Source organism: Anarhichas minor, unplaced genomic scaffold, assembly GCF_050575085.1.
Source record: "Anarhichas minor isolate MPS153535 unplaced genomic scaffold, ASM5057508v1 ptg000040l, whole genome shotgun sequence".
NCBI lineage: Eukaryota > Metazoa > Chordata > Actinopteri > Perciformes > Anarhichadidae > Anarhichas > Anarhichas minor.
Genome location: NW_027466486.1, coordinates 12,025,461 through 12,313,818, shown reverse-complemented (window position 1 = coordinate 12,313,818; position 288,358 = coordinate 12,025,461). Strand labels below are relative to the sequence as shown.

At 44.3% G+C, this 288,358-nt stretch overlaps 9 protein-coding genes across 13 annotated transcripts; 5 read left to right on the top strand and 4 right to left on the bottom strand.

Annotated features, from left to right (window-relative positions):
• Positions 1 to 36,666: 36,666 nt before the first annotated feature.
• Positions 36,667 to 38,576, bottom strand: foxa2 (forkhead box A2). Its single transcript, XM_076108426.1, has 2 exons — positions 38,505 to 38,576; positions 36,667 to 37,842 (listed from the first exon to the last, which is right to left on the bottom strand). Exons 1-2 carry the CDS (start codon positions 38,574 to 38,576, stop codon positions 36,667 to 36,669), a joined length of 1,248 nt encoding a protein of 415 aa, XP_075964541.1.
• A 10,544-nt stretch (positions 38,577 to 49,120) lies between these two features.
• On the bottom strand, positions 49,121 to 83,318 carry prkd3 (protein kinase D3). Of its 2 annotated transcripts, none has more exons than XM_076108392.1 (19): positions 83,039 to 83,318; positions 81,512 to 82,121; positions 65,540 to 65,678; positions 61,865 to 61,996; positions 61,206 to 61,363; positions 60,144 to 60,336; positions 59,977 to 60,054; positions 59,709 to 59,895; positions 59,142 to 59,265; positions 58,853 to 58,930; positions 55,698 to 55,974; positions 54,476 to 54,528; positions 54,046 to 54,118; positions 53,836 to 53,942; positions 53,502 to 53,663; positions 52,424 to 52,522; positions 52,060 to 52,327; positions 51,444 to 51,529; positions 49,121 to 50,802 (listed from the first exon to the last, which is right to left on the bottom strand). In XM_076108392.1, exons 2-19 carry the CDS (start codon positions 81,758 to 81,760, stop codon positions 50,629 to 50,631), a joined length of 2,637 nt encoding a protein of 878 aa, XP_075964507.1. In that variant the 5' UTR covers positions 81,761 to 82,121; positions 83,039 to 83,318; the 3' UTR covers positions 49,121 to 50,628. The 2 variants fall into 2 exon arrangements, with proteins under 2 accessions (XP_075964507.1, XP_075964508.1); XM_076108393.1 differs by having other exon boundaries at positions 60,144 to 60,333.
• Positions 83,319 to 84,095: 777 nt separating this feature from the next.
• Positions 84,096 to 89,719, bottom strand: mocs3 (molybdenum cofactor synthesis 3). The gene is made up of 13 exons (XM_076108245.1): positions 89,470 to 89,719; positions 88,499 to 88,631; positions 88,294 to 88,386; positions 87,588 to 87,708; positions 87,124 to 87,198; positions 86,848 to 86,965; positions 86,651 to 86,759; positions 86,485 to 86,547; positions 85,833 to 85,996; positions 85,664 to 85,711; positions 85,017 to 85,113; positions 84,826 to 84,933; positions 84,096 to 84,298 (listed from the first exon to the last, which is right to left on the bottom strand). Exons 1-13 carry the CDS (start codon positions 89,560 to 89,562, stop codon positions 84,141 to 84,143), a joined length of 1,380 nt encoding a protein of 459 aa, XP_075964360.1. The 5' UTR covers positions 89,563 to 89,719; the 3' UTR covers positions 84,096 to 84,140.
• A 540-nt stretch (positions 89,720 to 90,259) lies between these two features.
• On the top strand, positions 90,260 to 96,981 carry qpct (glutaminyl-peptide cyclotransferase). The gene is made up of 7 exons (XM_076107900.1): positions 90,260 to 90,427; positions 92,844 to 92,990; positions 93,351 to 93,632; positions 94,994 to 95,161; positions 95,864 to 95,963; positions 96,306 to 96,422; positions 96,515 to 96,981. Exons 1-7 carry the CDS (start codon positions 90,260 to 90,262, stop codon positions 96,694 to 96,696), a joined length of 1,164 nt encoding a protein of 387 aa, XP_075964015.1. The 3' UTR covers positions 96,697 to 96,981.
• Positions 96,982 to 100,192: 3,211 nt separating this feature from the next.
• cnksr3 (cnksr family member 3) lies at positions 100,193 to 144,170 on the top strand. Its single transcript, XM_076108310.1, has 25 exons — positions 100,193 to 100,244; positions 115,344 to 115,507; positions 119,308 to 119,510; positions 120,709 to 120,796; positions 124,298 to 124,339; positions 125,204 to 125,323; positions 125,500 to 125,559; positions 126,313 to 126,381; positions 126,484 to 126,630; positions 127,904 to 128,028; positions 128,314 to 128,504; positions 128,598 to 128,684; positions 129,334 to 129,584; positions 131,807 to 131,844; positions 133,062 to 133,104; positions 137,353 to 137,406; positions 137,911 to 137,950; positions 138,459 to 138,628; positions 140,400 to 140,473; positions 140,720 to 140,791; positions 140,902 to 140,966; positions 141,345 to 141,469; positions 141,697 to 142,042; positions 142,313 to 142,503; positions 142,643 to 144,170. The coding sequence occupies exons 1-25, from the start codon at positions 100,193 to 100,195 to the stop codon at positions 142,841 to 142,843; spliced, it is 3,018 nt and encodes a 1,005-aa protein (XP_075964425.1). The 3' UTR covers positions 142,844 to 144,170.
• Positions 144,171 to 144,346: 176 nt separating this feature from the next.
• On the top strand, positions 144,347 to 166,291 carry scaf8 (SR-related CTD-associated factor 8). 4 transcript variants are annotated; one of them, XM_076108382.1, is made up of 21 exons: positions 144,412 to 144,485; positions 145,412 to 145,495; positions 148,282 to 148,375; positions 157,435 to 157,479; positions 157,803 to 157,964; positions 158,442 to 158,598; positions 158,675 to 158,802; positions 158,911 to 159,087; positions 159,179 to 159,258; positions 159,346 to 159,457; positions 159,914 to 160,045; positions 160,169 to 160,278; positions 160,473 to 160,666; positions 160,779 to 160,879; positions 161,062 to 161,175; positions 161,371 to 161,527; positions 161,774 to 161,904; positions 162,105 to 162,246; positions 162,325 to 162,372; positions 162,508 to 162,714; positions 162,846 to 166,291. In XM_076108382.1, the coding sequence occupies exons 6-21, from the start codon at positions 158,520 to 158,522 to the stop codon at positions 164,825 to 164,827; spliced, it is 3,894 nt and encodes a 1,297-aa protein (XP_075964497.1). In that variant the 5' UTR covers positions 144,412 to 144,485; positions 145,412 to 145,495; positions 148,282 to 148,375; positions 157,435 to 157,479; positions 157,803 to 157,964; positions 158,442 to 158,519; the 3' UTR covers positions 164,828 to 166,291. The 4 variants fall into 4 exon arrangements, with proteins under 4 accessions (XP_075964495.1, XP_075964497.1, XP_075964498.1 ...); XM_076108383.1 differs by having other exon boundaries at positions 144,415 to 144,485; positions 148,285 to 148,375; XM_076108380.1 differs by lacking the exon at positions 148,282 to 148,375 and having other exon boundaries at positions 144,347 to 144,485.
• Positions 166,292 to 203,084: 36,793 nt separating this feature from the next.
• On the top strand, positions 203,085 to 251,248 carry tiam2a (TIAM Rac1 associated GEF 2a). The gene is made up of 26 exons (XM_076108379.1): positions 203,085 to 205,660; positions 206,363 to 207,502; positions 210,691 to 211,150; positions 211,792 to 211,964; positions 212,818 to 213,042; positions 215,576 to 215,761; positions 215,991 to 216,134; positions 219,072 to 219,128; positions 223,442 to 223,618; positions 224,138 to 224,242; positions 224,336 to 224,414; positions 224,536 to 224,625; positions 224,746 to 224,964; positions 227,097 to 227,191; positions 238,784 to 239,017; positions 240,925 to 240,993; positions 241,984 to 242,109; positions 242,625 to 242,733; positions 244,852 to 245,031; positions 245,309 to 245,427; positions 246,013 to 246,121; positions 246,543 to 246,601; positions 246,712 to 246,814; positions 247,098 to 247,191; positions 248,749 to 248,903; positions 249,215 to 251,248. Exons 2-26 carry the CDS (start codon positions 206,369 to 206,371, stop codon positions 249,907 to 249,909), a joined length of 5,196 nt encoding a protein of 1,731 aa, XP_075964494.1. The 5' UTR covers positions 203,085 to 205,660; positions 206,363 to 206,368; the 3' UTR covers positions 249,910 to 251,248.
• Positions 251,249 to 257,404: 6,156 nt separating this feature from the next.
• On the bottom strand, positions 257,405 to 280,868 carry tfb1m (transcription factor B1, mitochondrial). The gene is given in 9 exon segments (XM_076108452.1): positions 257,405 to 258,199; positions 258,201 to 258,443; positions 259,425 to 259,552; positions 277,969 to 278,088; positions 278,352 to 278,503; positions 278,586 to 278,694; positions 278,883 to 279,034; positions 279,659 to 279,805; positions 280,830 to 280,868. Coding segments are annotated over 8 exon segments (1,068 nt in total). The 5' UTR covers positions 279,792 to 279,805; positions 280,830 to 280,868; the 3' UTR covers positions 257,405 to 258,168.
• LOC142968577 (claudin-20) lies at positions 267,501 to 268,381 on the top strand. Its single transcript, XM_076108507.1, has one exon. It carries the CDS (start codon positions 267,653 to 267,655, stop codon positions 268,379 to 268,381), a length of 729 nt encoding a protein of 242 aa, XP_075964622.1. The 5' UTR covers positions 267,501 to 267,652.
• Positions 280,869 to 288,358: the final 7,490 nt, after the last annotated feature.

Here is a 288,358-nt window from a genome sequence, read left to right as displayed (position 1 = left end):
ACCCACTGCGGAAATTTTGTAAATGTGAAATGCTCTGTCATGCTCGGCGTGTTAAACATCTTATGAACAGACTTGCAACCCGCCCGCCTGTCTGCTTCCCTGTCTGTACTCCACCTCGGGAGACGGGGATTAGAGGCCTTGGAGGACTGACTGTATGGATGGTGTATGAATAACTTGGAGAAGAGGTGACAGACGGGACAGATCGCGTCTCATCACCAGTAAAGCCTCGGGGCTCCCATAGGGGACCAGTGCATCACACACAGAGCTACATAAAGGGCCGCCGCAGACGAAGGCCTGGTCAAGGCCTAAGCTATAGAAGCCCTGACATCTGGCTTTCTTCTATGCTTCACCGCCAACCTGCTACCCCAGTCTGGCAGCTATATGCACTTCATTATTGCGCCTTAATGCGCTCTTGAATCACAGTCAAAATTCAGTCCCGATATGTGTTTTTATTGCCAATATGAATTTATTTGATATGTAGTGTCTGCCATAAGATATACTGTAAGTTATACCATCATACAGTATATGATGCTAGCAGCACCATTATATTGCCCATTTAAGTACAAAATGTGCAATGTGTGTTGCATTTTGGCCAACAAACTGTAAAGATAAAATTATGATGAAACAATAAAGGCAGGCTCAGTCATTTTGAGGGGAAGATACACAGCAGGTGGTACGAAAAGCTCTGACAGAACCCCTGATTTGTGCAGAATTGTGTTGCTTAAAGGATATGGCCACCAGATGCCCATTTGGATGAAAATCTAGGTTTCAGTCTAATCTGTCAATTTTGCAAGCCAAAAACGTGTCAGCTTCGTGAGCAATGCAAGAAACTTTGGTGTGAACACTGTTCCAAAACACTTTTTTACTTTACTAGATTGAGAATTTCCAGGCGTGTGTTTACAATTGTATGATTACAATTATATTTTATTAATCTTATTTACAAATATCAAGCCATACAGTAATGTTTTCATAGGAAGAGTTGGTTGCCTTTGTGCTGGGTGCACAGGACCTCAGCAGTCCTAGGAACATAGCCATAGATGGCAGTGTTTTGCCTTATTTTTAACAGCCCAGTCAGCTCTGTGGCTGTGCAGAAATTTAAAAAAAAAAATGCGTGGAGTATTTTTCTGATTTGAGTGTATATTTAATTTTGTATTCGACGGTTATGTCTGGTCTTCGCTAAACTGCTTAAGGTAAATTTCCTAAATGATTCAATCACTTAATGTAATATAAATGAGTGATTTTCACAGGGTACATTGATAAGAGTGCCTCATATACCATGAGTGTCTTCTCATCATTTTAATTTCTATATCCAATATCAATTCATACATTTCACTTGCTTTATTTTCACCCTTTTTTACAGTTGGAGCTGTTTTTTTTGTAGTGTAACCATGTGAGTCATATTGTGGCTTCAAATGAGGCACTGTGATTCCCCTCAGTGACCCGTTAGTGGAAATAAGTATAAATTAACATTGTGTCAAATGTCTTTTCTAGAAGTGTTTATATTATTTTAGAATTTTGCAGTTAATTATGTCATTTATGGGATTAATTAAAGGTGTTCTTAAACATGGCACTGTCATATTTACCTCGAAGATGTGATTTTATTCACACGTATTATAGGAGAACATTACTCAACAGTGTTCACCATTTTTGCATTATTTAGGAAGGGTAAATGATCAAATAGAGAAGCAATTAGGGGGGTGAACTTCAAAATGAGGAGTCACTGATGCATTTCTGTTTGAAACAAAAAAACAACGTTCTGATTGTCTTCTTTTATTCGCCAAGTTCTAAGATTTGTTGCCAAGTTCTTCTTGAATAACTTGTGTGTAAACAACAGTACATTTCCTTGGTCTCTTGCACCGACTGGGCCAAGGTCGGTTTTATATTCGACTGGAATCATAAAATGACACTTGAGATAAACAGAATGTTTACCCTCCCCATGTGAGCTGAGGCTGATATGTAAATGCAGCCTTATTCTTTCATCAAATTTGCATTTACCCTCTTAACCAAACACTACAGGGCTCCAATTCAAACAGCACTAATGATGGCTGGCCCTTTATGACCGATTGCCGTATCGGCGGAAAAAGGGGAAGAGCAATTTAGCCTGGAATGAAAGGAGTAAAGCATAGTAGCTATCTGTGAGTGGCTGACAATAATTGGATCAACTCTGCAGAGAAATGGATGTGTTTTGATGCTCTAGTGGCTGACTGGCAATCGGCTGGCTTTTCGCCTATTTATCATTCCCCTTTTATCTGCTGCTGCCAGACCTTTCCACAGCCTCCATTCCAGGGCCGGCTAATCAAACAACTTTTTAATAAGACTAAACGGCATCTCCGCAGCCAGAGAACAGAGCAGGGCTTCACAGCACAGGGAGGAGAATCTTGGGGTGAATAACAATTAACACTCTGACATGCTGTTTTTCCCGCGATGAGAAGTTTTGACACAGTATCGAGAAGATGCAGCGAGGCCACAGCCGTCTACACGTTGGGCTACTTACTGCTCGTCAGCAGTAAAAGACTCAACTTAGCTGGACTTGACTTTTCAGCCGGAGGTCTTCCAGAGCTGCTTTGTCTGCTGCAGCTGAATTCGTACCTTTTGCTGCAAGGACTGTGCTGCTGATGTCTTTCAAATACATGCGCCTGTCTTTTGTACTTTTCAAAACATAAGTAACCCCTGTAGGAACTCTCAATAAACTACATCTTATATTTCAGTACATCTCCTTAGAAAATCGTGTGCAAACAAATTCAAAAGGCCATTTTGCTCTCAATGTAAAACATTACCTGATATTGCTTGTGGTCCTGAAGCACCTTTTACCCAACTCTCTGGTCACCACTGTGTGCCGGACTCGCGTAAACTTATGGCTGCTTGGCAACATGGACATACGGCATTACAGTGAGAAGGTTCAAGGTGCTCTCAAAAGCAAGCCTGGCCTGTTTTCCCTCCTTGTCATCGGACAAAATTGATGCCTCGCAGCCCACTGCAAGCTCACCAGCTGCTGCTTGTCCATGCGGCTATAGAGAAGTTAACAAGCTCTAAACAAAACAAGTGACAAAATGCAACAAAGGGCAGCGGGGAGTGAACGGGGCCTAACGGGGCCTGTCTTTAAGGAGGATCTCCCTGTTGGTCCCCTACCACCAAAGGAGGGCAGGGCAGAAAAGGGGACCTTGATTTGAGTCCTTGCTAGGTAACTGAGGGTCTTATGTTTGGAATGTGTCTCCCGACGCCTGTGATATCCCACCCTGCCAGTCCTCCGGCCATAGGTCACACAATTTGCTCCCCATGCCTCAATTATGTATTTCCTTTTTTGTATCAAAAATAAGATGCCCTTGGAAGGGAACAGCAAACTCACATTTTGAGTGTGCCTGTCAAATTGCTATCTAATTGTTGCAGGGCTGCAGGGGGAGCTGATATCTGCTTTTCTCTCACCGCCGGCTGCCGGCCCTGCCGTTCACAAAGCCCGGGGATGCCACACACATTCTGTTTGTTCTACATGAGCAAACAGATTGTAAACTGGCTGATAATTTTTGTACTGACAATGTCATTTACGGCTGTCAGCCTTTTGTCTGCTCTGTTTGCTTTATTCAAATATGAACCGAGTGGACCTCCCCTCCACCGCTCACTTCTGCATTAAAATCACATCAATTCACTTCCATTTTGTCTTATCTGAAATTCATTGGAGGCAATCACTTGGTTGAATGCCCTGCCGTTGCCATGGAGACCAAAGGTCCCGTGTGGACTTCAGAAGGATTAGGAACTTGTAAGATTTAAGTCTTGAAGTACACAGTTGCTTTGTTGCGTCTCCCTTTGATTTGATGGGGAGGAATTTGCCTTTTCTAACTTTGGACTGAGGTGAAATAAATCTGTATATATATTAGCATCCTCTGGCAGGATTGATAAATATTCATACTCGCCGTTGCACTGATTTATCTCTACATTTACGCGTCTCTTTAAAAGGCACTCCTATAGTTATTTGCCTGACCCTGATCTGCATTCATATGGCATCGCGATCCCAACAATGCCCTACTCCGAAAATGACATTTTATTTTCCTGCACCGCTCGGCTTCATTTGTCAAACGGCCATCTTTGTGCTGATACTATGACAGTCCAAGTGGCATGCAGCGCCGGGTGCCCCGGTGGCACCTCTTCGCCCTGCTCGGGGACAATAACTCCAACTCAGCGAAACGAGCAGGGGTGCTCTCTGGGCGCTCGCCTCCCGGGGCATCTCGCTCCGTTCCTGAGGCATCTCCCACCCCATTGTTCGCCAAGGTCAGGGCACAAAGTGCTGAGTTATTCACATCAAACTGTCTGGCTGGAAGCGGCTGCAGATGTTACCATTTTTGTGTTTGGTTTTGTCTCCTCGCTCCCTCTTTTCTCTCCCCCCTGCATCTTGTCAGCGCTGGCTGCCAGGGCGCTTGGCGTGTGAGTTTTTAAAAAGCTGAAAAAACGTGTCCTGTGAAAGAGGAGTTGAGGCCTTGGCTCCTGCGCCTCGTGAATTGGGGTTTTTTTTTTCTTTATTTTCTTTGCCTTCACAGCCAAAAGTACAAAGTAAACAGTCTGAAGTAAATGGATTCATTTTTAGTTGCGCCAGGCAGTTTGCGCACAACAGAGAGCCGCTTCTTTTTGTCCTCTTTACCATCAAGGCTAACATCTATTAGGCTATCCTTTATTGTCGGCCATGACAGGCGGTTTTAAGAACTTAATGCATTCCAAATATTTCCTCCACTTTCCCTCAAAGGTTAAGAACAAAAGAAATCTTTTGAATAGTTTGTACATTTTAACTAACAAAAGGATAGTCTAGATCAAAACACTGAATAACGTTCCTAAAATATGCTGTAGATGTTTGGAGTCATTTGCATCTCATTTCCTTATTGAATTGCACCGTACACACTGGCCTTTTGGTTGTTGGTGAGACAGCCAAAGGAATTGCAAGGATGCCTGGATACTATGTATTTAAATGCAGCGCTGCTTACTAATGATGTAAACATCACTGACTATGTTTGGAAAAGTGCATTTTTTAGTGAGCATATGTATGTTTGCATAATGTATTTTTTTCACAATTTAAGAACGATTTTTAATGACAGCATATTACACTGATTCGTCATTTGAACATTTTTTAAATTACATTTAATGTGATGCATGGTCTTTATTCTGCAATCCGTCTTCACGCAGACACTTTAGCAATAAGTCAATAATTTTTTAGTGCCTCTTCAACACTGAAATTTGAGAGGTAAACAAAAGTTCTCTCTACTGGCAGGGTGTCACCTGGAGCATCTAAACAATCAATGCACATTTGCAACTTGGTATTTACCTGGTGTTGACATCAATGGCAGCCCTTTAAATTAAGGTCATTTTGTCAGATATTGCATGACATTACACGTGGCATTTTGGAAGGATAACTAGGCGCTGAATATAAAGTAACGGCATCTATTTCACTTTCATGTTGGGTCAACTCGGTGTCTGTCGCTAAATAATAGAAAATTTGTGATGAAATACATAAATTATGTGTTGCACGAATACAATTAATTTCCACCGTAGAGGAAAGCATTCAGTGCAACAGCAAACATCTCAATGCTTGCCGGGGCTCTAATTGCACATTTCCTGTATCCAAAGCCAGGTGGCAAGTTTACATCATTTGTTTTGTCATTAACAAGACATTGTTCAGCCTTGAACATTGCAGATCTCACAAAGATTCGCCTCTGGAAAAGGTTTTGACAGAGTCTTGCCGCTGCCTGTCGAGACACTATTGCATCTATGGAAGGAGGATTATTCTCAAATACCAGCCCCTGTTTGAACAAAAGAAGCTGATGATGGCAAATTAGGCCTGGGCTTTTTCTGTTGGGAAAAGAGAAGAGAAACTTCTAAAGTCTAACTTGGTGGTCTCCATTTATTCATAATGATATATTCACCTACAGTTTACATGATTACAGCGGGGAATGATCAAAGGGGCAGTAATGGACAGTTAAATCTGTATTTCATTCAATGGATCATTGCGCCAGGAGCAAGCCTTTTACTGAGTTAAAAGCTTAAAAGTAGACTTGCTAAAACAGCGTGGGTTACACTTTGGTCAAGGACACATCTCAGGTCCGTTGACAGTCTTTATTGTGCCAAGAGGGAATGGGAAATCAATGGAACTGACCTGTCCAATCCAGTGTACCTATAGGCTGACTGAGGTCACTGTCAGGAAAGATCTGGCTCAGCAGAGTACACAGAAAACTTTGAAAGGTCCCCAGGGACATTTTCAACTAAATGGAGATATGGCTAATCAATATTGCACCTCAACTGCTGTATTCCATTTCCTGCTAAAAATGCAAACCGGATTGAAAAGTACTATATAAAAGCACAGAGCGCACAAGCAGATCAAAGATACAGATCAGACAATGTGTCTGATCAGCTTTATCTTCTCTCTCTTGCAGCTCGGTGCTGCCGCCGCCGCTAGCTGCTGCACAGTTGGCCGCACTATTGATCTCAGTGTGGCTAAAGACACTTCATGTACCCTGAAAGACTGCTCCACAAAGCGGTGACATTGATAGGGCCACACTGAGGTGGGTCTTTTTGTTCCTGCCTGTGTGTGGGAGTCGGGACTATGGATGGGGGTGGGGGCAGTGCTTTGAGCTGATCCACACAGAACATCTAAACTTCCAGCAACAGAAGCTGCTTAGGGGTTAAACTGAAATGTTGGGCCGTCTAATCTGTCCAACACTTTTTCTTTTTGACTCATTTAAAGTCATCACATTTGCACGATGACTAATCCAGTTCATCTACTTTGTAGTCGAGACTTGCCTTCTCCGAAGCCTCAAATTTAAAATTTTTGAAAAATGTAATAGATATTGTACATCATCGCATACATTAACATCTTACTGAAGTTCTGCCAAGTTCAACTCTCGCAGTTTTAGTTATGTTTGTACATTTTGTTAGGACTAAAGGGTTAAACCTTTCTTTGTACACTGTCTGAAAGGGAAAGTCAGTTTGCAAAGCAATGGCTGTCGACAAGACTGCCTTTCGTCATCACACACAAGTAGCCTACATGTAGCCACATGAGACTTCTGCCTGCACATCTGGCCTTTATTTTCGTAGCTAAGGAGTATCTAAACAGTGCTGAATCCAAAAACGACTTAGTTGTTTTAGGCCCAGGTGGAAGGGATGTCGGTCGCCGTACCAGGAATTTTCATTGTGCGCTGATTTCTGCCTCCCCTGCATTCCATGCCTAACATGTCACTGTCGTTAGTGGGCACTTGCTTGTATTGTTTTTCTAAAAGGAGTCCATTTTGATAGGATTAGCCATTGCTAGGAGCCTTGTTATAGTACACTTAGTTTATCCAAATGTAGGAGCTGTATTGTGCTGTTGTGAAAGAGCCGTGGCCACCCAGATTTCTGGAGTTGCAGGGAATGACTCTGCAGGCAAGGCGTGACTGATGCCCCTCCCAGAGGAGAACAACAACTTCCGAAAGGCAAGTGGGTAATTGATTTGGTGCTTTGTTATTAGCTGAGGGCTAATTGGGCATACCCAATGTGGCAAAACCAACAAAAGTACAGGATGCGTCAACGCAAGTCAGAACTATCAAGAGGCCTGGATGAATATCCCCTTTGCCAGCTGATAAAGAAAGCGATTCTCTTTTTTTTACTGTGGCTGGAGATGGAGCGCATGACATGTTGTGAGACAGTGCGCCACCACGGGTGACCTCCGACCTTTTCATCTTCCTTTATGTCAGGAGTGTACAACCTCTGGAAAAAAATAACAATCACATCAGGTCTTTTTTTTGCCATCATTGTAAAGGAACATTATATAAAATATTGTGTGATTCATATCTTTGCCAGAGATACTGAAATCCTTTCAACTCGTTTAACTCGCTGCTATCTGGTTATTTTGTCAGTACAGCTTTGAGTTAGGCCTTTACCAGAGCATTACATTCAGCCTTCTTTTCTTCTCTCGCATTTCAATGCCATCCTTTACTATTTACAATGCTCTGGCATTTCACCTCAGCGGCACATAGGGTGTCCCTAATTAGATCATAATGCTGATCTGTTGTCCTGATTAGCATTGAATAGACTTTGATCAGCATGTATTATCAGATTACTGCGATAGCCCACCTTTGGATTAAGACAAGGTCCATGCTCATTGTGCTCTCTTGCTGGGAAGAAAGAAGGGGGTGTGGGTTGGCTGAGGATTAAGTCCGATGCCGCCTTTGTATGCGGGAAATACCACTTTATCAGGGAGGGCTGTGTCGATCCGCGGGGTCCAGCAATGAGAAGGGGGGAGCGGGCTGCTCTTTCAGGGGAAGCAGTCTTCTGTACCCGGGCCTCTCTTCCAGGCCCCAGCCTCCTTTGTGGAGGCCCAGCAACTAGTGAGGCGCACAAGGGATGACACACCCCAATCTGGCCTGTTTACCCAAGGAAATAATCACTAATTTTGGAATAATCATGCCTCCCGCTGACCAAGACTAATTGAATGGTGGCATGCCATGGAGGCCCTGGACCAGCTTTGCTCTGCTTGCACCTTGTCAATGGTGTTTAGCCAGGCTACTCGGAGTGATTGATCCCCAGGGCCGGAGCACACCATGGAGCTCTGAACACAAAAAGGCGGAGCAGAAAGATGCAGAAACATAATTAGTCATGAATATGCCACCATACCCCTGCTGTGATGATCCTGTGATTTTGGGATGGAGGAATGTTGGATTACCCATCAGTGCTATTTGGACAAGTTGGCTGCATTGTGGCGCACAGGGATATTCTGAGGAAATATGTGACCCAGCCTGACCCTCTCTAGAAATCCAAATTTCATATGTAGAGATTTCCTATTCACAACAGCCGAGAGCACTTGCAATTCTTCCTTATTACGTGATGCTTCAATGTTATTGCCAGCTTTAGAAAAGAAAGAACCATCCCTTGCCAATAAATGGGTCATTCCTGTTGACATTTCTCCCAGCATGCGTCATTTTCATCACCTATAATATCTATGAGTTCAGACTCCAAGAAAGAGGATTTAAGAACCTCATTCCATCATTCTACTGATAGACAAGGTATCATTTCATCCCTCAGCTATTTTACCATTGTGCTAATTCTCTGAAATTGAAAGGGAAGCTTTGAATGAAGTAATGGAAAAATTTCAATCCATCTTTTCTCACTGACAACCCTTCCCTCTTTTAGACACAGCTTAACGCAACAAAAGAGGCTGATGCATGTGTTTCATGCTTTGTTTGGTATTTTCGAGAGGGAACAAAAATGCCTCCAGGTTTGGATTATTACGAGGGAGAGCAAAGGTTCAATGTGGATCAAAGTCAAAGACCGTCATATTAAATGTAAATCTCAAAAATGCTGCTCCTGACTTGTCTCCATCCTGTGTTTAATAGCTTATATCTATTGTCTGGTATATTAGAGTACACAATGGGCCAATACATTTTAAACTTTTGGGATGTAATTTTAAGGTTAGGGCTGGGAAAATACTGTCTGTGAAATGTTAGCCAGCAGTTTAATGAGCAAAAAAGGTGAAAAAATGAACTAAATATACTTCCCCTATTCCCCTATTCAACCATACAAAATGTTGTTTTTACTGAAGCAGTTTTGCAGGTATGTATTGTAAGAAATTATTCTGCAAAATTAAATACTACAGTGAGCCCATATGCATTCATCTATATTACCAATAGAAGAACAGTGCATACCATCATATGCTAAAATTTTAATTGGAAGTGAAATATTCTGGATTAACGTCAGGCAAAACAAATAAGTGCTTTTAAATATTTTCGCAAACACATTTGTCACAAATGTTCCAACACATGCACACACACATAAGAATACACAGACACAGGAAAACTGGATGGCTGATATCAAGGTTCCCATCTGCTGTCAGATCAATATTTTGTGCAAGCCTTGTAGGCCTGTCTGTTTACCCTAGGCATCTGTGCCTAGCATACCAACCCAGCGCAATGTTTGAGCATGTGACTGTGTAATAATGGCAGATAGGGGAACTAATAGCCACTGCAATATCTGTAGCTTGACCCAGTGTGCCTTTCCCTAATTGATCTATAGATTAACATCAGACACATCAGTCAAGGGTTAACCTTTTCTGTTAGCTGCACTGTCTTTGCTGTGGATTATCAAGCAATTGGAAGGCTGACAGCGACTGGCAAGAAAGAAGCTATCCACAGTCTTCATTTTAATGTCTTTCAAAGGAGAGGTGAAAAGAAAATAGCAAAGACAGTATAACCACATTCATTGATGTCTCAAAAAAACTACTTTTTAAATCAGTATCATATGTGATAACCTAACACATTAATAATGTTGTGCATTGTTTTTATACCACAGTGGGCAGACGGAAATGTTATCTTCAAACAATCTCCCTTCTTGGCCCGGGTCTTTGAGTAATCTTCCTCCTCTGTGGCTTCTCTCACAAAGCGTCCGTATTTCATTGGCGCAGACTCACAGAGGTCAGGCCAGTCCAGCCCCGCTCGGCCCCACAGTTCCCTTGCCCTATATGTACACTTGGTCCCGCTATGTAAACTTTGACATGTGGGTGTCAATCTCTCCCATATTTACCATGGGCTTTATCAGACCATGATTAGTTTTCCGAGCAAATTTGGAGGTAAAAAGAAAAACACCACTAGCAGTGTGTAAACCAACACTGCGTGTGCCACTGTTGGGCACTGCATATTTACAAGGGTCCTGCTTGTTTTGCTAAGGCTTTCCCTGTAGGTACATGTCAACTGAGGGCTTGTGGAAGAAGCATGGGGTTTATCAACAAGCAAGAAAGGCTGCGTTCGCGCATGCCGTCCACCCCGGCAGGTTCATGTTTGTTCGCCGTGCCGTTCCGCCACTTGTACTGTAAATACTTAAGCGCTAGTGGATGTCAACAGCAGGATTTCAGTGAAACCATCACAATACCATGAAGTAGTTTGTCCAGACCCACTAGAACAAATATAAGAGAGAGGGACTTGAGGAAGTTCATAAAAAAAAAGGAAATGTCTCTATATTAAAACAAGATAGATAGGATTATTTTCATTTATTGCATTAGAAAAACAATGGCTGAGGACATCCTAAGATTGAACTTGATGGGATTATATTTGTGGACACTGGTCAATGACATACGAGGGCCCTAAGTGTTTGCCTCAAACAAATGGTCCCCACTAAACGTGTACTCAAGCCAGAGCAAATTTGATTGTGGTGAATGGAGAGAGGAGGGGTGGCTCGGCCATTCCTGTAAACACTGGAGAAAGAGAAACATTTGCTATGACACGGATAAAGCAAAGATGATAATAGCATGCAAATGTTGGCAGATGCAACAAAGCAGTTTGCTTTTACGGACCTTGAAGGGTCCTCGTAGCATAATGACACTGACCTTAGTTTATACACTCTAGTAGTACAGCTGTCGGTTTGCATTGATGTCAGGAAGCGAATGCTGTCTTTTAATACATATTGTACAGGCACCAAAGCCTTTTGAAAGTACAATATTGTGAATCTCACTGATTTACAGAACAGCAGCACAAGTTAGCAGCCCTTCAAAACCCGACTATGACTATCCTCCCTGTTGTGCACCTAATCCAGAGTCAACTCTCCTCATCCATGTACAACCTCATAACCATTGACACAGATCTTATCAGAAGTTATTAATATTGAAGTTCGACTTCCTTACTCCCATGTTACCATCCAGCCTGGACCAATCACGTGCCGCGCTGCGTGGTGCCATGGTAACCGAGGGGAGCGCTTGGTCTCTGTTTAATAAAAGTGGTCAGACCAGAGCGAGGGTCCCGTATTGACCACTCAGGAAGAGATTAAACGCTGGTGACATTTCCGAGGTGGAATTTGCAATTTCCACAAATATGAGGCCGTCCTCGAGCCCGGCATGACAGCACATAAAATCAATACAAATAACCTGAATCCCTAATACCTTGATCCCTGTTAGTGGAGGGATGCATTACAACTAAGACACTGGGAAGTGGGAGACACAGCCCTCCATAACCCCCCTACCACCACCACCAGGCTCACTGCTGATTCCTATCGACTGTCTCCAGGCCAAACACAGACGCAATAACAATTAGGTGGGACACCGGCCCAATTCTCTCCCTCTCACACAAACACACACATATGTTGGAAACACACATTCACACACTCGTACAACACTGCAGACAACATACAAAATGGAAGAATTCCGTTCAAACATATAGACATATAAGAAGAGGTGTTCAGCAGCCATGAGAAACTATTAAATGCCACACAACATGATTCCCAAAGCCAACATAAACATTCCTATTGATATTCCCACTGTGGAGAAGATATCTTTGGGAACACATTGGCCACACCCGTTGTGAGTCATCACAAGCTGGATTAGTGGGCTTACCCCAGATTTAGCCGAGGAGAGACACTGAAAAGAAAACAGCTCTCCTTCTTTATATCCTCTTTTCTGTCTGTTGCAAGAGCCAAGAGAGGGGGGGGGGGGGGGGGGGGGGTGAAGGTGTACTGCACTGTACAGTAGCTACTGGGCAGGCTCTAGCTGACACTGGAACTTTGGGAGTTTTCTTTCTCTAAGCCCTCACAGCAGGGCAGGTGAGGGGAGGCAGGTGGCTCTTTTACTGCTTGGAGAGCAGTTGGCTCCTCTTCAAAGCAGGCGCCCGTAAATGTCACACCACTTTCAGTCTACACGGAGCGCTCATAAACAAAAGGGATACAACTGCAAGGCACAGAAGTTGGGAAATTTTTCCTTATCAAGAGCGTTAAGTCCTCAGTAGATACGCTTCAAAGAGATAGAAGCAAGAGTCAGCTGCTGTCAATTGTCGGATCACATGCAGTCGCATATAGATGTTTAAAATGTTGTTGGATGTCGGCGATTAGCTGTGCTGCTTCATTTCCTGCTGATTGTGATGTGGATTCATTACCTTTCTATGGAGGCGATAACAGTGCACCTGCTGTCTCCACTTCCTGTGTCTGACCACAGCTAGCCGAGCTCCTCCCAGTCAGCACTGTTGTCTGCCTACAGGTGGTGGTGGAGCTATACCGGCCCCTGTGGCGCTGCCAGATGCACACACTTTTGGCAAATAGCTCTTATAATGACTGTGTTTTTATTTAGGATTAGCTGCGTTCAGTCCTCTTCCTAGCCAAGAGTGAGGAGGCTATTCCAAATACTGCCTTTAAAGGGGCACTCCACCAATTTTACACATTGAGATCAGTTTACTTGTTGTGAGGAGTACAACTCAGCCTGCCAAAACAGTTGAATAATGTTTTCTGTGGCTCTCCAAAGTCTGAAAAAATAACCCTGATAATGTCACATTAAAGACATTATTTATTTATATTATGGGTAGTGTAGGATCCAGCATTTTTTTAGATTACATTTAAAATCCTGCAAGGTAGATAGGACCATAAACAAGCTTCTTTGAGCATTTATTCTGCACAAAACAACTGTGTGTAAAATACTTAAAGTGTTACGAAAATGAACAGAGCAAGGCAAAGAGACTTTTTGCTTTGCTGTTTTTTAGGGCCCTCTAGTTACTTAAGACACTTGCTTCTACTTTGTTTAATAATTTCAAACACAGACACAAAGTGGTCCTTTATCCTTCCCTCATGCACTTTTTCCTCATGTGCGCAATGAAGTCCACATATTTATGTGAGTTGTTTCTTTTTCCGAACCCCCCGAGTTGAGGGATCACTGATGGATGTGAGAAACTGAGACCTGGCTCTAAAGCTCGCCTGTCAGGAGGCATTACTGCTCCGTGTTGTGCAGGAGGACAGTTGGAATCCTTCAGCACTGATATCTTAATCTGCGTCTTTCAGGAGTGCGACTCCTGATGAAGTGGTCACTAGAAAAGGAGGGAGGTGAAGATGTGGGGGTCGCAGGGAATCCAGGTGACCTGTGACTTTCACCGGGCAGGTAAATCTGAGGTAAAAGACATGCCTGAACACAACGGCTTCTTACTCCTCCTCTTTCTTTTTTTCCCTAAACCCAGAAACCTTAGCTTTTACCCCCCTCATTGGAGGAGGGTGTTTGCAGGAGAGGGGTTTTAAAAGCTGTGCCCCAGTTAAAGCTGCCATCATCATTACGCTAAGGGGTTGAACTGTGGAGGCGTAATGTGTGTACCGAGTTACTCCGTCTGTTTGAAGGGCCCTCAGCAGGAGTGTGTCTGCTGTTGACACTCCCCATTTAATATTGTTTGAATTTTTCATCAAGATCCCAAGCCCTGTTACCAGAGCCCTTTTGTTTTCCGACTTGTTTGTACATTCTTTGTGTCTCTCTGTGTGTACGTGTGTGTTTGCAGAGACATTATAGACATTTATTTAGTTTGAAATGTAACAAGTGTGGCTTTACATGTGTCTGTACACATGCTCATGTCAATTATTATGACAGTTTTACGACACTATTTCTTTTTTTCTTCTAAGTATTCATCCTGGAGGTCTGTGGTGGTCTAGTGGGGGATTCCAGGCTCTGGACTGGATATCCAGCTTCAGACATCCCTGTACTCCTCTCCTCCAGCTTCTTTTGTGCAGGGGACCCTGACGCAGCCTTGAATGCAGGTCACCGCAGGTTACTGACAAAGCTCGGTGAAAGGGGGGTTTTTGTGTGTGCGTGTGTGTGTGTGTGTGTGTGTCTGTGTGTGTGTGCCTGAAAGAAGTGCACACGATTAAAAATAGCCTGCCCTCCTGTCAATGCATCGCCATTAAAAACAGCTGGGCCGGGCTCCTGCCTGCATTCAGCCACGTGAAAGTTGATTCTCTCTTTGTGCGGCTATCTTGTCACAACTCCCCCTTTACTGCCGCCCTTTGTTAGCTGCTTTGTGCGAGCACCATCACGGAGGCAAAGTCAGCCTCATAAAAAGAGTTCATTTTGGATTCACTGGCCTCCGATGAACACTGGGAACTTTCTTTTTTGTGCCTCCATCCATAAATTGGCGCTCACTCACCGGGCCCTGTCAGTCTGTCTCAAAAGATTCTTTATGAAGCATTTCCTACTTCTCTCCTTGGACACGTTTTGTCAATTCACCCATGTAGGTAATCAGCCTAATCACACTCGGCTGATTTTGAGGCTGCCAGGATACCAAAGCAGCACGGATGCCCCACTAATTCAATTTATGCAAAAGAAGTGGACAAAGCAAAATCAATCAATGTATTTTTATTTGTGCGGACAGCAATATATTTAGATTAATCAACTTCAATCTCATCATGCTGTCGGGTGATCTTGTGGGTCCATGACAGTGTTTTCATTTTGCTGTCACTTATGACACATTGGAGCTTTCATTGGCATTAGGATGAGTCCTCTGAGTCTACAGGTAAAAGTAAACACACAGGATCCCACCCATGGAGCAGCTGTCAGTGCCTTCAATGAATCAGCCTCTACCTGGGCAACCAGGCGCTCCGAGGGTTAATGGAAGAGGAGGAGGAGGACGGTCTCGTCTGTGCGGCACAGCCTCCTCTGTTAGATGTGGTGCTCTCAGAAAGCCCTCCTTTACCAGGCTTGTCATTTTCCACCACCCCTTATTGTTCCACCGCCTCTCTCTCTCTTTCCCTCTCCCCTGGGCCCTCTCTTCACTCCGTCCAAGGCCTTTTCTGATGCCAAGAGAACACACACAAGCAAGCAGCAACATGCACCCTCACACTGACACACGCTCATAAAGACAGACACAGGGAGCAGACCAAGACGCGGAGGAGGCGCATGCACAGAACACACACACACACACACACACACACACAGTCAGAAAGTCTCTAAAGGGCTTTCTTATCTTATCAGTAATGTCATCACTCTTTCATCCACAGCCGATCCTCTTGTCTGATTGCCCCGTGACTCCAAAAAAAAGGTACAATTTATACTCACAAGCACAATTTAGAGGAGATTTTGAATAATCCAAAGCAAGATGGTATTCAAATCAAAGATTACACAGAAGTATGTATTGAATTCCCAGAGAAAGAAGGGGTTCTTGTGCTCATTTAAGAACTGGTATGCGGGTGTTTTTTTGTATCCTAATCTTGATGTATGAGGATGTATTACATTTTGTGTTTCATGCAGTGGCCTTTTTTAAACATTTTGTAACATTAGTTTTTGTTGTTGCAGGTAACGGATAGAATACTGTAACCATGATAATATGACACATCTGTCATGTAACTTGACCTTTCTTTGTGAAACTTTAAATGAGGATTTGAGATGTTACCATCTTGGTTGTTGCGGCCTCGTGTGTTATAAGCCTATGCGGGCTGCGCACCACATTTAAATAAACCGATCAATAAATCAATCAAACTTTTTTGGTTTCATTTTAATATAAAAAAAAAACTTTCTCTGAGGCCCATATGTAAATAATGCAGTCTGTGCATAACCATTATCTATCTCTTTATCTTATAACGAACTACAACTTGTACAAATGCATTTTAGGAACTGCTATACTAACTCCTCACTATAATATTGGTCCCTCCAGTCTCAAGACATTATGTGTCTAGCCATTAAACTACAAATGTTGCATGAATGGCTCTATGGGCTTTTGAACATCCTTAGGACTCTCATTATTAGACATCATAATGCATTATGGGGTGTTACAGCAAGTCCAAAAGGTGATTTCTATAATATACTGACAATATGGGCTTCACAGAAAGTGTTACCATCTCCTCTTCTCGTCCTGCTCGTTTTCTCCCACACGTTGCTTTTGTTCCGTCTCTCTGTCTGCTTTGGCCTCTGCTGCTGCTGATGGAAGGGATTGTCTGGTTTTATTAATATGACAGGTGAGCCTCCCCAGCTGCTACCTGAGTGTGTCTGTGTGTGTTGTGTGTGTGTGTGTGTGTGTGTGTGTGTGTGTGGCTGCGTGTGTGTGTGTGTGTGTGTGTGTGTGCGTGCGCGTGCGTGCCAAAAAGCAGCAGCTGTCTCATACACGCAATGCACACATGGTCTCACATGAACCCATTCACACAGGCATTATTGTGGCATACAGACTTATATTTTATCGCATAATTTAAATCCGTTTACAAGATGCTGTGATCTGAAGTACATTCTTCTTGTCAAACTGGTGAGGGGCAGCACCAGCGCACAGATGCTCTCCGCACTGGAACCATGTTTGTGTGTTATTACCCTCACATATTACCACTTTGTTTACTTCCTGTGCTGCAAATTGCCAGCGTAATTTCCACTGCCCCTTTGAGATGGCCATAATATCCCTGTTCTTCTATATACACTTTATGATTTGACTCATATGTTGGGGTTCAATACATCCATATTGACTCAGGTAATTGAACACGAGGGACACGGGCTGTATTCATAAAGGAGGCAGAGAGACAATGCAGTGAATAGAGGGTTATTGGAACAGCGGCGAGTAGCTTCCAGCAGTTTGTGCTCTGAGAGCGGACTCGGGCTGTATGTCTGTCATTGACTGCAGTTCAGGCGTGAAGATGGCAGCACAGAGGTCTTCCACCTGAGCAGATTGTGTTCCAAGTCGCTCCATTACCTGAGTGGACCACCTTTGTCTTATAGCTCCATGTGGAAAATGAATGCACACTAGGCCAGCAGGCGTCAGAAGCAGTGTGTTTGTGTGTTTGCATGTGTGTGTGTGTGTGTGTGTGTGTGTGTGTGGTTTTTGGAGTGGGGGGGGTTGAAGGTCGAGAACGTTGTTGAGGGTTGCTGAATGTATACACCTTTTTAAAGTCAATGAACACCTGCTTTTTTGTTTCTCTCATCTGATCATATCATAGGAAGATACGGTGGGTTGTCTTTAGTTGCTGCCTGCCAAATGGATTCAAATCACTGCAAGCCAGCTTTAAAAGTCTCTTAACGTTTTTTTTTTAAAAGCTGTTGGTGTAAGATTCAATTAAACTACAGAAGTTAAAAGGTGCCGCTCTGTAATAGACCAGCGTCTCAAAATAGGAGGCAGGTATATTTTATTAGTGCTCTCTCCAGGGAGTCGACAGACTGGCTGGCTGATGGGGCAGAGATAGTGCCGGCCCACTTAGCAGAGTCTGGGGACAGAGTCGTCCCTGCGCTGACCCATGACCGACATAGCTGGCTGCTGGGTAATCTGTCAGCTCCAGCACGCCGCCATTAAGTTTTTATCACTCTTCATAAAACAAGAAGTGCAGCTTTTGAAGAACCTCTCTCTTGAATCCGTGATCTGGAATCACTTGATGGGACGAATCTTTGAACAACTTGACTCATTGTGATGCCACTTTGTAGGCCGCCACGTTAATTTAAATCACTGCTGAGTATGTTACATTCTTGATATGTTAAGAAATAAGTAAAAAAATAAAAGACGAACACACCAAGAGGAGGTGGCTGTGGCAACGCTTTGAATACAGGCCAGCTCAATCTGTTTTTTGATCAGACAATGTCCAAAGGAAGCAGGTAGAATTAGCACAAAGGTCGCCTTCGCTGAACGAGGCCATCACTCGTGAACTACATTTTCCATCGAGCGGAATATTACTTCTTTCTAGGTGCGGGCCTGTGAAAAGACAAGGTTAATGCAGTGCAATGCTGCTTAAAGCACACTTTGCTCTTTTCAAATTTTTCCATTGTGCCGGCAAGATCAAAAGGGCCCTTTCAACATGTCGCTGTGTTCACTGAGCTTTCATGTCTTACCTCATTACTGGAAAACTTTTCTTTGATTGAGCCGAGGTCTGAGCGGAGTTTGGTCAGACAATGGGGCTGGACGACTTTCACCGGAACACAATGAGGAGGCAACAAAGATGTTGTCTCAAATCCCTCTCGAGATGTTGGGCCCCCACGCTTCACTACGGCCAACAGGCCTGTGAATTACAGTAAGACCCCTAAAAGTGAGGATTTGTAACTCCTCTGATCAGACTCAGCTCACGACCAGCGGAGGCTAAATCCCTGCAGAGGACCGGCGGCAGAGCAAGGGATGAGATGAGCTTCTCCGAATACATCTCTGCCCATTTAAACCCTGTCTGGTAGTCCCTGAAAGAATGGTTTAAGTTAATTCAACTTCATGCCCATTTGAACAAAATTGACTGTTCATTCAAACAAACTGTTTAGAGAAAATTACATTTAAAATAACACATGACACCTTTGCTTTTAAAACAGATGTTTTATTCAAGCAATTTCTTCACAGTTGCAAGTTTATTATTTCTTTTTTTTTTCTAAGGAAGTTCTCACATTTCGCCAGGGCACCAATATTTTTTCCAATCATTTTTTGGCAATAGAGCAAACAAAGCGCTGAGTGAATCCTTGAGTATACACACCGCTCTCTGACTCTTAGAATTGGGCTGCGAAGTCAAAAAACCCAGACAGAAGTTGCGTTTTACTGATCAGAAGTGGGTCTCTGAAGAAACAACTTTTAACCTTCTTCTCTCTCCATCTTTCCATCGCTTCCTCTCACACTCACGCCATATTTCTACTCTTCAATTTCTCTATAAACATGTCCACAGTATATATTTTTAATCACTGCTTATCAGCCTCTTTTTTTCTGCATCTGTCCCTCTCACTTTTACAACTTAATTTCCTCATCTGTTGGTTTAAATTGTTTGTTTTAAAGCATTTCTTATCATCTTTCCAGTGATAATAGCGGCTTTATAGGCGCAGGTAATTGCAGACTGTGGAACCAAAATGCCAGCAAGAGACAATATAAATATTTGATTGATTAGGAAAAAAAGCTGTTCCTGTAAACTGGGCTAAGTAGAAAATTGAAAATGAAATAAAAATGCACCTATTGTGAGTTTTACATCCTGATCATTTTGTCCTTTCTTTGAAGGAGCCAGCCAATAAGAGCCAAGCTTTTGTTCCCGTTATCACACACTGTTCATTTGTCCCCCGGCCGGAAAGCCATGTTAAGATAACGCCATCCTATCATCTGATTGTCTTATCAAAGTTGAGCGACACTGCACCCCCACTCACTCTGAACAATCAGTCAGCCCGGATGAAAAGGTTAAGAGCTCCACACCTCTTGTTAAAGTTTGTGGTCAAAATACACAGACAGCAAAAATAAACCGTGAGTGTTTATTACACACAATTTATTTAAGATTTATTTGTCACCTCGAGGTATTTCAACACAGCAGGTTCATGAGGGCCAATGTTCAGGCCCCCTGTTTAATTTCTTATGGCCTCCTCTCTGCATTTCAAGTGCAAGAGTGTGCAACCCTTATACAGCATTTGACACCAGGGTCAGTGGAAATGCCCCACTTGAACTAAAAGACATTTAGTTTGGTTTGGAAAGTGAAAACTTGAACACCATTAATTTGTTTGCTCTCCCACTAGTCATGACCGCAGCAATTGCCATCACCTCAAAGAAGTGGTCGGCCGTCCTCGCTTTTATTTGTTTGTTTCTTTGGAGGGTGTGAGAAGTTGTGGAGCGGCGGCTGTAGCGGACATTGGACGTGTTGGGGGGGGGGGGGACGTGGGGACTCTTCCAGAAGGAAGGCTTTGCGGGGAGAAGGCTATGGGGAGCTAGCAAACAAGTTAGCTAGCGACAGAGAGGATGGGGGTGGAGGTGGTGATGGCGCTGGGAGGGGTGGGGATTCATTTAGCCAGGCATAGCTGCTCTTGTTTGTGGTTGTCCCTGACAGCGTCGGCAACGCTGCTCCAAAGCACCTGTGTTTGCTCACTAGCTTTCCCCCAATCTGCTCGAAAAATGCTGTGAGCATGTCACATGGTGGCCAGATAGCCTGGGCACCATGGGAATACAAAAGCCGGGGCTTTTAGAACAGTTAATCATTAATGGAGGCCTCTCTTTTGTTCCCATTCAGCTCCACGCTGACAGAGGCTTTGATATTACATATGGCAGACAGGTCAGACGTAGATATAGCCAAGTACATCGACAGGGAAGTGCTTTCAGGTCGCTGGATGCAGGGTGGTGAAAGCAGACGGAAACAGCAATGGAAAAGTGTCCTTGAACGAAAGCCATGTGCATCTGTAGAGAGAGAACACACAGGTCAAGTTTACACAACATTATATGTAAATGTATTAATATACAATATAATAATTGTAATAGTGCTATAAACTGGTAACGGTGAGTTGCTAAGAAGCATCAATACGTGCAGGGGGTACATAAAAGCTCAATAAGTGTGCTTAATTACACTGGAGGTCCTATACGACCAAACAAAAAAAGTAAGAACAAGGACGACAAATTCATGATTATTGTGTCTGATTGGCAGGATGGCAATAAACGGAACAAGTCTTTCATGGGATGGGAGGCTACCTTTACCAACCCCGCAATTAATTAACATGCCCTAATCTCAGTTTGCTCTCCATCTTGAACTGTCAATGAAAGTCCAGGACTCATTTCAACGCCTGTCAAAGTGGGCTTTAGAACGGAAAAAAAAAGCAATGCATGAACTTGCTCTCACAAAGCAGGGCCGAATTTATCTTGAGGGGAGATTAAAGTTTACACAGCCACATTCTTATAAAGCACTAAAAGGGTCGGAGACAAACTCTTATCTCCCGTTTACCTCAGCATGCCAACGGTTCTTTATTGAAAGTTTGTCGTGGCCCCACCCTAACCCCCCCCCCCCCCCCCCCCCCCCCCAGTGCTAATAATACTGTATGGGAGTTGGAGAGGATAGTGGGATCACAAACATTTACGGCTGGAAATGCAGGACAAGAGGAGGCAAAGTGGCCACTCAACGCAGGATGCTTAGTGCGGCGAGAGTCAATCATTAACGAAGCGCTTTTAGTGGTATCTGCTCTCTGGCTCCGAGTAGAAGTCAAAAGATAAATGAAGGTTGTGTTTCAGGGAATAAAGTAAGGCCTTCAACTTAGGTGCTTTGGCAAACATTCCAGCCCACGCGTAGGTTTCTCTTGAGACGTTTTTTTCTGTGGCCTGGTTCTCATGTCAGAGTCTCACTCAGACAATATGTTCTGGAGCTGTCCAACAATAGTGAAATGACTCAGGTATGTGTTTGTGTTAACATCAATGAAGCACTTCCTGAAATCTAAACCTCTTTGCCTCTCAACCTTTCCAACATCAATAGATTCTCATATTTGTTTTATATTTCCTTTTTCTTTTATGAATAACCAGTTTAACGAATGATGAAATGGTTTTCTGAATAAGATTATAATCATGCCCACAAAGATGACTTCATTAACAGCAATTTTGAACTTTTTAAGCTTCTGTAGAAATATACATTTCTCTTTAAATTTTGCTGTTGCATGATTCAGAGACTCAAACTGAAAATAAAAACATTTCATATCCTCTGTCATGTTCGAGAGACATAAATCCTTTCCTTCCTGACATTCAGCTTGAGTTCAACACAGTGTGTTTATTTGCTAACCCTGGTCACCGACGATAAGGGCCATTGGTGTCCCCAAACCGTAGCTTGCAATCTCTCTTGGTGACAACACGCCCATGTTCCTACGCACACGTTTGCACTGTGGTGCCGATACAATAAGAGGAAACTAAAGAACAAAACATAGGTGCTAATAAATCCTCTTTCCCGGCTATGAGGAAATAAATTAGGTTGAGCGCAGTCAAAGGATGGGCTTAACAAGTGCATGCTTCAAACAAAAGTTCCTGTTTTGGGAGGGAAGGTGCATGGGTGATGGATGGCTTGGCAAACATAGTTGACATACCTGGCCAATGCCATGGGCCGGTCACAACCCAGGACTGAGAGGGACATTGTGTGAGTGTTTGAGTGAATGTGTGTGTGCATCAGCTCTTCAGCAGATATCCCTCTTCCCTCTGAGGCTTCCTCTCCCTCCTCTCTTCCACTCAGGCCGTGGGGATCACTTCAGTCAGCAGAGCCCTGTTTGACAGAGACACAGCGTCCATATAAATCCCATCCTCCTATTTATTTGATGTGCAGTTCTACTAGGACGCCTTCGATCCGTCCTCAGGGAGCCCGCATCTCAAAACACTCAAATAGTCTGGGTGTGGCGATAAGCACGGGGCTGGAATTATACTCCCAAATTCCCAAATCCTTATAGAGCATTGTTCCATTCATTTTAAGACACATACGCGGGAAGAAAAAGGGCCAGATACGGAGTGGGAATTATTGCAAATTCTATTTCATATCCTTTACTGTGTTTTACATGTGTGTTTGTGTGTGTGTTGTATGTAAAAGATAAATAGAAAAAAAATGTCAATATATGAATGGGGAGAAAAAAGCATCCAGGTTGCTCTATGAGTGCAGTCTGGTGGATGAGTGGTAGACCTTTATGGGGAACACCCAGGAATGTTTAGTTAACTCGTCCGTCGCATTCAAGCATGTGTGTCAAAGGTGTTTACAGGGTGTTGACATTCACACATTGGCAAAGAGGTAATGTGAATGGCGTAGCCATGTCTGGCTGTGCTGGGCCCTGAAAGCATTCAACAAAATGAATATGAAATGTTTGTTTCAGCACCAACGTTGGCATTTAAATTAAGAAGTTGAAAACACTTCTGCAAATTACTTCTCTAATTCATTTTTGTTTTATTTAATATTCATGCAGCAAAAAAAAAAAAAAGTGTTTATTACAGCAGCATTTTCAGCTAAAAAGCATGAAATATTTTTTTACTTTACAGTAAATTGCCAGTAAAATTAGAGTAATTATAAATCATGAATTATAAAGAGCACACTTCAAGGTTTTAATGTTAAATATTTTGCTGTTTTTGTGCTTAGTATTTTATCAATACATTTTCAAATCATTAACATTTGAAATGTAGGCATCAACATATTTAGATAAATGTATTTTTCAAAAATGTTTGATTATAATTCATTATTTGTTGAACTTTTTTTGCATATTCTTAAAACCTTTCATACTTTTAAATGAAATGTATTGTAGCCTAAGATCATTTGTGTTGTTAAATCTTTAAGAATTCCAAAGACAATTGATAATTAAGTTGAATCAATAATATCAACCAAGCAAAATGCTGTGTTTAATCTACTTACACAATTAGATACTAATTTAAAAAATACAATAAAATATACTTGACTACATTTGTCCTATAAATCATTTTATTTTTCATAACAGTTTACCTTTTTCCAGAGGTTATTTGAAAGCCATCAGATATTGTTGTTTTTGTGGTTGAAAGGCAAACAAAATATAATGATATGGTTGTAAATTTCATGATGTGGAATAACATGTGGAACCGCTGATAAAACTAACTTGATAATGTGTGGTTTAATTTCCCTTCATGTGATGGCTTAGCAATAAAACACAATTATCAAGCCATATATCCAGTCATTGTAACAAAGGGTAAACACCAGATACGTAAATATATAAACGTTCAACGGTTTAAAAAATTGCAACTACAAATCACTTTTTTTTTTTTAAATCACAGTTTGTGTTTTAAGTGTTTTGATGTCTATGCTGAGTATATGATTTCTGCTCATGAATACTTTGTTTGGGGGTTTTTAACATATAAATGAAGATTTTAATGTTTGCATCACAAACTAAGAGAAAGGCCATTGTAGATTATATTTACAAATAAATACTGCTATTTTCCAGATACAAAAAATGTACTTATAATTAAGGCTTTTTTGGGGGGAGGGATATACCTCACAGTATATTTGTATGAAGTACACCAACCTTTTAAAAAAATGTTGACATATCTTTTACTCTATTTTTCAAATACAAATATCAAAAATGTAATCGCAGTCATTCTCAGAGGAGGCTATCTTTTCTTCTGCAGGAGGTTGCCAAAGAGACAATCAGTGCCAGCAAAGCACAAGTCTGTCGGTCTGTCTGTCTGTCTGTCCACATGACCACCCACTAAGAGCTATGGGGCATGAAGTGAACAGCTTCATACTGACCTACAGGTGACAAAACACCTAACCTGTTAAAGTGCCAATACGTCCAATCACGCTTTGTCACATCACGTCACAAATAGCGTCTGAACGCCGCAGGTATCACTCAGGCCGCCATTGTTTAAGGTAATTGGAGGGGGAGTTGTAAGTTTCCTACAGTATGACTCACACGACTCATTTTCTCCACCCATGAATGCTGGGAAGATTGTAGGTCATAGTGAACTTAAAAACGAAGTCCTCTCGACTCATAAATTACACGGACACCGACAACCTTAAGCGGTGTTGAAATGCCTCGCACAGAGCTTTGTTTCAGCGTTGGTGGAGCGTGAAGCTGAGAGCACCACCCCACAAGGAGCTCGGATCTCACGGGGCAAAAGTAAGACAGACATTTATCTTGCCATACCTGAGGTCTGACATGCTGGCAAAACGCTGGTGGTGCACCAAAGGTGGATGTGAAAACAAGCACTTACTGTTTCTTAATGATGTTGCTCTTTGAGGTATTGCTTCCGTAACGGGTCATACCTTCTGTCTTTTTTTTTTGTGATTCGTGGCCCTTGTGTATAAAGTCTGGTCTTAAATGTAAGATTGCTCTGCCCCGAAACAAAAGGGTTCTCCTTCCTGGGACCTGTCTTGGCATAGCTACTGGCACTTTGAAATGTGATCTGATAGATTAAGAGCTTAGCCATTAGAATAAACCATTGTGGAATCGTCATGGGTTTGTGTTCTCACTCAGCGTGTAAGTCTGAAAGGGCACTCATAACCCAAAATGTCACTCTGTGTCTTCAAATACATTACAACTTAAAAGAAAAACTATATGATATACGTATTTCCAAGTGGTTAAATAAATATGACACAGCGAGTGAATCTCTTTTCTCAAAGGTTTTCTTCCAGAACATCATATTGTGTAGAAATCATCCTCAGTCTGACCACCCAGGGGGTCCCTGACACCACAACCTTTACAAAGGGGGATGGGCGTGTGTGTGCGCGTGTTTGTGTTTAGGCAAGTGTCTGCTCACATGCATGAATTTGCTCCTTCATCTTATGTGTATTGATCCTCCTGTGACATCCCACTGCTCTTCTTTTTTTTCTTTTTCTGTGTGTTAGTTTGTTTGTTTGTTTGTTTCAGATACGTTTACTATTGTTGTTTTATTCCCGGCAGACTTCAACTGGGAAGCACGCTTGCTTCCATTTCCTGCCACGCAGACAACATAACATGTGTTGAGTGTGAATACGCATTCAGCGGAGAACTGGTCAATGTAAATGCAAACACAAACCAACAAACCAAAACAAAAGAGCACAATATGGATCCTTCTCTCAGCCAGAGCCACTACACTTGCTCTGTTTGCCCTCTCCTCTGGCTGGAGTTGCCATTAGGTCATATAATGACCGCATCTCATTTCTCCCTCAAGAGCCCTCGGAGGCTTTCTGCCTTTGGTTGGAAAAGTGCATCTTTGTCGGGTTCTAGAAATGGGACTCCTCCATTTTTTTCTTGCTTCCCAAAATCTAAATCGTTATAATTTTTCCCATTGTTAATAAAAAACAATTCAAACTGCTCTAAAATGAGGATCCAGTCTTGTGCAAAAGCCACTTGGGCATCGTTATCGCACTGTGTGCTTGACTTGTGCTGCCTCCTCTACGCGGAGGAGAGGGGTCAGCAGTTACCCCCCCCCCCACCCTGCCTTTCATGGTAAAGTGAGAGCGATTCAGCCCCTAAACGAGTACACATGCTAAGGTGAACACAGATACACGCGCGATAACCCGTTCAATTAAACAACAACGTCATGGCAGGCAGAATGTGGACAGATAGATGACCATACAGTATGGTGTACAATGGGACTTAAAAGTATAGGGCAGCTGGGCTCTTATCTGGCCGGGGAAGAAGAAACCAGGCAACAAAGGGAGGCCTAAGACTAAGAGGCTTGATGCATGGGAAAGCCATGGGCCGGCCATTGTGGCTGCCCTTCTGCTGAGCAAATAGTCCAAACTGTTCATTCCCCATCTCCCTTTCTCTCCCCGGTACATTGTTTGTGTCCTTGCATTTCATTCTGACTGGGGAAGATTGCTCTCAGGGCCAGTGAGCAAACAGTCCAGAAAAGAGCCAGCTATCTCCTGCCGTTCCCAGGAGAACTAGCATTTTTATTTCAGCTCCAAGCTGTCAAAGGATTGGAGAGTTTATGTCAGGATCCTGAATTAATTGCTTTAAGCCTTGGGGCCGACGACGGCGTTTTTATCACCAAATGTTCGGTAAAATGTTTCCTAGCAAATTATGCAGCCCCCCCCCACCCCCCACCCCCCACCCGCAACCCCTTCCACCTCAGTCGCCAAACATTTGGTATTGGATACATACAGGATGAGTTTCTGCAACACAAATGATGTGTTTTAGTTGTTGTGACAGCACAATGGCGTGAATAGTGATGGCCTATAGCACGGCTGTCAAGGATTTGGTGGAATGAAGGCAAACAGCAAACTTTTGTGTGTGTGATTTTTCTCTCACTCTCTCCCTCTATGACGATGGGTACACGAGCCAAGCTTGGCAATAAAATGAGTAAGCTTACAGATGCCTCAATAAACCATAGCTGTTCAGACATTTGGTGGACCGAGCTTTAAAGGCTCCAAACTGTCCTCTGAACTGCCAAACTGATTTCAGAACCGTCTGTCATCCTGCTATCCATCCCGTGCTACTGCTGACTTAATAACTTATACACAGTGTATCATACATTTGGATCTGCAAAACGCCTATATATGCCTGCAAACCATATATACCACCTGACTCCATATAGCAGCTACTTCATCATCTTAAACATCCAGTTTTAAGACATTTAGTTTAAATTTCCTTGAAGAGCATTGATATACTTAATAGCGAACATCACGCAGTTGATACAGTTGAAAGCTTATTGGCTCTCAGCAGACTTTCCGATCCAGCACATCAATCCCAAATATCCCATTTATCCTATGCAGAGTTTTTGTTTGTTTTATTTTATTTTTTCTAAAAAAGAAACTGCTGCAGTTTTTTATGTTGCCATATCTGGATGTTGTGTTTTCATTCTCTGTTGGCTCCTACATGAAATGGCCAAAAACAACACGAGAGGGGGGCGGTCCAACAGCTCCAGTCCTCAGAGCCACACACCAATAACTGAACCTGGAGTCGCCATCTGGACTTTGCTTTTCTTCACACAAATGTGTCGCGCACCATCATATTTGCATCTAAAAAGCATTAGCAATATTTCATGCCGCATGATGCTGTGCTATTTGTATAAATAAGCCCTTTGACAAACTACCTGTCATTCACCCATCGCTGACTACAACTATTTTCGGATGTGGCTGTCCGATCTAAATAATGATGGGAGTTGTTATCAAAAAGAAATGCAACTACTTTCCACATGAAGGGTTTGCATACGAATGGAGGCTCATGTGAGATTTGCATAAATACATAAACGGTCTGTGACACTATGACCTCAAACGGTGTACGCACCCACAGCTGATTTAACTGTATCCAAGGCCGTCACAAATGAATCATGACATTTTGGAGATGCCCCTTTCACCCAACATTATCTTTCCGTTGGGCACTTCAAGATATCAAGGGTATCCCAGCTCTGTCCAATAAATCTGCCAGTTGACTCCTTAATCTGAAAGGATATTAAGTGACAAACGCTGCGATGTTTCTGTCAACGCCAAGCAGGCGAGGGTTAAATAGTGTGTATCAGGGGACTACTCTGCAGTGGGGGAAACATACAGGCCTCATCCTTCACCATAATCTGCTCAACAGCCCTATAGACACCTCCCAGCTTTCCTCAATCCTTCAGCCCAGCATCCGCCTTTGCATTATAAATAACGCAGCCATTTATATGGGATTAAATTGGGGATTAATTTGATTCAAGTCAGGGTATGGGAATTCATTAGCGGGCTGACAGTGGCGCTATACATGGGGGGAATTTAATTTGAAACCCCAGAGGGAAGCACTATGGGGTGCTGGGGCCGTGTTGAAATGGAGGTCTTAAAGACAAGGGGGGATATTGTTCCACGCTTTACATTTGGACACTTGTAAGATGGCGCTTTATTGCTGTTGATGGGTTGTTATCGAATTGAGAGCAGCAATGCTATTAGGTGGGAGCGTCCTGAAATAGACAAACCATGCTGGAAGGAGAGGGGGGGAGAGGAATCAGATCCGGCCTTGTTGAATCAAGAATAGTTCTTGACACTCGCATGACCGCTAAGAAGTAAATACCGTTTTTTCACACAGATTTGGCTCCCACTCATATGATATTATAATCAGCACATTATTTGAATGTCAGTGATTCTCATGAATGTTGAAATGGCATATCTATCGCCGCCATTCCCGACAAGCTGTGCGGTGTAAAGCAAAGGCATTAAATTCAACTCAGACGCAGATTACAGAATTCACCCCTGCAGAACACCATCCTGGCATTCTCTAAATTGGACAAGTCCCATTGTACGATAGCCTATCACAGTGCACATGTCCGCATAGGAGAACATATGCAGGACAAAATATTCCGTAGTTTGTTATTCCGCGGACGACACTGGGGGCACACGGGCTTGTTTGCCTTTGCTGGGAGAGGAGATTGGATTGGGGGTTTAAATGAATCGCTGGCGCACCACGTTTATAGGTTTCATTAACTTTTAATGAGTTGGGTGTCCTTCACCGTGATTGGCTGGCAAAGCTCTGCTTTCACTTCCTGGAACTGGAGCTGAGGGGGAAGTGAGGAGATATTGCAGCATGTTGGCTTCCATGTCATGGCCATGTGCTGCTGAATGTGCCACGCTGCGTGGAAATGGGTCAGAAGAGGGGATGAAATGTGGTACTATTCCAAAGCAGAAGCCCCAGATATCCATCAGCTCTGGCAACGGCTGAATCTGAAAACCTGGAGGTATCAAGTCTCGAGGGGAATAAAGAAACCTTGGCAGATCAATCACGGCCAAGCAGGCATCCCTTTAACACAGCTGACTGACATATCGCTTTATGGTCGCTTTGCCAACAAGGTTTGATCTCAAAGACAGGCATGAGACCTGCTGGGAAATGCCTGCGGAATTACCAAAGAGCAGCTAGAAGCACTAGTGCGTGCATGCATGCACACAAATGTTTCCAGCAGTCAACTCAAGCAATACCTCATATTTTGAGCATCTTTAATCTCCATTCCAATATAGTATCTTTCTGCCTTGTTGACCACACATCTTTTATCTTGCATGGAGGGCTGTTTCTGTACGCTTTATGTTTCTCCTTGAGAAGCTAATCCCCTCTTCCAGTGTGCGGCTGAGCCTCACTTCAGCACTCCCCAAGAAACAAAGGCCTTGCCTGTCATCTCCATTTTATCTCCATCACATTGACATAACGTGGAAAGTTCTTCACTCAGACATGTACATTATCTCTATCACCCTTGATTGGGGGTTGTTTCCTTTTCGGGTTGGTTTTGGTAAGGTGGCGACAGACTTCTTCTCCATTTGCGTGGCGACAGAGCTGTGTTGCAATACTTTACAAGGATAAACACTGACCATCCATCCACTTCCAGGCATATAAAAGCAGCAGGGTAGTGAGAGGCTCCCCGTCCTGGCCTGAATGGATCGCCTTTAGGTCACTGCACGTCCCACCAGCTGCTGCCTCACAGTACTCAATGGGCATTGTTGGTGGACCTCTCTCTCTCTCTCTCTCTCTCTCTCTCTCTCTCTCTCTCTCTCGCTCTCTCCCTCTCTTTCTCTCTCTCAGGACATGAAGGAGTCCTACACTGGAATGTCACATAGTCGTGTCAGAAGAGTGCGGACACATCACAGTCAGCGGCTGCATTCTCACCCTGTCCATCCTGCCATCTCTCTGAAACACACACACACACAGACACACACCTCTTCTTTCCATCATGACAAAACCCCAATCTGACCTTCATGCATGCAGATTTACAAAATAACAGCCACGTATTTCACTTATTGTTGAGTGTGAAACTTTCCAACATTTTAAGATGAAAGCATCACCTTCATGAATGATAATAAGGGAATGGTAGCCATTCAAAATCCACTAATTGTTTATGAAAAAAGGCCCAAGCAGAAAGACTTCAAAATAAATGTGTGAACAAAAATGATTGAAAAGGTATGTAGGGCTTTGGTACAAATCTGTAATACATCGTCATACTCTAGAAGGATATTTCAGAACAAGAACGAACTTCTCTTTAACATCTAATAACTGGTTGTTTATACACTTTGTTGCAGATTGTGTTAAACATCCTCACTGAACAACAAATATTAACCAACCATTTAGATATGAACGATGTGATAAGAAAACCGTGCATGATTTGCATATGCTAGAATTTTAACTTTAATTAAAAAACATAACTTTCTTTTTATTCAATTGGATGTAAATGCAATTACAGTCAAACTGCTAATTTCAAGCTTATTCCAGGGGCCTAGTTTAATTTATTCAGTGATCAGGCTACTTTGTATTGACATTTATAACTATCTCAATTTCTACTTAAAAGTAGAATATCACTAAGCTAAACTAAAAAGCTAAACCTCAGCCCAAATACTCAATACAACTATGTTAAAAGAACTACATAAATCCCATATATACTTCTCCATGTGCAATTTTAGTTTAGTTTATTGGAGGCTTATTTAAAATAATGTGTTCTCCATAAATATTTAAAAATATCATTTTGAAAGCATAAATGTATGAAAATGTATTTATTGTACAACCCTCAGTACCAATAGTATTTTCTTGTAGGCCAATAATATGACAATAGTCTTAAAAATGCATTTTGCTGTTTGAGTTACAAACTAAAGCAACTCACGTCACAATGTAAATTCAGTTATTTTTTTCAAAATTTGTGAACTTCATTTTCACGTTTGGAACCTAAATTCCTACTCAGCCAATTATCAATACAGACAAGAATAAGAGTCAATAACAGCAGCGGGATAATAAAAAAAAAAAGCACTACTACAGTTGCAATAGAGGCCTAAATAAATGTGCATTCTTCTCAGATCAAAGGACAAGTTTACCCTAAATATTTTTCATCCATAAATTATAGTGTTTCCTTATCGTCCGTATAAATATGACAATAACTGTCTGTCATATTCTTTTGTTATTTTTAAATACTTTTCGAAATGAAAAAAAAACAAAAATCGAATAGCCTAATAATGAACACATGCATTACTCGGCAGTGGATAATTGCGGAGAAAATTGTAGACACATACGGTCAGTGCACGGACGGGACGACGAGGCGTCGCACCGGGACGGGCCGCCTGCTGAGAAACCATGGGTGGCTTTGAGTTTTGACTTTGTGGGCCCTTTAATATACTGAGGGACGGCAGTTTGCCTTGCTAAGATATGGGATTAGGAGTATTTCTGGTGAAAGAGGAGTTAAATCGGGCTAGTGTGGACGGTCCCTCCCCTGCAAAAGGCTGAGACAGAATTACAGCTTGTTGGACCGGTGTCCCGCCGTCGCCATGGAGACAGATCTACTTGGGTGTTCCAGTGCGCGAGCTGCAGCGTATATGGAGCCTATAGGTGCGGCAGGCGCCCTGCTGTAGCCCAGCCTGTAGCCTGTAACACCGCCTTACTCCACGAAATAACTCCACACCCGATTCATACACAGATGCACTGATGAGCCGAGCTATTTACTGACGATTTGAGAGTTTTGATGCGATTGGAAGATTGATTATAGCGAGCTATCCTGCACAGACTGTTCCAGCTGCTGCTCCCTTGATGAGGATCAGATCGTATTTCTTGTATGTGCAATGTCCCCTCTTTTATGCATACTACTGCTCTCAGGAATGATAGAGCCTTCACCCTGCTGTATTTAGTCGACGCCCATGGGTGGATGCGCATATGGCTTATGGGTACTGAGTCATTCAATGAAAATAGAGGCCCAAACTCGTCTAAGCATTAATAAAATGCATCGCTGTAGGGGAAATGTCTCACTTTGGAATTCTGGCACAATTGCACGCTATTTAAAGACGTCAAAGGAAAATAGTAAACGCCTATTGTTACTTACAAAATAAAAATGAAAAAAAATGTAAAGGCAGAGCAGACATGTTTTAGTGTGCAGGCTACCAGGCCTATTATTCACATGTCCTATTCATACAAAACTTTATCATACGAAGGCTTTAATCCATTTATCTATATCTGCATATTCCCCGCCAATAACCTTCAACCAGAGTCAGACTGCCATCAAAAGATGCGTCTGAACGCTTTGTGTCTTCGTGAGAATGTCCAGGCCTTAATCAAGACATATGCAAATATGCGACCACAAGAAATGCAGAGAAATCAGGTTAGCGGAGTAAAAAAAGGCTCAACAGGCCGGACCATCCTTTAACCAGTTGCTATAACAACAGATGTGCTCGTGTGTGATGGTGCGGCTATTGGAGCTGCAGAGGTATCGTACCTGACAGAAAGCCTGCACAAAGTTAGGAGATGGGCAAGGTGCAGTGATGTGGCCTCGGCGCACTTTTGTCCGCCATGTACAGATTGAGGTTGGTTACCTTTGAACCGGCAAAGCTCCAGAAGGCCATTCCCATCTCAGTGTGCGCCAGAGGGGGCTTGACTGGGGTTATCCCGCCTTCAAAGGATTGGAGGAGAGCCGTGTCCGGATACAATTGTTTAATATTGGCTAATGGACATTTTGGAGGGCTCTCCATCTCCTTGAGGTATCTACTTGACAAGATATCCAAATACGGCCTCTTGCACAGACATCTTTGCAGAAATATTATGGGACTCTTATTTCAGTATTATTATTATTATTATTATAATTAATAATACTAATATTAGCCTACTAATAAATATATTTTATTTTAAATAATAATTCGATTATTATTATCATTATTATCATTATTATCAGTATGTTTTTAAATAAATAGTTGATCAATTACTATTAACATTTAAAGATGATCAATGAGAATTATATGAGAGCTACTTTTCAAATCTAAAATACGCTAAAATGAGTTTCGATTTCTAAACAGGGAAACATATATATTACCTTAATATATAAAAAGCTTGCTATCACAATCACGAGCAGTTTTACATGTATTTGACAGTTAGTGATAAAACAAATTAGAAATATAGGCTATACCCTGAATAAATCGGAATCGATTTGTATACTGGTATAATATAAAAGCAGTAGCGGGGTCAGTGCTGCAGCTGAACTCGCTTTCATGACATCAGTGCACTAACAACGATATCAGTCAGCCGCACACTGCAAAAAATGCCCAACTCAAAAAGTCATTAAATCCATAAAGTCTCTTATTTCCCTAAAACCCGCAATTCCCACCTGTTTCCGGTGTCATAACAACACATGATTCGATTAAGATGATTGTGTTAAAAATCACCAGCATTGAAAACAAGTGGAATTATCTCATCCCTTTCTTTCGCTTTTTAAATCACATTTTAAATCAGCGATGAGAATAAATCACCTGTTCGTGGACAGGTTTAGTTTTGCAGTGCAGCGGGATCTCTCTCCATCACACAACTCAAAGGCACAGGAACTTCAATCAGCCTCCACCACACAACCTGCAGATCCCCTCAGCTTTGCACCACCCTGTCGTGAAATCCAATACGTCTCCTTTCTCATGAATTTAGGATATCAGCCTCCGCCACCACCCCCCCCCCCCCCCCACCCCCCCCCCCCCTCCTCATGCATGTCCGGGAACGGCCACCAAACCACCTCTCCCTCTTTGTTACAAAAACTTATAAGAGAACAGTATAGAGAATAAAAAAAGAGTCATACCTGTGCAAAATAGCCGGTGCTTGTGGTTGGCAAGCCACACAGGAGCCCATTGTAGAAGCTCGCCTTCTGCCTTCTGCAAAGGGCTCCAGACATCACGGCATTTATTTGAGCTCAAACTCTGTCACTGTTGACTTTAGCACAAAGCAAAGATTTCACTGCCCCGCTAGTTAAAAAAAATGATTATTTTACAGAGATATCGATCAGTGTGCTATAAAAAAAATCAGCTTCGCATTATATGTCTAAAATGAATAGAACGAAATTTAATGTCTGTGTAAATTGACAGAGCTGCGGCGTCCTATTCAAAGTTTACACTTGTGCAATTTGGCTTGTGTGTGTACTCTTCCTATATGTGGGCATAGCCTCCACTCTATTGTTTACTGGCTTTGTTTATTCGCAGATCACGCTGTTTAAAGTGCGATCTGTAAAGAGGGTCTGGAGAATAAACGCACACTTTCAGGGCCCTACGTGTTCAGAAGGCGAAGGGGTGTCATTTGGTTATAAGGGGAGCAGAAATCCCTACTATTACTCCCCCGGCCTTGGATTTGAGCTCAGCAGGGAAGAGCGTGCAGTAGGGTGGGAGGGAGGGTTGGGGAGGAGGGGTCGATTCATTTGGACTACAACTAGCCTATCTTATCTAACAAGAGGGGAGGGTCCGGCTACTTTAAAAATAGGGAGTGGACAATGGACCCCCAGATTGTGGGGAGAGAAGTTAGAGCATCACATTCAAGCGGCTCTGTTCCCAAATCAGCCCTCTTTTCCAGCAACTATTCTCCTGCTCCACGGGGAGGCTGTTTTATGTGACAATGACACTTAATCTTATTCACTGATCTAAACTTTGCTGTCTGTGTGTGTGTGTGTGTGTGTGTGTGTGTGTGTGTGTGTGTGTGTGTGTGTGTGTGTGTGTGTGTGTGTGTGTGTGTGTGTGTAATGGGGATCCACCTGGGTGACTGGCAGGCATGGCGTTTGAGTCACAGTGCTAGTTTGGATCATAATGTGTCTCACTGCATGTGTGAGAATTTAAATGGTTTCCATGTATGTCATTATTTGAGGAACTCTTCCCACGCACTTACTTCTTCCTCCAATCCTTCCTTGCAGGAGATGAAATTGAACCACGTGGGCATGTTAGCGGTTCTTTGGTTTGGTTTAAATGTCTGCAGAAAACACATGTTTTCATTTGAATTCTATTTGGATTAGAATTTGTGTTTTTATTTCCTGCCTTCTTCTGTCTGAAATGTTTCTATTTAGGGGTTTCTTCTTTGTGACTTCGGTGCCAAAATATTACAAAGTGGCTGATGTGTGGGATAAACGTCTTTCCTCATAAATATCTCACTTTGTGTTTGCGATTAATAACCTTATGTCTGTTTTGTTTACATTTTCTTAATGACAGATTGACAGCATTGTTCTCGTTGTTGTCCAGCAAAGCTATTAATCCCTGCTGAAAAGATGCGCCTTATTATGAAAGCACGTGGATAATAATGTTTTTAAATAAAACATAAAGTTGTGAATGTCATTATAAGACCTTTTATGGAACGTGTTCATGCTGTTATGCATGTCATAAATAGCTAACTCTGAAGAAGTGAAAAATAAATACGGTTCTTGAATTATAGCTTATTCTTTACTCATTTTAGTTTTTTACATTTAATGTAACTATTAATAACGTTTATTTATCTTTCATGTGAAAATGTGCCTATAGTTTTTTTTATAATCTTTTACATTTATTTATATGAATTTAACCTAAATCCACCCTCAATAAGAAAACAATTGCTGTAACGGTTATAATGGTGGAGACGCTTTTTGCCTCCTCTAGACTATGTTGTTTTATATATCGTTTATTATTAATAATAATAATAATAATAATAATACCTTAACAATAATCATAATAATAATACTGTAAAAATAATAACACCATCATTTTCAGAAAACAAAACCAATAACACTTTAATATAGATTCTGTTCTTGTCACTACAAGAATACACATATACAAGCCATAAATAGGAATTACACAAATGATTGAAGAGAAATCCTGCGAGGCATTTAAATTCTTATAATCCAGTTGCAGATGCAGATGACGGCTATTTTACAGCAAGTTGTTATTGTTTTGTCTTTGGGGTCCATTCCTGAACTTCTGAACAGATCTCGTCACATTATCATTACTTTTAATTATTATTATCAACAAAATAATTAGGCTACGAACAAACTCGACAACTAAAACGGTGGGAAACGTCAAAAATATTTGAAATACGTTTTGTACACAAACTCTATATATTTTTTTACAAATGTACAAATTGAAAGGGGGAGAAAGTCCACATCGCATTGAGGGGTAAAGAGTTTATGAGGAGTTCATGATTGGCCTGGAATAGACGCCTTGGTAGTAAGTTGTGTCAGCCATGGCTGAAGAATCCAGACCGGCTTTCCCCGCCATGGAGCCCATGGAAAGAGCCCCGGCCATGGGGGAGCCATAGCCGGAGTAATGCATCACTTGCTCGTAAGTCTTTAGGTCCATTTTGTGGTGCTGCTGCTCCGAGGACATGAGGTTATTTATGGAGAAGGGGTGGTTGAAGGAGTAGTGGTGCTCCGGCTTCAGGTGCGCTTCGTGCGCAAGGACCGAGTGATGCTGAGACATGAGGTGCTGCCCCTGCGACACCGGGGAGGCGGCGGCTTGCTCCGGGCTCAGGGCCTGGCTCGCCTTCATGTCCGACAGGGACCTTTTGTGTTCGCTGGAGGAGGAGTTGGAGTGCGGGGACTCGTTGCCGTTGCAGCTCTCCGAACTGCTGTTGGAGGAGCCGCCGTCTCCCCCTTTGCGGCTGCCGTCCTTCGGGTTCATCTTCTTATCGCACTTGAAGCGCTTCTGCCTCCTCAGGTAGCAGCCGTTCTCGAACATGTTCCCGGAGTCCGGGTGGAGAGTCCAAAAGGAGCCTTTCCCGGGTTTATCCGGCGACCTGGGCACTTTGAGGAAACAGTCATTGAACGACAAAGAGTGGCGAATGGAGTTCTGCCAGCGCTGCTGGTTCTGTCGGTAAAAAGGGAAGAGGTCCATTATCCACTGGTAGATCTCGGCCAGCGTCAGCATCTTGCTGGGAGACTGCTGGATGGCCATGGTGATGAGGGAAATGTAGGAATACGGCGGCTTCGCGTGCGTGTAGCTCCTGCGGTAGGTCTTAGGGTCTCTGGACCTGTTGATGCTGGACTGTCCGTATATGGGGCTCATGGCGTTCATGTTGGTGTAGGATGTCAGGGCGTTCATGGACGTGGGCTGCGCGGTCATGGGACTCATGCTGGGGCTCAGGGCGGCGCTCATGGCCGTCATGCCCGCGCCCATGCCGTTCATGGCTCCGGCGCCCGGCGACATGCCGGTCATGGAGGGACTCATGCCCGTGTTGACGTAGGACATGTTCATGGAGTTGGCCGTCATGTTGGCAGTGGTGCCCATGCCGGACATGCTCATGTAGGTATTCATAGAGTTCATTCCCAGGCCCGTGTTCATGTTGCCAACCGAGGTGTAACACTGTCAGTGAGGGAAAGAGGCAATCATCAGTTTCATCTGGCACACAATGTTAATTACTTTACACATAGGTTGTTTTTTTATTCAAGCTTTATACACTGATAGCATTTATTCAAAATATAAATAAGTTATTTGAGACGCGCACTGGCTCGTAAAAGTTGAAATGTACACATGTGCTTTCGCTTCCGCATCAAATCGTTTTAAAATTTAAAAAAAAATACACAGTGTTCAACCACTGGTATCAAGTGATATTAAGTGAAATAATCCGCTAAAAATGCACGCTGTCGTTGAGAATGTTGACACCTAACGTGACTGCGCTCACACAAAATAGCGACTGCAACACAAATATTTGAATCAATCTCCGCAAAACCAAACAGCTCAGGTGTTTGTTGAGTGGAAACATGGCAAAAAAAAAAGAACACTCTGATTTAGTAAAGATATACGTATAGACTTTTGAAATTATAATCCGAGTGAAAAGTTTCTCCCCCACCTACATGTCAAGCAACTTTGTTAGGATAGTGCGCTGTGTGGAGATGGGGGAGGATTTGGAGGCGCCTCAAGTCAATATTTGATCACAAAGTTAATATTATCTCAGGGCTAATATTGAGTTGTATAAAATGGGATTGGCTTTAGACGGGAAAAAAATATATATTTAAGGTACCCACCTCGGGCTCTGCGTAGTAGGTGCTCCAGTCGGTGTGTTCGTGTCCTTCCATTTTAACTGCTCCAAGCATCATGGAGGACCTTCACAAAGCGTCTCCCAGCAGGGGAAAAGCCCAAAGCCTCTCTAATAGCAGGTTGACTGGGGACCACTGGATGTATTTGGGTCGTCGGTGGGGTCCCTTCGTCAAGGACTGGCGTTGATGTGTGTCTTATGGAGCCAGCCGTGAAATGCGTCTGTCAGTGACTGGAGTTCAAATGACGCTCCGTGCTGCCTGTTAACGCTGTGATATAGCTCTGAGCGCTAGGCAAGCCTCCAATCCCTACTTCTACGCCTTGGGCCCTATTTGAATAATCTCCTCGCACCTAGGCGTGAGACTCCTCAAGCTCCCTCCCCACCCCCTCCACCCCAATTGTACACCTGCGCTGACTGAAAAGAACAGTTTCTTATGAAAAGCTTCATTATAAACTATTGTATTTTGGCTGAGGCCAAAGAAGAAGAAAAAGGAGAGATATAAAAGGAATGTCTGGCGCTCTTCTTTGGTGTGCTTTTCATGCTTTTCGTGACGCACATCCTCCAAAAGGGTTTATTCCACTTCAAATGAGCTGAAATCATAAAGCGTTTTTAGTGCGTTGCATTCAAGGACTTTATAGCCTGAAACCTATAGCTGTTAATTAATTAACACTATAAACCAAAAAAAAACATGAAAACGTTAAGAAATTAGATACAGGTTGATTTATCAGTACGCTTAACAGAATACACTTTACAAACGTGTATTAATTATATCACACACTCAGGGTCGTGTTGCTGTTTCATTCCAGGCACAGCTGTTTGTGTGTTACTCTTAGAGTAACACCATTATGTTAGGTGATGTACGCCAGCCTTGACCTGCAGAGATTATTGATATTGTGCTTGATATGGGCCTGAATGTGCATATAGAGTGTATACACTCAAATTACTCCTTTTGTGAAAATGAAAGCCATTTCTCCACATTGCCTCCAGCTGTTCAACAATCATGTCCTGATACAAATCAGTTGGTCTCTGCATCTTTGTAAATAATAGTGTTGCTGTTTTTTTTCAAAGATTTTACCAATATTTGCAAAAGGGAGAGATTTGATTCTGCTTTACTAACCTGGATGACTGAATTACTGTTTCCAAATGTTTTAATTAGTGTTGAATATGCCAGGCATAGCTTCAGAGCGCCCTCTCTTGGTTATTGCCTCCAACTGGCTTTTTCTTTTTGTTAGTGGCACATAAAGCAGCCTCGTTTTTTTTTTAAGTCGGTGAAACGTTTTAGAATCAACAGAATTTTGTGTTGACTTTCTTTGAATTTTTGGCACAAAATATATTTAAAATAATTCAAGCCACAATAAACAGGTTGGTAGGAAGCTGTCAAACCCCCCCAAGTCGTTCACTCGCCTTTTATTTGCTGGACTGTATTTTTAATCAGAATTGTACCAGAGTATGCATCGCACATGGTAGATTGTTTTTTGTTCATATTAGCTATTGTGGCACCCTTCCCATAGTCCATCAAATGTTTCTTTACCGCCGGACGGACTAGAGCCGGGCTGTTGAGGCCCTTTGCTGTACAGTATTTACAGACACAAACATCGAGGTGAGGCTGCAGTCCGGTGCCAGCCACGTGTCAGTAGTGGTACATCTATTTGACTGCATATTTACGCAAGAGCATAACTATCAGTATAAGACCCATTAGTAAAGGCGAGTAAACCTGTCGTGTTGACGAGGGACTAACAGAGTCTGCTTAACTTGGAAATGAGATCATGAGAAAAAGCTCTGTGTGTTTGAGGATTGGGGATTTCACCGGAGAGAGCTGGAGATCTGCGCTCTCTCGGCTTGACTCAGTGAACACACGCTTGTGAGGCTATATTATTTTCTTTAATAATTAAAACAAATCATGAAATAGTTTCATAATGATAAAAACGGTTTAAAGAAATAGCCATGTAACATTTATTATATATAATGTATATGTTATTATATATAATGTATGTAACTACCGGCGAAGATATTTCGAGCTGTGGAAAATGTAACCGGATTGAGCCAGTAGGTCTTCATATAAAATAGGCGTACACACGTTTATGAATAACGGATACAAGTTCATATTTAAAAATATAAAACACTGAAATAAAAAACAAGTTTGACTATTTCTGTTGCACAAAAATAAGCCTAAACTGTCCACACTTGCGCGTGCTTCTAAAGATAAAAAATACACTAGTTGGTGTGTTACACGAGTGTGGTGTTCGTCAGAGAGAAAAATAAATTGAGTGCGCTTTCTATTCAAGTGGGTAAAAACCAAAACTCCTCTCGTGGATATTTACTAAAACCAGCCGTGCCTGTTCCTTGTACACACTTCATGTAGTTATTCCAAAATTATTTTAACTGACACCAAACCAGCATAAACTGGTCCTTGACCTGCATGACACTGTGTTCCTGAATGAGACATGTTGCTAATTCCATCGTTAATCATTAGCCTGAGTCCTCTCATATGGGTGAAGGTCACATTTTGGATTTGGTCAAAAAAACAAAAAATCAACTGGGTCTTGTTTTGCTGCCCTCTCACCCTATTTTGTATGTATTTCTTATTTATCCTCTGGTGTATGCTAATACATTGTGTCCCTATTTCCCAGGTGCAAAAGGGGAAGTCACTCTAGGACAATTATTGTCCTGATTACCTTTTCAAATAGGGTATATGAGAAAGTTGGGCAACCTGTAACATCTCTGCCGGACTATAAAGAGGAACGTCACTCAGAATCAGTTTGACAACAGCTTGAAGCAGAAATGAAAGAAATTCAAATATGATAATTGTATCAGAAGTGTAGACCATGGTTGACAGAAGAGATTTTATTTTTTTTCTTCATCTGTGATTGCAATCACAACATGCCAATACATTGTGCAAATTAGGCACCACCAAAGCAACAAACAGCACCGAATGTTCTTTAGCTCGCAACAGTGGTGGTGGGGCTGAAGTCACTGAGCCTTCATGGTTGGATGTCAAATAATGAAAGAAATACCACAAATCCAACTTCATTGCATCATGCCCAGATTTAACTGTATTTATTTAATGATGAAATATTGAGGGTTCATTTCTGCCGCCGATACAAACTGACTGATGACATACAATTGCATCTCAAAAGATCAGCAACATTATTTTAGGAAACATTTAAGGGTTTGATGAAAAAAATCTGAAATTACAAAACAATCTTTTTTTTTAATCCTTTTACTTTTGAGAAGCCAGAAGATTGCTTTTGCGTGGTGCAAGGTAAAATCCTCTTTTGATTATATTATGGTCATGTTATGTAGAACCCCTTTCATTGTGTCTGCGGAAAAGTAGCTCCAGGCTGATAATAAGGTGCAGATTTTGTAAACTTCTGGTCAAATCTAAAAATTAACTAATGTCTGTTTAACATCAAATTTGAATTGGCCACCCGTAATGTGTGTAAATGTGTGTAAGCTTTTCAGCACATTAATTAGAGTAATCCTAAATGTTGCTGCTGCATATATTGTTGATCATTCTGTTCCCAGCTCCCGCATTCACAACCCTGAGCATACACTGGAAATGAGAATTGCACTTTGCTTTCTCTCACAAAGACGAGTGAACAAAAACCTGAAGTAGCACGCTGCGTTCTTGTGAAGTTGACATCTTCCGACCGAGAATACATGTCTATAGTCCCACAGACCACTGCTGTGCCCAACATGTGTCCTCTCTCAAGGCGAGTTTTGCCACTTGGTTGATCAATTAGCCTCCATGATGACCAGTGTTACATTTCACACATCTGGCCGTCATTCCTTTACTGGTTATGACAAGGGCAAACACTAAATGATGAAAGTTTAATGAGTCAGTTAAAGAAGTGAAAGCACAAACACCTGCATGAGTGAGGCCCTAAAGTGACACCACTGAGCCTAGTTTTCTGGTACAGATGCTGTTGGTTTTTTGGGTGCAGGGCTCCCTGCTCTGTGAGAGGAAGGCGGAACTCTTGGAACATTCCTTCAAACACCCAGGAGTTGTTGGCAGGAATGTGTTAACTTTAAGTTTCAACTTTCAAAGTGAGGATTTTTTTTTTTTTCCAACTGAAATTGAAAGATTCCCTTAAGAATGTCTTTGTTTTTTGTGTGTGTGCCTTTGTATCCGTCTGAGTGCACCAAGTCACACAAAACAGCACAGGGCAAAGGGTTAAGCATGTGATTCATCAAAATAAAATTAATAACGAGAGAGTGTTCCTCTTAGAAAGTGCTGGAGAAAAAAAAAAAAAAGATGTTTGCTGCCAACTTGCCTGTGGTGACAGTAAACATTCCAGAGCCGGGCTGGAGTTTGGACTTGCCATTATCTGCCACAGCTGTGACAACGCCTGTTGGCCGCAGGTTTGTGGCTGGCCACACTGTGTTTACCTGGAAATGAATCTGAAAAGCGGCTGGACTGGGAAGGCACACAACCCAGCTAAATAAAAACCGAGAGTGGTCATTGCGACGAGATGCCGTGTGGGAGGGAGTCCAAAGTTATTGCACTGGCCCCAGTGGGTCAGGGAGCAAACACAGGCGTAAACGCACTAAGGATATCCTCAAATACGCACCTTTTGATATTGAGAGGAATGTTGGCGAAGGAATGCCATTCGATATGTTTTATGTTGACTGTATCCAGGGCATTGCAGATTCAATACTTTTCTCTCTTGTCATGTTAAAGGGCCCTATGTTGACCGCTGCCCTTCATTTATCAAACAAGGTGACAGTTTATCTATTAGACCACAGGAGTAGAGTGGAACGGGGGGGATCCCAAGAGATGCACGGATCAGATGACACTAGAATGCATGTGCACCAAATTAGAGTGTTTAGGAGCTCACATTGTTGCAATACAGAGTTTAAAACAAAAGTGCGTATACCACTTTCTGATACGACACCCTTTATAAAGGGATTATGTTGTAACTAATCACTTGATTAATCATAATCATAATCTAATCTGGATTAGTAAATACAAATGATTTGTTAATCCTTCATAGATCAGCTGTATAAGCATTAATAAGACTAGCTTTCAGCTTGCCAGTTTGTGAAAAATCTCTTTGACTAGTTAGACAACGCAATTCTAGAAAAGGTCTGTAGACAATATGGATCAAATTCTGCAAACTGGATGTCTTATTTACAAGTGATGAATGCATGAACATGTATTAAGGACTTGCCAACATTGATCAATACAGTGTTACCAAATAGAAATAATGAATACATGCCAAGTGGGCTTTCCCAACCTGGCAACCCCAAATTTGTTCTTTTTAATGGCTTAGAATGATTTATAATCCTCTATTAACCATTAATATACCATTTAGGTACAACTTATAAGCATTTTGTAAAGGGCACCTTGTTAAAAAGTGGAGCTCAAATTTATGCATTATTGAAAACATTTCACGGTTAAACGGTTTAATTAATAGCAAGTATCTGATTTAAAACTACAGACTAAAATAACTGATTGATTGAATGAATTAACGCAAAATGGATTGTGTGATGTATTTTATAATACCCCCCCACCCTGACATAGACGTGCTCAGATGCCATGGTTCCTTGTAATGTCTGAACTTTCTAAGCTACAAGGACGGGATGTGTATTAGAGCCAAAAGATTTAATATCACCAAATCAGCACATTGTTATTCATTAGTGGACCAACTGCAGAGTCAATACACATTTAATCACAGACTGAAGGCAATTAAAACAGGAGGGGGGCCAGTAGTGCTATGTTAATTAAAGTGCCAGGCTCCCATGGGAAGCCCCGTGTCTAAATATCACTACAATCAAGCCTGTGCAATAATCCAGGATGAGCTATTGCCGTTCACACTCGGCCGCCGTGCTGTCAGATCCTCGTCAGCGTGGACACGAGGGCAAACCTGGCCTGGTGATTAAAAAGTTGTGTATCAGTAATGGTCTTTCTAATCTTAATTGACTCAAGGTATAACCCATTAGCATCCTTTCCATGGTAGTTAAATTAATTGGTCAACCCTATCAATCCAGCTTTGAACAGATATAATGTTGCAATATAATAATCCAGATCTTCCTTTGCTCAGCGTCTGCAACCATCTCTGGCAGACCTCTTGAGAAAACACACACATTCACATCTCAGCTCTACATCTCAGAGAGAGGCTTTTGGTCCATTTCCTTTTTCCATCAGTCACTCGGTGAGTGAGGGTCATATCTGCTGCTGTCTTATCTGTATTCCAGGCTGATGGGGAAATTCAAGTTTGGGATTACCTCTGACTGCTGACCCGAACCCATCTCAGACAGCCGGCCAGCCCTGCGCTTTCATTATCCTGCATGCTTCACAGCACCGTACATCAAAAACCCCTCCTCTTGAGCAGGAACTGGCATATCTATAAAAAAAATGTGCTGTGTGTTTCGTATGCATGAGGGTAGAAATTAAAAGCTGATAGTGGAGAATAGATATCTGGTCTACGTTAGAGGAGAACCTGTATCGTCCCCTTTCTCCCAGGCAGTTGTCTCCTTCCTGTATGGACCGAGGGCCCATCCATATGCAGATGGCTAATTTGTAGTGTTTACAGAGGAGTAAAGAGGGGGCCGACGGCTCATGAAGAGGGTTGAAAAGAGGCTGCCTACGTGTCACCCCAGGAGCCCTGGTGGTAAAGCCTCTCCTACCAGAGCAACAACATAAGTGTTCAATCTGTGTTTGCTTACCCGCGGACACCGATGGCTGAGTCCTGGCCTGGGGCCCGTAAATTGTGCCTTTTTTACAGGCCCTGACAGCTAACAGGCTATTGGGAACAGGGGGCCCAATGACACAGCCACTCAACAGATTAGCACCTCATCAGCCTCCTGCAGCTTCGAACAAATACGGTCCCTGCCTCCTTTAAGACACAATAGGGCCGCCACCGCTAAACAGCCCCCTGCCAAGAGAGCCCCCACCCTCCACCCAGCCACAAAACTTCCTGGTCTGGTCTTTCTCCGGGCCACAGCTGCATCAAGGGGTCCTTCCCCAGTCCCCGAGGCCCACCCCAACCCCAATTGGCAAGATGTGTGTATTTCAGGTGAGCAAATATTGCCACTTGCCTGAGAGTTCAATGGCCAGCCCTTTCAGGAGGGAGGGGTGGGGGGTGCGTATTGCGCTTGCCTGCTTTGCAACAGGGGTACATGTGGCCTCACACAGCAACCGGATCCATAGGATGGGTCAGGGGAATTCTCCAGGCACAGCTGGAGTCAGCAAATCAAACATACCTATATAGCTCATCTGCATTTTCCCAGACTAGGAAACCATTTCCAGCTTTCATTTCCTCTCTCTCCTCAGCTTTTACAACAACAGAATGTTTTGATCTCACCTCCCAGCCACCACACACATAGCTTTGGCCTTTTCCCCCCTGCAATACACAGTCAAAAACGTTGACTTAAAGGCATAATTGCCTTCACTATCTTTTTATCAGCGTACCCTGAAATCCCCTGCAAATGGACACACATAACTTCCACGATTCAGGCCATTAGGCAATAGGCAAACATGCAGGGGTATTGAAAGTTGATCTTGTCAACCACGTGCCATGTTTTTGCACACTTTTTGTCTCCTACACACACATGCTTACGGTAAGAATGCCCTCTGCGGTTGCATTCATTTTTCTCCCGGGTCTTAATGTGGAAAGAACAGATAGGGAAAATACATTGCGTGTGAGATTGTTTTAGAGATTTGAGATAGGGAGAGTGTTTCTTGGGACTTGTGCCCTTCATCGAGGACAAAGGGAGCAAAAGTGAAACAGTCTGGCTACTGAGTGGGTTATAGTCAGTTACAGGCAGAGGGCACTGGACTGGAACTATGGGAACAAAGCCTATAAGTCTACAAGCTGTAAATGTGTTTGTAACTTACTGTGCCGTGAGAAACATCTTAGCAATTACACAATTTGCTTATTTTATTCCGCTATTACTGACGATGTAATGTAATAGGATGCTGTGTTTACAGGATGACCATTTTAAGTCATCAAACCAATCACTGTATTTACTGGTCATGACTGAGAGACAGCATTGTGAGGATTAAAGGCCGCCGGCTGAATGTCACACCAACAGGTTCCTCGCAGCTAAAGAGTACAGGCCAGCTTAGGTAAAGGCCACAGGCCCGCAGCTGCGGCCAGCTGTGTAGTGGGTCGGAAGATGATGTGTCAGTGCCGAGGACCACCTTGATCCCCCCCCTCCCCCCACCTCGGAAGTCAAACAGAAGAGTGGGTAGCCGTGTCCTGGGAGGCATTCTTTGCCATCACAGTGAAATGGAACTGGCCCAAAAAGCAAACAAGATCCCCCCCCCCCCCATCCCTCCTCCCCGCCCCCCCCAAGCCCAGACCAACCTTGTCTAGGTGATGGGTTTTTCTGTTGTGCTGTTTGTTTGCTTGTTTGGTCTGGAGCCCATGGATACCCAGCATGGAGTGGAGAGGAGAAGCGGAGGAATGGAGGACATAGGAACAGGTGGAGAGGTAGTGGGGTGGGGGGGCGAGGATGCATGACACACAGACCTCCCCTTGAGGTGACGAGAGACCTGCCGAGAAGCTAGCGGGCAAAGCTGCTTGACAAATACACACAGACCCCAGGATCAGGACAGCAAGGACATATAGCTGTCTCTGATCCTCCGACAGATGTTATTTCTGACACGCATCGGACAGTGCCGTCTTGAGTCATGTCAAGATGGAAATAAAGTGGATTTCTATGGTTGAATGTGAGAAAAACTCCAGTGAAAAGCTAGTTGCACAGGTCATTTCGAAATGCTATAGACAACAGTGCACATACCTGACGCTATATTTGTAAAAAAATAAATAAAAATGGAAAGAATCTTTATCCATCTTAAAATACACACACACACACACAGTTCCAGAGATTTCCCACAAAGACTGTGACTATCCAAATACAATCTCACTGGATTCTCCTACAGTGAGTGACACCCTCTGGCAGCAAAGAGAACTGCTTTTTTTAGTGGAAACAGACAGTGAGACTCTACAGGCACTGACCCCCTGTGACATTATGTATACAGCAACATGGGCCCCTATATCACTTCTTTGTTTCATTTCTGTTAGTGTTCATTCTAACATGACTATAAATTTCACCTATTGCAGGGCCTGAATAATTCCTTGTCATTATATTCACACTATTTTAAAGTACTGTATACAAAAAATACTCTTGTAAAAAAAAAAGAATGATATGCTTTGTTGAAGTTCTTTAAAATGATTCTGCTCTACTACTAAGACTTCAACTTTCCACATCACAGTTGAATACTGGACCACGATTGGCTGCCAAATTAGTTTTGATGTCACAAATGTGTGCACGTCTTAAAAGAGAGATTTAAGATGAGCACAGAGCGACTTCCTCTCTATGAGCGGATGAGTGTGGAAACAGCCTGCTAGTTTAGGCCCACACGTCTCTCTGCAGACTGAAGGTCATCCTAACAAACCAAGTGAAGCAACCATTAGCTGAAGCGTTGCTTCAGTGTTGAGGTCTTAGTTAAAGTTGGCACTGTACTGGACAATATTATATATATATTTCCTGTCCTTCCCATTCACATACATGGGGGGGAGGGGGTATTAGAAACATTTCTCAATAAAATAACACCTCTATGACTGAACTAAACAAGACTTTATGGCAGGAAAAATGGATTACTGAAACTTCTACATCTCAGTCCAGCCACAAGAGGGAGACATTGCACTTTATTTCACATGCAGTTTTGCTCCAACCTCCTTTCCTCTAGTTCACTGTAGCTTCACTTTTCCTCCACCAGGAATCCTTACAATATAACTGAAACAAGCTACACTAAAACATGTGCTGTAATACAGGGATTAGTTAGGTTTTTTCTTTGTTCACGGCTTAATGTGTGAGGACCAACTCAGTCAAACAGTTCCTTTGTATTTGTGCCTTTCAGTCTATACATGTCTTCCTCACAGAGGTTAATGGGGTCATCTGGCCTGCAAAGAGGACCCACATCTTGAAAACATCCAGACGCAGGAGAGCAGTACCATTTAGAGAAGAAGAAAAAAAGAGTAGCTTAAACCTCTCATCAGTGGCTATTAGATGATAGCGTTGCAATAATGCTAGCCATGATTGCTAACAGTGGTCAGTCGATATCTACAGTAAATGCAGTGGAGATATTGGTGGAGGAATCAGGGAAAGCTACACTTCAAAGATTTTGGTAAATCGATGACAGCTGTCTATTTTCTGTAGCTTACAGTGAACTGTACCTTCAAACAATAGTCCTGTTTTGAAGCGCAGTCCAGGAATAAGACAATGTACTCATGCTGCTAGAGCTGAGCAACATGTTTGATACTGGAAGGGACTCCATGATAGCGATTTCAAAGTCTTCCACAAACCCCCACTTCACCACCACCCTCTTTAACTATGTCATTACTCCCTTGTGGTGAGCGACTGGCTCGGCAGAACTGCTCGGTGTGGTGCAACAATCGCATCCAGCTGCTGAGAATGGGATCCGACATGTGAAACCACCACAACACACGCACAGACACACACACGCTCACTCACACATTGTGATGCAACATGCACAAAGCTATAAGCCAGGGCTGCTTATGCATGCATGCCTACTGAGGTGCTGAAATACTAGATCTACTTTTAAAAGTCAGGGGAGTGAACAGAAAGAAGATGTTGTTTTGTTTTGTTTTTATTCCATTGGTATGTACTGAATTTTACAAAACACTGACACCTGCCAATCCAGCGGCAACAAAGAGGACAGGAAGAGGACAACAGGAAACAGGAACGTACTCCCAAAACACACCAACAGAGCAAACAACAAAACTTCAGTACAATAAACTCCCATAGTTTCTACTATGTCCACCGTCGAGACAAAAAGGGCTGTTAAAACGGTCCAGACAACATCATAAACAAGGTAACTCACACCAATATTTTGTTCTATGTAAAAACCTTGGTTTGCCGCCTCCGCGTTGCAACACTTCAGATAGCTAAATCAGAAACACATTCTCCAGAACTGGAGTTCTTTAAAAAGTCACATTCAAGAATACTGCGAAATTACAGAAAAGGATGCACAGAAACATGATGCTCTAACATAGAGTCCATGCCGCGTTTGCCTCATGTTGAATAGAAAACAAAATGGCTCCATTATTGCATTTAATGACTATTCAGTGACTCAAGAAATGAATATTCATGTTAATTTAGAAAAAGGTGTGGAAACACTGAAACAAACGAATGTTTTTTGGTCAGGGTCTGTTGGTCACTGTCTCTAGGGGAAAGTTGATAAAACGTGCACGCTATTAGCTGCCACTAACAGATCGTACTCTAACGACGTGTCGGTTGAAAATACCTGCAGAGGTTTGTAATAATAAATGGTGACAAAGCAGCCAAAACCGCATGAGTTTCATCAACTTTCTGCCAATTATCTCTGGTTAAACCTTTGCACCTCGAGTAGGCACTCAAACACCGTTTGCTCTCTGTAGCAGCGAATAGTGTTTCTATTCAATTGCTATGTTCAATGGTATTATAGTGCAAAAAATCTACCACATTTAGGAAATACATATTCTTAAAAAAAACATACAAATATATGTGATAGTTCCAGTTTCATGCCAAAAGACAGTCTCACAAACAGGTGGGAAATGAGAACAAAACTCATGCGTTTTAAAATTCTCACACTGTAAATCCCTTGTGAAAAGTGCCCTTTACTCCTGGGGTAAGCTCTCTATCCGATCTCTTCTCTCACATAAAGAACAGAGTCATATTATTACTCAAAGTTATCCAAAATTGTGAGTACAATAACTAAACTATTAAGTTCACCTTGTGTTTGGTTTGTGATTGTTTTCAACAACGAACCAAACTCGAGGAAATCCATGGAATGTTTTGATATCGTGCAAAAAGAAGACGAACACTCTTCTCTCCTGACAGTTTCTTAATGCGTTTTCTGTGGCGCGCATCTCCACCTGCATCCTGCTTGTAGCAGCGCATCATGCTACGAATTCTGTTGGGATTTTCCCCACTTCAAAGCCTCCGGAGAACGATTCTCCACCTGATCGGCTTCTCTCTGTTTCCACAACAAACAGTTCTGGGGGGGGGGGGGGGTACATCCGCCGCTCCCAAAAGTCTCCCTGTGAAACTTCTTGTCCTTTTTTTAATACGTGTGGTGTAGTAAGAGTCCGGCTGTGCCACTAGGGGTCCTCTTCCATGTCGTCCAGGTTGGGAGCCATGATGAAGTGTTTTGGGTGAACGAGACTCTGCTCATCTGCGTACTCCTCCCAGCGTGCGTCGTCGCTCTCGTGGGTGATGTAGCGCTCGCCTCGCCGCGTCTCAAACTCCCTGAGGTCCAGCCATGTCTGATAGTCCTGAGGAACAGAGACATGAACTTTTAAATTATTCCAGGATGGTGCTCCTTCGTGAGGAGGTGTTGCTGACATAAAGTCATTGAATTGTGTGTATGTCCACAGGTTTATACAACATCTGTAATGTAATGTAAATTAATGGATAGTGTGTGTCAGTGTTCCAGTAATATAAGAACTCTCTTAAAGTAGGCCACTACTATGGCAACCTCTATGCAGACGCCTTAGTGAAACGAACCAATCACCCTCATGTTCTATGATCATGTGCCAGCTAGTGAGCCTTTCGGCAAGTGCAAACCAGATTTTACTGCAGATGTGTTGTACACAAATGATATGATGCATCCTTGGTTGGAAGCAGGAAGTATAATGTTGGCATGGAGTCAGTAAGTTTGTTTCCGTTTTTTTGCATCATGGAAAGTCATGCTGAATTGGCTATTAGCAGTTCCTGTTTGCACTTTAACCCATGATGTACTGACAATTATCAGTGTACCGTTGATGCTGAATAAAACATCCAAACGTGATGATTATGAGGCAACATGTTTGGATCGTGAGAGTCATGCTGAATCCAACATTATGCGTATTATGTCTGTGTGTTCAGGTTTGCCTGAGTTACGACTCTGAGAAGAAGAAGAAAGCTAATATGTCACCTGTAACCAGGGATGGCTGAGACACTTGTCAACGCTGTACCTCTTCCTCATCTTGACTTGGAGAAGATTGTTGATCAGATCTGTGGCTGTGAAGGAAATTGAAAATGAGAAGACTGAATCTATAAACTCAAAAGATCTATCATCTCATACCAACAGCTTACTTAAGGATGTGCCTTTGAAAGGGTTAAACTCTAAGCAGTTCACAGCAAAAGATGAAGATCAGCAAGAACAGGGGTTACTGAAGTTGGTTTACTAAACATCAACACCAGCACCCTCAGTTGTTTCAACTTGTCATATCTTTCAGACTGTATGCAGGGGGGGGGGGGGGGGGGGGGGGGGTTTGCAGCTGGGGGAGGTTTGAGAGTGAGTCACCTCGACCGCAGACAAAGAAAAGTAAGAGCAGTGTTCAGACGACCCAGACGTGTAGGTGGAAAGGCCAAGCCTGAGGCTAAATGTCTCGAGTATCACTTTGACATTAAACTACAGGTTTAACCGAGCCAAGCACTTACAAAAGTGAAGGACAAACAAGCCAACCGCCAGATTAGATCAGGCAAGGGTGAATTCCTGCTGTAAAGGGGAAGGGAACAAACAGACAGATTGTTTTAGGTCTTCTTACCCTCCGTGGAGATGTCCTTCCAGGGCGTAGGGGGGTACATGAAAGCAGCATTCTGGATCTGGTCGTTAATGTCCTCGTCCTCATTAAAAGGGAAAGTCCCACTCAAGCTGACATACACAATGACTCCCACTGACCACATGTCTAAGGAGCGGTTGTAGCCTTTACTGCGCAGCACCTCTGGAGCCAGGTAAGCCGGGGTGCCAACCACCGAGCGCCGGAACGACTTCTCGCCGATGATACGGGCGAAACCAAAGTCGCACAGCTTTACCTGTGAGAAGACGGAGAAATATGGTCAATGCATCCACACACACACACACACGCGGCCTGCATCAACACATATACATGTCTTTTTTCTTTTTTTCACCTGAGGAAAAGGCTCTGCCGAGGCCAGTAGTACATTCTCAGGCTTCAAGTCACAGTGAACAATGTTTTTGAAGTGCAGATGTCTCAACGCCACCAGGATCTGTTTTGCGAGAAAAAGTCGAAAAAGCACAGACTTAGCTAAAAAAAACAAAAAAATCCAGATGACAATGATGTAAACTCCAGCATCTAAATGTTTTAATGCATGAGGTGTCTTGTATAAACAGGGTAATGTTTGTATAGTCTAAGCAGTAGAATCTATGATGCAGCCATATGGAAAAATAACAGCAGCATAAGCATGCAAATGCCCTTAAATACTTCCATCCTGACCGGTACCTTCGCATAAAGACACATGATCTCATCTCATCATCCCATCTATATTCACGAGGCCTGGCGTAAAGCAAGCACCGCACGCATGTCTGCCTATGGCCCTGTAGCAAAAACCGCAGAGTGCCTGGCTCCCCTATCCTGACCCTGACTTTGACAGAAGTCCTCCCGGCCACATCACAGCCGGGCCCGCCGCAGCTAATGGAGCTGTCGTTGACGGCCCCGCTTCTGTTTGGGGCCCGTGATCCGCGGATGGCCCAGGGGCCTGCTGCTCTTCTAATCAAGCCACAAAGCCACCAGCACACTGCAGGCTGTAATCCACGGCCAGGGAGGGGGCCGTGATGCCATGCAGGCCAGTCGCATAAACAATCCCCCCCACCCCCCAATCAGCTCACCACAAGAATAAACAGGCCCTGGAGCTGCAGCAGACACTCAGTGGGCTGACACCCAAAAAAAACAAAAAGGGAGGACAGAGAGAGGGAAAGAAAGCTTTGATACAAAATAAAACACAGAAAATGCTTCCAAGAACTTTAGTCTAAAGCGTGGAAAGGCAACGGAACGCTGTATGTCTAGTTGATTATCATTATATTTGAGATCAGCTGCTTTCAGAGAGAATATAGTCAAATTTGGCTTCGGAGCGTTCCAGTTAAAGTCAGCCTGAGAGTGCTGGAATCTTAATCTTAAAGGCTTGAGGGGGGAGGTGAAAAAAACAGGAGGAGATGGAGCAACACAGTGTGTGTCTCTGCAACACGGACCTGTGTGACTAGGAACTTGGTGATGCGCTCAGGCAGTTTGCTCTTCTCGCTGGACAGAATCATCTCCAGCATGTCGCCGTGCAGCTTCTCCATGACGACAAACACCCGCTCCGGCGTCTCGAACATGCACTCCAAGTTGACAATACCTGGGTGATGCAGATTCTGAAGAAAAGACACAAAAGACATTGAGTCTTCACTGGTTCAGAAATAGTGAGGTAAGAACTTAAGGAGAGACAGTGCGTAACATTGTAGTGTATATGGAAAGGCTCCCGTCCAGGCCTCTCATACGTGCAGTGCATAGACTTTGATTTCATTGATGGATTCTTGTCATTACCTGTAATATGGCCACCTCGTTCCTTAGCTGGCTCTCCTGCTTAGTAGGAAATCTCATCTTGTCAATAACTTTGATGGCCACATCTCTGCCGCTCTTCCTGTGTTTGCCTAGGATATGATGGGGACATGGTGTAATTAAGAACTTTAAACAAATGCTGTACAATTCACAGTAGAGCTATTTTATATCAAATGTATCAAAAGCAAAACATACCTCCATACACAATGCCAAACTGGCCGGATCCCAGCACCTCATCAGAGAATATTTGGTACACTGAAGCAATATCCTATACAGGGATCATTTTCAATGTTACTGCTGTGTTTTTTCCATGTTGATATTGGCAATCAGTTAAGGTTACATCATCAAAAGCCCGGAAAAAAACAATTGTGCTCTTCCAAAATGTTTTCTGGTATTGCCAAATCATTTACTTTTACTCAATGCAGAAGTGGAACTGAGATGAAAATCCCTTTACCAGCAGCTTCCCCATTCATGCAGCACAAAACTTTAGTAAAGAAACTGTAGGAATCTATTTCAGATTTGACCACAACAGATACTTTAATAGCAAATGAATGTATGTGCATGTGCAGGCTGTGCTGGGAAATTGTACAACAGCTCCTCCCAGAGAAAAGAAGGCCCCACTCACCACGTTCTCCTGGATCTGGCAGTTGGACACAGATATGCTGATGGACAGCTCTTCTGGAGAACAAAACACATGATGTTTCTACATTCAACAACTTAGAAAACGACACTTTACCAAAGCATAAGCGTCTATTTCTAATTGCAGTCCGAGACGCATTGCTCAAATACTAGTATTTCTTTTTCTCTCCACAACTGTCAAGCTTATCGCAGCTGCATGCACTATGTCACACATAATGAGGCATTTTATTACACAATAAATTGGCTATAAAATCGATCTGGGAAGCTAAGTGTGACTGAATGGTGCAAGTATGCGATGCATTTCATAACAGATGCAGTGGCTAATTCTGCATGCTGGCCCATACAAAAGCCTGAGATAAAAGCGAGTAGAAAACACGATGCTGTGATCATTCAGCTAATGCTACACGCAAAAAAACCCCGTTTTGATTTAGAGTGAGAAACTACCACATACATTACACCAATATTTACATTCAAACAGCTCATTGTCAATTCCTGTTTCTGCACAGTCATGACAGTTCATTTGTCACCACTGTCATCTCCGAACGGTGATTCATTCACAGCCTTACTTCCTTTAGCCAATAGACACTAACACAGGGGTTTCCCTGCTAAAGCTAAGGCTGGCAACCGTGCTTTTTGAACATTTTAGCCAAGGTGGTGCAAAGTGGGCGCTACTTTCTAATTGAGCAAACCTCAAACTTATTATCAACATACTTATCAAGACATTTCATTTATTGTAGCCTCTAGCCCTAAGTAACCTATTGTGTTAAGTCAGGAAAACCCCTCTCAGTGATGACCTATAATATAGAAGTCATCACTGAGAGGGGAAACAATTCAGGCAGTCACAAACAACATTATAAACTATGCTCTACATCTCTCTTAATCTCACAATTTAGATTAGATTTAGACAGGTTTTGCATGCCAAAAGATTAGGTATGGCTCTTGGCATCTCATTAAGGACTAAATTAACTAAAGAAATGTTCAATGAAACATCATAAAAAATGTTTTTTTACTTGATGAATGTTTAGCACTTTTAAATCCCCTTTCGACACATGACATTCCAATGTCCTATTTAATATGATTGACCGTCTAAATCACCTTTTAGATAAAAACAAAATGAACTATGCTAGCTCTAATTCAAGTTGTTTTATCATTTATTCCACAAAAACAATGCTTTTTTTAGCACAAGAGAGCTGTCATCTTCCACTTACTGTGATCTTTGCCCTGGCCAGCAGGACTGGCCACACTGGGCTGAGGGGTGACGGGCATCAGGGCCTGTCTGATGGCCTTCTCCCAGCCCTGAGCCACATCCATGCCGACTCCTGAGGCGGCCAGCGCGGGGCTGTGGTAGTGACTGCAGTTGTTCTCCCCTACATAGTAGACCATGGTGGCTGTGATGATCTCAAAGCAGTGTGGGTTGCTGCCCTGGGCCAGATTACTGTAGTCTCTGCACTGTTCCACCTGGAGGATCTCGGACAGAGGGATTTCCTGTGGGAGGGGTGAGGCACAGAGAATATTTCATCAAGTATATTTTTATCAAGTGAGATTTTAACTATCTTTCTCTCTTTCTTCATTTAGTCCACTGGTTGTTGCCTGCACAGTCACAAACAACCAATACACCTGAGGCATAAACAATGTATTGGTGTAGGAAATAACAACATGCATTATATAAGTCATATTACCTTTTGAAGGAGAGAGAAGAAATAGAAAGAAATAAAAATACAAATCAATAAAACAATCCACAGAAATTGCTAAAAACGATTTGCTCTATCAAGTCAACAAGTTTCCTTCTTGCTTTAAAAGAAACATTTCATTTTGACACATTTTGTAAAACTTTTTTTAAAGGTGATTATCTGATCAAATAAAATACAAACAGAAACAAATCTTACAGTAGCAGAAACTTTTTAAATGATGTAATGCACCACCGAAACCATAACGTGACAGAAACAACAATAGAGGTAGTAACACTCACACACTCCAAAAGTCTCCACACTCGTTTGTTGCAATCACACACAGTGTTGACTATATAGTCCCAGCTCTAACTTTCTCCTTTACTTCTTCTCTCTCTTATGAGCACATACAGAGGGGACAGTTTAGCACCCCCTTCCCCTTCCCCTTCCAACTCACTGTCAAATCAAAGAGAGGAGGGAGGGTCGAAAATTAAAAAAAACACAAGAGACGCTCCAGCCAATGGGGGCTCACAGAGGCGCACGCTGTCCCCTCCGCGTGGCTCACCACAGAGTATCAGATGAAGTGCTTGTGGTTAGCGGGGCCGGGTCACGTGAGCGGGCCCTGTGGCGGGCTGAAGTGCTCTGGTTCCCTGATTACAAGGCAGGGCCAGCCAGAGGCCCCATCTGAGCACGAGCCGCTGGCGCTGCCGCTCGCCACTGAGACGAAAGACACGGCAACTACCGTTCCTCCACAGGGCAGAGAGTTGGTTGGTGGGTGGGTGTGTGAGGGGTGGGGGTGAAGGTGGGGGTATGTAAGTGGTTAGGGGGGTGTGTGTGTGTGTGTGTGTGTGTGTGTGTGAGTGGGAGTGGGGGACGGGTGCAACGTTTGAGTGCGACAGGACTCAATCTGGCAGAGACAGAGAGAGAAGCCCCCTCACCCCATAAGAGGTTCTTCAGAGAAAGCCACAAGTACAGGGGTCTCGTCTTCAAACAAGGAGCCGTTATGGCTTCCAAATGGAGAAAATGGCTGCCATGCCTGCCAAGCAAGCCACCACGCGGCCACCACACTAATCAGATTGGAGGTATAAAAAAGAGAGGAGAGGGGAGGACAGTGGCCACACACTGATGAGCAGCAGGCTAGAAACTTCAGAGAAGACGACAGGACGAAGGGTTTCCCGGACGCAGACCGAGCATATGGAGAATCTGTGGTTTTCTGAGGAGAACCCCCTGAGAGAACCTTTTTCTACTGTACGCGCAGGAAATCATCTCACATTATCTATCATCGGATAAATATCTGCTACTCCGAAGCAGCAGCTATGGAACAAAAACCAAACTTTGGAGCATTAAAAAAAAAAGGCCTTTACAGCTAGCCTTCAATTCGCCTCCTGGAGGTCTTAAACGAAGCTGAGTGCCAAGTTGATCATAAAGAACCACATAAAGCTGCCAGTGAACACACCCTAAAGGAGTCGGTCCCTGCTGAGGTTTCCTCTCTGAGGCTTTAGTGGCAGGGGATGCAGGGTGTGACAGAATAATTGGGAGAGGAGGGTGAGGGAATCAAGATTTTTTTTTTCTGACTTGTTTCACAACCAGCATAAAAGGGTAGTAAGAAAGACGACTTTAGAAACAGCTGCGTATTAAACCACCTGTTTGACATACACAGACACACACTCAGAAGTAAACGTCTCTCGCACTGGAAACTCTGCAGCATCCTACGCTCCATCCCACTGCAGCACAAGTCTGACCACAGCTCGAGAAGGTGTCAACGTCTCACGACACACAAAGCGGCACGAACAATAAAACGATTTTGACACAACCACCAACACACATGTGGAAGTCTTTACCTTGCAGGCTCCCTCCCTGAGTCCTCAGTGTGTAATTACCGTGCTATTAAGCCCCTGCGGCAGTGTAATGACTGACTACGGTGCTGGCACTGAGCGGAGAAGTGTCACACACTCTCCGCAACTGATTTTACATGTCAAAGTTACAATGTTTCACTCGCAGCCACCACTTACTTGGGAATGGAATTTTTTTAAATTAAGACTTCAATTCAAAACTCATTCTCAGGTTTCTCAGACTTTAACTATGATGTAGAATAATCATGCATCAAAATTATCCTCTAAATCCACTCTTTTTTTTTTTTTTTTACTTGGGGATCCCTATGGTCAAAAGTACGGCTCTCTCATTAAAACCCCTTCAAATGCCCCATCTGATCTGATCTGATCTGACTATAGCTAAAGATAGCGACTGTTGGGGACTTGATACTTTCACTTCATGCAGGGAAGAGACCAGGGAAGAGACCAGGGAAGAGACCAGGCTCCCCACAGGGGGAATTTCAGCGGGCCGAACTGACCTCAGGGTAGTTTACAGTTGCAACACGACAGCCCTCAAGCTGAGTCACACAGCTACCACTGGCTAGACCGAATTGACATACCTCTCATGAGTGTGACGGACAATATGCAAACACGGATATGAAAATGGATCACTCCTAATGAGTTCCAACGTCACCACGTTTGAATCATAAGAAAGTAGCGCAATGGTAAATTTGTGATACACTGGAGCTATAATGGCGACTTCTTATTCATTGAAACCATTTGCATTAAGCTGCTCCATTTCCTGACAGTTCATTAAATGCTTCTGTGCATTTGATGTGGAGGACAAGGACAGGATTTTCCAAGAGATGATAGCTTCATGCTTACTTTGTAGAACTTGGCTCCGGTGTCGTTCTGGAAGAGACTCAGACTCTTGCTCTCCAGCCTCCAGTAATGTCTCTTCCGCTGTTCAAGGGGGAGAACGAACGCAAAGTCAGTCCAAACGACAACAAGCGCATCACCCACCGACGTCACAGTGCTTTAGAATTTAGTTTCATGAGGAAAATACCTTCTGTGCTGAATTCAACACATGTGAACAGCTTTGGAGAAGGAGTTTTCCCCAGCATACAGGCTAAGCACAGCCTATTTTTCAGACTGGGCTCCTTATCAGTCTTACCAGGTTGTCCCTGCTCGTATAATGAACCATCCAGCCCTCCTTCACTAGAGTGGAGCTCCGCCTCTTGGTGTGTTTGATGGACTGGACCACCCGCATCAGAGGGATGTTGCTGCTGGTGGAAGGGCTAGACAAAAAAAAAAAAAGAATCAAGATTTCATGAATCAATATGACAATTACTCGTACTTGACCTGAAGCCAGCTCATGAAACCCTTTATATTTATTCTTCTAACCACCCAACGTCTGGTAGGTCAGGAAGTGATGCATTTTATGTTTGCAGCAGGGGCAACACTACTGGAAACATAAAACGCACGCTGCTGGTGTAGAATAAACATAGGAATTGGGCAGTTGGACCTGGTGATTTAAAACATAGCCGCGAAGTCGCCGGTTTGAATCAGGCTGCCGACCTTTCTTTGCTTTTTGTTACCTTTGTTTGTTGCCATGTCTTCCCCTTCTCCCTATTGTTTCCTGTCCCTTTTTACTGTACCAGCCATGTTTGTCTCAGAATGGGGTAGCAGAAATGAAAACGTCAAACAGGACAACCTCTACTCAAAAGCAACACCTTCATACCTAATAGTCTTGATGGGCTCTTCGTCCTTCTCTCTATCCAATAAGGGAGAATCCATGTCGAACATCCTCTCATCTGGGGTGGAGGGTTCCTCGGGGTCGTCCAGTCCTCTGCCGCCATCCATGTCGCCACTGTCCACCTCCATATTATCCATAGTAGTGTCGGAGTCTGGTCCAGGGCTGGCTGGCTCTACACACGAACATCATTATTATCATATTTCAAAGTGCAAATATCGCAGACATACCACTGTGACTGTGAACTAGAACTTACCTCCGTTGAAGTCCACCTCCCCCAAACAGTCCCGAGGTACCTTTGAAGCGCATCGCTTATGGCAGTTGAATCTGCAGTCTGACAGATGGAATTGGAAAAAAAAATATAAGTATGGCAAAGCATCACCGACACTTTCTAAAAATCAAACCACTCATCTAAAGTCCTACCTTTACACTGCATGCCCTGGCGAAAGAGACCCTTGAGCAGACGCTTGCAGTACTGGCAGATAGTGGGGCGAGTGTAGGTGTGAATGGCGAACGTGTGTGGCACCTTGACCCGTCCCAGCACCATCTTCTCCATCCAGATAGGCCTGCCGCTCCAGGACAGGATCCTCTTCCCTGCCTCCTGATGGGACCTCTGCTGTGGGGGGTTGGAAGGATGGAAAGAAACAGAGAAGATGGAGGGACGTTGGAAAGAATTTAAAACCATATGCAGGAAGGAAGTGAAGTGGAAAATACAGGAACAACAGCCTCAAAGGGAGTATTTGAGTGATTGGGAAAGACAGAGTGAATAATGGCATGGTAGTAGAAGAAGAGAAGGAAATCAGTGGAAAAGAGATATGCCAAACTGAGCAAGCATGACTTTGCATGGTTACAACACGATCCCGGTAGTCTAAAAACGGTTATTAGATCTGTCAGGTTTTACCACATATTAAGTTCAGATTTTATAGTTATGAATCAAGCTGGAAGATCCTGACAGAAATGGGAAGGAAGCTTTCTCCATTTTCATATATGAGTAGATACACAAACATTGACTTTTAATGTCATCTGCATAATTACTTTTCCTGATGACCTTTTCGTGGGGACAAAGACAAGAGGGGAATATTCCAGTGCGGGCTAGAGTGAAAAATGTTTCATTAGGAGGATCTCTCCGCTGAGCGCTGCGCAGCGCAATTCAATTTTCTGCATCAGTGGTGTTCTACAACAGGGCTCAGGAGAGTCCCCCATGGAAGAGAGCCAAATTTGATAAGTAGAAGACGTTTAACAGTTGAGACAAAGCTTGTGAGCAGCGTGCGGATTGACTGCCTCGCATTCTTGGCCAGTTCACCTGGCTCCCCGTCTGATTTAGGATGACGTCTAAACTCATTTTATGTGTGAGGATGATTTAGAGAACTTAGAATTTAGAGAACAAGCAGATACTGTCGTCTTTCCAACTTTTTCACAGTGCTCTCTTTCTATCCATTCCTGTCCAAGCACATGCATTTACGCAACCACCAATTAAGAACTCACCTCGTCCAGGACGACCACGGCATTCTCCACAGGTGCCGGTCGGGGGACGGAGAGGCAGGGTCCGGGCAGTGAGACATTGGACAGTCGCCTCTTCCTGACACCGGTACAGTTATTTGGGATCTTAAAGGCGCAGCGCTTGTGGTAGTTCAGCCCACATCCTTAAAACGTGAAAACACAAATGACATCAGTCACAAACACTAAGGTAGTATGGATGGTACAGATTACAGCATATCGACCTGCGAGGTGAAAAAGGGGTGAGCATATTTTCATTCTGCAAATCGGCCACACGGTGGCACCACTGGTGGCTTGAAAGGAAAGTATTTTTTACAGTGTTTTTACAGTAAATCAACCACTTCCTTTTCATTTTAATTCACAGTCAGGGGACCAACGAGGACGAGCACACTTCCACTGCGATCTGAAAGCATTTCACTAGCTACAGTGCCAAATCTTTCTTGTTTGCTTGCATATCTCCCTGATGCATTGTTGAGGTCAGAGATGTGGTGTGTTTGTGTCTGTGTGTGTGTGGATACAGTAGGAAAGAGGATGCATTTGCTCCCTAGAGTGGAAGGTCTTCACGTTGGTTAACTCACAGGCTTTCACAATGACACAGCAGGGTTCCACAGAATTCAACGAGGTGTTTTTGTGTGTTTATGTCTAACCTTCACATTTAAGCCCCTGCCGGACGAGACCCCAGAGCATCTCCCCGCAGTAATCGCAGAAGGTGGGTGCCTTGTAGGAGTGGACGTAAAGGGCATGGGGTCGGATCTGGAAGTCTTCAACTGTGGCCTGAGCTAGAAACAATACAGAAAGTGGTCGAACTAAAAGTTGGTAAAAGCAAAACAAATCTGGAAAACAGTTTGTTGAAAAAAACCAAAAAAAACAGAGGAATCAAAAAGAAAAGAATGATGACAAAAATATGACAAATAAATCAAAAAGACAAGAAGATAGCAGCCATTTATCAAATGTATTTCACGCGGTTTTAAATATAAAACCAATATCTAGTCTTACTAACAGAAATGAGATTCTCTCTGCAAGTGCTCCAAAACAAACAAATAAAAGTGCTATGTCTACACGGCTGCAACAGAGGGCGCCACATCGGCAAAGTCACTTTTATAACGTCCTACCTTTATGTATGAAAGTGATAAGGCACACCCACGAGACACCAGAGAAAATGCACAATGACCCCGTTATATCAGTCAATCTTTGTTATTAAGAACACAATATCAAAACCAACAGAGCTGAGGACGCGTCCCCATGCCTGTCTCTCTCTTATTTGTCCTTCATGTCTGAGCTGTGTTGTGTCAAACACACACACACGCACTGAACTCATTGTTGGAAGCGAGCGTTGGTTAGTCATGGCTGTGAATCATCAAAGATGTGAGGATGCGTAAGATATGGAGGAGACTGCTGCCCAAACCTGTGTGTGCAGCTGAAGCTACAGAGCTTGCATTAGCTGTTCCTGTGCAGTCATCGATGTGTTCGCAGTGACCAAAGAGGGAGCGGTTAATCTTTATACTCGGGTTAAACAGAAATACCTGAGCGGTGGCGATAGTGATGTCATAGTGTGTGTGTGTGTGTGTGTGTGTGTGTGTGCGTGCGTGCGTGCGTGCGTGTGTGTGTGTGTGTGTGTGTGTGTGTGTGTGTGTGTGTGTATTTGTGTTCATTTCCTTTGAGGTGACTCAACCGAGCACATTTGCTTTTCGACAACTGAGGAAATGCTCAGCTGTTGTGATTGTGATGAGATGCAGACTTCCAACAACAAATATGACATGTGGCCTGTAAAAACAAATAGACACTTCCGTTGTTAAGAATCTGCTCCACATAAAAGAAAGGAGAAAACATCCTTTAAGAAAGAAATCAATTCAAGATTTGGAGCAGGAAAAAAAACTTTTAGATGTCCTCACTGGCAATATAAAAAAGCCGGGTCACACTGAATTTATCAGATCTGTTAGCTTGACAAAGCAACATTTCCAAAGGCAGGACAGGTCATAGGTCAGCTCTAGGGTCATCCCAAATAACAAACCTTATTTTAATTTTCAACCCACTTCCTGGGACCGCTGCTAATAAATCATCTGAGATATTCACTTTTATGCAACATCAACACAGGCATTTTTTTTCTCCATTTCAGAGAAATACTGGCTGGTTGGGGGATTTTTTTGAAGTTTGGGTTTAATTTGAGAGAGAAGAAAGAACTCCGGCAGGTCACATGTCACGGGGTGAACACAGCTCCCTGGCAGAGACACATGAAAGGCGGCATTCATGTGCTTTTTCACACACGTTTGCAAAAACAACTGGCCGCTTCTTAGCAGTCGCGGTGTTATGTAATGCCCCGTCGTGCTAATTAGCATCAAACAACACCAAACATAAACTCGACGCGTTGTTTTTCGGAGTGCTTCTCACGAAACGGAGGCTGACATGAATGCACTATCTGTTCGAGGCACAGAGCGTTCGTTCGGAGGCCACAAGTTTCCATCTGACAAAAACAAGTTTGTCATATTTATGACAAACAGAATGTATTGTAAAATATCAATTTCACACTGTCAGCAGTGGTGAAGAAGGAGCCTGTGTGGCTGAGTGTTTTTAAGGGAGTGAAAAACGGAACAAAGGGACAACGGGTCGGGGCAAAACCTCAAAACCTCATGGGCCGAGATGGCCTGCGCTGTGTCCGCTGTGTCCAGGGCCGCCCCGCACATCAGAGCGTGTTTACAGTCGGCGTGTCTTCTACAATCACTTACTGCAGGGAAAACAAACCCTCTGCTTTGAGCCCACGGCCAAGAAAAAGCCACTTCTGCCTCCCTCTCGCAGCGAGAGAGATATTCAGACCGTCTCTCTCTCACGGCCGCGGAATCCAACAACAGGTCGGTTCAGGAAAACTGGAAGGGAAAATGACAGGAGACAAATTCGCGGGGCGGGAAGAAGAGGCTCATATTTTTCTCTGAACCGAATGAGGGGCTCGGGAACGTGGATCTCCCACCTTGCGCTTCTCAAACAAAGATGTCTGACACCACGCAAAGCCCCTTTCCTGAAGAAGGCCAAGTTTATTTGAGTGTTAAATGAAACTGCATGTGTTGCACGTGTAGCAAATCTGGGATCCGACTCGTCTGTGACGGTTTTCGTCAGGTATATCTCAGGCTATAAACTGTCAAGCTCCACTGCTGGGGCTTACACCTGCAGATGGATTTGTTGAGGTAGGAGGGATTAGAACGAGAGAAAGCGAGGAGGGAAAGAGAGCAACAGAGACTGACACAAAAGAGAGCACAAGACAAACACAGACAGTCAGAAACAAAAAGGAGGAAGTTCTCCAGTCTTTAGTCTACATTCCTCAGCCCTGATGCCTGCAGTATCCTCAGATCCTGAACCTATACAATCATCCCCCGCCTAAATCCCTGCAAACAATACTCTCAGCCTCTCCCCCTTTCTCAGGGCAGAGGGGGAGATTTTCAGCACAGGTGGTGTCAGGTGCTTCCCAGTGGAGACAGATGGAGCAGGAGAACGGATTAGAGCCGAACAGATACTCTGAGCCGCTTGTTGGTCTCAGCACCGCACAGGAAGCTGATTCATTCATCGCGGGAAACAACAGAGAAAAACCAAACACCTGCGTAGCCGCCCGCTAGAAAGGTTGACAATCTGATGGAAACTTTGATGAGGAAGGAAGAAAAGAAATGTATCACACAATAAAAAGCAGGTGAGCGAATTGAATCAAATTGAACAACAATAATATTTCATTTTGACTGCAAAGTCTCAGTGAGAACAGAGTAATCTGACCCACTGAAGTTGCTTTGAGCAAGACACTACAGGCTGTTTACTGGAAGGTTTGTCAACCATGACGAGGCATAAAAAATGGAACACATGAAGCTTCCTCCAGTTTATTAGTTTAAAGAGCTGCAGCGACTAATCAATTACTTGTCAACTGTTTTGATAATCAATTCATCGGTTGAGTCATTCCAGCTTCATTTTCTGGTTCCTTGACTCCTCTGTGACAGTAAACTGAATAAATTGGAGTTATTGACAAACAAAGACATTTGAGGACGTTGGGTTTTAGGCGACGCTGATCATTTGTCACTATTTTCTGACATTTTGTAAAACAAACTAACTAATCAATGAACCAAGAAAATGAAATTAAACTTTTAAATTTGCCAGGAGCAATAGTTCACAAAGGTCTGTTGGGTTATTTCTTTCACTCACAAAAACGCTAAGTAACAATTCATTGTACCACTACTGCTCGTGTTCGATCTAATCTGAGAAGCTGGAGAAAAACAGCGTGCAAAAACCATTCAACACATTAAAGGGGGGACACTATGCATCTATTCAGAGTTCCACTGCAGCCTACATACCAGAGAGCACCACCTCAATGAGGTCTCCTTCGTGGATGTCCTCCGCCGAGGTCAGCCTCTGCAGGATGTTCTCGTCGTTTAAGTCGTGGCGGAACAGCAGGATCTTGTCGTACATGCCAAAGAAGCCGCACTCTGGGAACTGGGGAGAGGTGGAGATACAAGTGAAGATATTAGTGAAATTCTGAGCCTGACAAATAATGACAGATGATCAACCCTGTACCTCTAATATTTTCTGCAGTAGACCTTCTGTAAATACACACAAGCACACACATGCACACACACACACACACTCGTATTACATCATATCCAGTGGCTTACATCACCATCAGTATGGGGACTAGAGTATTCTGAACCCAGTGGCTCGGGAAGAGAGCTCCTGCTCACACCTCCTTTCCTCCCTTCAGAGGTCTCTACACTATAAAGCAGGAGGAAATACCACTAAAAGGACCCTTCAGTGAAGAAGAAGTAAGTCATGTACGTGATGTATCAGTTATATTATTTAATAAGTGTACACACAATGAAGAATCATCTGGATTCCAGCATGGCCAAGGCCCCCAACTCAGCAGCCACCGTCACTGACGATGTCTGGGCCGAACTAAACCTAGGCGAACCTGGTCTGACTCAAGCCGAGTGCACCCACGTGAAGTCACGTGATCACGCAAGGGGGCGGAGAGGGATACGGGGAAGGAGGAGGAGGTAAACATCCTGAGAGGAGAATCAGCTCACAGGAAGTGCAGCGGCAGTCAATACTGACTGAGTCACTTCCTGTAACGAGGCAAGCCCTCTTAGAGAGCAACGTTCTTGACACAAGGAAAGGGCTACAACCAAATGATATGAGCACAAACACAACAAAAATTCTAACGTACACTTAATATTGCCTGCTCATCATAACATCACCTTGCCAACCGGAAAAAGCCGATCAACATTGGACGGATGTTCAGAGCTGTCCTGCAGGGTTTGTATCAAAGCGGGAATTGGGGGCGCAGTTATTTCACACCATGGCTTGGGCCTAGTCGCAGTGCCAAGCAGGCTGGTACTGGAGGATCCACCAGCTGTTTCCCCCTGAACCAGGGTCACACACAATGGGCCACATAGAACAATGCCACTGCGGCCCCGGAGCACCGGGGGTTGGCAAAGCATCTGGGCACGGGACACACAAGACACCTGGAGCCATTCAACTGCCAAGAATCACAGATACAGAGACAGCAAGACAGATTGATGGCTCCGAAAAACACGGGTGTATCGTATGACTCGTGTCAACAAAAGCCAGAGGAATGAACTGTCAGAAGGCAAAAAAATTAAATTCTGCACAGAAACTGATGACTACTGAGGCCTGCTCTGGTCTTTCAGGCCGCAGGCAGGGAGACTAACTCCAACAAAGGACCTTGTGCCCCTGCCCCCAACCTACACTCTGATCTCCCAGCGGAGGAGGACAAGTTCCCTTCAGGGATCAATAAAGTACATCATAATATCACTTCTTGTGCAGCAATGGTTTTCCCATGAAAGGCCCTGCTTAGAATAGCATTCATGAACTGTTCACTCTTGGAATAAAGAACATGCAGCCGAAGCAGCAATATTCCTCGGTGTACATATTATGCAACAGTTGCGCTGCACATGATGCAATGTAATGTTGGACCAATCAACCAGGATATTATTTCTGGAAAGATACTTTGATATTTAATCAATTCCCCTCCAGTGTATTGGGCTGGAGATAGATAACTCACTGGCAGGTATATCAAAACCCAAACTATCAGCATTGCTGGATTCTACTTGGGGTAATTGGGTGGAAAATAATAGTTTTTTTGTCATTTGGGTGAAGTGACCCTTGTAAATAAATATGGTAATTCAATTCTAGGGGGATGAGAGTGTTGAGTGTTGAGTGTTGCATTATTGTTAGAGTGGTCATTCCCAAATGGGGGTAGTGAGGTTGTGTCAGGTTAAAGCTTGCTTATTAACTGTAAAATTATGAACCGCGAAAAACGTTGTGGGTTCAAATTGATTGGAGGTCCTTTCGGAAATAGAACCACAACGTTCTGACGTGCGCTCACAATCACAGGCACGTCGCTGCCGTGACACTGATGAGTTGGTAATACTGCTAGAAGTGAGTCTCCACAAACGCCGTGGGCCTGTGGTGTGCTTGAGTGTTCATGTGTTTTTGCCAGATGAGGATATTTTGTGACAATTCACCGTAAAGAGTCATCCTTCCATCCGTATAGGAGTCCACCACCAACCAATCTGAAGACGATTCCCTCTGCATCACAACTATTGCAAACGCAAACATGCAAAGCTAACAGGAGAAAGTTTTTGCTCAGCCCTGATTGTAACACAAGGCGCGTGCCTGTATAGTGGAACACTTCCAACTCGACATACCTACATCCTAAACCCTGTCACCCTCTGCGGTGATTAACGCTACGTGGCTCAAACCAACACCACGCAGGCAGTGGGGGCATCCTTCCTGAGCCGGCTGCGGTGTCACGGAGGGCTTTTTCCTCCACCCCGAACCTGCACGCACATGGGTCGATGCCCAAATCTAGCCAGCTGGAGTCACCTCCTCCCCCCCCCGCATGCAACACTTTCCACTGTATGGATCCCAGGTCTCATTCCAAAGCCGGAGCATCTGCAGGCCAGCAAGTATAACTGCTGCTAGGGCAGAGGACACTACTTTTTTCCGTGCCCCGTTAAAGCAAGAGGAAGCCTGAGAGGTACAAGAACAATAGAGTGGCAGGTTTAGGACACATTTCAACAGAACGTTTGTACAGATAGAGCGATAAGTGATGGCTAACCTGTGGGCCCAAAGCAGCTCCGGGCACACACTCACGCAAAAAAACAAACCATGCTCCTGCACACATATGCGGCCTCACACACCATCACCCGCGCATGCTACTGCACACTTCTCCGAAGCCCGTAGTGACCAAGCATGTCTTTTGTCATCTTCAAACGCGAATCCATTCAGCGGAGCAGCCGCGACCACACACGCACACCAAAGACATCGGCGCGGAGGAGCTGTGTGTGGGGTCCACAAGTCAGGCTGGAAAGACGAGTGGAAAGGGGCTTTGCAGTGGTAAGCTTTTGTTAAACGAACTAATCCGCCATTGATATGCTAAATCCTGTTATAAGGAAAGAGAGTGAGAGGCAGGAGAGAAGAGGAAAGAAGGGAGATGAAGAGAGAGGGGGGGACAGATCTGAAATATGGTCCGTTTGAATAACCATGTGTGCCATTTGGCGTTGAGGAGTATTGATGCTATCAGTTGCAAAATGGTATAATTAGGGAAACTCAGAAGTCATAACTCATCCATGTACAACGTTCTGCTGAACGTCTCCGCTAGCCCACTAAAATAACCCAAAACCAAAGTGTGAAGACAGGCACTCAGTCACAGAGGACAATAAAAAAGCTTTTGTCAAAATAGAATAGTGTTCTGCGTGATTAATGCGGTCGGACGTTTGTGTCTCTGTGCATGGGGTGATGGGTGGCTGAGGTGGGCGGTAAACGGGAAGCAGCGTTGCGAGCGGTGCTCAGGCTCTGACAGATTGGCCATGTGATTGCAGCGAGGAAAAGTATGCTGCTTGACCTCCGGCTGCCTCGCACCTTTATTAGTCTGGCAGCAGGCCAGACAGATGTGGAGGACAGTTCCAGTGAAATGTCCTGCTCCAGATCCGTCTGCATGGACATACTGTACATGTGCAGCTAAGTAAACAATGCATTCAAAAAATAAACAGCTCGCTGTAGGTCATGTGCACACTAAAGCAAAGCTGCAACTAACGATTACGTTATTTCTTGATTAACCTTTTAATCATTTGGTCTTTAAAATGCTACCGCAGATTCATAAACCTCAAAACGAAGTCATCACATAGCTAACTTTTTCAAAATGCAGTAGTTGCTGATTGTTTATCTGTGGATCAAATGATGAATCATCTCCACACTCATGCTTTTGAAATGTATCCTTTTATTCCCTGCCAAAGTCAGCCTTTCATGCACACTAACAGCGTTTTAGACCAACAACAATGGCTCTCTTCACAAACACTCTGGATGCAGTTTTGTAATTCTGCATGATTGTCATGTGATCTCTCCCATGTGTGATTTTTTTTCTTTTTTTTTTGGATAATCTCGACACACTGGCCTCTACTCTGTATTATAAGTAACTAATCTGTAACAGCCGGACCCCCTTCATGCCTTCCCTGAAGGCGTGGAAAAGAGAAACTCAAGCACAAATATCAGTTTAGAAATAAGCACAAACACAGTAAGCTGTCATTATACAAATCAATCTATTCCCATCAAGAAAACTAACCAACGGTTCCATTTAAATGGTGACCCAGGACTTCCAACCTTCCACAATTTAAAGATTTTCTCCAGACCCTTGTCATCTGAGTGTGACACAGATCTTGCTTACAGTCCTTTACCCAATATAGGAGATTTATTTTTGCATTTAACTATTGTTTTGGCAATTCAATGGGACAGTGCACCTGAAGAAATTAACGTGAAAATGCAAGAGTGGATGGAAAACAACTGTGTTGAAGATGAATGAGCAAGTCTCTCACTCGGCTACTTCTGAGCTACCCCCCGAGCGGGCGCTTAGCTCCAGGCTGAAGACTGTTGTTGAGCTGGTCAGCTCAGGTGTGAATGTGCAAAAGTGAATGACTTATACTTATACTGCAGTATGGATGAGCTATAGCACTATAACATCAGAGGGTAGAGGAATATCTAACCTCCCTGCAGAGGACAGAGGCTAAAGATCTTCATCAAGGTATACTGAGGTTCTGTGAAACACTAAGCCAGAGTTAGGAGGCATAAGGCTGTTGTTCATTTAGCTTGAGGTGGCAAGATAAAAGCTGTCACAAGATCAGTGTGATAGAAGGTGCTTTTTTTTTCTCAGCAGATAAATAAGTCCATTGACTGATACCTCCAATTATCTAATAGAGCCCCGGCACAGATCACACTGCCCCAGAATCCCTCCCCCAGAAGCCACAAGATGTTGTTTTTTTATTTGTTTCTGTTTGATATTTGAAGAGACTCCCTAAGAACACATTAACGAGAGAAGCTGGCTCAAATTACATATACATTCAAACTTGGTAAATAACTCCGAGCACGACTTGATGAGCTCCACAGTAAGTCATGAAACCAGAAGTTCCACTGAGCCACAGAGAGGGTGTCACAAATAGGAAAACACTTTTCTACGCCACAACGATGGGGAAACAGTTGTTTGACTTTGAGGTGTACGTTAACGACCACAACAGAGAGAGATATTCTTCGAGAAGTCGTCAAACGAATGCATTGGAAAATCCAATTATGCGCTCATGCGAGCCGTGGGGGGAAAAACTGTGTAATTACTTTGTTCAAGTCACATCAAACACGGTGTGGAAAACTGTGTTAATTTATTAAAGTCAACAGTGGAATTGTATTTGTTTTCATTATATATTATTAATGTGATGCCCAGCAAAAGTTTTCCACACGAGAAACACATGCGCAACGAATTATGCAATTACTAGAAGTGGGCATAAACATAATTCCTTTGTCACATGGAGTGAAGCATCACAAGACGGCACACTGGAAACACTCTGCTTTTCCACTGTCTTGTTCAACATCAAGTGTTGTTGGTCCTCCAGTTTGCTTATAATTTGGTTGTATAATTTCGAAATAATTGACTTTGATGGTGCAGATGTCCTCACTGTACTTATTGTTTTACTGTCTCGGGGAGGGAATGTTCCAAACCTAATGAAGTGGATGGAATCAGCAGCGAGCAGAAAGTCATACACAGTGTGTTAAAGTGCTACGACAACCATAAGAGCTCACATGGACGAGCTAACACATTGCTACTTAACCTGTTGTGAACTTTAGAGATGGACAATGATTGCTAACAAGCAAGAAAGCTGAAAGCTTCAAGTCCACATCTGAAGCATGAAATAACTGTGGCTGGTTGAATTAAACAAACATGCAAGAGAAAATGATTGTAATTTATTCTTTTATTTTTACGTAATCAAATGCGCCGATCACGCTTTTTTGCCGCCGATGGTCAATGAGCCATATCGACCGATACACCGCCCCGAAAAAAATATTTAAATCGTCAATAAAGTATTTGCTTTGATTTAAAAAACAAATCTTGCATGCATTAGTAGTTTTAGTTATACATTATAAGCTGCTAAGAGCTGGTGTAAGAAAGTTTAACAGGTCATAATTCTACAATTTTTCACGATTACGTTTGAAAACATCATGACAACATTAAAGTTTACCTTCGCCTAATACTTCCCACTGGAAAGAGCTTGAACTCATCATAATGCATCTTAATGCAACCTCCGTTAACATGAGCCTTTAGCTTAATTATTTAGCCAAGCTGGACTGTGCTGCCCAACAGCTGATAGCTTATTTCTTCTGATTATCGGCCGATAACAATCGGCAGCCGCTCAATAGGGGCATCACTTACTGGCCCGGCCGATTCAGAGAGATGCAGGGTGCCAGAACCACACCCCACACTGTTCTACTCACTTAGCATGACATTTTATTACATTTTATTTCATGATTTTGTAGGGTTATACAATACACTGTGGATCTACTGACCACAATCCACGATGAGTCAAGCAACTGCATACAATGTGCTTCCCTTCTCTGCAGTCAATGCATGCTTCTTTTCAATGGTACATTACATAAAACCACTTGCTCCGTCATTTGCTGGCATAGGCCAACGAAAACACAATACAGCTGGAGGCAGAAAGGGGGGGGGGGGGGGGGGGGGGGGGGGGGGGGAGCGGCATTACCCTCATGTGGTTTATATCCAAGCAGGCATCTCTGTACACTTGCAGGATCAAGCAAACTCATCCCATCCCTGTCCACTATACACACACACATTCATGACATGTGCTCCTCCTGAAGTCAAGTCTTTTCCACAAAGGAAGACTCCACTAAGTGTAACCAACTGCAGCAGCCACATGCTGCGGAAGGGAAACTCGTTCGGTGGCAGAGCGGCAAGAAAAGCTGTGACTTTCTCACTCTACGCGCTGACTTCTCGTTTCCTTCCATGTGGCAGAGCATGGCTCATGGCTCATTCATAGTTTTTTTTTTTTTTTTTTTTGCTGCATGAGGCTGTCATCGTGGAACACGGCGGTGTTTCTTCAAAACAACAGATCACGGTCCGAATGACATCTGACGCTTCTCAAAGCTCCAGCCAAGCGTGGAACGGAGCTTTACTTGAAATACATCTGGCGCTACAGTCAATTTCAACGTGCATCACACCGTAGCGATGCACTTTCACAAACTGTAAGGCACACCGCACGAGCTGAACACCTCCACCATCAATCAGCTGCAACTTCTCCTGGCTTGATGCGGCTGCTTTGTACAGACAGGACGCCGCATAGCGACAGAGCAACTTCTTGTTTGAGCAACTAAACCACTTCTCACACCTTGTCTTTCTCCTGCATGTTTAAGAGAAGTGTGAACACTGCAGCCTGACTGAAGCATCGCTGACTGGTAAAAAGAGAAACGCAGAAGCTTGAAAAAGTGTCCAAGTGTTCATATGCAATTAATTCCCTGCTGGTTTCCTTCTTACCGTAAGCTGAGAGTTGCTGTGTGTGAGATTGCAGCCTGTGTGAGCATGTGTGTGTGTGTGTGTATCTCCACTTCTGGTGTAGACAAGTTGGAATCACAACTCTTAACCGCTGAGCTTAGGTCCAGGGCCTTGTCCTCACCCCAGCGTAGCAGGAGACTCTACACCTGTTATCCTAGACCTCTCTCAATCATCAGGAGACGCTAACAGCTATACCGCTTACCCAATTTACATCAACCACAGTGGCTGATGGTTTCCAGCCAAATCTCTTCCTGTTGTTTTATAAAGCGTTGCTCTCCAAAGAAAACCCCGCAATTATTTCGCCCGTCTTTTGGTTATTTGAATCCGGAGAAACAATACTCTTCTGTGGTCATATGGCCTGCGGAATAAAAGCACTGAAGTGGATGGGAGATAATGGGGATGAGGTCAGTGTTTGGTTGCGAGCCACTGTATCCCCAATGAGAGCACGCATGACAGAAACAGTCTCTCTTCGATGACTTCACACGTGTGGGTGTTTGCTCGCGTGCACATGCGCGCGCGTGTGTGTGTGTGTATATGAGCGCGTGTGTTTGCATGAGAATCTCATGCATTAACATTGTCCAGAGGCCAAGCAGAGAAGAGGAAGGCTGAGTTACAGGATCTAAGGCCTCTCAGGAAAGAGAGCAGTGTGATCTAAGACATGCTTGGCCAGGCCCCTGCACGCTGCTGATGAGTTATAGCCCCGCCGCGATCCTCCGCCAGCACCTCTGCCTCGCAGATACACTGCAGAACACACTCCATCTCCCCTCTCTGGCCTGGAGTCGCCGGGAACAGCTGCCACATTTTACCTCCACGCAGGGCAAATAAACAGGTGAACTCGGGGGGGAATTTATGGGAGATTGATGGCGACTGCACTTTCTCTTGTTCTGGCGGAGCAGGAGGTCATGAGGTGAGCGGTAATAGCAGGATGTAAGAACATGCTGCTGTTGCTCAACAGAAACATTAATAATAGCCACAGATTCGGCAATACAGAAAGTGGGCAGGCAGTAGTAGCTGAGGTTTTTCTCTTTATGAGTGATAATGAGGACTTACTTTTTACAGAAATACAGTTGTACCTTCGTAAAAGAACTACACTTCAAAAAAAACACTAAACCAAACACTCAGTAGAGCCAAATTCTAACACTCAAGCTGTCACCTTATTCACAGCATGGACACCCAAAAGGCAATTTCTCTGCACATTTGAACCCGCAAGACAAGAATAATGTGCATGTGCAGCGTCGAGAAAAGCCATTTGAACGCCTGCTCCGCCGACCACAGCAGCTTTGGAGAGCAGGGGCAAAGAAAGAATATGGAAACAGGGAGCGGCTCTGAGGGGGAACCAACCGAACGGCGAGCGCGGCGGCAGCAAGAGACACGGTGACAAAAGGAGTCATGTTGAGTGGCTGACTGTTTCCCCTCGGGTTTCAGAACGCTCAAACAAGCCAATCGAATAAAAGTGGAATTCCAATACAGCTACTTTTTATTCCATTCGGCCCTGTGGTGCTTTTCACCAGGGCATTTCTTCTGACCTTTTTCCCTTCATAACGCAGGTTTCGTGGTGTATTCTTCTAGTATCAACGTGTACTTGCACTTCCCCAGCCACCCTCCTATCAGTTTGACAGATCACTCACTATACGCTGAAAGACAGGAAAGGCAAACGGTGCTGAGAAAACAACTCAGAATGAGTCATTCTGCAAGCTGCCCCCCCGCTGCAGGGATCAATAAAGCCTCGCTGATATCACTGTGTAGCTACAACAGACACCATGTGGTCTTAATTGTGGAAACATTTTTGGCATGTTAACACATCTGCTAAGATGACGATTATGACATATGTTTGTTAGCTAGCCTTTTGAGAGGTTTGACAGTTCAGAAAAGGGACATTAGTGATTAAATAGGTCAAATAGGCCAAGTGTGCATGTCAATCGACCCCTCCACTTCAGCATGTGTCATGGTTGAAGTCCTCCAAGCGTGCTGAGGTTGTCAGCGAGTGCAGCGAAGGAGAAACTCCAGTCTAAGGAGAGGAGACACTCGAACCGTTAATGAGTAAATTAATAAGGGAAATGACATGTCCTCTTTCAGCGAAATGTGTTATGCTTCGGTTACAAATTTATGAATGGAAACTGGTGGAGCCTCTCAGGAAGTGGTCCTAAATCACCACACGTGCTTGGCTTCCCAAGGACAACGTCACCGGGATTCCTGCGTATTAAACGGTTCAACATTACTGCTGCCCACCACTTCAGCATAATCGCAATCAAAGCCCATTCAGCCAGCACTAACAGAGATTGGAGTGATGCAAGATTATCTCACCCCGCCCCCGCCACTGGCATAAGTCGAGTATTGTGAAGGGCATTTGGGCAGAAAATCCGAAGCAAAGCCACGCATGGTGGCAGAAGCGGCCTTCTACTTATGGTTCTGGCACCGACGGACACCAGGCTATACGGTGGCCGCGACCCCCCCTCTGTGCTCCATGCAAGGCCTGCCAACAGGGCTGTCCCCCCCCTGTCCCTGGAGAGGACCACCCTTCTCCACTCTGTCATTCTCTCTAACCCTTGTGGCCGGGCCCTGTGCTCTGCCTTGCCACTTTACATTTAGAGGAGAGCAATGCGGCAGAAATGTGCCCTACAGATGGTAGAAATTACTTAGCTCACTTAACTTCAGAGATATTTTTTTTCCCCTTTTTCTTCTCTCTCTCTCTCTCTTTTCCACAAATTACTCCAAGACTTGGGAAATTGATAGATTCCTTGGGCAAGTACGCCTTTGAGTTGTACATGAACGTTTTTTTAGGTTTTTTTTCAGCAATCCCAATTGTGATATCAATTTAGTCAACTCTATGGCTTTGGAATACATCAGTATTAAAAAATAGGCCATAACCAAGAAGCAACAGTGAATATTTTGACTCAAGGGTGAGCTGAATGTGCTTTCCAGGAAACGTCTGACCTCATGTATATCACACATAATGCACTTTGCTGTTGGGACGCCCTCTGGGGTGAAATATGGCTGCCAGCTCCATAGGAACATGCAGATGTGGGCTTACAGTGTCGAAGGGAGGGAGGGAAGGAGAGAGGGAGGGAGGGAGGGAGATGGTGGTGATTTATTTCCCGAGTGTTTCAGTTAGTTTTGGTCGATGTGAACTGCAGTCTCTCCATTTTCCATCTGCACCCTTCTTTCTTGCTATTTTCCCTTCTCATTTTCTTCTCCGTATGCCAGTTTTTTTGTCTTTCTATAGATACAATTTCCCAGGCCAGGTCTATCTTTATGACAAACCTCAACACCACATACAGATCTTAGGTGAAAAGGGCCGGTGAAATACTACTTCTATGTCCTAAAGCTTAATCACCAAAGCCAAATCTTCTGACCTCAATTGCAGAAAATAACCGTTGCTAAACAGCACCTAAAGGCAGATACAGCACCATCATGAAAGCCAAAAAAAAAAAAAAAAAAAGACGTCTCCACTGTTGCAACTCCATCTAATTAATCTTGAAAAAGGAATGTTGAGCCGATCTAGTTCTCTCTGCCAAGTGTTACCTCGCAGCATCCAAGTGATATTACTCATCGGTTTAGAACAATCCAAACAATCCTTTAGTTTTTATAATACTCTGCTATTGTACTGTACGTTGTCCAAAGTCGCCCCTTTCTGACTCAAACAGGCCTTTGTCTCGCTAATTACAGAGGCAGCTGTACAGCCCTCAACCAGAGACTGCGAGTTACAGCACTAACAAAACCAGTGGGGAAACCTGTGGCTGAGGCAGCTGCCTTTCACAGCTGGAGTGAAAATGCAGAAACTTCCTAAGGAAGAGCGCTAAACTTAAAGTATTCATAAAAGTAACATTTGAGGCGAAGGCTTAATGGGGTTTTTCCATTACCTTTGCCAGAAGTGCTTCAAATTCCCTTTATCCTGCTAAGCTTTATCATCCCCTTTGATAGGGAGAAAAGCATTTAACTGATGCCAAGGTACACTTTAAAGTTATATCAAACACGTTGGCTGCCAACATTCTCCAGAAAGCATCTCCACTAAAAACTGAATTGTCTTTGTAGGATATTAAATACCGCACAGTCCCATAAAGACTGAAAACTAAACTGTCGATTCTGCAATCGCCATTACAGCATCCGTCAACATTTGTCAGATGTACAGCATTACCAAAGCAAGTGTTTAGCTTCAAATATTTCAGTTTCCTAGCAGTCTAATCCCACCCATCCCGAGCAACATCACATCATCCTCCAAAAATGCCTGGGTGAAGAGGAATGTTCTGGAGCTGGCTGGCTGTCCGGGCTGACCAGCTGGCTAACTGGGAGTCATTCTCAGGGAGTCGTGAACTTTTGTCCCGCCGCTGCTCCCTCGCTGGCTGCACGAGAGGACTTGGGCGACACCAAACAGGAAGCGCTCAACAAGTGGAAGTGTATGGATGTTTATCTCGCGCCATTCATCAAGCCCCAAAACCAGAGACAAGAGTCGGGCTGTCCTGACTTGAAGTCGCGTGTAGCCACTTGGGGTCATTCAATGCGCTATCGTGACAAAACAAAACAAAACAGAAGCAGAAGCAAAAAGGGAACTCACTGCACATTTAGAGGTCTAAAAGAATCACCCACATTAACATGGCTTAACCGTGAATATAACATGGATAAAGACTGAACTGATGGGTACTCGACTGGGAGGGTCTCCACCACCCATTGGCTGGCTCCCTTCATCCTTTCTTACAGTCCTCAAGGAGCCTGGCTTTGAGTCGGTACCCTTGTGCCAAGTGGTGACACTTAAACAGTCATATTTTAAAGTATTCAGTAGATTGCAGGGGCAGTAACCGCAATAGCTCCCCTAAGAGACTGGGACTGAACCTATCCATATCAGGTTGCCCCGGACTAAGGTTGACCTTAACCACTGAAAGTTGGTGAATGTGGTCCAAACCACTACTATCAAAACCAACTCCAGATAGAGAACAGAGAGAAAGTAGATCTGCTCTGTGGACACTGGCCAAGTCATGTGGTTGAGTCTTTAGCAGGAAGAGGCATGAGCCGTACGAAATCTATACAATACACAGCTATTACAGCAGGCTGCATGACTCCCCGTCAAACAATGAGTCTGATTCAAAACTGAAGGGTTCAGGGAAGATATGAAATGTCGACCTTGAAGCCGTGACACATAATCTACAGTAAAAGAGAGCGAACGTAAACATCTGGACATTTTACAGCTGTCAACTGCATCCAAAGTGCATCTGCTACAGCACACCGGCTTGCATCCATGGTTCGTAAAGTGATTTCGCTGCGTGTTAATAGGCATTTGTAATTACAAAGGCCCATTGAAAAGTTGGACATGGGTTAATTTGTGTGTCCTATTGTTGCTGTCTCGTACACCAAAAGTCTGTGTGATCTTACAGTTTGGCAAGCCAGCAAAGGAACAGGCTCCAAAGAGGAACACTAAAAAAGAACACTGGAAATGTGCTAACAACAGCAGCAGTGCAACAAAGTAAAGCACTCACTTCAACTTTCTGTCCTTAAGCTACGGTCACAAGCTTTGAGAGACATAACGGCTGCTTGTGTTTTCTCCTAAGTTACTGACGCCGGTGGGAACTCTTGAGTAGTATAACACAGCGATTGCGTTGGCCGTGGTCTCCGTCTCAGTAATGAGACGAAGGCGGTATAAAGTTACAAGTTACCTTGATGTAACTCCACATCTATGTAAGTGTGCGTGTGGCCAAGCGTCTCTCTGTATCGCACAGTAAATGAAAGAATGTAAACATAGTTACTGTGGTGACTGCATGCTCGTTAAAGCACACTGAGACCAGATCGTGTACAACACACGCGACTGTAGCGATGCGGTGGTGAGCTCAACGGACGCTCGAGTCGCCGACAAATCGAGCTTTACTGCTCCGAAAGGTCAATTGGGGTAGTTGAGGTAGTTTGCCTGTGTACTGGGACAGCACAGACAGGATGCAGTGTGGGAACTACATCTCCCAGCATGCTCGAACGCACTCTAGGTTGCTATTCTTGCACCTGCCGCCGTGGTGACCCAGACCCAGATAATCAGCTGGAGGATGGACAAATTGCTCATCCACAAGCTTGAAGACCACCAAGACATCAACATGGGTAATATCATGGTTTACTAAATCCCACCATTAAGGTTCACAACAGCTGACACAGCAGAAAACCTGACACTGAATGGATGAGCGTGTCTGTTGAGTCACTTTGCGAAGCAGGCCAGCTCTCGGCACAGGAAACGACAGCAGGAAAGGGGGGAATACACTTTCATCCAGACTCTATCTCCACAAAGATATTACCGGGTGAAGTCAAAAGCTTTTCTTTTTTTTTCCCCGTCTCGCCTCTGCTGACAGACACCTGAGGTTCTGCTGACTGGAGACATCCTGGGACGACTGTCGACGGCTAAGCCAGGGTTAGAGATCCACAGCTGGGAAAAGTTGGCCAGGATGAGCGGCCTTTGTAAGAAGGCTCAGCATTATCATGCATATTTTAGAGCAAGGAGTGAGGCAGAGATGGACTGGAGTGCGCAGAAGGCCAAGAGTCATATTTTCCATTGATATCAAAGCCATGTGGCTGGATTTCATGAAATAGCTGAGGCAGTGCACTGCATGTTGGCAGTGTTTAATAGAAGAAATGTGGATGAACGTGCTGGATATGTTCTGTGGTGATGATGCACTGTACGTAATCATGAAAAGGATGTACAGATATTAATTATATATATGGCCTTTTCAAAGTTCCCATGACTGTTGGTTATAAATTTAATTGTTTCCTGCTACATTTTGTTAGAGTGCATGGCATCTCTAAATTAATGCATGTGATATGTGAAGTGACACAGGGATAAAGTTGCACATGGGCGACAAATCTCAGCACCCACTCGCCCAAAAACGTACCGCACCGACTCACTTTTTACGGGTTGTCTTCAAAGCGCCGTGTTTCCCACCCTCTTCCTGTTCCAGATTCTTGCAACTATGCCAACATGTTACAGGATCCATGTAAATATGCGCAGCGATGAGATTTTCTGCTCTGGGGACTCAGAACTGTTCATAACTAGCTAGTGAGAATCAGCAGACCTTGTAAAGAACAACAACATTACCGCGCTCCTCTGGAATGTCAACTTGGACAACATGGAAGCAGAGGGACAGCAGGCTCAACACAGATAGCTCCCTCCGCTATTGTCCACTTGTTGTTCAACACAAAGTCTGTTCCTCATAATATTTTTCCTCATTTCCATTATCATCATCTCAGACTCAAATATAGCTCCGAGAGACCTGAATGTTCAGATCCCGGTGGCTGATGAGAGTGCTTTCGCTCAATCACCCTCTTTGTGTTCAGTCGGTGGTAATTACAGACACAAAGGGAGTAATCATCGTTATACACAAGAGAGGTTAGAACAACAGCGACGTGTGGATGCACACAGGAGCCATTTCATTATTCCAACAGGCTTTGCGCACCATTAATCCCACACAGCTATGGAGCACACATGCATGGGTTCAAAGAAGACAATGACTGAGCAGGAGCTTTAGAGCACCAGCACCTACTGCACATGTGTTTAGAAGTACTGTCTATTTAGTTATCCTCTTTTAGTTTTCATTTCCAATACTTATTGGGCTGCTTTAACCCTCCAGTTTGTAGTAGTAGTAGTCACTTCATATAAAACAAAGGCACAACATCTGTGGTGATGGAGCTTAACAAAGCATGTATTATATTTTATATAATTAAAAAGGTTGTACCCTCATTCTTAGTTTGCACGTTATAAAGAAGCAGACGAAAACCATGCTCAGGACCGGCCCGATCATTGTAAGTGCAAACGAACACTGCGATTAAAGCTGGCGCTGTTGATTCTCCCTCTGGATACTCTCACACAACCCAATAAGAGACGGCAAAATGATGAAGCCCGTGCTTTGTATTTAAAGTTCTTATGCTGAGGCTACACTCCAGTGTCATTACAGCACATTACCAGTGTCATGGAAAAAGAAGTAGGTCCAAAAAACAAAACCACGGAGTGGTTCTGTTTATGTGTACGCAGACGAGCTTGTGTGCCTGTGCTTGCACCATGTAAGTCCGGTAACATTAAACCACAATGTAAATGACTGGCGCTGCTACGCCGTGTCCTGCGACTGGAGGAGCAATCGGAGCTGTAGTGTGCACGCTTCTGCGGTGTTTGACTCATTTTGGGGCACGAGGCCCAGATGTCCACTTTGAAAAAATAAACACAAAGCCTAAACAGATGAATATGGTAGAGGATGGCAAAACACATGTTGGTGCATCATCATGTGGGTCCTCCACCGCCTTCGGTATTCCTGCTAAAGTCTGAAAACAAGGTAATCGTAGCAGGTTTGCATGTCTTTGGGGAAATCCTCATTAGAGAAAAAGTGTTTGATGAGAGATGTCCTTTCTAACTGAAAAGCACAGTGTCACGTCATATGAAAGGGCGTTTCAGCGAGAGGCTTACCTTCTGGTCCACTATGGAGCACACCAGGTCCTTGACAGCGGACAGCGACAGGTCACTGGGCTCCAGGTTCACCGTCTCTCTGGTCAGTCCTATCTGCAGCAGGAAGGACACCCCGTGGAAAGAGTTGGTGGGGCTGGGGACGCTGTGACCGCCGTTGGACAGCCGCGCGTACAACGGTCCGGACGGGTGGTGCGGATGGAGAGAGTGGAGGAAGGCTCGAGGTAAGGATGGGGGAGAGGAGGCAGACATTGGGTTTCTTCCAATGGCAACGCGGAGCGCTGAACGGCGGAGGTTTCAGAGAGGGCCGGCAGAAAGAAACACAGCTGACTCTTGACAGGGGAGATCTTTGGTCCTCATCAGTGGTAGTGAGCCAGCTCTGTTTGTGTGTTCTTTTATCAAAGTGACATTGTTTCTCATAAATTAAGAGGGTCCGCCCGCCTGAGCTTACACAACACACACTCATTCACGAGACGCGGGCAGGTGATGGAGGAAAAACGTCTGTGAAGACTCGGCAGACTTCTGCAGTAAAGTCACTGCAGCGAGCTTCATATCCTGGAGTGGAGCTCCTTCTCCTTACTGAAGTCAGTAATCCACTCTGACCACAGGAAGCCTGTCACCGCAAACATACACACAGAGACAAAAACACACACAGTGCTATTTTTACAATGAAAAAAAAGCAGTCACCTATCTGAAAGAAACAGCAGAGACAGTGAAGGACGAGGGCACATTAGGAGCTCTCATTCTGCTGAGCCTTAGGGCAGCCCGGCTGTATGTATGAGACGGCTACTTTTCTTCCCTTTGTGAACACTCTTGGGTTGAATTCATGTAGGAATCAATTTACACACAAATAGTCAGCCAGGCTTGTCCATTTCTTTTCTTTTTTTTAATTAAGACCCCAAATAATCTTCATCAATATTTGCCTGTGCTAGAACGAATTCTTAAAACTTTAAATTGTTACTTCTCATAGATTATCTCTTGGATGATCACTCGTGCTGTGTGTTGCTGTTGCCTTGCATTGTGTTGGTTAAAAGAGCTTGCCAGGGTTATCTTTAAGACAACTCACACAGCCATCACGTACATGCACCGTGCTCGAGGGGCGACAGCTTCAACTTTTGTTCGTAACAGCAGTCGTTTTCACTTTGCTATCGACGTTTGGAAAACTTAACAAAACCATCACAACGGGCCGTTATGCTCGTGCGCAAAACGGTAAAAAAAAAAAACAACAACAACAAAGAACGTAGCCCAAAGGACGCGTAAAAGTTGATAAAGCGTATCATGTCGGTGTTTACAAGAATTCCAACTCCGCAAACATCTGGAACCAGGGCTTCCTAACATCTGCACCCCTCCCACTTTCGATAGGCTCGCTGGCAGAGCACAACCCGAGTCTACAATGCCAGCAAAACAAGTTATACAAGACCTGGATTCACACATTCAGAGGACTTTGTTGCAGTTTTACGTGTCGTCTACGCGCAAAAAGCCCCTTTACAGCCAAACGTCGCCTTAAATGCATCTGAAATGATACTTTACCTTCACAGTCAGCGAAGGGCGCTTTTCTTTCCATTGTGAGTTTACTGAAGACACTTTGTAACTCCATCAACTGAGGAAAGCGGAGTCCGAAGTTTAAAATGCTGCACTTTGTGGAAGTCGCACACAGAAGCGCAGCGTCGCAGCTCAACGTCTCATGGAACGAATACCGACATAAATTGTACACACGGGCGCGCGCAGACTAACCGAGTCGTCCATTTATTCTTCTCCTTTATCTTTTATTCCAGATTTGTAAATTCGTGCGCATCTTATTATCCTTCCAGCTGTGTCTACTCCCCCCTGCTCGACGAGAAGAAAAAAAAAAAGGAGCAGCGACCGTCGCCGGGGGATGGAGTCTTTTTATTATCTCCGCATAACTGACTTTCCATGTGAGGGGAGGAAAACTTGAACTACAGTCCCTGTGAAGCAATGGCGCCTCCGATGGAGCTCAAACCAATGCGCATGTGCCTTTTCTTTTCCGTTATTTCAACTTGGCCATGCCAAGAGAAAAAAAAAAACTGTATTCTTCGACCCGAATCGGTTTGTAATGAAGTTTCAAAATTGGGGGCCAGGAGCCCTCAGGTGCTATTGAGAGGGTTCATATGTGTCCCCAGCAAAATGAGGAATGGGCTGAATTAACTTTACTTTAATAAATAAACAAAGAAAGTAAAAGTATCTGTGTTCTCTCAAAAGCTGTAAACAGCTTAGCAGATGTTTAAAGGGAAAATAGGGGTCGGTAGGTATGTCTGAAATGTAAAGTGTAGGTTTAATTTCTTCATTAAGCTATCTGTTCAATTAACTATTAGGCCTCTAATACTAAGAATTGAAAGAAATAACAGGAAGAGGGATTCGATTTTGCAAGGATGCCTATGTGTTATCTAACTGTCAACTCATGTCTTCGATGCGCTGATCGACACAGTAGATTACACAACACATTTTAGGAACTGGTCCATTGTTACACTCTCTCTATGTGAGATTTTGCTATTCAGTATTGACATTAAAGCCAATCCACCTGACAGCACACAGTTCAGTGCACATACAAATAAGAAAACAACTGAACAATGATGGAAAAACCAAGTTTATTAACAAAATAATTTAAAATGGATTAATACTGTGGAAATGTGGGGTCCACTTTCTTTGCCCAAGCCATGAGGCCTCCACAGATGTCTTTCACTGAAACACTGTCCACTTCTGATCCACTCATCTTCTCCACAACCTGCACCGCCTTCTGAGAGTCGTTCCCCATCTTACAGATCACATACACTGGAGGAATCAGCAGAGAAAGAACACAGAGAGATTAGTTCGGTGACACCAGTGGATCCTAAACGCGTGAAATGCGTCAGATTCAAATTACTATTTTATATGATAGCACAAAGAAACATTTAAAAAGGGACAAAAGTCGGCACAAGAGTTTGAATGGTACACATATTAAAGAATTTGAAAGAAAAGGTAAATAGTTCAGAACAAAAACTGACCATATAACAAACAACCAAAACTGTATTAAATGCTCTACAAGGCTAAATTTAGCTCATTGATAAATAACACAGTGAATAGCCAGAACGTCACCAAAATAACATTTTGAATATTAATTTCTCTAAGGTGGACCAGCTGCTTGGGCTGACCGTACTTGTTTTGGAAAAGGGGGTCACCTAGCAACCCCATTACAACCTGCTACTAGCTGTCCAAAGTAAGCCCGGCAGTATGAGACCACACGGCGGCCTGTGAATATGCACAAGTTGGCTCTACGTGCCTGTCCATTTCAAACGACATGTGGGTTCTGACGTGTTTACCTGGAGGCCGGCAGTCGCCCTCCATCTGCCGTTTCAACTGGCCAATTCTCTCCTGGAGTAACTGGATATGTTCGCTCTTCCTCTCCTCTAAACTCGAGAGGGGAATGTCTGGCAACAGTGTAAGGAGAACATTCACACAGAGATTGGACATAGGGAGATGGATTGTGCGCCTCTGTCTCTAAAAAGGATACTGAGGGAGAGAGGTAAGTGGCATATGTCCACCTCCACACGAGGGCGCACATCCAACAAGAGATGGGGCTCTGCGTTTTCCATTATCGATTTATAATCCTGGAATCACATCAAAGCAGACCTCAGCGCACAAATAACTTCATTAGAGAGGTGGAGCTTCATCTTTCGGGAAAAGACATTGATTAACATCTATAAAACAGGATAACCACAATTATTCTGGGTAAATGTTGAAATGTAGCCTGGATTTGGTTTTGTGGAGTAATGTGAACATTTGAACTGCTTTTCCTTAAATCAAAGGAAACAAAATTGTTTTGTTTTTTTCTTACTGGAGCCCCTTGCACAATCTCGATTACAGCCCAATCAATCATGATCCCAATCTCTGAGGCTAATGCGGGTTTGAAAGCACCAATTCTCCAGAAAACTGACTCAACCCACTACCGCTGCTCTCGCCACCAAATAGGACATGTTATTAATTCCCGTAGAAAATCTACAGGCACATTTTAAGTCATTTCCCATTCGGGGCTGGGTCAGCGCTTAGATGTAATCAGCATGAAAACTGTGGAGAAAATTGTGGGCAATCATACAATAAACGGCACTAAATGCCGGGAGTCACGCAGCGGCCAACTGTTCCGGACGATGTACGCTCTACCTGTACCGTGATCCTCTGGTCTCTGGAAAGGAGGTTGACTTTGCGGCACTGAAACCCAATAAGAGATGTTTTCCTATGATTACAGAATACTGACATGTACTGTGTCTTACTAAATGGCAAGAGCCAGTTGATGTCTGTGAAAATGAGCAGGACCTCTCTCATGACCAACCTTATCTGTGGCAGCAGACCCACAGAAAGCCTCATAGTCCACCAGCTGGGTCACACTGGGCTTCTCTCCGCACACTGCACAGCTGGCCTGCTTGGGCCGCAGCTTGATGGACCTGAATCTGGCGTCTTGAGCGTCAAACATCACCAGCTGCTGGCCGCAGGAAGCTGTCACGCCCGGAGGAGGGGGGGGGGGGGTCAAGGAAAAGGGCAACAATGTGAAAAGTGTCAGCGTCTGCGCTGCTTGATCCGGAGAATCGGCTGCCGCGCGTCTCCCCGTTTGCTGTGTGAGCAGAGCACCATGGCAACGTTCGGTAGGAAGACGGCGGGGTACTTCCCAGGCTGATGCATTATAGAGGGCCAGGTGTTAGCATGGGTGTCACAATGCAAGCCGGAGGGCAGGATAGCACAAGTCTATTCTCTGATGGAAGTCTTTACCACAGCAGCTTCAAAGGAGTTCTCATAGGAATACGCAGACGAAGAGTCAGCAGAGTCTGTTTATGCTATATTTTTTAATCAGACAGGCACAAAACACCTGTACAACGCTTTCACAGTTCTTTGTTCATCCAGATGACTGGAAAACCAAAGCAACAAAATGTCCAAGCAGGGCACTGCATGTAACGTGGGAGTTCAGAATGGAAAAAGCCAAAGGATACAGCCTTGTCCGGAGGCAATCTTGAGGACTTCCAAAGCTTGGAAGCAGCCCATTATCCCTGGAACTTAAAGAGAAACGTGGAAAGTTTTACTAACAACTACCATTTACAGACTGAACTCTGTACAAAGTCAAGGGCTCCCTGGGGCAAGTAAGGGAACGAGACTCACCCACTCCTAACACCCCTCCGTCGGAGCAGTTGGTCACCGTCTCTGGGGGTGGGGGAACCGGGTACAGACATCTGTAGCAGGGGCCTCCGCGGTAGTTGTATACTGTCAGCTACACAAACACACACAGAGCAAGAGGGCTGATAAAGTATCATTACAAATGTAGAGGAGCTGATGGGACTCGTGCCTCTCCGCCTTACCTGTCCCTCCATTCTCAGAGCGCCGGCTGACACCAGAGGCTTGCCACCGAGCACGCAGGCGTCATTCACCAGATAGCGAGTGGGGACGTTGTCCGAACAATCCGCCACAATGTCATACATGAGGTCAGCGAAGTCAAGGTGCCATCAAGAACGCAGTTCGTATCACCGTGTGCGCATTCCACCACCTGAGTATGTGAAGTACTACTCGTGCTTTCGCAGCTGAGTGAACAGTTTCATGACAAAGCATTAGCAGGTGTGATGCAAGGTTGAGGATACTGTCGAATGAGCTGCAAGGCGTTCTCCGGCGAGAGCTTCAGGTGGTAGGGAAGACACTCTACTGTTGAGTTCAACCTGTAAGGTCACGTTCAAAAATATGAATTCAATAAATGAACAATTAAAGTAAGAAGTTGATAAATGGCGCCCTCATGTGGTCACGGCTCCACAATGTGCGCGCTGACCACAGTGGGCCCACTGTGAGGTGGTGTCTCTAAAATAACATGTTTACACAATATCTGCAGACTGGGGAGAAAGTACACAACCAAATATAACCTGTGGCGAGACTGGAGAGCGCCAGCATGTATTGCCCTGCAACTAAATGGTCACAAAACACATAGAAGCACACCACTTATCGTAGTTGGAGAACATTTACTAATAATATCAAAATATTAGCGCCTCTGTTTCAGGTCGGTTTGTGCAGTTTGGGCACTAGTGTGTGCAGGACTGCATTTCTCAATCAGTACCGTTTAACTGCATTGGCAGCGGACAGAGCCTTTGCTTGGTTCTGGTTCTCCTCCCCGTGAAGCACCTGTCTGTGCAGGTTACTGAGCTCCACCTCGTCATAGTCCAGCAGGCCCAGGCGCCCTGCAGGCAGGCAGAAAGTCTTTAGAATGAATGTCAATTTAACAAAGTGTGCCTTCGGAAAACTTGACTTTATCTTTAGTTGTTGTTTGTTGCCTTTTCTCAAATGTTGTACCGGCTTTCCTTCAGTTTTCTGCTTTTCCCTAGTTGACTATACAGCCAAAGTTTGGCTGAAATTCCACCTGAGGCAACAGGCAGTATAGATTTGCCCGCAAAAGAAAAACAAATTCCCAAAATAAGTAGGTCGTAAGCTGTGAATATACTCTTGGCTCTTTACACAAGTTTTCCCAGTGCACCTGATTGTAATCATTAAACAGCACAAAAATGGGTGGTGTGATATATTTATTTTAGGAGTGGAAATGAATAATTATGGTTCGAAACCTTTCCCCCCGCAGGTACATTTATTTAGTTTAACAGCCAGCGGGGAGGTGAGCCAGATTGCTAATTTTAGACCCTGCCTTAGAGGAAAATGACCCGTTGATAGCTCAACAATTACTCACGCCCACACAGCCCATTTATTTCCGAGGTTAATGGTTTGATTTCTTTGGCACCGGGTCATGCTGAGCATTAATCAAGTGGACGACCTACCGATGCCTGCTGCCGCGAGATACTGTGCCAGGGGGCAGCCCAGTCCTCCGCACCCCACAATCAGCACTGAGGTCTTGGATAAATTAAGCTGACCTGTGGACAAATCAGAATTCACTTTGTTGGGTTCGGTCATGCCGTTAATCTCACTCAACAGAATGCTGACTGTGCTACGTATCAGAATAACACTGCCTGTAGCCATTCGTACCTTGTACGCCCAGCTCAGGCAGAATGAGCTGTCTGCTGTACCGCATGATGTCCTCATTGCTGAGGGCTGCTTTGGCTTTCAGGGGGGTTAGGGGTGTCACTTTCTCATGCAGCTCCAGTACTGTGGCAGGGCTCTTATTGTCGGGGGAGGAATCACAACACGAGATATAAGAAACAAGTTTAAACAGAAGCTTTGAGCCATGTGGCATCGCAGCCCCAAGCAGCCTGCCTCTGTAATATCATGAGCTACATTTATATCTCTCTTTACATATACGCACACAGCCCATATGTCTGACATAAGGCGCTATTTGGGGGAAAGAAGCTCTTCATATGCAGGAATTAAATGGCTTATAGCATGCTTATTTATGTCTTATTTAGTATTCAAGACTAAATGAGTTAAGTGTGCTTTATCTCTTTTGAGAATTTCCAAATGTATTTTAGACTTTTTAAAACTTTCCATCTCTCCTCTGTGATAAGTAGTGTTTCTGCACGTCTGCCATTGATTTTTTTTTTTTTGTAGAATCAAAGGCATCGGAATTTATTACTGTAGCACTGCATTCTAGGATCAAACTTTCAGCATTTAATGTGTATTTAATGCAATGATAATGAGTTATTCCCATGGGTATTGTGTTATCACCCCCTGTAGATATTATCAATTACCCAATGTGGCATTTTTTCCTCAACTACACACCACGTGCATCACAATTAGGACGGTCACCAGCTAGCTAACAAGCTAGTTAGCTGTCTATCAAGTGTGCAGGTTCATTTTAAGAAAGGAGTAATGTATGTAATGTAACGTATGTTCCATGTCCGATTATAAACAATGTTTGCTATTGCTATGTAGACGAGGTACAACAATGCTATATCGCTGCACCAGGAATGCTAAACTGCTAGCCACAGGCAAATAGATTATAAAAAGACATTTCTGTAGTAACAGAATTGACTGTTAGCATTCAGAATAGACTACAGTACCTTTTCCACTCGGGCCAGTTTATTCTTCAGAGCAGCGATCTCTTTCTCTTTCTCCTCGAGCTGAGCCTTCAAGCAGCGCACCTCGTCAGACATGTCTGCGGGCAACACGCGCAGTTGCAATATATATATATATATATATATGTATATATATATATATGTATTAGGTATATCAAAATATATTTCACAACTCTGATTTAGCTACGATCTAACTGTGTGATGGGAACATGTTGACATGTTGAGCGCACGGCAGAGACTTCCGGGTTGACCACGTGACAATGAACCACGTGGCAGGTGACGTACGAAGCGCTGGTCTTACTCTCACAAAAACAATAGGCTACTAAATGCAAATAAAACAATACGTAAACAAATATGTAATGTGTTTTAAAAGTTTAAAAGTTATTGCACTCCATTCAATTGCTCGTGTACAGCACGAAGATCCAAGCAAAGCGCGATTTCCTATAATTATGTATCTGCAAGAATGACATCTTAATATACTATACTTTACGTTTTTTCTTTGCTTTTTTTGTATAAAGCCCGCATTCAAACGTTAAATAAAAAAACCTAATGGGTCCAGTAAAATTGTCTTGGGACTTTGAAATGCTGTAAATGTGTTGATCTGTTGTTGAAAATGAGCAATTATCAAATGAAAAAGGGGGCCCGTGTGTCGTACTCATGAGTTTCCTGGGAGTGGACGAAGCACACACACACACACACACACACACACAGGCGTTAACAGTGCGGTGACGCGCTGTGGTTCAGAGAGCCTCGGGTCCTCCCTCCTGCTTTTCACATGATCTGTAATCTCTCACAGAGGAGAGACACAGGAATGTGGAGAGCAGCGACAGCAACGATGACCGAGCGAAGCCACGGTCCCTCCAAGATGCGTTTATTTTACACCGTGGCCATCTGGGTGACATTCGTCCACTGCACCGCTGGAATCCCCTGGACAGAAGAAAAGGTAAATAAATTGAGAGGATATATTCATGTTTTGTGGTCTTAACATATTGCCAGGCAATTGTACAAAGACACACAGAAAAACATGCTCCAAGAGTAAACCGTTTAGAAAAACTTGCTACATGCAGCTTTTCTTCAGTGTTATTGCCATGTCACCTATTTAAACACTGCTCAAATAAATGCTTTCAATTATCGATTAAGTGTCAATATCATCTTTACTTTATTTTTTGTAACTTAAACGCATTTGAACCCAATTAAACAAATTGTTTTTTTAGAGAAATGCTGGATTTCTATGAAAAAATGACTCACTCCAATTTTGTTTGTATAGTGTCTCTGTGTGTGCAAATGTTTCCTTTTAAAGTGTCAATCTCCCAGTAGACTGTTCATTATAAGAGAGGGAAATCTACAAGATCCCAAATACAGTTGTGATATGCATAATGTATTTATTCATGATATTCCAGCAGCCCTCTGCACTGTTTCCCAGCTCATGTTGTGTAATTCTCCTGAGACGCACCTGGGTATGCCTGGCCATTCATGCTCCTCATTTATGTTCTTCTTCTCCTCTCCTTTTCGCCTAGTTGCTATGGCAGCACAGTCATCATCATTGATCCTCCAATTGCAGGTCTTGGTATTTATAGACCTTAAGTGGACCCCTTTTAACCCTCTCTGAACCCAGTGAGCCCTAGTGCTTCGGTTGACTATACAGTCTGTGTGACCGCATAATTACACATTTTGCACTGTATGCCACTCTGTAATTACAGCCGGTCAGTATGGGCCCAACGCATGAACATGTTTTGTAAGTGAATGTTGTATGCTTCAGTTGTAGTGAACAGAGTTAAGGAATGCGGCCTCCCCTATTGTCTGAGAGAGTAAAATTAAACCAAATTAGGAGGGAAAACAAATGTCTACTGTGATTTCCCATAAAAAATCTAAAGACTTACTTTGCATGTCAAACTAAACATGACAACATTCAGGTTCTCAGATGGTTTATCTTCGGGTTTTGGAACGTCAGTCGGACAAAACAAGCAATTTGAAGACGTCACCTTGGACACTGTGATGGACATTTTTCAATATTTCACAACTAAACGATTGATAAAATATAAAAAGAAAAAATCAGCAAAATCATTCAAGATCGTTTAAATAATTCAGTCAGTATGGTTTCGACAACCCCAATATATCACATTGCCCAATAAGGACTAACCAAAGGGCAGAGCACACAGACAGGCTTTGACTGTGCTCTGATACTGTTCATCAGCTCTCTGTCCTCTCACTCAGGACAGTTTGTTACCAGGACAACCACGCTGCTCAGCAGGTGAACTTTGAGACCAAACGGGAGAAAAGAGACATGGGATCGAAGAATCGATATGTTTTTTTAACCAATGGCTGTAATTAACATCCATTGAATGGACAAACCTGAATCCAAATCCGTATTGCGTTCCTTATATTACACAAACTGCTTTTTGTTGGGGTTTTTTAGAGCAAGGGAGAGCATGTTAACAAACACCTTTTACTTGTCTGCCTCTTCATTCAATAGAGCCCTGCTTTTCTGAAGTAGCCCTTGTGTGTTCTTGAAGAAAATCAATGTCTATTCACACTGGTCTAATTGGCCCATGTGCCTCGCTCTGAGGAGGTGTCAGAGTGAACTTCACAGCCCGTGTAACGGTTGATACAACCGTACCACAAGATCAAATTGGTGCTTTTTAATGTTTGTTTTTTTTGTTAATGTTACAATCTCAAAGATCTCCATTTTGTTCTCTTACTTTTGTCGATGAGCGGTAATTGCCGGCGTGTTTTTGGATCTCACTTCGCAGTATTCTAAACCACAGTGACGGGAATTCCTTTATTTGCAAGCTCTTACGTCAGTGGGCCTTTTGCACAATCGCCACTGTGTTTACCTCATTCAGCAAGAGATAGTGGCCTAACAGACATTCATTGAAATGAAAATCTTCGAGATTATTACTTTAACATGTATGGCATTGTGATGTAGGTGATGTAGATGACTAAAAGAAATCCCTCTTATGATGTATTTTCTCTTCAGGTGTCCCTAACAATTTAAATACTGTGATGAAACAAATCCACTGTTGGCAGTAGGGAGTGGTTTCCAGTAACATGAGAGAGTGTTGTGACACACTTAAATCAATTAATCTGTATGCTGTGTCATCCACATTGCTGCTCGATGCAATGCATCATAGAAAGACTTCCCTATTATACAAGGAAGTTGTTGATCTGAAACTGTGCCGTAGCAGACACTGACTGACAATAGGAGAATATTCTCTGTTCCATGTGCAACGCTGCGTTAACAGTACATCACAATCTGATCTTTCTGGACACGCTCAATTCCTTTCTAAATATTCATTGGACCCGATGCTATTTCTCATCCATTTTGTGTTATCTCGATTGTTTCCTCTGGCTCCGCTCAGCTTCATCACCGAGCTGTCACTCTGACACAAGAGGAGATCAGCACCGCCCTGTCCCACACTGACCTGGCGCAGATGTGGCAGAGGGACCTGAGGCCACTGATGGTCACCAGGTACCCAGGCTCTACAGGCAGCCAGGCCGTGCAGGAGGTGAGCTTATGGTTCTTGCAGAATAACATATCAATGGATGGATCAGTTTCAAACACAGAAACACTTGTACAGAAAACATGTAACACACATAATTGACTATAAATGGAAAGAAAAATGTAAAAACTGTTACTTTTTCCCTCTCGGAAGACATTATTTTATCCGCAACGTCATGGCAGCTACCGGCATAGATGCACTGGTTTACACTTGTGAATGCGTCCTCCACGTTGCATGCCCTAATATGATGTAACAGTAGAAAAGACAAGCAATTTCTAAATTGGAAAACTTATTGCCACAGATAATCGGTAAGGTGAAGTGCAGGCTGAATGCTCTTTACAAGTCATTATCTTTGTGTGTTCGCAGCATATCAAAACCACCCTCGGTTCCCTCGGAGCAGGCTGGGAGGTGACGGAGGATAAGTTTGTGTCACAAACACCCTACGGCCAACTGCCCTTCACGAACATAGTTGCCACCCTCAACTCGTCAGCCAGTCGCCGCCTGGTCCTGGCCTGTCACTACGACTCCAAGTACTACCCACCACAATGGCACGGGAGGGAGTTCCAAGGCGCCACGGATTCTGCCGTTCCCTGTGCCATGATGTTGGAGCTGGCGCGCGCTCTGGATGAAGAACTGAAAGCTCAGAAGGTGGTGGGCCTAGCATGTGACTTAAAGCGGCAACATACAATTAGTTAAAGGGTACATTACTGGTCCATCTGTCTGTCTGTGACTCTATGTGTAGATGCCTCAGTCCCTCCTGTGTGCGTTCAATAGGCTTTTCGTTTGAGGGGGTGTATTTGTTTTTTGTGGTTGTGGCCAGCACTGACTCGAGATGTGGCCGTGAATCACAGGGGAGTCACAGGGGAGTCATACAACATTGGCACTAAGCTCCGGAAAAAAACAAGACCAAACGTGTTGCAGGCAGTTCCAGGAACAGGTTAAACATCACTGTAGAGTTTCTTCATGACACTCAAACATGAGAAACAACTACAAGAGGGAAGAAGGTGGCACTAACGACATTTTTCCAAGTTTAATTTAAAGGATAATGCTGGTGGTATCTACATTTTAACTTATTCTCAACAAATTCCATGAAAAGACCAAAACCAATCATGAGTCAGTCTGTCGGTACGTTCCAGCTGTCTTACTTGTCTGTGGCACTCTGAAGATGTAAATCTTTAAAAAACGAGTCACAATATTACAGTTTCATTTTTTTTTCTTAAATGTAATTTCCTAAAACAGCTGGGCAATGTCAATGCTGCATTTGTTAGGGACTATTTTCAGCTCCAGATTAAGAAACATCTCAGCTACACAGAAAACACTTGTTGGTAGCATCAATTCATTGCTGCTTATTTTGTGTGATTTGTTCACAATAACGAAGATGCTTATGCATTTTCATTTGGTCAGTCAATAAGAGGTTTATGATTTAGCTAGATGTTTGAAAAAAAAAAAAATTACAATTTATTGACACCCAACAAACCTCTGCTCAAACACAACATCAGAGGCAACAACATCATTTTAAGTACAACTATTTGTTCTGGTTCATGGAAAAACAAAACAATATTTGATCGCCCCACAAACTGGTGATTCATAAGGAACACACATTAGTATTCATGTAGCTTGCTCCTCTGCCCTTTTCCTGTTCCACAGTTGAGCTCAGGCCCCCTGTCTGTCGGGCGGACAGTGACAGGTCCTGTGACAGGGAGAGACCGCCCGAGAGACATGCTTATCAGACTCAGCTGTCTGTCACAAAGGTTACGGTGGGAATATGAATCCCAATGGAATACAAATACATTAGGTGCCATGGAGGCGGAGTCCTCATCAATATCACAGCTGATTAATGACCACTTACTGTTCCAGAAACATATTTTTGGGGGTGTTACAACAATTTTAAAGGAATATTTCACATAAAAACTACCAAAGAAAACCTCAGGCAGTTTTTTGTCAAAACCACTAGGGGGCAGCAGAACTCTGCAAATGCCTTGACCGTCTTCTCTTCACCTCCCATGCAGAGCACTACTCCTGACCTCACCCTGCAGTTGCTCTTCTTTGATGGAGAGGAGGCTCTTTTCCAGTGGACCGCCACAGACTCCCTTTATGGCTCTCGCCACCTGGCCCAGATGATGGAGACCACCCCACATCCCGCCGGAGCCACGGACACAAACCAACTGCACGCCATGGTACACCCCAGTTCTCTGCTCCCACTTCACTGTAATCACACTTAAGATCATACCGTTGTTAGTGCACATTATTTTCAGTACAATCTGTTTAGTCCCTATCTCCTCTTCCTCCCACAGCCCACACAGACACCTCAACCAGGGAGGCGCATGTCTTAAATGGCTTTGTATTTCAGGGAAAATCACAAATCACAAAGACACCCATTTTATCATCTGGGAGGCTTGGCTGTCATGATGTCAAGCATCATTTATTATACAGTCTATGATAACAACACGTCACTTTAATTGGTTTAAATGTTTTCTGTATCCCAACCACAGAGAGATAGTGAGACTGACTATCTATGTAGACATTCCTGTGTGGACAGACAGATAAAACAGACAGTATCTTAAAGAACCTAGTGTGTGTGTGTGTGTGTGTGTGTGTGTGTGTGTGTGTGTGTGTGTGTGTGTGTGTGTGTGTGCGTGTGTGTGTGTGTGAATGGATGTAGACAGACAGTCAGGTGTGATTTGTGTGTCCTGCAGAGATAGCACGGAGCATTTATGTCAGTGTGTTGCACCACCGCACCTCTAAGCAGGGGCTCTGAGGTTTGATCATTATGGGACCTGGCTTCTTGTCTTTACTTATCTTCGGGATGTGTAGAGGGAGAGTTTCTCATGAGAGCTCACTGACATCATTTCTGCTCCTCCCTGTTTCTTCTCCTCCAGGATCTGTTTGTGTTGTTGGACCTGATCGGGGCCCCCGGCCCACGCTTCTACAACCAGTTCCCCAGCACGGTGCACTGGCTCTCCAGGCTACAGAGCATTGGTGAATAATCACATGTTTTTTACTACTGCTGTACAACACCATGTAGGTCTGTTTACTTTGGTTCAGGTGTGCCACCAAAAAAAACACACTTGGATGAATAGTCATTAATACTTTAGTCATATTGCAGACTGTCATCATCGTATTGAGACCAATGTTGCAACTGTGCTGACACTCAAATTGTCAGACATCTGTCACACTGTATCTTTTACTTATTTGCAACTATTGTGATGTCATGACTGCACTGTGGAGATGATATATTTTTTGTTTATCTAGATTGTAGCTCAAATTGCTAACAGTCCCTGAAGACATTATTACTCTTTGTCCTCCCTTTTACAACTACAGAGATGCGTTTACACTCCACGAACCAGCTTGTGGATCATCCTAACAACGTGCAATACTTCTGGCCTAATCAACCTGTTGGCCACGTGCAAGATGATCATATACCATTCCTAAACAGAGGTATACCCACCAAGTAACACAACTACCGCAGATATGATTACATATGTTGTGTAGCTGTGTTGGCTGATCCTCATCCTGTGCCTCTCTGTCAGGTGTACCCATCCTCCACCTCATCCCCTCCCCATTCCCGTCCGTGTGGCACACGTTTGATGACAACGAGCAGAACCTGGATCGCTCCACCATTCAGAACCTCAACAAGATCATGCAGGTTTTTGTGCTGGAGTACCTCAACGCCAGACCCGCCATCCCTTCAGACCCACAGAATGCCCCATAAAAACAAAAAAAAAACTGCATTCCAATTCGACAACTTTCTTTCTTTTGATGTTTCACTGTAGTAAAGATCTTCAGCTGTTGTTCTAAAGAATAGACTGTATTTAATGCTGTTTAAACGCCAACAAAATGTACTTGACAATTAAGACGTGAGGTTGAGACTCAACGCTGCACATCAAATGGGTGCAGCTGCAGAAAACATTTTACAGAGAGAATATGTAAATTTTGTTGAAACATGTTTTTGCCAATGTACTTCCATGGGCGAAATTAAAGGTCTTTTCTTCTTAAATGGGTTCATAAAAGGCTTCAAGACTCTGAAGCTTAATCATCCCTTCAAGTCGAGTCCCCAGCAACAAGATCGACACACAGGGTCTTCTGTGTGTGTGTGTTTTTTAAACCACACTGCTCTCTTTATATCAGCCTGAAATGCTCCTTTACACTGTGATGAGGCATCTTAGTGTCAATGCTGATGTCTAGGATCTGGTGCCCCAAAAAGAGAAGGAAAATAATAATTGTGAGCAGTTAAAATGCTATGACTTCCTTTATGTTTTTCCACTTTAATTTACCTGGCAACATTGAAGTATATGAATGCATTGCAAGTCCAAAATCTGTGATAGTTTCATTATGAATTGCTGTGAGGACAACTGTAACCTCAAAAGAAAACCTTGCTTATAGTCATGTAATAACATACAGAGTCTTGTCATGTTGTGTGATGAATATATAAAATATGACAACCCACACTATGCTGCCAAAACACATGGAGCGGAGTATATGGCGACACACATGAAATGGTGACATTTAGCTACAGGGTACGGGACGTTTCCTCTCCTGCAGTTATAAATCTGTTCAGAGCAAACCTGTCAGGGGCAGGAAGTGGGTTCATTTGTATTCTCTCTTCTACATCTTTAGGGTTAGGGTTAGCCCTTCATATCCTGTCATCTTAGATAGTTAAGTGGATAACTTCCTGTGCAGATGTTTTGCCTGCCTTTGTTTATGTGGCATTATTAGCCGCATCTTTAATGTAGATCCCAGAATAATATACACTGCCAAAACTGAACTTCCTTTATTTTGAGGGTGAAATAAATGTTGACTCAGAATACAAGCGAGATCATGCCGAGTTTGCTTATCTTCACGGGTCTTTGTTTCACTGTTTTTGGGAGCTGTGAATAACAAAGTTACTCTGATGCGTGGCCGTTGTGATTCTCTAAGCTGACCTTTTGCATGAGGAAGTTTGAACTATTTCTGTAATTCTAGCCTAACACAACTATAGGGTTACCAATACCGATCTTCCAGTTTCCCAGGTGCCATCTCTTCCTCATCCGACCAAACAACCCTTTCCATCCCTCCACCTCACCTCCAATCCCATGATTCACTTAATCCTATCAGGGAGGGCCTCCCCTGAATTCCACACCACCCAGATCCCCTGCAATCCAGCCCACTCCCATGAGAACTGACCGTGGATCTGAGTCTCCCGTTTGCTGCAGTCAGAAATGTTTGTGATGCCTGGCAACAGTGTACACAAACATACTGTAAATCTTGCCTTGAAGGAGATTAAAAGTATAAGAGCTTCAAGGGGCATTAGTCACCAAAAACTGCAATTTGCTGTATAGTTTTCAGCCAAACTCTAGAAAACTGTGTTTAAAAGCTTTCTCGTAAACAGTGGTAAAACTGACATGCTGTGCTTTATTAGAGATATCTTTGATACTTTTTTTGTCTTATAATGTGCTAATCAGGCTCACCTTCCCTTCGTTTGTGTTTGGTTTTCTATAAAAGCTTACCTTGGGCATTCTACCTGTCAGCCATCACCTAAATTACCTTGGTTAACCTATAGTGGAGAAAAAAATCTCTAATTAATTTTAATCTAAAGAAAGGACTCCTATTCAAAATATGTCTTGGCAGCAAGGAAACGAGCAAATTGATACGTGCCCAGGTATAATAACAGCCGAGCTTCTGCAGCTGATTACAGTACAGAGTGTACAACAGCTGCCAGCTGTTCAGTAATGGAGTGACGGGTAGGGCCGGGACTCTCACATGCAAGGTGTGTTTCAGATTGTTAAAAAACAATAAGCCAGGAGAGGTTACTTAATGTCACAAACCATGATAGTAAAACTATCAACGTTGCAAAGCCTCTTAAGGAAGGCAAATAGTGAAAACATGCTGGAGTTTCAACACTTGTATGGAATAGATATACATTAAAATCAACCCTATTGTTTCAAAAGAAGAAGGTTTCTATTTTATTTTTATATTTCCTAACACTTACGCTACCTGATATGGTTTCTAATCTTAAGTGTAGCTAGCTGTTGCCACACAATAAACCTGTACACCTGCTCTCACCAATCCCAGTCTACATGTATAGCATATGTCACCATATCAGCCAAGGAAATAAGATGATGTTTGGTCAAATGTAAATTCTTTATGATCATACATCAGATATTGTCACTGAGGGGAGAAAATAACAATCCAAAGGGTTTTACGTCAGTCAGTCAGTACTGTTCAGAAATTTCAATCACACACACATTAGACAATAGTATCTTTCTATCTGGGTCTCTGTATATATTTTTTCCCAATTAGTTACTGATATTGTATCCAATGTAAAGCTTTAATGTGAACATGTGTGTACATGATTTGCAAAGAGGCTAGTCACCAACAGAGAGCAGCGCTGAGCCGCATTTAGTTTAGTGGAAAGAAAGTTTTTTCTTAAATGACTGCAAATCTGAAGCAAAATAGCTAATGAAACAATAAAGACTTAATGTCATGTCAGTAGGCATTACCAATATGACCCATATAATATAGACAGATGTCTACACTTTGTACAAAATGATGCACGGACATTATTAACTGTGATTCGCCATTTATATTATGTTGACAGACTCACAGTATAACCTGTGTTCTTGGACAGTTATTTTCAGGAGCAACACAATGTAAAGTGGGCAGCGCACTGTATGCTATGTGGAACTACACACCTCCAGTTTCAAATGAGGGCGGTGAACACAGAAACTACCGACATCATACGCCACGTTCAGGTGCTCTCCGTAAACTCTTGCTCCCATTCCAGATTGGCATTGACTGTTTGGTGTTCAAGTGGTTTTGTCGGAAATAAGTATAAAAATGGCTGTTATAAAATCAGTCAAAAAAGAAATACTTTCACGTGAAAGGGAGGTATGTATCCTGATAACATTTTGTTCCGATAAACATGCACAATGAATGCATCCATTCATAAACAGGGCTTGTTTGGTCGTTTCTTTGTAACCCCAATCGTGTTTTATCCCAGTATTCCCGGTAGCTCCTGAACGCAGCGTTGATCTCAGCGCGAGGCGGTGAGGAGATTTCAGTCCAGCCTCCACTCGCGCGTGTATACTGTTTAGTGGGTGAACACAAACAGACGAGCAGCACCGACCTGCTGACAATGTGACAGCATATTTTTTATTTTATTTAAATTGTACAACCTCGTCGCCAAACTTTGGCACCTTTTGTTGCCTCTGTGTTGCGTTAAAGAAGCCATGGAGCCGATAACAAAGTGGACGCAAAAGCAAGTTGTCGAATGGATGAGAGGTAAGTCTGGAGCACTTTGTTTGTAACGTTAATTTAAATTTAAAATAACCCTTTAACAACAACAACGCTGCTCTTTTAAAAGCTATTCTGTCTCGACTAATATGAGTCGCTGCTCAGTTATCTCGCGCTAGTTTCGTAGAAACCGCTCCTGTGTGACACAACATACCTTAACAATGGGACACTGCGTTTTCTTTTACTCCTACAGATGTTAACAAGTTGAGCTATGTCACTCATGCTAGCTGTGTAATCTGTCTGAGAAATCCCGAAGTCAGTAACGTTAACACTTTAGACCACTCCGCACTCTGTCTTCACACTCATTGTTTTTAATTATGTAATGCTGGTGTGTAACCAGTACTCTCTTTAATGTTGCCCTCAAGAAGTCACTGCCCTGGTGTTGCAGTCTTGCTCCCTCTGAAGGAGTCACAATGATTGGAGCTCTATCGATCCCTCTGTTTTGATCTGTTTTAGTGCTTTTTGTTCTTCTTCAGACTTTATTAAGCCATACCTGTTTCAGATGGTCAGAGGGATGCTTACTATGGCAATGACATCAGTACTGTTTGAACCTGGATTCAGTCACAGCAGAGGTATGTCTAGTGAGCGACACCAAATGGTATGTGCAGTATGGATGGAAGTAGTCAAGAGAGTGCTGTCGTTCCAAACCCATAAAAGCGAAGAGTGTTTGTATTTAATGCCAAAAGGAGTAATAGGCTGTTTATATCTCTAGCAGTGGGATGAAGCTCTTCGTCTTTGCTTACAGTTTAGGACATTTGGAAACTTCCCAAAACAAATCATAGGGGACTTCCCTTTTTTAATCCCATACTTTGTATCTCAGGGTAAACTCTGATTTGTTATTGTTTGGAACTATGACGGTGTTGTGGTTCAGTACCTGCTGATTGACTCATGCCTGCCGGTGCTCATCGATAGTCGGGAGCTAAAGGGGATCGTGGAAGGGTTAGGCATGGGCCAGGGCACGCATGGATGGGGGATTAGTTTTCTACACTAGCCCCATTGCTGTCAGTCTCCCGCAAATCTGACTCAGCATTTGTCTCCGTAAGGTTTCAACCGGTGGATTTGCAGATTCCTACAAACCCGGTAGAAGTGAACTAATGACCGCAAACCATGCATGGGGATATATTAGGTAGTTCTCTCATTGTTGTTCAGGGTTGTAATGAATTTCACTTCATCAAAAGTGCTCACTGCCACGTTGTTTGTACACTCCGAACTCAACAAAGCAGAAGATGCAGCCTTGCAAAGTCATCCCCGAAATCTAACTTTCCCCATTGTGGTCTAGCAAGGCCAAACAGCCTTTTGCTTCGGTTAGAGGCCTTGTCTGTGGGTGTAGACTACAATTACTTTGCGAGAAATCCGAAGGATCTGCCTCTAAGCCGTCAGAGCCACAACACAAATAGAGCTCTCAACTAATAATCAAACTACAGCGCTGCTAGTTGTCATCATTTAAAACCACTCCACAGATCACCGATTGGTTTGCTCGGGTCAGTCAAGTCTAAATGAACGTTTTTAAGACTTCATATCTTATATATTATTAGTCCTCAACAGGGTTGTATTGTCCTCAGTGGCCACTGTACAGCATGTAATCACCGATGATGTTTGACTGAATGAAACAACTTGTGTAATTCATGTTGTTTCCAGAGCTGGTTGAGCCTGCGTGAAAGAAGTCAAATTGAAATGTTCCAGACAGCAATGTATGAAGAAGACCTTCACTCTCACCCCAGCTTGTTTTCCTCAGTAGGACAGGGACTGTTTTTTGTGTATTGAGGCTGTTGTTGATCACTTGCATTGTTAGAGGAGATCAAGCAGCGCTTGGTCGTTGTTTATTGCCAGCGAAAGGGCGTTTGGTTCCTTCATTTTAAACACTGTTGTTTTTTGTTTTGGTGGACTGGAGTTTCCCTGAAGCACACTTCCTTTACCACAAGCTCTGATCTTCCAGCTGGACCTGTGGTGTTGTGTGATGGGTATTCCACATGTCATGTGTGGGACTGCTTAGCCCTGGGGGGGTGCTTTTTTAAATCAGTAAATTATTACATTTTGGGTTTGTGTGACACTTTAAAAAAATTCAATAATGGTAATGAAGAACTATCTACAGTAACATTAATACAGTGACCCACATGCACATGTCCACAAAGTCAAAAGTGAAGTCATGTGCTGCTAGTCATTTTCCAAATATAGTGCTGAATCCACATGCCATTCATTGGCAGTGCCTCGGCTGAGAGTGGCTGGCACTGTTGGGGGAATATTTAGCCCTAAATAAGATGAATACTTTCTCTCTTTTTTCCCTCCCCACTTGTGCCCCTTGTAGTTATCGAGAGTACGACTGCCAAGTTCAAACGTGCAAATCTGCACAACTACTGTCTGACAGAGTGGCTTTTATCCACTTCTTTAACAAGTCCAGACTCTGCAGTTCAGTACAAGCTGGATATCCTCCAGCATTTTCTATACTTACACGCCGGCCAATCAAATTTCAAAACCCTGTTTTTGGACATGGATTAAGCACGTGATGGGTTTATTTTGAGCAAGAAGTCATTGAAGTCCCGTTGATCTAGTGGCCCACATCTATCTCACCCCCCTGTTCTCATGCCCTGCTCTCAGCAGCTTATCAGTGATGTGTGTGTGTGAACGTTGCCCATAACCAGAAGTTTGATTATGAATGGCCAGATGCAGGCTGAACACGTGTTCCTTCACCACGTCATAAAGCGTGTTTGATGTGTATGGAAACTTTTAAAGAGTAGTAGCATGTCCCTGTGTTGTTGCTGCTGCATCCTGCCTCTCGAGTAGCACCAAAGTGCCGAGGAGGCAATTAGCTTGTCAGAGAGGTGGCAAACGTGCTGAATGCGCTTTTGTCTTTTGACCAAGTGTGTGTGTGCTTCAGAAAATAACAGCACAGTGTCTTGAGTCCGCACATGCCGAGTGATTCCACTGATGGGTACCTTCAGCAGCCTTATCTATAGAGATGATAGCGGAGGTGTGGGCAATGATGGCTCATGATCCTTATCTGGCTAAAGCGGAGACTTCCTAAACAGGAGCGTGAACAGACGTTCTGCAGACACCTCACCCGTATTAAGGCATCCACCGCCTCTCTTTATGTGCCGGCTCTATCGGACAAGTGAGGTTTTGTGTTTGGATGGCCTCCAAAGGCATCATTAATCCGTTTTAGCAACCCTTTTACTCTGTAGGCTGTGTGTGTATATACATTTAAGAGCAGCGTAAATCTGTATGTGCCCCTTCATGTGGCCTCACGTATAAGGACAAACTGAAACAATGTATTCATTTGAAAGTCAATCTTCCTTTTGATATCCCTTTTAGTTAAAACTCCTGTCTTTGTCATTTTACCAGTTTCCAGTCGTCGAGCCATTCAGCTTTTTAGAATGTACCTATTGTGTTCCATTGATGGGCAGATAACCATGTTACCTTTGCATAGAAAATGGCCTTCAGAGTTCAGGGGAAGTGCTGTAAGAGGATTCCCCCCGGGGAGAGGAGACTGAAAGGGATTGCTGTGGTTTCGTTCCTGTCGGCCCGTTTCTCACACGGCCCGGTGTCCCAGCCTTATAGCCCCAGGAGCTCTAACATATGGGGACTTTTGGAGAAATCATCAACAGTTAATGTCACTGTTCTAATCTCGCAACGAGGAGACAAAGACAAAACAAGGGTCTGTGTTTTAATCAATCAAAAGGTTTTCGTACGGTGATTGAGAGTTGTCCTTCAAGGCACTGTGTTCGGCATTGCTGTTGTGTTCAGGCAGAACGCGGTCATGATCCCTCATCATGTGTACATCCCTTTAACAGGGGTGATGATTTGTCATCAGTAAACCAAAAGCAGTTCGCATTTGCATGCATATCCAACAGTCCTTCGCTCGGTTGTCAGGAAAAGGGAGACCGAGTGTCACCTTGTTTGCCTGCCAACCATGGGGCTAGACCAGTTTGCTTTTTATTCAAATCTAAAATGTGCATTGCAAATCTCTCAAGATGATCTCAGCTTAGCCGGACCTGCAAGCTACTTGGCCCCTGCTCTTGCCTCAGAGCACTGGCCTGTGAAGTGCCATGCTTAAGCCACAGGAAATAAAAGCTCCAACCTGAGGTGGCACGGCGGGTGCAAGTGCAAATACGGGTTACATGCTGACTGACCTCTCGTGAGCCTGCCCAGACTAACTGGTCTATTGCGTGTCATGAGCTTCACTCTCACAGTCATGTGATTTAAATAAACTCTCCACTTGCTCCCGCACCAGATCTGTGCTTGTATGGTGATTTAAACTCCCGTAGAGAAGGAAAAGTCAAGTGAATGGCTGTGTTGGTGTTGCTATCAAAGCACCGCTAATGCAGTTATGCTCAAGTAACCACAGGACATGAGAGGAATGCAGTCAACCCCTACCAAACCAAACCAGCAGCTCTGCGAATGAGCAGTCAAAACAGGTCACACATGTCCTTTGTGTCGTCCGGGGCCACCAGTTGCTTTTAACGGATTTAAAATGCCGAACGCGGTCGAGTTGATGGTCCCCCCCCCCCGCCCTCGCTGACCAAATACACACAAAGCTCTTTCATCCTGCCACCAGCTTACACTGCGATGGGAGTGTAATGTTATTATGATTATGAAGTCATGTGTAGCTTTTTATGAACTCTTACCCACTTTTTGGGTTGAGCCAGGCACTTGGGCGGATGCCAGATCAGAGCTTGTTCAGAACGTGTTCAGACTAGTCCATGTTTTCCCGGTCCTCTTGCAGAGACCGACTGAATTCCTGTCTTGCTATTCACACCGTTTAAAACTGCCGTCCCAGTAGGAAATACAACCTTATGAGAAAACTTAAAGATAATCCACTGGCTTTTGTTTTTCACTCCGTGTTTATATTTGCATTATTACATTGCGTTGGAATGAAATACGTATTTGCATGGAGGCTGTTCTGGTTGTCGGTCTCCGTGCTTGTGTTTTCACTTGCTGTGCCGAGTCTCCGAGTCCGTCACCTCTCTTGTTTACTTGTTACGTTAGAGACCGCTGATAGATGAGGCAGCTGTATTGGGTTAATCTGTGTTTCCACAGCATCGCCGGTGCATTGATGAGCCCCGAGGCCCACTAGCAGCATGGCACCCTGAATGGATGAAATTTGTTTTAACCATGAAACGAACAAAACACCTGGATGATTAGAGGGAAGCCCCACACTTTCTTTGTGGTTATTTTTACGGGTGGTTTTCCTTGCAGGTCTACGGCACACAAAGGCGCATATAACTCTATTATGCTGATACGGGGAAACAACTGTGCCAAGCTTCTGTTGTCATTTTGCCATGGTTGAAAAGTCACCAAGGGAGTCCACAGAAAACTCCACAAATGAATAGCAGTGAAGCCTTTTTTACTTTCCACAGGATCTCTTTCACTTTTCATCCAACTTCTTCTGAACTTCCCCCATCACAGCTCACTCTTCAAGAAAAACACATGTTGTTTATTCCTTTATTCTCTCCCAACAGGCAGAGCGTCTAACATGCAGGTAACTTATAAGAAGACAGGTCAGCCGTGACAGATCCACCCTGTTGTGCTTTGTCAAAGTGGACTCTGTCAACCCACTGAACTCTAAAATCCTCTACGTGTTTGCCGGAGGCTGGAACTTCACAAGTCTTATATCATATCTCAGCTGATCTTGACTCAAGGCTGAAAGTTAGAAAGTTTCAGACAAAACAATTTAGTTCCCTTGATATCAATTCAATAGGTTGTAGGATAGTAGAGCAAAATGTGGGTTTTGGATTTGTTTAAGCAGGGAGTGGTGGCTCCTCGTTTTTCAATAAATAATGGAGCTGAGGAAACAATGATGGGAGATTCTGTTGATCCGTCCTTTTTGTTCCTGCTTGTGTAGACACCTGGGGAAAGCCTCTCACCTGCCCTTCCATCTGTTTGTATGTCAACAGCACATTTATCATTTATAGGAACACGACTGTCCCTTTCTTAACATGTCACGGCAGTGAGGGAGACCCACAACAGGTCCTCACCTGGAACTGGGCGGTGTGTGTTTTTTTTTGCGGTGAGAGAGATTAGCATGAGGGAGAGAGAGAGAGTGCGTGTGTGTTCATGGAGAATCCATCGTTGGTTTTAGAGCATCAAAACCAAATGTAAGGACACGTCTTAAAACACCTGAGTCTGTCCAGTAACCATAGCCTGACCTGCATTGTGTGAATGTGTGTTCTCGATGGCTGCGTCACAGGCGCCCCGTGACAAGCTCTCGTCATCACTACCTTTCTTTGAAGATGACTCGCCCCCCCCCCTCGCAGCAGGGAGAACGAGATGAGCTGGCGAAGGCCCGTAGGCCGCATAGTGATGGCTTACGTTGCATAAGTCTTTCAAGTGTACATCATATCCGCTCCTCTCTGTCGTATTATGAGTCATTAGGAATTTTCGTGGGAAAGCTGACTTTGTCGATTTGTGTTCAGCGTATGCGTCTTTTTGCGAGGCGTGTGCACTTTATTGTTTTTGTTGATCTTCTGCGGAGAGGATAGATGAACTAATGAGGCTCTTCCTCCCCTGACCTGGACACAAGCCAGCAATAGATCTTTGGATTGCGGTCACATTCTCCTCTCCTCTTCCTCCTCTCCCTCTCTCCACTTCAGCCTCCTACAACTTCCTCAAACCCCCGTTCCCCATTCCCCCCCGGAACCTCTTCCCTCATCACTATAGAGACCGTAACTTTAATTACATCTCCAGCCAATGCTTCAGCTCTTTGTTGGCGACAATTGTGACCACTAGAAGAACTTTGCGCTGCCACAGTGAAGCGCTCCTGCTGGGTTTAGCCTGGGGACAGGGACAGCTGAGAAGGGGACCTCCACTGTGCCAGGGTCAGATATGGACCCGCTGTCGGTTGTGATCGAGTAAATCCCCTGCTTGACTTGGCAGTGGAATCTTTTTCTTTCTACTTTTTTAGTCAGGCTTTTTAACAAGATTCGAGAGGGGGGGGGGGGGGGATTTACCCTCTGGGAGATTAATAGCAATTAGCGGGTTCTTATCCAAAGTTGCTTGTGGGGATCCACATTAGGAATTGAGCTGCACTCAACCACATGAGCCACAGGGGCGATATGAAGCTATCTTTAGTTTAATTAACAGCTTGCTTCTGTCTGTCATATCTTTCCGTTTCATAAAAGCATTGTCCTACACCATAATAGCACAATGGATGCAAAGTTTGGCTCTGGAAGAAAATGTGCCCACATGCAGTGTTAGCCTGAGTGCTAGCACACCATTCCCATGGCAAACTAAATGAGTGGGGCAAATTTCCTTCCCAAAACCTTGTTCATCTTAATTGTGGTTTCCATAGGCAGCTATTATGGTGCTGGTAAATTGCTCTGTAATCAGTGTGTAGGGCCACCCTGATCATACACCGTACATGCGATGGGAAGAAAGCACCAAACTGAGCTTTTTTCCCCCTATGACCTGTTTGTGTCTCATTGGCTTTGACTTTGGATCAACGGTTAACTTTTATGGGGGATGCCGCCTCTTCAAAGTGGTCATTTTCTGTTTTGGTCTTTCCTTGTCTTTTTCTGTCTTTTGTTCCCCCGCTTTTTGCCTCTTTCCTTCCATCTCCATCTGTTTGTAAAGAGCAAACAGTCTTTAATTATAGTTTTGTCTTTGGGAAAATAATGTGTAGGCTGTAGCAAAGTGAGTGTCTTAGAAATCCTGTTGACACATAAAACAGCGCAGTCTGTTATGCAAGATCCCATTTCAGTTGTGACTCTCAGGCCACACGGAGTGAGTGTCCTTATTGATGTAACACCTATTGTGATTTAAAAGGTCAAGACTATTCCCAAATTCCAAAAGTGACGGTCTCCATTGCATTGTGCACCTTCAAGACACAAACACTGCGACTATCTTGGGATACATGTCGACAGGGGGAACCACAACAATATGAATGTTGGAGGGGCCAAGGAAAAGATGAGACATTGTGGTGGGTGGAGTACCAGGACTGAGAGGAGGGAGGAGGAGGAGGGAGGGAGGGAGGGAGGAGGAGGAGGAGGAGGAGAGGGAGGGAGGAGGAGGAGGAGGAGAGGGAGGGGGGAGGAGGAGAAGGAGGAGGAGGAGGAGGAGGTGTTTGTTGCTTTCTTTAGTGAGTGTTAATGCTAGTGGTAACGAGCTGCAGTGTGGCCGGGCGGCAGAGTGATGGGTGTTGTTTTTGTTGGCCTGAGAGGTCGTTGTCCTACACTTTAGCAGAAAGAAACTGCATGTAAACAGTCGAACAAACCTGTCTTTGAATATTCCCACGCTGATGTACCAACTACTTGAAGACAATACATTGTAATGTTGTACAGCATATTGGCATTGACATAGCAGGGGGAGCACAGGTGTAATTAATATCCTTAATTAGTGAACAGCAAACTGTATTGCAGCCCTAATTAAGGATATTAATTATACCTGTGTATACACGGCCCTGTGCCTGCTGGCTCATTGGCATGGCTTAACGCATCACCTGGCTTAATGGAACAGAACCGTCATTAAAGGAGTTAGTTAGCTTAGCTTAGCACAAAGACTGGAAACGGATGGAAACGGCTAGCCTTGCTCTGGAAAATGGAAACGAAACCGCTTCAGTTCACCAGCTAACTCATCTCATTAACATATGTCATTTGTTTATTAAGTACACAATCTGAAGTGCAAAAAAAACGACAGTTGGGGTTAGGTGTCAGACTACTTCGAGGCGACAACCAGTTACTTCCTTGGGTGCGTTCAAAAATAGTCACCCGGAGGGGCAGAGTGCACTCTGCGCTAGGGCTGGGCGGTATGACCAAAAATGCATATCACGGTATTTTGTAAGACTTTGGCGGTTTCACGGTATATCACGGTATTTTTTTTCCCGCGTTAAAGCATTAATTAATTAACGCCGAAAAGAACCGGCCGGCCAACCGGCCAGTGAGCGGTGAACAGCTGTTTGTGTGGCGTGTCTTCCGTTCCGTCACTTCCTGTTTCCTTAACCTACATTCCCCTGGGTCCTAAGCCCCTCCAAGTACAGCTTCTTATCACCCTCTATGTACCAACGTACATTTATAACAAATGCCACACATATTACACGGTAATCAGCGTTGCATATGTGTCTGACCAAAATACCTTTTGTTGTTCTGTCTTTGTTCATCCTGCATCGCTCTTTTCTGTTCTTTAATGTAAGGTTACTGGAGCGACAGAGCCTCTCCCAGCTGTTAGCAGACTGTTGTTAGCGAGCTATACCCAGCATGCAGTTCGGCGGGGAAATTTTATAAATGTACACTTATTAGTGTTACAAATTGTTTGTGTCACAAACTGTTGTGTCGTGGTGTTTTGCCCTGTTAAAGAGCGTTACTTGTGGGTTGTTAATTGTTGTTATAACCATGACTAGGGTTCCCTCTCAATACACTAAAGATAACTAGCTCCGACGGCAGTGCTTCTAGCGGCGAACAATATATTTTGCTGCCTGTTGAAGAGCGACAGAAGTTGTTTCGGCTGTGCACCGGTATGACGGTATATGAAAACTTCATATTATACGGGAAATTAAAACCAGTATACCGGTTGAACCATAACGCCCAGCCCTACTCTGCGCTATATAGAACCAGGCGGCAACCTCCGGTATTTACCAAAATGTTGCACTTTTGATTTTGCTCTTCCGAACCTGATGATTTCTGCCATGAAAAAAGATCAATGCTTTTGAATGAAATGGAAAACCAATCAGACTGGTGAACATGTTAGCATGAGTCAGTATCCTGGATAATACTGGAATTTGTTATCCAGGTTTCCCTTTATCAGGATATAAGCTGCACGTTATTGGCATTTATATACGTGCTGCTTACCAACCCAAGAATCCTCAATTTTAAGGGGAAAAAGTTCAACTTAACTAAAACCTAATGATGTTACAGGTTGTAAACTCAGTGACCCAGACAACCAGTTGTTCAGGTTTTTTTTTTTAATGGCCATAGCTGTTGCGGTGGATACGGGTTTGCAAAGACAGTCTCCACCAGAACTCATCACACCAGAACTCATCATGTATCGGGTCATAGGACATCCAAAGTACCTCATACCCTCCTGCGCTGCGCTGCTCTGCTTTACCTCCAGACGTCATCTCTCCTCTCGCTCCAGTCAATATTAACCAAGCTGTCCACCCCCTCCTCCCCCCCCATAACCTGCTTAAGCTTAAAGTTACCAGCAATGTGACTGGGGCCGTGTGCTGTTGGAGTTGAAGATTGACCGAGCCCAGGGGCTAGTGCTCATAGTAGACAGCCCCGCCAACTTTGACCCCTTTTCTCTCATCAGTCATCGTCCATCACCCCATAAGAGACAGAGCTGCTTTTGTCTGCCCGTGCAGCGACTAACCTCAGCTGCTTTTTCTCACTTAGCGAGCTCGCTCTGGACACGTCACAGCCATTTTGTAGTTGTCTGTTTTTAAGATTAGGGGTACATGAAGTGAAACACCCTTTTGTTAGCCGGAGGAAGCGATGGTAAGATTAAAACACTGGTCGCACAGGTTCATAGCCAGTTTAAGCTGTCAGAGATATTCATTCTCTGTGTTCAAAACTATTGCAGTTTCAGCTGCTGCAGGAATATCTTGGAAAGAAGAGCCAGTATCTGGAAACATGACACAATAACGCTCCTCTTTGTCAGGGAAACGACTTATTCAAAGCAACCATAAAACAAGATGATTAGCCTCCGAACGGACTTTAGTGACGAGTCTCCTAGAAAGCTGTGACATTCTACGATACTGCTCTCAGATGAGGACACAACATGCTTGATGGAGAGATGTAGAGCACCATTGTGTAACTCCTATTCCCAGCTCCCATTCGAAGGGCCAGCCCAGTGTGTGTGTGTGTGGACAGGCTTTGTTGTCCTGTGAAGTCATGCATTAGGGGATAGCTTAGCAGTCGCCGAGAGGAGCTCTTTCTTTCTTTCTAATTACAGCACGGCCTGGTCCGGCCAGAGACCATTGTGCCAGGGTGCTGCGAATTCCCACAATGGAGCTGCTCAGCAGAGAACAATGAGTCAAATTCCTGACCGTTCCCAGCAGGTTCAGAGGCCGTGCTGACGAATAAAGACGGCAGCGTTACAGTGGCTTTGCTATTCTACACCCAGTGGGGATATTGGTTTGTGTTTGTGCGTGCGTGTTTGTGTGTTCCTGTTTATGTGTGTGTGTGTGTTACAGGGTGGCTACGTCTCCCACTGGGAGCACAGGGAGGGGTTGAAAGATGGGGGAGGTGAAGAGGAGGGCGCTTGTTTCGTTCTTTCTGTCGGCGGTGAAAGACTGTTCGCTCTTTGCTGGTGTAATCAAACCCCTGAGAACCAAAAGTTGGCCACTAAAAGCTGCATTGAAAGCATTGTTGATCATAATTGATCATAGATCAGACGGAACACTGGACTTCCTGTAAGACTACATGTACAAACCCGTTCTGATCACACAAACGCAGTGGGTCCTTCGCTCTCATGTATTTGGCAACGATAAACACAATCTGCTGTCTTTGTGCTTCTGTACAGATGGCAAATGTCGAGATTGTGACAAGAATAGCCCAGCCATTTGCAAGCGGAAGGGTTCTGTTGTTGACATTGCCAGAAATGTGTGCTTACACAGCCTTTAAGTAGGCTGCAGAGCTACAAGGCCTCCAACAACGTCTGGTTGCACTTGTTGCATCCAGACTGGAGTTTCTGGGGTTCTTGCTTTCCCAGCTGCTCAGAAGTGTGTGTGTGTGTGTGTGTGTGTGTGTGTGTGTGTGTGTGTGTGTGTGTGTGTGTGTGTGTGTGTGTGTGTGTGTGTGTGTGTGTGTGTGTGTGTGTGTGTGTGTGTGTGTGTGTGTGTGTGTGTGTGTGTGTGTGTGTGTGTGTGTGTGTCCATTTATACCCTGACACTGTTGCGTTGATAACCTGTTCTTCTCATAATCACTGTTTACTGAATGGGAGCTGGTGGGTGGTAAGAACGACCCCACAGTGAACAGCAGGTGCCCCACTGAGACAAACATACTGGCATCTGCCAGTCACCTCCCTTTCTGTTTGTTTATCGCTCACAGATTTCGTTCAGATGCCCCCTTGTTCATCATGCAGGGAAGGTCTTTTTTTTAACCATGTGAAACTGGTACTATAATCCATTTGATTGCATTAAATTATAACAGGTTTGTCGTGTACAATGCTACTGTCGGACCATTTTTAATAGAATTTGTATTCAGTGTGTAGTCGAAAAATTCCATCATAGTTTGTGATGTCTTCAAATTGCACTTTTCGGGGGGGGGGGGGGGGGGTTTCGTCCAGCTTTTTGACGCTGTGTGTCTGTGCCTCTGCTACAGTCACACCCACTTGCTCTGGTTTGAGGAAATTTGCCAAGTGGTTCACAGAGGCCATAAAACTCCTCAAAAAGCGTTTCATCCTGCGCAGGCTTTTGAAAAGCATTCACACAGTTCTCCCTTGTCGTCGTCCTCCCCCCTCCCCTCTTTGCTCAATTCACACGGACGTGACACTCTATCTCCTTTACTGGTTACGCTACCTTTTAATGAAAATTGATAGTTTCACACACACACACCCCAGCTGCCATTGATCCAGGCCTAATAAATATTGTATAAGCCCCACTGTAAGGACACCCCTCTTTTATTCACAAGGTGTCGATGGTTGAGTCCAGAGGGAAAGATTGCTGCGCTACCTTCTTCTTACGGCCCCTGAATTCAGTGGGGGAGTAATACGTTTTCTCTGCGGAGCATAATTATCCCGATCCTCAATCCCTGGTACTTTTAAAGTGGCGTAGGTCTCATTCACCAATGCACGTAAACACACTTACAATTGTTCCAATTCAAAGCTAATGCAGGTCAGTCTGGACCCTTGAGTGACCTGGAATTTCTAAACTCTCTGAAGTCAGACGTCTAGGATCAGGGAAAGGAAGTGTGGGAGGAAAACGCTCACCAATGAATGAATGAAAGTGAAAACAGCTCAGAGGAAAAGGATGGGCCATTCATCAATTAGCGGGTGAAGATTCTTTCATCCCGCAGTTTCTTCCCAGACTGTTTTCACATATCTAGTCCGTCTGGGTGATATTGTGTTATTCTGGTTGGTTAGGAGAGTGGCGCCCTTTCACAGGATACGCCTTTTTAACACAGCAGAGAGGAGAACCCCTCTCCCTCTGGATCCAAGTCTTTATTTTTATCTGATGGCATTAAGAGACTGGCCCAGTGTTTGTGTTGGTGCTGTTGTGGGTTCAGGCCAGTTCAGTCCTTTTAAGTCTTTTACTATGTGAAGACGATCCCCTTGCTGTTGGCCAGTCAGGGGTTAAGCCTAAAATTCTCCGAAGCCTCGCTTCTGAATTAGCATGCCAAGGAATGAGAACAATCCAGCGAGCCTAACTGGACTTGACTCGTGGAGGCTAATGGTTAACAAGCCATGATGGAATTTCCCCTTTGATTCAGTGGAGGTGACCTGAGCTCTCGCAGATATTTTCTTTAGGATCGAAACTGTTATCACAAGGGGATCTTTGATGCCGTAATGGAATTTGAATGGCCTTGAAGGGAGACCTATGTAGGAAGTGTGAGCCCAGTGCAGCATATTCTGATGTGTAGTGTTATTGTGATGTCAGTTTATAAAAAAAAATGTATCTCAAAGGTGCTGCAGTACCGGAACGTTGAAGAATCACAAAGCAACTAACTCGGCTCCTATTCTTTATTTGCTTAGCGTTGTTGCGAGTGAGAAGGGAACGGAGAAATGCAGAAAAAAAAGGAAACATTTCTAATATGAAATAACCAAAATGGTTCCAACAGAAGATATTGAGTTCATCACTCAGAGAAGCTGGCTGATAAAATAAGTTTCCAGGGCCTTTAACGTCTATCATAAAAGTTTATCCAAACCTCAATTTGTATTTTTCTATCTGCTTCTGTTGTCAGCGGAACAAAACAAAATTGTTATTATTTGGTGTTGCATTAGAAAATAGATTGGGTTATAACTTTTATATTGGTGAAAAACACTTATTTTCAGGTTATGCGTATAACATGTTGAAGCAGTGTGTGTGTATAGTGTGTACTCTTTATGTATACTCTGGTGCTCTGATACAAGCAATGTAATATCTTGTGTAGTCAGCATTTGACTACCATGAACACACAGACAGACACACATTATCACCTTCTTTGCATACTCTCTGTAACACACGTAGAGACAGAGTGTCACCGAGGCGTGAAGATATGAGGTGCCATCTACAAAATTAGTCTCAGTGACCACAGAACACACCCAGCGAGTCTTTAATTTAACGACATGCTCTACATCTCACATGGATGCCGCTATCTGCTCTTAAGTTACATGTTCCTGAAAAAAGCAGCGCTTTCTGTGACTTGAATATTAAACTGAAAATAGATCAGCCAAACCCTGTCTCGCACTGAAGAATATAATTTGTGAGAGTGTGTGTGTGTGTGGGGTGTGGGGTGTGGGGTGCGGTGCGGTCAGAGTGAGTGTGTCTTTCAGAAAAGCAGGGCACAGGGCCATGTATCTGCAGCTGCCCCCTCTCTGTGCGCTCTTTGATGGGGAGAAAGATGGCATTGACTGCTACAGCTACACACACACACACACACACACACACACACAAGTTTGAGTTTATTTATGTGCGTGTACTGTATCGTTTCATCATTCTACAGTATCAGAAGAGCCGGTTACTGTTCACTATATTCACGGGAGTCACATCCTTGTCTGTTCCATGACCGAAGCAGTTGGAAGTGTAACGTTCATTTGTAGTTGATGCTTCAAATAGTAGCAAGGGGACGCCCCTGACGCTGGCACAATTTGAAACGCCCACGTACACACACACACATATACGCCCATACGCTCACAAATATAGCCATCCATTGTTTAACCAGCCCAACAGACAAAAAGGTCTCAACCGTTACTCTGTTTGTGGTGTGTTTGTCTACCAAAGAAAGCAGTCCCACCTGTTCCCTGTGTGCACTGTACCTACACACACGCACACACACTATTTGGACACTAGCTGAACTACTCTGTCCTTCTTATGAGCTGAAGTCTACTTTTGTGTCTGAATTGGGGCAAAGACCTCTTTGCAAATGACAGTTGCAGCGAACCTTTTTCTAAAAGAGCAGACCGCTCTGTATTTTTAAATGCATGTCTAATGAATCCCTCTATTTTTCCGTCACGTTTGTCCAGGTTTGGATGACAGCCTGCAGCAGTATGTGAGCAACTTTGAGCTGGAGAAGATCAGCGGGGAGCAGCTGCTGAAGATCACGCATCAAGACCTGGAGGAGCTCGGCGTGGCCAGGATTGGACACCAAGAACTGGTGCTGGAGGCCGTCGATCTGCTCTGCGCTCTGGTCAGTAGACCTCCGCTGTGTGTGTGTGTGTGTGGCTAATGTGACGTGTATCCAGAATACAGTAGCAGGGATATCACAGGTAAAAGCATAACCGTGGGACGTGACTGTATCTTCTGGAAGGCAGGGGGCTCTCTTTCGGTCGCTGTCCCTTCCCCTCGTTCTCAATGTCCGCACTCACCAAAAAACAAAAAAAAAACTCCAGCCTGTAGTTTCTGGTTCGGCAGCTAAAGGAACCAGCAATGCAGAAAGGCTCATAATTTCCCACACAGCTCAGCAGGGTGTGGAGGCACCACAACACACGAAGCAGCCCGAGGACATGGGGGCGGGGGGGGGGGGGACAGCAGTGTCACTCAACAAGAGGAGAGACCGGGTCAAAGAGGCCCTGGGCTCGATTTTGGCCGTTAGAAACTGTGTGAGGTTACAGAGGCAGTTGATGGTAATCGTGTCACGAGTGACGGTTTGATAACTTTGATAGATAAGAACCCTCCACCTACTAAGTCTCCTTCACACCTTTAATACATAAAAACGCAAAGGTGTATTTGCTTTTTGGTCTCGTCAGACAGGTCGTTCTTACTACCTGAGCCGTCTTTGTTATAGATCCCTCATTTGGCTCTTGTTAGTCACTCTGGGAGCGAATCAGCTGACCCTTTTGTCCGTCATCAGAGCTCCCAGAAGAACTGCCAACAAAACTATGTCTGCCTTCAACTAGTGAGCACGAAAAGAGTGCTGAAAACCGTCCATGCTCCAACTGAAAGAGAAGCGGCTTTTCCAGCAGATGGGTTCGATTTGGAGTTTTATCACTTCCTGTGCCATAAAAGCCCCAGATTGTGGTCCCCTGCGTTTTGATCTGTGTCAGCGTTTTCTGCCTTTACGCTCTCTTACAAACTGCTTTACATTAATCGTTTGGGGCATGGTTGTTTTTATACCGAGGAAACTTGGAAATTCTCTCCCTCCTACATGAGGCTGCATCTTGCACTGACGCTGATGTGAAAGCTGTAGGTCCACCAGGTTTGGATCCCATGAACCCAGAAAACCCAACCCGTCCTCTACCCGTTAACAGAATCTCCTCTACCTGTGGTTACTGGAGGCGCACACCTGGAAGCACTTGGCACATACAGTACATGGGTGCCTTTTCTTTTGTTCTGATAGATTTACTCATCATAGAATATGTACCATATGGTACATCCGGTGGTCCACAACCTCTTTTACCATCACGGTAATCAGGCCCAGATTTCTGTTCACCCCTAGAACCTTGACATCATGGCAATGAAATCTCAAATCATTTTCCTCTTGAGCGGCTTCATACATAAAGTGCTTCCTCAGCATGGTTTTGTTATTTTAAGTAAACCCCCCTTTACCTTGCATGTGAACTTTAGTCTCCCCTTTAAAATGTACTGTTAGTTGGTAATACAGTGTCGGCGTGTGTTTGTATGCACTCGATAGTCTTATGCGATTCAACTTAAGGCCAGGAATGCTGGACTCTCGGCTGCCTTTCACCTCCCACTGAAGCGGTCTGGCTAAATGTTTTTTGTCCTTTAGGGGTTTCCTTATTAAGAAGGAGGCCTTGGCCTGCCACAGGCCCCCGTGGGAGGAAGTGAGGCCCCCCGATTCAATTAGCTTTAACTGAGGCAAGGTCACTGCTACCAACAGGAACAGAGGCCACCATCACCTGACACCCCCCACAAGCCCCCCCCCCCTCTTCTCTCTTTTTGTTGACTGTCAGGTCAGACTCCTCCTGTCACTGCAGTCACATTCGTCTTTTGTGACACTTTGCTACTCGGCTTCGCCCTTGAATTTTAAACATTGAAGCATGTGCACACATTGTAAAGATTTTAACCTTTTTATATATCAGGGACCTGAGCTGTCCTGTCAGCAGTTTCAACCCTATATCACGATGACCAATGGCCTAACGCACTACCCCCACATCCATACTCATGCTTCTCTTCTATCCAAAAGCTATCGAGAGCAAACTGCTGTCTGGGGACAAAGAGAGAACATTTCAATTAATTGTACTGGACTTCTCTGAGCCATGATGTCTTTTGCAGAGTCAGTGTTGAAACCCAACACTTCTTCATTTGTTCTCGGAGCCCAGCGACCCACACACAGACCTGCTGCACCACACGATATTCACACACACACATTAACAGTCTCCGGCATACAGTATATGACAGATCATCTGGCTCCGTGAGCCACAGAGCCGCTGTAAATCTATTTTACCGATGCCTAGGGCTGATCTGTCCCGACTTATAATATAACGCTTAACCTTAGATGGCACATTGTAGCAACAGACATACGCATGCACAAACTCTCGTTCTACGGTACATACATTTCTCTCTTTTATGGTCGAGTCAGATCCATGTGATGCCTGTGGCGTGGGCAGGAAGTGCTGTGTTGTGATAGCCGTTCTCCAGAGGACACTTATACAAGTATATAGTCCCTTCAAAGAGCCCCAACTAGAACCTACAAAAAAACATCCTCTGCCATCTTGGTTCTAGATTAACCGAATGTCTATAAAAAGGCTCTGAAAGAAGGAAAAATCTGGCTTGAAATGCTGTTTTGAGAATGAAAAATTGCATTTGACTGGAACCTCATATTTGTGCTCGGACGTGGTTTTTCGCTCAGCCGGCAGTGTGGGACAAAAGCTCGCTGGACATCTGTGGGCCAGTTAGAACCGCTGCGACTGTGTGATTAGCCTGCTAATGAAAAAGCCAGGAGAGACGTTTGATCTGGAAAACACTTGCACTGCCTCCGTGCCACAGTTCCACTTCTACTGTGTGGAGGACTCGACCATCGCATGGTTTATTTTCTCTTTTTCCCCCGTATATATTCCCTGAGAACGTTTGCTTATCTTTAATGATGTTTTAATCCATTTCATGTCAAGTGTGCCACGAGGAAGAAAGCCTACAGCTACTGTTCGACTAGTCCAGTGATTCCTTGAGCACTGACTGAGTGGATTTGTATATTTTTTTGAGCTGATGTTGGATAGAGGCAGTGCCACACTAAGCACTTGCAAATCTCCTTCGCTGTTTCCCCAGACACGTGTTCTTTTACTCCTTGCTAAGTGTATTTAGCTCCTGGCACATCACACACACGGCAGCATTGCCTGCAGCGATGCAACACCGTGTAAGCTGATATTTACCAGGACAGCAGCCGGGCTGCCCTTTCTTTGCTTACCTTTTAACCAACACATTAGTCCCAAACCCATTTATTCAGTCAAAACATTGCAAACACTTTAAAACAAGCGCTTCCAAATATTTGGCAAGTGCTAATGCTCAGTCTCAGACACACACACACACACACAGGGCAGTAGCTGAGCTGCTACGTGGCTGGGTCGGTGGTGTGCTCAGTGACCCTTGCAGACACAGACCTCTGCTGCTTTGTGCATCTGAATAATCTATAAATTGGAGGAATGCAGAAGCAGGAAACAGCCAAAGGCTCAAGAATGCAAACTTTGCCCCGCTTGGTAGGAATCAGGTGATTGCATGTGCACACACTCGCTGCACGCCCCACAACAATCCTGGAGACTGGGGGGGGGGGGGGGGGATCTGTTCTCACAGACCTCTATGTCAAAGAAATGATTAGCATTGTACAGCTCTGCATTGTACAGGAAAGAACACGTTTTCCTGGGAATAGTACTCCACTGTTGTCAAATAAAACGAGTACCTCCCAGGTCTAGAACTGTGCAGAGGGGTTGTTTGCTTTGATCCGGAGTATAAATGGATATAATTTCGGCTTCAATCGTGAGTGCGTGCTCATTCCATTTTAGTTTGTTAAAATGGTGTGTTGACTTCCCGTTTCAGAACTATGGGGTGGAGACAGACAACTTGAAGAATCTGGTTGTGAGGATGAGAGCCGCCACCAACAGTCTACACATGGCCACGTCTGACCGCAGGAAAAGCCCCGTGTACGAGGGCAGCATGTCACGCAAGCCGCCCAACGACTTCCTCACCTCTGTGGTCGAGCTGATCGGCGCTGCAAAGAGCCTCCTGGCTTGGCTCGACAGGTAACATTTAATTTTTTTTAGCCACCACCTGCTTGTGCAGGCCAGATATCAGAAATCAGAAGGGCTGCCATATGACTGCTACGAGGAGATACAGGCATTTATCTTTTGGCATAAAAGGACATTTTCAGAAAGTTAGCAACAGCCATTGCACATATCCATGCAGTTGGCCAAGTTACCACTACACACAGCTGTAAAGCAGAAATGCAACCCCCTGTGAGCTTTAAGTACGGAGCTGGCAGGCTCCCCTGTGACCTGCTCCACATCACACCATAAAAGCAGAGCATGCTAAGCAGGACGCCAGGATTAAGTGTTCGCTGGCTGAAACAAAGCTTCTGTTTTTTTGTGGCATAGAGAAGGTAAGATGAGGTCGTGACTTAGATGAGAGCAAGGTGTTTAAAAGTGCTGTGCTAAAATGACGTCCGTGTAGTTCACATTTATACATATTTTTAGTTTGAAATGAGCAGACATACTTGAAGGACTGCAGTGAGGGTTGGGTCCTGATGTGATTCATACGCATATGTTTTAGATGGAGTCAATGGGAAAGAGATACAGTCTGTAGCAATTCACCTAAGCCCAGCAACCAGAGCAAGGTTCACTGAGTCTATAAAGTACAGTGTTAGTAGCTTATAGCTGATTCCACAGTAAGTCACTTGAGACATATACGCTCCATGGCCACTTTATTTGGTACACCAATACAATTAGATGCAATCCAGTAAAACAGCTCTGCTACATTTTCTTCCTTAATGAAGCTTATGATGGCTATTTTTTGTTCAAACTTTCCGAAATGTGTGATGTTTATTACTGAAGTCATAGTAAGTTGTGGTGATGTACACAGAACTGCATTTTGAAATGTGTTTCCAATATTCTTCTTCTCTCATGCAACGGGGCGGGTACAATATCAGAAACACCTCTCAGTATAATCCAGCTCACTTCAACACCCCCATGCAGACTACAGCCTCAGTAATACACATTTAGTTAAATGAACATTATGATCTCTGTGAAGGTAGAATTCATGGATGAGCTCGTACAGGTGTGCGTATTAAGGTGACCACTGAGTGTTGCGATAAGCATCAAACGTTGGTGTCAGATGCTCTGATTTTAAAACCATTCGGCCATGTGAATGACTAACTCTCAACCCAACTCTGCAGTCCGTCGCTGGCTCCTAATGTTCTCCTTTACGTTCTTTGTCTGCTTGCAGGACGCCTCTTACGGGGATCAGTGACTTCACAGCCACCAAGAACAAGATCATTCAGCTGTGCCTGGAGCTCACCACCACAGTTCAACAGGTCTGCACGCTAGTTAGCTCAACAGCACACTCGCTAGCTAGCCCCTGGGAAACACACACAATAGGTTTTTCCACCGAGCACATACCGGCCCAGGGGCACAGACATGCAAGATAAAGTGTTGGAGAAGAGAGAGTTATGGGAAATGTGGTCTGGCAGCCATGACACGAGCCTGAAGCCAGCAGTCTGAGCACATTATTGCAAATGCTGATGTTTTTCTTGGGCTCTTTTCCTCCTCACGCTGGCTAATGAGGAGACCCCCTTTAGTGCGGGGACGTTTAATGGTAACCGTCGCTTTTGTGTTTCCAGTTTCATAAAACCCACTGGCGCTCTTTTAAAAGGCGGCCGCCAACATTCCCCAGGCTGCCGTACACTTTCAGCCATGTGGTTCCTGTTTCTGCTCCTCCAAGACGCTCGCAGCGGGAGACCAAACTGTCTGAAAGCGCTTCCTGTGTGTGTGTTGGTGTAGTGCAGGGATGAGGAGCTGCTCCATCCGACTTACTGCGTAGCATTGCTCTAGCATTGCATCACGATACAATTGGGTGTCGACTTCGGTCGTTTTTCATACAACCAGAAGTGGTTGGTCATATGTCTTAAACAAAGGGAGCTGGTGAGTGGCCTTTTCTTCAGGATCAAAGGCGTTAGCTTGTATGTGCAATTTGTTCTCCCTAAAGGGTTCGCCTTAAAGCAAAGCCCGCTCAGCAACTCATTTTACGCGGCCAGCGGAAGTGGCTGCAGACATTGCAGGTGTCATTTTTTTCGGGGGTTATTGCATCAAAATAAATTCCTTTCCCAGAGTGCCTATTTCCTCGCCACAGTCTGGGATTTCAGCGCCTCTGGTGATTTACTGTGGGTGCCTCGGTCATGGTCTTCCAGGGGAAGTGGGGGGGGTATACGTTTCCCACACTGCCACGGGTAGTGTAGAGGTTACGGTGTAGAATAGGTGCTGAAAGAGTCTTGTAAGACTGGAGGGATTAGTTTCCTCCAACAACTGGAGGAGAGATGCAGTTTGGTCCTCCGTTCGTAGCTTCGTGTGCAACTGCAGGAACACTGATGAGGAGGCTTCTGTCCAACTCATCACATCGTTTAAGTGTCTAACCTGACACGGAGTTAGCAGACTCTTGGCTTCCTTTCTCATTTCTTTAGACCATTTAGCCTCCCTTGAGCCCCTGGTTAATAAAATAGGTTGCGCAGGAGACTGCTGCAGTGATTAGTTTTATGATGGGGGAGGACGGCGTGAGGTTTGCCCGGCTCCTTCATGAACTTCAGCCAAGAATTAGGGCTTTTCAGGTCACACAATTTATGTGTTCTGCCTGAATGAAGCCTGTGTGTACACACACAATGGGACACGTCCATAAAGCCGTGAGTGCATCAGCCATCTTGGCTGACCCGTCAGCGTGGAGGTCATTCTCTTTCAATGAACCACATTTTTATATCGATCCCCCGTGTCTTTTATCAGCGCCTCCCACTCCTGAAATGTTGGCTCAGATATGAAGTTATCTAGTTAAAAAAAAAAAAAAAAAAGATTCCATTATATAGGCCAAACCCTGAACTTTAGCAAATGTATCCATCATATGTTCATACATTATGAATAACAGGATGTCACACGGTCTTTATTTCACTTCAGTGTAAAGGCAGCTACACTGCAGGTTCCCGCACTGTGCCAGCACTCCTCTCTCTCTCTCTCTCTCTCTCTCTCTCTCTCTCTCTCTTTCTCTCTCAGCCACTTCATTGCTCGACCATGCAAATCCACTCTGCTGGCAGATCAAAGGCCCAGAGAGCAGCACACTGAGAGTCATCTGATCCACACCGGCTGTGGGATCAAGTCCATAACGTGAGGGATCAGTACACCCAGGGAATTGTCCCTCAGCCTCCTTCAGCGCTTAGTTACTATCCAGATCCCGTGTACTAGAAGGACTTTGGTTTTGACAAAGATGAAGGGATTCATCTGGATATCACGAACAGACCTTAGAGGGATCACCTGCGATATTGTCTTCACATGATTTGATGGTGCTGCGAGACAAGAGAAATGTTCCGTAAATGTTAAAACTTGATGGGAGGTATGCCAACAGCATGTCTGCAGCACACACACCGATACCGTTTTTTGTTTCGCGACCTCTAAACATCGCAATATGTATTTTTAGCTCATCCCTCTTGGCTCGGTCAACAGTGCAGTCATCCAAACATGGGCCAGTCTCTAAAAGAAATATGCAGTCGCATGTTTACACGAGCAAAGCCAAATTCTTTCAGAAACCACCATATGTTCTTGGCTGACTTTATTGAAATGATTGGGTTTTCCCTACATAATGTTTATATTGCCCCCCCCCCCTCGCCCCCAAGCAGGGGGAATGTGGTGAAGTCACGTGTATATTACTTTACCAAGAGAGATTAATCCTTCAAACAGGCACTCAAACGCTGATCAAAAATCATATTTTGGGAGCCTTGGATGTACTCTGCTTTGATGCGAGGCCATCGCTCACGGCCACAGACAGTCATTCAAATCCTTTCGAGGCAAACAAACTAACAGTATGACAAGCCAAGTGCATTGTGAAAACAGACGCCCCCCCCCCCCCCCTTTAGCCCAGTGGAATGTGCCAGCTATGGAAATATGGAAAAACTTGCTCGACCCCCATTCGCTGTCTGCACAATGGATGCACAACGAGCAACAGAGCCGGCTTTGTGCGCGGCACATGTCTGTGCATGTCACTAATACTGTGAGGGCCACAACGCCAACATCCCTTTACTATGCATCGACAAAGGCTTGTGGCTTGTGAGGCCTCTCTGGAGATAGAAGAGACTTGTTGAAGTAGATTTTCTTGTGCTCTCTAGTTATGACAGAAGCATTTTACCTGTGTTTTGATGGATGGCCTCCCTTCGGGCGTTTTTTCCAGCATAGAGCTAATTTCAGGGACCCCCACACGCACCGTGAACCAGGGGCCCTTTCACCACCAACAACACAGTTGTCCCGGGAGGCTGTTGCCTCAGCTGTGGCCAGTCCAGCTGCAGTCTGTGAGTGCCGTGTCGGGACACTTAAGCGGACAGTCTCCCAGCTGACTTTGCTGATTTTATTGTTGGATCCTTCCCCCCAAACAACCGTGATCACAGCTACTGTATCTCGTTTGACTTCCTGAAACCCCTGCCTCCACTAGCCCCCCCCCCCCCCACTTCCAACTGTGGAAAGCAGCGATGCATCCAAATGTTTGCAGGAAACCATATCACTGTTTGGAGAAAACATGTAATGGTGTTTCATCCAATTGTGTTGGTATGGTATTCACGTTTCATAGCGCATTATGCAATTATAGCCTCCCCCAGAATTTAGGCAGAGAGGTGGTTTGAATCTAAAAAAGCTGTTTGTTTGAGGCTGTTCTACATTTTTCTCAGTTCTATATCAGGAATGCTGATTATATCGTATTTACCCAACCCCTATACTTTATTTTTTCTTCCTCTTTCCTGTTGTTTACTGCTCACAAGCCTAATCTGTCATCACTGTCCTCTGTGTAACAGGACTGCAGTGTTTACGAGATGGAAGAGAAGATCCTGGAAGTTGTAAGTATACCGTATCTCTTCTCTTCGGTTCTGCTAATGTAAACTATACGAGACCCTGAAGTTCCTAGGTCTGGTAGATCGTTTGGGTAAATGTCTTTTTTTACATGTGTGACATGCTCTCAGTAGCGAGGTCCTTTTTTCTGAGTGAATAGAGCAGACGGGTCTATAGGATTGCCAACAGAAGAGGCGGCTCTAATACGCCCCGGGCCATCAATCAGTGTTTCCTGTTCCTGACGCTCTCCAGACCCCTCGGGCTAATACTGGGCTTCCTCTAGCACTCTGTCTCTCTCTCAGACAACCCAAGTCAAGTCCACATCAGAGCCGAGTCTTCTCCTTGTGTCATGCTCGTCTCCTCTACATAAAGTGTACGCCATGTGTTCAAAACAAAATGCGTGTGCCTGAGCAGAGACGTCACAGATAGGACCCCCCCCCCCCCCCCCCCCAATGATGACATGACAGTTTTTGTCCTGAAACGAGCAAGAAAAGGGGTGTGATGTGCATAGGACTTGTGTGTGTGCGTGTGTGTGTGCGTGTGCGTGTGCGTGTGTGTGTGCGCGCACTGGAACGTCCAGTTAATAGCGCAGTAATGGTCCCCTTTAAGCCCATTAAGCCTTGCACTAAACATCAACATACACTCAGAGAGTCATGTGCAGAGGGAGTAGGTCAACGTACTAATGAAGGAGGTCTTCGTATTGCAAGCAGCAGTGTGACCTTGCTTGTTCCAGCCTGTACATCACGCAATGCTTATAAGAGGCACAATTCACCATTAGAGTATTCAGCACGGCGCTTAGAATCACAGTGAGAAGTAGAGTGTTGTGCGTTTTATTTACCGATGAACTTTCTTTTGCCTTTTTTCCTCTGCAGTCTAAGATTTTGAACAGCATCTGTGATCAGACCGTGAGAACGACCTCTGACCCCCTGATGAGCCAGTCGGCCTGCTTGGATGAGGTCCAGCTGACCGATATCAAACCGGGAGAGGGTCTGGTAAGGAATGCTGCTTTTTGTTTTTTCCTTCCTCTTCTTTATTTTTTTTCCCCTTCCGAGTGTGCAGGCCAGGAATGCATGCGATGCGTGTCAAATTGTCAACCTCACATTGCCGTCATACGCGTCTCTCCCTTTGGGAGTATTGTATTTTTACTGAAACTGTTTTTTGCCCCTAGGGGATGTACATCAAGTCTACCTACGATGGGTTACATGTCATCACGGGAACCACAGAACATGTAAGTATGACAGTATGCTGACCACAAGAATACATTCAGCCCCTTTCAATGCTGGAATTATTTGAACCAGTGAGAAGACTGTGAGACAGACTGTAGTCCAGAATGAGGCAGTTAGTCATTTGCATTGCTGCCCATCGTAATGTCATATGTCTGTTACCACTCCTTACTATTCCATTTTTTGTGGAATAAAAATACCTCACTCTCACTTTCTCATCCTCCTCTTCATTATCCTCCTCCTCTACTGAGGGCACGCTGAGTTATCCGAGGGAGTTAAGAACTGCTGATCCATAAAGGAAACTGTTTGTCATATTTACCGATTACTGGAGTGCAGAAGCCTCCACTGCCTCCACAGAAAGACGTCCTACCTTTCCCCACGCTGAGACAACCAGTCAGTGACTAACACACCAGCATCACGGCCATGGTTGGATCCTCACGCCTCCGGTCCTTAATCGTGAATCAGGGCCTGAATCATCACCAATAATAACTAGTTAATCCCGTTTGACATCCGTGTGACATGAAAAACAATTCAACTGATATTCATACGCGCAGAGAGTGTTTGTGTTTTCTCACGAATTGAACTCAAGAGTGTTTGTTTATAAAATATTTGCTCTTTGAAGAGAGAATTTCAAAGGCAGACAGGGCTGGCACTAAAGTAGGTCCAATTTCAACAAAGTTTTGTAAATAGTAAGATGTGTCGGTGTTTTATGAAAGTGGTTTATCGGGCTTTGACCTTTTACTTTGTTTGTTATTTAGTCACCAGCAGACCTGAGCAGGAAGATCCATGCTGGCGATGAGGTGATCCAGGTCAACCAGCAGACAGTGGTAGGAACCTTTTTTTTTTGGATAATTAAATATTTGACCGTATGTACTGTCAATTTGAGTACACACTGTGGATATTAATGGTGTTTGTGTGTTTTTAACCAGGTGGGCTGGCAGCTGAAAAACCTGGTTGTCAAACTGAGGGAGGACCCCAAAGGTGTGGTTCTACTCCTGAAGAAGAGGCCCTCAGGCACAACAGGTTTCACCCCCGCCCCACTCAAGAACATGCGCTGGAAGCCCGCAGTACAACAGGTACACGCACACAAACAACACACTCTTACTCCTTTCATTATGGAAGATCTACAAACGCCTGTGCGTCTAGTCATTGTCAACCAATTATCAGCTTTTTAGGGAGTTGGTTCGAAAAACAGCAAGTTCAGACAAGTGTCACGGAGCCACCCTGAAAGTGCCGCCGGCTCAATCACGTACAACATCGGGGGCAAACAAAGTCCCGCGATGTCGTTCAGTCTCGGAGATAAAGCCGGCAGCCTACAGTGTTGGAGTCTGGTTAGATTGTATCTGGTTTATTAGAATGAAATTGCCCCAGATGTTGCCATCAAAAGAAGACAAAAGGACTTAAGATAATTCATGTTATTTGGGTTCGACCTCCTCAAAGGTCAGGGGTAGCTGATAAATATTGTGCTAATAAGGTTATGTGACTGTAATCAAATTTGCCGCTCTCCCTCATGTGAACACATTAGGCTTCACTTAGCTTTTAACCACATCTCTGCACCTGAGTCCCGTTTTAACAGGGAGGGAGACAATAAGCCCATTGTAAACTAACACGACCAAACTCACAGGCTCTGCTATTGTCTTATCACGCGTAGCCTGTTTCATAGCCAGAGAGGGCAAGATGAGAAGATATCAGATAAAGAGTGGGTTTCTCAAAACAACAAAGAGCCTCTCAACACAGAGGTGGCCAATGTCAACATCATCAGCAGCATCTTGTTTTAACAAGTAGTCCGGGCTATCGGAGGCAGACATCTCAGTTTATCTGAGATAATAGGGCTCCAGAAGAAGACAAAGCATACACCCTGATTGAGGAATGGATGACACAGGCTTTGTAATGATGTATCATTTGTACACTTGGGAGCTATTTGGACAAGAAAAGTGGGTGGAAATGATTCATAAGAGCCCAAACGGGACGTGTTAGTTTGTCATTAATATATCACATCTACGACACTGTATCATCAGGCATATCGTTTAGGTCTGATGAGAGCGGCAGTGAATACGAGTCCTAACAATCGCGTCACGGGCACAATGTTGTTGAGTGTCGGGAGACATAACTGTGGTAAATGAGTACAGTTTTAAGTACATGTCTCGCCGACTATTTTGGACTTCGCTTACAATCTTTCCATACCTCAAACAAGAAGGTTTATACTCGGGGGAGACGCACTCAAATGTCTCACCACATGTGTTAAACTCCTCCCAGTTGCCAGCAAGTCATATTCGGTCTTAAACCGAGAGCAGCGACTTTGTCTGTTTTCGACCGTAAACTGACGTTGATACATTGTGTGTTTTTCAGAACAATTCCTCCCTGATCAAAGTCCAGTCTCCCTGCGGCTCAGCTAACGGATCGACCAAAAAGGAGAAGTCTGCTATCCTGAACTTGTACATCCCCCCTCCTCCTCCAATGCCGTACACCCCACGGTGAGCTTATTGTGTCATTATTGTGTCATTAGGCCTTAAAACAACAAAAGAACTAGACCAGCCTGCAGTAAGCGACCCCTTACTCACCCCTAGTCAACTGTTGCCACAATTCTACCCCTCACATCGGGTTGATAACGAGTGTGTCCCTGACCTGCGATCGCCTTACCTCCCTCTCCTCCTACTGCACATTCCTTTCTGCTTGTGTTCAGCCCACTCTGCTCCCACCAGAGTGGGATGTGGTGTTGTAATAAATAAATAAACGAGCATTTGTTTTTCTCCACGCAGAGAGGAGAGAACGGACTCCTTCCGCAGCAGCATTAGTAAAAGACCAAAGGGCTCCGAGTCACCCAACTCCTATCTGGACCAGGAGAGCAGAAGACGCTGCACCATCGCAGATTACGACCAGCTGAGCGGCGGCTGTCCCATCGAGGCCAACGTGATCCAGCCCAGAATGAGGGAGCACAAGTCCTCGGGTGGTCAGTAGTTTCTCATTCAGGGAATCTTAGAAACATTCCACCGATCTCTTTTTAAATTATGGCAATTGATGAACATGAAACTCTTGCCTCTAGGTAAGCCCCGGCCGCTCTCCATGCCCGCGGACACCTGCGTTGGAGTGGTGGATCCCTACGCTAAGCCCTGGAACCAGGGAAGGAAAGGTACGCACAAGACACCGTTCACCTTCTGGTGAAACCCTGATGATTCCATGTTTAAGCCTCACTTCAAGGACTGCACACTTATGGTTCATACAAATTATGAGCAACAAAAGCAGAGAAGCATAGCACACAACACTGCCATCAATTGCTCTACAAGTGACATTTGAGCACATTTAAGTTGTCAAGAGCCTGAATATCAGAAGAAAAACAATATAATGGTAGAATCAAGATGATTACATATTCACCGCCAATCATGGTCAATTTACAGCCAATTAAAAAGCATTCAACTTCATTGAGCATTACATGCGTCCATTATCTCATGAAAGATTAAAGCATGCATTATTTAAATTCACAGAGCTAGGTTAGCTGTTTCCAGCCTTCATGCTAAGCTAACCGCTCTCTCCAGCTCTATATATCGAACGGATAGATATGAGAGTGGTATCGCTCTTCTTATCTAATTCTGCAAAATAAGCATATTTCCAAAGAGGTCCAACTAACACTAAAGAATTAACATCAGTGCTGATGTTGCACACTGCTTTGTTCTGGATTCACATTTGTAGGCAATAGATGCTAGAAGCCTTTGACTTAAAACAGCCAGAGCCTCCATCTAATGCCACCGCTGAGCTGACGTCTCGCTGTCTCTCTGCCTCAGGTGAGGACCTCCTGTACAGATACCTGAGCAATGAGAGGATCCCCACCATTGCAGAGGAGGTCCCCTCGGTGTCTCCACCCTACAGGCCCGCGGGGGAGCGTCACCTGGTCCGGGTGGACCACATCCGGGGCAGCCGCTACTACTCCAACCACGACCTCCACAACAGCGCCACCATCCCCTACCAGGAGGACATCAAAAAGGCCCCCGTAGGCCCCGCCTCCAAGCGTGCGACGGCAGAACGCTCACTACTGGTCAGTTGGATCACGCGGCTTAAGCTATTGACTCACTGATGATGCGCTTCCTGTCCGGGGCTTCCTGTTCCCGTCTTTTGTCCTTCCTCAGTGCCTTTGATTTTTAACGGCCGGCTGGTTTTTTTTGTGGCAGCTTCGGCTTTTCTCACACTCCTCTCTCCCCCAACCTCCATATTTTCCCTGTTGTTACTACTACTACCAACTACTACTCTTCAACCAAACTCGCTTTTGTGGTACTCACTACATCACATCATCCCCCCTTTAACACTGCCCCACCACCCTCCTCGTCCCCATCGCTGCCTCAAGAAGACACAGTTTGTTCAGGTTTAGGATACTTTTGGCCTTGTGTGCCGTCTACGGACTCCTCTGTACATATTAAGCTTTTGTCATGTTTCAGTTGAAATGTTCTCTGGTACCATTATTTAATACTTCAGAAAACTAGCCTGCTATTTGCTTCCTTTTGATTTTATTTGCATAAATAAGTTGTAAGAATACAGCATATTCTGTTGGTGAAACTGTGCTGTTACTTCTACATGTTTTCTCAAATGACACTTTTGTGATCCGTTAGTTGCATTACCCTCGACCAAAGGTTGCCTCTTGTAAGCTATGCATTATACTTCAGAGAGATTTTTTTTTTATGGTCACTTTAGTCGACAATGCTGCATCGGTTGGTAAAAGGATGTTTATATCTCGCCACTGGCAGGTATGTGTGCTGGTTTTAAAGATATGCATTCTATTTCAGTAAACTTTTATATCCTGTGTTTCAGTTTACTCTGCAGATTACCCACCTAAAGGGCCTATATGCACACAGCTGCTTGACGGCAATAAAAGGTCTTTTTCTCTTGAGGACACGCTGGTCAAATGGCCTTCTATTAGCTCACAGATCACAAGAGACCGAATGACAGTATTATTTCAGAAGATACAGGGAAGAAGTGTCTGTTGTTGCTTTTATCTGCCTTTTTGTAAGTTTTGAATAGCGTTTTATTAAAAATTGCAGTTCATGTGAGTGATCTTTTGTATTGTCTTTATTTGACCGTTGGAGTGTGGAATTACTGCTTAATGTGAAACGTTAATGGAGCATGTGGGATGATATGTTATTCTGATAACGACACGCTGTTCTAGTATCACTTCACATACTCAAAAACGAGATCATTTATCGCCACGATCTGTCAGCGGAGGGCAGCTTTAGTCATTATTCACTTCCACTGAATACAGGGCCACACTATTGAGCCGGGGGGCTCTCACCTTTTGAGGTGAACCGTTCTGTTTTGTTTTTTTAAGCATGCGGTGAAACAGGATAGCTAATGTCAGGTTACCTGTTCTCTTGGTCTCAGATGAGGATGGGTTATGCAACTACTTCCCTCTTTGATGAACTTTAATTTCCAGCTGAAGGACCATATGGTCAAAGCAGGTTTTTCCATCAGGGGGATCTTATTCCCTGCACATATGTTGCCTTTTAAGCATTTAAAAACCCCAGGTTAGGATTACTATGCCCGACAGCTTTTCGCCTTTTTCATTGATTTTGAAGAAGCGTGAACCTGGGAAGGATCCGCAGTTGAGAACGACCCACCACCCTTCACCGCTTTCCCCCTCCCGCCTGTGTCTCTTTGTGCATGAGCTCTACTGATGGAGAGGGGCCTCTTTTCTTATCTCTCCTCCACTCCTTCCTTGTGTCTTGCTCTGCCCAAGCTTGCCAAGCTATAGTCGCCTGCGGTCCTCACTAATTTGCGCTTTCTGAAAACCTGTGGTCTGCCTAAATACTACCTGCACTCTGTTTAACCCACTGCTAAGTTTGCTAACCACTAACATCTTCTGCCTGCAAATCACAAACGGTCACATGGGAATGACAGGCGCAATTATTTGCAGATTGTGCATGTGGAATGTTTTTTGTTTTTTTTTGATGGATGTTTTGTTCGTTATTACTTTTTTTCCCCTTTTATTCTGGAGAGGATTTACATATTTTACACAGAATTAGCCAAAAAAAATAGTTGGTACTAAATATGTTCATAAATTAGTTGCCTGCAAGATAGGATGCAGCAGTTTTACTGTTGGCATATACTACATAAAGTGCTATGTTATAATCTTGAAATGAGTACTGATCAACAGCAGCTTTGAGGGTATGTTAAGTCTCAATGGAGCTTCAGGCTTTCAGAGCAACCACACCACAATAGTCCGACTCCATCACCAGCGTGCGTTAACACATGAATCTCTATGTATCACAGGGACCTGACTGGCACTCTAGCAGTGACTTCCTCAACCGGTGAGTTCCTCGCTATCTCCCGCACACACACACACATACACACCAATGCCATCCATCCCCCAAGACGACCTTCACGGGCTGCAGAATCTTTAGAAATGTCACTGTTATGACAAATCCTGATTCTTCTACGCTTCCAACTATAAATAATCCCATCCCACTGCGAAACGCGTCGACACGCGAGCATTGCTGCCCCCCCCCCCCCCCCGTCTCTCGTCATCCGTGGCCCCTGTGTCTCCTCTGGTCTCGGATGTGGGGCCTGAGGAGGTGTGACTCTCCCACATTAACACCGTGATCGATGACTAAACACCTTGCTCAATACCCCCCCCCCCCCCCCCCCCCTCGGTGGTTCTATTCTAAGAGCCGCACACAAACGCATGGCATCCGGTTTTGCCGCACGCTCGATCAAAACACATTACTCACATTTAGTGTGTGTATATATATATATATATATATATATATATATATATATATATATATATATATATATATATATATATATATATATATATATATATATATATATGAGAGAGAGAGAGAGAATGGAGGTTTGGTAAACGTGTGGCACTGATGCAGGCGATGGGATTTGATTGACGGCGGATTTAATCAAGTGTCATATTAATTTTGTCTCGTTAATCCGTTAGAAACGAACCAGTTTTTCCTCATGACAAAGCATAAAATGCGATCAATTTCATTCCCGTGTCCTTTGTCAAAAACCATCAATCTGGCTCTGAGAGCACATCAACAGAAGTATTTGAAATTGCAACACCTGCAAGACAACAACAACAACAACAGTGTTTCCTTTAGCAAACTAGTGATTTAAGGAGGAGACAAATACTTGAATATGGATGACAGGAGGAGGAAAGCATAAACAATTGCAGGGTGAGGCCCGGCTGAGGTGAATCGTGTATTTCGAGCGTTGGGAACAAGTTTGGTGTGTACCCTTTGCTGCTGTGGCTGGTTGCCAAATCCATTATCAGAACCACTGGCACACCGACTAAATGCCGACCCTTAAACAGTCTCCAAGGGATCCGCTCCCTGTTCAGGCCATATCAAAGCGAGCCCGACCGGAACATAGATACAGATCACGGCTGGGAAGCAAGAAGTATGCGTTGGAAGTTTTCCCGAGACGCTTATGCCTGATCTAAAAGTATGAGGGCTAAATGGAGCTTCTTGATGTATTTAATGTAGTATTTCCCTGCCTCTGCTTTGTATTGCAGGTATAATCAACCACAAATACGATCCTGGTCCTTCTCTCAAGCAGTAAGTATGATGTGTAGGGTCAGTCTGTCTAAACGTCATATATACGGTGCGTGCGTGCGGTGTGCAATGTGAGGAATGCCACTGGCTTCAGCCTTTGGCAGGAGGAGGTGAAAGCCTTAATTACAGGCCCATTACATTTCACACACAGTTATGACAACACACACACACACACACACACACACACATAGAAGTCATATACCACAGTACCATGAGTTACTGTCACTTAGTGCCACATCCACCTCCACTGGGGTCAGATGGATTAGGCACATAGTCGGTGGTGGCATTTGAACAAATCCCATTTGTCCAGATTTATGGTCCGACAGCGACTTGTTGTTGCACCAAACAAGAAAACCTTGCCCACCTCTTGTCAGCGTCCATATAGGATAGAAGGGGCAATACAGGGATGAATGGAGTACTTCACTGCTGTTGTTCCTGAAAAGTAATTCATCTCAAATCCTCATTAACAGCCATTCAAATGCTGCATTTAGAGCCGTAGATCTAAACGGAGGTGGGGACCAGTGCCGGGGCAACTGGGCAATTACTACCAACAGCACGTGAGCAAGCTAGAATATGATATCATCTCCAGCCCTGCACCCTTCCCCCTGTACACTGTGTGAGATTCCCCTGCTGAATAACAGCCACTCTGTTTTGCGCCCCTCTCTCATTTCTCCCCGACACACACACACACACACACACACACAGTTTCTGGGTGGGGTAAGGTGGGGGCAGGGGGGACACTAGCTAAATGCCGTGACAATTCTCAGCGTGGATGGTGATGGGAGATTGAGCGCTACAATGGTGTGACCAATTTGCATTCCCGTGAATCCTTCAGGCCCTCGTCATGAGTCGCAGGCAAAATGACCTCACTTCCACCCAAACACAGCTTCAGCGAAATGCCCCTTTTAAATCCCCCCAAAGTGGCATGCTGGGACTCCCCCCCCCCCCCTCATCGTAGAGACGAAAAGGAGAAAACGAGAAGTGTGAATGGTGTTGAAATCCTTTATTTGATTCAACACGTTTAATTGAAATGTCAAAGGGGAAGCTTTTTTTGGGGGGATTTAGGGGTAACACAAGGGAGTTCCTTGATATGGATGTGAAAGATAGGGTGACAAATAGGGGGGGGGGGGGCATAGAGGAAGCTACAGTGTGAGAATGTGAGAGATATAAAGGGAGGAGGGGGGGTCTCTTCATCGTCACTTCATTCCACTCGCTGCAGTACAATGGCTAGTGGAAAGAGAGAAGAGGCCCCTGTCTATTTAAGCAGAAGAAATGAAATGGAGACTATAATAACGCAGGATTCAAGAATGCGTCTGCTGGTTCACCGCCGTCCCGGCGCAGGACAACCTTGAACCAGAACATCCAAGCCGCTTCACAGATACAGCTCGAGCAGGGATGTTATGACTACAAACCCAGTGGAGGGGTGTTGATAGCCAGGTCACAGCCTCCACCAGCCAACTGTTTATTTGCTTTTAATAAATAAATGTCTCCCTATTTCTGGAGGAAAACATAGTGTATTTTATGAATTTGTATTTTTTTTTTGTAGGACCCATCTTTATGGGTTCTGGCTTTAACAATCACATTACACATCCCATTAGTGACATGTGAACTTAAACTTAATCAGTTACTCTGTGAATGGCACATTCAGGTCCTCTCAAGTAGTGATATCACTTCTTTTTTTTTTGCAGGTCCCAAATGCGTATTTAGAACTTTAGAGCTCAGTCAAGTCTAACTTGTCCTCGTGTCACTTAACGACGCTAAAACGTTCTTTTTGAAGAGTAAAACAAAACGTCAAACCTCAATTCATTCGCCACTACATCTGCTGTTGCTCACTGCCATTGTTTTGGTGGCTCAAAATGCTTTTACATGGCGGTAATTTAGCGACACCTAGTGGTCATGTTTGGGAACGGCGAGGAGTTACTGCGATCAACCATTCATTTAATTCGAGTGTAATCCACGAAAGAGTGTAATAGCTGATGCAACAATGGTTTAAACGCTGTTGAGTGATTTGAATTCAAGAAATGTGCCCTCACCATTTTTTGTCGCTCGAGTCTGAGCGTGGGTGTCACCCTCTTCCTTCACATGAGAGAGAGGGGGGGGGGGGGGGGGGGGGTGACACCCAAAGAGGCCCTGAACTCACCTGAAACCAGCCGAGCTTCCTTTGAATGTCTTTGTCTATTTCCGACATGCTCGCGGAGGTTTGGTCAGACTTTGAGCAGAGTCTACGGGCCAGTCTGCAGTCGTTGGGGTTGTGTTGGCAGGTACAGCAACATTATATCTTTGTTAAACATAAACAAAAAGGATTCATTTGCTTACAGGCGACGGTGTTTTTGTTGTGGCTCGTTAGGCCAGCACAAGAACAAACAGGCTGCGTTTGACACTAACGGCGAACGTTACCGACCAGACTACAGGGATTTTAGATTTACTTATTTATTTATTTACTTTTATAATATCTGGCTGAATTTCATTTGAATATTATTGACAGACGTTTAAGTGGTTGAATTACATATTTAAATTGTTCATTAATACTGTGATATTTAAGTTATTTGGCATTTAAAAAATAGAACGTGTTCTTAGTTTTCAAAATCGAACGTTTCTTAAAATGAGCCTCAAATGCAACGTAGATTTGGTTATGTCCTAAAGTTTAAAACGCACCTTTTACACATATTGTTTTGCATTTTTACTTTTGTATTTTTCTTGTTAGGATTTTTTTTTTTAAGTTTTTGCTTTTTATAGAGAGTTACAAGAGTTATCTCACATTTGTATTTGGTGCTGTACACACTCGCAACCAAAAACGTGAAGCTTTTATTGTTCCCTAATTAATTGTGGCCTTGAAGGGATTTTCTTTTTTTAAACAGTCCGGTGCAGATAGTATTTGGTTGTCAGATAGCTGCCGACTGAAGCTAGAGAGGTGCATGTTTATTGATCTCCCGTTACCACACAATCACAGATTACATGCAGGCCATCATCTGCAGATACATTTGTTCAGTATAGATCTCAAAACTACTGCAGAATTAGAGGTAACCCATCACATCTGCTTACAAACATCCAACAGGAACTTGGTTACTTAGCTCTCACACACGCATCCTCAGAGTCAGTATCGTGCTGTGGTTTATGTGGTGATCATCATCTAGCTCCCACAGGCAGCCGGGGTAACTCAAACACCCGGAAACAAGATGTGATGCGCAGTGTTGTGCAAGACAGCACACACACTGATTTTTAGTTGAGATAAGAGCTGTTTGCAATGGTTGTCTGTCCTTGTGTGAGATTTTAGAGTGACATAGGATATCGATACTTACCTGTGTTTGGACTTGAAGGGAATCTGTGAACTTTTAGAGGACCAGGTATGAGTCTTACTCTCTTCTTCTGTTGTTCTCACTGGGGATTGAGTTTGTGGTTGAGTGACTGAACGCCAACAACTGCAGCAGGACTTGAACTCGAGACCTTGTGATCAGGCCTGTGCTTTTACATTTCCTGACCTCAGGGCAGTTTTTTTTTCTTTTTTCTAGCCTTTAGCGCTCAATCTGAGTTTTTGTGTGATGACTCTTGGGGAGGTGTGATGGGTGGTTGAGATTCTTCGTTTCTGTGACAATATACCCAGTTTTTGCTGTAATGTATCGTGGCAAGTTGTCAAAATGGTTGATTGTGTGTCTGTGATTTTCCCTTTGTCTCACTCAGGCCGCTTTATAAAGGACAAATAAGGAACTTAAGTATGCAGAGGAAGTTAGTCCATATTGGCCACTAAGCTTTCTCAATATCTTACATGTATTTTTTTTTTTCCTCTGCGATTCACACGGCCAAAAAGCTATTTTTTCGAGGTGTGATACTGCAAAGAAGCTTTTTAATCGTCGATACTTTGAGGTAGTTTGGGTTCTAGTGTACGTGTGTGTGTGTGTGTGTGTGTGTGTCATAGGCTGAATTGCTGACAGTGTAACAATTAAGCTGTGAGTCAGTGCGGTTCATGAGCATTTACTCATCAAGTTGTCAACTTTTTTTTCCTGACTTCCTGACTTCTATTTCTATAGAATATGTAATGTAATGTAATTCTGCTTTTTCTACACATTTTCAACATGGTTTTTTTTTTCACTCTGAAAACTATTGAGAAACAATGTCTGTGCCGTTTGCCCACGACATCACTTCCTCTTGTCTTACGTTGGAGCAAAGACTTGCTCATTTTCTGCCCACTCAGTTTTTAATATCGTCAACCTACGAATCGGTGTGTAAGGTCTATCTCTTTGTGTCTTTCAACAGGCTGCCTTCCCAATATCGGTGCCCCCTTCAATGGCTGCCGATGACTACAACCCTGTAAGTCTTTCTTCCTTTTTTGTGTGTGTGTGTCTGACATTTACTCAGGCAGAGGTTGCCTTGTTCTCGCACTAATGAAATAGAAACTTTTTTTTTTGAATGGGGGAACTACCTCTGCTTCTCCTATTTGACAAAGAGTTGAATGTTTATAGCAACAAGGGTTCATACTCCACTGAGCACTCAGCTGCTTATCTAGTTTGGATTCTCCTGGTGTTTCAGGTTTAATTTGAGAGTTTAGAGGAAAACAAAGGAGACCAAAGAGCAGCGACAGACAAAGCACAAGAGTCAAGTCACAGATGAGGATGTTCGAGAGGAGTGGGGGGGTGCTGTAATGTGCGCGTGGGGAGAACAGAGAGAACAGCAGCGATAAAACGCATGTGACACTCGGTGCGAGAAACGGGATGTTCCGGATAGCTTCTTCTTCTTCTTCTCAGCTGAGACTAGCTAATGTGTCCCTCTGACTCTCTGACCTAACGTTTGCCTCCTCCGCTCTCCTTCCCAAAGGTCTCCCTCCGGCACAAATCCAAGAGGAAGATTCGAGGAGGTAAGTTGTCACCCCCCCCCCCACCCCGAGCCCTCATCACTTTGTCGCTCTGCATGCCCTCGACTGTAATTTGGCCCCTCTGTAGGCGTGTGTGAAGTGGCAGGGCAATTGGTGTGTGCAGAGGTCTTTTTAGACAACGCTCAGTTGCGTTCTCTTCAGTTCTTCCCTATTTAAGCTCTCTGTGGCAGTGTGTCTTTTTTTATTCCTCGGAGACGCTCACTCGAGTGCTGAGCTTTCATGTCGTTATCATTATCATCTCTGGCTGATGCATAAGTGGAACAGGTGGGATGTTGTTCGGTGTTATTTTTAGAGTTCATTTGTTCGTTGACCAAACACAGCGGCCCGTTTTGACTCGAATGGAAACAGATTTCAGACTCGGCAACCTCTTGCTTCCTCTAATGCTATACTTGCGCTTGACTTTGGCTTTGTTTCTCTCCGGATAAAGGGGAAGGTGGAAGGGGGGGGGGTGTCTCAGTGTGTTCATGTGCATGTTGTCGTCTGTGCACAGGCAATGGTACGATGAGCAGAAGACGGATCTCGGTCAAAGAGCTGGGTCCCCCAGACCACCAGGGCTGGCTGTACAGGAAGAAAGAGAGCAAAGGCTTCCTGGGCATCAAATGGAAGAAGTACTGGTTTGCGCTGAAGAGGACAGCTCTGTACTGGTACACCAACCAGCTGGTGAGTGAGACCACCCTTTTCATCAAGAGACCCATTCATTAATGTTAATATGTTCAACTGATGTCGCAGCTCAGCGCTGTTTACAGAAACTCCAGTCAGCAACTCTTGTTCCGCAAAAACCCTGAGAATCACTAAAGTAAATACCGAAGAAGTAAAGTTTCTGTTTCCTTCTCTGATCTGCTCCCTTGTGCGCGCTCTCAAGCTCTCCAATCTCGCCATCTCTCCATCTCGCCATCTCTCTCTATTAAACTTTGCGTTTTTGGCTACTCCAGCTGCTCTTTTTAAAGATCAAGGCTGAGAGTACTCTTATATTTGTATTAATGTTAAGCAAACCCGTGAGCAGACCACAACCAACAATGCCTGTGTGTGGTCTCTCAATACTTTCGGCCTGACTGCTCACAGAAATATACTTTCACTTTTGTAGTTTTTAGCAAACATTGCTCAAACTGGAGTAAATATTACAGAGGTGGCCAAATGTTTTTTTATTTATTGTGGAACCGTATACATAAAGTAGGGGCCGAACAAAAGTAAATGTGTGGTTTTCAACCGGTTCCACTGCAAGTGCGTGAGTGTGTCTAGACCAGCAAACCTGATGTGCCATAGAAAATACATTTTCCATCAAAATAACTACGCAATTAACATTAATACATTTTTTTTTCACATGGCTAATTTATTTTGTGTGCCCAAGTATTACAAAAGGTATTTCTGCATGTGTATAATATATGTAAATTAATAAAGTTTAAACGGGGAGATATTGGTGTTTGTTTGTTACGATTCAAATGTAAACGAAAGATTCATATCTGTACGTCTAATATTAAGATGTAACAAACAGACGCAGGCACGTATGGTATTGGTTTATGTGCCAAGAGGTTGAGACACAAAAAAAAATCGCAACATTTGACTTTATTTTCAGCCACAGTTGGCTGTAGTTTGGCCACCACAGTAATAGTGCATTTGTAGTGGATGATGTTCAGTGCGCTGGTGTGCGTCATTAATGCTTTTGTAATTGTTTTTGGAAAAACATTGGAGGTATGCAGTGTAGGGAACAAAAGCTGGTTTACACCATAAAGCAACGCTTGGTTGTAATTCACTTCTGTTTGCTGTTTGATCCAGTAAACAATGAAATGCATTTATAACAATTAAGTTCGGAGCTGTACAAATTATTTTTTTTTTTTTGGGAAGGACGGTATTTCCGTCAGAGGAAATATGTCTTTTCTCCTTTACAAGCTCCTAAAAGAGAATAAAAGAAAATGTGTTTTTGAACAAATGTGTTAAACAATATTCATCTATATATTCAAATTGAAAAGCAACACATGATTTTGTCTTCTTTTTTTTTTACATATGTATGAAATAGTGCAGTGACTCATTTGTAACACTTAGCGAAAAATGTTTTAACACATCCCACATATGGAGCCACAGATGCATGGGGGGGGGGGGGGGGGCAGATGAGTCATACTTGTTTCTGTCCCAGCTGTCCCCTCTCTGCCAGCCTGTCGCCGCGGGAACCTTAGAGCAGTGTCACTGAAGGCGACGGTGTCACTAATAGCCCGCCAGACTCTCTCATACGGGCACACGTAACGTAGCTGACGCGCTTGATTTACTGGCAAGGTGACTTCGGTCACATCTGCTGTATGTCAACATCACACGGCGGGTTGGAAATAGAAGAAGTCGGCCGACTGCGATGCAAAATGGCAGGTGTCATTGTCAGGAAGTGGTTCGACGTCATCCGCTTGTTTTTAACGCTCGCTGTTGTTCAATCCGTGTGTTGCAGGCGGAGAAGGCTGAAGGCTACATTGACCTCACCAACTTCATGATTGACAGAGCCATAGAGTGCAAGAAGAAACAGTAAGCTCTCGGTTCAGTTTCTGGTTCGTCTCAGTCAGGCAGCTTTTACAAGTAGTTAGAATTAAAACTCTTATCTTGTATCTGTTGTGGGAGCTGAGTGGAATAGAAAGTTCTCCCACACACAGTAATAGCAATCTGAAAATGATCGATGAAGAAGAATAAACACGGAGTTTAACTCGGTGTACATAACTTCCAGTAGAAAACCTATTGCCTTAACTGCTCTCCATTAACTCTTCCCTCATGCAGTGCGTTCAAAGCTTGCCACCCACATGTCATGATGTTTTATTTTGCTGCTGAGAGCCACGAGGAGATGAACTTGTAAGTCACATACAAGTAACACATTGTATGCAATCCCCCAAGGGTGGTTTTTTATGTTTTGTCAAATGATGAGTTGAACATTCTTTTCTTTTTTTCTTTTTTTTCTTCAGATGGTTGAATAAGCTCGGGCTAGCCTCCATTCAATATGAGCCAACAGAACGAAACACTGCAGCCGGTGAGCACACACTATTTTTTGTTACCCGTTAACTGTTCTTAAATGAAAACCTTGTATCTACTAAATGACAACTTTTTCTAACTTAAAAAAGCGGCTTTGTTCTGATTTAATCACATTAGTTTTGCAACTGGACTGATCATTGCTAAGAAATGATTTTCCTCTGGATTCTGGTTGTATGTGTCATGTTATGAATTCTGACTTTGTGTGTGTGTGTGTGTGTGTGTGTGTGTGTGTGTGTGTGTGTGTGTGTGTGTGTGTGTGTGTGTGTGTGTGTGTGTGTGTGTGTGTGTGTGTGTGTGTGTGTGTGTGTGTGTGTGTGTGTTCGTGTGTGTTCGTGTGTGTGTGTGTGTGTGTGTGTGTTTTGTGTCTCCCATGCAGAGTGTTATAGTGAAGCCAGTGACCATGAAGAAGCTGAAAGCACAGAGATTCCCCCTCCACCATACTCTGAACAAACCCTCCAGGACTCCGTGGATGCGTCCGGTCCACCTGGAAGCACGCATCAAGTGAGTCATGGCTCCTCTCCAAACTGTCAACACTGCACCAGCACTCACAACTACACGTGAGGCTGCCAGTCTCTGGATACTGTAGTTACTCAATTCATTTAAGTTTATTCTTGTGGAGCTAGTAATTTTGTTTCCATATGTTATAAAGCTGCCATTGTTCAACTGAACAAAACCCTTTTTTCATTTTTATTGATGATATGTCTGACCGTAGTGTATCTGTGTTTCAGGGTACCCTTCCTCCCCCCTACTCCTCCGCAGTCCCCAGCGAAGCCAACGGTTCGCTCTCGTCGCCCGTCAGTACCATGACATCACAGAGCTCCACCTCCTCGCTCGCCAAGCACCGGCAGTCCTGGTTGGACCTGGTGTCGCAGGCGTCCCCGTCCGCCGCTGAAACGGCGGCGGTGTGCTCGGTTCAAGTGCACTCGCATCGCCCCCCGCGACCGGAGACGGAGGAAGAAGATGACCCCCAGGTGCCGGAGAGCTCGTCTCACCAGGACCCATCGGAAACGGGGTCCGAGGAAGACGGCCCTGCTGCGGAGGCACAAACGCCGGTTTCTGGTGCTGGAAATGAAGGTGAGACTTTATTCTGCTCCTTTTAATTGGTTGTGGTTTTGTGATTTGTATCATTAAAAAACCTTCCGAAAGTTGGTTCTGTTTTTTGAGATAACTTTCATTTGAAGTCATTTGCATTTCAGATTTCTGCAGCATCGTGTGAAAACATGCGAGCAGAGATGTTAACCAGAGTGTTTCTCACAACTTTGGCTTTGCTCAGAGGAAGACGTGTCGGTTAATGTATTTGCTGGCACATTTTGATCCTGTTTCTGTTTCCTTATCTTGTTGCAGGCGACCGTGTGAACGGCTCGGATGAGATGGAGAAGCTTTATATTCACCTAAAAGAGGCCAGCCTCTCCCCAATAGGAGATCGTAAACCATCTACCAAAAGGGAATTCCGAGCATCCTTCGTGAAACGCTGTAAAAACCACGCCGTCAACAATAAACTGCACCTCATCAGGACTCTCAACAGCACATTAAAGGTACATGTTCTGTTTCATAAGTCACACTTTGGATTTTATATCGCACCATTACAGTACGGCTAGTGTGTGGTCATTTGGAGAGCTATGTGCAATGATTTAAATTTCCCCATTTTCTTTAATCTCGTCTTTTCTGGCACAGTCAAAAGAGGCGGACCTACAGGCAATAGATCAGGTGCTGTCGGACCCGCGGCTTACCTCAAACAAGTTCAGAGTGTGGAAGGAGGCCAATGTGCCTTTGGTGCAGGAGATCTGTGACCGACAGGACCAGCAGGTGGCAACAGAGGCCACAATAGCCACTGCATCAGCCATTGCTGTTCCAGTGATTGAGACCAGTTTATAAAGACTCGTCAGGGCTGGACTCGGGAGGTCTTTACATGTTTTGGACACACACAGACACACACACACTGCTGTTTTCAATTGAGACTACTGTTCCGTATCAGCAGACGTTGAGTACTAATAGACAAGTAACTGGATCGATGAAGAAGAGTGTTTTTTAAGTTCCCAAATGGATATGATGCAGACATTATATGATTAGCAGATCACATTAAAATGTGTCTTAGTATTACTTCTACTGTTTAATTTGTCAGGTTAGCAAATTTGACAGATGATTGTTTTTATGTTGTAATTTCCGTGAACCCATTCATACATTGTTTTATTATCTGGAATGACGCAGTACGTTGTAATAATGGATACATTGTTCACTTTTTTTTTAAACACTTTTACTTTTTTACAGTATGTTTTATGCTTTTATTTCATCAGTAATGAACACATTTTAACTGTTAGTGTTCAGCCAATTATTGGTGCCATGCACCATCACTGCCTGTTACACATGTGTTATACAGCAACTATTCTCAATGATTGGTAAGTGCTGCTCGCCCTAGAAATAATGTCATCGTACTAGAAACTGAACACCGGGGCCTGCGCTAATTGAATAAATGTTGGTCATAATTTCAGATTTTAAAAGTCGACGTGTCAAATTATTGTTACTTAAAGCCAAGACATAAGAAATCCCCTCATTCCCATAGAAAAATGCTATGTAATGACTCATTTTGCATTCTACTTAACCAAAACAAACTATTTTTAGATGGATAATTCCAACATTTATGCATACATGCTTTATGCAACATTGACAGTGACATGCAACTTAATTTATATTTTATTGCAAATGTGAGAAAGACTTAATTACTAACCAATGCTATGTACAGTCTTCTTGGACTTAAGGCAGGGTGTAGTAGGATTAATTTGCATTTAAACACATGATGCATGGTGGATAATTCTCAGGAAAACATACCCTGTAATATATTCTTTAAGACAGACCACCTCGGGCCCTTACAAACAAGTCCAGCAGACTCGAGCCCTGTAGTTAAACATAAGAAGCACGTTATTCAGATACAAACATCAGACATTATGCATATCTTCCAATGAGCAACAGGTTTATGGAAGGCCAGCAGGGGCCTCTGACATGGTGACAACACCTACTGGTAGGGGCCCAACCAAGCTCCAGGCACAAAGATGTATTTTTTTTTTTCTGGATTATGTTTCATATGTTGTGCATGTTAAATATGAATTCAGTGTAAATAGTTGTACATTGATGTACTTTGATTCTGGTATGAAAGTTAGCGTGCTTGTTTGTATACAGGGTAATAAAGTGCTATTACAAAAATGAACATTTTCGTCTTTATCTAAACGTTCAATGTCGCCGTAGATGATTGTGCGTTAGTGTGCAGCAACCGCGGCTGCGATACAAAAACAAAAAGCAGAGGGGACGTTTGGGTATTACTTGTAGTGTCCCGAAAGTGACGCTAGGAGTCGTCGCTCTGTGCAGATTTCTTGCTGAGGTTATGCGCCATATTGGCAGTCTCCTCCATCTCACCAAGCGTCGAGCATGCATGTCTCTAACCGGTTATTGAGGAGATATCTGTAAATATTTACAGTCACCTGCGAGCGACACCATGGAGGCCGTGAAAGCCTTTAACAATGAGGTTTGTTTGAAACCAATTGCACAATTCGGAACACATTGAGAGTGGTAAAACGTTGTCTTGTTCACATTTTGCGGTAGCTGGTATGCTAACTTATAGCATCGAGCAGCAGAAAAGGAGGTGTAGCCTCACACAAGGCCGCTGTTTGTGCACAACAATACAGCGATAACGTGACGCTATTCAGCGGGTAATTAACGCTGACCGTACTGACTATAGCCGTGAAGATAATGTGTTTATCAACGCACATCGTGCTCGGTTGCCAGTATACGAGCAGATGTTTTCCACAGACTGTTTGGTTTTCCATTAGCTACAAGTTAGCAAAAACACGCCTCAGTTGCGAGATAACTTGGTGAGCTAACTAGCGTTGACTCAACGCTACATGGACGTGGGGGGGGGGAAAAACACCTCTCACTCGCTGCCAGACTATTATTGCCATGACCGAATACGTGTTAGCGCCCCGGTGTTAACGTGACCTCAAACTGAATATAACGTTAAACGACCGGGTGACCTGGTTAGTTAACAGCGAGTACAAATGGACGTCTAGCGCTTGCTAGCTCGCGTTAGGGTCACCATTAACTTTAGCCGTCCAGAGGGCTCACAGCTAGTGTTGTTAGCGCACATATTTGTCTGCATCGGCACTGAAGGCTGTCTGTGCTTTGGCTCAACGTTAGTCAGTGCACATGCTCGCCTCAACATCCACTCATAGTTATTTACAAGTCATGCCAATTGGATTCCTCAATTGAACGCAATTACGTCATTTTAATAGTACCAAAACAAATGCATCGGCTCATTATGAAACGTCCAAAATGATGTTGTTTTTTTTGCTTTAGACTACTGCTTATAATATAGCCTTGGGTGATCATTGACGTTATGTCTTCGTAGTAACGTGTTGTGACAACAATGTGTGTTTTCTGTTGTCATTCTTTCAGCTGTACTCATTGAATGAGTACAAGCCGCCCATCTCCAAGGCCAAGATGACCCAGATCACCAAGTCTGGAATCAAAGCTATAAAAGTAAGTATGTAGTGTTGAAGGATGAGGCAGGTAACGGGGAATAAAGAAATGCTCACGAAAGAGACATGCCCTAAAACTCTCTAATATCTTTACTTAACCATCCAGCTAGCATGATTTTATTTTTGTTTTTTTAATATTTAAAATTACTCTCAGGGGAAAGAGCAGCTCCACAACTGATCTCGAACATGTAGCGAGTTATTAAAGGTGTTTCTGTTTTTAGAGGGATAAATGTGAAGACTGTCAGCAATAAAAAGGAACAGATATTGACTTCTATTCCCAACATAGAACCTCTGTTTTCACCACAAACTGCACGATAGTATTTTACTTGATTAATAGGACACTGCCTTTCAAACGACGTCTAAATACTACTTTATTAAACGATGGCCTATTTGTGGTTGATGAATTACAAAAAACTAAACTCAAGCTAACCTGGAAACAAAGATGCAAATGTGGACTCTAAAGGACTGATTTCAATCATACAGCAACATTAAATTGTTATTATTATACCCTCATTGTACTTTTACAAGCTCCTTATGTTGGTGATTTGATCCATAACGCAACTCATCCACACAGTCTAGTGCAGTGTTTTTTACATCTTTATAACCATGTGAATACCTCTCGACAATATGTAGGAAATAATTATTACGTTTTCCGATAACAAACATTTAGATTAAGCATTCTTGTAAAACACTTGACGGGTTCGTATAAGTATTTTAACTCCTCATGACTCTATCCGTTCATAAATACCGTTGAATATGAGAACATTAGTTACAAATAGTACAAAGGATTCTGTTATTCTTCATATACGTCTTATGTTTCCTGTGTAGCCTTGAGGCTGAAGCTCGTATCACACCAGCGTGTAGTTGGTAGGTTCAAAACTAAGGCGGGCGGTGAGAAAGCATTTTTGGTTTGTGGAATGAATTGATTCCATATTAACTACAGAACACATGGTTTGGGACTAAATCGAGTGTGCTTAACAATCCGTATCATAAAGTCGCGTATGTTTGGGGTTTAGCAGTTTTGTGATTTGCGTTTTTTAATATATGAAAATAAGACGGCTAGACCAGGATATGGCAGTCTTTGCATAACACAGTGTTCTGTTCTGTGTAGATATTGGTTTTCAATTATATTAGTATAGTATCAAAATCAACTTGAGTGTATGTGGCCTTTTAGATCGGGTTTCTAAATACACCTAACAACGTGCAGGATTTTGTGTTATTTACGGCTCCGATCTCTCTGAAATGTCTGATCTTGCATATTCACATGCTGTTTGCAGGATCTAAAATTAGGCACTCGGGAGTCTGCTGATGCACAAGAAAAACACATTTATAAGCTATGCTTGTTCAAATAAAAATCTTAGAAAAATATGCAATAACAAAAAAGTGGATGATGCCAAAAAACAATTTGAAATTGCATTAAATTATGTAAAGAAAATAACCTAAATCCCCAAAACATAGTAATTTTATTTTATACTAAAGAAAATGAAAGTAACATTTTGCACTATGAGGACTGTCAACTAATATTCTATATTCTGATATATAATCGAATAGTAAAAAAAACAAAAAGCAGCGCTACCGTGGCTTTCTGCCATGACTCGCACAACGACCACTTTCATAAATGGAAAATCAAACGTAATGTTCGTTCAAGCTGAACAAGGAATAATTCACCAACAACTGTAACGTCGGCACCTGGTCCTAACGGCAAGCGTTACCTTATGTCACGTAAACAAAAGTTTGGGCCAATTCTGTCAGCCCCGGTATAAATTCTATTAGCTTAATGTGCAACACGAGGCCGCTTCCACAGCAGACGTGAGAAAAGCCCAGATGTTTCTGACAGCATAAATAGAACAGAGCCGTCATTAAAATCATTTTATTATGTATGTGATATATCAAACTTCAGTGCTTCCTTCTACTGTTTGAGTGAACAAATGGTTTTAAATGGAGGCTCTGTGTTATGTTAGAGCAGACTGGTTGGTGTCATACAGGTCCAAGTGAGCTACACAGACAGAAGAAGAATAGTGGGATTACTTGTGCGGTGGTAAAAATATTCTAAAGTCATCTTTAACTTTAAAATCTAAATTTTTTTTTTTGTTCTGACACACATGGATCACATGTTGAAGGTAGATTGTGATATTTTGATTCGTTGTCTAAAGTTCTTTGTAGTTAACGCAGCAACGTGAGACACAAACACACGGAGTCAGCAACTAAACACACCTCAACGCGTGAGCCGTAACCCGATCATTCGTAGGCACATAGAAACTTTTTATTGCACAATATTGTTTGTTAAGCAGGAACATATCTAGGGAGAGTTTAAAAGGGTAATCATATTTATTGTAATAGGCCCACATCATAAGAGCTTCCATACAGACCGTAAAGCCCTCTGAGGCAGATTTGTGATTTTGGGCTATACGAAATAAATAGAATTGAAAATAAATTGAATTAATTAATAATTATATTGCACTCGCCAGCAATAAAACATATCTTTGGGAAATCCTTCCCCCTTTTATTTAGTTTTATAAACGTGGTTTTTAAAACATTAAGATCAAGTTTTCCCTTTGAATCAGGATTTGTCTTTTATTTCGTTGTATTATTACTACCATAAATGTTATTATTACAACATGATCCTGACAGCACGAGTCCAGGACACCAGTGCTTAATGGCGTCTCTTCTGATGATGTGTGTCCTCATCCTGTCTGTACTGTCTTGTTTCTTGAGGATCTGCTGTGCTTCTGGTGTTGCTGTTGCCTCATGTTGCTTGAGAATAACTCCCGTTTCCCCTTCCCTCAGCAGCTCTCCCAGCTCCCCCAAAGCACTGACAGTCAAGCAGGAGGATGGGGTGGAGAGAGTTACAAAGAGATAAGAGAGTCCCTTACCAGCTTAGGTAGGAGTATGGGTTGTTTCACAAGGAAGATGGAAGACGACTTAAAAAAAAAAAAAAAAAAAAAAATCATTTAAAAGTGAATTTGCTCCCACACACCCAGAGAAGCCCTCTGGCTATCATGCGTTGGCTTTGTGCTCTTTGATTTTGTTTGACGTTGAAGGTGCAATCTTGTTCATTTTTCTCTTTTGTATTGTCTGACGACAGTGTTTGTGTCGTTGATGCACCTTTCTTTTTTGGTAGTTGAGTCATAACATGTTCCTGAGATGCTTCACACTGGATAATGATGGTGCTTGATCCATCATTAGTGGATGTGGTGGGTTTAAACTCAGGAGTTGCTTTGGTTATTTCTACGATTTCAACCTTTTAAGTGCTGCTTTAACACGAAACACACAGTTTTTGGCAATTCAGCATTCATCCTCGAGATCACATATACACCTTATTAATTTCACATGGTATCGGCCGTGCAGAATGTTTTGACAGTCGGTAGTGGTTCAAGAGTAAGCCAGTGTTGGCATCGCATTAATACGACAGCATTTATTAACATGGTAATTTCATTCCCTGAGGGCTGTCTGTGTCGCGGTGCATAAACTCTGAGTGTGTGTTTGGACAGAGTAGCAGGGATTCATGTCTGCTGCACACACACACACACACAGGGTGGCTGTGTGTGTGTGTGTGTTCCACATCGGCACACATGTGGAGAAAGCACCGTGTCAAAGCGGCTGATCCGGTTTTGGTGTTTAAGACACCGTTTCGAGTGCTGATTTTATCAACAAACAACATTTATTAATTCAAATGTAGCCTAATCCTGAAGTATGTTGAAGAACTGATTCACGTTCACTCACCTGAGTGATTTTCTTTCCTTTATCCACACGTTTCTTCCTTTTATGCTGTTATATCCAAAATGCTGTCACACATTACTTCTTGAAAGGTTTAGAGTCGTCATTATTTGGGATGGTCCTCAGGAAGAAGATGTTGCATATTTTAAAGTTAAATGTATCGATCTGGTGCACTTAAAGAGGGTTGTGCTCTTGAAACGATTTGGTGTAATGTCACTACATCCAAGTACATTTAAGCTACTCAAGCACTGTACTTGAGTACACCTTTGAGGTACTTGAGTATTTTCCATTTCATGTAACTTTACACTTTTACTCCACTCCATCTCAGTGGGGAATATTGTACTTTTGTACTTATTTGACGACATCAGTTAGTATTTAGGCTACTTTGCAGATTCAGATTCTTAATACGAAATATAAATCAACTAATAAACTATGATGTATTATTAAGTGGTATATAGTCTAATTATTAAGTATATAAAGTACTTAAAATTAACTCAACCTTTACCAGTAAAATGGAATTGATGAACATATTATTGCATCAATAATTCTAATATAATAATGATATAATAGTGATATAGGCCTACTGTAAGTATATTATTTTAAATGGGCCATTCTGCAGAACGAGTATACTTTTGGTATGTTAAGGATATTTTGATGCTAATACATTTCTTTGACATTTTGAAAGCAGGGCTTTTACTTCCGAGTATTTTCGCACTGTGCTCTACTAAAACCATTTAATCATAAACACATGGGTGGCCCACCTACTGAGAAGTGTAAAGAAATAGTTTTGGTTCATAATGAATCTCTTGCGGGTAAAATAGACTCGAGACAGTCGAGCGAATTAATGGGAAACAATTCTCTACAGTTTCACTTGCAGTTGTTTTGTCCATTTTGCACTAAAGTTCTTTATTTAATGAGAATATACTCGCTACTTTTCACTTCTGTTTAATACACACAGGAGTATGCGAAAATAGGCTGCACCATGTGCTTATATCATATAGACTATTTATTTATTCAATTACCAGAAAACATGCTATATCGTGATGTATGTCCAGATAGGAAATGGCCGTATTGCACAGCCGTACCTCGGGTGCAGTGCAGTGCTTTTCAGTCTCTTCTCTGTGTGTGTGCTGCTGGGTGTCCGGCCTAAATTGTTTGTATCGTCCCGTCTTTTCTGCAGTCCTCAGTCCAGACATCCTATTTGGATTTAAGGATTTATATTCGTGATTTACACTTGTTGCTTCCTGAGTAGTTTGTGGCATTTGTCAAATGCCACAATTCTCTACCGATTAAGATCCTCTCAGTGGAATTCATGACATATTCAGTCACTTTTGTGTGATGAAGATTCACCAAGTGTCAGAGTATGAGAGCTCATCGAGGATCAATCGTCTTTGTTTCATTATTTCTATAGATTGAAGGGACTCCTCTGCTTGATACTTGATGAATGGAGCACAGTGTGTCCATCAAACTCCATCTTTGTTAAATTTACAGTAAACATTATCCCCACGTTACTTGTAAGATCAGGCTTGTAGTACACCGGCTTGTAGTACACGATGAGGCTTGTAGTACCACCCTGGGATGGCAGCTATTCATTATTTTGGTATTCAAGTATTCTGCCAATTATTCCATCAATTTTAACTGAGTATTAATATGATAAGAAATGCATTTGAAGTTCTCTACTTGACATTCAGAGCATTACCACAGCAGCAAACTACTATTTGCAATGTTAAAATATAGTGGAGCAATGTGTACCTGAGCAGAGATGCTCTCAGTTTGACATGTTGATATACAGAAGAGGAAATCAGACTAATCTTTAAACACTGACGATGCTTTGTTGCTGAGACTCTTTAGCTTCTTTCCACTGGTTACATGATTTAGGAAGTACTGTACTTCAGTACAATTTTGATGTTACTTTCTACTCCACTACATTTCATGGGAATATATTGTTCTTTTTACTTCACTATGTTTCTTTATGAGTATGAAATACAAAGCATTGCTGTTCAGTAACTTAAACCACCCAACAGTATAAAACATAATACAATATCTCTGTTACTACCAGCTCCAACATTTAACTGCATCTCACGTGTTACTGCATCGTAATAATCTCATATTATTATAATAATAATAACAACTAAAGAGCCCATTTGGCTGCATAGTGAGTACTTTTACATTCTACTTTAAGAACATTTTCTTAATATACTTACATACTTTTACTTCAGTATTTTTTACATTTAGGCTCGCTAGTGAATAACATTATACTATTAGTATTAGAGCAGTGTAGTAAAGTACAATTAGATGCATAGTTGGTAGACTGTCACGTGCACTCTTTGCGTGTGTATAGTCTTCAACAAGCTGCTAGCCTAACAGCTGGGAGCACAACAACAGCCATGTTTGTTGTTTCGTGAAGATGAATTGGGGGAGTGGCTCTGGAGGGAGGCCTGAAAGGCTGACGGTGTTGCCGACTTGGCGACTTTTGCTAGATTTAGCTTCTTTAGGAGCTCGTGCTGCGAGCTACTTTCATTGGAGAAGAGTTAGAAATGCTGGGCTGAGTGTTTTTAGTTGGATCATTGTGTTTTTATATCTAACTCAAGATTACCAATCCTACCTTTAAAGCCAACAGTACTGTAACCAACAAGAGCCTTTTGTATAGACGGACGTATTCTCACAGAAGACATGAAATAGTCTTACTGGTGGTGTAGTTGTTGAGACCACAACAAGCTTTGGCTCTCAACTTAACTTGAGAATGAAGTCATGACACAATGGAATGTATATAAACTGCATACTGTCATGCTGGCAGAACTTCAAACTGGTGTCACTGGTATCAAAGTCACCTGTGTAGTCCTGAAACACGCTCGTTCTCCTGTCGTTGGTCCACTCGGCACCTGTAGATGCAAAGTTTATTTTACTTCTACCAACTAGTTATGCAGAGGGGCTTTTGCCAGTTTCTTTAAACCTAATGTCAGTTGTAAAATCCCAAGTAGTTTAAACTAAAAGTAGTGCCTTGGGTTAACATAAAATATAATAAGATCCATTCACAATGAGGCCCAATCTTGAGAATAGGGAGAATCACACTTTTTTGGTTGAGGCCTGAAATGATGTAATCTGGCCTTCTGTTACCTGTGCTGTGTCTAGTTCATGCTATTCTTTGGTCACTTAAATGTAACTAACCAGAGTTTGCATCAGGTAGTCCATGTGTCTGTCTGTCTGATGGTGAAAACTTTGCTGAATATGTTGTTTTTCATAATAATTTGTTGAATATACTTAGAAATGAGGCAGAGTTAATATCACAAAGTTGTACTAACCTTTGCACACTTGATCAGAGGCTACAGTATACTAGATTAGTTTACAGTGGGTTTAAAGTCATCGGATTTTATTTCAAAAATGATTCTGAATGCATCTCAGTTCCTGATTTCCATTAATTTACTCTATGACCACGTTTACAATTACATCATTAGTATCTCATCAAACTTTGTGATGTGTATTCATCTCAATGCAAATTCAGCTCCTCAGCTCGAGAGGAGTTTGTCTTTTTCTGACCTAATTCACTATTTTTGGAACCTTAACTTTAAGTCTGTGCAGCGATCATCCTCATAAAGTCCTGAACTCCTCCAACTTTGCACACGTTCCCAAATCAGCAGTCACCGATTTTCTCATATCATCTACATTGTGACTCCTAAGTGTGAAGAAATGATCATTATTTTCGAGGTCTGCACAGAATAGTTTGACGCTTCATTCATAACGTTGACATTCAAATTTCTTAATCATCCGTCAAATGCTGCCCAGCTTCTTCTTTTCTTTTCTTCATGTCTATTAATGTTCCGTTCTTTTTAAAGCCGGTATTTCTGAACATTGGAAGATAAAGGTTAGGCCACGTTAATCCCTGTTTTTCTGCAGTGGCACACCGGTAGAATCATAAGCACGGCTGCTCAAACTTCACCCGGTTCCTCGGCTCTTGTGTTTAGTCTCTCCGCTCACGTGCTGAGTGGAGCCGAGGGGAGACTGGTGAAGATAAGCAGGCTCGTAGTGAGTCGTATTAAACTAGGCTGTTTGTAGAGTTGTGTTCCAGTGGTGGCTGTGTGCGAGTGTTGTACGGTTCAAAATGTATCAAGAGATATATGCAGTCATTTCCAAAAATTCATAAATCTTTGTTTTCTCACGAAATATTCTACTGAAATCCATGAAAGAATAACCCATTAATCGAATATAATCAGACAAATCACTTCATTCAAATTCAAGATAAAAACATGACCACAGCCGAAGCTTCATTCGAAAACCTCAAAAGAAGCTTTGAATGCATTTTAAAATGTTCATTTCTTATTGATTCTATGTTGTATTTTTATGAAAATGCCCTCTTTCAATAACGGCCCTTTCATAATGACATGCTGCCCAATATTTCATGTCTCGTTTCAATTCCTGATCTATGCTTTTTGTGAGAGTGGTGTCGTCACCAGTGGGCTTTGAGTATATAATGCTGTTGTTGGTCCTGTGGGTTAGCAGCTGTTTGGTTAATTCAGAGTCATCCCAGCAGTGTTTTACTTCTAAAGATGTTCCGTTAAAGAGACACAACTCTTTAAAGTGAACAAAGGATGCTCCTCCTCTGTTCTTCAGTCTTTACACAAGACTGGGTTGGCCTTTCAAATCACGTTCAGCCCCAAAATCATGTGATTTGCATGTTTTAATGAACACATTTCAAATCCCTGTTTTCATCGTAAAGCTCTCATGTTTAGCCTGTAAATATTGGCCGGTGTTGAATATGTTCTCAGTGGCTTACTTTGGACTCCTGATGTGTTTAATGGGTTCACGTTCTACTTATTTAAGGCTGATGTTGCTGATGATCACTGAGTTGTTGGTCTCAGATCTGTTCGGTGACGTCATGTCAGGCTTTAACGAGGCTGCTGCTTATTAGAACGTTGACTGGTGCATCTGACACGTTTAATCCCGATATTATACTGTCAATAGTGTTCGGTTACTGCACGCCTCACTCAGGACACACAGCTGGCTCTGAGGTAAATGGAGCAGCGATTGAGAGGCTTTTATTGACTTTCATAAGCATGCTTTTTCCTTTCGAGCTCATCTGTTTTCCTCGAGTGTGCGCAGTTGAAAGCTTGTTGTTTTTGAATTGCTTCAGCTACAGAGTGTTAACATGGACATTTACTTTAAGCATTAATTGGAGAAATGATGAACACGTTTCCATAAAGACCTTTTTGTTTTTGTTTTTGAGAAATCTATGCACAGTTAGTGAAACGCCAACAGTTTTACATTTGTAATGCGTTCGCAACAGCATCACATCACAGCACCGCCTCTTAACGAGAGACAACTCTGATTGTGGCAGCAGCAGCGCACCACTCTGATTCTCTGCTTCTAGTTCCTGTCCGTTAGTCTGTGACTCTTGTGCTTTATCTACTGAAATGATCATATCGTCTACTCTATGTGGTCCCCGTGATACAGAACCATGAGCTCTGGCCACCCAGTCTCCTGTCCTTTGACTCCATCTGCTGGCTGATTGTAGAACTTGAGCTGTTGATTGGACGTTGCCTCACCAGGACATCCATTAGTTTGGCTAAAGAGACATTGATTTATCTGTTCAAAACCAAGTCGGCACACTATGTCAGTTTTTACTGCAATATGAAGAAGGTAAACATGTAATACTTCAGTTTTTATTATTATTATGAATATATAAAGCTTCAGCAGAGATTTTTCTCACCCACCATTGAGGATTCAATGTCAGTATTTTCATACATCCACCATTTTGATCGTAGAAAGGGTTGAGTAAGTCCTCTTGCGTTTTTTTTTTCGGTGCCCAAGTGTTTATTTTTAACTCGACACCTAAAATGGAAGCTTTTTTTATTTTCTTTATTTCCACGGAGAGAATCCGTTTGATCTGAAATATTTGCATGACCGTGTTGTGGAAAGCGTAGTGACTTGCACCGCTCCGTACATAATTGGAGTGCCAGCTTTTAACTGTGGATTAATATTTACAAATTAGCATGCTTCTTAACCTTTTAACAAGTGGATTACAGATATGGCATTTTAGCGTGATTTCAAAAGCAAAACTACAAAGGAATTCATCTTTTTATTATGAAATCTTTTCATGTAGCAATCTTACTATTGAGCTGTATAAAGCCATGTCTATGAGCTATTTATGCAAATCAACACATATGCACGTTAGCGCTGGTGTGTGTGTGTGTCATCTGGGGCTTTTGTACAGTCCTGCCTCTACCCGTTAGTCATCCATAACATGAGATCAGTTTGCACTCTGATAACACTATTAATGGTTATAATCAGTTCTGTCTTGGTGACATCAGAAGCATTGAACTGGGCTTAAACTTCTGTTGGTCACTGGAAGTTGATTTCCCCTTGTGGGTCCTGTTGCTGCAGGATGGCAGTCGCCAAAACCGTCCAACCAAAGAGTTTCCTGTGAGTGTGTGTGTAGCTTCATGTTTAATCCTCTCGGTTTGTTTGTTGCATTGTTAGTTCTTTTAAAGTTCCTGTTCACACTGACTTTATATATGTATCATTTTTGGATTAGTAACTAGACGGCCATAGAGGTATGGAGATCACCTACTGATGAAGACTGGCTGTGATTGTCATGTGATTGTCTGAAAAATTCCACACAATGACTAATGCATATATGTTCAGGACCAAAATGGGTAATATCACAATATTTGAGGTGCTGCAAAAATATTTTTCTCAATAATTCCATCCAATGACTGATGTATATGTAATCAAGGCATCGTTGACTTAATAATTGTTAATAGTTGTTTAAAAAATGTAATAATAACAATAAATAACCACAAAGAAATAAGAATAAAATTGAAAATTGTTTGTTTTTTGTTCAAAAAAATCTAAGAAAACACTTTGAATCTGTAGACTACTGCCTAATAGTCTAATTATTGCCATTTGATGACAATTGCTCATATACTGTAAGCCTAAATAAGTATATTTATTATTTTGAACAAAGGTTAAATGTTATTTCACAAGTTTCAAAAAGTGCCCCCAATGTTTTTTAAATGCCCCTGGATTTCAGTCAGTGGGGGCAAAAAAATGCCCCCAAAAAAATATGTCAATTTCCTACCCTGCACTCAGTATGAAGGCAAATTACTGTCAAAAGCCGCGCGCGTATTTTACTTTGACGAGCGCTTTTACATCACTTTGCGAGCGAAAGTCACTCGCGAAACTTTAACCTGCTCGCTTGCTATTATTAACTGTTTGCCCAACTTGAATCACTGACAAGTAATTAGTGGATGAAAAAGTATTCAGATCCTTCACTGCAGTAAACGTACTAATACCATACTGATGAAACAATCCACGACGAGTAAAATACCTGCATTCAAAACCTTAGTCAAGTATGTTATAATCAGCAAGATGTACTTTAAGTGCAGAAAGTAAAAGTACCCGTGCAGTAAAATGTACATTATTTGCACCTGACCTAGTAGTGCATCTCCCACTAGCGTCTGTGTCAGAGTGATATCCGGTCTATCCAAAGATGAGGATTGTAACCAATTAGATGTAGAGATACAATGGAGACTGGGTCCAGAGGGAATTTTGCTCGCGCGAGAGGGAATTTTAGGCCATAAATATGAGAGGAAACCAGTCTGCCTTCAACTACAATTTTTGGTTGTTCTATAATGTGAGCCGGAGCCAAACTGTCATAAACAATGGATGCTTTGAACGGGCACAGCCAGTATCTGGAGAGCTAGCAGCCGTCTCCTCACCTCCTGCTGCCAGGCTTACCTCTATGTTGTTAAAGAGTATTTGATTAAAGAGGGCACTGACTGACTCGAGGACCTTTCTTACTTGTGTACATAACCACATGTGGGTGAGGAATATTTGTTAAATAACTGGCAACAATGAGCAGAACACGCCTCACTTAGCCGACTGCTTTTCTTATGCGACTGGCTCCTGGAACACTTGAGAAATGTCCTGTTTGTAGTTTTTTTTCTGTTCTGAATATTTGTCTGGAAGCTGCTCCTGCTGTCTATTCTATACGTGTAGAAGAACATCTTCTATACTACTTCTTACCCATTACAAAAGACAGATTTTGTTTCTTACTTGAACGGTTATTCTTTGCATCTTTCTGTCACACATCCACAACATTGATGATATGACCGTTCCAAGTCTAAACGAGGAGAAACGGCTTGGAAGACACAATGATATTACAGCTCATTTTACATACACCTGAAGTTCACTCACAACGTTCCCTCTCCTCTGCTTCTCTTTCAGTTCTACAAGCATGTCGTCCAGAGCGTGGAGAAGTTCATTCTAAAGGTGAGCTCTACTTTAAACCAGGATCGTCTGTAAATACAAAACATGAAACTTAACTTTGAGAGTTAAAACACACTCGATGTACAAACCTTTTCAGGACATTTGGACAATTCATTAAGTGTGATGATTTGGTGGATTCATATATTCAGTGTGAGTGCATTGTTCAGAGTCAGTTTCACACATTCCTTGTGATCTACTTGAAGTGTAGCGCTGTAAATAGGTAGATTCATCACTTCAGTAACGCATAGAAGGCCCCACACAGTAAATTCATTGTTTCACCGTTATTAAAGTATCCTAACAGCAGCTGTCCGTTTCTGTATCCGCAGTGCAAACCAGAGTACAAGGTCCCCGGGCTGTACGTCGTCGACTCCATCGTCAGGCAGTCGCGGCACCAGTTTGGCACGGAGAAGGATGTCTTTGCCCCGCGCTTCAGCAAGAACATCATCGCAACGTTCCAGCAGCTCTACCGCTGCCCTTCAGATGATAAGGTCAGACCCTTTTTCTTTAAATATGTTCTCTATGTTCCTCTCTGGCTTCTGAGGCGTGTCCTGCTCTCATTGGAGATGATACTAGACCCCTTTGATACATGCCACAGTTTTACAGAAACCAGTGCTTTGAGCAATAAATGAGTGACTGGCAACGGCCTCACTCTATTTCATTATTGCCACCAGAGACTTGTGTTGGCAGATACATTTTGTTTTTAGGTAAAATGCACTAATAGCTGAATCCAGAGTTATTTTCCTTCCTCTGTTCATGCGATGGACTGAGGCTGGGAGGCGGGGTTAAAGGAAACACGAGTGCGCTTGCTCTATAGGCCCCATGGATGCGGAAGATTCGCAGAAGTCAAACTTTTTTAGCTTCACTGAGCAACTTTGTATCCAGTTCTCTTCATACATTGTTTATGTGTAGTGATTTCGCCGTTATGTCAACGCTGCCTTTTCCATCTTTTATCTCTCTGTTTTCAGAGTAAGATAGTGCGAGTCCTGAACCTGTGGCAAAAGAACGCCGTCTTCAAGAGTGACATCATCCAGCCTCTGTTGGACATGGCGGCGGGGATCCCCCCTCCCAGCATCACACCTGTCATGTCCAGCAGTGCTGCTCCAGTCAATAACGCCACACCTGGTCAGTCAAAAGGGCACACACAACCATACACTGATGATGTAATCAGACAGCTTGTTTGACACAACTCTGTGTCCAGGTACCCCGGCTACCCCCGCTACCCCAGCTAACATAGTCCAGGGTCTGCCGGATTGGGCTTCCCAGATTACCAACACAGACACTGTGGCTGCCGTTGCACAGATCCTACAGAGTCCCCAGGGACAACAGGTCAGTGAGCATGCAAACCCATCATCTAGCCTACATATAGCCTCTGCAGTTTGTGTAGCTGTTGGTGTTCTAAACGTGTCAAATACTCCGTGTGATCACCTGTTGTAGCTGCAGCAGCTGGTGCAGAGTCTACAGATGCAGCAGCAGAAGCCCCAGCCGTCCCTGCTGCAGGCCTTGGACGCTGGCCTGGTGGTACAGTTGCAAGCTCTGACGGCTCAACTCACCGCCGCCGCTACTGCCAACAGCCTCAACCCCCTGGAGCAGAGGGTGTCCTCTTTTAATAAGGTAACGCCGCAGTCGGCAAGTAAAAGTTTCTTATTCCCCGTGTGTCAACTGCTGCCTCTTCATGTGATTATGTTGTGTGTGTTCCTTGCAGAAGCTTCTGGGTCCGTTTGATTTTGGGAATGATTCTGAACGCGGTGAAGAGTCTAAAAAGGACTCCTCGTCATCTCAGTTGTAAGTTTCAGTGTGTTTTCTGATAAGGGTATTATTTCTCTTAATAATGACCTTCATTGATCTAATTGAGCTGTTGACCACTTCCAGGCCAATGGTGTCAGAGCCCATCAACAGCTCCCTCTTCCATCAGCTGGCGGAGCAGCTACAGCAGCAGAACCTGGAACAGTTTCAGAAGCAGCTTTTAGAGCACCAGCAGAAGGTACACACACACACACACACACACACAGATCATTGTTTCCCAAACAAAGTTTTTTCAGGAACTTTACAGGGTTTAACAGATACATGTTTTTCTCACCCAAGTTGCACTGTATTACTGTACCGGATAGTAAATACCCTGAAATGCTTCACAAAGGAAATAATGTTTCTGGTGTGCAAATAGATGACATAAATATCTGCAGTGAGATCAACTCCTATAACGTTGCCGGCACATTCAGTAGGCTTAAACTTGAGCAGAAGGGCCGGCACTAATACAGCCACTGACATATATGTAATAACTTCTCATCCCCACTACAATACCTTAAGACTTGCAAGGGTTCTGCTCCTCAAAAATGTAAAAATGAAATAGTTGTGATTATGGATATGTCTGGTTTTGCTTGTTTAGATGCCTTGTTAATAAATGACACATGATGGGTATACTGCTTTTTATTCCTCCCAGGCAATGAGCATAGAAGGGCAGGACTCAATCTTCGGCCACGAAAACTCAGTTGCATCTGCTCAGAGCAGCAGCCAGCCACAGCTTCCTGAGCCAGATAACAAGCTGGATGACACCATAGATAACCAACAGCAGGTACGCCTTGCCAGTGGGCCATTACCAAAGCTTGGAAATCATATTTATTGATACCGTGGTATCTTAGAATATTTACAGCAGTTTTATATTACCGTGTATGTAATGACCCTGTCTGTTTTTTAGGACATGGATCTGGACGAGGGCCCAGATGGTATGGAGGAGGAGATCTTTGAGGCAGAAGACAAGAAGATCGCAAGCACACGTTCCCGAACACGCTCACGGTCGCGCTCTAGGTCAGTTCCACTTATTTCTTCTTTTAAAAATGTGCTTGTAGTATCGCTGAATTGTCTGTTGGTTAAGTTGAATAAGCTATGATCTTTCAACCTCTTTAGAAACCTGCTCCTTCTTGCCCTGAAAGACAGATGCAAATGCGACAGGCCTGTGGATGTGATAACATGAAAGGTTTTGGGTGTTTTCCTCTCTGTAGGTCTCCAAAGAGGAGACGGTCCAGGTCCCGCTCCGGCTCACGGAAACGTAAACACCGCAAGCGGTCCCGCTCACGCTCCAGAGACCGCAAGAGGAAGTCGTCGCGGTCTTACTCGAGTGAGAGACGCGCCCGAGAGCGAGAGAAGGAGCGGCAGAAGAAAGGACTGCCTCCCATACGATCCAAGACTCTAAGTGGTAAGTTAGAAGTTACTGAGACTGTTACTGCATCAGAAATATGTTCATAGTGGTTTGCTGTCGGTGATTTTTCTGACGAGTATAAATGTTTCCCCCTCTCGCCTGTGCCTAGTGTGCAGCACGACTCTGTGGGTCGGCCAGGTGGACAAAAAGGCCACTCAGCAAGACCTCACCAACTTATTTGAAGAGTTTGGCCAGATTGAGTCAATCAATGTAAGGATGATATCGTCATATGAACTTAAATTTGTCATTACCATATAGTTACATTAAACTGCTTCTCTGCAATATTTCATCATCATTCGTCATTCCTCAATGCTAGACATTTGCACCCTCTCCTTTTTAAACATGTTCACATTGCTGTGTGTGTGTGTGTGTGTGCTCGCATGTTCCTTCAGATGATCCCTCCCAGAGGCTGTGCCTACATCTGTATGGTCCACAGACAGGATGCGTACCGCTCCCGCCTAAAGCTCAGCACTGGCTCCTTCAAGATTGGCTCCAAAATCATAAAGGTAAACATCACCTTTTTATATTTTAATTGGTTGTATTCTCATTATCCTTGCAATTTCTTCTGCTGTAGTTTTCCCATCAGCCCCCCTACAGGGGGAACGTCAGAGACAGTTTATTTCTCCAGGCACATGGATCCTTTATAAAAATGCTGTTTCCTGACCTTCTCGTGTGTGTGTGTGTGTGTGTGTCTGATCCAGATTGCATGGGCTCTGAACAAGGGGGTAAAGCAGGAGTACAAGCAGTTTTGGGACGTAGACTTGGGCGTCACCTACATACCATGGGAGAAGGTGAAGCTGGACGACCTGGACGACTTTGCCGAGGGAGGAATCATTGACCAGGAGACCGTTAATGATGGTGAACAGAAATCCATTAACTTATTAACTTATTTCAGACAAACACTATGTCTGTTGACTCGCTAGCAGTGCTTGTGCAGATATAAGTAGGACATGCAGGTTTGTACACGCATGAAGAAAGCATGACAAAGATTGTAAAAAGAAGAAGACTTTTTTTTTTTTGAGTTGCAAAGTTTACAGCTAAACTCCCTAAATCCAAACAAAGAATTGGATGATGGTTGATAGCTTTGTTTGTTTGTTTCTGCAGAGTGGGAAGCAACCAAGAATGCTGAGCCAGCTAAGGAAGTTACAAGTCAGCCATTAATAGCTGAGCCTCCAGCAGCATCTAACGCCCAGCCTGAGACCTACAGCCAGCAGGTCACCATGATGCCTGTACAGGTACCGTCTCAGTCTGCACAGTACACTGTCTTGATTTTCTTGTTTGTAAATAGAGCAGAACAGTGTCAACAGATTTGAACCCCGCTCTACGTCGAAAGTGCTTTATTTTTCTATTTTGCAATAAGCAGGACTATCTTGATCTAGACATCCAGAGAGCAGTTGTTGACTTTGATGACCATGATCGTATCTGTCTCATCCAGCTCCCAGTGGTCCAGGCTGTTCCCAGTGCAGTAGGTTTGGTGCCTCCTTCCTTCCCCGTCACCATGGGCATACCCCCACCAGGCTACGGGCCGCCGCCACCCTTCATACGGGCCGGCTTCAACGCCTCACAGCCTCCGCCAGGTAAATGACGCTCATATGCAGAATCGCATGAATAATGAATCTGACCTACAGAACGCTGACACGTTTTCTACTGTGTAGGTTTCATGCAGGCAGCACAGACGGCAGCTATGGTCTCAGCAGCCAATTGTGAGTTTTTATGACATGCTACCCTGATGACTAAAACACGCATATAGTTTTGAAAACGTGTCCTTTCAACGCTTTTTGATTGATATTCTTTTGGCTTGGATTCACTTTGTGGTTTTCTCCTGTACCCACCTGTAGCGCTAGTGCAGCCTTCAGTGGCAACCAGCCAAGAGGGCGTCAAGGAGTCACCATTCGGTGTGATGATTCCTCCGACCGGCACTCTCCCTGGCGGCTTCATGGCCGGTGTGTTCAACCCAGTGGGAGTCCACACTCAGCAGGCCACCAATGACAAAACATCACAGTCTGCAGATGGTATGGATGCTGCGGCAGAGCTAACACTGCAAGGTGAGACAAAGCCAACATGTCCCTGCATGAAAGAGACTTTGTTTTTAGAGTGTTTGTATTTGGGTTTATAAAGGTTATTTGTGTTAAGCTGATTTTAACATGTATTTCTTTCACTGTGTTTTGTCCCCCAGGCATGCAGAATGCAGTCCGCAGTGGGATGGGTCTCCTTGGAATGCACCCCACAGCATCGCTCACCCACCAGCTGCATCAGTCTGGTCTGACTGGTCAGAGGATGCCTGGCCTGCTGCCCCTGGACGTGCGACCTAACCTCCTCCAACCTGGGGCTGCCATCCGCTTCCCTCTACTCATGCAGCAGGGCGTCCAGCAGGCCGCTGGCCTCCTTGAGAGTTCCCTCCAGGCTCAGGCCCGTGCCCGGGGTCCCTTCTCTCAGTTGGACCCCTTCAACAGGGCTCCCAACCTGAACAATGAAAATGTGTCCAAGACAGAAGACGAGTCTTCCTCTGGAGCCGACGAGGGCAAAGATCAGGACTACCGCTTCCCTCCAATGGAAAAGCTGAGCACAGGCCTGCTGAGGACCCCTCCGCCAGAGCAGAGGGAGCCTCATGGAGGTGGCGGCGGAGCAGCAGCAGCAGCAGCAGGAGGTGGTGGAGGAGGCGGCAGGCCTCCCCTGCTCCAGACCCCAGGGACTCAGCCAGGCAGAACTAGCCTAGTGGGACGTCTGCAAGCTCTTGCAGGCTTCACTCCTGATAACCGCTGGAACCAAACCAGAGGGGACTTTGACGAACGAGATGGCATGCGAGGAGGCCTACAGGCCCCTGGTGGTCCAAAAGGGTTCCAGGAAGAGCGGCCCACACCCGGGCAGAACTTCCCCAACCGCTTTGAAAGCCGCCCTGGGACAGCAGCAGGAGGAGCAGCAGCAGCTGGAGTTTCGGGCAATGCTGGGGCTGTTGGGGGGTCACAGGCCTGGAACCGCAGTGGTGGTGGTGCCGCCGCAGCACCTTTTGACAGCGAACTACATCAAGACCTAGACGATCGAAGACGCCCGTGGGACAGGCAAAGAGACAGAGATGAAAGAGATTTTGACTTCAGGAGGGAGATGAACGGCAACCGCCACAGCAGAGAGAGAGAGCGAGATCGGGACCGCGAAAGAGATAGAGACCGGGAGCGAGGCAGAGACCGCCCCAGAGAGCATGAGCGCGACCGAGACCGCGACAAAGAGAGAGACCGCGAGAGAGAGCGTGAACGCGGGGGCTGGACACCACTTCTCCCTCTGCCTACACCTCTGCTTCCGACTCCAACTCTCAATCCCAACCTGACCCTGAATCAAGGCAAACTGCTCGCGCCACTCAAACTGAACCCCCAGATTCTGCCACGGTTCCAGTCCCCACTCTTGCCCCAAGCTCAGGGGAAACCATCCCTCTTGGGTCTGAATCAGCCGCCGCCTCAAGTTCAGACTAAGTCTCCAACTCCATCCCAGAGCCAAGCAGCTGTGCCTGAGCACCAGTCAGAACCCCCGGCTCCGTCTGAGACATGTAGGGCACAGTCACCACCCTTAGCCCAATCACCTGAGCAGTCACCTGACAAAGGGCAAAGCCCGTTGACTGAGGCACCCAACCAGGCCGAGTCATCGCCACAGCCTGAGACCCCCCCACAAATAGAATCGCCATCCCAGCCCAAGACTCAGTCCCCGGCCAATTCCCCGGCCCAGTCCCTGTCCCCATCCAAAACCACTGCTTCTCCAGACACTGAGACCCCAAGCCAAGCCTCGCCGCTGGTTGAGGCCTCATCCCAAGACTCACCCGTGGCCTTCACACAAGCTGCCAGCCCCCCAGAAGAGACTCACTCTCTGGAGGAGCAGGAAAGCCCGAGGAAGGATGAGGAGGAGTCACAAGAGAGAGCGTCCTCACCCCAACCCCAGTGGGTCAATGGAGCTGGGACGGACAATAACACTGTGGCTGAATCTACGCCCGAGACCTCTCCTGGGAGCTCTCCGGAGCCCACCGAAGAACCCTCTCCCAACTCCGTGCTCCCCGAAAGTGAACCGGAGCAGCTCGCCTCTCCTGAGGACGTAGACAATGAACAGAGTGAGCCCATGGAGGAAGCTGCGAGTCAGCCAGTGGTAGACACTGTCACAGACACTGAGGGGACATAATCATCACTCAGTAGGTAAAAGATCATTTTGTAAAGTTGTCTCTTCTTCTCTGTACTCATGTCAGCAAACCACCACACGGGACATGCCGAATACTGACTCACAATCAGTTATTGTCTTATAACCAATAACAAATGATTTTATCTCTCACAAATACCAGTGTACTTAAATAGAAAGCTTATTAGCTGAATTATTGATAGACAATTTTGTTTGTGTTTTTATTTACTTCTTTTTTTTTAAGTTGTAATGCCACCCCCACCCGTTTTTTAATTAATCTAAGCGTGGCGAATTTTACTCAATAGCCGACCAAAATGTTTCAATTGTACATGGGGGGGGGGGGGGGGGAAAGCGCTTTGACCTTCCTATGGAAGAGAGTAACACATCCTGGCTGGTCGACAATGGATTGAATACAGATGCACACAATACTTAAAAAAAAAAAAGGTAGTTTCTGGTCCAATTTCTGTCTCCTCTTCTTTTAAAATGCTGCTGCAAAGTTTTCAGTGAATGCTTTTGTGGTGTCCTGCTTTCTGTCTCTACGCAGAAATGAAATAGCCTGCATACAGTGAGACAACTACAGCTGCTTATAATTGGAAAAAATGAACATTTAAAAAAAAAAAAAATGAAAACATGACTATGTTGTATCCCCCTAAAATAAATGTCTGTAATTTGTTTCCAATTATGCAGTGAACACAAACACACAATTACATGCCAGGGGGCGGGAGAGACAGAGTGAAAGAACAGAGGGATATTCTCATGTCGGGTGCATTTTGTTTTAGTTTTAAATAAACATGCTTTGTCTGTTTTTAAAAAAAAAAACACATGCTTTAGGACTCTTTTCTGACCCAGGACCAGTGGAAACTAAGACTGCTTTACAGGCTCTCGTACACAGTGTGTGCTGTCACTTCAGTCGAAATTTGATGTTCTCGCAACTCAAGTTGCTGCTGTACCATCCATCCACAGAGCACTCTGTTGGATGCAACCGTGGGACTTGTAGTTTTTTAGTTTCTGGTGACTTCAGCCTGTATGTTTCCCCCTAAGCTTTTCGCTGGGTGACTGTTGAGGATGGGATTGTGCCTTTTTTTTGAATGGATTTAGTCGTTCATGACGCTACCCGAACACTACTGTGTGATGCACACACCAGACGTGTGCGTGCGACTCTGTTTTCAGACAGCTCTATGAACACAATGCTACCTGCACAGATTTTGACTGGCCTACAGTTTGAATGGTCGCTTTGGCGCTTTGTACAGCACTCACCTAGAGGAGAACACGTCTCTGTACTCCCATCGTTCTGTGCATGCAGGCCTGTAGCCATGTTTTAACCTTCCTGTGTCTCCTTTTGTCATTTCATACTTGTAGTGCTTTTCTGTTGAGACGTACTACTAGAAATCCATAGTCTGCTGTTCTCTCCAGACCAAAATGTCTACTACAGGAGTTGTGATGTTGAATAAAAGTTAAAGGTGCATCAGATTTTTTTACCCCTGTTATTGTCATGAATCCTGACTCAGGCCGATAAGAGGACTTCTTGCGCACACACATCAACCCTGCAGCTCCGAACTGAGATAACGGAACCATGTTAGTAGTTTAAACCAACGAAAACGTAAAGAGGTGATGGGACATGCATATCTAGTATACCAGGTTGTGTATTGAGATTATGAAACATCTAGACCAAGGGTCACTGTGGTCCGGGTCCTGACCCAGACGCTGTTGTATCTGGACCGATAGATAATTGAGAATTACAAAATTTTGACAGGAGCGCGTCATTTTTAACCGGCGCAGCTTTTCCAGCCTTTACGGCACTCGATCAGCGGTCCAGGAAACACACCGACCAATTGCATGCGTTGTACATCGCATCACGTGACGCTTCTCGGACAATCAAACGTGTGTATTCCGATTAGCATCGCGGCTTCAGTGAGATCATACACACACACACACTGGAAAGACGTGGGAGAGAGACCGAATAGTTGAAGTACGTGAGTCACAGAAGTTATTTCTCATGGCGTGCTCCGAAAAGAAAAAAAGTGGACAACGAGACCAGAGCTTTTAACCGAGAATGGACAGTGGAAATCTTGTTTGTTCATTCTTCCCACGTCGGTTCAAAACCAGTACGTCTCGTATGTTCAGAGGCCGCGGCGGTTATTAAAAGCGGCAATATGAAGCGCCACTACGAGACAAAGCACAACTCTTTTGAGCAAACGTACCCACTCGCATCTGAAATAAAGGCACAGAAGAAACAAAACAATCTAAGAGTCCAATATGATCAGAATCCTAACATTCATAACGATGCTGCTACAGAGAGGAATAGAGCTGCTTTTAATAACCACAGACCACCTGCAAACAAACGTCTCTTATTAGAAGACGAGAAGAATATAATAATATGGCTTTTTTTGGCTTACATCACTTTACAGCTGGAAGAATTGAATTTAAAGCGGCAGGGCAATTCAGTTCATTTTTCTAAAATGAATTACTTTATTTTAAGATGAACATTTTTCAAAAGCTTTTTGTTACTCTTTTTTTTAACGCAGCCCTGATTCTACTTGAAATGAGAGATCATTTATTTATAATTAGAGTATGTGTTGTTTACATATTGTTGATATAGTATCAAATTTAACTTTATTGATTTGATTTGACAGTGAGTTGTTGCTGCTAGGCTACTTCAATATACATTGAACTAAATCAGAGCAAAAGTTCGACATTATTGTGATGTTCCGGACCTTCGCGTGAGGAAATTCTCTATAACTGGACCTCGTTTAATTGAATACCCCTGATCTAGACTATCCACTAACTTTGTTTTAGTTTATTAGTTAGAGGCCAGCAATAAATAAAAAAAAAAACATCCTGAGAACAAACTCCCATGGGACCTGAGATGCTGAACCACGGTCAATACCACTGTCGAAACACTGCAATGCACTTTACTCCACACCTAGCAATAAAGGTGTAGACGACTACCAAATGCCCTGAATCAAAGTGCGGCTTCCTATATTACTGTGACCTTATACAGCAGCCATCTGGCACCGGCCTCGACTGAACAAAAGGGTAGGGAGGGAATATGCAAATGAGGGACATGAGGAGGAAGTAGGAGGAGATGCTGGTTTGCTCCTTTAACCCCCCCTCGGCCCTCCCCCCTCCACTGCCAGAGACCCGGAGGAAGTGCTTACACAGCACAGAGCTCTTCTCCGTGCTCATTTATGGCCCAGCTAGTGTCAAGAAGCACGAGCTGGAGGATTTATTTAAACAGTTGGCTACATCACGGTGCCCGTTTTAGCGCTTGTTATTTTTAAAGAGGAAAAAAACAATGGGAGAGGAGCAGCGCAATGTGCTGCGTAATGCCTTCACCTCCAATTACACCCCCAGTTTAGCCTGCTAATCCAAACAGCAAATGTAATGTCATAGTCTGGCTCTGGGTTTTGTATCTGGAGACCTGTGAGGGGATAAAGCCGGGCTCAAAATAGCCAGTGGTCGTGTCTCCTGGCGTGACTCAGTCTGTACATGTCTAGCTCCCACCTGCTGGCTCCCGAAGGCAGCCGGGGTCGAGCCTCCCGCTGACCTCCCCGCGGAGAGGTTTGACAGGCTGAGACTTTGAGTCACCCACTATCTGCCCTGAAACAGACATTTACACAGCAGTTGGCAAGCTCTCCCTTGGACAGCAATAGAAAAATAAATCCTCCCTCTCCGGAGCGCCAGTTAATTATCTGTGGCACAAATAAAGGACATGTAAACTAACGTGGATTGGGGTCCGACTCGGTGCATGTCTTCCGCTGCACTCCTTAACGATAAAACCAGTGCAACCAACAGAATCACTCTCGAGTCTAGTGGCGCTCCTGTTCCGAGCCATTTCGCACATCATTGCAGCGTTATGCGCCATGTGAAGCCAAAGCAAAGCCCGTGGGAACAAAGCAAAGCGGGGCCTGACCTTTAGACAGGCGACTAATGAGAGCGCCTGAACCATAATGGTATATGGAGTAACAACACGCTGCTGGTTCACGCCCATGTGGTAGCGCTAATGTGTGCTTATTGCTGTAGGCTGGAGACAGAGAAGTTCCCTGCAGTGAGGGAGGTCAATTAGACAGGATGATGAAGGTCAACATCCAGCTTGTAAATACGTTTTAATATGACGTGTGGAAATCATTAAATGCCCGCGTCCGATATTTCTCTCCAACTTCAGGGCATAATTGACTCTATAAGGAGCCTTTTAATTAGTTTTTTGCTGTGTAAAAGACCGGTGGTGCATTTCCACAACAGCTATTGTTCTCCCGTTGCCATTAAAAAGGACCACAGTGGGCGTTTGTGTGGTGTCAGTAGTACCGCGTGTGACCATTTGAGGTCAGTGTGGTACTGCAGCTCTCGCCGTCCAGCGGCAGACTGGCTTCTTGGAGTGCGACAGCTCAGAAAACCTGCAGTGCTCACCTCTCTTATACCTTTCTGTGCTTCAACCCTCGCTGAGAGCAATACAAAAGCCCACCAGTGCCACGGTGAAGCGGTGAAGCATGCAACAACACAATGCAATTCCCTCTCTTTGAAAAACGACAACGGGCGCAGCGTCGGGGCGCGAGCGTATAGGAAATGTGCTGCCGTGCAGAATCTTCACGGTGCCACCGTGCTGACATCTTTTCATCAGATAACCCGCTTCCCATGCCTTCTCTCAGGTCGATACAGAGGGCGCTTTGATTAATGGAATGAGGTCCTTTCAGCGTGAGACTTGGCCCGTTTCTCCAGCTTCTCAATTGCTGCGTTCTTAAATTATTAAAGCTATCGATTAGGCCCTCCCGAAGCCTCCAGACTAAAATCGGCCTCCATCTATCAGCCAGATACCCAGATGTCATATTATTCGCACATGGTGGAGAGTCTGTGCCAAGCGGAGAGAGAGAGAGAGCGCGTTGGCGCGGCTGCTCACCCGAATGCATGGGCACGAGAGAACAGAGCAATCTGTCTTCCGTCTACCTAGTTATGCAGGAGAGGAATCCCCTATCTCGGCTCACACTCTGCAGCCACAGTAATTACTCACCACTGTGGGAGTGTGTGTGTGTGTGTGTGTGTGTGTGAGAGAGTTTGCTCTGCCTTCAAGAAGCCACGGTCTGCCTCGTTATCAGAGCCAGCAGACCCTTTCGGACTGGGCCGAGGTGTCCGAAGTTCCCTTTCACCCAGGACCTCAGCCTAGTCATGAGTTCCCCCCCCCTCCTCTCCCCACTCCACGGGGAAGCTAGCACAGCAGCCCTGGAGCTGGAGGAATCAGTGCCTTGCTCAGGGTTCACTTTATAAGGGTGTGTACCTGCCACCATCAGGGCTTTCACAGAAGTCTTTAGGTTCGCCCTTTTTTAAGCTCCAGTAGCAATTTACATTCTTGCAGCCAGAGGGAGATTTTTTTTTTTTTTTTTTTTTTTTTTGCCTTTTTAAAATAAGACAAGGAAAGAAGGCACAACACTGCAGACAATTGTGCTACTGATGACGTGGCCATTATGGCTGTCATTAAATATAAGAGACACAAAAACACAGAAACAGGGGATTGGCATTCAGTCATTTGTAGACTGAACTGAATGAATATTCAGTTTTCTTGTCCAAAACAGGGTTTTTTTGTACTTTGTAGAGAACCCAATGTAAAGATGTTTACAGTTCTTTGCTGTGAGAGGGCTTCTGTAACTGTACAGTCTGTCATGGTCATGTAACGCCTCGCTGGCTCCTTTAGCTTTAGTCTCACTGAACATGAGTTCTTTTTTAATGAGCCACACTAGCGGTGTGTCGGTCAGTCAGTCAGTCAGTCCACCACTTTGGTCGCAATACTTTGTGTTTAGTAGGACTACTATTATTCATTGATGACTTTTTTTTTTAGTAGCATACCTATTATACAGTTCATGCCTAAATGTCCAGAAACAAGAGTCTACAGCCAGCGGGGGCTTTGAGCCAAATACTAACATGCTGATGTTTAGCAAGTATAATGTTTAATTTCTGCACACAATACACTCTCTCACAGAGGACCTAACACATTGACATTAGCATCTCACACAAATCAAATATTTAATACTGCAACACACATCCAATAACGCTTTCATGCTCACAACGCACCCTTCTGATGTAGACCTTTATTTTGACCACCACCCCATGGCCAATTATTAATTACTTCACCATGAATGATAAATATATATTAAAACTCACTGCTGTAGACTCTTGTTCTTGTGAGCATATGTGTACACGTTTCTTTCTGAGGCTCCCCAGTGATAGGCAGAAGTTGATCCAATCCAGACTTATTTCGAGCTAATGCTGCCGATTGTTCTCCTCTACAGAGCGAGTGTTGCTCCACTTTTGTTTTTGAAGGTAGCAATGTCATTTTTTCCTCAACTTTCACGAGCATACTTCATTTCATCCTCTCTTGGGACGAATAAAAAAAAAAAAAAAAATGGTAGCAAGTACTTTGTTTTTAACGCCATGCCAGGAGCAGGAGGAGAGAAAGCCTGTGCTTGCCAAGACAGTGTGTATTAGTGTGTGTGTGTTAACAGTGGCCTACATGCCTGTCACTGACTACCTTTTGCTACTCGCACAACTAACTCTGTGTGTGTGTGTATTGGCTGTGTGTCAGCACTGCCGCATTGCAACTAGAATTAAACCCATTAGTGTGAACATGGTTTACACAAGCAGAGACGGCACATTCCCATTTTAGGATTGATGCCTGCGACTGTTGTCTCTGTTAACATCGTCAGTCCCTAATCTCTCCTGTTCGTGGCCCCGTTTCAAAACAAGTACGAGTTCACCATACATCCTCTTGTTTACATGTGACTATCTGCCCGAAACATGTCTGCCTCGGTGTCATTAGAAGAAGCTCTGCTAGCGCCGCTGCTTCTCATCTCAAACCGTCCGCGCTCATCGTGGGGGCGTCGGGGGGGACATAGGAGGTTAAAGGTCACCACTGCTGGATACACAGCGAAGGAGTATGGGAAAATGAGCGACGAACACGTTTCCCCCGAATTGTTTTGGAGAGGAACCAGCCGTGATTCGCGGCGGGCGGAGTGTTGTGTGTAATGCGGGTGACAGGGGAGCGTATTACATCTGCCAACGCAACAAAAACAGAAAGGAGGGATATGTGTGTGTTTGGTGGGGGAGGTAAGAGAGATATGCAGGGAGGGAGGTGTGCGGAGACGCTGAGCAAGCGGGGTGAGCGTTTGACAGCGCAGCACGTTGCGTCTGGAAATGGTAAGTGTGTGTGTGTGGGGGGGGGGGCGGCATGAAATGTATCAGCAAAGACCGGCAGGCCCGGTGCCGCAGCCTCCAGCTGTCAGTCTTCTTACCTCAGCGCTGCTCCCATATGCGAGTGGGCGCATGCACATATTGCAGTCATACAAGCTCATTTAAGCAACTCCCGCGGCAATTACATCTACCCCCCCCCCCCCCTCTGCAACTACAAGAAGGTGTGTGATGAAGCCTCACGCGTTCACACGGCCTCATTATGTGGCAGATATTTGATATCCTCTTTGTTCTCGTGCAGTCTGTGTCGCCTCCACTCACGTGTCTGTCATCGTTCGGAAGGAAGACCTTATAAAAAGCTGCTTGTTAAAGGCTGACTCCGCTTATTCCTGCAGATGTGACACCTGGTTCAAACAACCGGCGAAACAAGCCTCATTGTTTCCATTACGTGCTGTAATGTGTGTGTGTGTGTGTGTGTTTGTGTCTACCTGCCCACACGTATGACTGTATTTGTCTGTTTGGCTCCCCACGTACTATTTGTTAGCATGGTGCTAGCTGGTAATTAGCCCCGAAGGCCCTCCTCGTTGTCTGCCTGTTTGTTTACGAGGGAAGAAGTGGATTCCCTCCTGAGAGTCGGAGGCGTCACTCAGAAGTGTGTGCGCAGTAAGACAGAGCAGACGGTGTCAAGGGAAGAAGATTGGAAATTCCTGACTCACTAGAATCAAACAGAAGTGTGTGTGTGTGTGTGGGGGGGGGGGGGGGGTGTTGACATATTTATAAGGATCAAGGCACTGGGATCAAACCTAGTCGTGTCTCTTACTGATGTTTCTGAACTGAGTTTATCACTTACATCCAGATGGAGCGATGTTTTTAGTAGAGCTGGACTGACTTGTAGGTTTTTAATTAGGGTTTTTTAATTCAGCTGCTCCCATTTTAGGCCGATATTGTACAAAATCTCCTCATTGACCTCTGTTGTTGTCTGACACAGATGTGCTAAAACGTATAGCAATGGACATGAATGGAATTTTGTCAACGGATTTCTCTAAACGATATATTCAGAGCGTTAATGTGGCAGCGAACGACTATTATTTGTAACGTAAAGATGTGTCGCCCTGAGCAGAGAATGGAGTTGCCGTCCCTCTGTGTGTGTGTGTGTGTGTGTGTGTTGTAATCCGAGCTGATTTGTGCTTTGTTTCGATAGTCGATCCGGCCTTTTAGTGCACGTTAGTGCCCCACTGGCGAGCTCATGGCAACCGCTCTGCACTGCTCTCAAACGGCGGCCGCTGATAGAATGGCGTCGTTGCCCACTCTGACAGGCCTTGCATCATATCACAGAAGGGAGACATCATCAAAATATTGTTCTGTATCCATCATATCATTGGCTATTTTTTTATATTTAATTTAATACATCAGATTGGTTTTATTTCCTGAAATAAGGGAACACTTTCCTGTGACAGGCCAATTTACACAATGTACTCTTGTGTCCCATTGGCTCAATCTAGCTGTTCATCATTCATGTTGTGAATAGTTGTTTTTTTTATGGTTGGACTATCTTCAAGCACACAGCAAGTCTTTTATCGTGGGATTCATTTTAAAAGGTTTGCGTGTAGAACGTGTTAAATTCTCATCTACCTACATGTTAAGACATTAAGACGGGAGAAGAGAGCCAGTGTCCTGCTCACGAGTAGTTAACCCCGCGTTGAGCGCATCAAACCTCCCTCCTGCCGCTCCACCAATCTGTCGAGAGCGTGTGTGTGACAGTGTGTGTCTGCGACTTTGTCAATAATCACCCGCCAGGGTTCTCTTGCCACCCCGCTGATGGGGATTAAACATTCATGATCATGTTTATTAATGACCAGCAGGCATCAGGGATCTCCAAACTGTCACACACACACATATACAAATGCACACAATTTTCCTCTTTTTTTTAAACCCCACACGCTCATGCACATTTGCACTTTCTCTCGTACGCCCACACAATCTTCCTCTCCTTCACGCCCTCTCTTTCACACACATCTTCCTATTATCCCACCCACACGTATCAGATATACAGACACGCACCCCCACACACTCGCAGAAAGAAAAAAAAAAACACACTCCTATCTATGAAAACGCTACGGTATAGATTCATGAAACACACACTACTCCTGAATAAATCTGTCCTCATGTTTAATTTGACCATAGTGTGTGTGTGTGTGTGTTTGTGTGAGAGATATGGATCCGCTGGCCTGTTAAATAGAAAAGGAACAGATTTCCTGTCCCTGTGTCTCTCCGGACCGCCGTTCTGAACTCTCCCAAGGGTGGAGGGATGGACTGGAAGGGAGGACCTTGCTGAGAACATCTGTGACGGCCGGTCCCAGCACAGACTGCAGTGTGACAGGGCCTATCCACAGCAGATGTCACACCCGTGTGTGTGTGTGTGTGAGAGAGAGAGAGAGAAAGAAAGAGAGAGAGTAATAAGGGTTGAGAAGTCCATGGCCTAGAGAAGATGTAGAAGAAATGCTCTCTGTGCTCTTACACTCTCTGTCCCTCTTTTCATTATTTTCTTTGTAAATAATCAGGTGAGCAAACATGACCAGCAGTAGATGATCATCCTATAATTATTATTATAAAATAAAAAGTGTAATCCTTTTGTCTTTCCTGCTTGGACCATTTTCCTCCCCACTCTAAACTCCGGGACCATACATGCTTTGCCCCGCAGCCTCTGCAAATGAAATGACAAATGAGTGATGAGCAGAGCTGATGCTGCGCTCCTCACACTCTGCATCTATTCTCTATTCCCTCCGTCTCTCCATGATTGGACTTTACCGCCGTATTCCTTCTTTCATCGCCCGATGCTTTCCCCTCGTTATTCTTTCGCTCTGCTTCCTCTCCTTATCCTTTCTCATCCCTCTGACCATCTCGCCTCTCACCACCTCCACCACTTGTTCGCCACTCTCCATCCTTTTTTTTTTTCCTTCCTTTTTTTTTACTCCCCAGTGAAGCGTGTCACAGTTCCCTGGTATACTGAGCCTCTCGATGGGTTCCTGGTTCATAAAACCAACTAACAATGCTTGAAGGTTATTTTTAGGTTTGATTTCCATCATGTCTGGAGAAGCTATAGAGAGCAGACTCTCCTTCAAACTGGAGAGAATTTACCTCAAAAGAATTCAAATAAAACCCAACTGACTTTTGAATAATGTGGCTTTTTCTGCACCATGTATGCTAACGAGACGGGCAATACCAGAAGTAATGCTATATCAGGGAAATGAGTTTGGAGTGTGCACTGATGTCAAACAATAGACACGACAAAAGCGCAGCCTGTACAATATAGTTCAGTACGACATCGTTGCAAAGAATGCTACCTTTGAGGAACTGATTACGTTCGGTTTGAGTCAGAGAAGTGATGCAGCATTGTAATTAGACTCGGTAGTCAAACTAAACAGAGCCAGGATGTGATATTTAAACAACACTTGAAATGGAAGCTAAGTTCAGAATGACCTTGGTGGGGAAAACAGAAGAGGGGTCAGGGGGTCTTTGCAGAAGGTCTGACCGGGTGAAGCAGGGAGTCGTAGCTAATGAGTAAGCAGACAGTCTGCTCCTCTTGCCAACCTATTTCTTTCTCCCCCCCAAAGCCCCGAGAGTCACAAGGGACACCAGGGAGAAAATGAGAAACATGAATCTGGCACCCGTCTCGAGAGCAACTGTGTTAGGAAGGTGATCCTGGTCAGACCAGATGGTTCTGACCTGGGATGGAGTAAACTGGTGGAGGCGGAGAGAGTAAAAGAGTGGACAAAGGATGCCCAGTGCACAGGACATGTACCAGTTAAAAGATAATTCCACCTTATTAAGACTTGAATATCATTTTCATAGTTTTGTTGCAAATGGTGAGCAGGTAAGACCGAGTATTCAGATACGGAAGGTGGACAAAATAACAGACACCATCCGTATGAAACAAATTGCTTTCGTCGTCATCATAATTACAAGGTCAGCTACACAGCCCAGCAACCAATGTACCGATTAGTGGCGTGTGTCGGCAATAAAAGAGGCCTGGCAATCTCTCTTTAATGAATGCTTTGAGGTCTAAACTATATGGGATGTGGATTTGTACGCTTTTAAAGATTATTTTTAGCCTAATATAGCTGACGTGGCCAGCGTTTATATTTGGAACTGTACTCATCTGCTGTTCAGTTCAAACAGGGCAAAGATATTTCTAAAAGGTGCATTATTTGCATCTACACAAAACTTCCAGTCTTATCTGAATGGGATTTTTTTCTGTATGTTATCAGAGCTGTGAGAAATTCTTGTTTTTCACTGTTTAGATAAGACCTGTTATGCAATACTCAGTTGACACAATGCAATCTATTCTTAGCACTGGAGTCTCAACATTTGGCTTTGACCAGCTGCATCGTCAAAAAAACTCCACAGACACAAGTCAAACTTCATCAACATGAATGAATCCATTGGTAACAAAATGTATATCTTTATTAGATTAGCTTATTAGGTCAGAACAAGTCAGGCCAAACCTGGAAACACAATGTTGTTCTTCTGTTCGCCCCAACAAAGTAAAAATAAATAAAATAATCAAGATCTTGTAACAATTTACAGTTAAATCAGCCCAAACTATTCGAAACACGGTAGCTTTTCCGAGCTCCTTGAGTTCCTGGGCCCTGCAGCCGTTTAAACATCAGTATGCCGCCTATAGAACCTCCCAAGTCACCAGACCCAAACAACATTAAACCTGTTTAGGATGCGAAGACCTGGAGCCTTTCCTTCTTATAATAAGCTCCAATATCCTGTCACCAACAGTTCAGGATTTGTACAGCAGCAGCACAAGACGAGGTCAAGCTCTTTAGAAGGTTAAAGCTATACTTCATATCATATACCATTTGATGTTTCAGTTATTTTGTCCCCTACCTGTACATGCATACACACTCCCTGTTGATGCTCTGTCGCTTCTATGGACAGGATAGCTTTTTGTCAAATCAAACACACATACACACACACATCACAGCACACAGTTGAACTAATCCGATTTCACAGCCCAAATGAAAAGAGTCTCGCATGAACTCATCCATTAGCTATTATTAGCTAAATTGACTAATAGGTAAACACACACACACAACGTGCTGCTGTAGAAAACACAAACACCAAGGGAGGCCTGCTGCAAAACTAAACAGTGCTGAGTGCTTTTATTTAGTTCGTGGCTCTCCCATGAGAATACACAGTGCAAGACGCACACCTGTTGAAATGGACCTAAATATTGATCTCAGCATAACTCGCTGCCTTAGAAGCTCTAGTGACATGTAATGTTTCAAGTCTTATCATTTTCTCGATGCATTGGTTTTTACAGCGTGCTCACATAGACTCATTTTATCAGAGGTCTGCACTTGTTGTCATTGTGAAATTGACATTTGCTAGCTAACTGTTGGTACAACTGTCAGGCTTTCTCTTCTCGCACTGCACATACAACGTTACAGTTGACAGCGATAACCCTGGCAGAATTGCCACTCAGGCTTTATAGTAATTTGACGGTATATTATTTTACTTTAACAGGCTAAAATGAAAACTGAAGCTGGCAGTTTTAGCAAGCTAGCTAATTAAGCTACCTTTAGCTACATTAGCTGGTTAAAAACACTCTCTACAGGTGACTTTTTTGAAACAACAACCCTGTCCAAAAGGGTGATAAATATGCTCTTGTAGCTACACACATGATATTGTGCTAAAAGACTGAGGGGGAAGACGTGGACATGTGGTTCAGGGAAAATAGAAAATAGTTAGTGCAGTGTTTTAGTTTTAAAACTGAAAAGACTAACACTGCCTACGGTTGCTTGTGCTTAAACCTCCACAAATCCAATTAAGAGCAGGACAATGCTGGAGCTAATGTTAGCATTAACTTTGCTAGCATCCGGGACTGGCGCCCACATAGTGTATATAACGCAGGTAATAGTCATGGACTAGCAACCCCTTAATTAAACTAATGTAGTTAGCCAATGATGTCATCCGTGGCCTTGGATGTAATGTTTGGTCATTGTAAGTTGTATGCTAGTTAGCCGGACATGCTATCGATTGTGGCTATATGTCAGGGCTGTTAAACACCGTTTAATCTTTGTGTTTGATCAATTCCTTGTACTTTTGTTCTTAAAAAAAAAGAAACCACTATCCAAACTATGTTGAGTATCGCTCTAATTACAACATGTGGAGAAACCGAAAGCTTGACAGACCTGCCATAATAACTAAAGTTTATCCCCAAGGAGACATTAAGAACTGCTTATGAGACTAAAACACAGACCCAAACAAGGAAACGTAAGCTTACCAGCACAAAAACCTATCCATGGTTACCACGCATGCCTCCAAATCCCCTCTAAACAAACCAGTCCAGACAGTTTTGTGTGGGGGAAGTATCAGCTTTCCATTCACGGCTCCAAGTCATTCATCTCCTACTTTGTTTAAAACCCGAGCTGCCAGACGGACAACCCCCTCGCTTGGGTTTAGAGCTTCCCGTTACTCTGCGTCGCACTGGTAGGTGATGATTTTGTGGGAAAGGCTCTCTGTTTCTAATTAAGAAAGTGAAATGAGCAGATTTTAACAAGGTAATTTTAACAGCCCTGTGCTCTGCTCTCCTCACATGGGTGTGAAAGTGTTTCTCAGCGGGGAGCGAGGAGGTAATGGGTGTGGGAACATTACCTTGTGGATTGGCGGAGGGCAAATCACAGTCCTCCTGATGGAGCAATGAGAGCCCATTTGTTTCTAACACCTTCGATATTATGCTGGGGAGCCACCAAGGCCACCAATATCACAATCATAGCTACATTAACAGGCGACAAAGTTATTGTGTGGTTGAATGTTGCAATTAAAGAATGCAATTAACACGTTTGTCATAGCCTTCAACTTTCTGCTCCGGGCTGTTTGTGTCTGAACTGTATAGCTTGTTTTCAGCTTGTTTGTCGCCCCTTATTAAATTAGAATGAGCAGAATTTAGCTTCAGCACAGCCCAATACAAATCACATTACACTTCAGAGTGAATGATTGCATTTGGCTCATTGGAATCAGCCGTTGCCATTTTTTTTTTACTGAATAGAGCTTTTGGTGTTCAACGTACGATTGTTGCCTTGTAATATGTTATCCTCGTTTGACTCAATTTTTAGCTTATGATAACTCAATCAAGTGTCCGTGTGTTTGCTCTGGATTCCCCTCCACTGGCTGCAAAGCAGCGGTTGCAGTCACTCGACCAGGAGTTAAGGGATTTGATGCAGCTTAAATTGTCATGCCAGCCCACAGCTACAGACTGCTTTCTCCCTTATTCTCTTTCTGCGAGTCTATAAAAGACATGGCATGTCCAGTCCTGATCTTTCTTTCACAAAGTAATCTCCCCAAAGTCTGTCAATTATTTATATCCTTTCCTCTTTCATGTGGGACACACTTGGCTACTTACTCTCAACTTTGTCATTGTCAAGTCTGCCCTACATTCAGTGAAAGAAGATGTGAAAATGGGCCCTCGTGTGTTTTCTTGGGTGCATTTTTAGATGGAGGTCTGATGTCACGCTGACCGCACATTGAGCTGTCCATCAGTAATATTTCTCTTTTCCATCTTTGGACTGTGTGCCAGACTTGACACTGCCTGATGGGAGGAAAAACGTGTTTGTTTTTTTAGGACAGGCAATTTTCTTGTCAGTCACTGCAGATTCATTCACTATAATAACCAGAGGGAAAATCCAGCTGGATGTTTTTGAGCTAATGTAGGTAGGCAATGTTGCCTCAGAGGAATTGGTAAAAGTTAAGAATTCTGTGCGGGAAAGACATAAGGGCTTACAGGGATAAAGAAAAGACTGAACGCTGAGTTTTCTTCCTGTAGCGCTGTAGCTTTGAGGGATTTGGTACAACTAGAACACAGATTTCCCACACAACACACAACAGATGCTCGTATGTATCCACAAAGCTTATCTGAGCGAGTTATACCATAAACTGAATGTACTGTATGTTGAGTGAACACATTCATACAGTGATGTGATGATAAATCCACATCCTGTTTCATGTACTGCATTAAATGCAAAAATAGAACCACTGCCTAATTCTAATGTTGTGATTTAATTCTTGTTGGTGCTCATCCGACGGCACTTTGGCATAAAAAGTCAAAATGTGAATCGTCACGTAAGGCAGCTATCACATTCACTCCCACACATTCTATCACTCCTACTGTAACAGGGCAGAATACTAAAGTTTTAATGTGCAGCGTGTTTTCCAACCTTTTGTGGTTAGTGAGCCCTGAGGGTCCATGACCCATCCACACAGGTTGTACATGTGTTTCAGGTGCAACCAGTTCAACCAAGGACTGAAATAAAGGTTTAGATCAGATTTAAATAAAGAGAAAAACGCAAAGACAAATGGAAAATATTACTAATGATCAAAAGTATGAGCCCTCAGGTTTAGCTTGTGACTTAAGGGGGCTCTTGACCCCTAGTCTAGGAACTACTGTGTTTTTGTTTGGTACATGCTCTATTAATTGATGCTGCACCATTTAGAAACAATTTCTCTCTTCCCTTCTGTTTCTTGCTTCCGTCAACTTTCTTTGTGTGAACTTCCTGCTCAATCCGGTTCTTGCAGACTCGTGGCCTCGGGTGCTTTTTATTTACCAGAATTTATTTTCAACAGGTGCAACCTCGCTTGTCTTCTTTTCCTTTCTCTTAGCTCAATCTTTGTTTTACAGCCCCATCCTGCCCCATTCATCAAATGGCCGTCTCAGAATCTTTTCTCCGTATACAGGGACACAAAAACCTAATTCAACTGCCCACTCTATCACACCCTTGTGACAGTTTCTTCACCTAGAACTCAAGTAATCAACAGCTCAAGCACACCCTGCCCACCCCCCTCGCCCCCTTCCTGCTCTCTGTTGCTCTCCCTCTGCTCTCAGTAATGACATATCCGTGTGGAAGGCAGGCAGGCAGTCAGACAGACAGATGATGCAGTGTGTGGGGGACAGATCCATCACACAGGTAGTTTCCCCACTCCAATACATCTATTCAGGTTCATATACCCTCTGATAGCAGGCGCAGGTCGCTCTGTCAAGCATCTACCTGCTCCGTCAGCCACCATCTCTAACTTCTACTGCTGGGTTTATTTCTGCACAAAATGAAACTGTGGCGGATGTTTCTGCTGAGTAATTTCCACAGGGCTACAGTTCAAGGAATTTGTTCAAAAGGCCATTGTGTACGATTTTTTTCTCTAATAGAATTACAGTATAAGGTCTGAGGATTTTATCGAAACACTAATGAAATCACATGTTGGCCTACAGGAAGGTAAATCAGCGGCTCTAAGTGCTCCGTCTGTCCGTTTCGAGACCTGAATAACACTGGCGTGAGAGGTTGGCTGCTGTGACGCACAGTTCACTCGTTGTCACCATTGATTTGTCATTCGTTCGGCCCTTTAAGAGCCTGCAAGCCATCACTTTGATCAGATCTGTCGTGTTCAATTAAAAGCCTTTCCGAAATGGCCTGGCTTTTTTCTTACCTTTATCTTCACTTTACCCCCCCTCCCTATCTTTTGTGTGTAAAGATTTCCTTTGTCTATTGTATAGGCTGCGGTCGCCCTTCTTTGCATTTGCGGGCGCTTTAATGTTGGCTGCTGTAAACAGGAACAAGTAAGGAGTTGTTTGAGGGTGTGGCGGGAGAGTCTCTGATTATAGCCCTCCCTCTGTCTCACACCTTATGACAAAAAAACATCTCCCCCTCCAGACAGCCGCAGAGCACCTTCTTGCACCAGCCTGCCAAGCCTTTGAAACGACTGTACGAGACAATTTTTCTCCCAGCCACAGCGAGTCATTAAAGGCTACATGACAAATGAGCGTGATAATAACGTGCGGACGCCGAACAGGCCGGCCTTCGTACAGTGGTAATAATGTCACATCGGTACAATGGGCAGCAGTGAGGAGGGTGAGAAAATCACATAGCAGGAGGTCTGCCCCCCCCCCCCCCCCTTCCCTATTCTCACATACAGTACCACACACTCACATACACGTACAATTACTATAACGATCCTATTAGAGTGACCATAATGGCAGGACAAAGTGTGACTGGTCTGGGGGTGTTGAGCGGCCTCATTTAAAAGGAAGGAGAAGGTGCTGAGGTGTTGATAACTGTGAGTGTATGTGTGTGAGCGCATACCCGTCTGCCTATCTATACATTATTTGTTTTGCGTCAGCAGAATAAAAAGAAAATACTGGCTGAGCTCGCTGTTTTTTTTTTTCTGCTCGCTGTTGTGTTTTGAAGCAATGAACTGGCAATGCCAATATTTCTGCCATCACTGGTCCTCTAACAGTTCGTCTACGAGTTCCATGCGGCCCGGTCGGGGTTGTTGTCTGGTGTCAGGCCGACAGACAGAAAGGGATGATGGGTGGCAGGATGTCTGTCAGAGCTAATTATGTTTAATCAGATGCCGAGTGACCAGAGCTCCTGAAAGCTGCCAGATGACTCAGAGAGCATCCATGTGGCCAGAATACATCCAGAATGCTGCACTGAGCATCATTACATACTGGGTGGGGATATGTAACACGTCATTGGTAACACCCAGTTTGCACTATGGATCATTGCAGTTGATTTGGGATAAGCTGAATAGAGAGGCGGCTTCTCATGCAGACAGGTCTTCTGTGATGAAAGGAGCAGAGCATTGCTGTATCTCCAGCAACAATGGGAAGCAGAGAGATTGGCATCTCCATTCAGACTCTACTGCAGCAGCTGTAAAGAGGCTGATATGCAGATTAGATGGGTCTGGCCGAGCCCGACACGCCTGGCCAAAGAGCCACATTACGAAACACAAGGCTGGACTGTGGTTTCCGAGCATTGCCAGGGAGATTGCAGGAAGGTGGGCCTGGCCATCGCAGCTGTGTTATCAGGGAGTGAAGGCAGTTGGATTTGCATGACTGAGAATGACAGAGAGAATCAGAAAGAGAGGGATGAATACTGAAACGTTAGCACGCTATGCGAAAGTATGAGGAGACCAAACCTGTTTCCTGTCATGCATGCTTATCAGTTCATTAGTCCATGTGACAGACAGGACTGTTGGTGTTGTGCAAAATATGCTCACCTCTTTCACCTTACCAAACAAACAACAGCCAAAAACCAAACAGATATAGTTGGGAACCTAGGGCGATGTTTTAGGTCAAGGGCTGCCAAATCCTCATTGGACTACAGATCCAAATTAAATAAATAATCCTAAATTAGATGCATGTATGGTGGGTTGAAATAAAATAAAAAATATCACACGTTGATATTCTGTCTGTACAAACTTGCCATCTGCGAGGATCCACATGGACTGTGCGCACCTACAAATACGTGTGAACGCGTCCATGTGGCAGATATTTAGTGTAGTATGAACATTTCCATTTTTGGACTCCATCTGCGCCTTAACTGGTTTAAAGGGATACTCCGGCTATTCTGTAATGTACTTCCATGAAGTTGGGGGACACACAAGAGACAGAATAAGGCATAAGCAGCAGAGGCTGAGATATGGCATAAGGTCCAAAAACACTGGATCCTACATTTCCCATGATGCAACTCGATAGCTCATCAAACACCCTTGCCTCCTAAATACCAATTTATTTGAAACCCCCACTCCTCCAGTTTGTAAAAGCAGGCTTTTTCTATATTAAAATATTAAGTCTCACGCCAAGCACAACCCTGATGACATCATCATCATCACATGGACAAACTGAACTTTATGTATAAAAATTGTGGAGTGCTCCTTTAATTTAACAGTCATGTAATTGACACTGATTTTGCAGAGGACCCTGACATCTCCACGAATGACCCCTAAAAAAGGTCCACGAACCACGCGTTTTGCAACCCTTAAATGACCGTGTTCCATCATGCATTGGGATAGACTTGTGATTAATAAACCCCCGGCGCTCCGTGTTGCACAGATGAACACGGCCATCCCCCCCTCTCAGAGTCCGTCGGAAGGAGGAGTTTAACCCCACATTGCCTGGGAGGAGTCCGCGGTCTCTTGGCGCTCCGTCCCAGGAACGTTTGCTCCGGCAGCAGAGGAATCGTGGAAGTACACAAATTCAGATTTCCATGTTTATACTCAATGCAACGACGTTATTATTATTATTTTTTTTAGCGGTCTCGAAGAAGAAAGAAGCACGTGAATGCTGCGAGAAGTATGTTTCACCAGAGGAGACGTTAAGCTGGGTGAGTTGCAGGAGAACTTACTTCTCAGTCACGTTGGTTTTAAAGGACTCCGCTCGTTTCTGCGCGAGCGCTTTGTCCGCTCTACGACACTTCAACGCAACGATACGCAGTAAAGTTTGTCTGATGACCAAAAGTTTGCGGTTGTTTGTGGGGGGGGCTGATATTCATTTCACCGGTGACCTCTCATTGGTTGGTAGTAAATCTCGCTGCAGCAGCTGTGACTGAAATCATTGAACATAAACTTATAAAAACACAATCGTTTCATGGTGAAATGCGTTTTATTGTAGCCAAAAAACCCATGAGCCGCTGCAAAAGTATAGAGTAGTTAAGAATGACCGCCCTCTTTATAATCATAACGTCAGATATAAGAACTGCCAGTGTGAGTGCTGAATGCTATATCTGTTATTACGCTTGTTTGCTGTGAAACACACTTTGTTATGATGCATTAAATAACATGCATCCTGTCAGCTCGCTCAGCCGTGGCAAATGAATCAAACCTCCAAACCAAAAGGTGTCTGGGTGTCACTCCAATGATACAATAGATCACTTGAGTGGGGATGTTCAACATGTAGCCCGCAGCAGAGTCCCGTGTCTACTCATTGCTCCTCATTCTTCCTTCTGATTTATGAACTGAGAGATTGCGAGCATTGGTCATTCCACTAAATGCTGGGGTATGTTTCCGCTGTTGTGTTTGGATGTGATTTATATTTCGGCTTGTATTGTTGTGTGGCCGTGTGCTGGGGTGGAAGGGCTTTGCAGTCGCATACAGAGGAAACAAAAGGGCCCCGAGACCCCTGGAGGGAAGGGCCCGCCCAGAGAAAACAGACCCCAGGAGCAGGAGGAAGGGCTGGGCTCGCCTTTTGGCATGGTTGGCCCTCTGTCATGGAAACCCACGAGGGAAACCTGTCAGTCTCACTGTCCTGCTACCTTTGCACTGCTGCTGTGGAGGGTTTCGTGATAATAAAACACAGGCTAATGTTTGACTCGCAGAGGCTGGCCAGCGCGGTTATTGAGCCGTCTGTTCAAGTTTAGTCGTGAGGAAATGCTATCTTTATGGCAGTTAATGGGATAAAATGAGTGGATGCACTGTGCATGGTTTCTAATCATTTACTTGGATCATATTTATCCAGGAATTAGGCTCAGACTAACATGAGTGCAAGAGAAAAGAATGTATTTCGTTTATTGTTTTGGAGGGGGAACGGGCTGTGTGTTGGGTTTATATTTTAGCCCCCCTCGCCTGTTTAATGGACTCTACAGAAATAGATATTTAGTTACATAATTATTGCTGTTCTCATGTGTGCACGCTGTTTTTTGGGGGGGTTTCTTTTGGAACCAGTAACAAAATCGCCGGGTCAGAAGCCGTGGCACCACATGCATGTTTTTGCCTTTTTACGCTTAACATTTTTGTGGCGAAGAAATCCTCAACCACAAGGAACATTATGTTTTTACTATTCTGTTTCTCCCCGGGTTGGGACGGGGTCTTGAACCGAAATGATACTGATGGAGTGTGGCCTCTAATTTCCTGTTTGAATGGAAAACACAATGCTCTATGGTTGTGTTCACTTTTTCCATTTGTCGCACAAGTTGCGAGTTCTGGCTTTCAGCTGGCAGGAACGTCAGTTTGTCAAAGTTGTTTACCAGTGACAAAAAGGGAAACATAATGCTACCCTCTCTCTGGGTAGCACGGAGTCCCTTCACAGGCATCCACAGCTTATCTCTTGTCTAATTTAAGTTGACGGTCTCAGTAACATCGTGACACGGTGACGTAATCGCCACAAAAGACTTCCCTCCTCATGAAACAGTCTATTTTGAAGTCGGCTGATATTCAACGTGGGACTTTGGAGTTATGTAAAGAAGAGTTATTTGACTAATAATCTGATGCTCTGTGTGAACGGCAGCCTTCATCAAGTGAGGAATTTGTTCTCCTCTCCGCAGGCCATTTGAAAGGCTGTGCGTGAGTGCCCGTTGTTGCTAATTCTGAAGCACTCTGGCCGAGAAACGCCAATGTTTCATGTCTTCTCCCCGGCACATTTTTCTCCATATAAGGTGGCGGTGCATGTGACTTATCGGGCACGGGTAACATCTGTGCTTATTGTCACACGGGGATGAAGGCCTTCTACTGTCTCTAGGTAGAGAGGCACTGCAGGGGGAAACCACGGGGGCTCCACATGACTCGTGCGCCTTTGAAACAAAAGGATCTGAAATGGATCACGACTTTCTCTTTTTGTCCACTTCTCAGCATGTCCACTCCCTCGATTACAATGTCCTTTCAAGGCCTCTGCATCGGTGTGGACAGTCCCATCAGTCAAGCATAATGGTGGCCTGCATGTTTCTATTTCTTACATCTGGGGTTGAGATTATATTCGGCTTTCAAAGCGTTCGCCGGTAGTGTACGGCCAGCCGTGTCTGGAGTGGTTGCTATAAAAAGCAGGTGAACTAAAAGCTGGCGTTGACAGCATCCTGGCCGAGACTTCTCATTTGCTACCGCACTCATCGAGGCACCAACCGAAAGACACATGGCTGGCTCTGACCCTCTTCCTGGGTGCACACAAGTACAGGTCAAAGAGCTGCCTATCACCAACCCAACGTTGACATTACCCGTCCTGTGTTGTAGCGGCAGCTTGGACCAAAATAAAAGCTGAACTCTGTGACTAACAAACGGACGAAAAAAGAACTGTGTACCTTCTGTGCTGCATAATTCAGTGATTCTGAATTTAACTCGTTTTGCTGTGGCTTCTTGGTCGGCGGACAAGCACGCACAAACAAACACACACACACACACACACACACACACCCATCCACTTGGAGGGATTTGTTCAGTCAGCTGTACTTTGTGTATCTGCTCCAACACAAGATCCCCTGCTCTTCTGCACAAACAGGAACCTTCTGTCCAGCTCAGCAGAGCGACTTGGTCTCATCCAGCTGAACCGATGCGCCCATTCACGCTCCTCTTAACCGCCAGACCTCTAAAGGGGATTAATGCATAGGTCTAAATTGGATTGCGGCCCTTCTGGGGTCACCTGCTAAAGAATGGCTTTGCAAATTTAAATGAAGATTAAATGGTGGCGGGCGCTTTTACAACGTGTCAAACGAGGTAATGGATTAGGAGTTAGGTGCGGGTGATTGGGGGTGTAGGCAAAGAAACGAGCGTGGTAGCTCTTTAAACAGCGCCACACGACTTCACTTGTGAGTAAGACTTTCATTAACCCCAGAGGAATCACTGCAAGGCATGCCATTACCATGCTTTTCTTGATGGTCATATAAATCATATGGCGAAAAGGTGCGCATGAGGCAAAAATGCCCCCATGGCAGCAATTGAGTAGCGGTGCATGTAGTTCCTGGATGCTCACCAGACTGCATGCAATACATCAGTCTGGAAAAGGTGCTGCCTCGGCAATTTCAGCCCGACCACGTGATTTACAAGTCCTGGATGTCAAAGAAGTAGTTTGATTATCAAATTGTATAAACAATGAAGCGGAGCGGACAAGTAGTATTTGGCACAAAGGCTATTTGCTGGCGTATTGATCTGCGTATGAGACTTGATAAGCTAGACGCATCCAGCTGCTACGGAGAGAAGAGTGTGTGATCTTTTATGCTCAAAACATATTCTTTGAGCACGTGGCTGCTGTGTGTAAAATACTGTTTGAACCTTTTGATTATCAACTCAAGCTGGATTCTGTCGAGTTGCATCACGTCTCCACCGTGTGCAGTAGTCTGTGTGTGCAAAACATCTGTGTTTCTTATACCTTCAAAAGACGGCACGTGTTGGCCCACGCTTCAGGCGATCAATAGCCCTGTTGAATAGGAAACACCCCCAATTCTGCACCCCCCCCCTCTTTCTCTCCTCTGGTGTAGGCCTACTTACCGGTCAATCCTTATAACAATAGAAATTGAGATTGATCTGCCCTACCTCGGCCCAGTAGCCATAAGGTCTTCCTTACTATCCTTGCCCTATTGGAAAGGCAAACACAGCTGGTGCTACAGACCAAAGTGCTCGCTGCTTGGATGTTCAGTTGGCGCCATGTGACTTGTGTGTTGACCCCCCCCCCCATGATGGATGGAGCAAATACTGGGTACACATTTACTCCAGCACATGCCACCTGCTCATCAGTGGGTGGAGATTGACTTTCCTTTTGTCTCTGACGGAAGCTAGGAAGCCCACTAACTTCTGATGTATCGTGCACATCACCTCAAGCTAGGCGATTGATTCTGATGTATTCAGAATCATCTGTTAAATAATTAAAGCTGCGTTCGTGTCTTTGAACTGCATGATATTAATTGTGCCAGATCTCTCTGCTTTTTTTTTTATAGTTAATTGGATAACAAGTTTCTGCATCCCCGTAGCCTGATCATTATCCCATCAGGATGGGATTCTTCTGAATGATGAATCTTAGTGCCACACTTTTATAAAGCGCAGGTGGGAAGAGTGTTGGGATGTGCACTAATCTATCACTGACCACACATGGATCCAGCTGTGTCCAATAGTCATCATAGTCTACCTTTGGCACCAATATATCCGTCATCACAACACAAAATTCCCACCAGATATTGATGTTGTTCTCCTTCTATTGCTTGCTGAGGAGCTCGCTCCGCTGAACTGCTTAGGGCATGACGTGGCCATATCTGCACAGTTTCCTTTGCTTTGTATCGGACATGAAGTGCGTTGGGGAGGGTCTTTGGCAACCGGTATGTTTGTGTTATGTTAAGGGACATTTTCTGGCTCATTAGCACTCCTCTCACTGTCCAGCCCCCTCCCTGCTTCAGCAGTATGCGGTTTGATCTCCGCGCAAGATAAGCTCTTTTCTCCACTTCTCAGTTTCCGGGCCCCGTCATGTTGGCTCAGTCATTTGGCGTCCAGCCAGCGCAAACAGAGGCAGGGTCCTGATTGCTTTAGGTCACCGGCAATCCTGGCATCCACTCAGTGAACACGCTCAATTTAAGCTTTCTTCAAAAACGCTTTTCTCCAAAGAGGTAAATGTATCCAAAAGACCCCGTTTCCCGGGGCGATATCATCGTCAAGGCTTATTTGGCTGACGGGCCTCAGCTGTCAGACGGTAAAGGATGTAAAGCACGGCAAGATAAGGTCAAAGAAACTGTAGTTTTAGGAACGTTTTTATCTGTTTAATCATTCGTTGCAGGCTACGCCTCTGTGAAATGGCAACAAAATGGTATAATATGCATCACATCCTCGAAGTAAGGGAAGCCAAGTAGTGTATTGGCCAGGCTGGTGTGTGTGTGTGTGTGTGTGTGTGTGTGTGTGTGTGTGTGTGTGTGTGTGTGTGTGTGTGTGTGTGTGTGTGTGTGTGTGTGTGTGTGTGTGTGTGTGTGTGTGTGTGTGTGTGTGTGTGTGTGTGTGTGTGTGTGTGTGTGTGTGTGTGTGTGTGTGTGTGTGTGTGTGTGGCCTTGCTTATTTTTACAGCACCCTCTGGATGCCCGAAGATCGACTCGCAGTTCTCCATTTCTCACTACAGTCGACTTGGGTTTCCTCCTCGCCCAGAAAAAACGTCCAGCTTCACTTTTCTCTGTTCTCGCCAAAACACGATCTCCGTCTGGCTGTTACACAAGAGCTGTTTGACCCAGAGTTCCCTCTCTCTGGCCCAGGGGGAACAACTTGCTCACACACTCCATGCCACCGTGGCTGCACAGTGCACGGCTCGGCTGGTTTTTCCTGTCCGGCGCAGGTGCAACGGACAGTTGAGACTTTCCCACCCAGCCGGCTTTGTACAATCCGTTGTCGTTCTAATCCTTGTTGCCTCCCAGTTCTGCCACATCAAACATGCCATCAACTCACCCCCCCAACAAATTGCACAAGAGCACAGCATTTATACAAAGTCAAGAAGGTCAGTCTTATCGCCGGCAGGTTCCTCCATGGGTCGATGCCAAGTCGAGCGGATTACGCAGAGTGCAGGTCGCTGCTCAGCTTGTTGAGACCCGGGACAGTCCTGAAATATTAATGCGTCTTCTTCTTCAAACGATGTTACGGCAGCGGGCTCTCATAAATGCCACTTTTTAAAAGTTTGATCAGTCTCTGGGTTCACAGTCGTGTCAGAGGATTGTAAAAAGAAAACTTGCCAGTTGCCACTCACAGAATATCAATGCAATGGTACTGAGTCTCTAAGCCGTATGGGATGACTGTAGAGAGGAGATGGACGGCGACCAGTTCACCAGCAGACACACACGTGTGTGTGTGTGTGTACGGGGGATACCAGAGGCTATTACTGTAGTTTGACATTCAGCTGTCATTGGAGAGGCTGACTCCTAATGTGTCTGCAGCTCGATCCTAATGTTATTAAAGGTGCTGGAGCCAAGAAAATGTGAACTGCTTGGTTTATAGACTCTAACTAATCTGTTCCTGGTCCCTCTGTCCAAGCACTACGACTTTGATCGAAACAAAGGTTATCAGAGGGTCTAAGCAACACTGCAATAAGTTTCAAGGGTGCTGAAAGGCAGATGCTAGAAGCTAGGCTAGCTGTTTCCCCCTGCTTCCAGTCTTTAAGCTAAGCTAAGCTAATCGTATCCTGCCTCAAGCTTTGTATACTGTTCTGAGAATTCTATAAATCTTCTCATCTAACTCTAGACTCAAAAGCCAATAAGCATATTCCCTTTTAAAGGGAATGTCAATTAATATCAATAGCCATGGTGTGAAAGCAAAACACTTTTTTTTGTGCATAAAACAGGACAAAAAAGCCTGGATAAGTGACTGCAAAAATGAAAACAGCAGATGGCTTTTGTCCTTTGGTTGGACTTTGGTTGTGAGCTTTGCTGCCCACTGAGCCCACCTCTCTTAGCCATCATGGCTAGGACGTAACAAGCTAGCACTAGCTACCCAAGTATGGATCATCTCACTCAACCCCCTCAAACCTCCCTCTTGGTTTGATCCACTCAACAGGACCACCGTTGGCATTTCCACACGGATCTCCCTGGATGTGGCCGATGATGTGATCGTGCAGTTTAGACTGGCTCTCTGTGGTGAGAGGGGAACGACTGACTCACAGTTACAAGGGATGTGCACATCCCTTCTGTGTGTGTGTGTGTGTGTGTGTATGTGTATGTGTGTGTGTGTGTGTGTGCATATGAGAAAATCACTGTAGAAGTATGTGGGGCCAGTGTGGCGCACATGTTGTATAGCAGCTCTTGTGCTTGCATTCTTCCGAGCTGAATAACAAGAACTGCGTGTTACACGGGCATAACTCTCTCAAAGCCTTCATCTTCCATGTCGATGGAGTAACCGTATGTGAACCGCCTGTTGGATGAAAGTTTTGATCCCGACCTCATCTGCTTTCATGATATGAATCCTTCTGCTAGCATATCAAAGAATAAGAAGAAGAAAAAACACCTTTCAGAGCATTTTTCTTCCCCTTTTTATACTCATTGATATTCGCCTTGCATTTGACAGGATGGGGTGTAAAGTGAATGCGCACAGCGGTGAAGTCATTCATTATAAATCATTTCCCTCCTTGGAGGGTGAAATCATTTATTCACAGCCTCATGAGGTTAGTAATCCAAGGAGCACGCCCTGACTGGTGACTAATAGGTGGCTGATGTCGCTGACTTTGGTGTCTAGGTTATTGCAATTAATTTTCTCTCTCAATATCAACAGCACTAGAAGCTTAATTTCACTTATTTGGCCTCGGGTATCAATGCTCTAGCTCGGACAGTTTTCATCAACTGTTGCCAATTCTCGCGGTTTAAATGTCAGTCTCTGCCCGGCAGAGAGCCTAACTGTAAAAGAATGGCTTTAATAACGGTGATATTTTCCTGAAGCTATTTTGAAAACCACCCATGTCCTAGTAATTTCATGTGTGTGTGTGTGTGTGTGTGAGCGAGCGGTTTTGTCTCCAGCAGCAAGCCCTGTGGTCTGCTCGTGTGGAGCCATCGGCCTCACTGGAAACTTGTGGTTGCCTTTTTTTTTTTTTCTTTATACTAATAACAATATTATACAGTGCACAAGTTCGTACTGGCGTGCCCAGACTCAAACTAATAAGAACAATGTTGAGAAAAGCCAGGAACTGGGGTTTCCTGACATTTAAGATGATTGTTGCTGTACTTACACAGTCGGGTTGTATTATCCGCCTCATCCATCATTTCTCTCTGTATTCTTTCCTTTCACTTGATGAATTAAATGTAAATTTTTCCTGTAGCTGATGACATTTTGAATTGAGATGTTGAAGCCTTAATTAACACATTTCAACCTATCTGTTTTTCAATGGAATCCATAAGAGAAAGTAGGCCATTAGTCATTAAGCAGCTTTTCTGAATGATGATTGTGTGTGTGTGTGTGTGTGTGTGTGTGTGTGTGTGTGTGTGTGTGTGTGTGTGTGTGTGTGTGTGTGTGTGTGTGTGTGTGTGTGTGTGTGTGTGTGTGTGTGTGTGTGTGTGTGTGTGTGTGTGTGTGTGTGTGTGTGTGTGTGTGTGTGTGTGTGTGTGTCTCTCTAAGGGGGATGGCCTAAGTGCTCATATTTGGTCCCAGACATGCCTTCTGCTCTTGCTAATAATCATGCTATCATACAATGCCACAGGGTTTGTTATTTCTAAGCCAACAAGCATTTTAACAAGCTGGAAGACTGCACTCATTCTTTCCGATCTCTTCCCAGCATCCATATCATCATCGTGCTTAATGTCTGGGCTGTTTGGCACGCTGCGCGCTACACTTTGGCTAGCCACAGGAGTCCAAGGCCATGGCACGTTCATACATAGCTGGAGTTCAGTATCCTCTTCTATATGCTGTATGAAGGGGTACATCAGAGCCACTTTGATGTAGACAAAGCAGACTCTGCAGACAAGTCAGGTCGGGTTGGATTGTTTACCCCACTATACGCCTGTGGGGGTCATGGGGTCATGATAGCTGTTTAAAGTATAGTTGCAGTGAGTATTGTCAGAACACCCCGTTCCCTATTCTTTTGTTAATATCTCGCCTGGGTTGCAGCGCTTTCTCTTTATCATTCAGTTGGAGGATAATCTGTGAATTTCTCCGGCAACTTTCTTCCCGCCATTCTTTTTTTATTTTCATACCTTCCTCTCATTTGGAAGTGGGCGGAGCAGTTTCCCCAATCTTCACCAGTAGTAAGAGAAACAGTGGATGGATTGTTGTCAGCCGTTTGCCTCAAGGGTTAAGTATCCATCTCCATTCGCTCTAAGCCCGCCCCTGCTTAGGAGGGGAGGGCTGTGAATAAACACCACCCTTGTCCTCTCATAATGGAACAGCTTGACCTTTCGTGGCCTCTGCCGGTGGGAGCATCTGCCTGTCGATTCCACCGGCCCGTCCTGTGGGACATCGCCGGGGCAGTCACATCTGCCCGTGAGCTGTAATTCAATTGGTGGAGGAATTTATTTTACAGAATGAAAATTAAACACCGGCCTATAACTTTTTTTCCGATGACACCATAGAGAAGCCCGTCAGCTCGAATGTGCTGTTGATTTACAGCCTGTGATCGTGTGAAAGTACTTGTTTCTCTCTGGGCACCGTGCATGACGACTGCATAATGAACGCGGTCCTCATTGACATTCTTCAGCCTCCCTATATGGATGGGATAATAATGAGTTTGGCAGGGGGCTTTAATTTAATCATGTCGGTAAAAGCGGTGCACATGTGGCACAGCTGCTAGCGCTTAGCCGAGTCTCGCCATGCCCTTTTTAGATGAGGTGCCATTCGGTGCCCGCGTTGCGTTGGCTTGTCTCTGTCTTATCGGTCTTTATGAACCACATTCCTTACTGAAAAGGATTTGCAGAGCTGGACAAAGGAGTTTGTTTTGCAAAGATTTGTCTGTGCCTTTTTTTTTTTTTTTGCCGCAATCGCATTAGCTCACGTGCCCCTGCAGCCGCGTGACTGGAGAAACTGGTTTGGGAGTTCTTCCTGCAGGTCAGTCTTTGTTGTCGCGTTTATTTAACTTTCCCACTTAAGCACGAAACTGCCTGCGTGCTTTGTTGAGCACCTGTTCTGGATTATAGCTCGATAACGGCTCCCCAGCTAATTTCTTGTGATGATTCAACGGTGAAATGTAATCTCACCTTTTGCCATTTGGGCTGCTTTTTAGACTGAGCTTTGTAGAATTCCTGTTTCTACTTGAAAAGTAAAAAGCAGTCCGCTACCAAAACAGGTTTCGCGCAACATTCTATGTACTTCGATGACATGTTAACCTATGAACTAGGCCACGGGTTGTGCACCGACTAAAACATCTGCTGGGAAAGAGGCAGACATGCAAAGATGTGTCCACACACTCACCACAGGTGTTAAACCTGTTTTTGAGTGTTGAGTTCTCCTCCGGCGCGACGTGTCCGGTGTAGCCTTATTTCTCACACCCCACAAAAACAAAAAAAACACACTTCGCTGCGAAGCCACTCAGGATTTTTTTTTTACTCCCAGGTGTGGTCGTTTGTTGGCTGAGGTCCGTCAGGATTGTTTAAAGTCTTTGTTCTGATGTTAAAAGTAGATAAGCTTTAATCAAATGACAAATCCGTACAAGTGAAAGAGGCATTGTTCCTTGCTTGTACATCATATGACATATTTAAACACAGAGGAGCCTCACACATCCACAACTGGTGGCTCACAAACACACACAAAATTTCTGTTTGTGTGTGTTTGTGCCTGGCTCCTTCACCAGCTGTCTCACCCATCACCAGTGCCTTCAGGATGCTGAGCAGACAGTCTAGCTCAGATCTCTCCCCTCTTGTATGCAAGGCTGCCGCGGACAGTGACAGACGCTGTATATTGCAGGCCAGCTGGGCTCGAAGCTGCAATAAAACAAATTGTTTTGGTTAATGATAACCGGGGCAATGGCGCTCTCGCTTTCCTGTAAAAGCGAGATTGCACTGCGCTTGTCATATTTCATAACTTGTTTATTGCTTCGGGAATTCACCCACCTTTGATCACCAGCCAGCTCGGCAGAGAATATTAGTTATTCTCCCAATTTTGAGGAGAGCCAGTAGCTGTGTGCAGCTTTATGTCGGAGGATGGTTACTTTATGTGGAGATTTACGTGAGCTTTCATTGCGCGTGAGCTCAGAACTGTGTTTACCAAAGCTGTGCTTTAAGTGAGTTTCTTTTTTTTTTTTTTAGAGGCTGCGCCCGTGTTTAAGGACATGTATAAGCTGCGTGTATGTAAACACACATGCATATAGGCTCCAGGTAGAGCAGGACGTGTCTAAACAGCGTGGATTTCACCTGACGGACGGTTTATTTAGCCGTCCAGACCCGTGGACCTGTGTTTACAGGGCTCTGATGTAGGTCCGTGACCCGATGCTGACAGCTCCACCGCTTTATCCTGCCATCTACAGCCGCTCGCCCGGCTCCCCTCTGCTCAGCCAGAGACGAGGATGTCGGCCTATGTTTGTCTCGCACCGGCTCAGCAGTGTGATGAGAATACTAAGGCCTTTTCTGGTGAATCATCACATTCGCTTTCATTTTTTTAAACAGAAATAAATTGCATTCCCGCCTCGTCTAATGCATTTGTGATGTGGTTCAGATTTGCCGCTGCAAAAAAAAAAAAAGGTCACGGGAATTAGTTTTAAACTAGTTAATCCGCCATTCTGGTAGACCGGGCTAATCCTGCTCGTTCTGTAGTTCCGTTTCACTCGTTTCAGACATTTCTCCGAGTGTCGGCGTGTGGAAACAAGGCAGAGTAAAATCGACCTCGGCAGCTCGCTACATGAAAAGCTAGTTGATTAGAGTTATCTCACGCTAACGTGGACATTTTTTGCGCCGCATTGACTGATCTGCCTCGTTTGGATGATGTTCTCACCAGCTAAACTCCATCCTGAGCACTGAACAAAGGCAGTCTTTCAGACCTGCCGCTGTGGGGACAGAAAGGCTTTGATATGGACTGTAATTGCCTCAGGTAATTGGCCCTAATGGTTAACTGAACATCAGCCCCTTTGTTATATATCTTAACCTTGACCACAATGAGCAAAACAACCAGACAGGCCCAGACTAGCCTACCCACCACTAATAGACTTAAAGCTTTCGCCTGTCAGTTTGTATCAGTCTACGGCTTTGGCAGACAAGACCGTGATGTATTAATGGCACAGAAAGTGCTGAGCAAGTACCAACAGTAGCTGTGACCCGGCCGTTGTGTATTTCTAACCTACTTCTATCATTTTTCATTGGTTTGTTTACTTGTTTTATCAGTCGGACGGTCTTCTAACCTGTGCGATGAATGCAGTCAGAGCGAGCCGGAGTGATTTGTGTCCCGTTTGGCCCGACTGTGATCGACACTTTGGCCCTTAATAGGCCATAAAAGGGAGACCCATTGCCTGTTGGAGTGCCAGTTCACCATGAGCATATGGCTCGCCTTGGCACACGGAGATAACGCTGGAATTACAATAACCATTAGCATCAACCTGTCCTCTGGCTCTTCAGGCTTAAATCACGTGTTTGGCGATCCATCAGCTCACACGGTGCCAACTAATTTAGTGAGTAAAGTTTTAGACTTGCAGCGGGCAAAAGTGGCTCCGGGGGCTGGGTGTGGGCCGGCTCTACACCCAGGGTGGGGGAGGCCACAAGGGCAAACTCCCTCTGGCGTCAGAGCTCCTCAAGAATGCAGAGAGGGATTAATGCACGTCTGTGGCAGTGATGGATGGGAAGCCACACAAACACACACACACACACACACACACACACACACACACACACACACACACATATATATACCAACAGAGCATCTGGTTGCAGAGTGCTTGGCCCTCCCCTGCAGCAGTATGCACCATCTTAGCAGGTGTGTGTGTGTGTCTGCTGGGCCTTGGTTGTTTGCCCTACTACCCCATATAGAGCTGTATTCACCAACCGCATGTCATTTTGATTAGAAGCTTTTATCGTGCTGCTTCACGTCTGGGGCACTTTCAGTGATTCACTCCATCCTTTTCAAATCGCAGATGAATCGATATTTGCTCCCTCGTTTTTTTTTTCCCCCTTTCTTCCTGTTGAGTCCGGTGATTGATGCTGCGTGTTATAGGCGTTCATGGTTTTTGAGGTTTTCGAATGCGTACGTGTGACGTCTGCCTTCTGTGTGAGACCATCGATTACTGCCCATGCACACGTCTTCTACCTGCTCCCGAATCCCCAGCACCTCATTGTTTCCCCCCAAACCTCTGGCGATTCCGCGTGACCTCTTATCAGCTGACTCCACGTGACCGATGTAGCACCGCAATGGTCAACGATGTCTGATGGATCACCTCGGGGAGCCCGGAGTGTGTCTCGCACGACTGCCGCGGTACACTACGGCCGCTATTGCGATGGTAATGAGTGAGTGAGTCGCGGGGCTGATCGTATTAATCACTAGCGCTCACACCGCGGCGTGTGTGACAGATTATCCTGCAGCGCACAAAGGACAGCCACAGTCAATTCCAGGGGAGATAATACAGTTTGCGAATGGGTTTAATGCAGGTGTATTGTGCAGGGGTTTTGCACTCGTATGCGCAAAATATACAATGCCGCAGCGTACGCTGACAAAAAGTTGAGGAGGAGAAAAAGGTTTTGTTTTTATTGATGACGCCTGGGATTCAAACAGACCTTCCTGAAGGTTAACGACTAATCGGACCAATCGTTGTCCTCTTTCTCTGTTCTCCGCCTCACACGCACTTTTGTCTCCCTATCTCTTATCGGCGGGGAGATAATTAGGTATCTCTCCTTCCCCTTTTGTGCGAGGAAGCTGTCGTGCTTTGCCCCGTCTTCCAGGGCAGGGCTGGGTGTGTGCTTGTTTTTCCAGGAGCCTGTGGGTCTCTTATCTGACCCTGTGGCTGCTAAAGACTCTGGATCCACATGTTTCTCATGCACCGCCTGTCACTCATTCTATTACTTTTACAATCACTCCAGGCATTTCTTTCTTTGTAGAGCTACTGCTTGAACACGGGGGCTCTGCGTTAGCTCTGCTTTGATAGGAATATATGACAAATGACATTGAAATAAACTTAGCTGAGATGATCCGCTGCTGCACAGATGGTGTGTGTGTGTGTGTGCGTGTGCGTGTGCGTGTGCGTGTGCGCGTGCGCGCGTGCGCGTGCGCGTGTGTGTGCGTGCGTGCATAATGATTGCACCAGAAAATCAATCCAGCTGAAATGATGTGAATAATAGTCAGCCTGAAAGCCAGAGATACTGTAGCTCTGGATCATGTTCCAAGTGCATGCTGTGTGCGTCTGTGCCTCCTTCCTTCACCGATTTAACCCCCAAAATGACCTTCTTTTGTCCATTAAGCTGCTTAATTGGCAGAGAAGCTGATGGAAAAGCTGATTTGCACCTGCAGTCTTCCAGCTGTTTGCCGGATCTCAATCACGCACACACACACTCCATCTTTTTGTGGGAGCTGTTCACCTCTTCCTTCCTTTGCCACTCAAAACATGCAGATGTAAAAGTGTGCGGACATACAATACACACACACACACACACACTAGTAAGCAGCATATGGTTACTAACACCCCCTTGAGGATGTTCTGAGTCAGTGTCTCCCTTAAACAAAGCATCAGAAGAAGTTTACACACCATTTCCCATCCATTTCTACACTACCACTGTCGGCCGGAGGACAAACCCTCTGGTGTTATCCTCTCTCACACACACACACACACACACACACACAGGGCAGGCACACATCACCCCTCTTTTGTGAGCAGAGAGCCTGCACGTGTCGACGCATCCTGGTTAATTTAAAGTTGAGAGTGTCAGACTTTCTGTGACAAAAGAGATGTCACTGTAAGGGACGGAGGGATGAGGGGGCGGGGAAGGAGGAATAGGAGATGGATAGTGGGAGGGATAACCTCTGATGGACGGAACACAAGAAACACATATTTTACTTCCCCTGATTGTTTTCACATTAAGATGCAGGAGTGCCTTTAAAAAAAAAAAAAAACTTTTGTATAAAGTAAACTTTTTAATGTGGGGGAGTTTCATATGAAGGATGTTTATATTCTTTATATGCAAAGAAGTTAAGTTTATGAAAATATTATCTCATCTTGTAAGTTAACTTTGTAGTTGACTTGTTAAAGTGACGGAGTAAGTTTGAGGGTGGAGGTCAACCCCCAAAAGACTTGACCTTTCACCCTGACTTAAAGCATTCCATCGTGATTGAATTCCATCAGTCTACACCCCCGATCCCCCCCCGACCACCGCGTTATAATTTCCACTGCATTCCTAGACTCTAGATATTCAAATCCAATGCGTCTGGGTGAGGCGGACTGCTACTCTCTGAGCAATTAAGATCAATTAATTCCCTCCCAATGGACGTTTCGTTCACAAATTGCCGCAGTGTGCCCAATGAGCAGGATAATCAATGGCGTCAAACCATAAACGGCCTCCAGCTGTGAGAGTGGCTCCATCAGGCTGCTTAGGAGAAATATTAGCATGCTTACTGAAAACTCATATTTCTCCCTCCGACTCTCTCCCCGAATCTATCTCCACACCATTCGTCAGCCCCATTAGCATCACGCGACCAGTGTGAGTTTTTCATCAGAGATGTACTATTGCAAGTAATCTGTCTGAGATTAAATGTGACATAGTTTATGCATTTTACATAAAGAGAGTCATTTACAAGGACTGTTAAAGAGAGTAATTTACAAGGAAGGTTCGGGGTCTACCTCTCTCAGTCTATTAGCCATTATGGAAGATGCTTCATGACTTAATGTTTGTTTAATGCTGGTAGCAAGTTTTAGGAGAGGATTTCTGTGCAGCTTTTTGTCACGCTGCCATTATTGGGCCATCAGGAGTCATCTTAGACCTCGGTATCGGTGAGGATTTTGAAAGCTTTATCCCAAAGCAACAAAGCAAAGCTCTGCTGATAAGCTCTTTGAAACCTGTGCTCCCGATTTCCTCCACGTGAAAGCCTGTTGGATACGCCTCTTCTTTTTATTTCCTGTGCCTTCTTGGTTGTGAGGTACACACACGGGCAGAAAATGACAATCTCGGTAATTACCTCATCATCATGGAGTGTAATGCGGCCTTCGGCTTCGGCATTAGTTCGGCAGTTGAAGAAATTTCGTTGAGGTGCGTGCATGAGTCGGTTGCCCGTAGCTTGGATATAGAGGGATTTGATTTGGCTCTGGAGAGCTTGTTGGGGCCTTAATCGATCTTAATTAGCGGTCAGATCACTTTGCCTTGTGGAATTAGACTCGACATCTGCTCCGTATGAATATGCATCACAGGGCCGCCCTGCCTTCTCTTTTCTTTTTCTCTTTTCATGCCTCTCAGTCTCTCCGAGCTTGTTGTCGACCCACCTTTTAGCAGCCTCCATTTATAGCCGGACAAAGGGCTTTGAGAGCAGCTCAGACTAGGCCACAAGGACTATTGTATTGATAACAATGTTGTTTTTCGTCCCGGTGAATATTATAATATAATTCGCTGCTAACATTGTGCCCTGGAGCCGACGTCTCTATGTCAAGCAGCAGGCCGATGGCGGACTACGCCACAGCTGCTCATACGAGCGTGGCGTGGTCGTGACTTTGAATAGCTGTTCAGGCCGAGATGAATTTCTTAAGAAGAACCCGATTGAGCGTTCCAGTTACCTAGGCTCTCGTGTTTTCAATTTGTTGGAGTGATGTCCCTGAACGGCAATAATGCTCAGAGCCTCTGGAATAAACGCCGGGCCCCACGAGAGAGTTGGGAGCGGCTTTGGAAGCAGCCTCGCACTCGTGGTCCGTGTTGTGTTCTGGTGTGGCTTCCTGAATGGGTCCAGTTTGACTGTTTGACCACAGTTATGTGAACCGTAGACAAATGGAGGCACGTGCGCACGTGTGTGTGTTTTTTTTAGAGCAACGGCGGTCTCAAGTTCGTCTCCGCTGGGATCTGGCGTAAGACTTAAGACAACACTTTGTGTGCATTTCAGAAATTCTAATTCCAGAGAAGGTTTAGACTCACTTTCTTGCATTTTAATTCGCTCCTCGAAAAGGAGATGCGCATTTGGCCACTCTGGCCCCTAGAACCCTCCACACAGCGTAGCCATATTGCTGTCTCGCGTGTGTAATTCCCTCTTTTTCGCACCACGCCTTCGCTCCCTGGACTTTTTTTTTCTTATTCTCTGCCTCACACTCACTCATGCACACGCACTCAATTGCTGCCTCCCCAGTAGCTGGCCCTTGGGTCATTGTGGTATTTAGGGTCAGACAAGAGCTCCAGTCATTGCGCCCTCCCCAGTGCCTCCCCAGGCAGCGCTGCAGCCATTATACGCCAGCTTGTCTGGCCCAATCGCCTCAAACTGCTATGGAAAACCGCCGTGGCTGTAACGAGCCCCGCATCCTCCTCCTAGCCAACGGAAAAGCAGGATAGAGGAAAAACAACACGGCGGAGTAGTGGAGCCTTTCTGCAGTGGTGACTCTAAATGGATGAGAGCTATAAAACATCCTTCTCTTCCTGAGAGAGCTCTTCTGTTGAGAACTTTTCACTTTTTCCTCCCAGCTCTCCTGCTTTTCCTCTCGGCGCTCCGTTACCCAGGGTTACTCTCGGGAGGGCTGTGATTCGCTGCTGCTTCCAAGCCGGGAGGAAGTTTCCACGTGTCCTCCAGTGTGTCTGGGAGTGTGTGTGTGTGTGTGTGTGTGTGTATGTGTGTTTGTGTGTGTGAGTCAGAGGCGGTGCGTGTGTTTTGCTTTAAGACACAACGAGCTTTCGCTGGGAGAATCCACTTTGAGATCAGAGAACACCAGATTTCTTCTTTGCAAGTTGTTCAAAGAGCCTTTAGATGAAAGCCTGGGCCACAGAGGTAAGGGATGTTATAGGCTCTGTGTTTTATCTCTCGCTCCCTTTTGTTTTCCCTATTAACTGGATTAAGAGGAGGCTGAGGTGAAGAGGTTGCTATTGTGTTTCCTATTGTCCAGATCCACAGGTGTGGGTTACTCCGCGTGTTTGCATTTGCGAGTGCTGTTTAGTTTCCACCTGTGTCTGTTAGATAGTTTGTGTTTCAGTGGTTATCTCTGCCGTGCTCTGTAAGCCTGCCACATGTAGCCTTGTACATGATGACACAACAGACTCTTCACAATCTCAGACTTTATCACTTCAGTGAGTATCGTATGCATGACTCGGGACTTTACAAGAGAGTTTGACAAACTTACCACCTTGTCCACACTTTGTGTCTCATACTGAAGATGCTGGATACCCGCTTAGTGGTATCCCGTCGTATTTTTTATTTTCTTGGCATCACTCTGGAATGGCAGTGGCATACGTGTATAAATCTTTCAGAAGGCTGCCATGTCATTTTTGGTCGGGAGCCAGGCGCAGAGCTTCTAAATGTATAATGAAAAAGTCCGAAAGACACTTAACAAGCACTTTAATGGATGTTTGGTGGCTTTGGCTGAATCCACCACACGGTAATATGGGCTTTCAGCGAGTGATTCATCGATTGACATTGCTCCTCACAAGCAAGCAACCGCAGGATACTTAAAATCTGCTTCATATGACAAAAACTCAGCAGGAGACACTATCCTCTCTTCTTCACTTCCTGTTGTTGTCGTTGTTTTTGTCCTGAGACAACTTGTGTGGTTGTTTTTGTGTAAGTGTGAATTTAAGCTGTGTCTAAAACGAGTGGAGCTTTAAGCACACTGCTCCTTTAAGAGCTCTGTTGTCACGGCGCCAGGAGGAAAGTGATAAGAGACAAGTCCCATGGGCAGTGATTTGACAGGAGGAAGGCAGTGTGATCGTGTTAACAGTCACTTCCAATAACAAATGACCTCATATGTTCCTAGTTCACGGCGTCATAATTCAAAAACATGAAACCTTTGTTGGTCTGTATGAGATTATTTTCCTTTTTATTTATGTGCATTGTTGATTTAGGAAGCACATGATTAACCCATATTCAGCGTTATTGCACAACCGCACTTCTTTTGGTAAGTCATTAAAAAAAAGTCCTGCAGGATTTCTGTATCTCCAAGGTTCAAAAAACTGCACTAACAGCATCATGATACTACTGTGAGGTCAAGTTGTCTGGGGACTCACCCTGTGTTTCACACTGCTGTGTCAATAGTTTCTTCCTCCAGCTTAAATTCCTCCAAGTTTAAATTCAAGGACACGAGGGTCAGAATTGCACACCTAGTTCTTTCCGACTTTGACGGAAGTTGTAGCTACTGTTCACCAAATGCACGGTGGTCTCCGTGTAGGAAAACGGCAGTTTTCTCCATAAACACAATGCCTTCATGTACCAACTGTTTATACCGCGTCGAGGTGTGGCCCGGTCCTCACAGTTCGCCCGAGCTGCAGTCCTGAGACGCACACGGTGCCAGACTAAACACGGAGCTTACGTGGGAGTCATCAAGGGGGGCACCCTGAGAAGAATGCCAGGTCATGGGGTGTGTCGAGGAGCGTCAGGGTGGCAGTGGTCCCTTGGCCCCTGAGCAGATGGCTTGTAGGAAGCCTATTGACGAGAACAGAGGTCTGAAGGGGAAGAGGGAGGGAGAGTTCAGACCGGGCGCAACGGTTTGCAGCTAAAAGGAAGACTTGTCTTGTTGTTCTCCCAAAACCGTCGCACAATACTGCAGTTCAAGTCGCAGCAGAAGGCAAACGTGTGTGTCTTTAGGTTTGTGTGTTGGCACGCCTTTAAGCCTTTCATACCCACATCCCTGCTCTGTGTGAATGAAGTTTGCAAGAAGGGCTTTGAAAGAAAGCAGTCACTCTGACAAGTTCGACAACCAGCTTTATGCTGACTCCCAGTGTTGTCGGCAGCTGCTCTCTTGGTCTTTACTCCGGAGAGAGCATTGTTTAGTTACGCTCCATTCATGTAGAGCGACTTAAAACCATTTTATCTTCACTTTCTCGCCTCTAGATGCAAGACAAACGGGGAATTGAGTAAGAAATATGCCGGTTTTCCAGCAGGTTTCTAGGTTAATGAAGGGGACTCGAATGCTTAATAGTTGGACCAGTCATGTGCAGTTGATCATGCCTCCATAAGCACTATCGGCTTGTATTTGCCTAGGATCCACGTGAACCCTGGCCCCAGTTCAACTAGCTTTACAAAGATGGAAATTATTAGTGTGTTACTGGCAGAAAGCTGCTTGGATTGGTGGGATCAGGGTTGTGGTGCCTAGACTATTTCTCTCTGTATCAGTGCTGCTTTCACCCATTTTAACTCATGACGAACAAAGCAAGTGTGTGTTTAATCCTCTGATCAGCTCAGAGTGATGGTTCAAGTTCATTACCAGGCCTACATGTCTCCGGCTAAGTTTCCACTGTGCTTTCAAGTGTGACTTTTTCATTGTAAACAGTTTAAAATACGAGACTTCTTGTCATGTTTTGATTTTTGTGTGTGTGTAACGTTAGTCTGGGTCTTTGCCCTGTCCTTGAACTTCGGGATCTAGCGCCTCATATGCTTTACATTTAAAATATTCAAGTCCCCCTGGAATTTCCCTCTCAACTTCATGTATTAAACACACTCTTTTACTGTCGGCCATTTAGTCCGCCAACACTATTTAATCTGGCCTCACAGCCAAGGTGCATTCAAGCAGGAGCAGATAAACTCTTAATGCTGCAGATCTCTTAATCCTGAAGGTTAGGGCTTTTGGCAGGGGGGGGGGTCACACTGTAACCTTACGCATTCTGTACGTGTGCTGCGAGGCTTAGAAGAGTTAGCACTATTTGAAAAGCCTTCCTGGAGTGTGAGCTACATGCATGTAAGTGGGTTATATTACACACACACACACAAGACATAGTCTCACTGCTTCTCAGAAGATGCCCGGTGCCTCCGCAAAGAGCGCTCCTCAGCCGTTTCTGGTTTTGGATCCTGCCCCTCGGACAAATTTGGCGGTGACGAGCGAAAAAAAAAACAAAAAAAAAAAAAAACAGTAAGCTAGGATTCAGAGGTTTAAAAATAAACAGACGGGTAAACTGTAGCCGGCTTTCAAAAACTTTCCCAACCCTGATCAAAGATGATGTCATTTACTTGCCGTGAGGTGGAAACATGCCACCAATGTTCAGTTTGGGATGTCTGATTGAGGAGAGATTTTGGGGGTTGGACTGAATTTTTCAAATAGTCATACTGTAGAGCCAGGGAGGCCCGACTGTACTGTGCTGTGCTGTGCTGTGTAGTACAATGCTCAGTTGATGTGATACTTCTGGGAAGTTGCTTGGAGTGAAGTTCATTGGATCTGTTTGATACTTAAGAGCTGCATAGTTTATACAGAGGAAACATTTTCGTCTCTAGGATATTGGCTGAATCATTTCGTTCCAAACCTGCCAATAAGATCAATGCTTTTTTCCACATACAGAAAATCTCAAATTACAGCAAGTGAGATCACAGATGCTGTTTTGGTATTGCACTGGCTTTGTTTGTCCCAGTGAAAAGCAAGTATGGCTGCCTACCAAACAATGTCTTCTCCCAAATGCTGCGGATTAGGTCGACTCTTTAACTGGCACACCTGTTATCAAACAAGGAGCTTATTACATGTGGTAAATTACAGTCCTGTAGAAAGAGACTAAGCACTAAGTCAACTTCTCTCTCTGTGTTTCAGATGAGCCAGACGACAAAGGAATGAATTTACTCTGAGGAATGAGGCCGAGGGAACCGTGCACATAGGAGCTCCAATCTGAGAAGAGACTTTTCAGACAGGTGAGTCTGTGGCCTTCATATCTGGGTTGCCAATAATAGTATGTGTAATTATAGTAATGTGTCTTTGGTATACATATTACAATTTGTCAATTTTTCTTTTTACCATTCAAATGCATTGGTACCGATACAACACTGTCTCTAACCAGCAACAGTGTCCCAGCACTATCTGCTGTAGCATCAGCCCTCTAATGAAATGTGTCTGTCCGGTCACGGCTCTCCATCACTAATGTCGGAGTGCTGTGGACGGTCTGGAAGTGATTTCACATTGTCCTGGACTCCGTCTCATATAACAACCATGACAACATACAGCCTGTTCATCTAACTTGACTTTTCTATAGAAAGAATGGATGAATGTAGTAAAATGAAGGGGGGGAGGGGGTAGGCTATGCAGGTTATTGACCTAATGTGATAGAATTTCATACAGCTATTCTCTTTCAAAGGCATGAGGAAGATATTCCACCCGCTGCTGTTTTATCTTGGAAACAGTCACTGCAAATTTAACGATTATGTGTGGATGGTGTGGTTTTTATGGGAGTGTAGTCGTTATTGTTTATGAGTAATAAGTTAATTTTATGTCTCTGATGAGCTGGCATTATGTCATACCATGTCATGTATATTATACTGCCTAATTTGGGAGTAACTGAATTTACCAGTAGCATAATGCCGGTGACGATTTTGTTTCCCTGTTTTAATTTTTTCCAGGCAGCAATGGGAAATTCAGAGAGCCAGTATAGCATCCAGGGCCCCAAAGGCACCAGCTCTGTCTTCCCTGGGAGACCGAAGCCATGCTCTCTGAAGCTCCGCTCAGCCAAAGGTGATGCTCTGTCGGCCCATACGTGGTGGAAAAGTGCCCCGTTGGGCTCGGGGTACAAGGCCAGGTGTGTTGGCCGTGGCTGTCTGTCCCCTCCCAAAAGCAGGCTGCCTTACTCCCCTAGGCACTGTGACTACGTCTCAAAGGGGACAAGGGCCAGCCCAGGTGATCATCGCTGGCATCGATCGCCTGGATGTGGTATACGAAAGCGTCACATGTCAGATGAGTACGAAGATAACCCATATGGGGCTGATCTTAATGGGTGCACTCTGAATGGACACACTGATGAGCATGAGGCTTTAGAGGAACAGAGCAGCCCACGGGTGGTGATCAAGAAGGACGGCAGTCTCAGGGTGGAGTTCACCAACACCTCGGGCAATCCCGTCCTCCTGGACGGGGCTTCTGGTCCCGTACAACTCCTCAAGTTCTCCCCCAACCTGGAGTCTGCCTCCACTTCCAGTCTGCCTGGCTCAAGTGGTAGTCGGCAGGACGGCCACCACAGCGGCCCACCTCCGGCCTCTACCTCCTCCACGGCCAGGACCAGCAAGGGAAGCTCACTGAGCTCTGATGGCTCTTGGTATGACTCTCCCTGGGGGCCCAGCACAGAGCTGTGCGAGCAGGACCAACCCTGCTCTGTCAGCAGGACGCTGGACACTGAACAGTCTCCCCCTGTGTCCATCACAGACCTCTATAAGGACTCCACAATGGCTGCCACCTTTCCCACTGCCAGGCACCTGTCCTCCCACTTGCATCAGCCTCCACAAGGCCAGAGGCCACACAGAGCTTCTTTTGCATCTGTCCTGGATGTTCCATTGGAGGAGGAATCTCCTGAGGCCTGCCAGTACTCATCATACACCCTGCCCTGTCGCAGGCCCAAAGCCCACACCATGAGCGAGGATCTGGACCAGTATCCTGACCAGGAGCAGGGCGGACCTGATTTTGGCTTCCATAAAAAAGACTCCATCAAAAACCGCATGAGGCGTTTCAGTGACTGGACAGGAAGCCTCAGCCGCAAGAAGAGGAAGTCACAGGTAAATTTGGCCAGGGTCATATATATTTAGTTTTCTTGATTTACACTCCTTTATCACTCACAGGGTTCATACATGACTCTTATCTACACGGTATGTAAAACAATAGGTTGCATAGATGTGGTGTTCGTAGTTGCCCCTGACTTATAGCCCTCATAGCACACAATAGATGAACGTATCATCCTCTTATTGTGGTCTTCTGTTGTTGCCTCACGACTAGCCTTAGAGCTACAGCTTGTTAGATAGGTGAAAGCATGCACAGATAGTTTCCTGTCTGGCAAGGTTTATTTGATCGCAAGCCACAGCGGTGGTCTTGGCATGGCTAGGAACCAACCACCGTCCTCTGGTCCTTAGCACTGCAACGCCAGCTGTCCGGAGACCGGGAACAGTGGGGCGGCACAAAATATAATCTGTAAGGCAGCCAGAGCTGGGTCTTGTTTGTTTTTGTGACGATGGAACAAGGATGCGCAAGACATGGATGATCCTCAGAGGAAGAGAAGTTCAAGGCTTATGTGCAGGTTTCATGATGACTGTATCTGGGTGGGTACATTTGAAGTATTATTGCATCCTGATTGTTTGTGATTAGTTGTTGTATGTATAGCACTTGTGGCATGTTGATGTTTTCATCTCTTTTTGTAGTCAGACGTACATTTAGGCTGCGAGGGTGTTGATTTAACTGAAGAGTATTAAGTGTTTTTTCAGCCTTAGTGGTCATTCGCCCATGAATTGTGTGTATATATATATATATATATATATATATATATATATATATATATATATATATATATTTCCTAGTAGTAAAATGATACTTGTATGTACAGGCACAGGTCAGAGGAGAGGTTGGAAATAACCCACAGCTTTGTCTGCATGTTGCCTGCACATGATTTCAAGAACCATGTGATTTTGTTCTACACAATTCTACAAACACTACATTCTTAATAGCTTTAATTTGACATGAAACGTTCATTGGAACTGAGCCTGAACTCATGTCCCTCTCCGTCTTCGAGGCTTGAAAGCGATTGTTTCTGCATTAATTTGTTTAGCTTCGGCTTGGAAAAGTTTTAAGAACACTGTTCGGGAACTGCCAAGAGAATAGCTGTAAGCCTTTGAGAGGCTCTGTTAGAGTGCAACTAAATCCTAGCAGAAGATTGAACCCTACCCCTCTAATGTTGATGAATGACTTATGGTTGTTCTGGCTGTTGTGTGGTGCAGACTTTCTGGGCTTCCCTCCGTGGACCCTTTTGAGAGTAAATCTGCTAATAGGGATTGGTGTTCAGTCAGTTGGGTCTGACAACAAACCAAAAGATGGAACAATCGTTGTATTCAGACGGCATTCTCTTCTTTGTTGGAGGATGAATTTGTGAGCTTCTCCTTGTGCTGAAACAGCGGTTAATGCTAAGTGAAATATACGAGATACTTTGCCTTGACGCTGTCACTCCACCCTGACTAATACGCTGTAGACTGACAGTATTCATTTGAAGTGTTACACAGCTTTCACTTTACATGGGTTATGTCTGCCTCTAAATCTCCTGCTTGCCATAACATCATGCTAATCTATGGCCGCGTGTTGCCGCTTGACTGTTTCAGAGGGACTAGCACCCACAGATTTACTTCGGTCTTTGTTATGCAGAAATGAAGCCGATTAACAGCTGTTTTTCCAAACCTCTAAATGAGGTGTGACTACTAGAAGAAAATAAAATCCATTGCCAGCATCAGGTATTGCTGTTAAATTGTAACAATTTGGCTCAGTTTCATTAAGGATTATTCAACCAACAAAATTAAGAAAAGAATCAGTGATTGACGCCTGGGGTTCTTTTTCTTAGTGACTGACGAGGCCTGCAACAAGTTCCCGTTAAAGTCACTCAGGTGCTTCATATTGGTCTTCTTAATGAATTGCCTCGGTTCTCTGGGGGCCATTTTGTTCACTGCCAAACCTCTGTGGCATATGTCTGCCAAGAGCTGTTCACAGTGCCTCCTTTCAGCCAAGTCAACCAAAATCAGCAGCTCCTCCAGCTCTGGTACCCCTCCTCCACCTGAACTCCAGGGCTCTGTTGTGGGTTTAAAGGTCACGCCGCCACCCTGGTGCCAAAGGCCAATAACCTGCTTGTAATAAAACGCAGCTGGAGGAGAACTGGGAGAGGGTGGACACATCCAGGCTGTGTCAACAAAAGGGAAATAAGGAAAGCTCAAAAAGACCAGTACAGTGCTCAGTACACATTTTCCTACATCTGTACTTTACAAATATGGTGGCAGGTGGATGTAATGTTTAAACAAAGGATGTCCTCAACTGAACACTATGGGTTCAACGGGTTCATTGCGGCCCTGTAGCTAAACAGGAACCTGTAGGAATCAATAAAGCATTACCTTGCTGTTATTTTCCATAGAAGCAAATCATTCGTAAATGGCTTTAAGTACCATCCTATTTTTTTTTTTCCTATTTGGCAACTTTTAATTGTTTGCTAAGTATAAACAATAGGAATAGCATCAGTAAGGACGGAGAAGACATGGACAAAGCTGAGTGAGGCAGAGGAACAAACAAACATGGACGATGTGCATGACGCCGCACACTCTGTGTCTGCATTTTGAGAAGCACTCCACTTTGTTGCCAGGGGCAGAATCAATGCTGCAATCTAGTCAAGTGTAGGTAGGCTGTCATTAGGCCTGAAAGAGTGCAATTCCATCAAGTGTTTATTCGAGGAGTTGGGAAGCCTCAAATGACGTGAAATTGTCTGAGCCTGGAGGGTTCCAACCTCCCAGGTGCCAGCACAGGAAATTTGTCCCACTTTCTCAGCCCTAGCGATAGTTAGAGACTGTAATGCAGACTTTGAAGTAGGTTTGAGTGGTTTGAGTAGATTTTTTAAATTTTTTTTCAAAAGTTCCTCCTCCACTTTTGCGGCGCCTTGGGGCTAATTGAAAGAAGCACGGTTTGATCGTTGTCCCAATGTAAGCTCGTATTCAGAGGTGTGCACCTCTGGGAGTGAACATAGTGCGCTTTTGCATAAATGTAGGTGGAAACAAAAATGATGTGCATCAGTTTGGAAATCTTAAAACCAGTCCAACACCTCTAATGGTGACTAATCAATGAGCCTATTTGGGTTTTGTTTAGCTGACATGAAACTCATCTTTCTCCAACATGGTTTGTCCATCATCCTCTAGCATCTCATGCTCCTCTTTCCTGTTCTTAACTTCAGGAGTCCAAGTACAAGGACCTGAGCGATGCCTTTGATAGCGGGGTTGATGGCCTGACTGCAGACACCAGCTCCCCGTCTCAGGTCTCTAGCCTCCTCTGGTTCCCAGGAGCCTCCAGGGCCCAATCATCAGGAGCCATTCACCAAACGACCAGTGGCGCCCTCCGCCAGAATATCTATGAGAACTTCATGAGGGAGCTTGAGACTGGCACTGGAAAGGGAGGAGGAGGAGGGGGAGGCGGCGAGAGGAGAGACCCATCCACGGGCACCGAAGAGGGGGAGAGCAGCAGCGAGTCGGCCGAGGGCTCCCTGGAGCAGCTGGATCTGCTGTTTGAAAAGGAGCAGGGGGTGGTCAGACGGGCCGGCTGGCTTTCCTTTAAACCCCTCGTCACCCTGCACAAGGACAGGAAGCTGGAGCTGGTGACCCGCCGCAAGTGGAAGCAGTACTGGGTGACCCTGAAAGGTGAGTGTGAATCTGGGAGGAGGCGGTGTGCCAGTGAGGGGGAAACAATTATGCTCCTTGAAATTGAGTCAAAGAATGTGCTGTCATGTGGTTTTAAAGTAATTCACAGGTAAGTAGATTATCATAGTTTTAGTACCACAATTCAGTTTTTAGGAGCAGGTGGGTCCCTCTTTGTTCTTAATCTTAACAGCATTTCTGTCCTTGACCATGGCATTACACTTGACAGTGAGTGATTGTGATTCCATCCCACCCTAAAAGCTTCAAGGGAATTATGCTGTTGCTTCTCGCCAAATGGATAAAATTCAGGCTGCGCATGCTGCTTTTCCAAAACTGCTAAGTATATACTGAAGAGTGCCTCTTGGAAGTAAAAAAATATAAAAGGAATAAGCAAGGACACTGTTATCATTTGTGGCCTTTTGGGAGTATGTAAAACTTTCCTGTGTACCCCGGTCCTGCAGAACTTCACTTGTTGGATGTTTTTTTACGAGGACATTTTGTCTGTAAAACATTACGTGACGACTGTAAAAAAAAAACAACAACAAATGCTTGCAGACTAGAGGAACTTGTTTTCTGCACCACTTACTCATGCACGTTTGTGTCTGTCTCTCTGTGTCTCTGCCTTTCTACTCCACCGTTTCCAGGATGTACATTGCTGTTCTACGAGACCTACGGTAAAGGCTCTCTGGAGCAGGAGCTGTCCCCTCGCTACGCTCTCCTAGCCGAGGACGGTATCGTCCAGGCCGTTCCAGAGCACCCCAAAAAGGAGAACGTTTTCTGCCTCAGCAACTCGTATGGAGACGTCTACCTCTTTCAGGTGAAGCACGCCGGTTGAAAACATAGATGCAAGATGACAGTAAACACAGTCAGCAGAGTTAAATGAGAACAAACAGAAATATGTAGCTTTGGAGTGTACAGTTGCAGTGCATGGTTGTAGTTGAATTTATACCAGACATACACCTTTTAGCTTCCCTTCCCTGGAGTGTAGCATGTGAAATGACCAATTTTAGCATGGGAGGGACTTGAAAGGAAAGTGCCCAAACTTCCCAGCCAAAGGGTCTGAGAGCACATTTGCCCGTTGTGCTTACTGACCTACATATCACGACCAAATTCATGCCCTGTCTCGGCATAGCCGTGTAGCCTCCTCCATGACAAGCTTCCCAGACTGCACTGTGTCGCGGTGTCCAGACCTACATCTGATAAAATAGTTCTGTGTGGAGCTGACATGGCCCCAGGGGCAAGCAGAGAGAAAATCAACTCGATAGCATGAAGACAGCCTGTGGTTCCTACATTTGTTTCCACTCACATGGCCTGTTGAGCATGAGTCATTCTCAATCTGAAGGGGGTTCAATTGATTTCTCAACTGACGTGCCTCCTCCGCGTGAATCGCCTTACAGAGTGATAATCTTGAAATGGCTTATTAAAAGGGAAAATGTGGGTTTGATTTCAGCAACAGTTCACAATCTGTGCTTTCTCATAGAGGCACCGTTAATCACGTCTTCTTTTTGTTATTGATCCAGCAAAGCCCAGCTTGCCACCCAATGATCTTATTGTGATGTATGGTTAAATAACACATCAGGCGTGGCATTTGTGAATGCGTCTAGTAACGGGGAATATTGGTCTCGCGACTTCATCAAATTGAACTCCCCTGTCCATCCTTGCTCTTCCAGGCCAGCAACCAGACCGACCTGGAGAACTGGGTGACGGCCATTCATTCTGCCAGTGCCTCGCTGCTGGCCAAGCGCCAGGGGAAGGAGGACACGGTGCGCTTGCTGCGGAGCCAGGTCCGTGGCCTTCTGCAAAAGATCGACATGGACGGGAAGATGAAGAAGATGGCCGAGCTGCAGCTGACGGTGGTCAGCGACCCCAAGAACCGCAAGGCTATTGAGAACCAGGTGAGGTGGTGACAATGAGACAGATAGTGAGACATTAGTGGGAATTCATACCGGCATCACTGAGAACTTTGGAGGCCTCTATCCTATTTTACACTGTATCTATGAGTTGTTATTCCATGGGATACGTGTAGCAACCGCATGATGTGCCTTACTTAATTTCACGCATTTTGTGACTGCGGCGACAAGCCCGTGCTTATTTTTGTCTGTGGGTGGATGAAGTGGCCTAAATGCATCAGTCCCCAAACGCATCACGAGGGGCCCAGGGGAGCAGCCCGCTCCCTGAGCATCAGATTGAGATTCCAGATGTTTCCTGGTAATGGGCTCTCAACATGCATTATCCTCCTCCTCCTCCTCCTCGCAGCCTGGGGGAGAATCCAAAAGCACTGAGCGCTGTGCTGTAGCCTACATACAGCAGATTACTGACGGGTATAAGAAGCCCACAATCTATAGCTCAGCAAGAATCCAAATACTTTTACGAGAACTTGCTGTTTGTTGTGGAATGTGTACAAATACAGCCGTTACCTGTGACCGAGGTGGTCATTGACGTTACGTGTCTCTTACTTCTGCGCTTTGCCTCTGCGTAGCCACATGGGTTTGCGTTTTGTCAGCTGCTCATGTCGGTGTGCACTGACTGCTTATACAAAATGGATACTTATTGGAAGGGCTGTTATTTGGTGTTTAGTTTAAGTGCACCGAGTGGAAATATGAGTATGTTATTATGAAGAACAATCAAGAAAGAAGCGGAACAGCTCACCCCCATAGTCCCAGATGGAGATGTCACTGCCTGCCTGCGAGGCCGACTGACTGTGTGATCTGTTTCCAATTAGCCAGGATGCCACCTCAGAGAAGACAAAGAGACAGACGGGGTTGGAGTCAATGATAGGGTCAGAGGGGTATGGGACAGGGCTCTGATACAGGCGCCCCGAAGCTGATGATAGAGTTATGGTTTCAGTGGGGTTGTCTAACCCCAACAAGGCACTACTTTGATGTACCCCACCCCCACCCGTGTCTGCTGAAATCAGTGGCAGTAGACCTCTTTTGAAGACCGCCTTTGCCCCCTTTCACACACTCATGCTCACGTACACACGCGCACACACACACACACTGCGATCAAGTTGGATTGAAAGACTTATTATGCATTAGGGCTTTTTACAGCGAGCCAGGGGCAGATGTTAAAGAGGGGAAATAAGAAAAGATGAGAATCTGTTTAAAGGAAAGGCTTATGTCTGCCGAGCTTAATGGCTCTGAAATGAATGTAAATAAGTTGTGCACGCAGGCCAGATGGGCCCAAACATGCCTTGCTTTTTGCTTTGGTTGATTGTCTCACTGCACTAATTCAGGCCTGCTAAAGGCATGATGCAATAGACTGCATATAGGCAGTCATCAGTGATGCACCCCTGGCATGAATCATCAAATCAAATTTTATGCTCAGGACTATTTTTGGAACATCCCTAAATGAAGACTTGGATATTTGAGGGTTGACAAACAGATCCTGATGGTGTGTAAATCAGGACCATACCAGGATATTATACATAGAGACGTGAGTTATCCAGAAGCAGCAACTCTCCTAAATCTGTCTTTGCTGTTGAGGAAGGAGCTTAACTGATTTACTCAGTAGTACCTCCCTCCCCATCTGAAGACATTTCAAACCACTCAGTGGAATTAACCATTTTTTACCCAAAGCATGTGGATTCCTAGAAGTTGTCTTCATGGTCCACGTCTGGAATGGGAATAATGGCCGACTGTCATTGACTCGAGGCTTGTTAAGCGAGGCCACCTGCGCTGCTATGTACATAGGCGTTTTTATGGGTTTAGCACATAGCCCAGTATGGTTCCATGGTGATTTCTGTTCTTTAAGATGTTTAAAAAGTCAGAGGTTCATAAACCTCCTATGTCTAAAGAATGCCATCAATGTAAATGAGACCTAATAGCACAATGCCATAGGGTGCGTTATTGTAAATGAACTCGCAGTGCAGACGAGACCTATTAAAGTCAGTGGTTACAGGGAGTTGTTTAACTTGAGTGTTCTCATTAAAACCAGTCTCCAGCCAACAAAATAAGCACTTTCTCATAGCGTACACAGTGCAAATGGGGATAGGGGGAAAGCAACTGTAAACCGTGTGTATGTCCTGTTTGTGTGTGTGTGCGGGGTGGAGGTTTAACGGGTGTTCTGTGCAACATCCCCAGTCTCTCTAGCCTTGCATAAAAACGGGCATTAGGATTTACTGCACACACTCTGACTCCTCCGCTAGATATGCAGTCCCCCCCTTAGTATTAAACCCGCACACAATTTGTGCCCTCACCCTCCACCAACATCTGCAAGCAATTGCAGCTCGATGGAAAGCCCTCGACTGACCCTGGATCTCCCTCCTTGGCTCTCCCTTTCCTGCCTCCCCTCCTTCTCCCCTCTCATAGCCCCCTCCATTACCTCCCCTCCACTCTCATTTCTCAGCTATCCCACAAAAATGGTCCGAAAATTCGCATTCAGAACCTCTGTCACACCTGTAAAGTTATAATCTTCCTTTTCCTTCAGATCCAGCAGTGGGAGCAGAACTTGGAGAGGTTTAACATGGATCTGTTTAGGATGCGCTGCTACCTGGCCAGTCTACAGGGTGGAGAACTGCCTAACCCAAAGAGCCTGCTGGCAATAGCCAGCCGACCCACCAAAACCACCCTGGGACGTCTGGGGATCTTCTCTGTCTCCTCCTTCCATGCACTGGTGAGGAAACTGAGGACTATTTATATAAAATATATAAATATTTTCAAGGGTATACCCTTGAAAATATTTCAGTCGTTTGAAACTAAAAAGCATCCAACAAACACTCCGTTCATGCATTACTGGAGGAAAATTAACCTAATTAAGATGGTCTGATTAGAGTTGTTTTTTGTTGTTGTTGTTGTTGTTGAGCTAAATGACTGCAGTTCTGATAGTTTGTGTGTCTGTTCAGATCTGTTCCAGAGACGAGGCCACCCTCAGAAGGCGCTCTTTGTCCCTGACTCACAGACGGCGCAAGAGAGGCCTTTTCTCCTCGCTCAAGGGCCTCGACAACCTGACGAAGAGGGGCCGGGATAAGAGGCCCTCTGCTTCACAGGTACCACTGAAAACACACACACACACAGGCACAAGCAGATCCAAGCATTAATTAAATATAATATATGTACCAAAATGTTAGCAATTTGAAGTAGCGGTTGCTCCAATAAAGTCATTTATATTTCACTTAAATCAGATTAAAAAACAGATGAGAACTTCCAGACTTGTAATGCAGGATCACCCACTGCATATATTCAGCAGGGGGAACTACCCACACGCATACACACAATGACGTGATCATGCAAAAATTGCGTGCACACAATGTTTGGGGTATACTGCTCGCAGTCTCTTAAGATGTCATGCTGAGAAAAACTGTGTCTTGATAGTTCCGCCCTCGGTACACATCGTGCATATTTGATAATGAAACAGCCGAAAAGCCTGTTTCCTTGTTGCTTACTTGCGTGTACATTGCCTGCGTTGACATGAAAGAAGGCAAGAGATCGGTACAGTCATGCATCAATCTCAGCACATTCTCCCCCTAAGGAGTTTTTATTAATTAGAAGCACATGAGCTCATGTCCCACCCCCTCGAGTGCACACCTCCCATCAACATAAACACAGGGGGGCATTCCTTTCCCAGGTGCAAGGGGGGGAGGGGGGGGGTCTAAATCCTCTCAGGTTAGTAATTAGGCTCATGCAAGCTGACTATTTATTGATACAAAAATCCGGCACTCTTTACCCTGGAGGTTTGTCCCTGGAGAATACTGCACTCTTGGTGGTCTATTTTTAGAACCGCCACATGAAAAAACTAATTTGCTCGTCTTTTATAGAACTCCGTTCATTAGCTGAGAGTATGGGAAGGGAGAGAAGTGTGGTTTTGGCATCCTACCGTCATTTTTCTTTATGCTGTGAAGTCAATATGGTGTCTTATTGTTTTGGAGCTAATCATGTACTCCAGTCCTCACTCCTCTGACTGCTTACAAAATGTTCCCTGTCCTGTTTCACTTGCTCTTATCTAGCTCACCCGTCCCACCACCTGCTCTGTGATATTTATGTTTGGGCATTTGCACACGTCTGTCGTCGGCGAGATATGCCTGTTATTATTTTCCCGGGGAAGTCCAGCCGGCCGGGCCTAATGAGGCCCAGTTACATTTCGCTGTGCAGAAGGCCGAGGTGGCGCTGCAGCACACGCATGAATTATTGAAAGCCATGTGTGGTAGATGTCATTCTCCACTTTCTCCTCAGCCCCGCAGACACCAGCAGATGGTTGGTGTTAAGATGCTAAATATTAAACAGCCTCCCTTTTAATTTTTTTCCCCGGATCCACCTTCTCTTACAAGCTTGTTTTAGTGCTTTTCTGATATATTTTTTTCTTCACGTATAGAGGATAATCAGGAACAGAAAAAGGCTGGTGAGGGCTTCAACGGATCTCCACATTTCTGGGTTTTTGTGGACATCTGTTGTTTTGTGGTGTTTTGCTTTTCTTTTCTGTTTTATACAAGAGCCAAAGATCATTTGTAGTGTTCCTTGGCTGTTCTCTCCTGTACTGACGAGACACGCGTTTGCTGGAAAAAGATTTGGACGCCGAGGTCGTCTGAGGAGCCAAATGTTCCTCCATGCACTTAATCTGTTGTTACCTTCTCGGGTTCTTAGACGGCGCTTTCTCCGAGATTTTCGAGATATGTTCTGTCGCTGCTTTCCTCCCTTTCGCTCTCCATTGATCCCCCTTCCTCCAACTCCAACTCTTTTTCTTTTTTGCCTCTAACTCTATCCTACTTATTTAACATCCTAAAGGTAGAGTTTCATCTCACTCTCACCCCCAATTTGTCTCACCATTTGTCTTTCAGTTTTTTTCTCCCTTCGGCCTCGTCCTCTCTCAAACCCCCCGTTTCTTAGAGCATAAACATAAGAGTGTTAGCCGGCAGCCTTCTCCCACAGTTTCCATACTGACTCATCGTTGTTGAGTAAGCCTAAATCCCATTTACCACTGCACCGCCGCGCTTAACAGCCTTGCCCCAAAGTCATGCCCCCCCCCATCTCCTTGCCTCTCGTTTTCTCATCTCTCATCCGTCTTAAGAGAGCTATGTATACAGTAAGGAGCTGGACGGCAGTCGGCTGTGGGAAGTAGGCCAGAAAGGTCGGAGGATTTGTGGAAGGGTTGTTAAGCTTTCTAAAATTAGTCAGTTTACAGCGAGGCAGTACTGTTTACAGCCTTTTTATAAATGTACTGGATGGTGAGCTATAGAGTTTCTCTGATTGTAAAGGGAGCTTCTTGGGATCGCTTCTGGAGAAAAGCAATCCTGATCCTGATCCAGCTTTAACTTCAAGTTCATTTTACAGTAAAATCCCCCGTTTCTGTCATCAGCTGTGCCACCTATCATGCCTCTCCTGCCCGGCGACAAAGTATCTGAAAACCCCTAACAACTGCAGCCTGTTTGAGCGAGGGCTGAAGTTACACCCTCACATAACAGATGGCTCTGTGTCACTGCTGTACTATAGAGTTGTTAAAGCCCTCTGAGGCTGCAGAGTCACCTCCAACACCGGGCTTAGCCTGACACAACACGCCTTACAGTCACAAGCCGGGGAGAGGCTCTAACGAGGAGAGGTTGAGGAAGATGGAGTGGATCAAGAACGGAGAGATTTCTACACTGAGGGGTGGATGTGTGTGGGGGGGGGGGGGGGGCTTGTCCTCTTCTCATCTGAAACCGGACTGTTTCGCTCTTTCATCTCTCCTACGCAGAAACCGCTCCGTGTCCACACACACACACACACACACACACCCTCCACTCACACACAGCATATTTCCACCATTGCACCTTCAAAGGCTACAGACCCCCGTTTATCAAAGCGCCGCACTCGCCACACGTACTTTTTAATTAACAACATAATAGCACTGTGTGTGTGTGTGTGTGATATTGTGTGGCACTCAGATCGCTTATGAGTCAATCAGTGTGGTGCCCCTCTGTCTGCACTTCTAACCGTCTGTCTCTTTGTTTCAGATCTTTGAGAGCGACGCTGGGGGTCAAACTTACGCCCTACCTCCCAGGAGCACCGAGGTGAGTCACGGCATTCGGTAACTTTGTCCGATACGGCTTGTGGATCTTTGAAGTGTCTTTTAAAAAGTCCACGGCCATCTGTCACATCCATCCTGTGGTGCCATTTTATGAGCTGAATTATCAGCTTCAGCGTGAAGTAGTCATGGCAGAAACGTGTCCGCTGTTGCTTTGACCTCGGCTGTCTTTCATGGCTTTGATAGTGGGCTGTGTAAAGATGTTTTAACACATAGGGTGCGTGTGTGTGTGTGTGAGTGAGGGGATCAGAAAGTGTGCGTCTGCCCTTGTATTTTACTTGTCCACGATCAAAGCAGAGTTTCTTTTCATGTTGCTCAGCAGGTGTCTGAAAGAGAAGTGGACAGCATATCGAACAAGAGATTTTTACACCGTGTTAAACTCCGCCGTCGACAGGCGTCCGATTTACGGCATAATTGAGTTAATGGAGAGTGTTGAGTTGAAGTGTTGACCAGAAGCGCTTGAAAGTGTGAGTGTATGGATTTACGGTAAAAGTGTTGAAGGATTGAAGAGCGTGAATTCCGGCCATGTGAGCAGCCTGGTTATTGGGTGGTTGCATGCCTCGATATAGGACGTGTGAAATATTGCTGCAAGCTTTGGCTCAGTGGTTTCTTTGAATGATGGACAACATTTCAAAGATAAGACTCGGGTTGCAATAAATCACAATGATCCTTTCAAGGAATAGTTTGATATGGCATATATTTTCTGATGGCTTGCCAAGAGTTGGATGAGAAGATCAATATCATTGTCATGCCTGTATGTGGGAATATGAAGCCACAGCCAGCAGCAGGTTAGCTTAGCATGAAGGCTGTTTGAGTCGTGCACAGACTACTGTGTGTTTAAACAACAATTCACTATTTTTCTGATACCATACTATTTCTTGGCTGAGCACAATGAAGGCAAGGCTTAAGGAAGTCACTGCGCCAATAATCAAAAATTCTTGTTTTTTTATACTTTTACACCTTCAGACGGAGCCATGCTGGCTGTTTCTCCCCTGTTTACAGTCTGTATGCTAATCAAAGCTGAGCTGCAGCCCACCTGTTGAGCATGCTCTGAAGTGACTCTTCAGCAAGAAATAAAATACCGTTTGAATTCAAATGGAGCAATTCTGCAGCTGGAAAAATGGCAAGAAAATGTGAATTTCTTTACAAGTATAAGATGACATGTTTAATAAATATCTTTCGCAGTTGGTCCCGTCAAATAAAGTCGTATCCAACCCTTCCTGGGTGAACAGATGGAAGTCTGGCGTTGACGGATGAGAATAATGGATGCTTTTAGACAGAGCAGGACGGGTGTTATGAGCATTTCTGTTCCGCAGGATGCTATGATTCATAGTGTGAGTCTGTGGTGAATGTGGCGAGTGTTAACACTGCCCCCATTTAAGGCCTCGAAAAACGGACTCAGGAAGTGCTTTTGGGAAACAACAATGGCCTTCATTGAGTCGACGCTTTAATGTTTCTTTAAATGCGGCGCCCCTTCCCTGGGTTGAGTGTTTTGCTCTTTCCTAGATTTGGATGTGGAGCACAGCTCGTCAGTAGAATCTGTTTGATTTTAAGGGGATTAAGACCCATCAGGGCGGAAAAGGTGAGCGAGGGGGAGGACAGCACGGCTGTATTGATTTTTGTCGACACATACATCATCCCTGCTCCTGTTGTCTCAAATCCCCTGAATTACTCTAATAAGCAATCATCTTCCGCTAATCCTTTGAAGTGAAGTCAAGTGAAGGGTACGTCTTTATGCGCGCGCCCGAGCGTCGCTGTAGCTGCGCGGCTTATGCGCTCTTTCGTATAGTGTGTGTGTGTGTGCGACCGTTCGGGAGAGTTTGCTGTCCTTTCTACACGAATTTAACCAACCAGCTATTTCAACAGGCTGAGCGTCCTGCTGACACCGTCTAGCTGTAAGACTGCACAAAGCCGAGAGAGATAAACATCTATATAGAACCTGTCGGTAAGCCGGAGGCCGCCTTGGCCACCTTAGAGGTTCTAACAGTGTTCTAACGGTGTTAGTCAAACAGAGTTAACAATGACTGGCATTTGCTCTTCGAGTCCTCCATCCACCCACTCCTTCTGTCAGCAGTCGAGTGAGTGAATATGTTTTCTACAGCTGAAAAAAAAAAAAATAACCTTCTGACTTAATGTTTCATTCTCACACTCTCTTTGAGCTATTCACATAATTAAAATGCGCACTTGGGTTGAACAGGGTCATGGACATATGTTTGAGGGATAAAATTCAGGTTTATTGGCTGGTGATCTCGATCGAAACTGCTCTTGTCTACGACCTCTTTCCGTGTCACCGCCTCTCACCACACTCCACTACCCACGAATACACACCTCTTGCTTTTATTTAAGGAACAGGCACTAGCCAGTATGGATGGTTATTATTGTCTGTGTGTGTGTAAGAGCTTGTCACAGCGATGGAAAGAGGAACCTTGGTTTGTAGCTTCGAGGAAATGAATAGTAATCGCCTTCTAATAGATGTAATGGAGGGAAATTGGCTGAAGTCGTTTTCAACTCCTCCTCTGTTTCTTCCTCACGGTCACGCTATCTATTTGAGGCCGTCCTGTAATATTTGTGTTCTCCAGTTGCTAAGTGGAATGGAAAGGGTGTATTTGCGTCGCGGCCACTAAAAACCGCCTGTTACTCCACGTTTCCGTCTTTAGAAGCTGCAGGGCGGAGGACGACTTGCTTTGAAATAAATCCACGCTTGAGAGGAAAGACTGAAGTATTTCATTATTTGGCTGAATGCAAACATAAATACAGTAGACGCACACTCACCACACAGAGCACTTGTTGAAGTCCAGCGCGTGCCCCAACCGTGCTCTTGGCAGTCGTTCGTGGAACGTTGACCTGGCAACCGACGGTCCGTTACAACCCTCTCCGACCATGAATGAGTGTACAGTGTTAGTCAGCCACCCGTCAGGTCAGCGTAGGCAACAAAATCTTAGTTTTCCCGTCACGGCATGTCGCTGGTACACAAAACAGGGCGGTTATGCAACCAGTTGCCATGACGGCTTGTTTTTTCATCCTCAGTTTGTGACCTCACGTCCCGAACACACTCAGGCAGAGGTGGGTGTAGAAGTGGCACCTTGTGTTAGTCCATCCCAACAGGTTAGGGGAGCATGTTGGCGAGAACATTGGTGACCTTTATTTTGATTCCTGAAGTAGACTAGTCAACGACATTTAAATGACAAATTAAGAAAATGTTTGTGTGTGTGTGCCTGTGGTTATGTGAGCTACACGGAGAACTGTGTGCGTCTGTGTGTGTGTGTGTGTGATGCTCTGAATCAGAGGCCTTAGCTTTTCCCTTTAGGCTTTTTGTCTGACCGGGGGAAAAAAAAAAGTATTTTTCCTCTTGAGGTGATGCATCAACTGCAAAGCTGCCAGCTTCTGAAACAGATGCACATCAGACAGACATCCTCAGACTGTGTGTCTGAGGCTCTCTGTCTGATGTGTGAGAGCTTTCACCGCTCCCATAATGCCTCTAAAACATCACTATGCGCCCAGACCAAATCACTCATGGAATTATTTCTCTCTCGTGTCTCAGTTTAACCGAGAGCTCGTATTGTCTTTGTCAGAAGTGCTGAATCGCTGGCTTCTTCAACCCGTGACTTTCAGTACATTTGGTGCGATTGAGCCTTTCCTCAAGATCTGGGGCTTTGATAATTGCGGCGTTCGGCTGCACTGTGGCGTCTCCCGCAGCCCCTCAATGCAGCAGCGCCGCTTTTCCCTCCAGAGACACGGAGTCGCAACCAAAAACCCCCAAATGGCTGCCTGTGAGGCCGCGTGGTGGGCCAACCCCCATCCCCCCCCCCCCACACACACACACCGTAATACCCGGCTCAAACCTCACTGTTAATGCCACCAACAAGCAATTACCTTCAAATGGCTGATCTGAACGTTCGACTGATTTCGAAATAAATTGTCCTGAATACATCGCTGAAGTCAGAATTACTCTTGTGGCTTTTTAACCCAAATAAACGTGCGGCTATCGTGTGGACGTCCAGACCTGCCAGTCGACCCTTGCCAATCCGCTTGTGTACACGGGCCGTTACGATGACTATTATGTGGATCAACTGCCGTCCATGTTGTCAAATGAATTTGTGAAAGGCTAATTGTGTGACATCTTTACTCCGCTGCTTGATCCACAGCCAAGCATTTGGACTAATGGAACTGTATTGATTTGAGTGCTGTTACTCAAAGTCTACCCTTCTCCCTCCCTCCCTCTGTTTCTATTTACTCTTTCATCACCCCCCCCTTTTCTTCTATCTCTCTCTACCCTCCCTTCCTCACCCTCTCCCACAGAGGCTGGACATGCTGACCAGTATCTACTCCATGTCGCCCCCTGAGGGCGGTGTGTGGGACAGCATCGGCGGTGCCACGGATGTGCTGACGTGTGTCTACATGCCAGACGGCCTGACAGTCCAAGTTCCTGTCAGAAGAGACCAGACAGCTGCCGACCTTCTCTCTGCGGCCTGCAAGGTTGGGTTGGCGGCTAGTTGCAGAGAAATGATGACACATCACCACAATAAGAGAACAATATTCCTGACAGTTGTTGCCAAAAAAAAAAAAAAAAAGCTGTGACGTCATTTTGATGAGCTGTCTAGTTGTTGTTTTTTTTACATAATCCTGCCATCCATACTTAAGTGCTAGGAATGTGTATTTTCCTGTAACGTGGGGTTTAGTTGCACCTGTGTTTAAAGTTAATTTCAGTTTAATTTTCAGCTGTGTCAGGTCTTTGTTTGAGCATCTGTAGAAGCAGATCTGGTTACATTATGTTCCCATGAGCTTGAAATAACACACCTATTCATCCAGTGTCTGATTTCACACAGTCCCGTAAGACTGACTGCACATAGATGGACAAACACCATATTCCGCTGGGCGAAGCTTTTTTTGTTTACCGCAAATTTCTCATCACAAAGTGTAAAGTCGTTGAATAATTCACGCCTGATGATTTTGTGCATGCAGGCCACTGATCATGAGGGACTCTTGTGTAAACAGGTGAAACAGCTGGACGCAGGCCTGCACTGCCTCCGACTCCTCAGACGAGCGGGTCAGGGTGTGGAGGTTCGATACCTGGCTCCGGGCGAGCTCCTCCGCGATGTGGTGAGGAGGGCAAACATGCACAAATCACACGTAGATACACAGTGCTCTTCATTATCGGCTCTTTGTTGAATGTGTATTGATGTCACCCTGCAGGTCAATGATCAGTTGGAGGTGGTCCCAGTTAATGTGTTTACTCTGCACATGAGAAGGCCGAGTGACACCGGAGACTTTGGTGAGACTGATTTAGTTCTAGTGTCTGTATTTTATGTCCACATCACGATCCTTTATGTTATCCTTCTGTCTCTCTAACTCTCTTTGTTTGTCTCCATCTTTGTCTCTCTTCCTCCGACCAGGTTTTGCAGTAACAGGACACATTGACAGCCAGAAAAACAGCAGGATTTTTGTCAGCGAAGTGCTACCCGATGACCTGGCGTTCAACCAAGGTGCCTGCTTGCTTAATAATGACACAAATAATGCTGAAACCAACAATAACGGTATCACACGTGTGATCTGTCGGTCTTTGGCCTCCACCTTTTTTGAAACATACTCGACTGTGTTGCCAGGCCTGCGTCCAGGTGACGAGATCCTGGTGCTGAACGGCAGGTGTGTGTCGGGCCTCGACTTGGCTCTGATCCAGACGCTGTTTGCTGAACAAACCCTGCACCTCAACCTGAGGCGGGACGGACCCCTGCCGCCAACAGTGACCTCCAACCACCAGGCCCTTCCCCTCAAACCCAACCAGGAGGTCCGAAGCAAGCACCACCGCGCAAAGTCCTCCTCAGGTGCTTATAACCACACACATCCTTGAACCAGCTGAAAGCATGTCCATCTAGTCATTAGTGGGGATGTATTTGTACTAAGATGCTATAGATTTTACTTAATGGGAACACTTAAACAGCACAATTGAAAGTGAAGTTGATAGTGATGCCCTTTTAGTTTTAGTTTGTCAGGAGAGAACGAGACACAAAGAGAAATTGTAGCGGCTGTGAAATGCTTGGCACACCCATTGATTTAGCCCTTTCTCAGTTCTGTGTACATACTTTATGAAGGCATCAATTTTGCAGTTTTCTCAAGCGAGCGAGCGAGCTGTGTCATTCTTCATGTGAACCGCCTGGATTTGCCACTGCTATCAGTGAACACCCTGTCTACCCATCCGGTTTTCTGTTTCGTTCCGCTTTATGTTGCACGTCATGCATCTTTTTTCAAAGTTTTCAAATGAGTTTTATCCAGTTAGGTTAGTCTTTGTGATGTGGTATTTATCCAAGCCTAAAAGGGACTCGATGGTCAGTTGCTCACATTAATATTATATTTGCTGAGAAACTTTTGTGTCCTAAACCACAGAACAGCATACAGCTCACTACACTTCCGCTCCTCTTAAGATCTTGTTTTGTTCTGTACTTCCTCAAAAGTGACTAGTTCTCTCTTCACTGTCAAAACTCTAAAGAATAAAAGCAGTAGAAACAGCTCCAGATGAATAAACAAAGTTCTGCGACTCTAGGGTGAGAGGAAAGACCAGAAGGGGCTTCTGACCGCAGACGGCTCATTATTGCTGTGAATGTATAGTATCCTGTCAGCTTGGTTTAATCTCACTGTGGATCTGAGGTGTCAGGACCGAGCAGTAAATTCATCCTTGTCGCCGGACAAAGACAGCTGATGCCCAGCTGGTAGGGATACATTTTGTTTGTTCAAGCTTCACTCTAAAAGGTACGGGAAATCCAACCCAACCGAAGAAAATTGTCAGTAGTTCAGTCGGTATCTGCCCGATACTTGTGCTTTTGCGGTTTCATGACATGCACCCCACTAAATTACCCTTTAACAACTCTTTTTAAATATACCAAAATGTACCTAAACTTTACTACTGACTGTCTCTTCAAAACGTGTAGAACATTCAATGCCTTTTTGTTGACTTTTTTCATTGTTTGGCATGAAAAAAAAAAAAAAGTCAGTTTCAGAGAAAGTATCAAGCCTCATCTTAATGATTGCAATTCATTAGTGTTCCCTGCACTACAGCCGTAATTGAACACAGAGGGATTAATGACTTGAAGGCCTCATTACAGAGAGTGGTGTGATCAAAGGGCCTGCAGTTTACGTCTCGGTCTCTAGAGGGCGTGTGATTTCAGGCAGGCTGATGGAGAGGCAGGGAGGTAAAAGCCGACAGTGGGGAATTAACACTTGTCTGACACAAATTACACAAATTATTTCATGATGGCATTCCTTGAAGGAAACCGTGTGTTATCTGGATTGATTCAGCATCATGCAAAAAAAAGACAAAGCGAACCAAACTCGGATATCTTTTGTGACTCTACTCTATCAGTCAGACATTTGGTTGACGCTGATTGGCATCTCAAAAAGGAGAAGTTCAGCTCCACAGGAGGTCCAGACGTTTTCTTTTGTTCCCTGCTGTCACATTGGCCCGCCTCCCGGGCTACAATCAAGAATAATGTCTTTTCATGTGCCAACTGCTCGAGAGTTTGTCCTCAGAAATAAGTAGTCAAAATTGGGAAAATGTTCCCAAAACGCTGAGTTTATCTGATAATGTCCCCGTCGGGACAGTTTATGTGCAAATATACTTTTTTTTGTTTTGTTTTAGTCAAACAAGGAGAGAGATAACATGGTCTTTAATTCCGATTGCCAAGTTTTTCTGGGATGACTGAATGCCATCGTCATTTTTAGAAAGGAGACATATTTTAAGGTCTGCGCGATTGGCAGGGGCCCGTGATGGTTTCAGACTATAACTAGCCAGCATTGTTTGTGTACTATGGTCAGTAGAAGGATGTGCTTCAGCAGAAACCACCATAGTGCAGATGCAGTGATGATGGTGGTATGAGCATAAAACACTATCGCACACGCAGAGTGAAGCTAAACCGTATGTTAAAAGTGCTCTCTCTCTCTCTCTCTCTCTGTCTCTCTCCAGATGTGTGCACTGCAGCTGATGGTACTGAGTCCCCGGGTGTAGGATTGGAGAACGGTCACTCCCACTGCGCACACAGGCCTGTTCAGCACAGCAAGGTAGGAGAGGCTCGAGTGCATCTGATAACTAAAAAGAAAGTATTTGCATTGTCTCGTAGATATTCCACGTATGGTCTCTCTCTCTCTCTCTGTCTCTCTCTCTCTCTCTCTCTGTCTCTCTCTGTCTCTCTCTCTCTCTCTCTCTGTCTCTCTCTCTGTCTCTCTCTCTCTCTCTCTCTCTCTCTCTCTCTCTCTCTCTCTCTCTCTCTCTCTCTTTCCCCCCCCCCCTCCTCCCAGGTTTGTTTGTGTGAATAAAAGTGTGCACATTGTCGTGTGTGTGCCCACTCGCAGTGGCAGCTGTGGGGTTGTCAGAAACCAGACTGGCACCAATTCTTAGCATTACCATAATTAGGATACGCCATCATAGCCACCGGTATCAACACAGCTTATTACTGTCACGCAGATAGGATGCAGACTGAGAGAAGGGGCTGTGCCCACTGCTTCCTGCACACACAAACGCATACATGGCAGAGTGTATGCCTGCGGGCAAAGCTCAAACATACATATCTATCTTTTTTATTATTTTATTTTATTTAGTGAATATATTTCAGAAGGTCATACAACTTATGACGAATTCCTGGTGCTTGTGTCGGCCTTCATGGTCCTGGCTTTGCTCTTAAACACGACAGAAGTGCCCTACAATCAATGCAACTCTTGTGTCATTTTTAGAGAAATATCTCCTGTATGAATATGCCAAATGGTTGTCCCTAATGATTTATGGCAGATTGCATGCCTATTCCTGTCCCGTCTGTTGTTGAATATCCGGTCAGGTTTTTGATATGCAAACCAACTTTATTGAAGTCATTAAACCGAGCATGAGCCTGTCCCGTTGGGAATTACGCCTCAGCGCTGCGGTAATGCAATATGAGAGAGAGAGTGTGTGTGTGTGTGTGTGTGTGTGCCGGTGTTTATCGAGAGCAGTAATGAGTGTGTGTGGTCATCACAAAGAGCCGCGTGTTAATGATGTAGACATGGCTGGAAGCTTGAGAGCAGATGTGTGTGTGTGTCCTGCATATTCCCCTTCTCTGGCATCACTCGGCTAATATTTTGTGTCCTTTTTAAGCTACGTGGTTGCTGTCAACACTGTTGACAGCATGTTTGGCACACTTTTACCAACCTGCTCGTTATGTAACGTGGCCTAAATGAAAAGGGGAATCGGCAGTCATGTCGTCGTGTTTATTTCATCAATGATTCATGGATAGTAAATCCAGGCCAAATATCCAGAAACAATCTCTAATTGCTTCAGCTGCCATTGCTGCTTTATTCTAATTGCCTGTGTCAGGAGATGCCGAGCAGTGTTTGACTCGAGGTCAGCCAGGAGGTGGATTAGGGAGATGAACTCGCCCTCTGCGCCTCTCTCTACTGTGGCTCCATTCGTCTCTTTTTGTTTGCCCAGCGACATGAGTCAGTCCCACTGCGCTGGGATCTGCACTGCACCACTGCTGCTGCTGCTGCTGCTGCTGCTCGGCTCCCCGCCGTTAGTCTTTTACTGAGGAATGAATGGGAGATAGGTGTGTGTGTGAGGGAGGGAGATAGGTTTATGAATGTGTGTGCTTATGTCACTGCATATGTGCTTATTTGAGGCACAAAAGGAGGAAAAGCTCTCTGCCTCCACCAGGGAGAGTCAGCCACTGTGAAGGCGATACTAAAAAAATAACCAGGGTGAGATATTGCTGGTAAATCAGATTTTTGCTGTTACAAAGAGCAGAATTTAATCACGGCGCGGCCATCAGTTTGCTCTCTGAGGCGGGGAGAAAGAAATCACAGAGTCGCAGGGTAGAAAATCAGCCATGTGTCACATGCGTGCACACGCCATTCTGAAAGTCAATAAAGACGGATGGAAAGGAAGGACTCATTTCAAGCCTCTTCTCACACCTTGTAATCTGCCTTCACACCACACGGACTACCTTTTGATTAATTGGTCCGTTGCATTCCAATTTGCGGTTATTACACACGAGAGCTCCGTGTGTTTGTGTGTGTTTTTGAGACGCTTACTAACCACAGTCTTCAAAGTTGTTTACCAATTGATCGAGGTACTGATTGTGATTCCTGTGGCTGCGAGTTACTTAATGATACATTTAGCTAAAGAGCGCCATAGCAATTGGTTTAAAGCAGTGTTGTGGTATCATTATGAGCTTAATCGATTGCGGACGTCAACTGAAATTGGTCCCGGAAAACTCCCGCGAGGTCCCTGAAATTGAATTGATTTAACATGCTGTTGCGCCGGTGCAGTGAAGTTACGCAGGCATAAGGATGCATCGAGGCAAAATCAGAATAGCTGCATCCATTTTGTTTGTGCTTCACTTAATCTCAACTAGTTTAGCAACTGAAAGGCTTTAATGGAGGCTCGATGGGGATTTGTTGCCTGGAAGGTCATCATCACATCGCACTCATCCACAGCATACCGGGGCGATCCCAGTAGACAGATGGAAGGACATGGGGAGTAATCTGGCACGGTCTGGTTTCACCACATGGCACCAGTCCACACATGTATCCGTGCACACAAACAGAGAAACGTACCAGGATGAGTTAAAGGCCCGTGACACTAAAATGATTAGTCGGTTGATCAATGGAACATTTTATTTGATTATTGAATTATCGTAATTATCGCAAAAATGCCCAAATATCAGTGGTTCCTGCTTCTGAAATGTGAATATTTGCTGTTTTTCTTAGTCTTACACGATAGTGAAGAGAAGACCTTTGGGTTTTGGACGGTTTAAATATTTACGTAGTGTATCAGTGTATATCATCATCACTACTGCCGTGTTACTTTAATGTCAAATTCCATTATGTTGTAAAAGCCACGATATTCTTTTATTTTATAAATTGCAGCGGCATCTTTTCCACATTGTGAAGTAGCCAGTCATGTCTTGTGTTTGCCTGAAGGTTAAACAGTGCACAGACGTATTAAGCCTCTTTGCTTCTGTCCAGACTAAATGTTTCAGTAAGAGCATTTAAATGGACTTATGAAGAGAGCTATCCTGGAGCCATTCCCTGTCTGGCTGTCACTAAGAGAGATTTGGCTTGATTCGCCTGATTCAAGTAGTGCTGTTATTATGCTTCTTCTCTGAATTAGAGGAAGGCATTAGTAGACTGCAACATTTAGGCTGTTTCTATTACCTCTTTCTTTCTGGTCTCAATCGTCCTTTTTCACCTCTTTCACTTGTGGGCGAGAGGAGTCTGAGAGGTGTTTTAACACTTTTTTCAAAATGTGTGACTAACAGAAAGTTGAATTATTCCGTTTTTTGATTCTCCTCTCTTATCATGGCTCCTAGACTTCAAAAGAATATGGTGGATGCCTACAGATATTAGGTTATATCATCTTCTTCAAACATGAACCCGTCTTCCTTGGAGCTACAACCATCCCCTTCCCAAATTTAAGAGAATCTACTTTACCCGACTGGTGTGCATGTCTGTCTGTGGGATGGGAGTTTGAGGGGTATATTAGGGAGACGTGTGTGTGTGTGCGTGTTGTGACTAAGCCCATCAGATGCCATCTGGCCGTGAGCAGGCTAATAATCTGGGCTTATAGCTGTCAGCGCAGTTAATGCTAGCCCGCTCTCGTCAGTCCGCTCCACAGTAAACAAGTTGGAAAGACAGAGCTGGAGATAAAAACCTAAAAAAAGAGGGAGCGACAGAGGGACCAATAAGGACCCAGATCCAATATGACCCAGATCTGGCTGAAACGACCGCACCGGGGGTGCAGCGGCCATACCAATTGTAGCCCCAGCGGTGAGCGATGAAGATCCTCGGCCGTGACTCTACCTCACCACCTTAATCGAGCTCTTTATGCGTGACCAGTCGCCTGTCCAGGCCCTGTGCTCCCTCCTGGCCATGTGCTGGTTCTGGCCGTCCGGCTGCGAGGCAGAGGAGAAGGACCTGTTCCTGGGCTCTGTGCTGATCAGTTTGGGAAGGTTCCTCAAAGACAAGATGGCCTGCCTGGGTCGGGAAATGGCTGCCTGCCTGTCCTGCGAGAGAGACGTCAAAGGGGACAAACAAGCGGTAACTGTCGGCTGATGTGCTTCTTGCTCGTGGGAGGTTTTAACTGAGGCAGCTGATACTACGAGTATTCACACTTGAGCTGCAAACTTTCACACACAACTCCCACAACCTTCTTTGTGCATTTGCCAAAAATATCTCAAACCGATGCGACTCTGGAGTAGTTTTACATTTCGGAGAATTAATTTGCCTTTTATTTGCATTTTATTAGCATTTCAGCTTTCATTTTTAAAGAGCTCATAAATTACAGTATGCATTTACGGTAGCACGTGCAATCTATGTGAATTTAATGCATTTTTTAGCCATGCTAGTGGTTTTGCTCTTGGGATGGCAGTGTCGTTTGGTCGGTCGATCTAGAAAAATCTAAAAATCTCCATGAATTGCCGTGATACTTGGTACAGATGACCACTGTGCCCAGAGGATGAATCCATAATCACTTTGATGTTCCCCTGAATATTCCTCCTGCATCATCACTGGGTCTTAATTTTAATTTGTCCATTGCCTTGGTCTCTGCTAAACTAATGACATTCCCATCAACCCCAGCTGGATTTTGTGTTTATTGCCCAATAGCAAATGTTAGCACCCTAACAGACTTAACTATGATGTTGAACATGGCAAACATTGCCTGCTAGACATTAGAATGTTAGTTTTGTAATTGTGACTCAGACATTTAGAAAAAGTGTCATGTGTCTAGTTATGTTTCCTACCGGTTTGTCCCCCCTCTAACTCAGCCCTATCCTGGTGATCTTTAATTCAACTGTTCACTTGTAAGATTTGTAGTGTACGCAGTTGGGGGTATAAGTCAAAAGGTCATGGCGTTACCTTTTGCTCTGCCTTTATTGCTGTCCATGGTTTTATCTCTGCACTAATGGCTGTAATAGAATTAATTGTATTGGTCTGGCTAGCAGTTAAAGTCTTTATTCATGTATTCGCTCTCAAACTGTCACCTCGTGTGCCTTGTCGGTCTATTATCTGTTAGCATCATGTCATCTTTGGCAGTTGTATGGTGTGAATAGTTCAGGGTGCTTTGGTTGCTTCTGAATCACCCAGATTGATCTTTTTCCAGGTCAGAAAGGGAAATGGGGGCAGCACAGGCATCGCCATTAGTTATTCTGCAGACTTGTTTGTGATCAAACCATGTTTAACGTTGGCAACAAGCATTTCCACTTAACCTTTCGCTTAGTTTTAGGCGTCTTAGTGGAGTAAGAATAGCGTATAGTGCTAACGTTACTTTGCCTTTGTACTGGCAGTCATGCAGCGGAGTGGGTCTGAATTGCCTCGGGGGACTCGGTTAGAATGGGTGCTTTAATCTAAAGCTGGCTTCATTATTAAAATACAGTCTTCTCCCAAAGTCCTCCTAGACTCGGTGGAATAATATTTGTTTAGGATGAATAATAAAAGGCATAAATGGGCTTGAGTGGAGCGCGACGGGACCAGCCCTCCCTCTCATCATCTTCCCCTCCCCTCCGCTCTGTTTGATTTATGATCGTGCGTCTCCTTTTATTGAGCTTTGAAAAGAAGATGGCATCATGGCACTATAGCCCGCTAACATGGCACATGAATCACTGGCCTGCCTACCAGACACCGGGCCTCTCTCTCTCTCTCGCTCTCGCTCTCTCATAGTGTCACAACAAGGCTGTTTCTTGTGAGGGATGGGCAAAGCTAGCCCCAGGGACACACCTGTATTTCATCCCCTCTTTTTCTTTTCATCCTCTCCCTCCCCACATTTGTTTATTTGTGTGTATTTTGGCTAAGATTGGGCCTCTCTGCTGGTGAAGACTTCACTTTTCATCTGCAAAGCGGACTGAGCCATGCTCATAATGAATGCATTGGAGCGTTAAAGGGAGATGGAGACAGTGTTTAGTGTTTATCTTGCAACTTCCCAGTCTGACAGAGCTGAGCTGTGTTTTTTTTATGCGAGTGTTTACACCCAACATTTGGACGAAACAAGTATATGAATATGACACAAATGAGATGAGAATAATATTTAGTGTTTACATGTGCCATAAAGAGGGGCTAAACTCCTGCATGGTGTTTGTCCGTGATTTCAGCCAACAGTGAGGATTATGAGCATAAATGCCTCGGTATGCTTCAAACTAAGTGCTTGTTAGGTTGTTGAACAGTGGCTGGAACCGCCATCGTGCCCTCTTTACACGCTGACTGGCCTTTTGTGTGGACTTGTAATTAGGTGGGATTGGAACTTCTCTTTTGTAGATTCTTCACATACTCACTCTTCACCTGAAAAATCAAGTGCAACACCCTAAATGCCTTTGAGAGGAGACTGTCCGAAAGTGTGCTCCATTGCCCATTCGTCGCGTCAATATACAACAGAGATGATGAAGACAGAATGTTTGGCCCAGTGGAAGAGCAGGGTCGTCCTTTCATCAGAGGGTCGGCAGTTTGATCCTTGGGCAAGACAATTAACCCCAAATTGCTCCTGCAGGCTGGTCAAGTCCTGATGGGCAGGTGACACCCTGCATGGTGCCATCAGTGTGTGAACGGGTGTGAATGGGTGAATGATTACATATAGCGATAAAGCGCCTTGAGTGGTCAGAAGACTAGAAAAGCGCTATACAAGTCCATTTACCATTAAGCCATAAAAACAGTTACCTTTAAATGTGGTTGGACAAAATATTGTACAATTGTATTTTGTTTGTTTGAAAGCAAGAAATCCTCACTGAGGGGCGCCCTGGGCGTGGCCTGGAGATTAAGGCACCAATCATGAACCGCAACTGGTGACCATTGTTGCATGTCACTCTCATTCTCCCTCACCCCTTGTTTCCTGTCGTCTTACTTCAGTGTCTCTCCGATAAAAGCATAAAATGCCTAGTATTTAAAAAATAAATAAAAATCCAGACTGTTAGCTTGCTGAATTTAAGTAAAGGAACCTTGACACTGCATTGTCTTCTTACAGGATACCATACCTTAGTCTGAAAATGTGGGCATAATAAAGCCAGTTTGGAAAACAAGTTGAGTAAGTAAGAAAGTACCCTCTGCGATGTTCTATACATGTCACGTTTTATTCTAGTATGAGGCCATAGTTAACATTCCTGCCCCGTTACCCCCCACTGGGTCAGAGCCGCACATTTTTGTGTCAGCCATTCCTCTGTGTGTGGAGGTAACAAGCCAGAACAGTCTGCATTGTACTGATGCTATTGAGAGGCTGGGCTCTGATACAGCCCCCGGGCCTCTCCATTCAGCTCTCTGGAAGTTACACCGAGGTCGCATTGGAGCCGAAAAGGAGGGGAGGAACCAGAGGAAGGGGAAAGAGGAATGGGGATATCTGGAGGCAAATGGAAAGAGGGAAGCAGGATGTGAAAGTAGAGATGTCGGAAGACCAGTGCTGATGAAAAGAGAGAGACAGTGAGAGAGGACACAGTTGCCAGGGGAAGAATTCCCCTCTATTTGCACAAGCCAAGCGGCCAGACTGTCCGCTAGTGATTGATATGCAAAACAAGCTGGCAGCGAGCACTTTTTCTCTGCTTACGCTGACAGAACGCTCACAGGCGCAGGATCAATGGCTCCATCCCCATCAAAGCCCACTCCGTCTCAGAGGGATAGGTGTACTCAATGCTGAGGCTTCTGACCCGGGCCTAGCGGGGAGGCAGGCAGCAGTGGACACTTAATTAGAGAGCAGGATAGGAGGAGGAGAAAAGTTGAAGAGGGGGATTGACCAACCAGAATCAGAGGTGGACGGAGATAAAGATATCCAAGGAGAATCAAGCCAACTATTGAGGTTCTGTCACGGATATTTTCTCCGGTTCGGTCACGTTTTCTAACCGCACACCACCTCTGGGGGTCCGTCATGCCAGCATCCAGGGGAGGCAGGCTAAGTAGGAAGGGCTGCTCGCTGGCCCGGAGAACCCAGCGGCAGGCCACAGCAGCGTGGAGGCTGCTCTACAGACTGCTCTTCATGGTGAGCATAGGATCGGAAGAGGGAGGGGTTAACAATGTCTCTACTGTAATGTTTTTGAAGGGGCCTCATGAAAAAAGATGACAGAAAGTAGTCGGTACTCAACTGTGCTTTTAAGTGTCACTGCTCCTGAAAGTGAGTGGATTGATATAGATATAGATGCGGTTTCTTTTCATTACGAGGTGACGGCAGTATAGATTAAGCTTCTATTTCATGGTCGTTTCTTTGACCAGTTTGGAATGAAACTGAGTGGATTTATATAAATAAAGAATGGCACTTGATATGAAGGGATGTGATGAAACCCTTTTGCTTTGACATCAAGGCAGCAAGTGGACATCATGTATATGTGTGTCTGTTCACTGAAAATCACTTCTGACTGCTGGACACCATCAGAAGCAAACCGAGTAGACGGAGACAAATCGACTCGGCAGCCTCTCACTTCACTTTATTGTATTTATTTTTACCTGCAAAGGTTGACAAAGACCTCTTTTTCGAAATTGACTTAAGGGCATACATGGCGAGAAGAGATGGAAAAAAAATCCAGAGCTGTCAGCTGTCGGAGAGAAAACCTGAATGGGAATTCGCAGCAGCGCTGTCAGATCCACTCGTCTTTCCTGGCGCTGCCGGGGTTTTCTCCCGCCTCCACCGACTCCTGTCCTCGGCTCTTAATTGGTTATTTGGGCTAGCTGTGTTGGTGGGATTGTTATGAGGCAATTGCACCCCCCCCCCCCCCCCCCCACCTCTTCTTGTCACGCTCCAATGCAGGTGTCTGCAATTTAGTGTTGATGAAAATCGTACCTATTTAGGAAGCTGTGTGAGAGGTAGAACTGGGTTTCCATGTGTGCTCACAGTCGAATTAAGCTCTGTGGCGCCTCCATCATCTCAGTCGTGTGCGCATGAGACAAACATGAGCCCATATCCCACCAACGTGAGGGTGTGATGAGAATAAACTCAGCACTTGAGTGGCGTTGCGTGGGCCTCCCCTTTCCTCTGGGCCTCTGCAGCCGAAATAAACAGCATATATGACGGTTATCTCTCCCCGTCTGGAGCCACCAGGATGAATATGTTGCCCTGATATCCTTAACCTCTGTGTTGCCCTCAAGCAATCTCTCCTGTCCGCCCACCACCCACCGAGTGTGTATCAGTGAAGGGAGGCTGACTGCCGCTGTCTGTGGCAGCATCATCAGTGTCTGAATTATTTCACCATCCTTAATGGACTAGTGTGTCAGCAGCTCCAGTTACATGGCTGCCATTCTCACATTCCTTATGGATTCCTTCCGAATTAAAAGGAATTTATAAGGTTGGACTTCAACAGAATAAATGTTTGCGAAAACAGTGTTTCCCATTAAGTCAGACTTTGAAATGATTGTTGGCAAAAAGACGTTATGTACTCCAATGAGACGGAGTATCACTTTTATACTAAATATAATAGAAATACATCTTCAACTCAGTTATAAGCTTAATAAGGCCTTTTTGGCCATGCGAGCAGAATGGCAATGTTTGTTGGTCCACTACCTGAAATATCTCAACAACAATTGCATATCATTTTGTACAAACATTCATGTCCCCCTCCGGATGAATCAGTCCAAAATTTGTATTTGTCCAATTCTTTGGTTTATGATTAAATACCTGCAAAATGAAAATGAAGGCCATCGCCATCAGCCTCAGCTGTCCTTTGCGTTTAGTGCTAATTGACAAATGCTAACATGCTAAACATCAACAGCATTTAACTCAAAGCACCGTGTGGCTGTCGACTCGTTTTGACCATTAATGGAGCGAGAGGTTTGTTGTCAGTGTGTGTTAACATGTACAGGTGTGTCCGTTTGGAGTATACACGTGTCTGTGTGTGTGTGTGTGTGTTTGTGTTTGTGTCGCACGCTCTCCATCTCTCCAGCAGCACAGAGGGAGACATCAAGTTCCCTCATAAATTTCATCCCACATTCAAAGAGCTCCAGAGTGGAGCTCCAGAGTGGAGCTCCAGAGTGGAGCGCCGCTGTGGGCGGTGGATCACTTGAAAGAGGCTTAGCCAAGACGTACATAGCGGACATAGAGAGGCATTTTCCCCCTTCCCTTGTGTCTCTCTTTCTTTCCCCTCTCTCTCTTAGTCTGTCACTCTCACACAGTCTCTATGGCAGCGTTGGAGGGCCGTCTCTGGAGTGACCATGCTATTATGAGCGAGCTGATGAGTTGCAGGCTTATTAATGGAAGCCTTGATTGTCTGTGGGCTCCCTGGGAGTGGATGGGGGGGGGGGGGGGGTTATGGGTGGCAACTCACACCAGTTTCAGGGCTGAATAACTGAGACAAGCTTTCACACACTGCTCGGAAAGTGTGTACGTGTGTGTGTGTGTATCGATGCCTGCGTTGTCGGAATGAAGGGTGTATCGATCCATGCGTGTTGCTGTACAGTCCGTCGTAGTGAGCTAGACTCAAATGCTTGCTCATGCGATGCCCCACACACGCATACATGCACAAGAAGGCGGAGAGTGCTGAGCAGCTGTTTTGCCGGCCATCGTTGCCGTGTTGCAGTGCAGCGGATTGGAACCTGCTATTACTGGCACTTATCAGCCTCTGCTGATTGTAGTGACTGGCCACACATTATAATTCGACATTTGTTGGAACAAGGACGGCTGGTCATCATGAGGCTATTTTTGCTCACAATTGATGGCTTGCGCACTACAGTCTAGCAAAGCCTGGTGCAGTTGATGAAGTAGTGCTTGAGTAGCTCGTCAGGTAAGAAATTAGGATGGACTTTGATTGTGTGGGAACATTTACTGTAGTGCTTGAAAAGCATGCCCCATACAGTGGCAAGCACGGTGCAATATAGAGAGATGGGAGAGGGTTTTTTTTCCCCCTCTGCTTATTTTTTATGTCCCAGGGAATAGAACAGAGAGGCTGATAATGGTTCATTTTCTGCCACAGTTGCTCACAGACTACAAAGTCTTACCCGCCACAGGCAAGACTTCGCAGTGTGGAGCCTACGGCTGATGTTAATTTCCCTATACCCCAGGCAATACAGTCCAATAAAGCGATGTGGATTAGCTGTCTCTGTTGAACACACCTCTGTAAATGGTATGACGCTGAGTGGCTCTTGGGGTTCCACCCAGGCCGGAGGTGACTCTACTGTTTATGAAGGTTTTATCAGCTAAATTTAGAAAATGAGACGCTTCTAACCCCCCCCCCCCCCCCCCCCTCCTCCACTCCACAATATTACAAGACCTCTTGGGATCTTCGGGCATGTCAAATGTTCTGGAATTAATGTGACACAAATCTGCATAACTATCCATTAGGGTTTAGAAGAATAATGTAATGTGATATAATGCTATCTGCTGGGATATCCAGTAAGTCCTTCAGATGCACTGTATAGTCTTTGATGCTAAGCCAATTAGCATAGACTGCATAACTAAATCTCCACAACGCTCTTGGTCCACCCAGGAGAATCAGTGGCCATGATCAGTGCAGAAATATATACAGCTACTATATGGAGTTGAAATCATTAATGGTGAATAGTTGAATGGAGAGGTATACATCCTTGAGAGCATGTTCTGTGCAGATATGCGTGTGCATGCATAACAAGTTTCTTATAACAAGTGGGATCCTTCGTTTATCCCGCTGGCTGTTATCATCACCGGGCTGCCTAACCTAAATACACCCCACTCTCTCTCTCTGTCGCCCCCTACAGAGCGTGGACACAGTGTGCACTCTCTACCAGGCCTTCCAGGACGGGACGGGCTCGGGCTCTGGGGGTTTGATGGACGACACCAAGGAACCTCCAGTGAGGCCGGGAGAGGGTTTAGGGTCGGGTCCCACGCGAGAGGCTACCCTGCTCAGACCTTGCCCCAGGCATATGAGTGCCACTGAGAGGTTACGCAAGGTTATCCAGGAGCTGGTGGACACAGAGAAGTCCTATGTCAAGGTGAGCCCGCACAGCTCTTTCACTGCTGTCATATTAGAATTTCTCATGAGCTAACATGAATATTTGATCAAACTCCATTTGAAATTTGTTCCACTGTCCAATTTATTTTACTCCTCAGTTATAAAATGACATAATTTTAATGCCCATGCGCCAGCCGTGTCCAGAGGCATTGTGCTTTTGGGATTGTTCGTCTGTCTGTCTGTCTGTCTGTCCGGTCCATTTGCCTGGAGGGAAATTCTTCAAATTTGGCATAAACGTCCACCTGTACTCAAGAATGAGCTGATTAGATGTTGGTGGTCAAAGGTCACATTTTTTGGCAACAACACAAGAGTTGATATGCGAATTATGACAAATTCACACAGATATCTAATTTGACAAAATATTGAAGTGATGTCATTTTGGAGAGACGTGGCTATAAATTGCAACTCGACAGGTTGGCAGAGGCATACGACCGTGAGGCGGTAATAGTTTTCTTGGCTGGACTACTTTTTACTAGACAATCTATCATGCAAAATATAAACAACATTATCGCTGGCAGCTGCCAAGTCCTTAAAGGAAGAATACAACTTTTTGGGTAATACAATTTTTTTTTTTACCTTTTTTGTTGAGAATATTATGAATCTTATCATCTAACTTTCAAATCAGTATGGTAAATATGTGGCAGGAGCTAGCAGCCAGATAGCTTAGCATAAAGACTGAAACAGCTAACCCTGCTCTGTTTTGTTAAAAGTTAACAAAAAATCTGCCGATCAGCATCTCGAAAGCTCAATAATTAACACCGTGTATCTTTTGTTTAATCTGTTCAAAAACGGAAATTGTGTTGTTTTTTTTTGTGTTTTTTGTGGGCTTATGTTTATTTTAGCGGGAGCAGTTGAGACTACAGGGAGTTACTGCCCCCAGTCAAGAAATAGTCTTGGCCATAACATTCTGTAAAACGACACTTTTATTTTTTGTGCAAACGCAAAAAAGGAAGCTATAACAAGCCAATTAGTGATGGTGCTTATAGATGGATTTTATATCATTTGGACAGAGCTAGGCTACCTGTTTCCCTCAGTTTCCAGTCTTTATGCTACGCTAAATGAACTGCCTGCTGATTCCAGCTACGTATTTGACATACGACTATGCGGGTGACATCAATCTAAGTCGCCGTGAATAACCGTGTTTCTCAAAATGCTGAGCTTTTCCTTTAAATATAAGATATTATGTTTGAAGTGACATGGGACATAAAAAACAAGAAGAACTGAAATAGAAGCCGTTTCTTTCACAGTTAGAGCTCCTCCATCTCTCCTCCATCTCTCCTCCTCCTGTCCAGCCTTATTTATCTTCTTCCTGCCCAATCACTCTGCTGCCCCCATGTTTTCCAATATGACCTTTTCCTCCCTGACGCACATTAAAGAGCCACATTCATGATCCTTTTGACTCTACGACACTTGTCATGTCTGGCATTTTTTCCCTTTGTCCTTCACCTCATTTTTCATTAAGTCTTTTTCCCCGCTCACTCGTCCTCTTCAACTTGCCGTTGATTTGTAATTGAGTGAGAAGATTGTCTTCCCAGAGTGCCTTGATGCAGGCCTGCTCGCCTGTATCCATGCACCACTTGCGACTGAGGTAGTTTGGGGAGGGGACGAGGAGGAGGAAGAAGCTCATAAATCAACCTAATGAGAATATCTCCACTGATACCAAGACAAGCTACAGCGACATTAAAGTAGAGGGGGAGAGGAAGGGAGATGGAGGAAGGAATGAGCTGAGGGGCTGTGGGAAGGAGACAACTGGAGGTTATAAAGGGAGAAATAAGTAGTGATTTGATGATGAAAGGGATTTTAAAGGACAGACAGATGACGGGATAATGTTAACTATTGCTGTTTGATTCCTTGTCTCTGACCTTTCTCTCTAATTGTTGTGCACAGGACCTGGCCTGTTTGTTCGAGATCTACCTGAAGCCCCTGCAGAATGAAACCTTCCTCACACTGGACGAGGTAGGTGGCGAGTGTGTGTGTGTGTGTATGTGTGTTATAGTATGTGAAGTATGATAAACATTATGCGAGGTGTATAACGTCCAGAGGCGTGTCCTGGGAGGTGTAGAGGCTATATAGGGCTTAGAAGTCATTGAGTGCTTATTACCCAGAGGTGACGCCGATGGACTCTGTAGGCTATGTCTCCCTCATTACCCTCACTGTGACTGGCTGGAGGACAAATTAGCGTCCCCTTACCCTGACCTTCCAGCGCCCCACTGGGACACACCAATAAAGGCTAGTTTAAGATTAAAGCCATCCTTTAAGCATTCACCTCAGATGCACACAACACAGCTTTTTGTTCTTCTTTCTCCACCTTAGATTAAGCTGTTACTGTGTGTTCCCCGTGGCAACATGTGACAGTAGCTGCAGCATGGTAATGACCTCAGCATTGCAGTTTCCGTCCCTGTCTTTAGTGTCAGGTGTGACCTCAAACACAGGACGACTCTCACGAGACACACTAGTCGATAGGCCACTGAGCAGTGGGGCAAATTAAATGGCCATTATGGGACAGCGGGACGTGTCCAGACACAAAATGGACAAGAGCATGTTTGCCCCCAAACGGATTTTAATGAAGGGAAGTGTTGACCCCGGGTATTGCGTGTCGGAGAGGCCGTGTTAGACAGTAGAAGTTTGTTCATGTGTGTGCGCTGCATTTCTAGCAGGGCTATAGCTTGTCCCTTAGTGCCTTTGACATGGATGGAGCCATTAGGTTGGAGGTTTTACAACACTACAGGGTGCCTGTCTCACTGACTGTTATGAATTACAAGCTATCTTGGCTCTTTTTTTTTTTTTTTTTCTTGTCTCCTCATATTCCTTCACTCTCTCCCTTCTTCCCCTTCCACTCTTTTCTCTGCCAATTTGCTGTCATCCACCTTCCTACAATTCCACACTGCCTCTCCTTTCTTCACCTCATTCTATCCATTATCCCACTGCTCATACTCTCCTCCTCAGATGGAGAGTCTGTTTGGCAGCCTGCCAGAGATGCTGGACTTCCAGAGGGTCTTTCTACAGACCTTGGAGGAGAGGATCGCCTCCTCGCCTGACTTCAGCACTCTGGAGACCCCCTCACAGTTCAAGGTGAGATACACACACACACACACACACACACACACACACACACACACACACACACACACACACACAGTGACATATCACCTTTATTGATTACATGTCCAAAGCTTCAGTATGGATTTCATGAGTATGAGTATACAGAAAAACATTATTCTTATACCAGGTGGTTTCATCCACTATTCCAAAGAAAGGTATGATCTTTGAGAGGGTGATTTTATAGCCTTGTACATGAAAAGGTGTGCTGTCTATTGATCGAAGTGAAGGTTCACAGGTTGGATTGTGAGCCGCTGAAAGCTAGCGAACTCGAGAGGTTAGGCGAGAGGGGGAGGACAGAGGGTGGCGTTTGGTTAGTCTCCCGAGAGAGGGAGGACAGAGTGCTTTGGTCATGACTTCACATGTTCACACTCTTTCATCCCCTCTTCTCTGTACTCATTTGGCTTTGTGTAACATCACTCTCTCGCCATCTGTGTGCAACACTCATCCCCGTGCCTTTTTCTCTCTCACACCCTCTCGGTTAACAGAAGCTGCTGTTTTCTCTCGGGGGATCGTTCCTCTACTACGCTGACCACTTCAAGCTCTACAGCGGCTTCTGTGCCAACCACATCAAGGTCCAGAAGGTCCTGGAGAGAGGTACAATACACACCTAAACGCGTGAAGAATTCGTGAAACGTGACATCTGCAGACGCGTACTAATTCAAAGTGTCCCACACTCCTGCTAAATTCAGCTCCGTTGCACCTATGTTGCGTCAGAGACACCTCACGGCACTCGCTGTTGAAGGTTTGGCCTTGTCTTTTGGGAAACAAATCAATTATGTACGAAAGTAAAATTCTAAACGAGACAGTGGATGAAAGTGAGGTGCGTGATGCCCTGTACAGTTCGCTGTGTGTTCCATCTCCATCGTCATGCACAGGCCCGCACACAAAATCCACAATTTTCGTTTTGTGATCCACGGTTTCTAAACACCCGAAGCTGTTTTACCGGCAGATGAAGTTTAAACAAATACAAGCGTTTATTAGTGCACGTAGTTTGGCTAACCTCGTCCACGTGGACCGTTAAAACCTTACAACAGAGCCCTGATAATTCCTGGCTCTGCCCTCAGCATGTGAGAGAGCAGATATTTTAAAGTTGATTCATGCCTGCTGCTGCGACGCCGGCCCTTTCTGCCACTATTTGGGAACGCTGCCCAGTGCAGAGAGAAATGTAAGAAGATTGGCTTTGTTGCCAACATGGGGGGGGGGGGGGTGGGCTTGGGCTTGGCAAATTGCCCCCCAGTGCTGCCCCATTACTCGAATTGCATGGGATATTCCTCGAAGTAAGCAACAGGATGGATATTTAATAGGATTAGCAGAAGAAAAACACTGAGAAATAGTCCCTGATGGGTCAGAGTTACCTAGAGGAGAATGAAGTGTGGTAAATACGGTTATCAAAGCAAAACTGATGCATGAAAGAGCTTTCTGCGGCGTTGAATATTTAAATTCATGTGTAATCATATATTAATGCCACCAATGGGCTATAGTAAGATAGCAGACCAAACTTTATATTAGTTTTTATATAATATATATATATATAGCATTATATAAGCATGAACACATGCGGTTTTGGGGGTTATTGATTGATATTGGTTAGTGATTATTAAGTCCTGAAGTCTGTGGCCAGAGCCAACTCGGCACAAAATGTCTCCAAATGAAGGGAAAAGACACCAGATTCAAAGTATTCTACTGACAGGGTTCATGTACCCTATTCTTTAACCAACGCTGTATACGGTGTGGTGAACTGTATTATAGTTGTCGCGCACAAGCTAATATTAGAACAACATGTAGCGCAGTAATCGCTCAGTACAGATAAGAATAGCGAAGCTTAACAAGGGTGATAGTTGCACATTCCGCACCCAGAGTTTATAGTTGGCTCAGTGTGGTCACAACCAGCTGATCCAAGGACACAGAGAAGAAATCTGTGGGAGTTTGTCAACCCTTAAAGTAATTATATGCCCGTCTCTGCCATTATCACCCCCCCCCCCTCCCTCCCTCCCTCCCTTTCCCATCATGCCAAGAGCCCTGGGTTGCCTTAGTTTCTCTGTTTATTTGTCGACTCGTTAATTGCCTGCCAATTACTCTGGGAGGTGTCGATGCAGCTGCCTGTCTGTGGCTGGGAGTGCTATAATTAATGCTTTAATGGCCCCCCTCAGTAAGCGTCGTGGAAGCATACTGCTCGGGGAGAATGCCATCACCTTTTACAGAAGGCTCAGTCATCCTGTGTTATACCTGCCATTTCACACGATGCTTTTGGCTTCGCCGCAAACTAAGGAGTCCCAACTCGATCATTCTCACCAGACAGACGGCTTTAGTGTTTAAGTAACTCATCACAGCTCTGCTAGATTCTTTTTATTTATTTATTTTTTTTTACTTTCGCCTTGCGAAAACAAGCTTGTCTTAAATTTTCTTATGGCATTCAGAGGAGATGGACTAAGTATAACGGATGCATGAGCAGATGTTTACATTCAACCACGGCCGTGGTCATGGCATGCCGGTGAAGCCTACACTACCCCCTGCTGGAGGCAGCTTAATGCACCGTGATTCTGCTCTGGCCTGCGCAGGGACAATTTCAGATCAGATACTATGGCTTATAGTACAGCTACACATCTCTCTCACTATGCACGAGACCATCAGTGCATCAGGAAACACAAACACTAAAAACCAAGACTAAAGACTCATATTAATTCAGTATGCGTGTGTGCATGTGTTTTTCAGCTAAGACGGATCAGGCCTTCAAGGAATTCTTGGCTGCGAGGAACCCCACCAAGCAGCACTCATCCACCCTGGAGTCCTACCTGATTAAACCGGTGCAGAGGGTCCTCAAGTATCCCCTGCTGCTCAGGGAGCTGGTCTCCCTCACTGACGCGGACAGCGAGGAGCACTACCACCTTACCCGTAGGGAGACACACACACACACACGCATGTACACACACATATACGCTATAAATATAGGCCATATTCACACTTGTCATTTCAGTGTCTCTGTTATCATGCCATCATGCCTGCGAGCATCGAGTGACAGATTTGTGCACATAAGAGATGGCCTTTTTGTCATGCACAGTGCACACACACACACGATGTGCACATACAAACCTGCTACTGTAATGCAACGCGTCTACATATGCAGTCCAGAATTGATCCCCGTTAACACTCCATTCTGTTGTCCCTGCAGAGGCTCTGAAAGCCATGGAGAAGGTGGCCAGCCACATCAATGAGATGCAGAAGATCTACGAGGATTACGGCTCCGTGTTTGATCAGCTAGTTGCTGAGCAGAGCGGCCACGATAAAGAGGTAGATGCACATTTCAGAATCGGATTCCTAATCATCTAGCATAGCCAATGCATTTGAAGTTCCCTTGACGACAGTTGTGCATTGATTTCCAAGGACACCTGCAACAAAAACACAGTACTTGTGTATCAGTTTAAAGTACCTCAACCAAGTTAGCTATCACTACATCAGAGTGGGGCTGTTTAGCTACCGATGTTGTTTACTCTGTCTTCTGTGCACCGCCTCTAGGGATCGAATACATTTATACATTTATGGAATATTTAGTTGGAAATCACTGCAGTATAAATATCCAAAGTGAATGCTAAATAATGTTGTCTAGGGTACTGTATGTTTTCAACGTATTTAAACCGCTCTCAAAACGAGCAAAAAAGACAAATTACATAGAAAGGTTTGCTTGAAAACCGGCTTTCACATTGTGTACAAACAGTGGTTTGCATTGTCTGCGTTGTCTGTGGAGCATCATTCAGAGACGTGGATACTTAGTATGTATCGCACAACAGTATGCTCCTTCAAAAAGCCCAAAAGTCTGGCTTGGGAATCTTCTGTCGCTGCTGTTTTCTTAAGCGGTCTCCTGTGTGTCTCTCTCAGGTCACAGAGATTTCTATGGGAGAGTTTCTCATGCATTCCTCAGTGGTCTGGCTCAACCCACGTTCATCGTTGGGTCGCATGAGAAAAGACCCCGAAATGACCGTGTTTGGTGAGTGTGCGCCCTTATTGCCTTGCTGTTATTGCTGTTGCATTCTGGGAAAAATATTTCTCCTTCTTTCCCTGCCCTCCAAAGGTTACTGGAAGTCAGCGATTTGACTGGTATTCCTATCAAACTCCACATACCGTTTTGTCTCAAGGGCTTTGGGCATAGATGACCATGTTTGCAGTTTAATCAGTACAGACCAAGTGTATTGGGCTTTCTGCGGAGCCACACCGAATTGTGTCTGCAATAGCACTCAAAACATATTTCGGTGAATCTCAATACTCAGAGCTGTAGCGTTGATATGTGCTTTAAGGCTTCAAGCTGGCATCTAAAATGCTTCTGTGTGTTGCGCTCCTCCAGTCGCTTTTTTCCCCAAGAGGCATTCGCAGTCAAAACTAAGATGCCGATGTGTTCTCTCTCTCACCAGTGTTCAAGAAAGCGGTGATATTGGTCTACAGGGAAAACAACAAGCTGAAGAAGAAGATGGTGAGCATTGTTTCTCATTTACTCCCTCGTGCCACATATGGCGTCTTTGTTGTGAAACTCAGCCTTTATTCCTCTTCTCCCCTATGTGGCGTTCTCTATGTGATGACCAGACCAACTCTCGTTCGGCCCTTTCTCACGGCGATTCAGACCCCTTTAAGTTCCGTTGGCTCATACCGCTTTCATCGCTGCAGGTCAGACTGGGAAATACTGCAGGTAAGAGGCTGGCACACTGCCACAGTATCCCACTAAATCACTCACAAAGTACATCTACTAAATCTTTTTGTTCTCCCTCCCCCTTCATATTTCCCCACACAAAACCCCTAAGCTCATTTTCCTTGCCCACACACACACGCACACACACACACACACACACACACACACACGCACCTCTTCTGGCATTTATACTCGGCTCCCTCCCTCCTCATCTCATTCTGAAACCGTAAACCATATTTGGACCGTGTGATTAAAAGCCTCCCCTTTATTTCCTCTCTCCCAGGAACAGGCACAGAAAGCAGCTGCATCTGGGAGCTGATTCACTCCAGGTCCGAGGTGGAAGGTAGACCAGAGACAGTCTTCCAGCTGTGCAGCAGGTCAGATATTAAACTCTCAGGTGGAATCAGCGATGATTAATGCTGCTCTGCATTCATGGATTCTATAGCCTTTTCTTACCCATCACACATACTAGAATTAGGGTATTTTATTTTTGGGTTGGCCATTGGGAATTTCTTCAAATTTGGCACACAGGTCCAACGGGACTTAATGATGAACTGATTAGATTTTGGTGTTCAAAGGTCACTCAAGTTTGTCCCATCCTCATGAACGCAATATTTCAGGAACACCTTGTCGGAGTTTCTTTATATTTGGCATAAACGTCCACTTTGTGCAGATTTTGGTGGGCATTTTGAGCCATAACTCAATAATTTATATGCTAATTATTACAATTAAAATGATGAAGTGAGGACATTTTGGACAGACATGGATGTAAATTGCAACATGACCCGTTGCCAAAGGCATACACCGGTGAGGCGGTAATTCTAGTTTAAAGGATAATTAAGTTGTATAAAAGGGTTGGTCTTTATGTCTGATTATTTTCTACCGTTTCTATTGATTATGATAACATCGTACTCATTAAAGTAATGCTGAGATCTGCCCTGAAGTCCAAAAGGGCAAGAAAAACAAGCATTCAGACAAGCCAACAATACAGCCAGATTAGCTAACCCACTTTGTTTGGAGGCAAATTCAATTAAGGTAATGTAACCACTATTGAAATGGGTGTTTGCTGATCGAGCTCAAGAAAAACAAGTGTATTTAATCAATAATCTGTTTCACAGTTTGACAGAAGCATTTTTTTAGAAGTGCAACATTTCCGAAAATATGCCCTTTCCCTTGTTTGCTGATACCATTCTCATATCTGTCTGTTAAATATGAAGCCATGGCCATTAGCCGCTTAGCTTAGCATAAAGACTGAAAACAGGGGAAGCGGCTCGCTCTGTCCGCAGCTCAAAAACATGCCCAACGGCATCTTTAAAGCGTACTAATTAACATTATATGTATCTTGTTTTTACGAATGTTTTTTTGTAAACATTAAGCAAAGGAGGTCTTTGTGCTTAGCTAAGCAAATTGTCTGTTGGCTGTAGCTTCACATTCAACAGGCAAAAAGGAGATTGGTATCATCTCACCCTCATACCTCCCAACATGTCGAACTATAGCCGGACTGATTTAAAACAGACGATGTATATGGACTAGAGAATACAATGGTTTATTTTGTTTCTTTGTTCATTTTATAATTTTGCTCAATAATTTAATCTTGTAAAGCAATTTTTGTTTTCATATCATGGAAACGAGATACGGCAGAGTATAGTTAACACTTTAGCATTGTTTCCCCATGGATCCTTTGTTCCTGTTGTTGCTGTCTCAGCATTTAACAATTCATATGTCTACATGGGGATGGTAGTCGGAGTAAAGCCTGTGACCCAATTGGTAAGTCCTGTGACACCTGGTGAAATTGGGATCACTCCTAATGAATTACACCACCCATTTCACTGGGGACACAATGGAACTCTCTCTAATCCCCTTAATCTATATTTAGCCTCTGAAATCAGGTTTGCATACCCTGTGCTCATGTTGCTATTCTGTGTCCTCCTCAGTGTGCCAGAGAACAAGGTCAACATTATCAAGGTGGTCCGCTCCATCCTCCGGGAGAACGTGAGGAGGAACATGAGGGGCGAGGACACGCTAGAGAGGAGCTGTAAGGAGCGACTGGTCCCCCTGCGCAGCACCTTGCCCCCCTCTGTCAAGCTAGGTGAGCCTTCAGAAAATATATATATATTTTTCTTTTATACAGGAGATATTTCTTTCAATTATTGATCTATGGATAAAACTTAACATTGTTTTGGTATAACAGGTGCTGCCTCCTGGGAAGTTTTCTTTTAAAAACATGTCCACATCTGGTAGTTTAGAAATCATCAACTGTGTAATGCTAAGTATGAATGTACTTTAGAGATAATCGTATCTCACTTTTTAGCTCATGAAATGCTAGAGGGGCTGAGCTTGCAAGTGTTGTGCTCCGATAAGAGGGGCATTTCTGACTTCCGTCTCCGCATTCGTTACCAGGTTCCACCAGGGCTTCCTGGTTGTGTAAACAGCCTCTCGGAGATCTCTCCGCCCAGGCCGGGAGTCCCAAGCCGGGGCCGGACGAGGGGAGCTTGAGCAGTGGGACCTACAGTTCGTCCGGGGCGCCTCCACCGTGCACCTCCTCTGAGTCGCACGTCCTCCTCCCTGTCCAGCAGAACTGGTCTCGGACACCTGGATCCAACTCGCAACCCCCTCGCTCCACCGCTGCTGTGAAAGAGTCCGATATTTTAAGTGACGAGGATGATGACGGTTTTAGCGAAGGGGGGACAAGGAGGGGCAGTAGAGACAGCAGTTCCCCAACTAGCGCCATCGAGGCTCAGTTCCTCCAACTTCAACTATCAGAGGATGCTGCGCCGGCTCCCTGTGTTCAACCCGAGAGCGTGGGGGACACTCCGGAGACCCAACCCAAACTGATGCGCGGACACTTCAGTGCTGTTAAGAGGAAAACCAGCAGTTTGAAGACGAGCCAGGGTGCACTGTTGAACATGAAAGCGCACAGCAGGTCCCTTGACAGCCAGACGGATGCAGCATCATCATCTTCTGGGGTCGTGGACCTCAACGCGTTGGAGAGAGAGTTCAGTGTCCAAAGTCTGACTTCTGTAGTGAATGAAGACTGTTTCTATGACCAGGCCGAGGGCTGTGCCACAGATGCTGGAAACAGCACCTCCTCATAGGGGACTGGATGGATGGAGCAGAACTATACTGTACCAGGGCCACAAGTTGATGGTTATAAAGTTTAAGACACGAACCAAATGCGCCCATGCGTCATAAGAGGGGAAACCAGCTACCAGTGTGGCTTTGAAGCTGTGCCTAAACTCGGAAGTCGATTTAGTAAGCCGAAGTAGTAACCTGCCTGCTTAAAGTTAGGAGTAAATTATCTGATGTGTTACAGCGGTTTGCTCAGCTCAGCCTCCTCCCAACGAACCGTCTGAGTGATGTATTCCATCCTATTTTCCCCCTGCAGCTCAAGCTCATCTGCAGTTTTTATTCGATTTTCGACCATGCCTATGAAGAGTGGGGAGAACGGCCTCAGTCTGTCAGTCCCTAAAGTTAAAAGTCCACATTGCATATAGAGTCATGTGAAGATACTGAAGTTTCTGGAGGAAGCCACACTGGTGCTTAAGCACAGCTTGCCCAGGCAGCAGGCTTTCACACACAGAGGTCATGGGTTCTGGTAAAGTATTCATTTGTATTCGGTGTCACAGAACCAAACACTGTCAGGTCCCCACTTAGTATAAGTTGCAAAATATGAACTGAAAAGAGGCACTGAGTGAGGGCTATTACATGATAATAACATACACCCAAAGAGCTGTGGCGGTCATGTCTGACTGCCTGAAAATAAAACCCCAAGCTTTTCTTTTTTGCTGTATTTTGTGCACTAAAGTACAATGTTTGCCTATATATTTGAAATAATATTTTTTTGTACAGGTTTTAATGTTATTAATGCTGTTTTTTTAATTTATTAATAGGTTTGACTATGTACAGTATAGTTTGGCAAACTTACTTTTGTGAGTGAAGGCTTGAACAGTTGACTAAAGATTTGATCCATTAGTAAATACAGCTTGACTTTTATTCCACTCCGTTTTAAATGTTGCCGACTGGATTTTGGAAGTCTTTCCTTTAAACTTCTAGTAGATGCTTTGGAATGTACAAGTGTTTTGAGGCCTGGCTGCTTAATTGAACGATTTAAACTGCAATAATGTTTATGTTTGTGTCCTGTATATATAATCTTTTCTATCTTTGAAACATTTATGTGTTCTCTCATACATACTTGACACTGTACAGGTAAGACAATAAGGCAGGAATTGGCAATAAATGCAGCTGATATTTTTGTAAATCTTTTGTTTGCCATATCATAAAGTACGTGTTGAGGTACTATAAAGAAGGCAAACCAACATCACGTACTTTACCTTCTCAACTCAACGTTGCCATGCCTTTAATGCTAGCATACCAATGAATGTGAATGCCCCATTCTTATGGAATTGTTTTATAAATAAATATTTTACCTGTGAATGACGCCTGGAGGAGCAATGCTTTCAGCCTAGCCAGTTGAGTTTTTATGGTTCTGTATGTTCTCATGACGGGTGAAGCGGTGCTGGGACGTCGGTGTCTTATCTCAGGCTTGGTCCCTGCAGCTTGACTTGCCACCAGTCTCTGATTAGCTGTCATAGGAAATTCAGATATTGGAAGAAAAGGTATATCCTCAATAGAATACGAAGCATCTGACAGAAGCGGGACACCATTATTTGAAGAAAGCGCTTTACCGCAGTGCTTGGATCTTATACACAGTGATGACTGTGTTAAAATAAGCAAGCTTCGTGTTCCGACATGTTTAATTGGCTGAGCACATTTAGCATCCCCACAAGGACAATTCATTTGTTTTTCTTTACCTTATTTTCTTTCATATTAAAGCTAGCGGTCTGAAATTACCCAAAATATCAATTAAAGGATTTTTGGTGAGTGGACAATCGTTCATCAATCATTTTCCCAATTATCTGCATGGCTGTGTAGTTTCAGCTTTAATTTGAAACATCTGCTGACATTTTGGCACGACATCATATTACATGAGGCATTACCCAAATAGCAGGTGAATGGAAATTATTAATTAATTATGGTGCTTAAAGAGCCCATGAAACATTTGCTGTATGGCAGCAGATATGGACATGAATGGCAATTATTTGATAATGTTTCATGCTAAAACCTGGTCAAACTAGTAATGGTATAGTTATAAATAGTAAGTTTGTAATATTTGTGATAAGATACTGACTTTTTAAGGCATACAATTCTATAACTCTTATCCTTTTTTAAAATACTATATCATGACTTCTTTGACATAATATACTATAACTTTTCAGCCATACTACACAGATTTTTTGGACACACCTGTTTTGTCATTGTGAGAAAGACAGTATTTTGAATATAGTATATTGTGAGTTTTTATTTAAGATATTCTGAACATTAACAGGCTATTATTGACTTAATGATTATATTTTTATGTAATGGGGTAGTACAATACTTCGAGAAGTTTTGGAGAGAAGGGACAAATAGGTTTTGAACCTCTGGTTCTGTGTAAATACCTGAAGATGGGACATTTGTTCTACTAGGTGAGCTAATACCTTGAGTTAAAAGGGTAAGATTTTGGGCACGTAACTCCAGTATTACTGCCATTTGGATTTTTTTCTATGACCTTTTTTTGAAATGCTATACTATGACTTTTTCATGACTTTATTCAACATACTATACTGTGACTTTCCACGCTTTTTTTCGACATACTATACTATGACTTTTTTCGACATACTATAATAAGACTTTTTTCGACATACTATAATAAGACTTTTTTCGACATACTATAATAAGACTTTTTTCGACATACTATAATAAGACTTTTTTCGACATACTATAATAAGACTTTTTTCGACATACTATAATAAGACTTTTTTCGACATACTATAATAAGACTTTTTTCGACATACTATAATAAGACTTTTTTCGACATACTATAATAAGACTTTTTTCGACATGCTATAATAAGACTTTTTTCGACATACTATAATAAGACTTTTTTCGACATGCTATAATAAGACTTTTTTCGACATGCTATAATAAGACTTTTTTCGACATGCTATACTATGACTTTTTTCGACATGCTATGACTTTTTTCGACATGCTATAATAAGACTTTTTTCAACATGCTATAATAAGACTTTTCGACATGCTATAATAAGACTTTTATCGACATGCTATAATAAGACTTTTTTCGACATGCTATAATAAGACTTTTATCGACATGCTATAATAAGACTTTTCGACATGCTATAATAAGACTTTTTTCGACATACTATAATAAGACTTTTTTCGACATGCTATGATAAGACTTTTCGACATGCTATAATAAGACTTTTTTCGACATGCTATAATAAGACTTTTTTCGACATGCTATAATAAGACTTTTCGACATGCTATAATAAGACTTTTATCGACATGCTATAATAAGACTTTTTTCGACATGCTATAATAAGACTTTTTTCGACATACTATAATAAGACTTTTTTCGACATGCTATACTATGACTTTTTTCGACATGCTATGACTTTTTTCGACATGCTATGACTTTTTTCGACATGCTATAATAAGACTTTTCGACATGCTATAATAAGACTTTTTTCGACATGCTATAATAAGACTTTTTTCGACATGCTATAATAAGACTTTTTTCGACATGCTATAATAAGACTTTTTTCGACATGCTATAATAAGACTTTTCGACATGCTATACTATGACTTTTTTCGACATACTATAATAAGACTTTTCGACATACTATAATAAGACTTTTCGACATGCTATGACTTTTTTCGACATGCTATAATAAGACTTTTTTCGACATACTATAATAAGACTTTTTTCGACATGCTATACTATGACTTTTTTCGACATGCTATGACTTTTTTCGACATGCTATAATAAGACTTTTTTCGACATGCTATAATAAGACTTTTCGACATGCTATAATAAGACTTTTATCGACATGCTATAATAAGACTTTTTTCGACATGCTATAATAAGACTTTTTTCGACATGCTATAATAAGACTTTTATCGACATGCTATAATAAGACTTTTTTCGACATGCTATAATAAGACTTTTTTCGACATGCTATAATAAGACTTTTCGACATGCTATAATAAGACTTTTCGACATGCTATAATAAGACTTTTATCGACATGCTATAATAAGACTTTTTTCGACATGCTATAATAAGACTTTTCGACATGCTATAATAAGACTTTTTTCGACATACTATAATAAGACTTTTTTCGACATGCTATAATAAGACTTTTATCGACATGCTATAATAAGACTTTTCGACATGCTATAATAAGACTTTTTTCGACATGCTATAATAAGACTTTTTTCGACATGCTATAATAAGACTTTTTTCGACATGCTATAATAAGACTTTTCGACATGCTATAATAAGACTTTTATCGACATGCTATAATAAGACTTTTTTCGACATGCTATAATAAGACTTTTTTCGACATGCTATAATAAGACTTTTTTCGACATGCTATAATAAGACTTTTTTCGACATACTATAATAAGACTTTTTTCGACATGCTATAACAAGACTTTTTTCGACATGCTATACTATGACTTTTTTCGACATGCTATAATAAGACTTTTTTCGACATGCTATAATAAGACTTTTTTCGACATGCTATAATAAGACTTTTTTCGACATGCTATAATAAGACTTTTCGACATGCTATAATAAGACTTTTTTCGACATGCTATAATAAGACTTTTTTCGACATGCTATAATAAGACTTTTTTCGACATGCTATAATAAGACTTTTTTCGACATGCTATAATAAGACTTTTCGACATGCTATAATAAGACTTTTTCCGACATGCTATACTATGACTTTTTTCGACATACTATAATAAGACTTTTCGACATACTATAATAAGACTTTTCGACATGCTATAATAAGACTTTTTTCGACATACTATAATATGACTTTTTTCGACATACTATAATAAGACTTTTTTCGACATACTATATGACTTTTTTCGACATACTATAATAAGACTTTTTTCGACATACTATAATATGACTTTTTTCGACATGCTATGACTTTTTTCGACATGCTATAATAAGACTTTTTTCGACATGCTATAAGACTTTTTTCGACATGCTATAATAAGACTTTTCGACATGCTATAATAAGACTTTTCGACATGCTATAATAAGACTTTTTCCGACATGCTATACTATGACTTTTTTCGACATACTATAATAAGACTTTTCGACATGCTATAATAAGACTTTTTTCGACATACTATAATAAGACTTTTCGACATGCTATACTATGACTTTTTTCGACATGCTATGACTTTTTTCGACATGCTATAATAAGACTTTTCGACATACTATAATAAGACTTTTTCCGACATGCTATACTATGACTTTTTTCGACATACTATAATAAGACTTTTCGACATGCTATAATAAGACTTTTTTCGACATACTATAATAAGACTTTTCGACATGCTATAATAAGACTTTTTTCGACATACTATAATAAGACTTTTCGACATGCTATACTATGACTTTTTTCGACATGCTATAATATGACTTTTTTCGACATGCTATACTATGACTTTTTTCGACATGCTATGACTTTTTTCGACATGCTATAATAAGACTTTTTTCGACATACTATAATAAGACTTTTCGACATACTATAATAAGACTTTTCGACATGCTATAATAAGACTTTTTTCGACATACTATAATATGACTTTTTTCGACATACTATAATAAGACTTTTTTCGACATACTATATGACTTTTTTCGACATACTATAATAAGACTTTTTTCGACATACTATAATATGACTTTTTTCGACATGCTATGACTTTTTTCGACATGCTATACTATGACTTTTTTCGACATGCTATAATAAGACTTTTTCCGACATGCTATACTATGACTTTTTTCGACATACTATAATAAGACTTTTCGACATGCTATAATAAGACTTTTTTCGACATACTATAATAAGACTTTTCGACATGCTATACTATGACTTTTTTCGACATGCTATGACTTTTTTCGACATGCTATAATAAGACTTTTTTCGACATACTATAATAAGACTTTTCGACATGCTATAATAAGACTTTTTCCGACATGCTATACTATGACTTTTTTCGACATACTATAATAAGACTTTTCGACATGCTATAATAAGACTTTTTTCGACATACTATAATAAGACTTTTCGACATGCTATAATTAGACTTTTTTCGACATACTATAATAAGACTTTTCGACATGCTATACTATGACTTTTTTCGACATGCTATAATAAGACTTTTTTCGACATGCTATAATAAGACTTTTTTCGACATACTATAATAAGACTTTTCGACATGCTATAATAAGACTTTTTTCGACATACTATAATAAGACTTTTCGACATGCTATACTATGACTTTTCGACATACTATAATAAGACTTTTCGACATGCTATAATAAGACTTTTCGACATGCTATAATAAGACTTTTTTCGACATGCTATAATATGACTTTTTTCGACATACTATAATAAGACTTTTTTATTACTTTTTTTCAACATTCTACACTATGACATTTTTGTCATGCTATACTTTGATTTTTTTAGGAATACAATAATTTGAGTTTTTGTCGACATACTACCCATTAGCTTTATTATTCATTAGTTATACACAGTATACTATGAATTTTGAATGACATACAATAGTACAATGATTTCACAATGATTTCATGAGTACAAGCAATGAACCCTTCAGGGAGCAGTAACCTTAGCTACTACTCTGGCTTGAATTTATGTAGAGCAGGCAGCTTAAGTGTTAAGTATAGGTTTTTAAAACGGATAGTAGTGCTTAAAGGTTCTCTATTCAACATTCAGACCATTAACATAGCAGCAAACTACTATTTGCTATGAAAAGATATAGTGGAGTAATGTCTGCCTGCGCAGTGAATGAAGTCGCTCTCCCTCTGTGCGTGCTGTGATCCCAGCCTCTCTTACAGAGCTGGGCCGGCCTGCGTGCCTTTTAGTGCATGTTAGTGCATGTGAGCATGCCCCACTGGCTCGCTCATGGCCGCCGCTCTAGACTGTTCTCAGAAGGTGGTTACAGCTGATGTCGTCGCAGAAGCGCCGTCAGCACTGTTGCCATCGTATGCACCGTTAGCATTATTAGCTGCGAGCCGCCGGATCGGCCGTCACCATGTTGAGAGCCATTGAGAGGCAATAAGCGCCAAAATGATGTGTATAATAATTGGCAGATAATTAAAAGATATTATACAGACAAACAAATATCTTCCGAAAATAAAAGCGTATCATAACACAAAACCACCTCGTGTTTCTTTAGGGTCACAGAGCCTTCTTGATAACACACACCATCACCGCTGCCAACATGGCTGCATACCTATCTGCCATGTAAATCTGATGAAATCCTGATTGTGGTTGGAGATTAACACCCACTGATCATCAAAACTGAGTGGAGTCTCCCTCTGGCAAGTCAACCTTAGCCTGCCATCTGCCACACCGGCAGGCAACAGCCCTGCCATGTTCTGTTGGTGATAATCTGTTCTAGCGTTCAGAAAGGAATATTTCAAATTGTAACGACGCTTTTATTGACGTAAAAAACACCGTGGTAAACATACGTACATGTCATAAATGCTGCATGAGGCATGACATCATTCCTTGAAAAGGAAATTGGTTAGATTTTATTGCAGATTGTATTATTTATTATATATAGATGTATCTATATATAAATATATAGATATAATAAATAAATAAATATAGGCATTAACAGTAGATTAATACAACAAGAGTCTTTCTGGAGGTGAAACATTTCCAGCACTTTCCTCCTCCCTTTAAGCTCTGTCTCTCAAGTGACGAAACAATTCAGTGCTCAGAGAAAGGAAACGGCCTGGATATGGTGCTGCCATGTTGTTCCCATTTCCTAAATCACCCTGAAAACACTGACGGTTCTTTCGGGTCCCACAGGACAAGATGTTATGCGCGCTGGATCTGAAATAAAAATTGGGCCATAAAGAGATACTCACTCTTAAAGACCTACTGTGGGTAACTAGAATGCTTCTTTTTTTTTTTTAATTCTCCCAAATACACATGACTCTGCTTTGAGTTGTCCCATCCTGGAGCAAGCTTTTGGAGCTAATCCAACCCACCCAGGATCTTTATGTGCCTTGTGTCTGTCCCAGGATTTTAAGTATAACAAGTTACCTACTGCTCCCTGGGTGCAGGGAAAAAACGTTTTAAAAATGCATGCATATGCCAGGTGGAAATGTCAAGGCTAAGAGCACTCCCTGTGCTAACAGAGGCTATTAGTGGGCCTCTCTTGGTTTATATACTTTCTTTTATTTAGCAGGGTTGCTGTGATGTGCCGGTTGGCTTGGCCATAAATGTGTCCGTTGTTTTATTCCTTTGCCTGGCGAGGTTCTTCAGTCTGAGCTCCTCTCTGAACTCATAGCCGAGGAGACTGGGTTCATGTGTGCAGAAATGAGCATAGGCCTCCGCTAAGGCTCTGAACTGGGGTATGGTGAGCTCCGTCGGGCGTAGAGTGGGGTCCACGTCTGCTTTCTGCATCATCTCCTGTGTCATCTCAACACGACACGCCTCAGGGAACAACTTTCTGAAAAGTGAGGCAGAGACATGAAGAAATAATCGCACACATTCCTCCACTGCGGTCACTTTGATAGCTTGATGATCATGCAAGATTAATGGTGTTATCAAGTTTAAGCAGGAAGAAATTGTCCCTCAGCGATTATTTCAAATCTGTGAAGTTAATTGAAATCACACAAAAGGCTAGAGCTGCTCATGAATTGTTAATTTGTTCCATTGCCGTGCTCCACAGTCAAGGACTGTAGACACTCACACGGACACAAAGTTATCCGACATTAAGACGGCAGCTATAATTTATATGTTACATTTTTTTCTGAAAAGCTCCGCGAAACATTCAATATAGAAAGGTGATCATTTATTTCGAATGACATTTCCCTCTTTTCCGGTGTTCTTTCTCTGCAGGTTGGTGAGTAATAGCTGATTCCACACACTCCACAGTACAGATGCTTTGTAGGCGCTTCAGTGCTGGTGCCTCCTCTCCAATTTGGTTCCGCTGCCGCCGACCCGCTGTAGTTACATAAAATATGCTGCCTCGTCTTCCTATGCCACCTCAATGACTCATAATTGCTGCTCTCTTCCGCACAACCAGTGTTCCTTTTGTTATCCGGGCCTACACACACACGTTCCTAACGGGGGCGATGGGCAGCGTGCACATGCACGTGGGCGTGTGGGTTTGCCGCTAGTGGCTTTCAACAGAGCTCTGAGCGTGCTCCGATGTTTCAGACTTGTCCAGAGAACAGAAAGCCTCAAATGTCGTGGCATTATTTGTCAGAGTGGTGTGTGTGTGTGTGTGTGTGACAGAGAAACGCAAATCAAAAAAACGTTCTAATTAATGATGAGATCAAGACGCAGCTGTCAGAAAACAGGGAATAAAAAATGCAGAGAGAGAATGACAGATGAGGACGAGACGAGATTAAAAAGTAAAAAAGAGTGAGAGGAAAGAGAGCGCGGAGGCTTTGAAAGCGACATCAAGTTGTATAACTGTGCTTACTCTACTCCTCTATGGCAGTACTTCCTGCGGAACTGGAAAACGTTCCTGACGACTTTCTCCACCAGCTTGAAGGGCTGCTGGATCTGGGGCTGGACCAGAGGGGTGAAGTGAACTACTCCCACGTCCACCTACACACACACACACACACACACACACACACACACACACACACACACACACACAGACACACACAGACACAGACGGAGAGAGCAAGAGATATCTTAAATCTAGTTTGCAAAGAGCTCATGGCAATGAAGAAAGTGGCTAGAATAAGGAGCAGGTAGGTGTGAGGAGAGAGGAGAATGCAAAGTGTGGAGTAAAACACTGGAGAGAAAAGGACGGCTGACAAATGGCGAGAGAGACACAAAGCTGCACAAAGGGAGAGGGAGAGGTGAAGGGATCAATACACCGGGATAAAAGAAAAGAGGAAAGGCTGAAAATAAGATGACGCAGCATGGCTGGCTGGCGAGTCGGTTCTAGTTGCCACAGTAACACCTGTGCGATGGACCATAGAAACTGAGCCCCCCCCCCCCCCCCCCCCCCCCCGTCTCTCCTCATGGCCCTGCACCATCACTGAGTTTCTTAATACCTGCCTGACTCACTGTGGCACTCTCCTCTTCATCCCACTGTCTTTTTGTTTCCGCTACAGGGGAAACCAATGCAGCATGAAGGCATATGGATCCAGTGACGGGTGCGTTAGGCAGTCACAGAGCTCATGTCCTGCTTCATGGGACGCTCGGTGGACACGGGTACCAGGAATTAAGGTCTCTTCAGACCAAACGAGAATACTTTGTGCGGAAAGAAATCACAATATAAGTTTGAGCCCATCTGTCTTTATGAGGCATTCCACACTGAATGCTAATTTGTTTGTAGTTTGCAGTGCAGCGTTTTTTTTTTCTTTCCGCAGCCGTTTCGATTTCTGCGAATTGCGGATGCTGATAAGAACAAGCCATCCAATAAAGTGACTTTTGCTCACGTAAGCAATAGATTTTCTCAGACTTCAATGTCCTTCTGTTCATATCGTCACACGACAATTTAGAAATTGATCTCGCAAATCAGTGTCCTCTTTGATGAAACAAAAGAAATATAAATACAACAAACATAAAGACAACATCCGGCGAAGAAGTTGAAGTGTAAACAGGTGAGTGCCTTTGTTTTTGTCCCCGGTGTAAAAAGGCCTTAATTCTATTATAACTGCTTTAACTCCTTGAGAAAGTAATGGCAAAACAACAAACTGCTAATCTACAGGCTTTCATAAATAACACCGGCAACTACTGAAGTACCCATTGGGGTCCAAGTACCCCTGGTTGTAAATCACTGATCTACAGTAGAGGACCTGTGGTGGTGGTGGTAACCTTAGCTGCTGTTCCTCACGAGCTGCTGACTCCCAATCCTTCCGGTGCCAGCCCTAAGCTGACTTGACACACTGTTGAAGTAACTGTGCCAGACTTAGCAGAGCCGAACTCTCGTTCTCAGATCACTCGACTTTCAGGCACATATACATCCACACGTTCTCTCTTCACTCTATTTGCTAGTTCCCCTTAAAAGGATAATCTACCGTCTTTATCTTCTGAGCGCTGTGATGGGATCAAAATAACTAAAATACATTCAAAGACTATTTCTGAATGTCTAGATCTGTGCGTTTGCGCACAAACAAGACCCTCATGTTTCAAGGGTTTCTCACGTAATGGCATTCAGTCCTGCAAGTCATAGCTTAAGGGGCTACTGCACAATCAGAGAGGTACTCTACTGTGTGCGAACCAATGGCAAAGCCAGACAGTGGGCGGCAGAGCGGTGCAGTCGCCTGTATGTCTTTCCATAGATGGTAATAGCTTCACTTCCCCAGAGGGAGCACTGTGAGGGACTGTACTTTGGCTGCCTGAGCACAATGACAATAGGGCTGCTGAGGAAAAACATCAGCAGTGTTATTCTTAATAATAATACCTCTCATTGCCCTGAAGTGCTTTTTGGCTTTGAGTGCTTTTCGCGACACTGAGAGACTCTTTATAAAAGCGAGCAACAATGATGACAAACATCTATACAAGTAGCTCACGTATCCATCTGATTGGAAAATAACTTGAGATGTGAAAGTGGGATGAAGGACGCTGAAGCTGAGAAGTCAAACAACAGAGGAGACAGATGTTGCATACTATACATGTGCAGGTATATAAATGAGAGGAGACAGAAGTTGTGTAAGGAAGGAAGCACGCAGGTGCATGAATGGGAATGTTACACATGTTCACTTAAGATTTAAAGGCAAGTCGAGCATGTAATAACACATACCCGCAGACTTATTTCCCCCCTGTAAGTCATGCAAACACATACATACACTGAAGTAACATAACGGGACATGTAATTCAGCTCAACACCCCTGCTGTTTGAAACTATATGCCCTAAGGAGCTCCTCGTGCCTCCTTGAAGATTGTATTCCTGGATTGTGTGACTCACCCACAGCTGCCTTTTGCTGTCCTGGGCAAAGGGGGCTGGCGTCAATGATTGGGGAAGCAAAACCTAAGTGGTAAGAAGGCGCGTGAAGGATTTCCAATGAGCTGTTTAGATTCCTCTTTTCTGTGAACAACCGAGGTACCGCTTGGGAGCCCTTGTAAACTGCAGCACTATCTCTTATCAGATCTATAGATCCCTGTGCGTCTGAGCTTCCTGCCGCAGTGGCTTTTAATGGGACGGCAGCGGCCGTCCCAACAGCCCCGAAGGCTCTGTGCAACAATGGAGCAGAGACAGCTTAACACTCCTGGGTCCAGCATCAGATGGTCTGACGTGGAGGACGAAGGGAATGTTGTTATGAGTTGAAGATGTAAGTGCATGTACTGAACAGCTGTTGAGTAACTTCGTGTTTAATTTTAATGTTGATTTTTGGTACGTTTGACACAATCTAACATTGAACAATGACTTCATGTATTATTTGTAGCGTTGGTAAGAGCCTCGGCTTCTGTATGATTACTCTATTATTAATACACTAACCCTTTCAAGTTAACATATAATGCATTTTAAACATAAAGGCCAGGTTGCAGGTGTTGTTGAAGGGCGTTGAGAGCTGTGGCTGCATCATTTGGTTCAGATCAAAAGCGTGTAATGTGACAATCAATCCCTCCGTCTGTCACATCAACACGTTAGGATTCTGATTCAGAGATTTTAGATCTGTATTGCAAAAAATACAATAAGTCTTTGGTGAGGCGAGATCAGACCACCGTCTGTTAGGAAGAAGCAATAAAAAAAAAAAAAGAATGTCTTTAATTTCAGTTTCTGCTGGAATAATTGGGCCATTTATATTCTGCGCCTCATGATTTAAGAGGGGAGCAAGGGGGGGGGGGGGGCGGGGGGGGGGGGAGTCGATATTGGGACTATACAGGCAGCGGCATTTCAGCCATCATCTTGTCCAAGTCACTTTGCTGCTATGATTTATGTATGGCCTTGCTACACGGCTTCACTAGCGCCATCGGAATATATCCCGCTCCCTGCCATTAATCCTTCCCCTGATAACCTCAACATGCAAGGAAACTCCATCTTAAATCATGCCCCGTCACCTGGCTACTCCATTGAGGTGCTGTGAACATGCCTTCACTCCCACTCACCCTCCGCCAGCCCAACCCCGAAAACCCTTAATATACTTTGCATCTGCAGACTGACTTATTGACCCTATTTGACAACATTAATATCTCGAGCTCACTCAGGTTCTCCTACCCTCCCCCATCCCTTTTCTTTACACAGGTGGCTGGAAGGATCGTACCTACAAAGCAGATGGAGATTGGAAATGTCATCATTTGACCAAACCATCATATTTAGCAGTGAATCATTACCACTAATCAGGCTTCTAAATTAGACTGTTACGTAAGGATCAATACTCAAGCTCATGAAAATGATTGCTCGGGCTCTCTAAATCCGGCTAATTTGATCAGAGCTTTAGAAAAGAGTTTAAACATTTACATAGACTTTGAATCTGCTTCCTTCCTTATGAATGTCACACTAAATAATGTGATAAAGCAACACCTTGCATATCACTGTGAAAAGAAGGTATCATAGATTCTCCTGGTAGAGAGATGTAAAGGAGATCTCTATCGAAAAATCCCACGTCTGCTCTTGTCTGCAACTCAAGACCTTTACTGGCCCACTTCGGTACAATACACACATCTATATTACTTGTGAGTTACCATATTTCATGTGTTTGACCTTCCCAAAGCTCAGCACTCTATTACTCCAGCTTTGCCCTGCGGTTCTCCAGCTTCTCCTTTCCCCATTTCCACCTCCAACGTCTCTTTTCTTGGTGAGTTCTCGCCCAATGGTGTGTGAGCACTAATTTGTCATGTCCCTCTAAGCGCAGCCATGACGAGATGGCAGGGGCCCCGGGGGCACCAGCCACCGTGCTATACCTGAACCACCAATACTTGCGCTTACATAATGGCAGGTTCTGAGAAAAAGCAAAGGGGGGGGGGGGGGGGGGGGGTGGAAGAAGGCTAAATACAGCCAGGGAATACAAGTGAGAAAAGCTCACAGCGATCCTGCAAAAGGGGAGGAAGAGCTGCATTAATCATGACAATACCTTGAGAAGACGACCTCCATTACATCAGTGGAGAGAGACAGCCTCTCGGAGAGGAGAAGGCAGCAGTCAATGCCGCTGAATATACTAGGCTGATGTTGCTGGAGGGGTTTTGGGAGGAAGGGCTTCGGCTTCCTGTGCAAGCAGCCAAGTGTATTTCCCATGAAATCGCCCATGGCATGCTCACAGGACACGCAAGACCCGTAGCCCAAGTCTTTGACAAGATCAGCTCCTTGGAGAGACTCTTTCGTCAAAGCAAAGCTTGAACTTTGCCCAAACATGTGACGTTCAAACATTCAACCTTGTTCGCTTGGGAGTCGGTCTCAATGAAGTAAGCTGAAGAGACTCTTTAAATCAAGCCAATGCCGGTAATGTCACAAGTGTTTTGCCTCGGACAGGTTTACACGTATTATCTGTGGTGAAACTGGACCCGGGTCCTGCTCCACAACAAGATTGCATTGACAGCGACATCACAGCTATCACACAACACCTTGCATCTCTGCTGTGTGAACAGACCGCCTTTGCAAGACGATAGAGCACGAAAAAAAAACAATTACGCAAGGGAGGACATAAAAGGGGAAAATGCAAATTGCACGATAAAAGCCCATCGTGTGGGCGGAAGGAGCGTAGCTGGTCCGGCTGTGCCTCAGAGCTATGCTGCTAAAAGGCTAAAGAGGTCTGCTGTGAGGTGATAAAATAAAGGGGACCACGCTTATAATAGCCTGCAATATCTTCACACATCACCGCGTCACACATCTGCACTCACCGGGCTTATGTTAACTGCGTTTTGCTCTTCTCTCCTTCCATCTTTTTCTCTCCTTTTATCCACTCACTCCATGATCTATTTATTTATTTATCTTCCTCCCCACAGAACAGCACCGGCATCAGCACTTAGGATCTCATCGGTTACAAGGAGACAGGTCACACACGCCATGCTGTGGTGCGTCTGTGGCAAAACTGGAATATTTCTCTTCGCACTGCAGCGGCATCCCTCAAGGAGCCCAGAGAATGTAGTGTTGAAGGTCGACACCAACATCACACTGGAGGTAATGTGGTGTGCATTCCCCCCCCCCCCCCCCCCCCCCCCACCACATGCTGGCCAGATCTAATTCTAAGAGAGGGTCTCTTCGGGGTAGTTCACAGGGAAAACAATGAATAGAGAAAGCACAGGGACATATTAAACAAACAGATCAATAGCTAAACAAATCAATTGCTACCAACCTATCTCCACGTAATGGCTCCACATCACTGAGGTCAATGGCTGGTCGTTATACTGTAACTGGGGGATAGGCTAAATCATTTCTCGCAGCTGGCTTCTTTTTTGCTGAATTGCCCATGCAGCAAAATAATAGCAACACACATCTGTGTTTCCAAGGTTATCAGGTCTATTAGTCCCATCTGATTTTTTTTTTCTCCCTCTCATTTTGTCCTCTTTGTCATTCATGAATCAAGGCCACCCTAGCCACTCCCTCCCTTGTTGTATTCCCTCTACAGAGAGGCGAGGGAAGACAGGGTAGCAGCTGTGAGTTTTAGGCTCCTACTGACTGATGCCTGACGAAGACGATGCCCCAGGGAGGGTCAGTTTTGGCATGGCCGGGTACACATGCTCCTCTGGACCAACACATGCCCAAACAAAGCTTCGTTCGACGCAACTCGGACCGGCTCGTCTGGTCAAAATGATAGCAGATTTTTCTTCTGTCTTAATTAGATTTCCCATCCCTGTTGTGTTGTGGGGCTATGTTTGGGAATCGTAATCTAGACTTTGCATCTTGGCCGTTCCTTATCTTTTAAAAACAGCAGTGTTGCATTACGAGTAGCTCAATGCTGCTCAGTAACGTACTTATTATAATTTAGTTCGTTTACATGGCAAAAAAAATTGTCTCCATCCTTAAAAGAGTTAAGAAACAAATAATGTTGCTCTTTATACTCTCTACCTGTTCAAGCTATAAATACCATTCTGCCAAACGTCATGCATATTATGAATAATGTTGCCGGTTCTGTCATAATAATGACAGAACTAAAATAATGTATCTCATCGGTTACAATAATAATGTGTAAACAATAATGCCTAAACAATTATTGTCATAGGAACTATTTCCTTGAGGGGAAGTTGTGAACTGTTTTCATTATTACAGAGAATTCTGGGGATTATTGGACAAAAGTGTACAAAAGCAAATGCCAGCAACGCGCCTAGCTTACACACATTTAGAGGTAAGTAAAGTGAGATTGTTGTAGTTTAGACGAACTGACTTTTCTACATGAAATCTAACCAGAAGAATAACCTTAGCTAACTAAAACTACATCTGTTACCCCGGTATGCCGATATTCCGATTATTTACGACGGAAGTAGTTCTTCTTCGCTAGTGTTAATTAAAAGTAGCTAACAGTTCAGTTTGTCTGAAACGCGTAAACGTTTAGTTTGTTGTCATGGCGGATGTACAGTAGCAGTCCAGCGCAATACAGTCTCGTTCAGCAGTTTATAAAGTTGTTGTGAGGCAGAGACCGCTATTCTCCAGCGCACACACACACACACACACACACACACACCGGCGAGGAGGGAGGCAGGGAGAGATACCGAGAGAGGGGGAGAGAGAGAGAGAGGGTGCCAGAGCGCTACGGTTATTTCTCCCAGGCTCCGGCCAAGCCTGTGTGGTCGACGGAGCAGGGATGTCCTCTCATACGCTGCCGCCGAGGACATGGATGGCTTGAATGGACCCGTGATCCGGGCTGAATTGCCCCCCTCACCAGCCTGCTGTCTGTCAGCGTGTGACTGTGTGTGTTTACAGGAATCACTGCGAACAACGTGACGCGTCCGCGCCAGCTCTGCACCAGCCGGGGTAAGGGATTATTTCAACATCGCTTCTTTTCTTCTTCTTCTTCTCCTCCTCATTGGATCATAAAACAACAGCAAACAACTACATCGAGATTATTCATTCAAAGCTGGAACGACCTGTTTATTTAGCTGGTAAAGATCACAATGCGCCGGCTGGGAAGTCCCACTAGATAATAATAATAAAAAAGAACTGGTGAAGTTTAATTCTGGCGGCTGACAAAATTTGAGTAAACTGGTATTTTACCTTAAGATAACGTTGTGTGACTGTTAAAAAAGGTAAACAGCAGTGACATTAAAGTGGTAGAATATACAGTAGTGGAGTGAGGGCACTGCAGCTTTAAGTCCACATAGCTATTGAGCATTGCAAATACCACAAACTCATTTCTCCCTCTCCAGTAACAGCTCTGTGGGGCTCTGGTAATGAAAAGGAGAAGAAGGCAGCACATAGATAATGCACACATGCACAACAAGCTCAGTGTTTGTCTTACCTACTTTACAGTCAGCCAGAGCCAGCGCTCATCGCCCGGGCTTCGTGCTGCCCTTTGTTTCCAGCCAGAAAAAGTCTGCGCTTGTGTTAGGGTGAATGAGGGGAGAAAAGAAAGAGGGAGTGTGCGTGGGGGACCCACTCAGTTCCATTTCTCATTTCCGTCTCTCTCCTCCAGTCCGGTGGAGCCGCAGCTGAGGAGCTGAGGATTTGATTGGCAGCTGGTACACCACTGAGGACGGGGAGAGAGGCGGCTGGGCAGTGGGGTCGACGAGCCTGGCTGGCGCTGTGGGTGAATGCTGCCTGGCGAGGACAAGCGCTGAGGAGGCGGCGGCGGCGGCATCAACTCGAAAAGGAGCATGGCATCCACGGGCATGCAGATATTTGGATTTGTCCTCGCGCTGTTGGGCATCATGGGCGCTATGGTGGCCACGCTGCTGCCCAACTGGAAGGTCAGCGCAGATGTGGGCTCCAACATCATCACGGCGATTTCCCAGATGCAGGGTCTGTGGATGGACTGCACATGGTACAGCACAGGCATGTTCAGTTGCACACTTAAGTATTCAGTGCTTTCCCTACCTGCGTACTTGCAGACTGCCCGCACCACCATGGTGCTCTGCTGCGTAATGGCTGCCATGGGCCTCTGCCTGGCATCCCTGGGACTAAAATGCACGCGTTGGGGAGGCGGACGGCGTTCCAAGCGGCACGCTGCGATTGCCAGCGGCGGCTGCTTTGTCGCGGCCGGCTTTCTGTGTCTGGTGCCCGCTTCTTGGTTTACCAACGAGGTCATCACCAACTTCCTGGACTCCAATGTGCCCGAGAGCAATAAGTTTGAGCCTGGGGGTGCCGTGTACGTAGCCTTCGTTTCGGCAGGATTCCTCTTCGTCGGGGGGTCCATCTTCTGTATGTCCTGCTCGGGTAAAAGGCATGGCCCCCAAGACCTGATCCTGCTCCCTCCCCCAGACAAACTGCTCCTCCAGCAGCAGCAGCAGCAGCAACAGCTGCTCCAGCAGGAGCTCCAGCACCAGTACTGCTCTCTCTCCCCATTAGACAACAAGACTGGCTACAGCCTGCAGGACTATGTGTAATAACGCAGCGCTCTGTACACTACGGCTAAAAAGGAGACGAGCCTGAGGGGAGAACCATCGCGGCTTATGCTACACACTCGGCTCCACTCCAGATGGAGGTGGAGGAAAAATGAGAGAGGAGGGCAACAACTTTGAATTCATTTTCCCTTCCCCTCTTTCTTGCTCTTCTTCCTTTTTGTCTTTTGCAAGCACAAGCAGTGGAGGTATTCCCTAAGCATCGCCTTGGAACAAACTGTGAATGTGTAAGGAGCCAGGGTAAGGTGCTGCAGCATGGAAGGAAGCCGCCAACCAAATGCAGACATCCTTCATCAGTGAATCACAGAAAGAGTTCCCTGGGGAATGGATTAAGCAAATAAGGACGCCTTCCCTGTAGATTTGTTTTTTTCCCCTCCCCCTCGCCAAAGGTTTGAATTGAAATAAAAAAAGCAATCATTTAGCTGCTATTTACAATCCTCTGTGGTACCCTCTCAATTGACAAAACAGGCAATATAATGCCTGAGACACCTTTCCATAGCAAGCATTGTAGTTTCCCGTATACCTATCCACTAGAATGCAACGAGGAATTGATCGAAATAGTCATATTTTTGTTAGCTACTAGAATGATGTTGATATTTTTGCCTCTAAAAGCATGCTGTGTGGAGCCTGTCTGTGTGTTGATACAGCGGCATGCCTGGTAAAAAAAAAAAAAAAAGACTGAGACATAGCCACAAAATGCCTGTGCCTGAAAAGCTGTAGAAACATTACCCCCGCTGTAACTGTTCAAAGAGGACTGTCAGGAGGAGTAACTGTGGACGGCCGGGCTGCGTTTCAGACAGAAAACGCAGACAAACAGTTGCCTGCTTCTCTCTCTGCGGGTGAATATATATGAGAGAGATGGAGAGAAATTGATAGAGAGCGATTCAATCCTCAAGCAGGGTGGACTATCTGACGTGCTGGTTGTTTTGTTGTATTTCCATCAAGACAAAAACACACTCCCACACGCCCTCAGACATGCACACCCACACGCTTGCTCTTGTGTGTGTGTGTGTGTGTGTGTGTGTGTGTGTCTGGGTACACAGTAAACACTCGCCGGCTTTTTGCATGTGCTTCATGTCACTCCTGTCATCCTCCTCCGCACTGCCATGGAAACGGAATTCGGCATTCAAATATCCGTATAGTCTGGGGCTGTGTGCATGTCAGTCAGTGATTTGAAGTTGTTTAAAAAAAAAAAGGGGGGGGGGGGGGGCCATCTTTTTGTCCCCTTGGCATGGATCCAGAAGCTTTAATCACAGCCGTTGCTCACACTGCTTTCACTAATCCCCTTTATTAGCCTGTTGCATGGTCAAGAGGTTTTTTTTTTTTTTTTTAGAAGAGGCTCTTCTTCGCTTGCCCACTGCGATAGTGTCTTATACCAATGCGAGCAGTCTCGCAGGGATGAACGGGTGTTTAATGGTGCAGCGCGCAGAGGGGGCAAAGACGAGGCAGGAAAAAGGAGACGCTTCTTGAGCCGCGGTCGACTGGGTAGAGCTGTTGTGGCAGGCGGCTAAAAAAGGTTTGAGTCATTCTCCATATGTGACTTGTTTTCCAAGTGCGTCAGCAGTGCGCATATGCTCCCAGTCTGCACCTGCAGAAGGTCTCAGTGTCTTAAATTGCAGCCACTTGACTGTGCCACCATTCCTCCCCCCCATGCTCCCTCTGTCCTGTTTGTGTCTCATCTATGTCACATGGATGTGATCTCATCTATGTCACATGGATGTGATCTCCAACAAGAGAAAGCTAATGCATGTTGAAAGCCCGCATCCCAACACACACACACACACACACACACACACACAAAACTCCCACTTCTCATATGTCAGTAGCGCTGTTACGCCTTCAGACAGTCGTGTGTCTGAGGGACATCTTGAGGTTTTCATGCTTGAGACAGGCCTCTGGCCGTGATGTATAGAGCTGCACATTCTCTCCTTCTCTCTCATAAACATGCAGCCTCCTGGGGGTGGAGAGCAGATGGCTAAGCCCAGCTCGCCACCTGCAGGCTGCTGCCGGCACGCCACGGGCCTTCTCTGCGGGCACCATTGCCGGTGCCTGGCAGCCCTCTCGGGACCAGGTTTCTACCCCCCCCCCCCCCCGACTTAGCCATCTTGCCCACCACATAGAACGGGCCTCCTGACAATAACTCACTGCCCAGGCACCATAACCAATGCAATAAACAAAGAAGAATGTGCCATGTCATCAACTAATACCGACACGTTATGTGTTTTGAGAATGTGCCAAATCTTTTCATGATGACACATTTGTAATACTATCTGGAGTTCTTTCTGTTTTTGTTTTTTTATTGAGTTGTTTGTATGTGAATTATACATCAGCAAATGTTTTTATGGATTTGTGATTTGTTCTGCCAGACTAAGTCTCAAGTCAACTAGATGCGCGTGTACAGTCCAGTGCAGCTTTCGAGGGTTATTTTAAATCCTCTTTGTTCTTAATTTCCCAAAGCACAGTAAGACCTTACAGGGATGAGAGTTTTCATTGAAAAGACACGAGTGTTGGTGTTTTGTTGTTGTTGTTGTTTATTGTTTCATGAATTCTGGTTCACTTTAAGTCTGTGACAACTGTACCCAAGTATCTAGGTTTTCAAGGTGTTGTTTCGTTCACTGAGGGATCAGGATTCCCTCAGGTTGTTTCAATATAAAATACAATATCATGTTCATAACCATATCTTCTTTATAAGAAGACTACTCAATGCACTTTTACTTGTGTTACTTTATTTGACAGCAGTTTGTTTCAAACGGCTGAGCATTCCAAGCTCCCTGGACCAGTACAAACACACGTAAGAAAAGGGGAACGGTTTATCTGATGATCAGCAAGAAAATAGGAGCGAGAGATTCCTCTTTTTTGTTTTGTGGCTGTGCAGTTGGATCATCAGCACGCAATTTCATTAGCTTATAAATGGCCAACGTGCAAAGTGACTAGGTCCTAAAAGTCGAAAGAGTTACAACTCTCCTGCATATACTGTACCAAGACATTGATTTATAATGTTGATAACTGCAGCTTATTTTTGTGGATGCTTTAGCACTTCTTACTTTGCCAGAGCATATTTGTGATGATTAATAGTTCACAAGTTCTGATACAGTGGTCTCAATGTGCTTGTGCAAGTAGTTCTATTTTTTACCAATAAAACTATTTTGTGAAAGCAACATGCGTTACTTATATGTAGTCTGCGTGCGAGTCCTGTGAGCTTGTATGGGTGATGAGGATGGAGATAGCTTTCGTCCTCCTGCCAAATCTACAGATTGTTGGACAGAACATGGCTGTGCCGAGCGCAGCAGACAGGCTGCTCAGGAATAACGCAGTCCAACTAAAACGCACGGCCGTAAAAGATTAATTTGTGGAAATGGGGAAAAGGGAATTATTCCTGTAATGCCACACCCAGCTAGTAACACCCAGCTAGTAACAACCAGCTAGTAACACCACATTGCTGTGTAGAAATTGAAAAACAGTGTATAAAATAGTTTTTTTCCACCAGAGAGAACTGACAAGTAGAGCTGAAAAGATCCGTCAATTTGTTGATTAGTGGATCAACAGATCAACTATTTGACTATCAATAGTTTGAGTCATTTTTTCATTCACTGGTTCCAGCTACTTAATTATGAGGATAAGTTGCTTTTCTCATATGTAATTATAAATTGAATGTCTTTGGGTTTGAGCTGAATATCCTGACATTTTCCAGTTGATTAGTCATGAAACTAATAATTCATAATAATAGTAAATACTTGTAGCCCTACTGACATGTTTATTTTTCAGCGGTACAATGTCCCGCTCAGTACATCTTAGTCTCAGTCCAAATCTTTAGTAACTAAATTCAAGTGATTTCTATCAAAATTGTTTTAAAAATGTGATGTGTTTACATGAAACATGCATTGAGGCTGAAATATTGTTATTCTCAGAAATTAAACTCAAATATCAATATCAGTGTTGGCCCTGAACATGCGGTTAGGCTTTAATCCATGCAATAAAGAAACGGGACACAAAAGAAATTATATATAAAAAAGACAATCTTAAATTTTGAGCCAAACACCCTGTTCTGAAAGTGTGTTCTTCGACCGTGCCAAAAAAAAAAAAAAAAGTTTGCACAACTTCCTGAATGAAGACGTCTTCAGTCTTAAGCAGCGCTCGTTTCACATCAGAATACTTTAATACTTTAATATCTTTGTCATACACTGTAGCCTATACACTTCACCTGGTGAGTCTGGGCTCTCATTACAGCTGATTGGAGTGAAAATGTGCTTTCCTGAAACAAACATGGCTTATTTTCACGGCTCCCTCTCATTCTCCCACTCCTCTTGGTTATGCAACAAGAGTGCAGATCAAATAACCGCTCCTCTCGTGGGGAAACGCTAATAAGATCTGCTCCTCTGTGTATTTAACCTACATTTCCCATCAAAGGCTTTCACCCCGACTTGCCGCGATGACAGATCTGGAATGTGAAAGGGAGGTGAGCGCTTGTCGATATGAGGTAGGGGTTAATCGGGCGTCAGGCTTTCCCTTTTTGAACTTCACTGCCACGTCAAATCCACAGATTACTTTACTGACCGGCAAATAACCTTTCCAAAGATCAACCTCAGACAGAAAGGCGACAATGAAGCGACGACTGCACACAAGAGCTCAACGCACTCCACCGGTCACAAAGAGCGAGGCGGATATTAGAGCACGTTAAGGAACCAAAAACTCCATTAACGGTCGCCAACATAGGCTCACAAATACAGCGAGCACTCAAAATCGCTCCAGTATTGCCGCCGTAACTCACGTGTAGCTCTTTATTGTGGACGGCCGTAGCGCTCGTGAGGAGATATAATGTGGTCATCAACACTGGGGGAGAGTGACCTTCCTTTTGTTGCTTTCCTCTGGTCACAGGGCTCGTGTGAGGTTGGGGGGGGGAATGATAGCGACGACCTTGGCTGAGCAGTTAACTGCTGAGAAAGGCAGTAAACGCTATGGAGATGACAAAGGAGCGCTTGTAGGAAAACAATACACTCTGACAGTTCAAAGGAAGCCCTTTAATATTTCAGCTTTGAGCAGCACGGGGCGGCACGCACGGCTGGGAGCATTCAGTAAGCTGAAGGTGAGGGAGGCTAAATGATGGGAAGGTGTGAGGACACACGAGGCTTTTACAAACTATACATATGTCTCGATGAAAACAATCAGAGGAGAGATTATTGTGAGAGTGCACAAACACAATAACAAGCTAAGGCCTACTTTTAACAACTATCATTACACCTTCACACCGCTAGTTACTTATTTGAAGCTGACCTTCTTTACTTGGGATACATCCAGGGGCTTTAGCAGTATTCCTCGATAATACCCACATGTTCTCTTGGCGTGCTTACTAACTAAACAGAGCTGAATTTGCTAAACTGTGAACGCTGACTGAGCAAACCAGGCACAGTTCCTCGTTAGGCGGAGCAATAGATCTCTGGAGATGTTCACAAGCCAACTCTGCCAACCTCTGCATTTTGTTTAAGGAGACAGGAGGAGGAAGAGTATTTTTAAATATATTTATATATATATATATATATATATATTTTTAGCTTTTCTTTACTGTGGGTCTGTGATGTATTGAGACCAAGCCTTCGGGGCATTTACCGTGCCGGTACAAGTCATTGAAATAACTTTGCCCGATCCTCCTGGTAGCGCGTTTGACCCCGTTTGCGAGGTAGGAATAGGCTTAGATGAATGGTGTGCGAGTAGAATGCGTGGCGGGAGGTGAGAAAGCAGCGCAGCCCCTCTGAGCCGACTCTAACTCTTACTGGGCCACTTCAGATATCCGTCACTGAGCCTGCCACTGCATTACACTGGACTGAGGTGGGTCACATTCAAACACTTGAAACCCCTGAATACAAAGGGATATATACTCATTTGGATACTTGAAAAGTACGACAGCTGCTGACACCTAAGCCATTGAAAATAAATAAAAAAAGGACATTAAAATAATCAATTTCTGAATGCAAAGATGTACTGTATGTATCCGCTGTACTGCCAAAGTCTCCCTCACAACTGCCAGCCACAACGGATGCTCAATGCAGCATTAACAAATTCAATTTAGGCTCCGCTCATCTGGCCTGTGGTCTTGGTCGACGATTGTGTACAAGACGAACATCTGTAGGGCTCTCCTCCTGCGATGGCTGGGTTAGTTGGTGGTTGATGGCTGATTCGGCCATTACTCAGCGCGGGCTGACAGCAGGCCCAGACAACCATCTGCTGGAGGTACGCCGCGCTCTCCTTTCAGATCGATCTCTGTCGTGAATCCGTCTTCTAGCGCTCTGTACTTGTACGGAGGGAAGCTTTGCAGTCTTTACATCCTTTTTCAAGCTTTTGTTTCATTCCATACATCACATCCAGACCATATACAGACTCAATCCACAACTTGCCTTGATTTATTTTTTATATCCTCTTTATCCATACTTTATTCCTATCTACATTCTCCACCTAGTTATCTCTCTATTTTCTTTTACTGTTTTTTCCCCTCCACCTCTATCATTATCATCCTGCCCACCTTCTCAGTGCCTCCTTTCCTTCCTCACTTTTGCTAATGAGTAGCACAGTGGTGAGCGCTGTAGGAGCTCTACAGAAGAGACCGCCGGTCTCCCGTGATGAAGCTTGTATCGCACGACTTATAGACCCGCCTGAGACGGACACAAGTTGATTTTAATCACATTCTGCCACGGAAGCAGAAAGGCAGGGGAAGAGTGATGAGCAAGTCAAGACGCACTCTTTACTCTTTGCAAATCAGCTACTTTCTATGTAAAGAGGCAGTGAAGATGAAATTGGATGACTGAATGCCCGTATAGAGGATGCAGATGCTTGAAGGCAGCGTGCACTCCAACACTCCTTGACCCCTCACCAGAATACAAATTAGAAATGCGTATAATGACTAAAGCAACAGCGGAGAAGCCCATTATTTGTCTCAGTTTAGTTCCTTTAAGACACCTTTTAGATATATGTATAGCTGTGAACGACAGAAGCAATTTAAAGACGCCTCGGTCTGTCTGTCTGTGGGAATTAACAGGAGGCGAGTGACTAATAAGGAAAGGGAGGCAGGTGTGATCTGCAGCAGGACAGACCAAGGGGACGGAGAGCCTCGGGGAACACCATCAAAGCAGCCAATCGCCGCTCTCAGAAACCTTCAAGGACAATCTCAGTCAGTCAATGTGACACAAGAGAGGTGCACACCGGGGGCGAGAAGAACGAGACGGAGAGATTAAACTGAAAGGATAAGAGCCTATCCGCCCACCCCAGTCAATACGGGCCCCGGCAGCTGCTGATTTAAAATGGATTCAACATTTCCCTTCTCATTATCCTATTAGCCTGCACCGGCCAGCTCCTGTAGGTTCAAATCAACCAACCCCCCCCCGCCTTTTACTGAAGCTATTTTCTCATCGCGGTTATTCGGAACGGTTCAGTAATTTCATTGCTTTTTTGTCCGTGGCTCTTTGTGACTCGCTGTGTGTTTGATTACGCTGTATTAAACCGCTTGAAATGTTTTTCACATCCCACTAATGTACTATGTGTAGTATAGCACCTGCTGCTGCATATTTTATTTACTGCAGTGTAAAGAGAGTTGCCATTGGTGGGGGGGGTGGGGGCATTTTCACAGAAATGTGCAGGAATAGCTTATCAATACGTGACTGGGTGGACCTGTTCCAGGATGTCCATGACTCACTCACTCGCTCCCTCGCAGCACAACAGAGAGCCTCAGGTTTAGGCACGGCATGCCGAATGCAGACAACAAACGATGCCCAGTTGTGCTTCAATTTGTCGTCATTAACACAATCGGTGATCCCCAAGCTTCAGTGGGAACAACACAATACAAACAATTAGATCACTGAGCCGATTTATTGGCTATAGGCATGAGGCACACACACACGTGTTGCAGTAACCAAGGGAGGAAAGAGAGAGAATTTTTATATTTGGAAGTGTTACTCCTCTATTATGATTAACGTCTGACCACAAACGTCTGCATTTTCACCAGACCACTATAAGCCGTGTACAGCATCAACACCCAAGAAGAGTATTTATGCTGTGACAATATTCCTCTGTATTTCCTATATCTCTGTATGCATTCTGACAATATATAGGTCAGTTTTGCAGACAAACCACTGCTTTAGAAGTCTATATTGACGTGTGTCACAACCTCAAACCCCCCCCCCCCCCCCCTCCTACCAGCCTTTAATGTTGTCCCATAGCTCAGGCGGGACATTTTTATTGTTCATGCAATTTTGTGTAATTACGCCGGTGTGCACCAGTAAACAATACGGAGGCATAGAGCATTTTATGAATTATACTACATGACATAATAGTTTAAAAAAGGGGCCCTGCACAATGCAGAAAGTATGATAGCATTAATATACTCGGTGTGCTTTCTGGTCTTTTATGGGACTCCAGCAGCAGGAGGCCTGCTCATCAAACAGCCATCATCTCTCCTAATGATATTAATTTGACCAAGTGCCCATTAAAACATTGAGTGGGGATAGCTGGTCTGTGTGCGCACGTGGGAGGCGCCGATTCATCTGCAGTGCATGCACGCCCACGCACTGCGAGTCCACTCTGTACATGTTTGTACATACCACATGCATACCAACACACACACACACACACACGTGTGCACATTTCCAACACACACCAGCATGCTGAAACCCATTAAGCTGACATGCACATCAAATAAGACAGTTGAGAGTAAAAGAAATGCACAGAAAGGCAGCTGTGAGTGTGATGAAATAATCATTGGGAGCCATCTCTTCTAAGAGAATGAACAATCAGCACTGGTCCCATTCACTCTGCAGCATTTTACGCCACACAGGAGATTAAATATGTACCCATAGCGGGTCTGCTAAAGAGCCGTGGTATCTCTGACACCTATCCTTTAATTCAGGAACAGAAAAACACGGTTTCATTTGTACAAAGATGTAAGAGAGCTCCTAAGAGTCGTATGTCTGTAATCTCAAAATCGATCTCAGCGGAGCAGTCTATTAACCAACACTGATGTTTCACATCATGCAGCAGTACTTATATTTTCTTAATGTGCCCCCTAGTCCTACTATAAATCCTTAACCCAGAAAGGAAAAAAACAAAAACACTTTTGCATTCTCATGTTATGTAAGAGAGAACGTCTTTCTTTCACCACTGACACACGCACATGGGCTGAAAGACGCAGAGAGATAGAGAGAGAGAGAGAGAGAGAGAGAGAGAGAGAGAGAATGGTCCTAAAAAATAACTCATTATAAGGAGCAGTGTGATCGTGCCACATCTCAAATACCCACCAGGCATCATTACAACCCAGAAAGGGTCCAAAGACAGAACAGAGACAACACTGATTCAACACAGTCTTAATGAAGCCTTAAAGCAAGAGGAGATGGTGACATGATGAGGGACCAGACTAGGAGCAAAGCTTAGGAGATGCGAGGAGATTGAACCCTTATCCCACGAGAGGTTAAGAACTGAGATAATAAAGTGTCCATCTGCCAGCCACTGACTTAATACTGGTATTGCTGTTTTTTGACGTGGCAGAATTACATTTAGAGGTATTAAGAATCGTTATCAAAGTTTAATCCTACCTCTGGTTTCGGGACGAAGGCCCGTCCAGGGATGGAGAAGCAGTTGCGGACCGTGCAGAGATACTGAGCCATAATGGACAGACGGCTCCTCTGTTTGCTGCTTGTGCTGGCTGTCAACCTCTGGATGGAGAGGACAACAACCACAAATTAGTAATGATGAATTCCATAAGACCATGTTAATTGTCGAGTTCATGTAATTGTTGCTTTAAGTGGTGACCAAACATGTCTGGCAAACATATTAGATAAAGAACAAAAACTGGAAAAAAAATGCTTTAAGCGTTTCCTAAGTATGTTTTGTTTTACGTGTCTAGAATAGGCAAGACAACAGCATCCTGACAAACGTACGGGCGGGAAAACTGAAACATGAAACACTGTTCACGCACCTCTGCGACTTCTTTCTGGAACGTTAGGGTGAGTCGGGTGCGTCCGTAGACGAAGGGCCCTGTTCTGTTGGCTATGTTCTCCAGCCACTTTATGATGAGGTGGGTTGAGACGCTGAATGGGAGATTCCCAATGATGTGGAGGTTTGGTGGGTCTGTGGGGCCACACGTACACAGTTACATTCTACGGGATTACACGTGACCACCGCAACAGCTTTCATAAGTCCACGATCTCACCTTCCTCCCACGGCTTCGAGACATTTTCTGGGAATCCTCGGTCCATTCTGTAGTTGAGTATGTCACCGTGGACAATCCTCAACTTCCCTGGTGCCGCCTCAGACAACAGCTGTGGAAATGGAAAGCTGTTCAGAAAACCTAAATAATCATCAGTCACTCTGCAGGGGGGGCTAATGATGCTGCAGACGATTGACTGGAGACTCTGAGGTGACGGTGTTGGAGCCTTTTCTGCCGAGTGACCATACGACCGTGATAACGTTGTGCAAAAGCCTGTATTGTTGTGGCTGTTCAATTTACCTTCAGCCCTGGGATGAAGCGTGTATCCTTCTCCACCACAAGCACATCTGACACCCCGGCATTGAGTATGGAGCGGGTGAGACCGCCGGGACCAGGACCCACCTCACACACGTGGGCATCCCTCAAACTGCCCGCCTGACGCACGATTTTGTCTAAAAAGGTGAAAATTAATGACCAAGTCAATAGAGAGTTTCATCATACACTGAATTAAATACTAATATCAAACACACACCATATGTATAAATAGCACCATACTCTCCAATGAAATGTCTTCATTAGAGTCTTGGGTATCTAAATTGAGATTAATAGTGTGTGATGTTACAATGCCTGTCTGCCTCTGTGTGATGAAGACGAGGTGCATTAATCTAACAGTCACCTTGTCCAAGGACAGGAGAGCAGATCAGACCTGCACTGCATCACTGATAATTATATTAAGGCTCAGGCTCTGCAAGGGCTGTAAACAATTGACTCGGTTCATTCGCATCGGAAGGAGATCTGCTCAACCTCGCCCATACAGAAAAGCCTGTCGGTTTCAATGCCCTGAAACAAGGCGATGTGGAGCTGTGCAATCAAGTGCACACAGACAACACACACACACACCTTTGTGCCCTCAGTGCAGACATAGCAACAAAGAACAGGAGCACGCAGGTGTTGGTGCACTGCAGATAGAGCGAAAGAAAGAGAAAGCATTGCTTTGGCAATGTAAAACATGTATTCCCCCCCCCCCCCATGGCAATAAAATAACTGAATTGAACGGAAGAGTGAGACGGGCTAACCTGTTAGTCTCAAATCCAACAGAAAGTTCTGGGACAGTTGTTTCTCAGCTCGCAGGTTGTACAGCTTTATGAGCTCGCCTACAGTCGGCAAGGGAGGCAGACGGAAAAACGCCAGTTTCCCCGGGGCAGCCATCAGTCAGGTGAACACTGTGACAAACAAAAACAAACAGAAGGTGAGGAAATACTACGAGTGATCAGCTTCCTCAGCAGCAAAGCCATTCGGAAGCCGAGAGCCATACAACTCCTGAAAAGGGCAACATGTGAGGCGCTAATGGTAATAATAACCTGTCAGTAGTAGTATTTGAAAGATGCTGTGAAAGGTACGTTAGGCCAGGGGCGATCATTTGAATCGCAGACAGGCAATGTGTTTAGGGGAAGGTATTTTGCTGTTTATACCAACCTTTAAATTCAGATGTATTAATGTTTTACCAAGAATACATTGCAAAGGACATAGTATGTGAAACAGCATGGTCTCTATCTGTACAAGTCCATTCTGGCAAAATTGTTATCAATTACTACTTCATCAGGTCATGGGATTGACTACTGCTGAGGCAGTGCTACAAGGTTGACTTTGAATGTTAGGGTGTCTGATAATAAGATCTCGTGCACCACCTAGTGGTGGTGTAACAGAACACTAAATGACCGACATGAAGACACACAATCGGGTGTTTAGTGGAAGACCTTTTCTTTGTTGTTTCCACTTAACTAAGTCTGAACCAACCCTGATCACTGGTTTTATGAGATGCTTAACCGGACCTAACCACGGAATGGGGGCAACACTGTTCAAGTTTTACACAAAACCTGGACTACTGTTCCTTCACTCCACATTATGAAAACACGTGTTAGTTTATCTAGCTTACGGCAAAAGGCCACTATGGCATCTGCTGCTACGGTAACCCACAATATTCAGTCAGGAGGAAGTGAAACAACCTTAAACTCAAACAATTAACTTTAAATGTATGTTTACAGTGCACAAAGTCAGACACAGTCGTTAGCATTGCAGCTAATGTTAGCTTCTGGGTTCAAATGCTGTCAACAGAGCCCCGGGGAAGGCTGTGAATTCAAGCGGAACACGTCGTGTTGTTTAACAACCGAGATACGACTGAGAACACACTACAGACAAAATATTAGAAGGACAGAAAGCTAAGAAAGCTTCGTCCACGTTTCTCACCGGTGCGGGTATCCTCCCGTACGTTTCCCTATACGTCATTCCATTGACGTCCGGCTATCCAATGAGCTCGCGAGGATTCTAATCTAAACCAATCAAATTTGAGAAGGCGGGGTTTTGCTTTGCCCTTGAAAAGCAGTCTATTGTTGATGTAGTAATGCGTCAGAGCCGAAGGAGGGCGGCAATTCAATGGTGATGTACTTTATTTACAGTGAACCTACAAAACGGTTGACGTCCTTAAATCCTAAATCGTAGTGACTTACTTACTCATTATTTGCTCTCATGTTGTTCCCTTTATAAATGCTGCATCCGTGTGAAATACAATGCCACATTGGAAACTCTGCTATCCATGAACAAAATGAACAAGAATACAGCTATTACTTAATTGTATAATGCAGACATCTATTAGAAGAAAAAAACAAGGTCATACTTAAGCATAAGGCCCTTGCAGCCTTGTATATATCCCCTAGTCATTATCAGGCTATAAATTCAGCTTTTGACATCTCCATCATTTTGAACTAATTGAAACCTCCCAGCTTGAACTGATTAGCAGCCCACGTGCCTCTTGTCCACTGCAGAGAAGATGCACAGCTGTTGCTTGGAATGAATCCCCGGGGCCCCGTGGTCTCCCGTCTCTGCTCACGACCCACGCTGGGTCACGGGTGTCACAGCTTGAGATGGTAATGTCCTTCTCCTCCAGGGTTTGGCAGATGAGTGGCAGGTCTGTCTCCTGCTGTGGCTGACCTTGGGAGAGAGCTTCAGGCCCTTAAGAGGGTCTACAGCTCTGGAGAGGTTTCTCCAAAGTCACCCTCTTGACAGTTTACTCAATTTGTAGGAAACACAGCAATGAGACTATGCTATTGATGTAATCTAGAGGATCATGAATAGATTATCTCATGATTCATCACCTGGGGCTCTGAGTGGTCATACCTCCCAATGATAGTCTATTATATGTACAGTGCCTATGCATGCAGTCTATGGTGCGTGTCCTCCAAAGCAAAAGGTTACAGAGCACATAATGCCTCTTTGATTATCATTCCAGCAATGATCATCTCACCATTGATTAAAAATATGACTGCCAGACAGTCCCCAGACCTCCTGTTGCCGCTCCTTCTCCATTAGCAATTGCAGTAGATGAAATCATGCAGCATAAGAGTGAGCTGTGTTACAGCTGAAGTAAAAGCCACGACCCCAGAACAATAGGAGCCAAGACCATAGTCAACCACTTCCCCAGACGGACTACTTTAAATTGGATCATGCATGATATCAAAATGTTTGCTTGACATCTCTTCATTTAAGTGTATAAGACACAGGTTGTACAATTTCAAGGTAATGTTTATGGTAATATTGTCAAAGGAACCGTTACCAATTAAGACCCATGTCTTCCAGTGGTCTGAGAAGCGAGAGTGGGAAGGCTCGGCTTACTTTTCAGAGTCTCTTCCTCCATACAAACTATATAGTGTGTGATCAGCAAAGACAGGAAATGAAACATAAGTAATTAACATTTCTGAGATGGCAAGTCATCTCTTTAACTGAAACATCAGAAGAAAAACAAAGACAGAAATACTTTAAAGTATATCATTTTCAAGCCAATTTAGAAGAACAGACTAACATCAATAAACTCAGAAACCACAAGAGATGATATGTCCTACACTATGTTAAACAATAACTTCTGTTATGATGATAATTCAAAGTTGAGTATTATGTTCTGGTATTTTACTCGATCTGTTATTTATGCTGTAACAAGTTCAACAGGATTAGCTGCCAAAAAAGTGAAACCAGATGTATACTATTAAAAACCATTTGGATTACTTGGTTTAAGAATTTACTATGGCCATATTGTATTCCAATAAAGACAAAACTGGGAAAATAAACCATATGTTTTGTGTCCCAATCAAATAGAAGAGTAGTGTCAAGTGAGACAGCACTATTATGCTACAGTAATCTCTTGAATTTGACTGAAGATGTTTTAGGATCAATACAAGAAGTGCTTGTTGAGAATAGTTTGACTTAAACTATTGTACAGTAGTGTCCTTTTGATTCATTTTATAGATAGAAAATGATGTACATTTATCACTTCGGACAGGGTACCATTACTGTGTTCGGAAGTGGAAAATGTGAACCCTGATTAGACATTCTTGTCTGTCAACCTTAACAAAACATCCTATGGCGCAACACCACATAAAAGAAGATGTGGTACTTCAACATTAAAATTCTTGTGGTAATCATTGTTTTCCTGTGATACATGCGTTTTTGGTATTTTTGTGGTATTTGTTGGCCTTTTTAGGAAAATTAACTATAAGACGCCTGGTGTTCTGTGGCACACATGCTTTATATGACGTTGTAGTTTCTTGTTGTCAAGTGTGGAGAGAAAAAAAAAATGCAAATATGTTTCCTGCATGCTGTGTGTGCCTGGCCATGGCTCAGGGAAGTAATATAATTAAATATAATTAACTTAAATAATTGAGGGTGGTCCCCTGAAGCACCCAGGGGACCACCACAGGTGGCATTAATATTAAACGAATAGAGTAACAATTGGGAAATGCACTTATTTTCCTTTATGCGCATCGTAAGACAGAAAGATTGATGGCGCTTTCATGTCTGTACAGAAAATATGTAGCTGGTGGCAGCAGTTAGCTTACGTTAGCATAAAGACTGGAAACAGGAGAAAAACACTAGTCTGGCTCTGTCTACCTACCGGCACGTACAAAGCTCACTTATTAAAAAGTTGTATTTTGTTTGTGTATTCCACACAAAAAACTGTAAAAACAACATTTGACATTTTTTCACTCTGCGGGCCAGGAGCGGTGACTTCCTGGCTGCCTTGCAACTGCCAAGCTAGCTGTTTCCCCCTGTCGCCAGTCTTAATGCTTAAGCTTAGCAAGCTGGTAGCTGGCTCTAGCTTCATATTCACCATACAGACATGAGAGTAGTATGAATCATCCTATCTACAGTAATTCTGGAAGAAAGCAAATAAGCATATTTTCCAAAATGTTTCTTTGAACAGCACACTAGGCCTACAGGTGGCCACAATCACAAATACTGCTCGAAATATTTACCTATGTCTTATCACTCCAGTTTACACATCCCTCATTTTTTCCCTTTTACCAAAAACCTCTTTAGTCCCTTCCTGGCTTCAGGCCAGGAACACCATGTTCCCTGTTGTCTAGACCCAGTGTAATCTCACTCTGCATGGACAGCTCATTAGCATCTGTCAGTGCGCCCCAAACTGAAAATGGCCCGGCAGAGCTGAGGCGATGTCTGAGCAGAATAAGTGGAAGTGAACAGAGAGTTGCTAATGTTCAGTGTTTTGACGACAGACACGACTGTTGGATGGGACCCCCCGCATTACTTCGCTGCAGGGGAGCATGTGACGAGAAGATAGCGTTGGGGGACCTGTGTGAAAAATGAAGGTGTGTGTGTGTGTGTGTGTATGTTCTTGGCAAAGGTCATGTGGATTATGTTATCAGATGACAAGACGGGCTTATGACTTCATGGTTTTGATTTGCCAAACATAAAATTGTTTTCATTTCCTACGTCAACAAACTGTCAACAAAAGTTTTACGTGAGAGCTTCCTTGCAGCTGGATGACTGACCTCAAATCTCACAGAGACGTTTTATCACCCATCTTGCATTAATTAAATCAGAGTGCTATTTATTCTGATCACATCATATAAGTGTGGGAACGGCAGCTACAACCAGCCCGAGTTTCTACTATGATCCATAACAACCGCAGCCCCGATGGGCCCAGACAGGACCACCGTTATGTGGGCATTATATATATATATACAGATTGAAATCATAACAAACCTCTTCCTCACTTGATCCCACCACATGACTTCATTTTGGGTGTGGGAAGTATGGCATTCCATCAAAATACACTTCTCATAACCTCAGTTTGGATAGATCTTCCTCTTCGATATCACATGGAGGGGGATGACTTCATATGTGGGGAGGAAAGCGTCTGTCAAACAAATGTGTTTTGTTTTTCCTTTAAGTTTTTCTTTGCTCTGATGTCACATGCAGGACAACAAAAAGGGGAAAAATGCCTTTGATGCTGCTCCAGAGATGTTGAAGTCTCAGGTGACCTTGTATATCCAGGTATCCAGGAAAGACGGTAAAGTAATGAACGTTGGTAACAACCAGAGAAAACGTTCTTCTGCCTATTCATCTGCGCATTTGTGTCTGCTGGAGTGTGTTTTCATTTTATTGAACAAAACATTACGTCAGCCCCACACCCATATGATCCCGCAATGGGTCAGATCTGCATTGCAACAAAGAACTGACAAAGAGGGAGTGGATGTGTCCATCTGACATAATTCCTTTGTGAGTTTCTCTGTTGGTTCGCTGCCGTGTCTTTTGTTTGCTTTGGTTTCCACCTAGAGATAAGAGTGTCATTACGTTCCCGTTTCCCTCTGGTCACCAGACAAGTCTTTCACTTTGAGGAGAAGAGAAATGGGGCACTCCCTTGACCCTTCATGCTTCACATACAACCGTGGTCAGTGATTCTCATGAGTTACAAACAAAATAAACATTAACCAGTAACAGATAACAGGGTCAGGTGGAAACAAAAAGATTTGATCAGTACATTTTTGCTTTAGTAGTTGTTCCGCCCTGTCACTGTGGCCAGATATTAAAACAACAACCAATCACAGTGCTGCACAGAGTGGAGCTCACTGTTGCATTGGGCCTTTTGTCCATGTCGACGCAGAAGTGGAGAGCCGTTTTACATTTACCATTTGTGACATTGTCAATACACTCTCTACCTCTGCCATAAGTCATAAATGGTGACCAAGTTATCTAACTTCACTGCTACTATTAAGATCATCTCCACATATATGTAGAATTCAGGAAACTGCAACTGCTAACCTTGAAAGGTGGTTAAAAGCTATCCCACAAATAAAAAAGTAGGTGAACCAAATTTAGATGTGTTTACTCTCTACTGCTTCCACATGTCTAACCCAACAGTACCCTGGCAGCAAAGTTAACTATCCCCATTGATGCAAAGCACAATTACTGTACCTCAGATTTAGCTCGCTGGCCTTGTTTTCTGCAAACAGGGCCAAAAAGACAGTCAAGCTGCCAAAGTCCTGGAGAGTTTGGCCTCGCTCAGCCTTCCTAAGTCAGCAATTGGTGGTTCCTTGGACCACTGTTAGGGCTTGGGTGGTTGTTGTCACCGGACTTTCCCAGCATGAGAAAATGGCATAGTTCAGCTGTCACCAAGGGTCAGCCGGGAGAGTTAACTCTCAAACTGGCCAGCCAAAACATTTAGCATTCAGCTAGCCTCAGCTGCTAATAGCACCCATGTTGGCAAGAGTGGACGAGTTAAATATAGAAGAATACTTTTAGCCTCGGTGACTCAAGTAAAAAAAAAGAGAAGAGAGAGAAAATGGAGGATGTTGCTGAGTGAAAAGATCTGGCCCGTTGACAAAAGGACATCACCGCACCCCTGCCTTTCACTGGGCAACGAGGCCTTTCAACCACTGGGACGGAGGAGAATAGTGCCTGCCTACCTCCCTTATCCCCCCTTCTGTCTTTTATTCTCACACACTCTTCAACTGACTTCTGGAGAGGAAGGAGGGAAAGAAAATGAGAGGTGTGTTTTAGACCGATATGCAGAGTAGATCTGGACAGGCAGTGGGAGTAAAAGAGGGAGGGAGGGTGAGAGAGAGGGAGAGGGAAGTTACAGTGCTCTGTTATTGCTCTCTACCATTCCCTCTCTGACCTGAAGAACTGAAAGCAAGAACTAAAAGAGAGAGAGAGAGAGAGAGAGCAGAGCTTGGGATGGCTGTTGGCCCAACTCTGTAGCCAGCACAAGAGGACACCACAAGTGGAACACGAGAGCCAGAGGATATTAGTGGATACTCTGCTGCTTTAGAGCCTTTTCTCTAGGATTACCCTTTGGTGTGACTACTAATTGCTCAAACCTGGGGACAACACAACAGCAGGTAAGTCAGCTTCTCCTGGGTTTGTCCTAAGGCGTTCTTGTTCTCCCTGCCCTTGTGTGGGAAACAGCCAAAGACAGCCATGTGCTTCTGGCAAAGCTTACCAGCTGTATAGGAAACATATAGGTGATGCTGCTTAGCTGTCATCAGTTTATGAAGCTAATAAGGAGCCTTGACTGATAGAAATTCACTTGAGCTACAGTTAGAACTGTTGTGCACTGAATGAATGAAACGACTCTTTCCTGAAGAATGTACTTACTTCAGCACATCTTTTTATACTTTCAAATATTATGGATTTCAACATATTGCATTAATTACTCGCCAATGAAAAGACAAGGGACTACTCTTGGTGTTGTTATTGGCAATACAGATTTGGCATTGTGACCACGCATACAGAAAAGAGAGTCATGAATGAAACATGTCTCAATGAATTACATCATATACTGCTGTATGAATAAGACCATTTAGTGTGAGGGCTTTTGTGGGAGGTGAAGCCCACAGCTTCGCCAGACAACAGGGGATGACATTGAGATATTGAGAATGTAAAAGAAAGAAAAGTTATCCATCTTATTTGTCTGTTCATGTTTGGGAATCTCACATAGAAATAGACACATGCAACCTTTTCCCTCAACTTCTCCCACGGCCACCTGGGGCTGTGGGTGTACAGTAGGCGCCATACCTAATGGACACCCACCGAACACAATACACAATCTGCACCCCCACCACTGCTTAACATTGTGAAGCTTCTGAGGCCTTCGTGAGCTGCAGCAGGATGACGTCTTTCATCACGAATATTTATGGATGGTAATGAAGCCAAAAATGAATTCCATTTCATCCACATGAAGTCATCTGCCTTTTCGTAGGAGACACATGACATGGCTCCTGAGAGCCGCTGTCCATTTTTCAAGGCGCACATGACCTCAGTCGACCGAAAACCTATACCATGAAAGTATCTCGCTCTCAGCAAGAGACTCAACGCAGGTGTGGCTGAAGCTGCTGTCAAAGATCCTTTCTGTCAGTGTCCAGGGGCTCTGTGCAGCCTCACCCTTCCTCTCTCCGCCGGCCTCCCACCCTCTCCAGCTGATGTGGCCTCTGCGCACTCAGTGATATCACCACTGACACCAGACAAAGAGAACAAGTTGCCAGATATTACTCATTAACATTTTTTGCGCTCGTTCCAGCTTTATCTAAGCTCATCCTCTCTAGCACGTCTCATGCCCTGCAAAGTTCTCGGAGCTCAATCAGCCCAATGGTTCCTCGTGAAAGACAGATTTGTGAATGTTGACTGGACAGTTGTCAGTCCCAGCTTGTAAATGAATCAGTCTTACTGTAAATTAGTAATGTGGTCCCTGTTTGAACTAAAACCAAGCTGGCCAAGCTTGGGTGCTTGCCAAAGCAGCATTGATTTTAGACGTACTAAATGTGTCACTGGCTTACCTCATGACATTACTGTAGCTCTATGTCACTGGAGTGGCAGGTCAGGACATACCATAGTTTAACTGTGAGGTGTAGCGTTAGCTTCAGCATGAGACTGTGAGCAAGGCAGTCACAACATTTAGCAGTTCCAGTGTTTAACTGACAATAGTA

What these genes read in the sequence shown, in the direction of transcription:
- foxa2 (XM_076108426.1), bottom strand. Translation starts at nt 38,576, where the DNA reads ATGATGCTTGGAGCAGTTAAAATGGAAGGACACGAACACACCGACTGG. An exon ending in CCTACTACGCAGAGCCCGAG is followed by an intron (nt 37,843 to 38,504) that starts GTGGGTACCTTA and finishes CCTCACTGACAG; the next exon opens with TGTTACACCTCGGTTGGCAA.
- prkd3 (XM_076108392.1), bottom strand. Translation starts at nt 81,760, where the DNA reads ATGTCTGCCTCCTCTCCCCCATCCTTACCTCGAGCCTTCCTCCACTCT. An exon ending in GCAGGGGCTTAAATGTGAAG is followed by an intron (nt 61,364 to 61,864) that starts GTTAGACATAAA and finishes TCACGTTTTAAG; the next exon opens with GATGTGGGCTGAACTACCAC. An exon ending in CCAGGGCATGCAGTGTAAAG is followed by an intron (nt 60,055 to 60,143) that starts GTAGGACTTTAG and finishes TCCATCTGTCAG; the next exon opens with ACTGCAGATTCAACTGCCAT.
- mocs3 (XM_076108245.1), bottom strand. Translation starts at nt 89,562, where the DNA reads ATGTCTGACGAGGTGCGCTGCTTGAAGGCTCAGCTCGAGGAGAAAGAG. An exon ending in TCTCGCGGCAGCAGGCATCG is followed by an intron (nt 87,709 to 88,293) that starts GTAGGTCGTCCA and finishes GCCTGCCTGCAG; the next exon opens with GGCGCCTGGGCCTGCTGGAC. An exon ending in GATTGCCTCCGGACAAGGCT is followed by an intron (nt 85,997 to 86,484) that starts GTATCCTTTGGC and finishes CGGGCGTGACAG; the next exon opens with CTTCCTGCGGCCAGCAGCTG.
- qpct (XM_076107900.1), top strand. Translation starts at nt 90,260, where the DNA reads ATGATCTGTAATCTCTCACAGAGGAGAGACACAGGAATGTGGAGAGCA. An exon ending in GCAGCCAGGCCGTGCAGGAG is followed by an intron (nt 92,991 to 93,350) that starts GTGAGCTTATGG and finishes GTGTGTTCGCAG; the next exon opens with CATATCAAAACCACCCTCGG. An exon ending in AAGAACTGAAAGCTCAGAAG is followed by an intron (nt 93,633 to 94,993) that starts GTGGTGGGCCTA and finishes CCTCCCATGCAG; the next exon opens with AGCACTACTCCTGACCTCAC.
- cnksr3 (XM_076108310.1), top strand. Translation starts at nt 100,193, where the DNA reads ATGGAGCCGATAACAAAGTGGACGCAAAAGCAAGTTGTCGAATGGATG. An exon ending in AAGAGAAGATCCTGGAAGTT is followed by an intron (nt 124,340 to 125,203) that starts GTAAGTATACCG and finishes TTTCCTCTGCAG; the next exon opens with TCTAAGATTTTGAACAGCAT. An exon ending in AGCAGTGACTTCCTCAACCG is followed by an intron (nt 131,845 to 133,061) that starts GTGAGTTCCTCG and finishes TTTGTATTGCAG; the next exon opens with GTATAATCAACCACAAATAC.
- scaf8 (XM_076108380.1), top strand. Translation starts at nt 144,456, where the DNA reads ATGGAGGCCGTGAAAGCCTTTAACAATGAG. An exon ending in AGTCAATAACGCCACACCTG is followed by an intron (nt 158,599 to 158,674) that starts GTCAGTCAAAAG and finishes CTCTGTGTCCAG; the next exon opens with GTACCCCGGCTACCCCCGCT. An exon ending in GGGTGTCCTCTTTTAATAAG is followed by an intron (nt 159,088 to 159,178) that starts GTAACGCCGCAG and finishes TGTTCCTTGCAG; the next exon opens with AAGCTTCTGGGTCCGTTTGA.
- tiam2a (XM_076108379.1), top strand. Translation starts at nt 206,369, where the DNA reads ATGGGAAATTCAGAGAGCCAGTATAGCATCCAGGGCCCCAAAGGCACC. An exon ending in GAGTGACACCGGAGACTTTG is followed by an intron (nt 224,415 to 224,535) that starts GTGAGACTGATT and finishes TCCTCCGACCAG; the next exon opens with GTTTTGCAGTAACAGGACAC. An exon ending in GCCCCCCTCTGTCAAGCTAG is followed by an intron (nt 248,904 to 249,214) that starts GTGAGCCTTCAG and finishes ATTCGTTACCAG; the next exon opens with GTTCCACCAGGGCTTCCTGG.
- LOC142968577 (XM_076108507.1), top strand. Translation starts at nt 267,653, where the DNA reads ATGGCATCCACGGGCATGCAGATATTTGGATTTGTCCTCGCGCTGTTG.